Genomic DNA, 259,799 nt, shown 5'->3' on the forward strand with positions numbered 1-259,799 from the left:
GTTTAAGTTATTTGTTCTCATGCAAATATGATAAATGGTCAATGTGGAATAAAAATTTTAATCTGATAAAGTTTTAATTATACCCCTCTCAGCATTTGGTAGTGTTCAACAATTGGTATCAAAGCTCTAGTTCCTAAAGAGATAGTTTAACCATTGAAGTAGATCCAATATTTTGAACACTATGTTTGGAGAAGAATTGAATGACATGGATGCTATGGGTTAGAGTGATTGGGATGATGTTGATGTATTTTTTGACATGGAAGGAGAATTAAGATTTGCATTGACAAACCTAGATGAAAGCAGAGAAAAACATAAAAGGTAGTTCTGTTGGTTAAAAATTTTGTAAACTTGTGAGTTTTAAAAAATGGCGGTTTCACTAGCTACAATATGTGAGATTAAATCTCTCCTATTTGTAACGAAAGGCTCCCTCTTTTCTTATTACTCTATCTTAAAACAAAACTCTAATTATTAATTTTATTCTAAGCTTGGGTGTTACACCATCTCATTCTTTTTTTATTCAAAATAGACGTTTATCCTTTTCTCTCTTTCAAGTATGATATTATAATTTAGAGAAATAATAATTAAGAAAACTACTAAGTTCTTAAGAAACAACCTAGGAGCATATATATGAAATTTAAAGGTAATGAAGAAGCAAAGTTTCTCTTAAAGCACAAAGTCTTCCATTGCTTCCCGAGAGGACAAGATAGTAATGAAGCCCAAAGTTTTCAACACACTATTTTCCTATTGTAAAGTGGGGGGGAGGATTTGATTTAGCAATTTGGAACATAGAAGGGGGAAACCACTAAATCAATTTTCACTTAGGAGCTTAACATTCAAAAGAGGGAAGGAATCCGCTAGATTTAGTCACAAATCAGATAAGGACTAAATACTCAGTGGATTGAATTGATTTTGATTTCCTCTTTTGTAAGTTGAAATATTGAATTAAGGTAAAGTGTTGAAAAATGAAGGTATAAATGGGAAAACAATGAGCTACAGATGTGGGATTTTTGCATGCACCTGGATCTGAGCAGTATAAGCCAAGTCAGATGTGACCCTCGAAAAAGATCCTAAAAATTTAAGACCATGGCACATCACAATGGTCCTCTGAACTTTTTGCATGCCAAAGGGGGATGATTCATCTCTATGAATAAAACTTATTCTAAAGAGTACAACTCTGTGCCTATTTCCTGCACATAGAAAGAAGGGGGAAAAGGTTGGGAATAGGAGTTTGCCTGAGTCAAACCCTGGTTTGAAATCAACCTTGAATGAAATATTGCAAATACTTGAAATAAATGATGGAAAGGTATACCTCAGATTTGCGATGACTGATAATGATGCTTTGCTTCTTGAATGTAATCACATATGTTGTATGAAATGGCATGAACATGACAAAACCCTAATCACACACATGATTGCAAATGAATCATGTAATGTTGCTCCACAATGGATAGATGAAGACTATGCAGCCTAGAAATGCTTGATTGTTTTAATGTAGTTCTCCCACTTATCCTTTGTGTCCGCCTTATATATGAATGAGAGGGGAAGACCTCCTTATATACCTGCCCATCGTCAAATATATTAATTTTCTAACATAGGCTGACATGGGGAGGGGATTCCCGCCTAAATTTTTGATAGGGTAAAGGGTTTAAATTGGGCCCCAATTAGGGAGGACCATGGTGTGGTGCCATGGTCCTAGTGAGGACCAAGGCGCCATGCCATGTTCCTACCCCATATTTGGGCTAGGGTTAAAGTGCAATGAAAGGTGGAATGTGATAATATGACATTTATTGCATGGTAGATTCATAAATGGGTCTAGATCAAGCATGAGGATGAAAACACTAAGGAGAGGGCCCCAAATGTGGTCAAAATTGCAAGGGGTGCAATTTTAGGATGCTCCACCTATCAACCTCTATGAATTACTTTTGTAACCCAAATATAAACTTTCTCCAAAATAACAAAATAAAGCTCAAAGTCTTCAAATTGTTTTTGATTAATGAAAAAGCAGGTTTTGAAGGGGCCCCGAAACCCTTTACAAGCAAGACTTAAACAACAAAGCCATGAGAAACAGAGAGAAATAGAACAAAAGGAAAAAACCAGCGGAAAACCGAGGAAAACCCACAAAATCCCCTAAAAGCTAGCAAGCCATCCAGGAATTCGATTTTATCCAGGGCTTTAGCCAGGGTGCTGCTAATTTCTTGCAGCTCTTTGATGTTGTCTTTGAGGTTGGGAGGGTCCTTGGCCGCAGTAGCCACAACTTTCTTGATACTGGCCCTGGTTTTCTTCGCAGTTCCGCCCGTTGGGGTAGCATCACCACCACTTCCAGTCTGGATGGTCTCCTCCTCTAGGTCAAGATCCACAACCGGTTTAGGAGTATGGTCAAAGACCTTGGCAATGTCTTCCAGGTTTTTGGTGACAGTAGAGAGGATACTTGGGATAATTCCCATCAGATTTTTCTTTGCTTCTTTTTCCTCTTCCAGCGATTTTACCTTATTCTCCATTTCTTGCTTCCAATTAATATGCTCTCTATTTTCATCCTCCCTCTTTTCATCTGAATTTATCCCTTGCTTCTCCAGGTTTTCAAGGTTTCGTAAGTCCGTCTGTTGAAATTCATTCTAGCCTCAGAGAGCTTCTTGAGATTATCCAACATAAGTCCCTCACCAGCACTTTCCTTGTCCTTTCTATCCCTTTCCTCAGTCAGGTTCTTCTCAGAGAATTTGTTTGTTTCCTTCTCAGAATTAACTTCAGTTTCTTCATTATCCTTGGGAGTCGTCTCCTCCATCAGATGGCTATTGTCCTTACCAGGGTGATCACTTAGAGTAGGGCTATCTTGACCAGGCTCGAAATCTTCGCTTTCTTCCTCATTGCCTAGCTCCTCTTCCTTCCAGCTGTCTTCACCATTAGAGTCGTCTGTCTCCATACCACTGCTTTCCTTGACAATGTCCTTAGTTTCCAACCTGGGGGCGCTTTTCCTGTTGGATGACACCTTCTCCTTGCTAGTATCTCCCTCTTCCATCCTCCTTTTACCTGGGGAAGCGGAAATCCTCTTATTTTCCTACAGAGTGAGGGTTTTGCAATGCTCATAGATGAGCAGCAGGAGCCCACAGTGGAGAATCGGGCTAGAAGGGTTAGTCTTGTGCTTGTTCAGGTACCTAGAGAGGGATCGAAAAAGGTAGTAGGGCAAAGAAACTTTTTTGTCATGTCTGAAATGGTTCAAGAGCATGAAGTGGTAGGTGTGGGCCCTGGAGAAATGGTCTTCAACCGTAATATACTCCATGATTGCATTCAGGATCGAGCCCCACAACTTCTTGATGTTTGCAGCATCGTAGTAGCCCCCGGTAGCCTTGCCGAGTTTGGCCCGCTCTTTCTCTTTCCGTGGGAATAGGGTAACTGCATTGTTGGAGACCTTGAGGTCTCAAAAGAAGTTGAGCCTAGTGTGAGGCATTCCAGTCATAGTAGAAATAAGCCCAGCATCCAACTTAAATTTAACTCCGTAAAGTTTAAAAGAGCCATTAGACCAGTTTTCAGAAATCTTAGAAACGGCTAAGTTGACCCTACCTTTGTCATAGTCCTCAAGCTTTTTGATGAAGCTGGTGAGAGAGCCCTTCTCCAGCTTTGCCCAGACTTTAGGCATTGCTTTCCAGGTCGACGTGTTGTCAAGTTCTTCAAATTGTTACCCACCTACAAATTTTACTTTGCAAAATCTGAATTGTAACACAAAGTTTACAAATTTGAATTTACTCTACTTTCCAACAATACTTCTACACACTGATTTTACTCAATCAAATTAGATTCTATAACAGGAATGACACAAGAACACTCTCACCAAGAAACATAATGAATTCAACTCAAAGTTTGGATGCCAAAGATGCTTTCCCTTGTTAATTGAATTTGCAAATATTACAAATGAGCTAAAAGTTTCAATTTTCTCTTCACTTTAGTAGAGTCTAGTTGCATAAAGTTAAAAGATCCAATTTACAAAGAGCATCCTCATATTTATAGAGGAGGGGCTGAGAGAAAAATTGTATATACAAAATGACACCTGAAGTGTTGATTGAAAATATAAAATGTCACTAAACTAGAGATGCATAAAAACCACTACGTTTCTGGAGACTTGTCTTGCACATCATCATCTCCATTTTCCTTTAGGAAATCTTTGAATTTATGGAGAGCAGTTTGTACTTTTGAGACTTTTGGTTCATCAACATGTCTGGAAATAACTTGAGCTCGTGTGATTGAGTCTACCAAGCTTGAGTAGTTTTCTTTATATTTCTTCGAGATACATCCCAGACTATCCAATATAGCTTGGATTTCTATCAATTTGTCAATTGATGAAAGGATGAAATCTTCTCTCTCAACTTAAGCCTGGACAAGCAAAGTGAGTTATTGTATGGCTGAATCGCAAGGAAGTTCATCAACCTTGATAGTAGTCATTTTCATTGTCTTCTCACCTAGACCTTTTTCTTCCTCCAGATCTTCAATTAGTTTCTCTAGAACTTCCATATGATGGTTTAGCAACTCGATGTACTAAATATACATTTTTCTAGAAGAAATCACATCATTGTCAACCAAAACATCTAAAGAAAAATTTATGAGCTTTGTCCAGGCATCACAATTCTTTTCATGTGTAGTCATTTTGTATAAGAAGACATTCAGTGTCGCATCCAATTCAGATTTAACACTTTTCATATTGTTAATCGATTTGGAAGAAAAAGTCAAAAGGTGTGTTCCTTGACTAAGCATCCTATCCATCCATTCACATGTTTCTCTACCTCTTGAGGTAACCAGCTCAACTTGTTTAATGACCTTCTCATCAACTGATGAAGTCATTGGCTTGATTACTTCTGAAGATTTTGTTATCTTAATTAACACAGTGATGAGTTGTTCCACTTGTGCCTTAAGCTTATCTTTCTTGACCTTTTCTTCATTATATCTTTCCACAAGAGTTTCAAAAGCTAACTGAGCATCTTCCATTGTACCTTCATGGGTTTGTTTTCCAAGTTCAATCATTTTTATTATGCAGTCCTCTGCTTAGAATTCATTTATATTTTTACCAGGAGGAGGCTCTACCAGTTCTGCATATTTGATCTTAGCGCTATCCACGCTAGCCCTTGAGATAGTTTTAGCTTTCTTAACTATCTTTGATTTGACACACTAGTTGACTGAAATCAAAGTCATCAAGAGAAATAGCTTGCTTCTTCCTCTTGGGAGTGTTAGAAAGCAACCAAAGTGGGAGGATGGAGTCATCTTCATTACCTATAACTAATGTTTGGGAAGTAGTTCATTGACCTTGTACAACAACAGTTACAATAGGACAAGCATAAGACATAACAGAAGATGAATTTTTTGCAGTTGACATATTGGGTAAGGGCCCCATATTTGAGATAAATTTTTCAAAGTCCTCAAACATGTTTGTAGACACTTTGGAAAAATTTTGAAAAAGTGGAAAACATATTTTCAATGTTATCCCAAGGAGTGTCCAAGACAACTTCATTAGTGGCAGAAGAAGGGACAATAGGAACAGTCACACTAGGAGTTTCTGATACATATGAAATAGTAGACCCAAATGGTACAGATTTATACACAAGAACCTGTGAAGATGTAGCAACTAAGACAAGACTTGATACTTGGGGAACATGCTCCTCTATCTCTTCAGGTTCAGTGGCCATAGAAATCTCTGGTAGACCCTCTTCATCAAATTCTTCTTCTTTCTCTTCATGATGTTGTTATTCCTCTTCTAGTTGATCTATATCACTAGGCTCGTCGTTATGCTCCCCTTCTTCTACTGGTTCTTGTTCTCTCTCTTGTTGGATGTTTGAAGTACAATATTTTTCCCATTTCAATGTGTGCACCCTTGGTCTTCTTATGCAATGAAACACAACGCTTGGGTTTGTGGCATGGCTTAACCATATTCTATGGATTCTATAAGTTTAGTGGTCGTATTGGGAATTGACAAGTCTATCTTTTGGTGTAACGACAACTACACTTGTAACAAGTGGTATCACAGTTTCGTCATAGGTTCAAACCCCTCGCTTGCGTTGGGGGAATTGTTGTAAGGTGTGTGGCCTTGGTCTCCTTGTGTTGTGTAGTGCAATGCTCGGGTTTGTGACATGGATTAACTGCCTTTTGTGGATTCTATAAGTCTAGTGGTTGTATCGGGCATTAACAGGTTGATCTTTTGATGCAACGGAAACCACACTTGTAACATTTCCTACTCATTCCTACAGTGAACTTGTATTTGGTAGCTTTGGGCAAAGCTATAGGATCTTATTTGTTCTTTGTTCTTAGCTCTGACCTTTTTCCAAGAAGTCCAATAGTATCATCCTCTGATCGAGTGGTAAATGGCTTCAACTGGATTCCTTTTTGTGTTAGCCAAACATTTGTATTTGCAAGAATCCTTTGAAATCTGGTTCTTATGAAAACCACCTCCTTTTGGGACCACTAGATATGAGGAAGAGGGTTATTAGCAATCTTCTTACTTTCATACACAAAATCTAGGACATTACCATCATCAACCAAGTCATTAGGAACATCCACCAAGTTGAGATTCATTATTTGATCATAGGTTAGGTGACAATAATCAAGTTTCCTAATATCTTCTTCAGTCCTGAAATCTTCTCAAATATCCTCAATGTTGTGAACATGAGTATAGCTCTTATTCAATTTATTCTTCATGCCTGTATAGTCAAGGTCACTCCTAGATTTGAATTGTTTCATTGTCACTCTACTCATTTCATCTTCCATAGCTCTTGCCTTGAAAACTGACTTGATAAAGTACCTTCTAGTAGATAGTGAAAATTTCAAACCTTCTTTATGAGAGCCTAATTGTTTCTCATGTACTACCACCATTTGTCATTGCAACTCCATTAGAATAATCTTGTTAGATGGATATCTTGGGAGCATGAAAGGTTGATACTCATAACTTCCTATCCTTAGATAAGTAAGGGTAGGAAATTGCAAGAACATACATCCATACTCGTTGATGACCTCCCAAGCTTCATCAAATTCTCTAATCTTTTCAAGATTCTTGTCAAACATGCACATATAATAGCTAAAGAAGGCACTGTTAACTCTTTTGAAGTGATGTAAATTCTTCTTAAGAGTTAATTGGGAATAATGTTTCCAAACTGGAACATGTCTTCTATCTCCATCTATAGATAAACCTGTGAAATTCCTCATAGCAACCGCAACATATACCAAATAAAAAGTCATATAAAACTTCAAGGTGGTAGGTACCTTAGTGAGTTGTTCACATAAGGCATCACTAATTGGCTTTCCCTAGAAGATCTTGTTGTTTTGTCTAATGATATGAATGTATTGATACATCTATTCATAATAGGTATTGGAAGTAGGAAGCCCTTTTACCCTACTGAGAATAGTAATCAAATCATTCACTTCTTCCTTCAAATCACTTCGAGGGAAGATCTTGGACCATCTAGAAATCATAGGCCTAGGAGTCTTCAACCAATTATCATTAATGTTCCTCCTGCACTTATCTGAATGTTTCTCATAATAGACCTCAACAGATTTTATATATATGTTTGCATAATGATCTATACTTGCACACTTGAACAGAGAATCAAAGAAATCTCCATTCAACATGATCACCTTCTTACCTGTAATGCCTCGCCAGGAAACCCCAAAGGGATAAAGCTAAAAACACACACATGGAGTGCAAATATTTTTTTTAAAAATAAGACACAACATAATGATACAAGGAGTTATCAAAAGCTTCGATAACACAGCGAAAGACTAAACAAAACCTAAGGAGTTTCCCAACGTGATTATGTAACTTAACATCTAACTCAACTCATGACATCTAACCCAATAAAACAGGTTAACTTAATTTTCATGTTATTACTTTAAACAAGGATATAATTTGTTCAATAATTTAAAATTATAGAAAAATAAAACGCGTTCATCCATTAGAATTATAATTTAGGTAATACGACGAGTTCGTCCAACAATTGTTATCCATTCATATCATTCAATTTTACATTAAACACATGCCATGCATCTTGTTCCAAAACGCACTATAATTTCATCATAACTAATGAGAACTTTTCATGCATACTTATTTTCATTAACAATAATAAAATTCATTCTGCTAATCAAACTACACTCTTTCATGAACCACTTTACTGCATTAAGAGACGACTACATACATGCATTTACAATAAATCTCATCTAATCCACTTACATATTCTATCAAAATGCCATCCATACATGCTAACACTAAAACATGAAACATAAGAACAAAAGCAACACATAACACCAAATTGATATCTCCGGGTCTACTCAACTACAAGACCCCTCTGATCATTTAAATAAGTTAAGGGTACATAAGTTTCATATCATTTACATTCGTGCTATCAAGGCGAATCATACCAATAAACAACCGACCACATCAGTCAATAATTACATATCCCTACTTAGAAACGGATCCAACTAAACATATTAAAAGCTAATACAAGGTCCATTGCCCGACAATACTCTAACTAGAGACCTGACCCACTATGGTCAACTACAAAGCAACCCTCGACACTGGCATAAAGGACAAGACCAGTTATAACACCATCACAAGGCAACATCCAAACTAGAGACGAAAGACATAAACAGGTACCCCAAATCAACCAAACGACAGGGTCCAAACAAACATATCAAGGCCTTGCCATTACTTTAAACGAAAGCGAATACAAAAATTAAACTTGCATAGGCAATAACCAGAAAAGGAAAATCTTCTTTCCTATTGGTTTAAACAATAAAAGTCGATCAAGTTTTCTAAATGATCTAAGTTTTCAAAAATACATTAACAGAAAAATCACCATTACAAGGTGGATACAATACTATAACTGCTATATTACCATTTGTCTATTTCACAATACAGAGGAAGAATATAACTAAACCATTTATTTTACTAAATGAATATATCATTAACTTACCAATTTTCCAAATCGATACATGATTAAATTTCCAATAATTCTGATAGCATATCTTTTAAGTTTTCAAAATATCCAATGATAAACATTTCATTTTTCAATTACTCATATAATTTAGTATTCCATTTCTAAAGTTCCCAGATGACCTATTATCAATCAAATCCAATAATAATATATCCCTGAATAACCTCTTATTTAGAAATTACCAAAATATATTTTATTTCAAGAATTTTCCAATTAAAATAATATTTAATCTTTTTTCCAAAAAGATACTTCCTCATTAAGACAGATACCCAAATTAAATATTAACTATTATATATTTACTATCCCCTGGAAAATAAAATATAATAATTAATAATTTAATAATAATACCCAATGTCCAATTAAATATTAATTAATATATATATTAATCTCCAATAATAAAATATATATTAATAATGATTTATTAATACACCGCTTTCAAAATTAAATATTAAATTAATATACATTTATTAATCCTCATTAATAAAATATATACATTAATAATATTTAATAAAAGATAACTAAAAAAAAAGTCTATTAAAATAAACTTTACATAAAATAAGTTTTATATTATATATATATATATATATATATATATATATATATATATATATATATATATATATATATATATATATATATATATATATATATTTGTTAAAAACAAACTTTTAAAACAAATAGGGAAGACCACTGCGGGGCCCACCTCCCATCACGAGAGAGGCGGAAGCCCTCGTAGTTCCTTCCCAGCCACACGGTGGAATGCAGGGGATCCCTGCGACCACCGTGGACGCAGGGATCCCTGCAGCCACTTTGTGGTCGTAGGTCCCTGTGGCCCGCAAGGAGGGCACAGGTAGAGCCCTCGGCTCCTCCGCCCTCCAACCCTAGTCCGCTAGAATAAAATTTATTTATATTTTTTTTATTTTGGATTAAACAATATGAATTTTTAAATTTAAATCCACAAACTCCACAAAATAAAATAAAAATCAACTAAAAACCCCTCCCCCAATTTCATTAATCACAGTCCCATATAGAGACTGAAATATATTTTCCAGAACGAACAATAACACCAATATTGGAAATTTTTCTAGCATAATATTGGTTTTTTTTCAAAACACACACTTTGTTGAATATCTAATCCAAACAAGCAAATCTTTAACTAACTTCTACTAAGAATCTTAACCTTGAGGGCATTCAAAGGAGGGTTTAAAATAAAACTGCTTGAAGAACATCCAAACCCATTTTTTTGAAAACAATAACCAAATTGATAAACAAATTCCTACCTCAATAAGCATTCCTGGAAAAGATATGATGAATAGCCCAACCTACAACTCAAGAAATCCTTCCTTCCCAAAATGCCCAAATCTCCTCCAAAAATCCTTCTTCCAAAATATTTTCTAAAAAGCTCTCCCAAAAATAATCCCCCACAAATATTTCCAAACCTAGGGTTAAATAGAAGAATCCCCTGACCCAATCCCTTATTTTAGAATTTAAACAACTTTTGAATAAAAAGAATAAATAAAAGAAAAGAAAAGAAAAGAAAAGAAAAATCATTCTTTTCAACTATTCAAATAATCTAAACTTGTTGTTCTAATTAAAAATCAAAATGCTTTTCTCCCTCATTTAATTTTAATTTTCTCAATATTAACAAAGCTAATACAAGGTCCATTGCCCGACAGTACTCTAACTAGATACCTGACCCGCTATGGTCAACTACAAATTAACCCTCGACACTCGCATAAAGGACAAGACCAGTTATAACACCATCACAAGGCAACAGCCAAACTAGAGACCAAAGACATAAATAGGTACCCCAAATCAACCAAACGACAGGGTCCAAACAAACATATCAAGGCCTTGCCATTACTTTAAATGAAAGAAAATACAACAATTAAACTTGCATAGGCAATAACCGGAAAAGGACAATCTTCTTTCCTATTGGTTTAAACAATAAAAGCCGATCAAGTTTTCTAAATGATCTAAGTTTTCAAAAATACATTAACAAAAAAATCACCATTACAAGGTGGATACAATACTATAACTGCTATATTACCATTTGTCTATTTCACAATACAGAGGAAGAATATAACTAAACCATTTATTTTACTAAATGAAGATATCATTAACTTACCAATTTTCCAAATCGATACATGATTAAATTTCCAATAATTCTGATAGCATATCTTTTAAGTTTTCAAAATATCCAATGACAAACATTTCATTTTTCAATTACTCATATAATTTAGTATTCCATTTCTAAAGTTCCCAGATGACCTATTATCAATCAAATCCAATAATAATATATCCCTAAAAAAACCTATTATTTAGAAATTACCAAAATATATTTTATTTCAAGAATTTTTCATTTAAAATAATATTTAATCTTTTTCCAAAAAGATACTTCCTCATTAAGACAGATACCCAAATTAAATATTAACTATTATATATTTACTATCCCCTGGAAAATAAAATATAACAATTAATAATTTAATAATAATACCCAATGTCCAATTAAATATTAATTAATATATATATTAATCTCCAATAATAAAATATATATTAATAATGATTTATTAATACACCGCTTTCAAAATTAAATATTAAATTAATATACATTTATTAATCCTCATTAATAAAATATATGCATTAATAATATTTAATAATAGATAACTAAAAAAATTACCATCTGCATCTTTCATACTTTGACTTACAGGATCAAAATGATTCACCACTGTAAGTACTAACTCTAGATTCTGAGTGGACATAGGAAATGTTGCAACTAAATGAATACTACTTTTGATGGTAGGTTCCATTAAATAGTAGTGTGGAGAATTCTCAACTCACCTCAGATTCTCATCAATATCCACGTGGCCTATTTTAGTTTCCCTGGTGTTTTTAATGTTTGACACTACCACAGATGGTGAAAATATTGGATAGGGGTCTTTCTTCTTGAACTTCTTTGTCTTCTTTCCCAGAGATGGCTCTCACATCTATAGATATTCATAACTACAACAGAGCTCAAAGAAATCCTCCAATATTAGATGAAATCACCATCATGAGAAAAACATCTTCACTACTTTGTGATCTTCAACAATGGTACATTCTTTATACTTAGAAAAATTTCTAAGTATCAAGTTTAAATCAGGTCTACTCGATTTCCACCTTGGACAAACTAGGGTAATCAAATTATTAAGTGTAAGTCATATTTACAAACCTAATTTATACCTAAAATGAAAGAGTGTATGTATTATATAAATTGGGTTTGTAAACCTGATTTACACCTTTGGAAAGACCAACAATCAGTGTAGTTTGGATCTATGGATCTGACCTACACCAATGATATGATAGCTTAGGTGTAAAACAATTTATGTGGTTTAGGTCCATAGATTCAAATTAAATCATTTGGGTTCGAAGGTAAAATCTTGGTGTAGGTCATCGGGTCAATGGACCCAAACTACACCGAGTCACATTTGTTAAATGTGTAGTTCGGGTTCATTGGCCCAAACCACACCTTGTCATAGGAAGTTCAAATAAAATTGAAACAATAAAGGTTCATATCCATGAACCCGAACCACACCATAATGTGAATCATTAAGGTATGATTTGGAGACATGGTCCCAATTCTACACCTTTCACAGTGGAAATTCGATGAATAAAATTAGACAATTCAAGGCAATGGGCCCGAACTACAACTGAAGCATGAAAAGAAAACAATTCGGAGCCACATGACTGAATTAAAACTTAAAAATGAAAACCCTAAACCTAAGAATGAAATAAAACAAAAAAAAAGGGAAAGGAAAAAAAATGAACCTGATAGGAGCTCAAAGCCACGATTTGGAAAGAATGGAGAGAGCACACACAGGGCCAAAACACGGGTCATGGGTGAGAATAAAATGACTAAGAAGTGCAAGAAAGAAATATAATAGAAGAGAGAAAGACATAGATTTAAAAAAAAACATGAAAACTGATGCAGAGGAAGGGTGTGATAAATGAACCTTTAATATTTATAAGGGAAATACAAGGTTCAAACCCCTAGGCCTACTAGCACCCAAATGGCTCAAATAGGTCAAATGCAAACCGACACTTCTCCAAATGATTCCAAATGTATGGAATATTTTTACTACCTCCAAATAAGGTGTTTCAATTTTTTTTGTGGTTCTAAGAACTTGTTTAAGTGCAAAGCCCTCTTTTTAGCCTTCTAGGCCTATTTGCCCAATTAGCCCTCTAGTGAGGAAAATGAATTATTTTCTCTCAACTTTTACAAACAACTAAAAAAAAAAATTATATATTCAGACACCCATTTGGCTCAAATTTGACATATCAAAAAATTGCATATGGTTGTTTTGGAAAGTATATGTTGTCCTGCAACTATGCACTGTTTTTAGACTCCAAAAATGATCAATTTACAAAGGAAGTATATTATGTTATAACTCCCTGACTCCCAAACTCTCAAAATTCGTCCAATATGGTTCAAAACAAAGGAAAATGCAATTACATTCAAGGTTTAACCTTCTTAGTTGCAAAATCTCTAATTTAGCCTTCCACAAACTCTTAAAAGTAGGGTTTCTCACGTACCCCTCTTCCAAACACTATACCACCCAAATGATGATGGATTCAACTTCCATAGGACATGTATTGATACTTCCAATCATAAAATATACCCCTCCTTAAGGCGGATTTTCTATTGTTGCCCCTTAGCAAGCATTTTCAATGCAATTTCCACTCCTTTCCAATGGTGATCACCCTTCTCTCAACTTATCTGCACATTATTAGGTTAGAAAATAATGTTAAATGTTAAATGGAGACATCCCATGATTCACAGGCCTGATTCAATCATGGAATGCCTACTTCATGTTAGAAAATCACTTTTCTTGATTTAAAACTTGTCAAAATGTGTTAACAGTCAGCCAAGAGTTGCAAATTGAGATAGAATTGAAACTTCAATGCATCCAACAGATAATTGGTAGGTTACAAACACTCTAAAATCATTAGAAAACAATAACATATCAATATGCTATGTAGATCATGCAAAAATAACAATAAAATGGAAGAATTTGATCTTTATTACAAAGTTGTTGTCTCAGTCTGTACACCAGCACTCTCTTTGTCGTACAAAGCATTACATGATCCTTTTATAACTTCTCCCGAGCTACATCAACCACCTTTTATTGGTTACATTTCATGTTTAAAGCATTTAACTCTTAAAAACTAATTTCCCCCCAAAACTACCTAGTCGTTACCTTTCAAATATTCAAATTTGTCAAATATGTAAAATGACATAATTTGATCAAAAAATCCTAATTATTGACACTCAAGGTCATGAAATGTTTTACTAAACTTGCCTATGTTAGGATTCCCACAGATACTAAGAGGGGGGGGGGGGTGAATCAGTATCTAACTGGTGATAAGATTTTCTTAACTTAAAACATGTAGAGCATATCAATACTGTGTACCGGTAAACAGAAAGTAATGCAATAAACAAAGATAAAAACAACGACATGAAAAACACACAATAACACAATATTTTAATGAGGAAACCCAGTGTGGGAAAAACTTCGGTGGGATTTGTGACCCACAATATTCACTTACTGGCCAATAAGAGAATATTACTGCTACAAGAGGGGGCCTGCACATGTAGGAAGGCCAAGTGCCTAGAGCTCACTGTTCAATTACAAAATGGGAAGTCTCACTGACTTACAAAATGGATTATATAAATCCAATGACTTATACTACTTCAAAATAGCATCTACTATGCCAGATCCAATACCGGTTTATAGCTCTGCTTCTTACATAAACCCTTAACCTATAATTCGCATAATAGGTCTGCCTTACTTCGCCTAATTACATATTCCTCTATATATATCTAAATGTTCTTCAATGATCTCTCTTATATAGGAGTCATTTTACAACTTGCCAAGTCGGCTTACAATGATTTTTCAATAATAAACAAAATATATTAACAACAAAATTCTTGTTGGCTTCTGTGCTGGTATGCTTCCTTTCACTGTCGGTGTCGGTGGTCTGTGTGGCAGTGTAGAATCTAACTTTACTGGTGTCGGTGGATTGCCTTGCCAGTGTCATAGGATTGTAAGGTTGCCATCAATGACAAAACCTTCAATCACCTACAATGTCTCATTGGAGTGTGCATTTGCCAACAATCTCCCCCTTTAGCATTGATGGCAACACTCATGAGAAAAATTCAGAAGTGTATCCAAAAATTGAAGTCCAAAAATTGTTACCAAAAATGTGTGCTCCCCCTGAGCAGATGATCCTTAAGTTATTGGATTTTTCTCATACCACTATTCCCCCTTTGGCATCAATGACAAAGGTTGTCAAAGTGTCAATAGAGTGTAGTTTCCTGTTTCAACCTTGTAACCGGTTAGTTACAATCTGAAAAAGTTCTGCCAAAACCAAATTCAAGTTCTCAATGAACTTTTTACTATCTTTTATTGCTGCCTCTATTTTTGAACTGTACCGGTGAGGTGTTGCATTTTCTCTGCCAGTGTTTTCTATCCTTGTACCAATGCATCAGATATTTCTTTCCTTAAGGATGCTAGGTAGTCTAGTTGTGGGCTTAGTCTTAATTTCAGATCCTTAGCCTTACGTTTTATTCTCTCCTTTTCTCTTTCTAGCTTTAGTAATTCTTCCTCAAAACCTATTATCTTTTGCTCAAAAATTGATAATGAATCAGATGAATTAATAAAAATTTTAGCTAGTTGATTTATTTCCTCCTGTATCTTGTTGATCTTCTTGTCTATATCAACTGTCAAAAAGTTAGTCTTACAAGTATCTTTGTACAAAGTTTTGAATTCTTTTAATGTGCTACATAATTCCGGTAGAAGTGTGTCAAACTGCCCTTGTACACTTCTTTATTTGTTGCTCAAAGAATTTATGTTTTTCCTTTTCTAACCTCTCTTTGAATGCGTCCTCCTTTATTTGTTCAACTGTCACTGTGTTGTCAGTAATATACTTAGACAAAGTGTCAAGTTGACTCAAAGAGTCCTTATTATCTACATTACATTTTGGAGCTATCATCTTCAAAATTGGAATTGTGTCATCTATAGCCTTATATGCCTGTGAACTACAGTCTGTTATTTTCTTTAGAGAGTCTAAAAGAACTTCAGTTACATTTGTTGTCTTGAATCCTGCAGTTGAAGAGCCAACACTCTAAACTCCACCGGTGGGAGCAATATCCTTGCTTGTGGTGACCTCTAGTAGGTTAGTCTGTGTTTCCATTTCCTTAAGCAATGGTTTGTTTTTCTCAACAGTTGCCGGTGGCACTGATTCTGTATTAACCTGTTCTTGTGCTGGAGCCTGTTGCTCTGCTTGTTGTTATGTTTTCCAATCTATCGGTTTACCTTTAGTGTTATCTGTGTTATTAGTTACCGGTGGCTCACTTGCCATATCTATCTTACCGGTTGTGTCCTTATCTACCACAATGTTGACCTTCTGAGTATCAACATCTACTGTATATAATACCTCAAAATTAGGATTTGTATCCTCCTGTGATATATCCATACTCTCATCAATCGGTTGATCTTCAGTTGTTGTTACCGGTGGAGTATTTAGAGGTGGTGGGGATAAGTTATCTTTTATTTTTATACTTGGAGGTCCACCAACCTTTCCTTTTCCCTTATCCTTGTCTTTCTAATATACCTTGATTGGTTTAGGGTTTCTATATTCTCCCTGTTTTTCCTTCTCAACAAAAAATATATCCCATGCATTAGCAGTTTCCTCTGCAACCTCATTTACTCTACCAACCATAAGTGCTACATGTCGGTGTGAAGTTGAGAATACTGTCTGGTTAGCCTTTGAGATCATATCATCTATCTCCTTTGGTGAGTTAACAGGATAAACAACAAGTAGTTTCTCAATCTTTATTTTCTTGTCAAGCTCTATAACAACTTGCCTTCTAGCTTCAAGTCTCTTAAATAGTTCTACCGGTATTTCATCTACAATTTGCATCAAAAATTTCTTGTAGATATCCAAGTGTAGAATTACACTATTTTCAACTTTCTCCTTGTCATCAACTGATAATGTGTCATATAGTTTGTTGATGTTTTTCAATTGTCCTTCCTCTGTTATTTCATTTAGCAGTTTGTCAATCAGAGCAATATTTTGTTGAGTCCTTTTCTTTGGTGTTAACTTTTTCTTCTTTGGAGTTATCTTTTTAGCTGGGGGCCTCACTACCAGTTGTTTTTGTTTGGTTCTTCTAGGCGAAGGTGTGGATACTGGTGAAGATTCCCTTTTCCTTACAACTCTTTTAAATGTTGTTGGCATGTCACTCTCTGAAGAAGTTGCTACCGGTGAAAGGTGATTTTCTGGTTGTTGTGCCTGTAACTCATCTTCAGTGATACCGGTTTGTTTTAGTACATCTTCTTTGATAGCCTTAGCCTGCCTTGAACCTCTCCTCACTGTTGCTTCTACTTTCTTCACTCTCTTCTTGGATTGAATTTGATTTTCAATGGTTTTAGCACTGCCAAATACCTCTTCTTTAGGTTCATTGGGTGCTTCTAGAAGGGCTTTAGCATATGTTTCAATGATGTGATCATCTGTCTCATAACCCATTTCAGTAACCCAACTTGTTCTTGGGATAATTGCTTCCATCCAAATTTCATCCTTCTTAATCACAAAACATATGTCATCCTTATACTTATCTACAATTGTTTGTGATAATCTTACTCTAGTGTTCATCTGGGCTTTCAATGCTTGAAAGTATTCATTAATATTCTTTTCTCTGTTTTCACCCATGTTGCTCAATAAGTCAGATAACTGTTTGCCTACCGGTATGTCAAATCCAAGGTTCTTATTACCTATACCGGGCACCTGTTTGGTTATATACATAGCCTTAAGCAAACAAGTTACCAAATCTGAATGTCCCTTTCTTATCCTTCTTGATTTTTCCCAGATTGTCAATCAATTCATCCTTTAACCATTCACACACATCAATTTTCACATTATCCTTAATCATGTCGTGAGCACTCTTTATGCATAAGCTGGAAACTAATTTTAGTCTATTTGCATGTGTTGTTTTGTAGCCTAGAATCATGCTAATGAATCTCACATTTATGTCAGTTACATCATTCACCCTTAAGGACCTTTGTTAGATGTTGCACCTATTAGGTTAATTACTAGGTCATTTGAGACCTTCTTTGTCTTGTCAAGTCTGTTACCGGTGGAGGGTAACCCTGTTACAACTTTTACAACTTCCTTAGTGATTTTGTGAATTGAATCAACATAAAGAAAAATTTAAGAAAAGCTCTGATACCAATTGTTAGGATTCCCACAGATACTGAGACGGGGGGGGGGAGGGGGTGAATCAGTATCTAACCGGTGATAAGATTTTCTTAGCTTAAAACATGTAGAGCATATCAATACTGTGTACTAGTAAACAAAAAGTAATGCAATAAATAGAGATAAAAACAACCACATGAAAAACACACCATAACACAATATTTTAACGAGGAAACCCGGTGTGGGAAAAACCTCGGTGGGATTTGTGACCCACAATATTCACTTACTGGCCAATAAGAGAATATTGCTGCTACAAGAGGGGGCCTGCACATGCAGGAAGGCCAAGTGCCTAGAGCTCACTGCTCAATTACAAAATGGGAAGTCTCACTGACTTACAAAATGGATTATATAAATCCAATGACTTGTATTGCTTCAAAATAGCATCTACTATGCCAGATCCAGTACCGGTTTATAGCTCTACTTCTTACATAAACCCTTAACCTATAATTCACATAATAGGTCTGTCTTATTTCGCCTAATTACATTCCTCTATATATATCTAAATGTTCTTCAATGATCTCTCTTATATAAGAGTCATTTTACAACTTGCCAAGTCGTCTTACAATGATTTTTCAATAATAAACAAAATATATTAACAGCAAAATTCCTATCAGCTTCTGTGTCGGTATGCTTCCTTTCACTGCCGGTGCCAGTGGTATGTGTGTCAGTGTAGAATCTAACTTTGCTGGTGCCGGTGGATTGCCTTGCCGATGTCATAGGATTGTAAGGTTGCCATCATTGACAAAACCTTCAATCACCTACAATGTATCATTGGAGTGTGCATTTGCCAACAGCCTAAACCTTTCTAAACTCTCTAAGCCATAAATTCCTATTACATCTTTTTGTTGGTCCTAACACCCTTACCAGGCCATTTAGGAAAAATTACAAACTTGTTACATTTATCATCATAAAATCCATAATGGGCTTCAATACATCGTAGTTTATTGTTCCTTCACTCCTAAGACCTTCAAAAGTATTTAATTGCTTGATTGAGTTCTTTGGTATTCTAATTGCACCTGCAGCATGCTCCCCAAAAATGAAAAAACTCTTGTCCCAAGAGTTTGGCTTGAGTTTTCCTTCATCAACTGGCCAAGGCCTCCTCATTGGTTGGTCTCCCAATGTGATCTTTTTCATGCCATCACCTGCACTCACTTTGCCAAAAGTATTAGAATGAAAACAAAATTTAGTTGACCCTTTTTTTGGATCAGACTGCTGCCTTGCTGCCCCATCTGATTTTTCTATTATATAGTGGTTTGTTGTTTGTTGCACCACCTGAACCTATTCTCCCTTCATCTGACCTTCTAATGGACACTTAATAGTTCCTATTTGAACATAGTTTAAGTCCCAATCAGTTGCTCTTTTAGGACTGATCTGTTGCTCTGCCATAACCAATGTTTTGTTGCCTTACGTTTGCTGCCCCCAACTAGTATCATACTCATCTCTACCCTGCTCATTCAATGGAATGTTGCTTCCAAAACACATCACCATCTTGTCATCACTCCTGTAATACAGAGGTTGTAACTTATATCTTTGTCTACCTTTATACACAATTTAGGCATTTGAGTAACCATCATGAAGAGTTCTTCTTGCCCATTGCCATGGTCTACCCAAAATTATATGTCTACAACTCATAGGTATGATATCACACATTACCTGATCATGATAGGGACCAATTGAAAAATTAACAAGAGCTCACTTTCTAACCTCCACATTCAACACTTGATCAACCCAAGTGGCCTTATAAGGGTTAGGATGATCTACTATTGTCAATCCTAACTTAGTCACTATATCAAATGAAACTAAATTGTTATGTGAACCAGAATCTATAATCAATTGACATAATTTACCCTTGCTCAAACAATATGTTTTGAAAATGTTCACCTTTGGTTCTTTTATTTGCTCACCTTGTCTCACCATAAGGAATTATCCCTCTGTCTCTGGATACGCTAGTACTGGTCCACCGTCTTCCTTCTTCTCTTCTTCTTGTGTCAAACCTACTCTTCTCTCTTTTCCTTTATCTGATTCAATCCACTTAGGAAACCTAAAGGATTGATGACCTACCTCATTACAATTGAAACACTTGCCTTGAAAGGTTCCACTTCCTCTTCCTACTCCAAATCTTCCACCTCTATGGTTGTATCCTCCTCTTGGCTCTGAAGTAGTCCCCTTGTCTTTATCCTTTTCTTCCCGAGTTTGATTTGTTCTTCCTCATCTTCCTCTCATGAATCCATCTCCTCTATTGTTTCCTTGTCTTTCATTCTTCCTCTTCAACTTCTCTTCTGATCTCACTGCTAACTGAAAGCATTCTCCAAGGGTTTTTGGCATAGTCAACCCTATCTCATCCTGAATATTGTACTTGAGGCCATTGATGTATCTAGCCACCTTCTCATCTTCATCTTCTGATCCTCCCCTAATGCTCAGGGTTTGAAATTGTTCAGTATAGGACATTACATCTAAGTCCTTTTGTTTCAAGTTGTTCCTCCCCTTCTTTATCTGGATTGCCAAGTGTGATGGCAAAAATTGACTCCTCACCATAGTCTTAATCCTCTCCCAATCTGAGATTTTATTCAATCCTCTTTCCTCTCTCTCATTTTCAATACTTGTCCACCATATAAGGGTTGTTCCCCTTAGCCCCACTTTTTCTATTTTCACCTTCTTGTCTCCATCTATATCCTCTAGATCAAAATAGTTTTCAAGTGCCTCTATCCAACCAAGCACTTCTTCACTCTCCATATTGCCTTGGTCGATTGGCAAATAAACTTGTGTCTTCATACCAGTACCTTGTACTTCCTTAATCAACCTTTTGAATCTTCTCTCCTCAGGGTCTTCTTCATCCCTATGTCTCTCATGTGCTTGATCTTCTCCTTCATTATTTTCTTCATGATTCTCTTCTCTTATAGGGTCTCTTCTTTCTTTCTCTAAGGCTTCTATCCTTCCTAAAATTTTATGTCTCTCCCTTCTCTTTTGTCTTTCTTCCCTTTCCATGGTTACCTCTAAATCTCTATTCTCCCTTTCCTTTTGTTCTAGGGTTACTTTCAACTCTTCAATCTCTCTTGCCATTTGGTTTTTAGGTCCATGTTCTAGTTTGTTGTTTTTCCTCCTTAAAGAAATAGTAATTGAATCTCTAATACCACCTGATGTAGAGGAAGGGTGTGATAAATGAACCTTTAATATTTATAAGGGAAATACAAGGTTCAAACCCCTAGGCCTACTAGCACCCAAATTGCTCAAATAGGTCAAATGCAAACCAACACTTCTCCAAATGATTCCAAAGGTATGGAATGTTTGTTCTACCTCCAAATAAGGTGTTTCAACTAGTTTTGTGGTTCTAAGAACTTGTTTAAGTTCAAAGCCCTCTTTTTAGCCCTCTAGCGAGGAAAATGAATTGTTTTCTCTCAAATTTTCCAAACAAATTATATATTCAGACACCCATTTGGCTCTACTTTGACATATCAAAAGATTGCATATGGTTGTTTTGGAAAGTATATGTTGTCCTGCAACTATGCATTGTTTTTAGACTCCAAAAATGATCAATTTACAAAGGAAGCATATTATGTTTTGACTCCCAAACTCTCAACAGTCATCCAATATGGTTCAAAAATAAGGAAAATTCAATTACATTCAAGGTTTAACCTTCTTAGATGCAAAATCTCTAATTTAGCCTTCCACAAACCCTTAAAAGAAAGGTTTCTCACATACCCCTCTTCCAAACACTATACCACCCAAATGATGATGGATTCACCTTCCATAGGACATGTCTTGACACTGTCAATCATAAAATATACCCCTCCTTAAGGCAGATTTTCTACTGCTGCTCCTTAGCAAGCATTTTCAATGCAATTTCCACTCCTTTCCAATGGTGATCACCCTTCTCTCAACTTATCTGCACATTATTAGGTTAGAACATAATGCTACATGTTAAATGGATACATCCCATGATTCATAGGCCTGATTCAATCATGGAATTCCTACTTCATGTTAGAAAATCACTTTTCTTGATCTAAAACTTGTCAAAATGTGTTAACAGTCAACCAAGAATTGCAAACTGAGATAGAACTGAAACTTCAATGCATCCAACAGATAATTAGTAGGTTACAAACACTCTCAAATCATTAGAAAACAATAACCTATCAATATGCTATGTAGATCATGCAAAAATAACAATAAAATGGAAGAATTTGATCTTTATTGCAAAGTTGTTGTCTCAATTCGTACACTAGCACTCTCTATGTCGTACAAAGCATTACATGGTCCTTTTATAACTTCTCCCTAACTATATCAACCACCTTTGATTGGTTACATTTCATGTTTAAAGCATTTAACTCCTAAAAACTAATTTCCCCCCAAAACTACCTAGCCATTGCCTTTCAAATATTCAAATTTGTCAAGTATGTAAAATGACATAATTTGATCAAAAAATCCTAACTATTGACACTCAAGGTCATGAAATGTTTTATTAAACTTGCCTCAACCTTTCTAAACTCTCTAAGCCATAAATTCCTATTACATCTTTTTGTTGGTCCTAAGGCCCTTACCAGGCCCTTTAGGACAAATTACAAACTTGTTACATTTCTCATCATAAAAGCCATAATGGGCTTCAATACATCATAGTTTATTGTTCCTTCACTCCTAAGACCTTCAAAAGTCTTTAATGGCTTCATTGAGTTCTTTGGTCTTCTAATTGCACCTGCACCAAAAACATAAATGTCACTTGAATTAGCATTTCATATGTATATTTTGGGTTCATGGATCTGAAATACACTTGGATGTGCTTTTCGGGTTCATGGGCTCGAAATACACTTGGCCTTTACTCTAGGAGTGTGGTTGGGTTTTAAACTAAAAAATAAACCGAAACAACCAAAATGAACTAACTCCTAAAATTATCCATATATGAATCAATTACTTAGGATAAAAATGAGCTTAGAGCTTATGGGCCACAATTTTGGACAAAAATTGTGGGGACTGTCCCAAAATTTTGCTAAGCTGAAATTGGGATAACAAGTTGAAAAGATCTCTTATTTAAAAAGCCTACTTGATAAAGGAACAAAGGTCATTGATGATTTTGAAACAAAGCTTAATGAGAAGACTAAATAATTTTTAATACTTGAAGAACAAGGAATTGAAAGATGCTAAGGATCAGATCGATAATGGGCTTAAACTTAGAGGTGGTAGTGAGGTTCTTGATGCTATGCTCGGTTCTAAAAAAAAAGTAAAGTTAAAGGTGGACTTGGTTTTGAAGATGATGAATATTATAAGTCATCTAGCAAGAAAGACAAAGGAGATGAAAAGGTTAAGGATGATTTGAAGAACTCTAATAAAGATTAGAAGAATTTCATTTCAAACTGGAGCTTTTGAAACTCAAAGAATGTCTAAAAACGTCCTCGTGTTCTTTCCAGGTATTCATCTTTTAATGGTAATTATTTTTCATGCAATAAATTTGGACATAGAGCTACTAAATTTAGAAGTTACATAAAAAATCAGTCCTTTAATAAGTGGTAGACACAATGCACCATTGAGAGGGGGGTGAATCAATGGTTGTCAATATTTTCCCTTTAACTAACTTATGTGTGTATATTGGTTATGGGATATAACACAATGCAAACTTACCAGTTAATAGGGGTACCAATACAAATCCATTCACACACAAAAAGACATCACATAACACTAGCATATACGAGGAAACCCCAAGATGGGAAAAACCTCGGTGAGAAATGTTGTTGGAGACTACTGCTCCAATCCAGCCTCACAATGAATCTTTGATTACAATATTTAGGGAGCCAATCCAAGGAGAATCAACCCCTAATTTTAGGGCACCAACCCAAGGAGCACCAACCCAAGGAGCTACAACCCCTGCACCGAGCTCTAACTCAGTGAATACAAAACATATTCATTTACAAGTTAATAGCCTTGTTACAAATGGATTTTGTAACACTTCTTCAAATCTCTCTACTGGATCTCTTGTCCAATTCACTGTCGGTTCTTTCTCTATCGGTTCTCTCTACTGGTTTCCTCTTCTCTCAACTATTCTACTGCTCTCCACCGGTACAATGGTCAGTCGGCGAGACCCAAGATCAATCATCATAAATGGCTCTGCAGATTTCATCACTAACCTCATCCTACACCTGGACACACTGCATGGATCAATGCATCCCATCGATCTCCTTTGTTCAACCTTCCTTGAGCCACACACCTTTTCAATGCTTCTGCAACACATCCCATAATTTATGGGGTCTACAATTAATATCGACCAACTCTGCAACAACCTCTTTGATGCACATTCCATCTACTGTTGCATGCATGTCTGCCACCTTAACACCACGTGGTACCTTTGTTGACATTCACCTTAGCTAGAAACTTTGTGTTAGTTCGAACAGGTTCACTGACCAAACACTCAACCGATCCTTCTTCTCTGTCAGTTCACTAACCCTGCCGATATCTCACACTTTACTGGTTTACCCTTCATGTCTGCACTTTGCTAATCTATTGGTGGAACCCCTTAACCAGTCACCAGACATGTCTATCCATAGCATGCACATTCACATCAGATAAGAGCACATCACTTAGCCTCTTTGCTTCCTTACCAGTTCTCATGCTCACCAGTAGCCATCCAGATGACACCATGTCATCAACCTTTAACTGATTCCATCTACGACATTTGTATACCGATTGCACTCTCTATGTGCGGCTGATGTTATGCCTTTCCTTCTTCCTCATCAACTCGGACCATATCTCAACTGGTTTGTCAAAGTGACAAACCAATTCAGTCGTCACTTGGTGACTGCATCTCTATCTGGTGGGAGTCTTGTTGTTTTTGCATCCACATAGCATACCAGTGACCAGTACATCCTTCTCCTACTGTGCTGATGTTATTTGGGTAACATTCTGTCTCTTCATCACAAACAACACCTCAAGCTTGTACACCGGTCATAAGCTTGTCGGTTGACAACCACTCACTTGGTTGATTTGTCTTCTCTATATCAAAACATCACTTACCAATTGACATGCATTCCTTACTAGTGACAGACTGTACCGGTAACCTACCTATCTCCTTCACACAGTTCAAACACCGACTTGTATACTAGTGACTCCAAAGATCATTCCACTAAATGGCATTCTCTCCCTTACCTCATTGGTGCACTGCAACATAAGGTGATATCAAATATATCTGATCCTTTATGCATCCATGACAGTGCTACCCATATATCTCCTATATCGATAGTCCTTCTATACCAATTGACATCAATGACAACTCAATGCCAACAATAAGTTTGGACACAAAGAAATTGAGTGCAAAAGTAGGTTGAATTGAATAGAAATGAAAATACACGTTTTGGCAAAGTTTGTTCAATCTTTCAATGGATACTATTATGTTTGCAATGTATATGGGCACAAACTTGTTGAGTGTAGGTCAAATAGGAATGTTCGAAAAAGTGGGAATATGAGAATAAATGGAAGCAAATGTCAACAAGGTCCGGTATGTTATAACTATAATAAAATGGGACATATTGCAAAACATTGTAGAAGAAGGAATGAGAAGACAATTCATCTGGAAAAGAAAATTGATATCAATGAAGAGGAGAAAATGAAGATGACATGGATGAAGAAATAAGAAGATAAAGTTGAAGAGAATATTGAAGATGGATCTCCACCTTATGTGGGTGATGACCCTTCTTCCAGAAACTAATTGAGACAACATTGTTTGAGGGGTAATTTAACGCAGATCTTTTACGCCTCTTGTGGTTCAGATGTTGAGTTTCTCTCAGCATGGAAGATGTTTTTAAGATGTGTCTAGTAGTCTTTGAATGGATTTGATGATCCAGAATTTTTTCTATGGTCTCTAGTGTATAGTGTATCGACATTTTGAGGAACCCTAAGTAACAAGTATATATTATTTTTTAAAATTCATTTTGTGCAATTATGATTGAGGAGTTGGTGAGTGCGAAGAGGAGAAAAGGTATTTTTTAAACTATAATCTTTTCAATGGAAAATTCTAAAATTGTTAGTGCTCATGACGAGGCTTAACGTGTTTTCGAGAATTGTCCATTTATTCCTACGGTAGAAGGTCATGTATGTGTTTTTTTTTGGTTCCTAACAAAGCTATACATAAAGAAGATTTCCATTGTTACATTCATATGTCTATCGAATAATACAACATGGAAAGATCAATTATTTTAAGAGAATTCATATAGTTGATAGATTGTAGAGGCTTAAATTTTGTTATGCCAATCTAGGGCATATGGGGTTGTCTAAATGTAGCAATTTTCCTATGTTTTATGGTGAATAAATAATAAAGATTGCGCTTAGTAGAATTTGTGAAGACTCTATGGTTGGAACAACCATACTTGATTTATAAATAATCCCTAAGGGATGTGATCAGTTTATGTTTTATCAGAAAGGTACTCACTTTGAAGTAAATAAAGAATGAAGAGGGGAATAGGCTAGATAGAGTTGTATTTGATAAGCAATCTCTTTGAATTGATAACATTGTTTTTTGGGGTGTAAGGTATATGACTATGGGAATTTCATACAACATATATTTCAGGAATTAGGAAGGAACATCTTCCTCTATGATAATGTATGTGGCTTATCAAATGGTAAAGGGGAACAAGGATTATGATTTGTGCTACCTTTTGATGTGTCAGCTGCTAGAGAGTCTCCGGATGACAAAGGACAAAATGTACCCCTTTGGTATGGCTCTTTTATTGTTTGCTTGGTATTCTATTTTCTTAATGTTTTTGCCTTGAATGAAAAGCGTTGTCTGGAGAAAAGATGTAATTGTTGGTGCTCAAATTATGGAGTATTTGTATAGTTTGGATGAAAATAATGTTTCTTGCTATAAGTTCTTTATGGATCTCCAAAACGAGATGGTTATCGGGAACTAGATTCCTCTAAATGTTGTGAACTGGTATAAAAATGAGATTACTTTCATGGTAGACGTGGACAATTGTTTTATGGAGGTAGTAATTTTGAGAACTTTATGGGTGTCAAAGCTTCCCTGTGAGGTGTCTAAAGATGAGTGCATGAGTATTGCAGATATACTTCTTAAAATGCATAAAGATTTGAGTGAAGAAGGATTCGTAACATTTGATGAGATAAAAAAAAAATATAGCAAAAAGAGAATTAGTGATGTTGGAACCATATCAAAAGTAAAATATCTAAGAAGTTATCTGCAGAGGCCTCTTCCTCTATCTCTAAACTATTGAAATCTAAGCATTTGAGTTAGGAAAAGATGGAATGTGCAGATGTTGTAATTATGGAATGTGATGAATAAGAACCGAGAAAGATTAGTGTGCAAAAGGATGTTGAGAAAGAAGAAGAGTTGGTTGCTTCCCATGTTCCTTTTGATGAAAATTCTTTTTATGTTGATAAAGTACTTGATTTGATTGGACGAACTAATGGTCTAAAGGATGTTGGTGATCCATATATTACTCTTCCTACATATGATTAAGATATTATTGAACAAGCATTTGTGATATATTTGATCCAAATCAATCGTGTTCCTAATAATGTTTCTTACTTTTGGAAGAGCTAGTAGAAGTGTTGATTGAGCGTATGGCTTCAATTAGGAATGATAGTAGTGATTCAAATGAACCGTGTATAGAGATGAACTTGGAAGACAATATGGCAGAGAAGTGTCTAAGGGCACATCAAAACCTTAAACTTAATTTGATTGGTTTTAGGAAAATGATGGATAATGTTGCCTAGTTATATCAGTACTGCTTGAGGTAGTCTGCTACTACAAAGAAATTCAAGGATGAGATAGACTCAATTGAGTCTTACATTACTAATTTGGCTCACTCATTTGATATCTACAAAGATGGTGATGGTGCTATAAGATCTAAGGTTCAAGATCTTAACTCTCAATTATCCATGCAAAAGAGACAAAGAGATGAATATATGAGATTTCTCTATGGTCTTAAGGAAGCAATGGAATTGTGAATGTCTTCATTCATCAAATTATTAGAAGATGCTGATATTTTTTATATTGCAGTAAATTTGTGCATTGAATGTGAATATATAAGTATAATTATTTCTACTACTATTATGTTAGACAGTTCAAATAACTGGAGGACAACTGAGAGGGGGCGGGTGAATCAGTTGTCACCAGATTACTGGAACCTTAAGCAATTAAAAATTTAATACTAGAACACATAAGATCAATATCAGAATACATAAACCAATTACCAAAATAGAAGATATACCAATTACGCACAACCAACAATTAGACAATAGATACCATCCACATGACACCAAGATTTGTACGTGAAAAGCCCGGTAAAGGGAAAAACCACAGTGGGAAGCCTACCCACAATTAGATAATACTTATGCAGTAAGTGTGTGATTACAAATTGAGGGGCCTGCATTTGCAAGAAGGCCAACAACCTAGAGCACACTCCTCATTATAAAAGGAGTCTCACTAACTACATAAAAATCCAGACTACAATCTAGAAGGAAGAATGAACTACAATAATAACATATCCTATGCCTGAATATGGTTCCGATTAAGCTCAATACCAGAGGTCTTAAACCTCTTGCATAAACCCAACTCAATCACCTATGATCGACCAAATCCTCTGCATGAATGATTATTACATTATTCTCTTGCATACCCTAATCTCATGATCTACAAAGAGATCTTACATCATATATATACAAACCCTCGACCTTAAACAATTAGGTTGGCCACCCAGACAATAAAACCTATTACATAATTATAAACATGTCGGTCTGAGACCAAACAAATATTATCCAACCCATAAATAATCTCAAAAGCACATTGAGGAGTCCAATCAACACGTTACATTAAGTCGGTCCATAACCTAGATAGCACGAAATAGGTCTGGTGCTAAATGCAACACCACCGATCAACTTGAACATGAACATGATAACCATCAGCATCCTGAATCCCTACTAGAAGCCGCACCAACACCACTTATGCATAGTATCAAAAGATCTTCAACAAAGCTCTATCGGTGAAACCCTCACCAGATCAATAAACTAGGCTTACCAGCATATAAGATAGCATTTGATCACCAAATCCATACCAATTGATTGAACATATATCTAAGTAGCATGAATAGAATATCTAAGCCAATTCCATAAACCAAAGCATACCAGAGTATACCGGATCAACATGATCTAACCAACCAGAAACCAAACATCCTACTGGAACCAGCCAGATAACAGTAAACAACTAAATCAGCTAGTGTTGACATCAATGACAAAACATCAATGAAACACATAATCAATTCCTCCAAATTGCCAACAATCTCCCCCTTTGGCATTGATGGCAACACTAGATGTGAAAAACATCCAAGTGCCAAGAAATGCCAAAGAAATATCCCACACAAGAATATAGCAATGAAGTTCTGATCCATACTCTCCCTGTAGATGATATCATAGTTAATTTCTGCAAATTTCTCCACCTAATGTGTATAACTCCTTAAGTTTTTCACATGAATATCTCTCCCCCTTTGACATCAATGCCAAAGATCTGACATAAATATTAAAGCCAAATCATAAACCACGGAATCACAAAACTAACTATTCCTTCTGAGTAGTAGCATCACCACATCAATCTGGAATGAATAATATCTCTACTAATGCATACTAGACTGATGTCAAATAGCATCAATCAGTTTTCTGTTGGAGGGGTGGAAACCCCTAATCTGTCTCTGAGATACTCAAATGAGTCTTTAGGCAAAGGTTTAGTGAAAATGTCTGCAATCAGCTCTTTAGTGTTCACATAAACCAGTCTGACTTCATTTTCTTCCACCTTTTCCTTCAAAAAGTTATACTTGATAGATATGTGCTTTGTCTTAGAGTGAAAAACCAGATTCTTTGATATGTCTATAGTAGCAAAATTATCACAGTGAATAACTACCAGTCCAATGCAATGTACTTTTATGTCCTTTAACATTTTCTTCATCCATAGAACTCGTGTGCAGTTAGTAGCAACATCAACATACTCAGCTTCAACAGTAGATAAAGAAGTACATGCTTGTTTCTTGCTAATCCATGAAATAAGTTTCTTTCCAGGAAATAAAGCTCCACCAAAAGTACTTTTTCGGTCATCAACATCACCTACCCAATCTGCATCTGTATATGCACATAAAGTAAAGTCATCATGTTTAGGATACCACAAACCATATTCAGATGTTCCTTGTAAGTATCTAAAAATCCTTTTCACCGCACTCTCATGATTTTCTCTAGGATCACTTTGATATCTTGATGCAATGCAAACTGCATTCATTATATCTGGTCTAGTCTAAGTCAAATATAGTAGACCTCCAAACATAGACTTGTATCTTGTAGGATTTACCGATGTTGATTCATCTTTCCTTGTCAATTTCTCACTTGTAACCATAGGAGTACTAACCGGTTTAGAATTTTCCATACCAAATTTCTTCAACATCTATCTAGTATACTTAGTTTGATAGATGAAAATACCTTTATCAGTCTGAGTAATTTGTAAACGTAAGAAAAATTTCATTTCCCCAATCATAGACATCTAAAATTCATTCTCCATATTGTTAGAAAATTCCATGCACAACTTATCCTTATCACCAAAAATGATGTCATCAACAAAGACCTCAATAATCAGTATATCATCATCAGTGACTTTATAATATAGATTATTGTTAGCATTACCTTTAGTGAAACCAAGTTTTAAAATATATTTGTTCAACCTTGCATACCAAGATCTAGGTGCCTGTTTCAATCCATATAGGGCTTTCTTTAACTTGAAAACCATGTTTTTATCATATGAAAGTGAAAATCCATCAGGCTACTCAATATAAATGTCCTCATCAAGATCCCCATTCAGAAAAGAACACTTAACATCCATCTGATAAACCTTATAGTTTTTATGTGCAACATAGGCAATAAATAATCTTATAGCTTCAATCCTAGATACAGGTGCAAAAGTTTCACCATAATCAATTCATTCCTTCTGATAATATCCTTTACAAACCAATCTAGCTTTATTCCTCACAACTTGTCCAACTTCATTTAATTTATTCCTAAAAACCCATTTAGTTCCAATAACATTCTTATTTTTAGGCTAGGGAACTAAAATCCATGTGTTTTTCTTTTCTATTTGATCTAATTCTTCTTCCATAGCTTTCATCCAACATTCATCTTTACATGCTTCAGTTACTGATACCAATTCAATTTGAGAAATTAAACATACCTTATCATCTGCCAATCTCCTTCTTATCATCACTCATTTGTTCTTATCCCCAATGATTTGATCTTCTGAATGATTCAACCTTACATACTTAGGAGTCTTCTGACTCTTTGTTCCTCTTTCCTGATCTTCAATTACTGTTGAATTTTCTGATACTATCAGAGTAACTGGTTCAACATTTTGTTATGGTAAAGGTGTTACCAGTTCAGTTATGATCATTTCCACTGCTGGTTCTTGCTCATAAATTCTGATTTGACTTCTATCCTGCTCATCCACCTTGACATTAGCACTCTCCACAATTCTCTACAACCTTTTGTTATAACATCTATATGCTTTGATTTCTTTAGAATAACTAAAAAATATTCCTTCATCACATCTAGGATCAAACTTGCCAATGAAATCATCTCTTTTGATATAACATTTACTACCAAATATTCTAAAGTACTTAACTATAGGTGTATTGCCAAACCATAACTCATAAGGTGTCTTACTGGTTTCTCCTTTTATATAAACTTTGTTGAATGTATAAACTATTGTGCTTACTGCTTCTCTCTAGTAGATATGAGGTAGATTAGCTTCCATCATCATGGTTCTAGCAACATCCAGATAGTTATGTTCTTTCTTTCCACAACTCCATTCTGTTGAGGTGTTCGGGGAGCAGAAAATTGTCTCCTCATGCCATGCTTCTCACAAAATTTATTAAACTCACCGAATGTGAATTTTCCACCATGATCTGACCTTAATCTTCAATCCTGTCTCAGTTTCAACCTTAGCTTTAAATATTTTAAACTTTTTCAAAAGCCTTAGATTTCTCCCTTAGAAAAGTAACCAACATCATTCTATAATAATCATTAATGATTAGCATAAAATATCTATCACCTTGAAAACTTTTGATTCTAGCAGGACCACACAAATCAGTATGAATAAGATCAAGAACATCATTAGATTTGTCTTGTATACTCTTAAAAGAGGTTCTGACATGTTTTCCCATTTGACATTCTTTACATACCGGATTATAGGGCTTTACAATCTTAGGTATATCTCTAACTGCCTTAGTTGAACTGATCTTTACCATGCAATCAAAATTCACATGACATAGCCGTTTATGCCAAAGCCAACTTTCATCAATTTGTGCAATCAAACATGTCTTCTCACCAAAATTTAAATGAAATATATTACCTTTTGTTTGAGTACCGGTTGCAATCTCCAATCCAGATCTATTAATGATCTTGCATTTTCCATCCTTGAATTGTAATTTAAATCTCTTATCCACCAACTTTCCTATACTCAAAAGAGTATGCCTTAAACCTTCAACATAATAAACACTATCAATTTTGTGCTTACCATCTAATGATATGGTTCCTCTTCCTTTGATCATGCATGCTTTGTCATCTCCAAATCTAACCAGACCGCCATCAAATTCTTGCAAAGATAGAAACTTCCTTTTATCTCCAGTCATATGATGTGAACATCCACTTTCTATTACCCATTCATCCTTATCTTCAATTTTAGCAGCAAGGGCCTTTACTTCAGGTAGATTCTCTTCCAGTACTGGATCATCTTCCTTGATAGCCAGGAACACCCATTCCTTTCCATTGTTAGAACCACTAGCAGAGTCTTGTGTCGGTTCATCATCGAAATCAATCACACCTTCCTCATCCACAAAGTAACATGATTTGTCTCTATTTCTCCTATACTTATGCTTGTTCTGATATCTAGGGTTATGCTTAAAATATCTTCTAGCTCCTTCTTCAAATCTTGAATTCCTTTCAAGACATCTAGATGCAAAATGACCTATCTTATTACACGCAAAACATTTTAAGGGTGATTTTCCTTCATACTTACTTCCTACCAGCCCTTTAGGTACTCTTCTAGCAAATAGGGCTTCAAGTTGCTCAAATTCTTAATCTTCTCTCTTCATATCATCCAATTCCTTTGCATACAAATCTTTCCAATCTTTCTTGCCGGTTGATGATGTAAATGCATGAAAAGCAGGTTCAAACTTCATAGCTCCAGAAGGTCCAAATTCTTCAAGCTCAAAAGTAGACAATTTCCCAACCAAGGTATCCCTATTGACAGAGGTATTAGCCATTGTTCTCAATTCATTAATTGCAGTAGCCTTCATCTTATAAGTCGGTAGTAAAACTCTCAGAACTTTAGAAAGTATTTCATCTTCACTCAGAGATCCACCACAACATTGAATTCCCATTACAATTTCATTTAAACTTTCCATAAATGCAGTAATCCTTTGATCTTCTTCCATCTTCAAATTTTCATTTCTCACCCAGTAACCATCAAGTTTAGCAATCTTATGTTGGTAAAATCATTGTAAGCCGACATGGCGAGTTGTAATATGACTCATATATGTATGAGATCATTTTAGAACATTTAGAAATAAGGTGATAGGCGAAATTATGTAGACCTATTATGCAAATTATAGGTTAAGGGTTTATGTATGAAGCAGAGCTAAAACCGGTACTGGATCTGGCATAGAAGATGCTAATTTAAAGCAGTACAAGACATTGGATCTGATAATCCATTTTGTAAGTCAGTGTGACTTCCTTTGTAATTGAGCAGTGAGCTCTAGGTACTTGACCTTCCTACATGTGCATGCCCCTCTTGTAAAACAGTAATGTTCCCTTATTGGCCAGTAAGTGAATATTGTGGGTCACAAATCCCACCGAGGTTTTTCCCACACTAGGTTTCCTCATTAAACTACTGTGTTATGGTGTTCTTTTCATGTGGTTGTTGTCATTCTTGTTTGCTACATTATTTTTGGTTTACTAATACATAGTATTGATACGCTTTACATGTTTTAATTCAGGTAAATTCAGCAACCGGTTAGATACTAATTCACCCCCCCCCTCAGTATCTTTGGGAATCCTAACATCTTAACAATAGGGTCACCTTCATTTAGAGTCTCCAACTTGTCCCATATAGCTTTTGTTGATGATTTGTCAGTCAATCCCATTATTTGTTGATCAGAAAGTGCACACAAGAGGGCTTCTCTATCTCTACAAGCATTTTCAAGCTCCTTATCCAAGTTTGTCAGAGGAGGATTGTCGGATGCCGAATTGAAAGGAGTAACCCCATTCTCAGTGATCTCCTAGATTTCCTTACCAATACATCTCAGATGAGTCTCCATCTGAATCTTCCATACTCTGTAATTTGTTCCATCAAACCTAGGAATTTCTCTCTGAAAGACAGCAGCAGATGAACTCGAACTGTTAGATGCCATATGATCTTCCTCAAGCAATTAAGCTTCTACAGAGAGGGCCAGAGCTCTGATACCAATTGTTAAACAGTTCAAATAATTGGAGGACAACTGAGAGGGGGGTTGAATCAGTTGTCACCGGGTTACTAGAACCTTAAGCAATTAAAACTTTAATATCAGAACACATAAGATCAATACCGGAATACATAAACCAATTACCAAAATATCAGATATACCAATTAAGCACAACCAACAATTAGAGAATAGATACCATCCACATGACACTAAGATTTGTACGTGGATAACCCGGTAAAGGGAAAAAATACGGTGGGAAGCCTACCCACAGTCAGATAATACTTTTGTAGTAAGTATGTGATTACAAATTGAGGGGCTTGCCCTTGCAGGAAGGCCAACAACCTAGAGCACACTCCTCATAACAAAAGGAGCCTCACTGACTACATAAAAATACAAACTACAATCCGAAAGGAAGAATGAACTGCAATAATAGCATCTCCTATGCTTGAATATAGTTCTGGTTAAGCTCAATATCGGAGGTCTTAAACCTCTTGCATAAACTCAACTTGATCACCTATGATCAACCAAATGCTTTGCATGAATGATTATTACATTATTCGCTTGCATACCCTAATCTCATGTCTAAGAGATCTTACATCATATATATACAAACCCTCAACCTTAAACAATTAGGTCGGCCTCCCAGACAATAAAACCTATTACATAATTATAAGATATGTCAACTTGAGACCAAACAAATATTATCCAACCCATAAATCATCCTGGAAGCACATTGAGGAGTCCAATCAACACGTTACATTAAGCTGGTCCATAACCTAGATAGCACATAATAGGTTTGGTGTTAAATGTAACACCACCGATCGACTGGAACACGAACATGACAACCATCAGCATCCCAAATCCCTACTAGAAGCCGCAACAATATCACTAATGCATAGTATCAAAAGATCTTCAACAAAGCTCTGTTGGTGAAACCCTCAACGGATCAATAAACAAGGCTTAGCAGCATATAAGATAGCATCCGATCACCAAATCAATACCAACTGACTGAACATATATCTGAGTAGCATGAATAGCATAGCTAAGACAATTCCATAAACCAAAGCATATCGAAGTATACCGGATCAACATGATCTAACCAACCAGAAACCAAACATCCTACCAGAACCAACCAGATACCGGTAAACAACTAAAGTAGATAGTGTTGACATCAATGCAATGCATAATCAATTCCTCAAAATTGCCAACATATTCATGCATGCAATTCCTCTCTTGTGGATTTGAAGAAACAATTCAAGGATATTTGGCCAAGTAATGTATGACAGTTCTTATGGATAGCTACGAGTCATAAGGTTACATGAAGGTATTTGTACTCAATTTGTTCTTTTTCCTCTTTGAATATTTTGATAGGAGGATTCATAGTTATGATCAATGTGCTTTTTTTGGCAAGAAGCGTTGCCCCTTGTCTTTGATGTCAAAGAGGGGAATTATTTTGTAGGGAGAAGTATTATGTTTATAAGGATAAATATTTTTGTTTTGCCATCAATGACAAAGGGGGAGATTGTTGCACATATGAGTCTTTATTGTCATTCATGTTAAACCTATTGTTGTGGTCTGACATGTCAAACCTACTTGGTTTGGGTGATTTATTTGGTGGTCCAGTTATTAGTCTGGTTGTTGGTTTGGTATGGTTGTTGGTGCTACTAGTCTAGATATTGTATTATGGTTAAGTTCTTGATATTGGTTGTATCTGGTTATTGGTTCGGATATCTATCAGTTAGTGTTACGATGAAAAGTTCTATGAATATTCTTGTGTATATTGATGTAATATTTATAGGAATAGGTGAATATTCTTTCTAGATGGCTGATGTTGATGATATGTTGTGTTTTTAAAATATTAATGTCTTTTGTTTGGTCCAAAAAATGTGCTACTATCTCTTCTAACTATTCTAGTGAATAGTATCTTTGTCTGGAAGTATGTGTATGTATCAAATAGGTACTAGATAGTTATGGTAGATTGGTCTCAGTTTCTTAGTTGGAAGGATGTTTCTCTACAAGCATTATTTATGTCTATGATCATGTTGGTGCAGTTTCAGAATGTTGCGAGGGAATGTGATTCATTCCTCATCTTGATAGTTATCTAAGGTTGTTGTGGATAATTGGATATTATTCCTAGCACGTCATGATTCTTTCATGGCGGACCACATTTTATTTTTGGGGTCTTGAATTAAAATATTTTGGGTAAAGCAAATTGATATGAACCGGCTTATTTTTTTGGTTCATTCAATTGTGTGTAGAACCTTTATGAGGATAATTGAAAAGTGCATTGACTTGGTGTGAATCTTCACATCTTCTTTGCCTTCCACATGCAATGTTTTGGGTTGATAATGAATATACATGCTACATATTTTGAGCCAAGTTCATAAAGAATATTGACGATCGGGTTGGTATATGTATAGGAAAGCTAAGTTGGTTTTTAGAGTGTGTATGGAGATGAAGTATTAAGGTATATGATGTGAAATTGATGTGATTGTGAAGCAAAACAGAGGTTTGAATGTGTTGTAGTGCAGATTGAGTCATATGAATATTAATCAGTGAACTGCTATATGCATATTAATAGATGCTATTCCCTTTGTAGTTTGAATTTCTTATTTTCATTTTATCAAAACAAATGTTTTGTATCTTGCCTTGAAGAAGTGATCTTTAGTTGTGCAAGTCTCTCTTTTGTATCTTTCCCTAAGGTTGTGTGCCTTAGCCTGTAAGTTTGAAGCAATGAGCTTGCTGACGTATGGCCTAAACCATTGTAAACACTTATTACATATTGTGAGTTGATTCTCACCATGGTTCTTCCCATTTTGGGGTTTCCACGTAAAAATCTTGTTTTTCTTGTGTATGCATTTGTTGTTTTAGTTATTTATTCTCATGCACATATGATAAATGGTTGACGTGGAATAAATTTTTAATTTGATAAAATTTTTAAATATGTTGATTCACCCCCCTCTCAGCATCTATTATTGCTCAACAAATATCTTAGATGAAAGTACACAAGATTGAATCAATATCATCTTTTGATCCCATGGGGTATATGGAAGGGTTATTAGGTCCCTCTTAAGTCTTATAAACATCACCCAAGTGGATTTTTGGGAAAATTGTGATGATGACCATGAAGCTAGGAAATTAAGTTATTCACAACTCATCACCAATTAGACAAATATCTTTCAAATTTATTCAACACTAGAGGAATATCTAATTATGGAAGGTTATATACTCTTCCTATGATCAAAAGTAGAGTTTTTCCAAGCCAATTCTCAATATGGATTGCAACCTTAAGGAGTTCAAATTGAATGTGGAAAAGATTGAGAAGGTCATCCAAAAGAACCTATAATAAAAATATCTAAGGATGAAAAATCTCAAGAAAACATAGGGCATTTAAAAACAAATTCCTAACCATACGATCATATAAGCCTATTTTAACATTAAATTACAAAAAATATGTCATTTAAACTATAAAATTCATTTTTTGCAATTTAATTCACATGAAATATAAATTAGCACCAAAACACACAAGAACTCTTTATTGGGCATCCACATAGAAGCTAGGGTTCTAGAATGTTATCAACCATGGTATCTAGGGTAATTATTTAACACAATACAGGAAATTATACTCAAATCAAGTATGATGGGTGTATATGGTGAAAGGTGATGATGATAAACTATTGTAAAACCATAAAGATCCAACCACAAACAATCTAGGTCCTACAATGAAGCATTCACCAATACCAATAGAGATACCTAAGATCATGCAAATTAATCAACAAAATAAAGCAATATTACCATTCACATGTCAAGTAGGGTTTCAATCTCCATTGTCTCCTATCTCCATTGATCTTGTTTGATATATTTACTCTCAGATTTTACGTATGCACCAAAGCTCAACAAAGAACGGATTGTGGTTGATAGCTTGATCGCAAGAAGGCTTGATTGCATATGATCGATTAGACACATTGATTAGCTAGCTAGATTGATTAGACACATTGATTAGGTGATTAGGGTTGATAATGAAGGGAGTATCCTCTTATATAGAGAACACTGTAAGAAATGGAAGGATAAGATTAAGAGGTGTAAAGATAAATGGTCGGCTAGGATTAAAGGGTAGGTAGAGGAAATAATTAAATGATAAAGGGGGTTGGTAAGATAAGAATGACATGTGTCACGGGTAGAAAAGGCTAATGAATTGATTAAATAAATAAAGATTTATTTAATTAATAGAGGAAGTGGGATCAATTAAATAAATAAAATATTTATTTAATTTAGGAAAATGACAATTTAAATAAATAAAAGTATTTATTTAAATGAGGAAATGCTTAGAAGAGGATTAATGAATTAATTAAAAAAATAAGAATTCATTTAATTAATAGAAGACTTAGGATAAAATAATTAAATAAATAAAAATATTTATTTAATTAGACAGGACAATTTTAGGTGTCTACAATGGGTTTAGGCTAATAGTTATGGCCAATGTGATATCTCCTACATAACCACCATTGGGGTATGCTTAGACCTATGGAGATAGGTGGAGTCCATACCCTGTACCTCTAATCACTCCATAAATTTCAAGTGTACATGTGCATGTATATAGTAGCTGAAGCATCATAAAAATACACAATGGGGTCAAATATCACACAAAAAAAAATATTGCAATAAATTGATTTTAATCATGTTATCATTTAATTTAAACATCAATATTAATATCTCAACACCATAAGTCATAATCACATTTAATCCACATTTAAATAATATGTTGCACATCATTAAATTAAGTGAGATAAAATTAGTGTTGGCAATTGTTGGTAGCATGAGCTTGTATGGTTGTCATTGATGTCAAACTTGGTTATTTGGATGGATATTGGTCCAGATTTTCTTTATAAGATGTTGATTATTTGGATGGATGTTGGTCTGGATACTCTTTCAGTGTTAGTTGTGTCATCATATAGTCAAGGTGGTCTAGAATGCTTTTGGTGCCTTCTGGATATGTTGTTAATTGCATTGCGGTTTACTAGATCATGTTATTGTGGTTCGGATATGTGTTGGAAGATGTGTTGATATGTTTATTTGGGTCTCGCAATGATGTGTGGAGATTAGCATGGAGTATTTTGTATTGGAAGCGGTTTTGTGGCTGACTAGTTGACTATATCTACATTTTATGCTTTGTAACGTCCCTTGGAATATGTGTTAGTGTGTGTGGATTGTCGAATTTTTCATGGAATGATGTATCATGATATGTTTTGGTTCCCTCTTTCTCCTGGAGTGGACCAATCCAAGTATTTTAGGTTTGGGTGGCTTATTTTGTGTAAGCTTATTATGTTTTGGCTAACCCTTTATTAAGATTTCAATGTTGTATCTCATATATAAGATGTGTGGATGGATGAATTGAGCATGGATGTGAAGTGAATTTTATGAGAAATGTATGCAAATGATTTCCAAGCAGATTTAAGTTTGTGGTGATGCGAGAGTTAGTTTGAGAAGAGCTTTGAAGCTGATATATTCTACAAGACATTGTGGTGTGATAGTGGAGATTGTGAGAGATGTTTGCCATGTTACTAGTCGCTTGATTATTATTCAAGGACAATTTTATGATCGAGAGAATCCTTCTCGGTTTTAGTTCATTTGAATCATCTATTTCATTCATTGTCGATTAACAGTGAGTTCTTTGAAAGCGGTTTGTATCTTGTCCTGAAGAAGTTCTCTTCAACTGTACAAGTCCATCTTGTATCTTTCCTAAGGTTGTTCGCCTTAGTTATGCAATTCATTCAGGTGTTGGTGCTCCTTGGCTACAAGTCTGAAATGTTGTAAGTTACATTGCTATTCATATTGTGAGTTAAATTCTCATCGTGGTTTTTCCCTATTTGTGTTTTCCATGTAAATCTGGTGTTCATGTGCTTATGTGTTTTTGCTTGATGTGATGATGATTCAAGTATTGTTATTGAGTAAGTTGATTAATAATTGTTTTTTAAGCTTTGAACTGATTCACCCCCCCCCCTCTCAGTCCTGATGGGTGTTCAACAATTGGTATTAGAGCAAGGTTCCTCTTTGGAAAGCTTAATCGCTTGAGGTAGATCTAAGAGATGGTGTAGGACCTTCATACTAAGCTCCAATGTTTGATGGAACAAATTATACCTATTGGAAGGAAAGAATGGAATATTATTTGAAATTATTATATAATGGAATTTGAGAGATTATTCAGATTGACCTTATCAATGGCCTCCGAATGGACCATCAAATCTGGATGAGATTAAAGCTTGAGAAACACATGCAAAGGCTAGAACAATTATTATCAACTGTCTTAGTGATGAAGTATTTGGCAAGGTTACAAGAATGAAAGAAGCTAAGGGAATCTAGAATAAGTTGTGCTATGCATATTTTGGCAATCCAAAAACTCAACAAGCAAGACTCTTAAACCTGAAGTAGAAATTTGAAGGTTTCAAAATGGTTGATGATGAAAGCCTTGAAAGTTACATACACAGGGCAAATAATACAGAATAAGATCACTGAGTTGTTGGAGGAATGCTTGAAGAAAATGATGTTATTAGGAAGATCTTATTTACATTGACAAAACCTTACAAACTGAAGAAGTGTGCTATTGAAGAATGTCATGATTTGAACAAGGACACAGTTGATCACCTTATTGGTATATTATCTACCTATGGTATTGGAGAGATTGAAGATATAAAGTCCTATCAATGAGAAATTACATCAATGTTTTAAGAATATTAGGAGATGAACCAAAAACAAGTGAGAACCTGGATGAGATTGAAGCAAATTTTGTAATAATACTGAAGCGAAGAAATGAAAAGTATGAAGGTAAGTTACCCTTGAAATGTTTTAATTGTGAAAGAATTTGTCATTATGCTTTTAAATATATATACAAAGAAGATTACAAATATTTTGAGGATGATGAAAAGAAAAGAAAATATAGAAGAAATGACTTTAAGACAAGAATAAATGATAAAGGGAAAAGGAGTTTATGTTCTATGGAAGCACATTCATCTGAAGAAGAAGATGTTGAATCCTTATTTATAGCCTTAGAGAAGTATCAAGAAATAACTAGAAGACTGGAAGAGAAGGCTTCACTGCATGCTGCAGTTGAACCTACATCGTGGATCATTGATTCCAATGCTTGAATCACATGACCAGTGATAAAGACAAGTTTATTTATTTGAAGAACTATGATGGTGGAGCTATAAAATTTGCAAGAGAGTAAGCTGCATCGATTTGTGGAATTTGAAGCATCTTGATTGATTGTAAACATATCTAATGATAATGTTTATTATGTAGAAGGATTGAGACATAGACTGTTGAGTGTCAATCAGATGTGCAATAGAGTTTATGAAGTTGTGTTTGCAGAAACTGGATGTATGATTAGAAAAGGTAGAACTAGAAAGTTGGTAGTAGAAGGAATTAGAACTAATGGAAATGTTTACTACATAAAGGATAGAAGTGAAAACATATGTTATCTAGGTCAGAGTAATGAATGTTGGTTATGGCATAAAAGGATGGGACATGTTAACTTTGACAACACGATAAAGATTAGTAATTGTAAAGCAATAAAAGATTTACTAAGGATTATCAAGCCTATTGACATTGTGTGCAGGGAATGTCAATTAGGAAAGAAAACAAGGACGAGTTTTGAGAACAAGGAGTATTGTAGATCATATCCATTGGAGATAATTCACACAGACTTATGTGGTCCTACAAGACCATGTTGACTCAATGGTGAAGGGTAATTTATGTTACTCATTGATGATTATTCTAGAATGACATGCGTTACATTTTTTAGGGAAAAGTCTGAAGCTTTTGAAAGATTTAAAGTTTTCAAGTCAATGGTAGACAATCAAGTTTATGGTAGAATCAAATATTTGAGATCTGATAGAGGTGGAGACTTTACTTCAAATGAATCTGACAATTTCTATGAGAAATATGACATTAGGAGACATATTTTTTTATCCAAGAACTCCTTAGCATAATGGTGTGGTAGAAAGAAAGAATAGAACTATTATTGAGATGGCTAGAAATATGATGAAATATGCTAACTTAGCTAACATTTATTGGAAAGAAATTGTGCATATTGTTGTTTACATTCTTAACAAGGTTCAAATAAGGATAAATCATGCAAAGACACCTTATGAGTTGTTGTACAGAATACCACCTATTGTGAAATATTTCAAAATCTTTGCAAGTAAGTGTTATATCAGGAGAGATGAGAATGACCTTAAAATGTTTGATACTAGAGTCGATGAAGGAATATTCTTAGGACATGCTACGAACATCAAGGCTTGTCAGTGTTACAATAAAAGATTTAACAAGATAGTGGAGAGTACAAATGTGAAAGTACATGTGAGGCATGGGATTAAGCTACCCCTAAACCTGTTCAAGAGACTGAATTTGAGATCATACTTGTTGTTGTAGAAGAAAAGACAACTTTGAAAGGAAGCAATGAAGACAAACTAGATGAAGCTAAAGAAGAGGACAAAGAAGTGAAACAAACAATCAAAACCTTGAAATATGTGCAAAGGAATCATTCGAAAGATCAGATAATTGGATATAAGAGTAAATGAGAAAGACATTACAGGTCAGCTTTTGGAGATGTTGGATTGCATATAATGATTTGTGTGGAAATAAAACCTAACGGTACTGTTGGATCTCAAAATCATTGGTTAGTTGAACCCTATGTCAGGTTCTATGTTCAGGCTCAACGCATGACTTTGGCCAATGAACAGAATCAACCAAAATGGTTGTATTTCCCTGCACTTTAGGCTCTGCAGGACCTAAGCGGGTGTACCTTTTTTATTCAACGGATTATAGTTGTATTCTTCTAACTAAACTATACTCTATTCTAGATTGGCATGAATATCTGAAACATATTGATTTAACTTCTAACCCTACTCCTATCTCTTACTTGCATAAAACTAAAATTGAAATATTGTGATGGTTTGATTAATGATAAATTTGAAAACTAACCAGTGCCTTATACTGGGTTATAGAGTCAAAATGATGTTTTGCTTTATCAAATGTCAGGAAACTCAAATTGCCTAGCACTACTCCAATTCATGCCTTGCAAAGATTGGAAGTATGTGTTTATGCCTTGCATAAATGTGTAAATATGTAAATCATAAAACTGTAATCCAATCCTATCCCTATGAATCACTGTATTCCTTCAATAGTATTTAACTCTTCCTTGAAAACACCCATTAAATAGAACACACATAAGAACCTTGTGTTGCACTGACAAATCACATATATCCTTGATACAATGTATTTATATGATTGAGAAGAATAAATTCAGAGACAATATTAATGATATTATATATTTAAAACAATAAGCAATTGAAGACACTTTCAAAGCAAAATGTTTTTGCACTTCTCTGTGGAAAACCCTAAATATAAGACATAGTCTTTGAAATAATATATTGCAATTTCTGATGATATTATTCTATTTATCCTCTCAAATCTATCGGTCTTGACTTCCCTTTTATAAATTTAAGGGAGCGCTTCAAACCATCACAACCCTTAAAAAACTCATTTAGCTTTTTTGCCCTAAATATTTTAACTATATTATTATTCCAATAACATTCTCATTTCATCTTCGTGAATATCATTCACACATAGAAGGTTATCACGTTACAAATTATGATTTGAAATCACTTCATTAGGTCATCCTCAAGAGAATGTTGTTTATCAATTGTCCTTTTAAATAGTCTTTACCTTTCTGTTATATGATCTTACCCCTTCCAAATAACAATTATTACTTTACCTCTTTTAGGAAAAATAAGAATCCACACTGCTTATTTGTCCGATAATTTTATCTCAAAATGCTTTCCACCTACAAAAATAATACTCATAGCTCAAACTTTTGCCCCTTTATATTCATGGAAAATGATTTATCACATTCGATCTTTATTTTTCACTAAGTTTTTTCCTTTCTTCATTTTATTATTTTCAACAAATGAAAATTTTCACCTTCATACTTCTTTAAGCACCTTCACCTTTGTGTAAATGAGGGAATATGGTATAAATTTAGGGCATTCAAATATAAGGATAGATGAATTGTTGGTCTTGAACATTATCTAGAGTGCTTTATTAATTAAAAAAATTTAGAGAGATTCCTTGCAAAAATCCATTTTGAGCATATCATATATCATTGCATTGCATGAGACGAAATCTCTTTAAGGCAGCCTTTTTTTTTTTTTGATAAAAGTGGATGGAACCACTAAAATTATATAAATATTGAGTTTTTTTTTTCCAGGTGTCTAGTTCAAAGAGCATTGAAGGGAAAGAACCAATAAGAAAACCCTTCAGTATTGCTCAAGAAAACATAACCCTATCTACCCATTACAAAAGCCCATAGGCAGCCAAAACAAACCCCCCAGATACATAGCCAACCACATTAAATATAAAGGAAGTTGTAAAATCCAGTATAGAAGAGAACATCCAAAAATAGAGCCAATGGTGTCGAACCATAATCAGTGCCATCAACCCATAGCCATCCTGTCTACACCACACATGAGTCCAAGGCTCTGAAAAGAACAAAACTCAGAACCAGAAGAGAACCAAGAATAAGTGATCTTGCCAACACAAAAATGGTGAGCAAACATATGCCAATCCAGATAAGAAGCAGAGAAGGATGATGAAGATCCTCAAGAAGTAGGATAAGACCGATCCATAAGATAATCCAAAGCAAAAGCCAAAGAAATAACATCAGAATAAGAAACCATATGCAACACCATGTTAACTGCTCTTTCCAATTCCTCGGAAAAAGCCACTAGCCACCAATTTTGACAAGAACTCTCCATAGCAAACAGAGCATTTTGTGTTAGTTTAATAAATGCATAGACATAATGGATACCCTGACTGCATGCCACCAAGAATATAAAAGAAGAAGAGATAACCAGATCATGATTAGCCTTCCACTACAAGAAAAGGCAGTGAGCAAGAAGTTGATCAACAAATGATGAAACAAACTCATGCCTCACAGCACCCCCAATCATAAAATATGCACCTACCAAAAGAAAAGACCAAACATGATTCCAGATGGTTAAAGAATGAAAGAGCCAACTCAATTCATCATGATACAAAGCCCCGCCAGAAAGTCACCAAGCCCAAACCATGAAATATAATGATTGCCAAATAATGCAGAGGGTCGAACAGACATAACTATGATGAATGTAAACGATGCCTATCATGCAATGAGTGGGATTGGTTAGTACTTGATACCAATCAGTACCCGATAATAACCAAGATATGTCATCAAAAGGAAACAAAGACTCCCATAGGGGTATATGTGTGTGTGTGTGTGTGTGTGTTAAATGAATTATTACTTAAATTAAATTAATTTAAATAATACAAATTTATAACTGAAACCAATATTTGCCTCTGCATGCCTTGATGCTCGTTAGTGCTTTTATGATGTATATTGTTCCCCTTTTGAAACTATATGTTGGGCTCTACCCTTATGGGAGCCCCATTTATCCCACATATAGTATGGAAATTTGAAATATCAAGCTCCATTCAAATTTTAAATTTTTAATGGTATTCATCTCTATATGCAAACATGTCTTCACAGTGGATGCAATTTTAGGATTTTTATTGATTTTTTTTATTTACGAAACCCTACATTTTGCAAAAGTATAGGGTTCCAACAGTGGCTCTTTTTTGGGATGAATGCACCTTGTGGGCACAACAAGAATCCAACTTCTTTGGTAGGAGCAGACCATGTGCCAATCACTTTTCCTCTGTTAATTGGGTTGAAACTTTATTCGGTGGCCCAAGTCCCCGAAAAAGTGAACATTAATTCTTCCCTTGATCGAATACTCGATTCTCATCATATAACAATATGTCACACTTGCAAATGCCATTGATTGTGTTTGTTTCATCATGATTCTTTCCAAGATTAAATGCCCACTAATAATATTTATCTTACTTTCCATATTCTCCATATGTATTATAATGTGCCTCATTACCAACTCCATATTTCATCAAAAATTGTAGTAAGGATTTTTTGAATAATATGCACTATGGTAGTTACTTTCTCCCTTTGTTTTCACTGAGTAGGAACTTGAATTTCACAAATTATTACACCCTTAGCTTTGCTAAAGTTATCATTTTTAAATAGTGTTATATCCATAAATACTTCATCATCTACCGCTACTTTATATAAATGCTCCACTTCATTCGAGAGACACTAGTTTTCACTTTTCATTTTATCCTTATAATTTGGTAAAAGTATTTTAATATCACCAATGTTAGGGTATGCAAAATTGTTTACCTCTATGGCTATTTCTTCACATGATTTTATCAAGCCATTATACATATCATCCTCACATGCTATTGCAATGTCTATACTGTCTAAAATTGTTTCTTCTTCGTATAGTGGATTTGAAAATACACAAAAATCACTATCAGATACACTTTGGCAGTATATTATTTGATCATCTTTGTTTGTATCATCATAAGAGTATTTGAAATTTATTTAGAGTTATCTGCAAATTCATATGCTTCCTCTATTTGCTTGTCACTACATGAGCTCACTATCATTAGTGCATTCATCAGAAAAATAGGAGGAATCCTCATATAACGTGTTTTCAATAGTATCTTCCAAATCTCAATCTTCCTATTTCATTTCATCACACAATGGGTTTGGAAAAAATTGAAAATTGTTTTTAGTTGTATGTGCATATTCTTTTTGTTGTTCGTGATACACCTCCTTGTTATATGCAACTTCTCCTTGAAACTTATTCACTTCCTTTGTTTTCATTTCATTCTTACTCTGCATGTCCTCATTATCAAAATCAATCTGTGTGTCGCATAAGATTTTGAATTACTCCTATGAGCATATTTCTGGTATTCCATGTCCAGCAAATTTGAAATTTGTTAGCTACTCAGTGAACATACTTCCTCATTTGTTTCATATGCTTCCACTTGACCCATTATGTCATCATAATATTCATGTATAGATGAATCGACTATTTGTTCATTTTCAAGTGAGCATGTTTCCTCCATATCATCATGATTAGTACATTCTTCATTTTCAAGAAAATGTAAGAGCGTTGGCAACAACAATGAAGGAAAACTGAGAGGGGGGTGGGGGGTGAACCAGTTTTCACCAGATCTACAAACTTAACCACAAATGCAAAACTGATAAATTGCAGCAACAACAAGGATAAGAAAATAGATAACAAAACACACAACACCAAGATTTTGACATGGAAAACCCGATTAAGGGAAAAACCAGGTGGGAACCTACCCACAATAAGATGATACTCTACAGTATTATGTGGAAAATATTACAATGGAGAATGCACATACATTCAGGCACACTGCCTAGAGATCACTACTCAAAAGATAATAACTCGGAAGGCTACAACCCTCAGAGAAGTCTCGCTGATTTACAAAAAGATTCAGACTACAATCCGAAAGAAATGAACTGAAAGAATAGCATCTCCAAATGCTTGATGACAGTTCCGGTTAAGACAATTTTTTTCCCTACAACACCTATCTCTGCTCAATACACCACACCAAAAGATAAATCCTTGTTTGCACATACACCACTCTCTGATAATGCAAACACAACCTTGATACCTAGATTATATGACAATATCACCTATTTATACAATTCATCAACCTTGACAACAAGGTCGACTAAACCCTCAACTCACAATTACAAAATTACATCACACGATACAAAGATCGACCACCAGACCAATATAATGATATACTTGACATAATATGGTCCTAAAGAAAATTTCCAAATGCTCATCACCACCAGTAATCACGCCATGATCAACCGCAACATGTTACACTACCAAGAAAACTGCATAACATGAAGAACATCATCGGATCAGCACAATCACCAAAAACATGCACAACGATCAATGCGGATTATCAAGACAAATAGGACACAATTAGAAAACACCAACAAGCACATTAGAATCATCATTAACAACTGAACCAACACCACTTATCAAATCTTCATCGATCAACATCTGAACCTCAAGAAAACTCAAACGACAGCAACTGTCACAAAGAAAGATAACTTGTGGAGAACCAAATCACAAACCACCTGAAATGAAGATACACGAGACCATCCCAAACAATCACCCAAAAACTCAGCTCAAGATCTGATCACACCAAAATATACTGGAGGAAATACTGAACTCTGCAAAGCACTTATCAGAAAAACAATTTGCAAACTGAATCATATGATATGATCAATTAAGCTTTCTAAAACACCAAAACCAATACAGAAAGATATAATGACACTAGAAATATTCCATACACCAAATCATAATCCTAATAAACTAATCTGCAATCACCAGAACAATAAATCACAAGAATATGTTGACATCAATGACAATAACATATCCTAGCAGTAGTAATGTCCAACAATCTCCCCCTTTCGCATCGATGACAACATATGAATGTGAAAAAAAATCAATGAAAAGAATTTAAAAATCTCCAACACACTACCCTAAGATCATGCAGATAAAATAGTTTTTCACATTCTTCTCTCCCCCTTTGACAACAATGTCAAAGATCTTCAAAACAAAAAACTAAACTCTCCCCCTAAGATAAACAAATCATGATTCTCTCCATCATAAATAGATAACCAATCCAACAGTCTACTCCACCAAAGGAGCAGCGCCAACTCATCAATCCGGACAAAAAGATAAGACTATGAAGTCCACCAGATTGATGCAACTCAATGCATCTAGTTCTCATCAGGAGGGCTGGATACCCCTAACTTGTCTCTCAAATAGACAAATGTATTTGCAGGAAAAGTCAGTAAAAATATCAGCAATTTGTTCCTTTGTAGATACATATTCCAACTTCACTTCCTCTTCACTGACTTTTTCTCTCAAGAAATGATATTTGATTGATACATGTTTAGTCCTTGAATGTGCACCAGATTCTTTGACATGTTAATAGCACTAGATTTATCACAATATATGACAGTAGGCTCATCATAGATAACTCTAATATCCTTCAACATTTGATTCATCCAAACTAACTGAGTGCAATTACTAGCAGTAGCAATGTACTCAACTTTAGTAGTAGATAAGGACACTGAATATTGTTTCTTACTAGCCCATGAAACCAATTTCTTACCCAAAAACAATGCACCACCAGAGGTACTCTTCTGGTCATCAACATCACCAGTCCAATCAGCATCAATGTAAGCACGTAACATGAAGTCATCATTCCTCGGATACCACAAACCATAATCCAAAGTCCCTTTCAAGTATTTGAATATCCTCTCTACAACAGTAACTTGAGTCTCTTTCGGATCGGCTTGATATCTAGCAGCCATGCACACAACATGCATAATGTTTGGTCTAGTTTGAGTAAGATATAGCAGTCTGCCAACCATAGATTTGTATAAAGATTGATTAGCATTAAGAGATTCATCATTTTTAGATAATTTGCAACCAGCCACCATAGGAGTTACAACTAGTTTTGAGTCATCTAACCCAAACTTCTTCAGCAATTCCTTCACATATTTAGTTTGAGATATAAAAATATCTTTTCCAGTTTGTGAAATCTGCAAACCTAAGAAAAAATGCATCTCTCCTATCATAGACATCTCAAATTCTTTCTACATATCACCGACAAACTTCATGCTCAAGTTATCATCTCCTCCAAAGATAATATCATCAACAAAAACTTCAACAATCAAAATATTATCATTCTCAATCTTAAAATACAGATTATTGTCAGCAGTACCTTTGTTAAATCTTGATTTCAGCAAGTACTTATCCAATCTAGCATATCGAGCTCTAGGGGCTTGTTTCAATCCATAACGATCTTTCTTCAATTTGCATACCACGTCTCCATCATCTGATAATGAAAATCCATCAGATTGATCAATGTAGACTTCTTCCTCAAGATCACCATTCAAAAAAGTAGACTTGACATCCATCTGATATACCTTGGAATCTTTATAAGCAGCATATGCAAGCAATAGTCTAACAACTTCAAGTCTAGCCACCGGAGCAAAAGTCTCCTCATAATCAATCCCTTCTTTCTGTGAATATCCTTTGCATACCAATCTTTCTTTATTTCTGACAACTTCATTGGCTTCATTCAATTTGTTCTTGAATACCCATTTAGTACCAATCACATTCTTATCCTTAGGTCTAGGCACAAGTTCCCATGTGTTATTCTTTTCAATCTAATTCAATTCTTCTCCCATAGCCCTCATCCAATTTTCATCTTTACAAGCTTCGGTGACATCTTTAGGTTCAATTTCATAAATCAAACATACCTCTTCAGCAGCTAGCCTTCTCCTAGTCATCACACCTTTATTTTTATCTCCAATAATCTGATTTTCAGAGTGATTTAATCTTGCATACGTCAGAGTCTTATGATTATTCTGATTTTTTAGGTTCCTGCACCTCTCCACCGGCAGCATCATCATCCAGATTAACACTTTCTACCAAATCACTCTGCTTCAATTCTTCAATCTGAATAGGAGCTAGAACAACATGTTGACCATCATCATATCCGCATGCTCTGATATCTTTTTCATAGTTCTCATCAACCTTCACATTTGCACTTTCCACTATCTTTCTCAGTCTCTTATTATAGCACCAGTAGGATTTGCTCTTTATTTAATATCCCAAGAAAATTCCTTCATCACTTCTAGCATCAAACTTTCCTATATCCTCATCTCTCTTGATATAACACTTGCTTCCAAAAATTCTTAAATATCTCATGGTAGGAACATGACCAAACCATAGCTCATAAGAGGTCTTACCAGTATCACCTTTTATATGAACTCAATTGAATGTGCAAACAATAGTGCTAACATCTTCTCTCCAATAGATCTTTGGAACATTCCCTTTAATCAACATAGTCCTTGCAGCATCCAAAACAATCGTGTTCTTTCTATCAACAACTCCATTCTGTTGAGGGGCTATAGGAGCAGATAATTGTCTTATAATTTGATGCAGCCATAACTAGTAAAACCCTCAAAGAGAATCAACTGGTTAATGCAGCAAGAGTAACACAATGAAAGCAACAAGATTACATAAACAGATCATATTATTGCCTTAGAACTTTCGGCAACCAACCGGTTATCATCATATAATCATCTCAGAATATCCAGTAGTTAACTGGTTACATGCAGGCTATCGGCCAGATACAATCCAACCGAGACTCTAAGAATCAATCGGATCACAAATGCAAATCTCAATCCTTATTATCAATTCTACTTCCTCTACCCATAAAAATGATTACATAGTGCCATATTTATACCCACCGGAACATATCTGGGTCGGCCACAAAAGATTACATTTACCAATGCAAGAAATGAAACGTGTAACTAGTTCGGCCCTAAGAATTAAAGAAATCTTTCCGAAAAATAATAACTAAGAAGTGCAGTTCAATAAGAAGGTCGGTCACATGCCAAAGAACATCAGACGAAACCCAAAATAGATCCACACGCCAAGAACAACACCGATAATGAAGGAAAACCAACCGGTAAGCACAAGAACTATCTCGGAACTCAGAAATAGTCAACCGGGAGCAATAATTGACCGGAAAAGAATCCAAATGGACTTAAAATCTGGAATTAAACACATGAACCAACCTAGAAACCAAAAATGAGATCTGCCACGAAAAGCAAGCAACTACCGTTACCAACTGGCAAGAACACAGAAAACTACACACTGAACTAAACAATAACTGAACTGAAGGAAACATTTTTGGTTGATGCAAGATTGCTCAGAGAATGAGGATGCTCCTACATCAGACACCCCAGGTAGGAAAAGATGTTCCATGAGAGGCAACTCATGAACATCTAAAAGGATCTAGGATAAAGACTCCATGCTCATTTATGATCCAAACATCTTCCTTATCTACCAACCTCTTCTTTAGCTCCTTTAGTGCCTCAACCGGCTTCTCTAACCCCTAACTCTCTTTGTTTCTCTTCCTTTTCTTTAAATCTGCACATTGTCACTATTTACTACTATCTTTCTTCTGCAACTCTGATTTGTTTGTGCCACAAGACTTCATCTAGTTTGTTTCCATAAGCTTTATGTCATCCAGTTTCATCTGTCCATCAGGCTCATCGTGTCATATCCTTCTACAAACTCATGTCACCCTCTGGTATAATCTCTGCAATTGGTTCTACCAGATCTTTCTACAAACCTTCTGGTATAATCTCTGCAACTACTTTCTCAGTACTGCAATTTTTCCCAAGGTTCAGATTCTTCACCTCCTTCTCTTTCTCCTTCAAAGAAGTCAATGTGAACTTCTGCCCATCTTTCTCAATAGCGACTAGACTTCTTCTACAATCATAAATAGCTCCTCTATCAAACTACCAAGGTCTTCCCAACAAGACATGACAAGCACTCATAGATACAACATCACACAAAACTTCATCCCTAAAAGGCCCAATATTAAAATTCACCAAACACTGTTCCTTTATCTCTATCTTTTGATCATCTTGCAACCAAATTACCTCATAAGGACAAGGATGCTCAAACCTCTTCAGTCAAAGCTTCACAACCATCTCTTCAGATACCAGATTGTCAGTACTCCCAGTATCCACAATAACCTTGCAACACTTACCACCTGATTTGCACATAGTTCAGAAAAGGCTCTTCCTCTCAGTAGATTAGGTATCCTTTCTTTTGAACATAAGGGATTCTCCTTGCTCCGAAGCACAATCAGATCCGACACCTTCACCTTCTAGTTCCTCATTTGCCACACAACTTCTTGCCATTCCCTGCTTACATTCATAAAATCTATGTTCGGTTTCTCCACACTAGAAACATTTGCCTAGAAATTCTCTATCAATACTGCCAGTGCCTTTCCTTTGTATTTTTTGTTCCAGTTCTTTACTCCACTTAGGTTTTGATTCCTCCTCAACATTCTGCTTCTCTATACTCATCTATCCCTTGAAGCTCTCCTTCCCTCTATTTGGTTGTCTTCTTCTCATCTTCTCCTTAGGCTTCAAAGCATACTGGTAAGCTTCTTCAACTGTGGAAACCCTCAACATATTCATCTAATCCTAAATGTTAAATACAAGTCCATTTATGTACCTCGCCACCTTTTCTCTGTCCATCTCTCTATGTCCAGATCTAGTCATCACCTTGTATAATTCCTAAGTGTACTCTTTCACAGTCATGTTTCTCTATTTCAGGTTCTACAGCTTCTTGAACAATTCCAATTCATAGTTTCCCGATATGAATTTGGCCTTCAATCTTGCAACCATCTATCTCCATCGAGTGATCTTCATTTCACCATTCTCCACTCTGACTTTTTGCAATTCTTTCCACCATAAGGCAGCATGCCCTTTCAACTTAGTTTGTGCCAACCAGACTCTTTGCGGGTCCTTGACATCCTCAAACTCAAAGTAGTCCTCCAACTCTTTGATCCAATCAATTAGATCCTCTGAGTTCAGTGTTATGGAAAAGTTTGAAAATTCCACTTTATGAACTTTACTCGCTTGTGCCACTACTCTCAGGAATATTTCCTCTCTTCCATCTTCCAGTCCATCAGCCTCTTCTTCAAGCTCTTCAGCGGCTTCTTCATACTCATCCTCAGATTTAGGGTTTCTCTGCAAACCAACCAAAGCGTTTCAGATTTCATTCTTCACTTTATTCTTGAAGTCCTCCATCATCTATTCTACCCTTCGAGGGTTTATCCTTCTAAGCGACATCTCCTCTTCCGCTTTGGTGAACTGCCTCAACTCGACAATCTGACTATTGGTTTCAATTGTCTCCCCTCGGTGACCTATTGAACACACACATAGCCTGCCTTCAATCGATGATCTGTCCACCCAAAGGAATGTCTCAATATTCACAAACAACTATTCCACTAATCGGTTCATAACCAGCTCTAATACCACTTGAACCAGTCATAACTGGTAAAACCCTCAAAGAGAATCAACCGGCATATGCAGCAAGAGTAACACAACGAAAGCAACAAGAAAACATAACAAGATTACAAAAACATATCATATTATTGCCTTAGAACTTCCAGAAACCAACTGATTATCATCATATAATTATCTCAGAACATCTGGTAGTTAACCAGTTACATGTAGGCTATCAGCCAGATACAATCCAATTGGGACTCTAAGAATCAACCGGATCACAAAATGCAAATCTGAATCCTTATTCTCAATTCTACTTCCTCTGCCCCTATAAATGATTACATAATGCCATATTTATACCCACCAGAACATATCTGGGTCGGCCACAAAAGATTACATTTACCAATGCAGGAAAATGAAATGTGTAACTAGGTTGGCCCTAAGAATTTAAGAATTCTTACCTGAAAATAACAACCAAGAAGTGTGGTTCAATAGGAAGGTCAACCACACGCCAAAGAACATTAGACAAGACCCAAAATAGATGCACACGCTAAGAACAACTCCGGTAATGAAGGAAAACCAACCGATAAGCACAAGAACTATCCCAGAACCCAGAAACAGTCAGCCGAGAGCGATAAATGACCGGAAAAGAATCCAAATGGACTAAAAATATGGAATTAAGCAAATGACCCAGCCTGGAAACTGAAAATAATATCTGCCACAAAAAGCAAGCAACTACCGATACCAACCGGTAAGAACATAGAAAACTGCACACTGAACTAAACAAGAACTGAACTGAAGGAAATATTTTTGGTTGATGCAAGATTGCTCAGAAACCGGAGATGCTCCTACATCATAATCACATGCTTCTCAAATAATGAATCAAACTCACTAGGATAGAATTCTCCTCCTCTATCAAATCTCAGACATTTCACCTTCAGTCTTGTCTCAATCTCAACCTTTACTTTCAATATCTTGAATTTATCTAATGCTTCTGATTTCTCCTTCAAAAAGACAACCAACATCATCTTGGAATAATCATCAATTAGTAACATAAAATATATGTCACCCTGCACACTTCTAATGTTTGTAGGTCCACATAGGTCAGTATGTACAAGATCTAGCAATCCATCAGATGTATACTGCTTGCTCTTGAAAGAAATTCTTGTTTGCTTACCCAACTAGCATTCTTTACATACTGGATTAGCAGGCTTAACAATTTTAGGAAGATCTTTAATAGCTCGAATAGAACTGACCTTAATCATTGAATCAAAATTAACATGATACATTCTCCTATGCCACAACCAGCTCTCATCAATATGTGTAATCAAACAACTTTTTTCACCAGCATTCAAATGAAAAACATTACCTTTAGTCTTAGTTCCAGATGCTATCTCTATACCAAAGGAATTTATGATCTTGCATTTACCATTCTTGAATTATAAATCATAACCTTTTTCAACCATCTATCCAACACTCAAAAGATTATGCTTCAAACCTTCAATATACAAGACATCATCAGTATTATGCTTACCATCAAAGGAAATAGAACCTCTACCACAGATCACATAGGCTTTGTCATCTCCAAATCTTACTATTACACCATCATACCTTTCCATACTCACAAATTTACTTTTATGACCAGTCATATGATGTGAACAACTGCTATCAGTCACCGATTCATCTTTTTCTTCAACTTTAACACCTAAAAATTTCTCCTCAATAGTGCAGCTTGTGGAATCAACGGGTACTGGTCCATCTTCTTTGATAGAAATAAACACAACTTCATCTCCTTTTGATTCTTCATCTGTAACACCTTCATCAACAACATAATAATAGATCTTCTGATGCTTATACTTCTAGATAGGCTTGTAAGGCTTATCATACTTCTCATGCTTCTCATATCTATCATTCCTATCATTCCTATCATGCTTATCAAATTTATCATGTCTATCATATTTAGCCATTCTCTATGTGCACCTAGAAGAAAAATGACCTATCTTATTGCAAGAGAAACATTTCAGAGGCAATTTTCCATCATACTTACCAACTCCCTTAGGTAATCTTTGGGCAATCAATGCTTCAAGCTCATCTAATTCTCTTTCTTGCACTTTGATTTCTCTTCTCTCTTTCATATCTGGAAATTCTACATTCATCAGGATCATACTTCTGCTTTCCGGATACATATGCTCTAAATGTTGTCTCTGACTTTCCATGTGATTTACCAAACTTGCTCAACTCAAATGCAACAATCTTTTCAACCAGCATATCTCTTGTCACAGTAGTCACACTCTGAATTTCATCAATAGAAGCTACCTTATGTTTGTAAGCAGGAGGCAAAGATCTTAGACCTTAGCAACAATTTCATCTTCTTCAAGGGTTCCACCGGCACATCCGATACTTAGGACAAGGTCATTCACCTTAGCCATGAAAGTGTTTATGTTCTCATCTTCTCCCATGTTCATCATCTCATACTTCCCTTTCAAACTCAGCAGTTTAGCAACTTTGACTTGTTTATCTCCTTCATACAAGGTTTCAAGATTCTCCCAGATCTCATGTGTGATCTGAAGTCCCATCACATTAGTCATCTTTGAATCAGTTAGGGTGCTCAACAATGCTTCCTTCACTCTAATGTTATTTTCAGCTTCCTTGATCTCATCAGCAGTAACCGGTCCATTATGGGGAACAAGGTGGACATTCTTTGTAATCTTCCAGTAATCTTCTCCAAGACATCTCAAGTACACCTCCATCAAGTTCTTCCATATAGCATAATTACTTCCATCAAATCTCAAACTTTCCTTCTTAAAGATAACACCTCTAGTTGCCATCTTAGATCTCCTCAAGCGATTAAGCTTCCAGAGGATCTAGCTCTGATACCAATTGTTGGCAACAATAATGAAGGAAACCTGAGAGTGGGGGTGAATCAGTTTTCACTGGATCTACAAACTTAACCCCAAATGTAAAAATGATATACTACAGCAACAACAAGGATAAGAAAATAGATAGCACAACACACAACACCAATATTTTGATGTGGAAAACCTTGTTAAGGGAAAAACCACAGTGGGAACCTACCCATAATAAGATGATACTCTGCAATAGTATGTGAAAATATTACAATGGGGAATGCATATGCATTCAGACACACTTCCTAGAGATCACTACTCAAAAGATAATAACCCAAAAGGCTACAACCCTCAGGGAAATCTCATTGACCTACAACAAGATTTAGACTACAATCTAGAAGAAATGAACTAAAAGAATAGCATCTCCAAATGCCTAATGACAGTTCCGGTTAAGCATAATTGTATGCCCTGCAACACCTATCTCTGCTCAATACACCACACTAAAAGATGAATCTTTGTTTGCACCTACACCACTCTCTGATAATGCAGACACAACCTTGATACCTAAATTATATGACAATATCACCTATTTATACAATTCATCAACCTTGACAACAAGGTCGGCTAAACCCTCAACTCACAATTACAAAATTACATCACATGATACAAAGATCGAACATTGGATCAATATAATGATATACATGGCATAACATGGTCCGAAATCAAATTTCCAAATGCTCATCACCATTGATAATCACACCAAGATCATCTACAACACGCTACACCACTAGGAAAACCACATAACACGAAGAACATCAACGGATCAACACAATCACTAAAAACTCACACAACAATCAATACGGATCAGCAAGACAAATAGGACACAATTAGGAAACACCGACAAGCATGTCAGAATCATCAGTAACAGTTGCACCAACACCACTTATCAAATCTTCATCGATCAACATCTGAACCTCAAGAACACTCAAACAACAACAACTGTCACGAAAAAAGATAACTTGCGGAGCACCAAATCACGAACCATCTGAAATGAAGATACACAAGACAATCCTAAACAATCACAAAAACTCAGCTCAAAATCTAATCATACTGGAATACCGGAGGAAATACTAAACTCTGCAAAGCACTGATCAGAAAAACAATCTGCAAACCGGATCATATGATATGATCAATTAAGCTTTCCTAGCAGCAACAATGTCCAATAAATAGATGATTAATACCATTTCTGATTATTAGAGCTTTTATTAATTTTTTCAGGTTCACAATCATTCTCTAGATCCCAACCATGAATTTCATGTGTTCTTATGGGATCACAAATATTAACACAAATCATCTCCTCACCAGACATATCCTCATTTGTATATGAGCATTCCTGCATACTGACTTACTCTTGAGTTAAAAATTGTTCAATTGTAGCTGGGTTTTTAACCTACGATGATTTATACATATGATCATTATATTCATGAGAAAATGATGCTTAGTGTCCATCCAAGCATCCATCACTATGTTGCATCCACTAGTGACCCATGCAGCCTTCATTTTTGCCATTAGAATACTAATCTTGGAATAGTTCTTATACAACATTGTTGTCCTCAATTGTCTCCCCTAGTTGCACATTGATGTTCATATTCTTGTTATCTGTGCTAAATTATCATTATGATAAGGAGGGTAAGATACATTGAATGTGTCATCGGCAAAGAATACTTTTCCAATGGAATCACCTGCCTCATCCTTCTTTTTTTACATTGAATAACTTCACTACCATATTTATAACATCACTACTACTAGTCATTATGTATTTCTCCTTAGGCTTTCTACCCTTGAACTAGATATAAAAGAAATAAGTCATGACTCTTAGAAAGTTATATTCCTATGAGAAGGACCTCTTGGTGGCATAGCAATAGTTGTAGGTGTTTTTCTTCACCACAACCCCCTAACTTATTTATTTTAAACCTTATTTTAAGTGAGACATTGTAACATACTTCCAGTCCTTTACCTGTGTGCATTAATTCTTGGAATGCTTAAAATTTAATTTAACAATAACAATACTTTTGTATCCTAATGCCCCTTGCTACCCTATATTTTACTTGTAGTTTGGTTGCAAATTGTCGTAATGAGAACTTCTTATTCAAGGGACCCTTGAAAAATATTTTGATTTGCACTTGGAATTGTATTCAACCCCCATAGCATCTTGTTAACCCTCTTCATAATTCATGTTGTGAGACTAAGTGAAGAGGTGGAAAATTTAAAGCCTAATGGTTAGTGTATAAACCAAATAAAACACAAAATAATGTGTTCAAATACACAAATAAACCATTATACCTTAGTTCTTCACTCTTCCTCTGATTGAGCCTTTGATGAAGTGGAATGCACCCAAATGCTACACTTGATTAGATTGGCTCCAAGATCTGATGTGGATTGCTCTCCATACACAACAAGATTAGTGGATTTGGATTTGAATGATGATGATGGATGAGATGGATTTTTCTTAGATGAGGGAATATTTGGGCATTATGATGGCATGATAGATGATTTTGGATTCCAAATTAACAACATAAGATTAGATGAGAAGTGGATCAAGGGATGAAATGGACAACATAAGAATGTATGAAAAGTGGATGATTTGTGAGGAGAGGAGACTCTAATTTATAGATTGGAGGAGGCCAAAATGAAAGGCCAAGATTGATTTTAGAATGAAGGGTTGAGATCGATTTGAGAGGGAGCACATGGATTTAGAGGACAAGGTGTGGGATTCAAGAGATATTCCATAAATACATTTCTTGTCCCCACACCTCTCAAGGTTCATGGGGAAGATCTCCCAAGCACATTGGGAAGAGAAAAAGGAATATAAAATTCCATGGGGGGGGGGGAGGAGGAATTAAAAATTCCAAAATAAGAGGATGTGTGAGAAGACTAAATGGATAAAGGAATTAAAAATTCATTGGGAAGAGGATGCATGGGGAGATTCAAAGAATTTGAATTTCTTTGAAAGGATCAAGGTGATTAGGGATGTGCAAATGATTAAGGGGATTGTGAGATTTTGCCAAGATCAAGAGCTCAATGAAAAGTACAAAATAGAGAGACAAAATATAGGACAAGAATAAACTGTATTCTCATCAATAGATAGATGATCAAAAGATCAATAGTTATTCATACAATGAATATGAGCCTGCATATATAGGCAAGGCTATATGGATATGTGAGCACACAAACATGACATGTAGCTCAATAAGAAGCAAGGGTAAGTAGGAAATAGGTGTGGTAGGTAGGAGGAACAATAAAATATTCCACATGAGGTGGATCACCCATCGAAGGTGGAATTATCACTCCACAATAAGTGGATATGATAAAGTAGTAACAAGATCACCCCATAAAAGGTGGAATTCTCCTACACACACTATCCCAATATGGCACAAACACCCAAGTGTCTCATACCCAAACTACTATGAAATGAATTATCCTAAGTAAACTTAAGTAAGGTGTAATAATATCCAACATGAATAATTAATTACACCAACACCCCCCTTTAAGTGCAACTTAGGGGAATACACTTAAGTCTACAATGCAACTAAGCAATGCAAGATGGGTCCCGGCTACTAGGCCATGTTAGGTACCCATGTACAAAAGAAAATGCATACAAACCAATGCAATAAAATCTTTCACAAAGCAAGGAAAGAGAGAAAAACCCAATGGGAAAAAACCCTCCCCCAAAAGAGAGAGATGGAAACTATACAAGAGAACTCTCATAGAAGTGTGAGAGGAACAAAACCCCATGTGAGGAAAACATCCCCCCCATATGAGAGAAGAAGAGAAGCTAGGTATCCCCCCCTCAATGTGGAATTTGCACCAATGGTAGAAGCTCGAGAATGAATGAATAAACTACTCCACGACCGTCGAACATTCTTCCTCCCCTTAGGAAAAAAAAAAACCAAAGGTGTATCCATGAAGTCTCCCCAATCATGAAGGAAAGATGTAGGAAAAAAACTCATGATGAATGAAGTCTCTGAAAACTGCTCAAGTGTTCCCATGTCGATGATGAAACACCCCCTCCAAAGGTGGTGAACTGCTCCACACTGCTGAAAAAGGCACTCGAAGACCTAGTGGAGATGAATGTAGAAAAATATCCAAAGACTCACATGTCTCCTCAAAACATAAAGAGACCTCCTCCAACTATTGTACATAAGTATCCACAATCATGTCAACCTCGAAAGAATTATCATGTAGAGAATGAACAAGAGGGTCAGAGTGTTCCCTCGCAACAATCGAACAAGGATCATCTTTATCAAAGAGAAGATGAATATCATCAATGATGTCTCCCAAATCTGCAATCTAGGATTCCACAAACAAACCTGCAATGTTTGTCAACTAATCATCCAATGAAACTGAAGTTGTAAGATAAGATATATCCTGTTGCACTGAATCACAAGAAGGAAAAATTGTCGCACTATCTGCATCATCGGATGCAATAGGTGATGTGATATCAATAGGAGGAGATGAAATACAAGGCTCAGGAACAGGGTCACATGTGAGAATCCCAAAGTTCAAGTACCCAAAATTCTCCTCAAAATATGAATCATCACAAGAAGTGTGATCATCATGTGAAGAATCATCATATGTGAAATCATCCTCATCAACAAAAACTAAAAAAGAGTATAACCAAGACGCATGATCCACCACCCCAGTCGCAATGATAGCTCTAGTATCCAAGTCTCGAATGAAAACTGACTCAGTTGTGAACTCCACAATTCTCTTAGTTGCCCCATGTGTGATTTGATAGATGGAAAGGAGATTGTTTGTCAAATGGGGTACACACAACACATCATTGAAGGAGTTATCCCCAATGGCAATAGACCATTTCCCAATCACATCCATGTATGTATGATTGCCCATAAAAATATGTGGCATGGTGCAAGGCTCAAATGAAGAGAACATAGACTGCAAAGATTCCATATCATGAGAAGCCCTTGAATCTAGAAGCCATTTCCCTGAATCATGACTTGTAGTAGCACAAAAAGCTTTTCCTTTTCTTGTCCCAAAAGAGTGAGTCTTCCCACTTGTAGAAGCCATGAATGCTTTCCCTTTCCCTTTTGATTGTGAGGAAGTAGAAGGTGAGGAATCCTCCTTTTTGTAGGCATTAGGCAAATCAATGTTGTGCTTTTTGAGGATATGTGAGAGCTCATCAATATTCTTAGAATGGCAATGACGCTCCTCATGACCAACTATTTTACAATAGGAACAAGTAGGTCTCTCCCTCTTTGGTGAATTGTCCCTCTTGGAAGAGGATGAATCTCCTTGTTCTTGAGAAGGTGATTCTTTGTCCTTAGGCTTTGATTGCCATTTCTTCTTGTTGGAGTTGTCCTGTCCTTGATTTCCTTTGTTCCCTTGATTTGCCACTAATGCTTGAGACTTAGAAGCCTTAAGAATGCCCATGCTTATCAACTTAGTTTTTTCCATCATCAACATTTCGGCGAAAGCATCAAATGTAGGCATTGTGTAGCTTGACCCATTGTCATCCTATGGGTTTGGAAACTAGAAACAAATGTTGCATATTCTTGTAAAAGTTTGCCCATCAAATTGAAGATCAATTGAGTATCCTTCTTATCAATGCCACAATCCTTGAGTTGCCTTAGTGACACAATCTTGTATAGTATCAAATTTCTTGGTATCTAACATGGTGAGATCACTCTCAATCTGATATCCCCTAATCTCATCAACTTGACCATACAAGTCTTGAAACTTTTGCCAAGCATCCTTAATTAAGGTACATTTCTCAATATGAAAAATGAGATCCTTTGATACATACTTTCTTAAGGTACCAAATGCCATGATATTCTTAGTGAGCCAATCCAAGTGAGCAACAAGATCAGCCTTAGGATCAGCGGGAGCAACAATAGTTCCATCAATGTAATGAGTTAGTCCTTTTTCCATAAGTTTACTCCATGCATCAATTTTCCAAGTAGCATAATTATGGGGAGTTAAGAGAGGAAACTTTGGAGAACCCATAGCAGCAAAATGGAAAGAACACAAGAGCACAAAAGCAAAAAAGACACCCTCCCCCCCAAATTCAATCAATCAAAGTACCCCCCCAAAATGATGATTTTGGCAATTTATATGTATTGCGTGTACAATAGGCCACTTTCAAACAATGGCAAGGTGGACTTATGATTTTTTTTTACAACCGCCCCAATAGGTTGAGAACTACAATGCAAAATACCAGCAAGATAGATCTATGCAATACAAGTGCCAAATTGGCCAAAAAGGACCATATGTTGAAAGTACAATTTCTACTCAAAATCATTGCAAGATGATGGAAGATTATGAAAGTAGACGAAAAATTATGCACTTTCAAAAAAAAGGCACCTGAAAAGGAGTTCGTATGAGCCCAAACGGAGTCCTGGAAGTTGCAGAAACATGGATTGAACAGGTACAGTCACCAAAAACTGAGATTTCTAAAAAATATGTCCATCAAAATCAGAAAATAATTCCACCATGAGAAAATACACGAAAAATTAGCCCATTTCAAAAAAAATTGCACCAAAAAAGGAGCAAAAATGAGCAAGATATGGCCTTCCAAAGTTGAACTGCAAAACTAAAAAGCTCAACGAGAGGGGGCTAATAAATTTTCAAAAAATGATGATGTCGACAATCTACAAGCCTAAATTTGACGGTCGTATGGCCGTTGCAGAAAACTTCACCTCCCTGCCTGATTGGATGTCAGTACGGTACGAACTTGGCACGTGGCAAAATCCGATTCACCAAAGTTGCTGACGTGGAAGGTACGACCTGCTGATGTGGCAATACGGATGGTCTGCATGGCGTATGGTGCTGTTGATGTGGACTGCCAAGTGGGCAAATGACATGGCAGTTGATTGGGCCGCTGACTGGGTCGACTGTACTGCGGAGTCACATGGCAGGGTTCTCATGGCGGAAGCCATGTGGATGCTGTGTGGGGCCGTGTGCAAGCCGTGTGGCTCGGGGACCTAGCAGCGGAGGGCGGAGCGGCTCGGTGGCAAGGCGGCCCCCCAAGAGTGTGTGATGGCCAAGGCAGGTCGTCGAACGATGGACGTGGCACCGATGCATGAGAAGCGGTCAATCGGTGGCGTCGGCGGGAGACAGAGGGTTATTGCCGCCAGGGTTGCGGGTGCCAAAGTGGGTGCATAGACTCGACTGATGTGCGGGAGGGTCGCCGGAAGTGGAGGCCACGGGTGGATCACGACGGTTGGACGGGAACGACCACGAGAGGTACGATGCCCGAAGCAGGTGAAGCTAGCGGCGGGAGGTGCGACTCCCAGAGGACTTCCCTGCATAAATTGACACAGTATGACGGGGTGGGGTGGTCTACGGACCCCCCATGAAATATATATATATATATATATTGAAAAAAAATCGTACCGTACAACGTAATAGGATGAATTTTTCCTCCAAGCTCCAAAGTCGACTTTCACCCAATATAGGCAAATTTGTAGTCAAAATTCATGGAAACAGTCACCCGGACTCAACGGTGAGGTCGGATCTGGTCTAGGACACCTCCAAAAGATGTTGCTCCTCAGATTTGCCTCTTGACATCACATAATGCCTCTCAAAGACGAATCAATGGTGCTCTAATGGCTTTGATACCATGTGAGATTTTGCCAAGATCAAGAGCTCAATGAAAAGTACAAAATAGAGAGACAAAATATAGGACAAGAATAAACAAAATTCTCATCAATAGATAGATGATAAAAAGATCAATAGTTGTTCATACAATGAATATGAGCATGCATTTATAGGCAAGGCTATATGGATACGTGAACGCACAAACATGACATGTGGCTCAATAAGAAACAAAGGTAGGTAGGAAATAGGTGTGGTAGGTAGGAGAAACAATAAAATATTCCACATGAGGCGGATCACCCACCGAAGGTGGAATTATCACTCCACAATAAGTGGATATGATAAAGTAGTAACAAGATCACACCATAAAAGGTGGAATTCTCCTACACACTATCCCAATGTGGCACAAACACCCAAGTGTCTCATACCCAAACTACTATGAAATGCATTATCCTAGGTAAACTTAAGAAAGGTGTAATAATATCCAACATGAATAAATAATTACACAAACATGGATTGATTAGGCGGCTTAATGAGTGATTAGAGAGCAAGTGGGGAAGTTAGGAGGATGTGATATGAGGAGAGATAATGAGTGGAGGAATATAAAATTGAAAAATAAAGATAAGCACGCTTAAGAAAGAATTAATTACGCTAAGTGGAGATTTGTAGGAATCACTTTAGTTAGTTATAGAAGAAATAATGGTTGAGGTGACTTTAGAAGAATGGGGAAATAATTAATTTATTGATTAATTAATTATTGGATTATAGTGATAAGATTGATTAAATTTGATTTAATTAACGTTAAGAAGAAGGGAATTAACACAATTAAACTGGTTAATTATGTTGACAGACTTAAATTAATTTAATTAATTTTAGGTGTCTACACTAAGAACTTAGTGCAATTGCAAGAAATGAAATTTATATTTTAAATTTAAACCATACATTTGTTATCATGCAAGGCTTGAGACATAAGGAAATGTTTTTCTTTACTTCAAGTCACATGAAACACTAAAAAAAAACACAAAATTAAGAATCCTTGTTCATCAACCTTCAAAAAACCATAGTTGAAAAACCTTATGAATACTCACAAGGATCATGAATACTCATGCATATGGAAGGAAAAGAGTACTCATCAGAATAATTCCAAGGTGGCTTAATTAAAAACCCACTATATTTTTTTCCAATAAACTTACCTTAATTGACAAAAATAATGTTGTCACAACTACATAAAAACACGGTGCTACCCAAAATGTCATAGAGTTTCACTACACAATGTAATTTTTGGTTTTTTCCAAATTTTCAATCTCCACAACACATTTATGAGGTACATTTAAACCTATTTAGGTATTTTTTGAGGTCACACTATTAGATATTGCCACAATATTGTAGTGAATTCATTTATTGGTGTTGGTAGCTATATATTATGTGATTAGGTTTTGGTGCCAATTACATATTTTTGTGGGTGACTTTGTTTTCATTTTTTCATTTTGTAGTTCTAAAATTGGTAATTTATTCAAGTTGCAACTTTTAGTGCTCCAATCTTCCCTCAAGGTGAAGGATTTTCAACTTCCACTTTCAAGTCACCAAATTAGATGTGTTAGGATTCTAATTCTAAGTTCTAACCTTTTATTTTTATTTTATTTTTTAAATATCATGACTCAAACCACGTGAACACTATAATGAATATTTTTAGTTAAGTTTTAGAATCTTTACAAAGAAAAAAAATTAAATTAAAGGTTGTCAAGGGCTATAGTTTATAATGAATATTTTATTTATTTACTTATACCATCTAGGCTACTATGATATTGATCATTATTATTTTTATTTCCTTTCTACTCAGCTTAATTTTTATTTTTTCCAAAAAGAATATGACATCCAAAATTATACATAGGAAAAATGGTAAGTCTAAGGACCTTATTGGAAATATAGGAAAAAAAAAGGTACAAAGAAATGAATGGTTATTTACAACTATCCTACTAAGGATATGAGACAAGAAATAAATCACCTAAAATGTCATCTCGTATGGACCCACCATTGAAATAAAGATCCATGTACAGAAGAAAGTTTGGAGGTTTCGAATGAGGTGAAATATCTCATTTCAACATTTGAACAAAAAAAGGAAAAAAAGAGAACAAAGGAAATGGGCGCCTCAAGTATACAAGTTTAGGTGTTGAAGAAGATCTTATTCCATTAGATGTGGGTAGCCACAATTATATATATTTTTTGTTCCTCATAACACTCTTGGCGTGCAACATTTATTGGAATAGGAAATTGCGTCATAAAGTGAATCTGGCATGTCAACATTAAGTTAATGTTGTGGGAGCATTTAGTTAGGAAGTAACAAGTTCAAGGCCCCAAGCCATCATGACTTGAATGGCCCATTGCAAGATGATATGTCCAAAACACATATAAGCTAGTAGAAAAACAAAAATAGATGTGGAAAACGAAAGGTCACAATATTATCTAACAAGTGGGCGAATAGAAGAAATGGGACAGCCACTAAGCTTTTAGTGGCATCAAGAGGAAATGTATTTTTGAATTTAGTTTATACCTCTAGTGAAGTAAACAAATATAAGACTTTGTGTAGCTTGTTAGATGTGTTGGTTATGGAGGTGGGAGTGGAACATGTTATTTTATTGTGACAAACAATTCATTTGTGTATGTGGCAACTAGTAGGCTTTTGAAGGAAGGGCACCCTACATTTCCTTGGACCTCTTATGTTGCCCACAACCTTGGCATTCTCCTTGAGAGAAAGGAAACCAATTTAAGTGAAAAACATGGTAGAAACCACACATGGGTCTTGAATCTCATGAGAGCACACTAGTGGTAAGAAACTCATGCACACGACCACACATTATGCCACTTATTTTATTACCTCATAAATTATAAAAAAATGCATTGACAATTTTAAACACATGTTTATGAGCATAAGGTTGTTTAAGAGTCCTTACTATAAGAAGGTTGAAGTGGAGGGGTTTGTTAAACCCTTTTTTTATGATACATTCACAAAGAGCACATAAGAGAATATTAATTTTTTTATTAAATTTTCATTTTTTAAATTTATATTGTTACAGGTTTCTATTTTTGTAAAATTCGGATATTTTAATTTACTAATTTTTTTTCTAATTTAGTTTAAATTTTTAACTTCATTTTCATTCACTCATTTTTTAAGTGTCAAAACCATTGCTTAGATTTGTACAAATGATTGATGGGAATAAAACCATCATGAGGTATATGTATGATGTCGTAGATAGGAACAAACCGACAATTCTACACTTGTATGGGTTGAATAAAAACTAGATATGAACTCATATAGTAAAATATTAATTTAAGGTGAAATTTACCCCACTAATATATTCATGCTACTTCATACTATTTGTAATATGAACTTTTATTCCCCATTTCATTCTAAGTAGGTGAGAGATTATTTTTGGCCTCAATACATGTATTGGGAGGTTGGTCCTTGATGACAACCATTTTTATAATATACACACTGAGTTACAATTTTATGCATATATGTTTAATTTTAATTTTATTATTTATTTCAACTTCTGAATTTACTAAAATCTTTACAAAGTTATAAATGTTTTTGTAAATTTATGATGAAAAGATTTGAACTTCTCAATGCCTAATATTCGAAAACTTGTCATTTACATTTTCGATCAACCCCTATAGTGCTTTTGATAATGAGCAACTAGAATTTGTTTTAAGCTATTCACATTAAAAAGAACATGTTGACTAAAAAATGTTTGAATAAACTCATCTTTGTTTGGTACAACCTTAAATTGCATGAAAAGAAGGCAGAGAATCATACAACACATCATGCACATAACCTCAATGGGATTGATCCATTTTCAAATTAGGTCATTGAGGATGTGACCACTATTTACTACCAATAAAATGATTAATTTGCCAAGGGATGCATCTGAATGACAAGTAAATATGGCAACATATGGGATAGAAAACAAGGTTGACAAGCCATTAAAGGTTGGTTCACCATATTCCTAATTGGATCTTACGCTCAAAGACTTGTATAGAAAATATTATAAGTATACCATCAAGCTGCATGACACCCACACAAAAGCAATAACTTTTTGTAAAGCGTTAGTTGTAAGTTTATGATTTGTATTTTTTGTTGATATCGAAGATTGAAATATGTATTTAAATTTACAACTCAAATTTTGGTCTATGATTTGTATTTAACTTCAATTTTTATCTATATCAAGGAAATGAATAATGTGTTTCATAAATTCAATAGTATGAGTGGTTTTTAAAAAAATAAAAAATATTTTTCTTTTAATGCTTGATAAATTTTCAAATTTTTTCTTTCAAATTTTTGGCGAGACCCAAGTTTTTGAAAATTTTGGACCATCCAAATAATTGTCAAATCTAAGTTTTCCAACAATCCATCAAACAAGGATCTTATTTTTTCTTTTCTTACTTCAAATTATACAAAGTGCAAAAGTAGAGGATAAATAAAAGATGAAATCCTAATTTGACAAGTAATTAATTTGTAATAAACTGTTTATTAAACATTATAATTGAACTTTTAAAAATAATTTAATAAATATATTTAAAAAACTAAAACACTCCTTTTATAAACCTAAAGTCAAAACTCAAAGAAAGAAATGACATTTTTAGGGTTGTTTTTAGAAAAACAACAGTTCAACAACCCAAAAAAATGATATTTAATAGTCATAGAACAATATATTCAGTATTGCATTGTTTAGATGGAAAAAAGAAGTCATATGATCATTGATTTTAGACTACTGAATGAACATTTAAAATAAAATATGAAAACCCAAAGTATGAAGGATCAAGGTTTATCATGAAATCTTTAAGACTTGTTGGATGTGTTGAAACTTGAATGGTTGATAAATGAAGACTTGGCACTTGTTTTTCCTCTTATTGTTCCTTTCATAGTTGCTAATGATTTCACTCTTGTAGCATTGCTCTCAATATTATACCTTGTTAATCCAACATGTAACTTTGGTCATTGCTTTGATAGTGATTCATGGTAAAGGTGAGGTCAATATTTATAAGTTTTTTCTTGAGTGCTCAAGGTATAGTTGGGGCCAATATGCTATTATAATTAGGTTTAAAGGCTTGGATTTCAAAAAACACATCTGATTTTTTTTTAATATTTTTCAGTTGTTTTTTACATTTAAGGTATATGCAATGCATTTGAGAGATGTCAATGAGTGTTTGAAAGGCCTAGGGGGGGCATCTTGGCATCCCTTTAACATCTCTACTAGGGGGTTGCCTAATAAAAATCATTTCTCTAAAAGACATCTTAACAACATCTCTTGCTTGTTGTGTTGCAAATATGGTTGTTTTGTCATTGATTTCAAACTTGTTTGGTGTTATCATTGATGTCACAAGTGAAAATAAGTTTGTGTTGTCTATGAATATGTGTAGTGGTGACAAAGGTGAAGAAGAAGTTGTTGTTCAATTGTTTAGTTGTGGTATGTGGTCCAAAAAATATTGTTCAAATGTTGTTATGTTGCCTAAAGGTGATGTTGAGTGAGTATGAGGCATTTCCAAAAGGTGACAGTATTGGAAGTTACAATATGTAGGAAAGAGTATTTAAAGTCTTTATGGAAGAATGCTCTGCATTCCTCTAGTTTTTGAAGATGATGGCTTGTGGTTTTGGAATTAATGTCTATTCTCTATGAATGTACTATAATGTTTTCAAGTCCTCAATTGCTCAAATGTTGAAGTTAGTTATTGTTGTTTGTTGATAGTGAGGTTGTCTATCACGATTGGTCTGGATAATGCCTTGCATTGGTATGTAATGTTGGTTATTGTGTTGTGGCTTGGAGGACATGTACACATAGTTCATACAATGTTCCATTTCATATTTCATGTGTTGGTTCATTCGCCAAATGAAGTTATGTTGTTATGTTATTCAATGTAGTCAATTGTGTTGGTCTTTGGCCAACTTAGTTGGTTTATCTTATTTGGATCATACTCTTTTAGTCTCGATATAAATTGGGCATTGAGTTGCAGTGTTATGGGTTTTACCGTGGCGTGTGAAGATTCACATTGAGTACATTGCAATAGGTGATGTTTTTGGGTTGACTGGTTAACATGCTTTATTTGTTATCTATACGTTATATTTGATGTTGACTTTGGAATTAACTTTCATTAGAATTAATTAGAATTAAAAGATTTGTTCGTGCAGTTCATTAGAATTAACTTTAAAAGATTTTTTGTGATGTATTTGGGTCTCCTTTATCTCCTAGGGTGGACCTTATTTGGTGTAGATGCTATTGGTGGCCGACCTTATATAATGTATGTATAGTTTGTCTATGATCGACCTTGTGTAATGTATGTATATTTTGTATGTGGCTGACCTCGTTGAGGGTTTTAATGAATAACCTAGTATATATATAGACATGTGGATGGGTGAATTGCATGAGCTATTAATGTGGATTTATTGTGAATAATGTGAAAGCATACATGGAGAAGCAGAAGTGCAAATTTTAGTTTGTGATGAACTTTGATGATCATATCCTTTAGTATGACAGAGTTTTGAGACAGTGAATTTGTGAGTTGTGTTTGTCATGATATTTGTTCGTTTGACATAGTGGTTCAAGGATAGTCTCATGATCAAGAGATCTTGTTCATTTCAATTCATCATTTCCATGTGCTTGTTAGAAGATAGTGTGTCCTTTTGGCAACTTGTGTCGATTTGTATCTTGCCCTGGAGTAGTGAGCTTCAGTAATGCAAGTCCATTATCGCTTACTTTGGGATTGTGTCTCACGGTAATGCAATTTCATTGTATCTTTCCCTAAGGTTGTGTGCCTTAGTCTTGCAAGTCCAAATTAGGCACAGTGGCCTTCCTTGGCCTTGAGCCTAAAACATTATGATCAATTATACATATTGTGAGTGATTCTCACCATTTTTTTTCCTTGCTTAGGATTTTCTATGTAAATTTGGTGTTCAATTATACATATTGTCGGTGATTCTCACCATGTTTTTTCCTTGCTTAGGATTTTCTATGTAAATTTGGTGTTCTCTTGTGTATTGTGTTTTGTGGTTTCATGTTTCATTATTACAAAGATAAAATAATGGTGGTTTGAAGTTTAAGAGCTTAAAGATAAATAGGTTTAAGATCTGAACTGATTCACCTCCCCCTCTCAGTTCTATGGTGTGTTCAACAATCAATATCAGAGTGGGGTTCCTCTAAGATTAGTTTAATTACTTAAGGAAGGTTCCAGATGGTGCAGGAGATTAATTTCAAAGCACCAAAGTTTGATGGCACAAATTGTTATGCTTGGAAGGTGTAGATTGAATATCATTTGAACTCTTTGTTGCTTGGAATATGGGATATTATCAAAGACCAGTTATATTGCTCCGACTAGTGGTCCTTCTACTCCATATGAGGTCAAGAATCATGAAAATAATGCCAAGGCAATAAATATAATTGTCAAAAGTTTGAGTGACTCAAAGTTCTTGAAGGTCACAAAATGCAAAACTATAAAGAAATTTTGGGATAAGTTGAGTAGCATTTATGAAGGAGACTAGAAGACCAAGCATGTCAAGATGCAAAATCTAAAGTATAAATTTGAGACACTAAGGATGTATGAAGATGAGAACATTGAAGGTTACCTAACCTGAGTTAATGAGGTAGTAAATGTAATCTAAGGTATTGGTGGAGAATTGAAAGAAAATGAAGTTGTGAGAAAAGTAATGAGGACATTGCCTAGATCTTATAAACCTAAGTTGTATGTTATTGAAGAAAGTCATAACATGGATACATATATCTTGGATCAAATTTATGGATCGCACTCTACCTTTGAGATATTAGAGTTTGAGGAGCTGCACAATGTCAAGAAAGAAGTTGCAGTCAATGCCACCAAGAAGATTGAAGATGTACATGAAACAAGCAATGATCCTGATGATATTGAAGCAAACTTGTGGAAAGACTAAAGAAAGGATCCGGGAAATGCAAAGTTAAGTTGCCCTTTAGATGTTTTAATTGTGGAAGAATTGGTCATTATGTTATTAGATGTTCTTTTAGCGAAGATAACTATAAGAGATCAGATGATGATAACAAGAGAAACGAAAATGTGGGTCTTATTAATAACATAAAAAAATTGAATGGGGAAATTAGGCGAGAGCGTTGCACAGGGAGATCGAATGGGGAAGTTTGCAACTTAGGTCGTTGGTAGTCCGCAGGGTGTGTCGCATGCTAGACAGGAAGGGGAAGGGCCAGCCGTTTGCCAGCGAGGAGACACAAACGTCTATCGTGAAAGGGGTTCAAATATTTTTCTGCCTACCAATATTGGGGTTTCACCAAATGTCGTCGTTGGTTCTGGTGCGGATGTATCTGTCGGGCAGAGGCGAACTGGTGAGGCTCCAAGGTCACGACAAGGGAAACAGTCATTTGATGGTGGGTTCATTCCTGTTGTAAATGCCATTTTCGTTAATCTAAAAGCAGAGACGGAAGAAGAAATAGATTATAACGTTTCTGTTCTTTCCTTACATGGTTTGATATGTCGATTTAGGGGTTTTTGGCCTAGCCTCCCTTAGCTGCATACTTGGATCTTAGAACATTGGGAGCCTCTTATTAATGGTAAAGTTCATATTTTCCCCATGGCTAAGGGGTTTTTTATTGCAAAGTTTGATAATGCTCAAGCAAAATCTTATGTGATCATTATTTTAGCTGGGAGGACAATTTTTTGTTGATGATTAAGCCTTGGCACTCTGATTTCAACCCTTCTTCTGAAACATTTAATAAGATCCCGATTTGGGTTCGGCTCCCTAATCTCCCCCTTCATTGATGGGTTGATCCTCTTTTAGAGGAAGTGGGTGATTCCCTTGGAGATTTTTCAATGGTGGATGATGAATCATCTGATATCTTTCACTCCACCTTTGCCCGCATTTTGGTTGAAATGGATGTTCAAAAGGGCCACCTGTTGAGATATTACTCAAATCTTCTAAGGGTTGTTGGGTTCAATCTTTGGACTATGAAGGGATTCCCTTCCGATGTAGAAGATGTTTTAAAACAAGTCATGTGGCTGCACAATGTGGATTTGAGAAGAAGGCAATGATGGCTACGTGGTGGAAAGGCACTTCTCAACAACATTATACAGTTGAGAAGAAATCTGAGCAACATAGGAATTTTTCTTAAGTGGTTGCGATGGACTCACAGGGTCTTGGGGCATCCTCTCTAGTTGTCATAAATGGTGCCAAGGTTGTTGAAGTTGTGCAAGATTATCATGTTGAAACTCCTAAAGAGAGAGAGAATGGGCCTCAGGCTGCAATTTTTGGTGATAGCGTTCCGGCTATCAAATCTGGTGGCTTTTCTGATAATGTCATGTCTATAGGGAGGAAAATTGATGATATCTCTGAGAAGTGGTTGCAGGCATTCATTCTCAAGATAATGGTGGTTTCCGTTGGCTTGGCTTTGTAAGGCAACGCAAGTGGAAGAGGGTTGGATTTATGTTAAGGGTAAGAAAGCTAAGTTCTCTAAGCCTTATTTTGACATGACTCTCTGCTCCCACAAGAGTAGCTCTAAATGTAAATCTTGATGGTTCTTGGTTGGGAGTTGGTTTTAGGTTGGTTCTTGGTTGCTCTTTTTACAGCTTTTGTTTTAGGTTGTGGGAGCCTATTTTTAAAACCCATGTATTTGGCTATGGGTGCCATAATTACCCATGGTTGTCTGGTGCTTTCATGTTCCTATTGTTAGGACAACTTTCTGGTTGAGGATTCCAGATCCATTCAAAATCTGATTGTAAAGGGTTTCGAGTCCTTTCAAAACCTGTTTTTGCCTTAATCAAAAACAAGAGAAACGATAATTATAGGAAAGATGATAGAAACAAAAGAATAAATGACAAAGATAAGCCTAAAAAATAGTTTTTGTTCAATGGAGACCTATTCCTTTGAAGAAGAAGATTGTGACGACTCAAATGATGAATCATTTTTTTTGCCATAAAAGAAAAAAGATGGTCCAAGGTCCAATACTCTTCATGATGAGAAGAATAGTGAAAGATCAATGATTGTGAACACTGCACTGCATGCAAAAGTAGAACCTAAAGCTTGGATAATTTATTCTAGATGCTCAAATCATGACATGTGACAAATAGGAGGTTCATAGATTGAGATAAATATGATGGCGGATCAATGAAGCTTGTTGGTGAGGAGGTTCCATTTATCTGTGGTGAAGGAACCATATTAATTGATGGTAAGCATAAGACAAATGATGTTTATTATGTTAGAGGTTTGAGACATAATCTTTTGAGGGTTAATCAAATGTGCAGTAAAGGCTACAAGCTCATATTTCATGGGTACGAATGAGAGATTAGAAAATGAGGTTCTGGAAGGTTAGTTGCAAAAGGTATAAGAACAAATGGTAATGTCTATTATGTAAAATACAACAAAGGAAGTAGTTGCCTATTAGCACAGAGCAATGAATGTTGTGTGTGGCATAAATGAATGGGATTGTGACACAAATGAATGGGACATATTAACTTTGACAACATGGTGAAGATCGATTATACTCATGCTGTGAGAGATTTGCCAAAGATTATCAAACATGCCAATATAGTGTGCGAGGAATGTAAAATTGAAAACAAACAAGGAACATAATCGAGAACAAGGAGTATTCTACCACGTGACCTTTGGAGTTGAATCATACCAACCCACGCGGACCCACAAGGACAAGAGGATTAAATGGTGAAAGGTATTTCATGTTGCACATTGATAATTATTCTATAATGACATGGTTTACTTTCTTAAAACAAAAATCAGAAGCACTAGATAGGTTTAAGATATTCAAATCTATGGTTGAGAATCAAATAGAATCTAAAATTAAATATTTAAGGTCTAATAGTAGACCTACAAGGACAAGAGGACTAATGGTGAAAGGTATTTTATGTTGCACATTGATGATTATTCTAGAATGACATGGATTACTTTCTTAAAAGAAAAATCAGAAAAACTATATAGATTTAAGGTATTAAAATCTATGGTTGAGAACAAATAGAAACTAAGATCAAATATTTAAGATCCAACATCAAATGAATTTGATAGAATTTGTGAAGAGCATGGTATTAAGCGGAAATTATCTACACCTAGGACTCCACAACAAAATGGAGTGGTTGAAAGAAATAATAGGATTGTTGTTGAAATTTCGATAACTATGTTGAAAGATGGTAACTTGCCTAATATGTATTGGAAAGAACATGTGCATACTGTTGTATATATTCTTAACAAGGTACAAGTAAAAGTGAATCACACAAAAACACCTTATGAACTATGGCATGGAAGATCACCTACAATCAAATATTTTATAATCTTTAGAAGTAAGTGCTACATCAAAAGAGATAAAGAGGATTTGGGAAAGTTTGATACAAGATGAGATGAAGGGATATTTAAGGGATCCTCTACAAAGAGAAAAGTATACTGGTGTTACAACAAAAGGCTAAAGAAGATTGTGGGGAGTACAAATGCTAAAGTAAAGAATGGAATCCAATTGTACCTGAACCTAAGATTGAGATAGAAGATACCCCCATTATTGCAAAAGAGGAGGATGTTCCAGAAGATAAAGAAGAGTCAAATGCAGAAGAAGAGGAACTTGGACAAGCACCAAAGACACCTAGAAAGTATGTATAGAAGAATCATTCAAAAGATACAAATCAGTGTAGACAAAAATAAAGGAGTTTAGACTAGAAGAAGACTTGTTGAGATCAATGAACAAACAAATTTTTGTCTCTCTTCTAAGATGGAGCCAAAGACTTTCACAAAGGCTAGCAAAGATGATGGATGGATGAAGGCAATGGAAGAAGAGTCGAATTAGATAGAAAAGAATCAAACATGGGAGCTAGTACCTAGATTGATGGACAAGAATGTAGTAGGAACAAAGTGGGTGTTCCAGAACAAGTTGAATGAAGATGGAGAAGTCACAAGAAACAAGGTAAGACTAGTTTGTAAAGGCTATTCACAAGTTGAAGCTATAGAATTTGAGGAGACTTTTGCTCTAGTGGCTAGCATGGAAGCTATAAGGATGTTCCTAGCATTTCTTGCTTATAAGAAATTTAAGATATATCAGATGGATGTCAAGTCAACATTCTTGAATGGAAAACTTGAAGAAGAGGTGTATATTGAACAACTAGATGGGTTTTATGTGTCAAAAGATCCAAATATGATATGTAGACTAAAGAAGGCACTTTATTGACTCAAGCAAGCTCCAATAGCTTAGTATGCAAGGTTGGATAGATACTTGTTGCAATAGAACTTCAAGAAAGGTACAACATATAGTAATCTCTATTTCAAAGTTGAAAATGGAAAACTATTGATAATGGTTGTATATATTGATATATTATTTTTGGTGGAGATGAAAATGTTTGCAAAAAGTTTGTAGAAGAGATGCAGAAAGAATTTGAAATGGCAATGATTAGTGAGTTGTCATTTTTCCTTGGTCTTCAAGTAACACAGTTAGTAGATGGTATTTTCATTTCTCAGACAAAGTATATCAAGAAGAAGTTGAAGAAATCTAGTATGACAATTGTAAACCAGTTGGAACCCCTATGGTTATTGGTTGTCATTTAAGCAAGGATGATGAATCTCTAGAAGTTGATAAAAAATAATATAGATCTATGATTGGTGGATTGTTGCATTTGATTGTGTCAAGACCGGATATTATGTATGCAGACTATTTGGTTGCCAAATATCAAGCTAATTCAAAGCAATCTCGTGATCAAGCAGTGAATAGAATATTTGGATACCTAAAAGGGACTCTAGATTTTGGTTTATGGTATAAGAAGGATGATGATTTCTCTTTGAAAGCTTACATTGATGCTAATTGGGTTGAATGTGCTGATGATAGAAGAAGTGCAAGTGGTGGTGCATTTTTCTTAGGAAACCAATTAGTCTCTTGGTTGAGCAATAAGCAGGATTCAGTCCCATTATTTATAGTAGAAGCGGAATATATTGCAACAAGATCTTGTTGCACTCAAGTCATGTGGATGAAGCAAACTCTTAAAGATATCAAGGTAATGTATGATGAGGCGATTCCTATTATGTGTGATAATAAAAGTGCAATTAACATTTCAAGGAATCTAGTAATGCATTCAAGGACTAAACACATTTCTATCCAATATCATTTCTTAAGAGAGAAGTTTTTGGAAAAGGAAGTCAAATTAGAATATGTGCCTACAAAGGATCAAATTGCAAATATTTTCATCAAGGCACTGTCAAAAGATACCTTTGAGTGTCTCTAACAAAAGTTAGGGGTTATTGCCCCTCCTTCAAATTATATGCATAGAAGTGGTGCATCATTCCAGGTCGAAATCAAAGTTTATCCTTTGTTTCCTAGATTGATGTGGTGGTTGCTCTTAGGGGGAACAGTGAAGGTTGTGATTACTTGGTTGTAGAAGAGAGATATCCATGTCAAAGGGAGTATTGCAAATATTGGAGTTATACTTGGAAGAGAAAGAAAGAGTTACAAATATTAGGTTTGTAGTGTTGCGCCCTTTATCCTTGATGTCAAAGGGGGAGGAAGTTTTAGTTTGGTGGTACAAGTGTTGTCATCAATGACAAAGAGGGAGATTGATCCAAATATGGTTGTGTTGTCATTGATGTCAAACATTTTCGGTATTGTCATTGATGCCACAAGTGAAGATGAGTTTGTGTTATTTGTGACTCTGTCTAATGGTGACAAAGGTGAAGAAGTGGTAGTTGTTCAGTTGCATGTTTGTGGCATGTGGTCCATAAATGAGTGTTCAGATGTTATGTTGTCTAAAAATGATATTAAGTGAGTATGAGGTGTTTTTGGAAGGTGATAGTATTGGATGTTATAGTATACAAGAAAGAGTATTTGAAGTCCTTATCCAAGAATGTTTCACATTCCCATTTTTGAAGATGATGGCTTGCAGTTTTGGAATTAATGTCTATGCTTAGTGGATGTTGCACAATCGTGTTTTTAGGTCCTCAATTGCTTAGATGTTAAAGTTGGTTATTGTTTTTGATTAAGGTAAAAACAGGTTTTGAAGGGGGCCCAAAACCCTTAACAATTCGAGCTTAACAGTAAAAGCAACAAGAGACAAAAAGGAATAGGCCAATGAAAAGCCAGCAGAAAACCAAAGAAAACCAACTAAAGCCCCACAAAGCCAGCAAAACCAGCCAGACCCAAGAAGATAAACTAATTGATTTTTTTAAGGGCATTAGCCAGGGTGTTGCTAATCCCATGCAGATCTTTGATGTTATCCTTGAGATTTTGGAGATCCTTAGCAGGAGCAGCCACAACTTTCTTGACACTCGCCCTAGTCCTCTTAGCAGCACCACCAACCGGAGTAGCTTCACCACTGCCAATCTGGATAGTCTCATCATCCATGTCAAGTTCCACCACCGGTTTAGGAGAGCTGGTATGATCGAAGACCTTAGCAATATCCTCCAAGTTTTTAGTGACAGCTGACAAGATATTCAGGATAATGCCCATCAAAATTTTCATGGCCTCTCTCCCTTCTTCCAACGATTTAACCTTCTCCTCCATATCCTGCTTCCATTTTATCTGCTCCCTGTCGTCATTCTCCTTCTTCTCATCCGTATTTTTCCCCTTTTTTCCCAAGTTCTTCAAGAGTTCATAGGTCCATCTATCATAATCCAGTCTCGCCTCGGTAAGTTTTTTGAGGTTATCCAGGAATAACCCATTATCCGCACTTTCCTTGTCCTCGCTTAAGCTATCCTTAGTCATATTCTTCTCAGGTTCCTTGTTCCTTTCCCTCTCAAAATTCGCATCTATTTCCTCATTATCCTTGTAATCCACATCCTCCATAGGATGGTTGTTGTCCTTGCCAGGGCATTCGTTGTGGATAGGGCTTTCATTGTTAGACTCATTATCACCACTTTCCTCCTCAATACCCACCTCCTCATCTTTCCAGCTGTCTTCACCATCAAAATCATCTGTCTCCATTTCGCTGCCTTCTTTTTCAATTTCTTCTATTTCCATCCCAGGGGCACTCTTTTATTTTTTGCTAGAAGATGTCTTCTCCTTGCCGGAATCGCCTCCCTCCATCTTTCTCTTCCCAGGGGAGGCGGATAACCTCTTGTTTTCCAGTAGAGCGAGGGTTTTGCAGTGTTCATAGATGAGCAGCAAGAGCCCACAATGGAGAACCGGACTTGAGGGATTCTTACTGTGTTTATTGAGGGACCTGAAAAGGTAGTACGACAAGGATACCTTTTTGTCGTGTTTGAAATGGTTTAAAAGAACAAAGTGGTAGGTGTGGGCCCTGGAGAAACGACCCTCAACCGTGATATATTCCATTATAGCATTCAGAACCCAGCCCCAGATTTTCTTGATATTAGCAGCTTCATAGTAACCTCATGTGGCTTTGCCAATTCTATCCCTCTCTTTTTCCTTCCACGGGAACAGATTAACCACGTTGTTGGAGACTTTAAGGTCTCTAAAAAAATTAAGCCCAGTAGGGGGCATGTTAGTCACAGTAGCTATGAGGCATGCGTCAGGTTTGAACTTAACTCCATAGATTTTAAAGGAACCATTACACCAATTTTCAGAAATTTTGGTAACAGCGAGATTTACCCTACCTTTATCATAATCCGCTAGCTTCTCCATAAAGCTTGTGAGGGATCATTTTTCCAGCTTCGCCCACACCTTCAACATCACTTTCCATGTTGACGTATTATCTGGATCTTCCCTCCTTAAGTCTCCTCCCATCTTCGAGTTCGGATTATCAGCTTTGTTCCTTTGCAAACTCAACACTTCTTTCCTGTAGTTACTCAAGATTTTGAACTGGGTGACCCACAAAGTGTGTGACGTATTATAAGAAAAGGTTGGGGATCTGGCACTTTGCCAGGTAATAATTACCTTTCCATCAAGGCATAAATTATTCATATGCTTTGTCATGATTATGTGGTCCTTCCCTTCCCATATATCTGTCCCTTCTAAGGAACTCTTTAATGTTTATGTTGACATCTTCCCCGTGCCAAATCATTTGGGAATCAGAATTAACCCCTAGGTTCACCAGACAATCCGCCACCGTATTTTTTTCTCTAAAGGCATGTTGAATTATAATATCTTTAAAATTAGCAATAATTTCCCTAGCTTGCAAGATAATATTCTCAATTGACCATAATGGCTCCGACTCCCCCTTTAGACACTTAATAATATTAAGTGAGTCTCCTTCAAGCCATAATTTATCATGATTAAGATTCTTGGCTATAATTAAGGTGTTCAGGGTAGTTGAGGCTTCGACAAAATGACTTGTTTGACTCCCCAAAGGACCAGCCACCACCACTAAGCAACTTCCAGCAAAATTCTTGACAATACCCCCATATCCATCTTTACCCGGATTCCCCTTAGAGGCCCCATCAAAGTTAGCCTTAATCCACCCCTAAGGAGGAAAACACCAAAAGAGACCTTCTCTTCCCTTCTCCTTGCTAGTGGTAGTAGTGGAGAAGTTCCACCTGTCTTTGAAGTCATCTTTAGCAACTAGTCCATATTCAATGTCATAGATACATTCAAATATACTCCTATAAATTTTATCCGCCACCACTTCAGGAGTAGCACTTTTATCCCTGAAAATCCTATTGTTGGGCTCTTTCCAAATATTCCAGATAACATTCGAAAGAGTAAGTCTCCAAGTCTCCACAATCTTAGGATTAGAATTGGGGCAGTGCCATTGCTGCCAAGTTTCCCCTAGGGAGTTCGGAAAAACCTAGCTCAAGTTCCACCTACTTAAGATGATTTTCCATATATCTTGACTAAAGGTACACTGATTAAGAATATGGCAGGTAGTCTCTTCTTCCCTGCAACAAAGAGAACACTTGTTAGGAAAAACAAAACCTCTCTTTTGAAGGTTGTCCAGGGTTAAAACCTTGTTTTGGATGAAAATCCCAAAAAAGATATTAACTTTAGGAACTAACTTCTTGTTCCAGACTTTAGCCCAAATAGGAATTTCTTCCACAGATTCATTATGGATAGCCACAACTGAGGAGATGAAGTATTTCCCATCCGGGGTTTCCCTCCATATCAGTCTATCATCTTTGTTGTCTATAGGAACTTTAGTAGAGAGAGCAATCTGAAGGAACTTAAGCCCCGGACACTGCTGGCTGAAATCAAATCAATCCAATTCTCATTTCTCCAGTAGTCTCTGACCAGCTCGCCAAACCTGCTTTTGAACCAATCTTTCCATTCATTAATTATTGGAACATCCTCCAGAGGTTTGTCCAATATCCACCTATCTTCCCAAAATCTTATTCTCCTACCATCCCCAAGGTTCCAAATTCATCTAGCAGCAGCCCAGCTTTTAGTAGATTGAACAGCATTCCATATAGCCGAACCTTCAACAATAAAAGAATCGTTTAAGAATTCTTCCTCAGAAGGTTGCATATAGAGATATTTGTTATTCCAGATAGAGTTCCATTCTCTTTCCTCCCCTTTCATTCTCCAAATTTGTTTGGTTAATAAAGCCTTATTCATGGAACTAATATTCCTTAAACCCAACCCACCTGAGGCCTTAGGAGAACAGATTTTATTCCAAGCAATTAGGGGAATTCTGTTTTTGACTTCTACCCCCAACCAAAGAAACTTTTTTTGGATTCTTTCAATAGCTTCCGCAAATTTTTTAGGGATTTTGAACAAACTGAGAGCATAAACAGATAGGTTTTGGAGAGTGGCTTTAAGGAGAGTAACTTTGCCCACTTGACTAAGGACAGCCCCTTTCCAACCAGCAAGTTTTGAGTTAAATCTATCCACCAACTTATTCCAGAAAGAATCGTCAAGCTTAATACACAGAGGAAGCCCCAAATAAGAAGAGGGAAGCTCTGAAATTTTGCAACCAAGAATTCTTTCAATCCTTAGTTGCCTTTGAACAGGGGTGTTGATGAAGAACAAAGAACTTTTATCCCAATTAATTTTTTGACCAGAGGCAAATTCATAAGTATTCAGCACCTTCTTCATGTTTTTAGCTTCCAAGATGGAAGCTTCCCCCATAGTAATAGAATCATCAACAAACTGTTCATGGGAGCAAGTGACATTGGATGAAGATGGTTTCAGACCCTTAAGATTGCCATCTTCCACATTTTTAAGAATAAATCTACCCAGGCATTCAGCTAAAATAGTAAACAAGATAGGGGATATGGGGTCCCCCTATCTAAGTCCTCTAGAGCTTTTGAAGAAACTAGACGGGGAACCGTTGATAATAATAGCAGAAGAGGAGGTTTCCATAAGTTGAGAGCAAAGCTGAATAACTTTTTCACCAAAACCAAACGCTTTCATGATCCTTAGGAGAAACTGTCAGTTCACTCTATCAAAAGCTTTAGCCATGTCTAACTTCAAGAAGAAATCTTGTTTATTCGCCACTTTCAGGGAGTGGATATTTTCATGAACAGATATGATGGAATCCAGAATCTGTCTATCGGGGACAACGCCATTCTGTTGGACAAAGATAATTCTTAGAAGAATTTCCAGCAACCTTGAAGTCAGAACCTTGGATAAAATCTTGTACACAAAGTTGCACAGACTAATGGGTCTAAACTTATTGAGAGAGTCAATACCCGGGATCTTCGAAATAAGGACAATGAAGGTAGCATTCAGTTCCTTTAGGAGCCTTCTAGAGCCAAAGAATTCTTTAACACCATTGCAGATGTCTGCCTCCACGATGTGCCAAAAATTTTGGAAGAAAAACATAGGAAAACCATCCGGTCCAGGGGATTTATCTCCCTGGAAAGAAAACACCGCCTTTTTGATTTCCTGATTAGAGGGAATACAGGATAAAAAATTATTATCATCAACAGTCAGGGTAGAAGGAATAGCTTGCAAGAGGATGTTTTGATTACTGATATCCAGGTTATCCATTTCTCCCAACAAGGTGCCGAAATACTCCATAGCTTCCTTTCTGATATCATTATCCTCCGTTAAGATCCCTTTATAACAAGATAATCTGGAAATCATGTTAGCTGCCTTATGCTTAAGAGCAGTTAAGTGAAAGAACCTGGTATTTTTATCACCTTCCTTCAAGAACAAGGCTCTTGATCTTTGTCTCCAGAACATCTCTTCATTAGAAATAATGGTGTGGTATTTAGACAAAAGAACATTTTCCGCCACCCTGAGTTCTTCAGACAGCCCAATCTCTTGGATTCTATCCTGAACATCTTTAATTTCAGTTTTGATTTGAATTTTACTATTGAAAATGTCCCCAAAAATCTCTTTGTTCCAGATTTTGATTTTGGCCTTTAAAATATTGAGCTTTTTAGCTATTCTAAAGAGAGTCGTACCCTCAACCTCAAATTCCACCACTCAATGATACAAGCTTCCAAAGAGGGGTGGGATAGCCACACTTTTTCAAATCTGAAAGGGAAGTTTCTCTTAGCCGAAAAAGAGTTTGCAGTAAAAGAGATAGGATAATGGTCTGACCCAATTTTGATAACAGAAACAAGGGAGCAGCTATACTTGGTTAACCACTTAGGAGAAATTAAGGTTCTATCTAACTTTACTTGGATCAGGTCAGCTCTGGTTCTTCTATTAGTCCATGTGTAGTTAATGCCCTGAAGATCCACATCCATAAGAGCTTGATCATTGATGAACTCCATAAGGTCTTGTTTCCCATCAAGCTGCAAGGGGAGACCTCCCATCTTCTCTTCCTCTTTTAGCGGAGTGTTGAAATCTCCCATTATAATCCAGCTTTGATCAACAAACTTGAGTTTGTCATCAGCAAGGCTTCTCCAATATTTAACTCTCTCGGTTTTGGTGTTGGGCTTGTAGACATTAGTTAACACCCACACAAAGTTATCCTTAATATGCTCAAGCTACACTGAGTTCCTATTAAGAGCAGAGATAATTTCCTTACCTTTGATGGTTTTTAGGTTCCAAAAGATCGCAGTTCCTCCAGAAGCTCCCTCCGAGCTAGATCCTATGACACCATTATTCTTAAAAATTCTAATATTTTCCACTTTTTCCTTGGACATCTTGGTTTCTAGAATGAGGACCACATCCAGTTTATGATCTCTTATGATGTTTCATAACACATTCTTCTTGTGAGGGGCATTCAGCCCTCTGATATTCCAAGATATTATCTTCATACTTTAACCGGAGATAGGGCTGACTCGATGGAATACTGTGTTCCATCAGCACGATTCTTCCAGCTTTCATGTTCCCTTTGATATTTTAGAGATGGCCTTCCCTACTTTTTGTTCTGGCTTCCAACATCTTCCTTTTTCTTATTCCTACTTCTAGTTGAAATCCCTCCATTGAGATCCTCCTTATTCATTTTTCCTTCTTTCAAACCGAGAATCCAAAGATTCCCTTCCAGGATATCCACAACCTTACTATGAGATGGAATTTTACATAGAGGAGGCTTTGGGCTTCCATTAGTTAAAAGCAATAAAGGCTCAATATCAGAAGGGTTAAACTCTTGAGCTTCATTATAGTTTTCCTCTACTGATTTTGAGAGAGTAGAAACAGGAACAGCTTCATTGGGGCTTGCCTCTTCCTTCTCCTGACTGACAGATCCAACCTCCTGGACCTCTGGGTTATATTTGTTGTTCAACTCTGTACCTTGCTCCCCTTCTTTAGAACTCTTTGTTTGGTTATTAGAGTAGACACAATCTTGTTTTTCATTATTACTGTTCTCAGCCTTCTTGATTTCATTTACTAGTTTCATTACATCCTTATTTTGATCAGACTCAGCAGATGAGTCTCCTTTTTTATCAATCATTTGCCAGGTCTTTTTATACTTGGCATTGTTGTCAGACTTGCTTTCCTTACTCTTCTTAAGCGGACATGATTTTGCCCAATGCCCCAATTTCTTGCAATGGAAATAGGCAAATGGAAGTGATTCATATTCAATGGCTTGGGTCCATTTTCCTAGTTTAGAAATGATATATATAGATTGGGGCATATCAATCATTTGATTTACGTTTATACAGATGCGAGCAAAGACCAACCTTGATTTGGTCGTCGTCATCGGATCAATTGAAAGAAGTTCTCCAAAAGAGTTAGCAATACCCTTGAAGACTTCCTCATTCCAGAATTCCAGCGGGAGACCCAGGAGGCGAGTCCAGACTGGCGTAGAAACAAAGAAGGAATCATCAAGGGCGAGATTCGGGACCCATTTTTGAAGAGCCAAAGTTGACTTGTCGAACATCCATGGGCCTTCACATAGAGCCTTATTCATATCTTCTTCAGAGTTAAAAGCAAAGGAAAAAAAACCCCTAGGTAACGGTGCCACATCCCCTTGACCTTTTAAAATCCATTTCCTCCTTATGAAATTCCTAACAACATCAATGTTAGGCCTAAAGCCAGAAAATCGTCCCACTAAGGTCATGGTTAAACCAGCAACAGTCAGATCTACCAGTTTTTTCGGAACAAAAATAGCAACCAGCCCTGAAACTGGATCTAAGATATTTGTAACTTCCGGGAGCCCTGATTTAGCCAGTGGCTTCACTCCAAAGAGCGAAGACCATTTTTTACCTTTACCTCTATCATGTGGGACCCCAGTTGTATAATATTTGTCCTCTTCTGACCCTTGAGATGCCTGTCCTCTTGCCTGGTTGCCAGATCCGCCCCCAGAAAAACTACCTTCCCCAAGAAATCTGCCTTCCCCAGAAAGTCCGCCATTCCCAATTTTGAAATCTGGGATTCCCGCTCCTTTTCGCTGCACACCCATCGCGAGGAGGTTAGTTATTGTTGCTTGCTAACAATGAGGCTATTTGTCAAGACTGGTCTGAAGAATGCCCCACATTGCTCTACAATGTTGGTTATTGTTTTGTGGCTTGGAGGACATGTTCATATATTTCATGCAATGTTCCAATTTAGATTTCATGTGTTGATTCGCTCAACAAGTGAAATTATGTTGTTTTGTTGTTCACTGTAGTCAGTTGTGTTGGTCTAGGGCTGACTTGGTCAATTTATCTTATTTGGATCATACTCTTTTTGTTTGGATATACATTAAAGGTTGAGTTAGAGTGTTGTTATGGGTCTTATCGTGGTGTGTGAAGATCCGCATTGAGTAATTTGCATTGGATGATATTTTTGGGCTGACTGATTAACGTGCTTTCTTGTTTATCTATATGTTACATTTGATGTCAACTTTGGAGGATAAAAAGAGTATTTAAAGTCCTGATGAAAGAATGCTCCGCATTCCCAATTTTTGAAGGTGATAGCTTGCAATTCTAGAATTAATGTCTATTCTATATTGATGTTGCACTATCATGTTTTCAGGTCCTCAATTGCTTAGATGTTTAAGTTTTCTATTGTTGTTTGCTGACAGTGAGGTTGTTAGTCAAGACTGGTATGAAGAATACCCAATATTGCTTTGCAATGTTGGTTATTGTGTTGCAACTTGAAGGACATGTTCATATAGTTCGTGAAATGATCCAATTCAAATTCCATGTGTTGGTTCACTCAACAAGTGAAGTTATGTTGTTCAGTTGTTTAGTGTGGTCACTTGTGTTGGTCTCTAGTTGACTCAATCAATTTATCGTATTTGGATCATACTCTTTTGGCCTGGATATACATTGGAGGTTGAGTTAGAGTGTTGTTATGTGTCTTACCATGGCATGTGAATATTTTGCATTGAGTGATGTTTTTGGGTTGACTGGTTAATGTGCTTTAGTATTTATCTATACGTTACATTTAACGTCGGCTTTGGAGGATGTTAGTGTGTGTGGTTTATTAGAATTGACTTTGAAAGACTTGTTGTGATGTATCTAGGTCCCCTTTAACTCCTGGGGTCAACAACATTTGGTGCAGTTTCTATTGGTGGGTGACCTTGTGTAATGTATGTATATTTTTTTTGTGCCCAACCTAGTTGAGGGTTTCAATGAATAACCTAGTATATATAGATGTACAAATGGGTGAATTGCATGATGCATTGATGTAGATTGATTGTGATTGATGTGCAAGCATGTGTGGATAAATAGAAGTGTGAATTTCAATGTGATGAACTTTGATGATCATATCCTTTAGTGTGACAAAGTTTTGAGACGGTGAATGTGTGAGTTGTGTTTGCCATGATATTGTTCACTTGACATGGTGGATCAGGGGCAGTTTCATGATCAAGAGATCTTATTCATTCCAATTCATCATTTCCCTATGCTTGTTGGAAGATTGTGTGTCCTTTTGGTAGCTTGTGCAAATTTGTATCTTACCTTGCAACAATGAGCTTCAATAATGCAAATCCATTGTATATTGCCCTGGGACTATGCATCTCAGTAATGCAAGTCCAATGTATCTTTCCCTAAGGTTGTGCACCTTAGTCTCGCAAGCCCAAATTAGAAGCAATGAGCTTCCTTGGACCAATTTATGCAAAACACATTAGTTAATAGTAAATCCATTCAAACCATCCAACAATGTTATTTAATGAAAATGGTACACAAAACTTTTAGTCCTTTAGTATTAACTATAAACCACATTATTATTGAAGAGAACTTGAATATACTGAGAGGGGGGGTGAATCAATATATTACTAAACTTTTAAATTTAATACTTGAATTAAAATAATTAACACTTCGAATCATAGATGAACTACTCGCCACTCAGCAAAACTTGCTAAGGCCTGAAAAAAAACTCGAGAAAAATTCAGAAAAACTCAGCAAAAAACTCAACAACTTAAAAACATGCTTAAATTTAATGAAAAATCTATTTATTTTGCAAAATTTAATGAGAAGATGTATCCAATGAGTCGATAAATGAGAACACAAAAGAAACAAGTTGATTCTAGATATATTAAATGCAAAGTGTCTACAAAATCGCATCCTCATGAGGAATACTGATGGCTGGAAACCTGGAAGCAAAATAATAAATAGTTTCTGTAAAACCAAAAGTAAATACATCATTACAATTACAACTTCCTCTTCCCAGCTCTAGCAAAAACTAGGGGAGAGGTAGAACTAGAGGGTCTAGTCCTAGAAGTCTGCAGTGGGCGTGATTGTGCCTCCTTGCTTGGTATGGTTGGCTCATCCTCCATCTTGGATGAAGCTATGTCTCCACCTGCTTCTGGCACTAGCACTAGCAATGACTCCTCATCCTCATCCTCTTCCTCCTCAATGTCATCCAGCGTGAAACCAAATCCACCCCCCTCCTCCATAGCCTGCCTCTCCAAATTAGTGATGTCATCCTCAGAAAACAATAGAGGTTGCTCCTGTAATGTCCAATCAGTGTAAGGATCTATATCATCCAAGTCAATTGGACCACCTTCTACTTCCTCTACTTACATGCAATGGAAGATTATATTGCACGAAGACAAGGTCATTGAGGCATTTCTGCACTAACTTGCTCCTCTTCTTCGTGTTGATTGCTTCAAACAAGCTCCAGTTGCGCTCACAATTGGATGAACTACAAGGCTGACATAAGATTTTGAGGATAAGTTTTTGAGATGGGTATTTCTACCCCAACTTTGCACCAAGCATTTGCAAATTAAAATTAGGTTGAGAGTAGCACCCCTCTCCAAGGTCTGAGGATGAGAAAGAGAGGGGTAGAGAAATACGTCTAGATCTTGGGGGAGAGAGGAGAGAGTGAGATGAAGTGTGGTAGAGAGGGGAATAGAGGAAGAGTGATAGGGAGATAGATAGGTCTAAATTTTGGGGCAGATAAAGTTTGTGATATAGAGAGAGCGAGAGAATGTTGATAGGAGCATACTGATTACTGAAATTTGACTAAGTCTAAAAAATTAAAAGATCTTCTAAAACCTAGAATTTGCATTATAACTCTTAGAGATCTGAAACCACTCTCAAACATCCTACCAATATATACATGAAATATAACTTAAAGTATAAGAAAGAAAGAAAAACATATTGAAATGCCACTTATGTTAGGATAATTGGTGAACAACTAAGAAGGGGGGGGGGGGGTGAATCAGTTGTTAACAGATTATGGAGCTTTAAGCACACAAAACCTTTTACCAGAATAGAAAACATATCAATTAAGCACAAACATAAATCATAAACCAAATATCATGCATCAACAACACATAACACCAAGATTTGTACGTGGAAAACCCGGTAAAAGGAAAAAACACGGTGGGAAGCCTACCCATAGTCAGATAATACTTTTGCAATATGTGATTACAATAAAGGGCCTGCACATGCAGGAAGGCTAACAGCCTAGAGCACACTGCTCATCACAAAGGAGTCTCACTGACTACAAAAGATCTCCGGACTACAATCCAGAAATAAGAATGAACTACAAGAATAGCATCTCCTATGCCTAACTACAGTTCTAGTTAAGCTCAATGTCGGAGGTCTTAAACCTCTTACACACCCAATTCGATCACCTATGATCAACCAAAACCTCTGCATATGATTACAACTTTATTCGCACACAGATAATCCCATAACCCATGACCATGATCTACAAAGGAGATCTTACATCATATTTATACCAACCTGGGACCTAAACAATTAGGTCGGCCACCTAAAAGATAATACAATAAATCCATTACATAAACCCGCAAACCAATGATAATCCAAGTTAGCCTAAGACCGAAACAACATTAACCAAACAAAAATCCAACCAGTAACGCATCGGGAGCATCCATCAACACGTTACATAAACTGATCCATAACCTAACAGAATAGCACTGAACCTAAAATAGGTCACCATAATTCAAATGCAACACCATCGATCAAATGGAATACGAACATGGTAACCATCAGCATCCTAAGAACCTTCTAAAAGCCGCACCAACACCACTTATCAAATCCATCAAAAGATCTTCAACAAAGCTCTGTCGGTAAAACCCTTATCGATAACCAAAAGGCTTACTAGAACATATGATAGCTTCTGGATCATCGAATCCCAAACTAACTAAATGTGACACGCACATGAATGACTGAACCAAACCAATTCCACCAAACTGAACATACTAAAGAATACTGGAGATGATCTCCAGATCAACATCACAATCCAACCACTCTACCGGAACCCGGTAGACAACCAAACAAGCTAGTGTTGACATCAATGCAACACATAATCAATTCCTCCAAATTGCCAATAATCTCCCCCTTTGGCATTGATGGCAACACTAGATGTGAAAAACATCTGAGTGCCAAGAAGTGCCAAACAAGTCTCCCCCAATGGAAGACATCCAACAAATGATATATCAATGAAGTTCTGAACCAATTAACCAAACCATAGATCAAACTCCCCCTGTGACTGATATCTTTGTTAAGCTCTATTTTTCACATGTATATATCTCCCCCTTTGACATCAATGTCAAAAATTTGACATAAACATCAAAGAAAAACCATAGATCCTCTGAACCACACAACTAACTACTCCCCCTGAGTAGTAGCACCAACTCATCAATCAAGAATGAATGATAGTTCTGATAATGCATACCGAACTGATGCCAATCAACATCACTTAAGTCTCAACCGGAGGGGCAAAGACCCCCAATCTGTCTCTAAAGTACTCAAATGATTCCTTGAGCAAAGGTTTAGTGAAGATGTCTGCAATCTGCTCTTTAGTGTTCACATAAACCAATCTGACTTCATTTGCTTCTACATTTTCCTTCAAAAAGTTATACTTGATTGATATGTGCTTTCTCTTAGAATGAAATACTGGATTCTTTGATGTCAATAGCAGCAGAGTTATCACAGTGAATAACTGCCGGTTCATTACAATCTACAGCTAGTAGCAGCAGCAACATACTCAGCTTCAACAGTAGATAAAGAAGTATATGATTGTTTCTTGCTGATCCATGAAACAAGTTTCTTTCTAAGAAAGAAACCTCCACCGGATGTGCTTTTCCAGTCACCTATATCTCTAGCCCAATCTGCATCTGTATATGCACATAGTGTAAAGTCATCATCTTTAGGATACCACAAACCATATTCAGTTGATCCTTGTAAATATCTGAAAATCATTTTCACTACACTCTCATGATTCTCTCTTGGATCACTCTGATATCTTGATACAATACAAACTGCATTCATTATATCTGGTCTAGTCTGAGTTAAATCTAATAGACCTCCAATCATAGATTTATACCTTGTAGGATTTACCGGAGCTGATACATCTTTCTTTGTCAATTTCTCACTTGTAACCATAGGAGTACCAACTGGTTTAGAATTTTCCATGCCAAATTTCTTCAACAACTCTCTAGCATAATTAGTTTGATAGATGAAAATACCTTTATCAGTCTGTGTAATCTGCAAACCTAAGAAAAATCTCATTTCTCCAATCATAGACATATCAAATTCATTCTTCATATTATCAAAGAATTTCATACATAAATTTTCTTCACCTCCAAAAATGATATCATCAACAAAAACCTAAACAATCAATATGTCATCATTAGTTATCTTATAATACAAGTTACTGTCAGCATTACCTTTAGTGAAACCAAGCTTCAAAAGACATTTGTCCAATCTAGCATACCAAGCTCTAGAGGCTTTCTTCAATCCATATCTGCAAACCATGTTATTGTCATCTGAAAGTGAAAATCCATTAGGTTGCTCAATGTAGACTTCCTCTTCGAGATCTTCATTTAGAAATGCACATTTAAAATCCATTTGATAAACCTTGTAGTTCTTATGGGCAGCATAAACAAGAAATAATCTCAACTTCATTCCTAGCTACCAGAGCAAAATTTTCATCATAATCAATTCTTTCCTTTAGAGAATATCCTTTGCAGACCAATCTAACCTTGTTCCTCACAACTTGTCCATCTTCATTCAATTTATTCCTAAAAACCCATTTAGTTCCAATAACATTCTTATTTTTAGGTCAGAGAACTCAAGTCCATGTGTTGTTATTTTCTACTTGATCTAATTCCTCTTCCATAGCTTTGATCCAACATTCATCCTTACATGTTTCATCTACTGATGTCGGTTCAATTTGAGAAATTAAGTATACTTCTTCAACTGCCAACCTTCTCATTGTCATCACTCCTTTGCTTTTGTCTCCAATGATCTAATCTTCTGAATGATTCAACCTTACATACCTGGGAGTCTTCTAACTTTTTGTTTCTCTGCTTTGATCTTCAGAAACTGTTGAATTTTTTGATACTACCGGAGTAACTGGTTCAACATTTTGTTCCGGTACAAGTGCTACTGGTTCAATTACGATCATTTCCACTTCCGGTTCTTTCATAAGTTCTGATTTGACCTTTGTACTGCTCATCCACCTTGACATTAGCGCTCTCCACAATTCTCTGCAATCTTTTGTTATAACATCTATATGCTTTGCTTTCATTTGAATAACCAAGAAACATTCCCTCATCACATCTAGGATCACACTTTTCAATGGAATCATCTCTTTTGATATAGCATTTACTACCAAATATTTTGAAGTACTTAAATGTAGATGTATGACCAAACCATAACTCATAAGGTGTCTTACCGATGTCTCCTTTGATATGAACTTTGTTGAATGTGTATATCGTCGTGCTCACAACTTCTCTCCAATAGATATGAGGCAAATTAGCTTCCATCATCATAGATCTAGCTGCATCCAGGATTGTTTTGTTCTTTCTTTCCACAACACCATTCTACTGAGGTGTTTGGGGTGCAGACAATTGTCTCCTTATCCCATGTTTCTCATAATAACTGTTAAATTCATCGGATGTGAATTCACCACCCTGATCGGATCTTAAGCATTTGATCTTCAACCCTGTCTTTGTCTCAACCATAGCTTTAAAGTTTTTGAACTTTTCAAAGGCTTAAGATTTCTCCCTTAGAAAAGTAACCCACATCATTTTAGAATAGTCATCAATGATTAGAATGAAATATCTATCACCCTGAAAACTTCTTATTCTAGCAGGACCACACAAATCAATATGAATAAGATCAAAAACATCATTAGATTTGTCTTGTATACTCTTAAAAGTTCTGACTTGCTTACCCATTCGACATTCCTTACATACCGGATTATGAGGCTTCACAAACTTAGGTATATTTCTAACTGCCTTAGTTGAACTGATCTTTACAATGCAATCAAAATTCACATGACACAACCTCTTATGCCATAGCCACCTCTCATCAATATGTCCAATCAAACATGTCTTCTCACTGGAGTTCAAATGAAAGATGTTACCTCTAGTCTAAGTACCGGTTGCAATTTCCAATCTAGATTTGTTGATGATTTTGCATTTTCCATCCTTGAACTGTAATTGAAATCTCTTATCCACCAACTGTCCTACACTCAAAAGATTATGTCTTAAACCTTCTACATAATAAACATTATCAGTGTTATGCTTACCATCCAATGATGTAGTTCCTCGTCCTCTGATCATGCATGCTTTGTCATCTCCAAATCAAACCAGGCCACCATCAAATTCTTGCAAAGATAGAAACTTCCTTCTATCTCTAGTCATATGATGTGAACGACCACTGTCTATCACCCATTCATCCTTGTCTTCAACTTTAGTAGCAAGGGCCTTCTCTTCATTTTGAATGACAGGTTCCGGAGCATCTTCCTTAATAGCTAAGAATACCCATTCCTTTCCATTGCCGGATCCACTAGCTGAACTTTTGTCGGTTCATCATCAGAATCATCAATTACACCTTCCTCATCAACATAGTAGCATTATTTGTCTTTGTTCTTCCAATACTTATAATTGTTCTGATATTCATGGTTAGGCTTAAAAGATCTTCTAGCTTTCTCTTCAAATCTTGAATTCCTCTTAGGACATCTAGATGCAAAATGACCTATCTTATATGTGAAACATTTGAAAGGTGATTTTCCTTCATACTTACTTCTCGTCGAACCTTTAGGTGCCCTTCTAGAAAATAGGGCTTCAAGTTCTTCAAGCTCTTCATCTTCTTTCTTCATATCCTCCAGTTCCTTTGCATATAGTGCTTTCCAATCCTTCTTGTCAGTTGATAATGCAGATGCATTGAAAGCAGTTTCAGTCTTTGCAACTCCTTGAGGACCAAATTCTTCAAGTTCAAAAGCAGATAACTTTCCAACTAAAGTATCCCTATTGACAGAAGTGTTAGACATTGTTCTCAGCTCATTAATTGCAGTAGCCTTCATTTTGTAAGCTGATGGTAAAGCTCTCAATACTTTAAAAACAATCTCATCTTCGCTCAGAGATCCACCACAACATTGAATTCCCAAGACAATTTCAATGACTATTTCCATTAAAGAAACAATTCTTTCATCTTCCTTCATTCTCAGGGTCTCATACCTCACCCGGTAACCATCAAGTTTAGCAATTTTTATAGTAGGGTCCCCTTCATTCAGAGTCTCCAACTTATCCCATATAGCTTTTGTAGATGATTTGTCCGTTAATTCCATTACCTGTTGATCTGAAAGGGCACTCAAAAGCGCTTCTCTAGCTCTACAGTCATTTTCAATGTTCTTATCCAAGTCTGTCGGAGGAGGATTGCCAGATGTCGGATTATAAGGAGTATAGCCTTTCTACGTGATCTCCCAAATCTCTTTGCTAAGACATCTCAAATAAGTCTCCATCTGAAGCTTCCATACTCTGTAATTTGTTCCATCAAGCCTAGGGTTGTCCTTCTGGTAAGCAATTGAGGTTGAATGATTACTTGCCATAAGATCGTCCTCAAGCAGTTAAAGCTTCTGCAGACCAAGCTCTGATACCAATTATTAGGATAATCGGTGAACAACTGAGAGGGGGGGTTGAATCAGTTGTTAACATATTATGAAACTTTAATCACACAAAACCTTTTACCGAAATAGCAGATATATCAATTAAGCACAAACATAAATCATAAACCAAATACCATGCATCCACAACACAACACCAGGATTTGTACATGGAAAACCTAGTAAAGGGAAAAACCATGGTGGGATGTCTACCCACAGTCAGATGCTACTTTTGTAGTAAGTATGTGATTACAATAAGGGGCCTACACATGCACTGCACATGCAGAAAGGCCAACAGCCTAGAGTGCACTACTCATCACAAAGGAGGCTCATTGACTACAAAAGATCTTCGGACTACAATCCGAAAATAAGAATGAACTGCAAGAATAGCATCTCCTATGCTTGAGTACAGTTCTGGTTAAGCTCAATGTCGGAGGTCTTAAACCTCTTACACACCCAATTCGATTACCTATGATCGACCAAAAGCTCTACATATGATTACAACTTTATTCACACATAGATAATCCCATAACCCATGACCACAGTCTAGAAAAGAGATCTTACATCATATTTATACCAACCCGGAACCTAAACAATTAGGTTGGCCACCTAAAAGATAATACAATAAATCCATTACATAAACCCGCAAACCAATAATAATCCAAGTCGGCCTAAGACCGAAACAACATTAACCAAACAATAAATCCAACCGGTAACGCATCGGGAGCATCCATCAACATGTTACATAAACTGGTCCACAACCTAATAGAATAGCATCGAACCTAAAATAGGTCGCCTTAAGCCAAATGCAACACCACCGACCAACTGGAATACGAACATGATAACCATCAGCATCCCATAACCTTCTAGAAGCCGCACCAACACCACTTATCGAATCCATAAAAATATCTTCAATAAAGCTCTGTCGGTAATACCCTTACCAGTAACCAAAAGGCTTACTAGAACATATGATAGCTTTCTAACCACCAAATCTCAAACCAACTGAATGTGACACGCACATGAATGACCGAACCAAACCAATTCCACCAAACTGAACATATCAAAGAATACCGAAGATGATCTCCAGATCAACATCACAATCCAACCACTCTACCGGAACCCGGTAGACAACCAAACAAGCTAGTGTTGACATCAATAAAAAACATCAATGCAACACATAATCAATTCCTCCAAATTGCCAACAACTTATACTTAAATGTTATATTTCATATATATATTATGATGAAGAGAATGAAACTAATTTGAAAAAACAGAAATAGTTAATTTTTTGACGCGTTTGAGCCTTTTTTTTTAGTGTACACGAGTTTTTTTGTAGAAACTTGTCAAGTTTTTTTTTGCAAAAAATTAGGCAAGTAAAAGTAAAAAAAACTCAGCAAGTTTTCAAAACTCGTCAAGTACTCTGCGAGTTTGCCAACTATGCTTCAAATAACAATGCACATAAGAACACTAAGAAACACAATTTTACGTGGAAAACCACGAATGTGTGTGTGTGTGTGTGTTTGCGCATGTGCGCGTGCGTGTGTGCGTGTTCCTTTTACAATGATTGTAGCCACCAACCCCTAAAATTCGTGATTACCAACTCCCAATTCTAATTTTGTGAGCACAACCCACCGGAAGCACCAACTCCCTCAATTCATAGGCACCAACCTACTAGAGGCATCGACCCCTAAATGTGAAGCACCAACTCCACCAATATGAGGTACCAACCTCAACACCAAAATCTGATTTCATTAACTTCGACCGCTTATCACTTTTTGATCATCAATATGTTGTTCAATACAAGTCTAACATATCATCTGTTACAGCCCTCCCATGATCAAATACATGCATGCATATAATCCTTGCATTCAAAAGAACACACATACAGCCATTAATTTATAAAATTCCTCTTCCAAATCTGTTATAACTTGTTCATTCACAGCCTTCCAATAATTTTATACAAAGAATGTCTTCAAGGAGCATTTAATCATACAACACACGCACTTATAATGATCTTCGATCTGTCTTTTTATAAATGTTTTTGGATAACCAAAAGACACACCTTATACTTCTTTCAAGGGACACACCCATTCCCTATTTTTATTTATAGTTGTTCACAATAACTAGCATATATGTCTTAAATTTTAATTTAATCTATATAACATACGCCGAGAGATATCCTTCTCGAGGCGCCTATTTCAATTTAAGATTCAAAATTGATTAAAAATAGGCGCCTCGAGAAGGATATCTCTCGGTGTATGTTATATAGATTAAATTAAAATTTAAGACATATATGCTAGTGGCAGTTGCGCGGCGCAACATGGAAAACATAAAATAAATTAATATATAATTATATAGTATCTTTTTATTAAAACAAATTATATTATAGTATTATTATATTATTTTATCGTTACAATTTTATATATCTATTTAGACTATTTTTGTTAATATATATGTGTTGCAAGATCAAAGCAAATACTAAAAGATCTAAGATATATTAAACTTTGTTTAATGGCATGTATTGTGGTTATGGTTAGTGTTATGGTCAAGGATAAGGTTTACATCATGGTTTGGATTAGGGTTATGATTAGGTTTGGGGTTATGATAATGGTTAGGGTTTATATCATGGTTAGGGTTAGCATGGTTAGGTTTACGGCTAGCATAGTTTAGGGTTTATATCATGGTTAGGTTTAGGGCTAAGGATTATTGTTAGGGTTAGGGTTTAGGGTTAAGGTCTAGAGTTATGGTTAGGATTATGGTTAGGGTTATGGTTTACATCGTGGTTGGTGTTGAAGTTAGGGTTACAGTTATGGTTAGGATTATGGCTAGGGTTAGGGTTTACATCATGGTTAGGGTTAGGATTAAGGGTAAGTGTTAGGATTAATATTAGTATTTATATCATGGTTATGGCTAGGGTTAAGATTTACATCATGGTTAGCGTTAGGGTTATTGCTTGGGTTAAGGTTTACGGTTTGGGTTATAGTTAGGTTTAGGATTATAATTATGGTTATGGTTATGGTTATGGTTAGGATTTACATCATGGTTAGGATTAGGGTTTACATCGTGGTTAGAATTATTGATAGGGTTAGGGTGTACACCATGGTTAGGGTTAGGTTTAAAGTTATTTTTAGGCAAACAACTATCCAGCCCTTTGGATGCAGCAAGATATTAATACCCTTCATATATTATTAATATATTATAATAGATGATTGGTGCATCCTAAGGGTTGTAGAGCCATTCCCCATTTTTAGGGTTAGGGTTTAGGGTTATGATTAGGTTAGGTTAGGGTTAGGGTTATGATAAGGGTACTGGTTTAGAATTGTGGTTAGGACTATGGTAAAGGTTATGGTTTACATCATGGTTCAATTACATTTAAGTTAGGGTTAAATTACTATTAAAGTTCAATTAGGATTAGGGTTTGGGCTAGATTAAGGTTAGGAATATATTAGAATTAAGGTTCAATTTGGGTTAGGGTTAAGTTTAGGTTAAGATTATTGTTAAGGTTAGGGTTTAGGATTACGGTTAGGTTAGCATAATGATTAGGGTTAGGGTAAGGATTATGATTAGGGTTATGGTTTGGGGTTCTGGTAAGTTTATTGTCTAGATAATGGTTGGGGTTAGGGTCATAGTTAGGATTATGGCTAGGGTGAGGGTTTAGATCATAGTTAGGGTTAGGCTTAGGTTTGGGGTCATGATCAACATCTTTGTTTAAGGTTAGGATTTACATCATGCTTAGGGTTAGGGTGATGATTATGGTTGGGGTTAGGGTTGAAGATTAAGGTTAGGGTTAGGGTTTAAGGTTAGGATTAGGATTATGGATAGGATTTACTTTTAGGATTAGGGATAGGTTTCGAGTTATGGTTATGGTTAGAATTAGGTTTAGGGTTAGAGCTAATGATTATTATTAGGGTTAGGGTTTATGGTAATGGTTAGGTTAGGGTTAAGGTTTAGAGTTATGGTAATAATTGTGGTTAGGGTTATGGTTTACATCATGGTTAGGGTTGGAGTTAAGGTTAGCCTTATGGTTAGCCTTAGGGTTACATTTATGGTTAGGATTATGGCTAGGGTTAAGGTTTACATCATGGTTAGGGTTGGAAGTTAAGGGTTAGTGTTAGGATTAATATTAGTGTTTATATCATGGTTATTGTTAGGGTTAGGATTTACATCATGGTTAGGGTTAGGTTTATTTCTTGGGTTAGGGTTTAGGGTCTGGGTGATAGTTAGGTTTATTAGTTAGGTTGGGGTTTATATCATGGTTAAGGTTAGGGTAATGATTATGGTTTAATATTAGAGTTAAATTTATGGTCATGGTTAGGGTTTAGTGTCATGGTTACAATTATGTTTAGGGTTTACATCAAAGGTAGGGTTAGGGTAAGCACAATCATAGTTACAATTAGTATTAAAATTATAATTGGGGATATGGTTAGGATTAGGATTTGGTTTATGGTTGTGTTTTGGATTAAATTTAAGGTTAGCATTATGGTCAAGGTTAAGGTTTACATCATGGTTAGGGTTAGGGTTTAAGGTTAGGCTTATGATAATGGTTAGGGTGTATATCATGGTTAGGGTTACCATCAAGGTTAGGGTTTGGCTTTGGTTTAGGATTATGGTTAGGGTTAGGGTTTAGTTGTAAGGTTAAGTTTATGTCTAGGGTATAATGTCAAGGTTACAATTGTGTTTAGGGTTACATCAAAGTTAGGGTTAGAATTAGGGTTATGGTTCAATTACATTAAAGTTAGGGTTAAATTAGTATTAAAGTTCAATTATGATTAGGGTTTGGGCTAGATTAAGGTTAGGAATAAATTAGGATTAAGGTTCAATTCAGGTTAGGGTTAAGTTTAAGGTAGGATTATTGTTAGGGTTAGTGTCTAAGATTATGATTAGGTTAGTGTTATGATTAGGGTTAGGGTAAGGATTATGATTAGGGTGATGGTTTGTGTTATGGTTAGGTTTATTGTTTACATCATGGTTGGGGTTGGGGTCATAGTTAGGATGATGGCTAGGGTTAGGGTTAAGGTTATGGTTAGGATTAGGTTTAGAGTTAGGGATAAGGATTATTGTTAGGGTTAGGGTTTATTTGTATGGTTAGATTAGGTTTAATGTTTAGAGTTATGGTAAGGATTATGGCTAGGGTTATGGTTTACATCATGGTTGGGGTTGGATTTAGGGTTAGGTTTATGGTTAGGCTTAGGGTTACATTTATGGTTAGGATTATAGCTAGGGTTAAGGTTTACTTCACGGTTAGGTTTAGGGTTAAGGGTCATTGTTAGAATTTGTGTTCGTGTTTATATCATGGTTATTGTTAGGGTTAGGATTTACATCATGGTTAGCGTTAGGTTTATTACTTGGGTTAGGGTTTAGGGTTTAGGTTATTGTTAGGTTTAGGGTTATAATTATTGTTATGATTATGATTAGAATTTACATCATGGTTAGGATTAGGGTTTACATCTTGCTTAGAATTATGGATAAGCTTAGGGTGTACATCATCGTTAGGTTTAGGGTTACTTTTAGGGAAACAACTATCCAACCCTTAGGATGCATCAAGATATCAATACCCTTCATATATTATTAATACATTGTTATATATGATTGGTGCATCCTAAGGGCAGTAGAGTCGTTCCCTATTTTTAGAGTTAGGGTTTACGGTTATGATTAGCTTAGGTTAGGGTTAGTGTTAGGGTAAGGGTAAGATAAGGTTATGATTAAGATAATGGTTTAGAGTTGTGGTTAGGACTATGGTAAAGGTTATGATTTACATCGTGGCTTGGGTTAGTGTTAGGGTTAACATTAGTATTATAGCTCTAGGGTTATGTTTTACATCATGGTTGGGGTTAAGGGTTAGTGTTAGGATTAATGGTAATGTTTACATCATGGTTAGGGTTGGGATTACAGTTAGTGTACACCATTATTAGTGTTATTGTTGGGATTATGGATAGAGTTAGGGCCTAGGACTATTGTTAGGTTTAGGGTTTGAATCATGGTTAGGGTTAGGGTAATGGTTTAGGATAGGGTTTAAGATTAGGATTAGGATAATAGTTAGGGTTTACATCATTATTAGGATTTCCTAGGTTAGTTTAGGGTTAGGTTATGGTCAAGGAATTGAGTCTAGATTAATAATATTGGCAAGGTCGGGGTTTGATTATGATAAGTGGTTGATCATAGTTATGATTAGTATTAAATTTCAATTAGGGTTAGAATTACGATTATGATTCAATTACTTTAGGCTTATGGCTAAATTAGGGTAAGATTAAGTTTAGGGTTAAGATTGTGCTACAATTAAGGTTAATATTGTAGGATTATGCATTCATAAAACTTATTATCTATTTTTTATGAAATATTAATAAAATATTTATTATTATGTACATTTATTCAATAATTCTATAAAATGAATAACTTTATACCTTGTTCTAATAAAATTAAGACATTTTTAAATAGCTTAAAGCTTTTTTTTAATTACTTTTTTTTTTTTAACCTTTCAAATTTTTGATAAATTATTTTTGAGATTTCTAAATCAATCATCATATGTTATTTTTGAAATATTTTTAACTCAACTAAAATAGAAAAATCACATCTATATGATAAATAAGAAACTTCTAATAATAAATATTTTTATATCTTAAATATTATATAGTATTTTTAAAATATTTGTGCATGCACATAACTTTGATTTTTTGAATATAGAAAAATTATATTTTTATGATTGAAATTTAGAAACATATAAATTCTTTTTGATCTTTCCAAATTGAAAATTATGATTTTTTCTTTTTTTTTTCATAAAAATATTACTTCTATTCAGTATTCCAAGCCTTTTTAACCTTTCTAAATTGGATATTAGATTCTTTCCTTCTTTTTTTAATATTTCTATTAAGCATTCTATGTAGTCATTATAACCTTAAGAAATTAAAATATAAATAGAATCTTTTAGAATTTTTTTGTAGATATATAAATAATATTTCTTTTATATTTTTGCTTTCTCATGCAAATCATTTCATGTTCTCTAGTTAAACTAAATTCTATTTATTTTTAATTTTTAATTGAATCACCAATCAATTTTAGAATAGATTAATTTTACTATTAATTTTTGAGATTTACAAATAATATTTAAAATAAATAAAATAAATAAATTTGCATGGATCAGTGTTTGGTAATAATTATTATAATATATTTAAATAACATGTATAAGTATAATTATGGTTAGGGTAACAAATACTAATCAGCCATACCATAATTATTATCCTAATATATTAGAGTATACTTAGGGTAATACATGCAAACTGACCTTACGCCTTCATTGTGATTTATTTTTCAAAAAATCTCTGCACACTTCCATACTTTTGGGGATTCAAGATTACCTAGGTTAGTTTAGGGTTAGGTTAGGGTCAAGGAATTGAGTCTAGATTAAGAATATTGGCAAGGTCATGGTTTGATTATGATAAGTGGTTGATCATAGTTATGATTAGTATTAAATTTCAATTAGGGTTAGAATTACGATTATGATTCAATTACTTTAGGCTTATGGTTAAATTAGAATAAGATTAAGTTTAGGGTTAAGATTATGCTACAATTAAGGTTAATATTGTAGGATTATGCATTCATAAAACTTATTATTTATTTTTTATGAAATATTAATAAAATATTTATTATTATGTACATTTATTCAATAATTCTATAGAAAAACCATATCTATATGATAAATAAGAAACTTTTAATAATAAATATTTTTATATCTTAAATATTAGATACTATTTTTAAAATATTTGTGCATGCACATAACTTTGATTTTTTGAATATAGAAAAATTATATTTTTTTGATTAAAATTTAGAAACATATAAATTCTTTTTGATCTTTCCAAATTGAAAATTAAGATTTTTTCTTCTTTTTTTATAAAAATATTACTTCTATTCAATATTCCAAGCCTTTTTAACCTTTCTAAATTGGATATTAGATTCTTTCCTTTCTTTTTAATATTTCTATTAAACATTCTATGTAGCCATTATAAACTTAAGAAATTAAAATATAAATAGAATTTTTTAGAATTTTTTTTTTGTAGATATATAAATAACATTTCTATTATATTTTCGCTTTCTCCATGCAAACCATTTCATGTTCTCCAGTTAAACTAAATTCTATGGCAGATCTAGAATGGGAATTCGATTGAAGATCTGTTCACCTGTATTGGATCTTCTCTTGTCTCAAATGAATGGGTAAATTCGATTGAATGATCCTACCACACATGTATCTGGTGTTGTTTTGTAGAAGTTGTGTTCCAAGATATGATATTGTACTAGATGCTCCAATATATTCGATTTAAGCACCTGTAGCTCCAAGAAACGTTGATCTGAGGGCGAAGGGAGGCAGAGGTAACACATTAATATTATATAAATAAACAAATAAAAGAAGGAATTAGGATCTTGCTCATCTGTTTTTTTAAAGCCTACAATAATTATATCATAAGTGCTTAATCTGACAACTTTTAATTCTTGCAGGAATAGTGGGAAATTAAATGATATTAACGGAAGATTCATATGCGATTTGATGCAGTTCAAAGACTCTTAATGTGATAGAATCTTACAGTCCTGCTACAAAGGGAAATCCCTTTTGGTGGTTTTCAGGGGGCTACCGCTGCAAACCAAAGATGATATCAGTCATAGACTTCACCAGCTCTGGATCCTCGTTGTAGCTCTCATAGCATCGCCCCCATCGAGGATCTCGGCAAACTTGTTCATAACCACATATTAAGAAACCTTAAGCAAGCTAGAATGTTACTATTTGAAGCATATCCAATCCTGGATCTTACAGCAACACATGGAGAGAATGCATAAGAAATTCCCGTAGCTCGAACTTCCAAAGCTGTGGCAGCACCAATTCTTCTCACCAGCTCAGGATCTCTTCACGAACCAAACAAAAATGTAAGAGGAATCGCATATAAAAAGACTACTACAAATTCAAAATCTATCAATGACCCATTCAAATCCCAGGTGAAAGAAAAATGCCTTTCCTCAAATTGGAATGCATATGGCACTCTCACATAGGCAAATTGAATGACTCTTGAACTTCAATGCGTTAATTCTCCACTTGGATGCGTTAAATGTCATGCGTTTGAAACTGTCAGAAATATGAATGACTCTTGAATTTCAATTCCACATCTCTATAACCCTTTATAATTGTGATGTGTTTGTAACTAACAGGAGTATGGATCATTTATTTTTTCTTACACCGACAAGTCTGATGATTCCTATATGATGCCATTGTAGGTTACGCCTCTCGACGTAATTATTACCTTTTATTTATTTGATGTATTAATTATTAGTATGCTTCTTCATACTAACCAATTTCTTTTAGTAAATGCCATCGATGTATTCTTTCAAAAAATATGACTCTTACCAAAATCGTTTCTTATCTTCATAAATAATAACAACTAATTACTGCCTCTTCATATACTTATTTGTCTCTTCATTGATGCACCGTTTCATATGACTTTTCTTAATCGGTGTTTTAACTAAACCGATTCATTTCTTCATAGAATCGTTTTCTTTTAATAAGATCGATTCATTTATAAATGACTTTGTTTACTCATAAATATATCACTATTAATAATAGTGGTTCGCTGCAATAAGTAACTCGGCTGTCAATAATAATAATATTATTATTATTATTATTAATAGTGGATCGCTGTGAAGGTAAGTATATATGGCTGTGACAAAAACAGTGAGGCACCCAGTAAGTATGGTCATAATAAATATGGCCATAATGAATAGGGTTCATATTGGCTGTCATAGTGTTCATCATCCTGTTATAATGGATATGTTCATCAATTTCCATGAATCCAGTTGACATCAATGACAATATTAAAATATTTCCATCAATTATATGCTACTACCATGTTTTTGATGAAAAAAACAGCGTTAACTAGGGTGCCGACCCTTAACATAGTCGGAGACTATCAAAAAGACAAAACAAACCAAGGAAGCAAGCCCCTTTACAACAATCAGATCAAAAAATAAATTATGCTACTACCATGTTACCTTTGAGTTTCTTATTGATTCTGGCATCTAAAGGATGTGTTAAATTTTATGTAGGCCGAACAATAATCAGTAATTGGTGAACATAAGAAAGTACAAGCTTACAGGCATGCTGCATGGCACGATGGCATCTGTTAGTCTCACTTACATGAGATGATGACAAATTCTACAACATTTGATAACATTGTTAAAGACTTACACCAGCTATATTCATAGAGGATGATGAATTTTAAATGGTTATCAATAACCTATATAATTGATTTGCATCTTACTTCTGGATAGTAGGTTAAGTGCTTGGGCCAAAAATCATCCGCTGATGACACTCCTGGCACACAAATGTAATTCATGAATTCTGAAAAAATAACATATTCAACGAATAAAAGTGGAATTTGCTAATTATGAATGTGAGTTACCTTGGAAGTATGTTTGATAAGGGAGATGTCACAGATGTCATTGACAGGGTCCCGGGACAGCAACAATCTAACATGTGGCATACATTTCCAACTCTCTCCAAGGGCAGGCTTTAATACCCCCCATTTGTCCAAAACTGTGTGATTTGTGATCTGAAAATATACAGCAAAGTTTTCAAACTGGATTTTGTCGTATCTAGCAAGTAATCGTTACTTTGACGGTTTGACTCACCATTGTATTATTTTTTCTTTCAGAACATAAGATGATCGTATTTATTTGACAAAATATCACCCTTATGAGCACAGAATCCTGAAGAAAATTTGAAATAATTCTTGAAGTGAATTCTCGACTCACTTAAAAAAATAAAGGTTTTAAAGATGTCAAGTTCATTCACAATATTCTATACATTTTCTTTTACACTACGATGTACTTGATGTAAAATCGGAAAATTTTATGTAGAATCTATATTTACTCTCAAATCTCCTGTTTTCCAATTTTTTAAAGTTTGAGATCAATGACAATTTATATAGTTGTCCGGATTGATATTCCTCCAATTGTTTATTACTAAAAACACACTTAAGAAACCATCATTGGTGACTTCTTGCTACCTTAAAATAATAGACAACATATATATAGCACGTGTACATTCATGGAGTTACGGTGTTTGTAACCTAAAAGAACGGGAAAGAAAATCACAAAATAATAAAGATAATGTACATATGAGACTAAATTTATGGTTGAGTTGGTTCTACTGAAGGCTAAGTTAACTGATGTCTAATAAAACAAAACGTGCAAAAATGTGTTGCACATTTTGCAGTGAAAAATATTAAATTATTAGAAAAGGAAATGGCAATTCTTTAGTTCTAGCGAGCATGTGCAAAAGCTATTGGAATTGCACAAAACTATGCCATCTAGCATTCACTATTATTTAGCTAGAATACAAAATTGATATTTAGTAAACGCACATACTTTATAAGATTAAAGTTAAACAAACATCTTGTATGCATCTTTTCTTGTGTTGAACGATCACATATTTAATCCTTTTAACTTGCAAGATTTATAAAAAGAATACGGGAATGACATTGACGGTTTCTTGAATTTTGAAAAAACAATAGCCTAAAAGCAGTTTACCCAGCCAAAAATCCTGTGAGACCCTAGCGGGGAATCCACTTAGAGTTAATAGTATTAGCATTATCATAAAGTTAGACCAAAACATAATAGTTTAATTTAGTATCCTCTATAATATGATAACCTAAACCAAAGCTAATACTACAGCTCACAGGACTACCAGTGGAATAAATAACCAGGCTATCTTCCACCAAGAGGCAGCAGGAATATATCAGTCTCATCTTTAAAATCACTACAGCAAGTGAGCAGGAACGATTAAATTGGCAAAGAAATATAGCAAAAAGCTACTAGCACTACAGCTCAGCATAAGGCATTTTCATTTTAATCTCAGGCATACTCTCCTACATTCCTTTACATCCTACATTCCTTTACATAACAGTAAAATAATGTGGTTGAAAAGCTTAATCCCCAGCTAGGGAGATTTCCAGGACAGTATTGCCAACAATGGCTGCAAGATAGAGTTATTCCTCACCCTTTCACAAAATATTTCTAGTGTTCCCTGAGCACTCAAGCCACCATAAGTAGTATATTGCATGCACCTTGTAAAGTTGAGGCACAAACAAAATAAGATTCTCTTTAATAAAGTTAATCTCAAAATCTTCAACTGCTTGTCAATGAATTTAAAATTTTGCATGAGATCAAGAAGTAAGGGACAATTATCATGTTGCCTCAGCTTGAGACACTTACGGATACAACATATGCCATCAACTTTCTACTCTACAAGGATGATATAAGTAACCATAATAGACGAATGCTTTGCATCCATTTGGTCAGGAAAAATACGATAAAAACCAGCCTGAGGGATCTTAGTAATATTTCCATGACCTATAGGACAATCAACTTTACTTCTATTGGAAAAATATAAGAGCTCATCCCCACAAGGTTAACCTGTTCTCAAAGGCACAAAAGCTGAAGAAGTTGGGCAAGGAGTCACAAACTTCTCACCAAAAGTTGAAAATTTGTCTTGCCCTAAGAGTCTAGAGAAAACAGCAGCGCCCCTAGCTCAATTGGCTGAAAGCATCCTATTGCAGGCAAGTGGTCATGAGGTCCAATCCCCCTATCCACATGGTACCAGAGGATGTGTCGCACCAGCATTGCCAATCACATTAAAATGACTGCCCAGTGCACTAAAGGTTATGGGGGGGGCTAAGCCGATTCCTACAATCTAAAGAAAAAGAGTCTATAGCTAACATTTCCTTTCTCTAACTGATAAAGTGTATTAAATTACAAATTGACAACTCAAAAGAGAAAATGAATGGTTTTATAGCAAAAAAAATGTCTGAAAAATGTCTTTTAACCAGCATTTTACCCAAGTAGTCATTTCTACCCATGTTTTTCTTGTGTCTATAAAAACTTGCGAGTTAAATTTGTAAAAACTCCCCGAGCAAAAAAATTATAGAGTACTCAGCAATTCCGAGAGTACTCGCAAAGTTTGCAAACTATGGTTATAAACGTGTTTAAAAAGTGATGCTAGGACCAAAGTCATAAAAGTGATTATTTAAAAAAACACTTTTAATATTTTGTAACTTTGAGAGAAAACGTAAAATAAAAGAATATAAATTATATTATTTACCCTCCAAAAGCTATATAAAGAGGATTGGGCTCAAAAGAGACTCTTCTTGCTCATTTTATGAATTTCTTCTTCCAAAAAATAAACATGGGTTTTTCTTCTTTTGCCTAAGGAAAAAAACCCTTTGGCAATATGGTTTTGGGGAAGAAAACTCTCCTAACCGTTTGTGTGATTTCATCTAGAGGTCACTTCAGTGCTCAATGTTTGTAGTTTCTAAAATATGATTCTATGGAGTTGTCTGTTTGATCTTATAGAAGATAAATTTCCAGATTCTATAGTTGAAGAAGATCTTATTTTTTGTTGCCATTCCATTGAAAATTATTGTGGAATAACTGTATTAGTGCAGTTCATATCAGCTTGATGAAAAATTACAGGCAAGTACAAAGTGATTGATGTAGGCAGTACTTTCCCTACCAAGCCGTACACTTGTAAAAAAAATTATATTAATTATTGAAGATTGTCAAGTGATGTTTGGCTCTGAAATGATGTATTTTTTTATTACGATGCAAGGCCATCACTTTCTCTATGATGTAGTACTGTTTTGAGAGCTTATCAAACAAGTAAAGGAGAGGGTAAGTATAATGTAACCATTTCCGAAAACAATCTAATTGATTCTTTTTAAATAAAATGTGCAACAAATTTGAACTTGAATGAGGGATTTGGTTGGAGGCCCTATCTGTATCACTACTGCCCACAAATCCAAAGAAGTTAAGCAATCTATCACCCTCCTGCAAGAGGGACTGGAAAGAAACATTATGCAAACATTTGCATACTATGTAAACTTCCATGAAAAATTGTTTTCCCCGGCCCATATTGAGAGAATCCAAGTAGTAGAAGGGATTTGAGTTCTGGTTTTCTCTCTCTGTGGCTAGTGGCTATGTAATTTATTTTTTCTTTTAATGAAAGGGAGCTGTCCCCTACGACAGCAATTCACCTAAAATAATGTGCAACGAATAATATTTATGAATTAAAATTATATAGAATAAATAAATGAAAATAATTTTATTAATACTTCTTAAAACTATACAAATTTAAAGAAATAACTTATACAGGGAAGAATACATATTTATTTCCATTCTGGATATAGATTTGTTTTCCTCACTTTGGAAAGAAATTAATGGTTTACCTTTTTCTAGCCCATGAACACTCCAAGAGGAACCAATTCTTATTCAGAATCAACACACATGCTTACACAAGCAACAGCCCTGGCCAGGACAAAAAAGGGAGCACAAATATTGAGTTAACATCTAGCAAGGTCAACTCAAATATCAAGGAATGCACATCAGTAATTGCATAGTTGACATCAAACATAAATGGCTTGAGAATTGAGACAATAACAATAAGCTGCCCCCAACAAGCCAATTTTGTGTTAGCATTTGGCATCTAAGACAAATATGTTGATGTCAATTGGGTGAGGAACAACAAGGGTAATGGCAGAAGAAATCAATCTCAATTCTATGCCATATGGCAATGTTGAAGCAATGACAACTATAAGGGTAAAATCAATTTCATGGAGTATGACACCAGCAGCACTAGGGGTAATGATAACTTTAGGGGTAAGGTCAATATCAAGGCAGAAAAAAGTGACAAATTTTCAAGGTTGACATCAAGTGCTTCCAGTCTGATATCAACACATGTCTATGTAAAGTCAATTATTTGACTTTTAGAGGATTGCAAAAGATTCTTTCAGCTTTTGTGGCTTTCAGTGCATAGTCAAAACAGATGGGAAAAAATTCAATGTGTTATCCCAAGCTCACGATTGAATTAATGAACCACATTTGTGGGTAGATGTCTTGCAGCTGGGAAACTATTAGTATGCTCAATAGTATATAAATAAACCTTTTGGTAGTAGCAAAAATCACAGCTAGTTTCAACTATATTATCTTTAGGATTATCCTAACATTATTTTTAGTAGTCACTCTGCATCCCCCATTTAGTTAATGAGTATTGGGCAAGGAAATTAAATGATAATAAGAAGTGTTATGTTTGGAATTATATAATGATTGTGATATAATAGAAACAGGTGCAACATATGAGTGATTGTGTATTTTATGATTTAGGCATTGACAATCAGATTCTGGTGTTATATGCCTCAACTGAAGTACCCAATTTCCTTGTTTATAACAGTCACGTATGGATTTAGTTAGTTCAAATGATGTGCCCGATGGTCTAATCTATATGATCATGTTTCAGTAACCATGGAAGTAACTCTCCACAGTTATCTTGCAGCCTCTCTTAGTTGGAATGTTATTTATACTTTGAGAATGGTACGTCAGAATTTTGATTAGTAAATCCCATGTCCTGATCTACTTTTGTGAATTTTCAGCTGATGTTTCTATCTCATGAATACTTTGTTGATTTCTATTGTGTATATGCTGTCAGTTATTTTGTAAAATAGTTTTTCGTTTTATTTCGGACTTCATATATTGCACTCCATTTTGTGAGAAATATGCTTTTATCTTTTGGAAAGGCCTTAGCTATATAACTGTTTAATTTATTTATAAGGTGGGGTATAGAGTGGATTAGAGAAGAATTAATCTAAGATCTTAGAAATTTGATTTTCTGAATTTCTTAGATGGCTTAGCTATACAAGTTTATGCTAACCCATTTTCTTATGAATCACATTGTAAAAACAGATGTTAAGGCCACTCTAGTATTCTTTCCCTTCTTTCCTTGGGTAGGGAGTGGAGCAATGCTCTTTGAAGCACAATGCTCATATTAATTTTGATTAGGAAATCCTATATGCTAATCTACTTTTGTGATTTGTTCTGCTGATATTTCTGTCTCATGAATACTTGTTGATTTCTATTGTGCATATGTTGTTGGTTATGTTGTAGAATAGTTTTGGTTTTACCTTTTCGTATGGCCTTAGCAACATTCTTTGAAGCCCAATGATTCATATTAATGTCATTTATTATGGAAAATAAAACACAATTCTCTTAAAAAAGAAAAAGCATTCTCAATTAACAACCCTAAACATTGGTATGAACTTATATATTTATCTTATAGAAAGGGATTTGAATACATATCACAGAGTTGGAAGGAAAAGGATACAATATCAGATACTCATACAGACACAATGGATTTTGAAGATCCTCTAATATAGATATGGCAATTATAAATATATTCAATTATTTATACATCTAAGGGAATAGAACATAACTTTTAATATATTTATTCTATGTTACCGGGTTCGGCCCCCTAGACCCTCGGTACTGGTCTGGTCCACCTGTGGTCCGGACAGGGTCTATGATTCACAGGCCTGGTTCGGACCAAGGCGAACCCAAGAGGACCCAAGTCAAACCCGAGGGTCTGATGGCCCAAAAATGGTGTTTTTTTTGCAAAAAAAATTTTTTTTTGAAATCCACCACATAAAAAAATTAAAATATAACCCGAAAAGTGAGTTTTAAAACATTAACTTGGCTCATTTCACACAAGCAACATGACTACAAGCAAGGGGAAACGAAGATGTGGGATATAGAGCCAGAGCATACTGATTTGGATGCTTTTTTATGAATTAAAGATGTGTGTGTGTGCGTGTGCATGTGAACAAATTTTTAATGCTTTATTCTTTTCACAATTTTTTAATGTTCTTTAATCAACCCTAAACTGGATACAGCACCAGACTGTGGTACTGTATGTAGATGTACCAGATCCAGCCCAAATATAGGCTCATGTATAGATACATTTGGATAAAGAATCCATGCCATGTCCTAGAATATCATATCTGTATTCATTATTTGATATGTGGATATGTGTATCTGTACAGGGGAGAGGAAGTATACTGTAATACTGACATAATGATCTGTAAATTTATAATGACTTGAATAGATTGAAATCATTATACCATACCTTAACGGGTTGAATAAAGAGAAATATAGTTTACTTTCTTTCACTATCTCTATTCTGCCAAATTGAAAATTGTCTAGGCTCCTGCTCACTGATAGTAGACACAGATCTACACACAATTTTGCATAGATCTCCTCCACAACAATTGCATCATCACACCCACAGATTCTGGCATTAATCTGTGCATGTGAATAATTTTTTTATGCTTTATTCTTTTCGCAATTTTTTAATGTTCTTTAATCAACCCTAAACTGGATACAGCACCAGACTGTGGTTCTGTATGTAGATGTATCAGATCCAGCCCAAATATAGGCTCATGTATAGATACATTTGGATACAGAACCCATGCCATATCCTAGAATATCATATCTGTATTCATTATTTGATATGTGGGTATGTGTATCTGTACAGGGGAGAGGAAGGATACCGTAATACTGACATAATGATCTGTAGAGTTATAATGCCTTGAATAGATTGAAATTATTATACCATACCTTAACGGGTTGAATAAAGAGAAATATAGTTTCAACTTTCTTTCATTATCTCTATTCTGCCAAATTGAAAATTGTCGAGGCTCCTGCTCACTGATAGTAGACACAGATCTACACACAATTTTGCATAGATCTCCTCCACAACAAATGCACCATCACGCCCACAGATTCTAGCATTAATCTTACATTGCAATATGTAATTCCTTTACCATCTTCTCAAATTCTAGGGAATATGATCCATTTGCCATTTCATTCTCAAGCTAGAGATTATAGTTCCTCTGCCATCTCATTGTCAAATGTTAAGAGATGTAGTTTCTCTGCTATCTCAATCTGAGAAATGCTTCAGAGTTATCCCTTCTAACCATTGCACCTTAAAATTTCATAGACTCGTGGACACTTTTATGGTTTACCCAATGGATAAATATTTTGTTTTCTGCCACCGCTTAAAATGAAACTTAGATTGATATACCAGTTTTCACATGCCCTTGCCTTTAAGTTTCTATTCCATTTTGTCTTGATCTTTTCTCTAAGAAGAATTTGATGTCAAAGTGACTCCTGGACTTAGTGCTTCGGGAGAAGCATTACTCATTTTGAACAATTAGAATTTACTATTGATATGATAAAATGTCCTAGTATAATTTTATTTGTTTTATTAAACTTCAAAAATAAAATCAGATTTGGCATCCAGTCTCGTATAAAAATACTTCTCCTTATTAAAAGGTTTCAGTAGAGGCCAAACTCTTAAAGGACCTGTAATGGCTTTACAATCATCAATTCTAGTCAGTGACAAGGCATAGAAATTCCTTGACCTAAGTTTCCATTGCTTGGCTTTTAAAAAAAGATACAATTTTATAACAGGAAACTCACATATATCTTGATAAACATAAAAACAGAACATTATCTTAAGGACCAGAAATGACCAGAAGTGATCAATGAGATTTCTGTGTGCACAAACTATCTTTCATCTGTGTCTGATTTGATAATTTGCAATAAAAGGGAAATGTGTCCACAGGAAGAAATCAACACTGTCAACCAATATGCAAAGAAGAGCTTACCAATACTGCAAGATTGTACTCTAAAGCAAGTTTCTTTAGAATCATTCCAAGGCTAATCATTAGTGAATGCCCTGCATTGCCAATGACAAAAAATTAATCCAATGTATATTGGTCTTATTTAGAGACTACATTTTTGGAGAATATATAGTTACGAGACTATTTTTGGTGTCACGTTATATTTTAATAGGTTTCCTTGATTTTCATTATATAAATCATGAAAGAGACAAAGAAGATGAAAGTACAGAAAAATCAACTAATTTGCAAAAAACAGTATAAGTGAATAGTGCAGCTATATAATCACTAACAAAATCATCATACTTAGTTCTTGATTCCTCCGCTACTGCACCAAAATCATGCTCAACAATCTTCCAATGACTGGAAGAATAATGATTGAAAGTCTTCGAGATACAGATCTTTATCCTTATTTAAGGAAAACAGCTAACTTCCTTAAAGATTGGTTATAAAATGCCTTTGTCTCAAATGTAGTGACAGAAGATAGAATAAACATCAAAAACTTGCCCTAATCTTCCTTTCTTCTTCTCATCTTCATAAATAAGGTATTTGTATAACAGCACACCTTTTCTAATCTTTGTTGTATCCTCCAGCATCCCATTATGAAGTATCTTAAGGCAACTAATCCTGTTAAGATGAAAATGAAGGACAGTAGATTTATGGAAATGTTTTCTATTTCTGTCATTCCTTTCAACTAGGGAAATACTACATTTTTGCTTTCAAAATAAATATCTTCTCCTTTGTAATCAATCTTCCAAGGTGTTGACGTGTATTTTGTACACTATCAAACACAGAATAAAATACCCAAGGGTACCTTATCCTCTCTTGAGTAAAGCCTCTGAATGCTGAAGATATCGCGAAAAGGATCAATCAGGATGACTTCAAGGTTCTTTGTTGTAGGATCTCTACGTGTGGATAAGCTCTCTGTGATATGATGTGATTTGCTGGAATCACAAGGGGACTTACACTTGATGACTGAACGTCTGATTTGCTGGAATCACAAGTCTTACTAACTTTGATTTGAAAAAAAAAAGGAAAAAGGACGAGGGCGAGAAAAGGATCTAACTCTGATACTAAGAATGTAGGAGCAATGATTGATCTTTGATGAAATTCTAACTAAATCTTGTTTTGACATCCCAGGACCATCTCCACAAGGTTAGTGCGATCTTCGAAGGAAAGCTTTATGATGTTCAGATCATCACTATAGGCATAGACACCATCAGGCTGATGCATATCAATGAAGAAGCGACAATTGAAGTTAAGCTTAAGCTGAATGATTCCAGTTGACTACACAAGGCAAGTCTGCAATCAACAAACTGCTAGTAGTATGGATATACGAATTTCACAATCAATCAAGCACATTTCTTCCACTCATCTAATAACATGAAATCAAATATGAGAAGTATAGAGACCATGCAAATTGTCGAATCGACCCATAAATTTCACCATTTCTTCAATGAAGCTTTACAAGTCTTTTACAACAACATCTTGGCAACAATCTTTGCCTTCTCTCTCTACTCTACTCTAATTGTTATTCTATCAACTGACTAATTCACTATTCTAACTACTCTCTATCTATCTTCTATTATTCGCCTTCCTAACTGCCTTTACAAAATGAAGAGTTGGGGCTTATATAGTGCCCATAATACAATTTGATGGCTATGATCAATCTGAGATCAATGGCCAAGATTCAACAATGAAAACCCTAATTAGGGTTTGTTACAACCATTACATAACATTTAATGCTTGACCAATGATAAAATTACATTTTAAGGACACATGTCTTCTCTAGAAAATTCAACCAATGGATAGCTGGGGTAGGTACATAGAAGTTTGTGCCACCTCCCATGAGTTAGGTACATTGAATCTGGACACGCTGAGATGGACCACATCGTCTGGAGAAGTGATGACTGGGATGCCACCTCGTCCGACACTTGGTTGATGCCAATTTGATATTGCTGAGAAGCTAGCTTTAATTAACTCTTCTGAAACTATTTGCTCCTTCAACGAACCCTTGCTCTAACTTCTTTGTCTTTGATGTGCAGGATGATGATGTACCTCGCCTTGGAATGCTGGATTGGAAGAGGTCACCCTTATCCTTGCTTGATCATCTCTGCCGATTTGTAGATCCTCCGGGCTTTGGAGTCGCCATCTTGATACCTACACAACATTTCAAAATTAGTAATATATCTTGAAGTCTAGAAATTAAACTTAAAAGGAAGATTTAAGATTTTAATTAGGAAACTTCATGATAAATCTTGAGTTATCATTTCCTAATTAACCCTACAATACTTAGATTTTCCAAAACAAATGTGTCTAAAAATCAAACCTTGAACAAGGGTGTCAAGATGATTTTGCCATACCTCCTCTTGAGTATTAAACTCTAAGAAATGATGTAAAAAAAAAATGGATTTTGCTAGGCAAAATTTAAATCAGAATTCTCCCTTGGATGAATTGCACCTCCTCTAGCTTCAAAAAGAATAGACTCCACCCTCTTTGATCTTCAACACTTAATAGAAATTCGCTCCACTCTAGCCAGATTTCGCTCCTCCAATTCGCACTTCAACCTCTGGATTTCGCTCCTCAAATAGCTCTCCAATTTCGCACTTAGGAAAGGATGAATGAATGATTAAACTTGAACAAAGCATCACCCATATATAGAGCGCTCACCTTGATTCCTGTTGAGGCCGACTTGACAAAAAGGAAATGAAAATGAAATAAAATCTCCCTCAAAAGAAGGCCGACTTGCTTGTAAAAGCAAATAAATGTATTTGAGCACTCACCTTCATTGAAAATTTGAAAATTAATTTTAATGCCTCCAAAGTGGATTTTTGATTATTTCAAGGCCTAAAAATTAATTTATTAAATTAAAATGCCTTAATTCATTGCGAATTTAATTTTAATTTTCCAAATGCCTCCAATTTAGCAATTTTGGCGATCTAATGCAATTTGGAGAATATCAATTTTTAAAACAAGGCTTGATGAAGTTTGCAAATAATTTCGCCCTAGACCTTCAGTGAAGGTCAGGAGCGATTTTTCAATCTTGCTCTTAATCCTTCATCTTTTGGATTCCAAATTGCTTCCAAGACATAAAATATCATCTCTTCTTCCTATCCACACAAGATTTGGTCTCAATTCCTCAAACAAAGGAGAGGAAACTGGAAAATCACTATGGGCCCTCTCTGAGGGTTCGGAGTGACTTTTTGATTTTAGGCTTGATTCTTCATCATTTTTCATTGAAACTTCATTCGTCATTTGGCAATGTCCTTCCTTAATCCACTCCAACTAAATTCGCTTTGGTGTTGCAAGGTAAAATGAGGATTTTCAACAATATCGCTATGGGCCCTCTCTGAGGGTCCGAAGCGATTTTTTCATTTTTTGACCAAAATCATCAAGTTTCAAAGGCAAAACAATATTCATCATGTTTTTGGAGGTCTCTTCTCCTTATCCTAACCTTGCCTTAGCACCATTTTGAAGAAAACATGCATTTTTTGAAAATCTCGCTGTGGGCCTTCTCTGAGGGTCAGGAGCGATTTTTGCTACCTGGACCAAAATGTTTCACTTTTCATCTAAAAATCACTTTGCCAAGGGAGATATCGTCTTGTTCTTTGCTATGAATAAAAAATCATGTCCAAGAAAGGTCCAAAAATGTGCACACAAAGAAAATCGCTGTGGGCCCTCTCTGAGGGTCAGGAGCGATTTTACCTTTCCTGGGCAAAACTCCTTCAATTTATCATCTTTGATCAAGTCTAAATACCTCATTATGCTCATTCTATCCTTCACCATGCTTTTGACATCTTAAATCGACCAAATAAGGCTAGCAATGACCCTTATAAGATTTCTCGTTGTGGGCCCTCTCTGAGGGTCAGGAGCGATTTTTCTGTTTTCAACAAGGTCCTTCATTATTTCAAGTCAAAACTTCTTCAGGTGGGTGGAGAAAGTTATTCATTTCCCCTTCATGATCAAAACTTGGTCTCTTTTCATTGCAAAATGAAGGAAATCAAAATCTCGCTGTGAGCCCTCTCTGAGGGTCAGGAGCAATTTTTTGCTGTGGGCCCTCTCTGAGGGTCCGGAGCGATTTTTGAATTTTTGAACTCTCTGTCAGGATAATTTTATGGAATACAACATTTAAGTATAAGTGATCAGACCTCCAGGAGTTATATTGCAAAATCTAGTTTTTGGAGGTTTTTTCAATTAGTCAAATTTCAGGATCAGGACATTCCAGACTTAGCCAAATTTCAGGATCAGGACTTCACTCCAGCAGGACCTGCTATCCTATTGATCTCCCCGACCTCCAGGAGTTATATTGCAAAATCTAGTTTTTGGAGGTTTTTTCAGTTAGTCAAATTTCAGGATCAGGACATTCCAGACTTAGCCAAATTTCAGGATCAGGACTTCACTCCAGCAGGACCTGCTATCCTATTGATCTCCCCGACAGCACTCATCTTGCAAAGGCTAACAGACAAAACCCTAAAAGACCTAAAAAACAAAACCTAGAGAGCAAAAAGCAGGGGTCCCCATTTGCAATGGGGCGATGTGTGAAATGGTCACAACACAAGGTCAAACATTCCTCCCTTAGTTGCAGAATCTTCACTATCTTCATCTCCAGCAATTATTTGTTAACAACAATGTTTCCTTGTTCCACGACTTCTAGTTTCTTTATTTCTTCAAGTGTTCGGTAAGATTAACAATCTTAGACCCACTCATTTCCAACAAAGAGTTCCACAAATACCAAGTTTACATTACCAATGGTCAGACCTCAAACCTTCTTTGGTATTTCATCTTTGTAATCTCCAAGCTTTCAAGCAAATGATCAGAAACTAAAGCTTCTTTGTTGTAGTGTTTTTCTTAATCTCCAAGCTTGCATGCCAATGGTTGGATCCAAAAGTTCAAACACCCTGAATTCAATTATTTTACTAGTCTTTTACTATAATCCTACCTCCCATTATTTTAATATTTCACATAGGATGGAGCATAGCCCAAACTTAGAATCCACATTGATCAGAACTTTGTCATGTCCCCTTCCTGGAAAAAAAGTCACAGAGAAGACCTCTAGCCTATCCCCAATTCCCGTAGGCTGAAGGATAAAAGCAAGGGAAATAATTTTTAATATTATTTTAAGTTGGGCCTGGTATTTTTTATTTAATGGGCAACATAAATAATAATATTACTCAAACAAAAAGTGTTTTAAACACAAATGAAATGAAAAGTATTTTTAAATACTTGAATAAAATAAAATAAAAAGCATTTATTAATACCTAAGTTACCGGTACTTCCTAGTTTGCTCCCAAATCCGGATACGATACGTACCGGATTCGGATTCGCCATGGAATCCCTGTGGATTCGAACAGGGTACTGTTTTTTTTAACCTGAAACGTATCCGCGTTTTTAGACACGAACCCCGACGCATCCGATGTAGACGTGGCGATTCCGTAGGGTTTTTTTGCCGAATCTGCACGTGCAAAAATGTCGAAGGTTTTTTCACATCGTTTTAAACCCTAAAGTTAAAAAAAAAAGAAGAAACATCCCACGAAAGCGCAGGAGGAGGGCACGGGAGCCACGAAAACATAGGAGGCCGCCACGGGTTGCACAGAAGGAGGCCGCCACGGGTTGCGGGTTGCACAGGAGGAGGAGGCCGCCACGGGTTGCGGGTTGCACAGGAGGAGCCACGGCAGAGGACGCGCGAAGGAGCCAAGACGGGAGGCGCCATTTCGAGCTTGCAGGTAGGTTGTTAATTTCGAAATTTTTATAATAGTTTGTTAAATTTTTTATTTTTATTATAGTTTGAATTTATTAATTTTAAATCAATTAATAATTTGTTAAATTAAAAGTTAAAAAAAAAACCTAATATAAATTAAAAATTACAATTTTCGATTTTTAATTTTATTTTAAATATGAATTATAATTCATATTTAAAATAATAATAATTAATAAATTATTAACCTATTAAAATAGTTTTATAACTTTTATTATTTAAAATTAAAAATCGAAAATTGTAATTTTTAATTTATATTAGGTTTTTTTTTTTAACTTTTAATTTAACAAACTATTAAGTGATTTAAAATAAACAAAGTTCAAACTATAATAATAAATTATAAAACTATTTTGCTAAATGTTAAATATATAAAATTAAATTTAATAATTTATTTAAAATGAAAGTGAAATTATTATAATATTAATTATGAAAGTAATAACAACATTTAAATTTTTTCAAACTTCTAAATTACACAATAAGTAATTAAATATACCTATTTAAAATTTTAAAATAAATTAAATAATAAAACTATTTTGCTAGTTAATAATTTATTAGTTATTATTATTTTAAATATGAATATTTTAGTTAAAATATTCATATTTAAAATAATAATAACTAATAAATTATTAACTAGCAAAATAGTTTTATTATTTAATTTATTTTAAAATTTTAAATAGGTATATTTAATTACTTATTGTGTAATTTAGAAGTTTGAAAAAATTTAAATGTTGTTATTACTTTCATAATTAATATTATAATAATTTCACTTTCATTTTAAATAAATTATTAAATTTAATTTTATATATTTAACATTTATAATCTATTGTTTAATATTAAATATTAATATTTTTTTTTTTAATTTGTTGTAGAAATCATAATGGCAACGACTACTAGCTCTACTCCTCAACGGACTTTCAAAACTGACCCAAATTCACCTTTATGGAAATATGTCAAAATAATAGACCAAGTAAAAGGTGGTGGAGCATTTTTATGGATATGCAACTTCTGTAGTACGAAAAAAACTAGCTCCTACAGTCGTGTCAAAGCCCATTTTTGTGCCATTCCCCAACAAGGAATCAAACCATGTCTAGGAAAGAATGGAAATGGGATGTCACCTCAAGAAATAGCAGGATATATTAGAGAGCAAGAGGAAGCAGATGCAAGAGTTGGTCGTGCCTCAAACCATCCTTTGTTGACAGGAAGAGGAAGTAAATCAAAGAGGCCCCCTACTTCTCCATCTTATAGCGATTTTCCTGATATCGTGGTAGAGAGCCACCCATTCTTGGACCCAATTAGTGAAGAACCTGTTATTGTGAAGAGAAGCAAGGGACCATTAGAGAGAGCATTTAAGAATGATGCTAGAGAGATTGCAGATCAATCCGTTGGAAGATGTCTATATGCAAACGGTTTGTCATTTAATGTGGTACGATCACCATATTGGCAGGATATGTTGAAAAAGGTAAATGAGGCTCCACAAGGGTACACAGGGCCAAGTTATGAGAAGGTGCGTAGCACCTTACTAGCAAAGGAGGTAAAAAACATAGACAATGCATTGGCTCCCATTAGAAATTCATGGAAACAAACAGGGGTGTCCATCATTTCAAATGGATGGAAGGATACCAAAAATCGGCCATTAATTAATGTAATTGCAGTGTGCCCTAAAGGGGCAATGTTTCTGAAAGCTGTGGATTGTGAGGGACAGGTGAAGGATGCACAATTTATTGCTAACATCCTTATACAATGCATTCAGGATGTGGGACCTCAAAATGTTGTCCAAGTAATAACGGACAATGCAAAGAATTGTAGAGCTGCAGGTATGTTGATTGAGACACGGTTTGAACACATATTTTGGACACCTTGTGCTGTCCACTCTCTCAACCTCATGCTACAAAAGATAGGCAGGAAAATAGATTGGATCAAACAAATTTATGTTGAGGCTGAAGAGATCCAAATGTTCATCACAAACCATAACATGTCACAGGCCATTTTCAGATCATTTTCACAGTTGGAGTTGCTAAAGGTAATTGAAACACTTCAATTTTTAAAATCTACATTTCACTTTGATGGTTACTTAATTTTTATTTTTTTATCATGTCTTCTTTGTATTCTAATTTTTATTTTTAATTTTTGAATAGGTTGCCGAGACCCGATTTGCATCCAACACAATCGTCTTGAGGCGACTTGTGAAGGTGCGACAGCCACTTGCTAGCATGGTAATTAGTCAAAGTTGGTCCCTATGGAGGCAATCCAATACTGAAAGGGCAGCAAATGTAAAGCGCATGATCCTAGATGACATTTGGTGGGATCGAGTGGAATATCTTTTGAGTTTCACTGAGCCCATCATGAGTATGATCCGTTATACTGACATGGATCACCCATGTTTGGGAGAGGTATATGATGGCATTGACTCGATGATTGAGAAAATGAAAGCCATCATCAATGCAAAAGAGCAAGATCCCGAAGAAACTTTCTTCAAAGAGGTTCAATCAATTTGTGTTGAGCGGTGGAACAAAATGACCACCCCACTACATCTTCTTGCATTTGCATTGACTCCCAAATTTTATAGTGATGAAATGCTTGCTAAGCCATCAAGGGTACCACCATATAGAGATTCAGAAGTCAGTGAAGGGTGTAGGACAGCACTTACTAAACTCTTCCCAGATTCTGAAATGGAGGATTTAATGACAAGTGAGTTTGCTGATTTTGTAGCCTCCAATGGTCAAAGTGTTTCCGCTCTCCGTGACAAGTATAAAAAGGATTCTCATGCTTGGTGGTACCTCAATGGCCATACATCACCAAACTTTCAAACTCTTGCAATCAAAGTTTTATCGCAAGTAAGTTTCTTAATTTTTATTGCTCTCTAAATTTAGATTTTTTACTATTTTATAATTGTCACCCTCTCACTTTGTGTCAATTATTCAATAGGTTGCTAGTTCCTCTTCATCTGAGCGAAATTGGAGCACATACTCCTTTATCCACTCAGTGAAACGCAACCGACTGGTAGCAAGTAAGGCAGAAGAGCTCGTTTATGTGCATTCAAACTTGCGCCTTCTTACTCATAAACAAAATGAGTATAAGGATGGGAGCACAAAGTTTTGGGATGTAGATCCAGAGCGAACTGATTTGGATTTTTCAGCTGCCACACAATCTTTACTTTCTGGGGAGTCTGATAGCCAATGTGCTGCTAGTGCAAGTGGCAGTGAGGCTGCATGTGGTTCCAGTACTCTACCTACATCATCTAATGTCAATGATGATGTTGATCTTGATCTTCCTAGTGACCCATATGATGCTATTGCTGATTATTAGTTGTGTTATTTTATTGTTGAACGGTTGAGCCAGTGAACAATGAATTCGATATCTATCATAACATTCAAAGTTTGTAATTTTGTTATAGACTTATAGTTATATCAATATGAATCATATATGATAGTTCCAAGTTTTGTTTAGCATATGGATGATATGTGGGATTCTAAATTTAATTTTTGTTTCTACTTATTAGAGTGTATATATGTATATATTTATGATTTTTACATTTTTTTGTACGGACGTACCCAGGCCCCCCCTAAAAAAAATGCCGTACCAACGTACCGTACCCACGTACCCGTACCCGTACCGGCAACTTAGATTAATACTTAAAGAAATTGGACCCATGGGCCTAATTAGAGCACTACAAAAAGGAAGTGATTGGCTTCATTTGGATCGTCATTTTTAACATACAATCTTCAATATTTGAGCTTTGTGCTCAAGTTTGCTTCCAAGGACGAAAAACCTTGGTTCATTTGATGGCCTTGAAGGATGGAAACCCTCTAGGATTTTCACTATTTGATTTGGGGACAAAAACCCTAATCTCCAGCATTGGCATTCCATACGAGAGTTGCATGTGTGCTGATTTGGAGCATTCGCAAATTTGTGGTTCATGATTTGAAGGATTTCATTATAGATTTCAAAATTTTGGGGTTTGTTCCACCATCCATTCTTGCTAGATCTTGGATGCCACTCCTTGGGAAAAGTTGCCATCATTCTTTCATCACTGGTTTGAAGTTTTGGACACATTTTGTTGCTATTACAGTGTCATTATAGTGTCACTACAATGAAATCAATATTTTTGACCAAGTTTCAAGTTTACATTTTGCTGCTACAGCATCATTAAAGTGAAATCAGCATTTTTGGGGAATAATTCATCATTAGTGTAGCAACCAGCATTTACAGCCATAAACTTGAGTATACCAGAATTGAGAAGGCATATTCATCATCATATGTTGCACATTTCACAGATCTAATGACTATGCTAATACTTTAAGTTTAGAGGGTTCAAGAGAGGGTTTTGGTCTTCATTTATTGCCGATGCATTATTTCTAGCCATCTTTCAAGGGAGCACAGAATTAGAGAGTGCAGACCTGCCCTAATTTTTTCTGTTGAACTATTTTTCCAGCCTTCCATTGGGTGTGCCAACCTTCGAGGAGAGTTTGACTTCGGTTTGAGCAAGTTTCATCCACATTTATTGCTGTTTGGGGGCATTTTTGGACATTTACCATCATTTTCAGTGGTTCATCCTTAACCTCAAGCCTTTGGGGACTTCATTGCTGCCATCTTCCATCTCTAATTGCTGTTTGCTAACATCATAAGGTAGCGCCAAATCAGATCTGAGCAATTGTGGGGCATTTTGCAGTCCAGGTGGCATGTTTCCTTTCATCTCCAAATGCCAAACTTGTTAGATATTTACCATATGAGGCCCTACAGCATGTGGCAGCAGTATATTCATTGTTTTTGGGCAAAACTCAAATATCATAAACCTAAAATTGTGCATATCAGTCATCTTAAGTTGCAAAATAAAGGCATTTTGACAGTGATAATTTGGAGTTTTATTCAGATTCAATCAAGTTTAATACCCTAGGGTTCCAATTTCATATGTTTGTTGGCATTTGAAGGTTCGATTCATTCACAATCAGTTATATCAGCATTGATATTTGTTGTATGTGAGCATTATTTACCCAAATCTGAGTGTAATTGCATATAATAGGGTGTTAAGTTAGCTGCACATTCCATATCAGACCTTAACCAGCATTTTCATTTGGTTTATTTATCATATATAAGCGAATTGTGCTACTTTGTGGTAAAGTTGAAGTTGTTTTCCAGCCATAGAGGGTTTTAATAACATGTTTCCAGCAGTTAGTTTCATTTAATTTTACTGTTTCATTTCATGGTTTTGCGTCAGATATCAAAAAATTAGATAAGAATCAGAATATATACAAAAATTCCTAGGTGGGGGCATACAAACTCCATGCTCCAAGTAGTGGCAAACTCCTTTTCAACAACAATTTCTTCATTAGTGTTGAACATTGCTTTTGCCACCAACTCTCATCCCAATAGCAACTTTTGCAACAAACTAGACTTCATTCCAAACACAACATAAGCATCAAATCTGCATTGAAGTCATCCTTTCTACTAGTGCCAAACGTGCTGAACTTTGATATGTGCCTTTGAACATACAATGTTAACCATTTGAATTTGCCTTTTTGAATCTCTCTAAGATTGACACCATCTAAAACCATTATTCACTCTCTGAAGGGTACTTGAAAGTCTATCATTCCTACAAAGGTACGGAAGAAGACAACAAAGAGACATGAAAAAAAGATTGAAACATGACCGTGTTCAGGAAAAAAAACAAGTTTTGGTTGCAAGTTTGACAGAATATAATTGTTTTGTATAGATACAACACACATTTTTGTGACAAGTATGCAACCAACATAAACTCTTTAACTCCATCCCTGCATTCTCCTCTTTTCCACACACCAGCAAAAGAGAAAAGTTCCCACTTGTATTAATAAGCCCCTGGGCTTGAGAAGCACTAACCATGGAAATCTAAGACCTTCCAATATGTGAATTCAGAATGAATTCTTTGTCATTTAAATGGAATCCATACTGATTTTGCCTTCTTAATAGACTGCATCTCTCCTATAGAGGTATTCACTCCCAAAAATGACACCACAAACATCTAAAGGTCTCACATTATTATCATTTTAATTTCTCTCTTTTGAGACAACTAAAACTGGATTAGTATCTAAGGTAAAATCTCTCTTCGAATTGTAGGGGGAAGCTCCCTAAGATCTAAAGTGCCCTAGACACAAAGCTATAGAAAAAATATACAATTATTCAATCTACACATTGTTTCTCCTACAAGGTTTTGCATAAATGAAAACATTATCTACCTATCTTTTTGTCTTAGTAAGAGCACAAAATTGGTACCAGCTCGTCTCACAAGTGAAATTTATGATTTTGATTGAAAGTAACTAAAACATACACACACAAAATAAACACCTTCTTACTGGTTAAATCATAGACCAACAATTTAATTCAGACAACATTTCAAAGAGAATAACAACTTGAAATAGGCCCTCAACATTTCAAAGAGAATAACAACTTGAAATAGGCCCAAAATTCCATAAACTAATCTAAGAAATGAATAAATAAAATCTAACCAAAACAGCCTTAAAATAGGCCCTCAACTCTGTCTAGAAATAGCAACTGCTATAAATAGCCACCAAAGAATAGTAAATTGACATATGAGTTTCCATGCAATTCTGAAGAACCTTTTCAATCTGAAATTTGTTAGATTCTATCTGTCTAGAAATAGCAACTGCTATAAATAGCCACCAAAGAAGAGTTAATTGATATACGAGTTTCCATGCAAATCTGAAGACCCTTTTTACTCTGAAATTTGTTAGATTCTATCAAGAATTTCAAAACCCTAACTGCCAGGCCATTGACAACTTCACCAAATAATCAAGGTTTTTTAGAAGACTGAAAAACTGAAGATGAAACCTTAAAATGACAATATGACAAAAACCCTCAAATCCACATCACAAAGTAGGAACTAGAAAAACATATTGAAAAAATTCATTGTCAACGAAAAAATCAATCAGGACCCTTAGAGTTTGACCACAGATCAAACCCTCCACATGGAACCTGTTGACGCAAGAAAAGTGCTACTAATCTTTCGATCAACACATAATAGAATGCCGAGTATCCTATCCTCTCTTGAATAAGGAAATCCCTAATACTGTTCGGACTGATCAAAGTGGATAACCTGTTCCAACTGTCAAGCCTTGACTGCTCAAGATAACTCAATGGTGATGTGTTTTGCTAGCAAACATGAGGGGACTTATGAATGCAACAAGCTGGTCTGCATCTAACAATGCTTTGATTCTCAAACTGGGGAAATAAATGCAAAAGGGATAGGGTTTAGGAATCTTATCGATAAATGATAGTAACAACTAATGCTATGGGTAGACAAATTTCACATAAACTAATTCCTGCTTAGCCAGAGATACACTCACAACTCCACAGGAATAGTGCAAGCTCCCAAGAAATAAAAGATTTTCTGACTATGCATATTCATTCAAGCACCCAATTCTATCACAGCCTGAGACAAACACCCACAGTTGAACTAAGAACAATATTGGGTTCAACCTAACCATACATGGAGACCTACAATCAGCAAGCCTCCAATGGTATGAACCTGAAATCAAATCAGATACCCTCACACTTCACCATTAAAACCATTGAACACTAACTAACCAGATGAAGAGAAACCATGCAAACAAATTAGGACAAACAACAAAACACCATACTTCAATGTTCCATTCATTTGTTCTAACTGCCATTACAATATTTTTTGTGCAGCAATCCTATTCTACTTCTAACTACTTCTAATTCTAACTGCTAACTTGCTAGTTGTCTAACTCTAAAAATTCTAACTTATTTAACCCTTTACAAAGAGAGAGCCATTGGCCTTTTATAGATTTTACATTTTGGATCAAAGGCCAAGATTTAACCCATCCAATGGCTCTGATCTGCCTTCTAGAAGCCTTGACAGCTTTAACACATACCTAGTGTAGCGTCGTAAAATTGCGACCCTCGCAATTTCGACCACATCTTAGGCCCTCACCTATGTGACTGCATCTCTCTACTCGACTGAGACCCCTCTCTGCACCTTCATCCCGAGTCTTCTCCCATCTCAACCCTGATGACACCTTGTGACCCTGTCTAAGCCCCAAAATAGGGCAGGACAGGGGCGTGGCACCCCTGTCCCCCCTGGCGCCCCTGTCCTCCCTCTTAAGGTGGCCCTAAGATAGGTCCATCTGACCCTTGAACCCAGTTTGCTTCTCAGGGACTTAAATCCTCTGATGTCGGCCTTCAATGAGATGAAAATAATTCTCCTAGGCTAGTATAAAAGGGGATTTAGTCCTCTCGTTTGCAAAAGCAAAAATAAGTGAAAAATACAAGCATAAGGAGAATAAGCGAAATTCAAGTGGAAGGTCTTCATTATCGTCATCAAGCATTCAAGTCTTCAAGCATCTATCAGGTTCTCTTCTTCATGTGTCTTCTTCATTCATCCATTGGAGCAACATTACAACACTCATTTGCAAGCATGTGTGTGTGTTCGGGATTTGTCATGTTACATGCCATTCATACAACATTTATGATTGCATTCAAGAAGCAAAGCAACAATCATCAATCAATTGCAGATCTACAAGGTATGCATTTCCATTATTTACATTTAAGCATTTGCAATACTTTCTTTCAAGGTTGATTCCTCAACCGAGGTTTGACTAAGGCAAACCCCTATCCAAACCCTTCTTCCCTTATATTTTGTGTGTAGGTTGTAGGCGCATAGCTGTAATTGCAGGTTTGGACTTCATTTGCAAAGACCGAATAACCCTTTTCGGTGCACGGATTTTTTGGAGGACCAAGTACACTTTCAACTTGGTCCCAATGACTTTTCTCCGAATTTGCAGGGCAGATCCGTATCAGTCTAAATATCTCAGATTCGAAATTACAACACGATCCTAAACCGGTAACTCCCTACTTCATCCATTTTTCTCTCATTTTTTCTACATAGTCAACAAGAGATATCTATTTACAAAAGAGGGTAAATCACATTCCAACCCTTGCAATCCACTTGGTATTCACATCCTTATTCTCCTTGGATTTGGATCTAGTGGATTCAAGCCCCTCTTTTGAATGTAAAGTATCTCCCAAGTGAAAATCCTCCTAGTGGTTTCCTTTCTCTCTCTCCTAGGTGGGGAACCACTAGGATCCAATTTTCCACTTTACATTTTGGTGAACCCGACGTCTTACATCTTAATTCTGATTCCTTATTGTTAGATCTAAGTAATTGCAATTTGAATTTCAAAATTTCATTTCCAATTTTGATCTTTTTGCAAATTTTAGAGGTTAATTGCATAAAAACCCTAATTTTGCATTTTGAGAAGATTGAGCTTGTGAAGTGTAACATTTTAGTTGCTTGTTTCAAATCTGATTTCTATTTCAAAATTGCAATTCAAATCTGTCTTTTCATTCTGAAAATTAAGTGGTTACAAAGCAAAACCCTAATTTTTAAGAATCTCCTATTTTCGACCTTTGACTGCCAATTTGACCGATCTAGACATCTCCAAATCAGCTGTTTTTTTGGATTCCGCAATAAAATCATAATTTCTATAATCCTTGGAACTTTTGGAAAAAATTGATCGGACCAGGTACACTTTGCACTCAGTCCCTAGCTTTTTTCCCGAAATTTCGAGAGACGGAATTGACTGTATTTTTCTGCTTGAATCCAGAAAACTGGCATCCTTTATCAATTTTTACACCTCTTAAGGTCGAAAACAAATTCAAATTTCAACACTCTCAACTTTTAAATTAATTTTCATAAAAGGGTCCTAATTTTAGATCTTCTTTTCAAGTAAATTAAGATTTTAATTAAGAGACTTTCAATGGCAATCAATGGACTAGATTTCTTCTCTATTTCACATATGATTACATTGTTTTTAACATATATTTATTACAATCATGTGTTTGATAATGGCTTCTTTCATTTCATATTGCTTCTTTTCATTCATAGCACTTGGTCATATTGTGTTGTTAGGATTTCAAAGTCATTTCCTTTTCAAATTCATCTCAAAGCTTTCATGTATCATTTTTGTTGCATTATGGTGATGTTTTTAACAAAATACATTTCATACGTTAGTCACCTTAAGGCTTTTGTAGATCCCAATCTTAGAGACCCTAATTCTTGCACCTCTCCTAGGGTATCCTGTGTGAATAAGATGAGAGCTACTATATCAACCAATGATCTTTTTGAAAAAGAGCAAGCATTGGAAAACAATATGGGGCCATCTTCTTCTTATACAAATACCCTTGAGCAAGGGGGGCAAAATAAAAATATTAACATTCTTACATCTTTAGACCCTCCTTATTCTCCTTAGACTTATCTTCAACATCAAAATATATGTAGAGAGGATGATGTTATGCATTTTATTCGTGATCTTTCCCCTCACATAGAACTAAGTAAAGATGAACCTTTAGATGATGAAAATGTTCCTTCCCAATCTCCCAAAAAGGATAAGCATGATGAGAGAAAGGAGAATGTCCCTTCAAGTGACATTCCTTCTTCATCTACAAACCCTTTATTCCCCCTTACACATCAGATTTCAAAGAAATTTATGATCCTATTCCCCAAGCTACTCATTTGCAACATTCTTATAGTCGTGGCTTTCATATAATAACAAAACAAGGTTTTAGAGGACACGGACTTGAGCAAGGAATTTGTGTCCCTCTAAACCCTCCCACACAAGCTACTACAGAAGGCCTACGAAATGAGACTTCTCTCCCTATGGATGAACTCCTTAGGATTCAAAGTTTTAAAAATTATCTCCAAAGGCAACAAATCAAAAGAGACCGCAAGAATGCTTCTTCTTCAAAACGTCATTTCATCAAACCCATGATCATAATGCCGATGATTGCCCTGACTTTCAGAAATCTATTCAAGATGGGATAGATGGTGGCAAAATTAGGATCGTGGATAATAATCCTTCTTCTAATAATTCTTCTCCTTCATGTCAAGACAATGAGTTAAAACACATTTATCATCCTGAAAGACTAGCTACAAGAATCTATTGGAGATTGAAATATGATAAGAACATTTCCTTTACTCCCAAAAACCAAAACAAAAATCTTAAGCAAGTGAAAGGAGAGGAATATTGCATTTTTCATGATTCATATTCACATTCTCTTGGAAAATGTCATGCATTTAAGAAAATTGTTCAAAAGCAATATGACCATGCACGAATTTCTCTTACAATAGATCTAGTTGTCTTCCTTGAACTAAACATAGTGCCTTAGCATTTCTTTTTCTTTTCATGTTGCTCTTCACCTTATGACATAACTAGCCAACGGGGCTCTCTATTATTTGTGGTGGTATTGTTTCAATTTTAAATACTTTGGGGTAGCAACATGAAGTTCACTTCCCTTCTTTTTTCAATGGATCTATCTCAATCTTTATGCATTATTCATTATCATTATTAGATCTCCTTTCTTGCATACAGTTATTCTAATATGAGCATATAATTGTTCTCTAGTTTTTTTCTCTTTGCTTGAAGAGGAACATCTTTAATGAGTAATACACTTCTTCTTCTCTTAATTCTATTGGAAAACTTACCTCTTCTATGGTTTCGATTATTTTCAAGTATGATATGCCCCCTAGCATGGAATGATCTCTTGTGAAGAACATGCCCCTTCCTTGAGAGGATTCGTTCCATTAGGAAGGCATATCGCTTGAGAATAATCACCATTAGAAGATGTGTAACGTTTCTCCTTGTTCTTCTCACTTGGGGGGTAAGGATTTCACTCCTTTCTCTTTCTTTTTATCTCATTTATCATTATTTCCTTTAGGGGGCTACATTTTTCATATAATCATTTCTTACAATGGTATGTTCTTATGACTGATCCCTCTTGGGGAATATGTGATGTTCTTTCTCTCCTCTTAGAAGATTACCACTTCTTGAGATGCGTACTTTACATATACTAATGTCTTTTCTTGCATGTGTTCATGTAAGTTCATTGCGCATTTGCTTATGTTTAAATCTCTCTCTAGAAGATTGTGTAAGCTCTTCTCATTGTCTCTACACTTGGGGGGCAATGATTTCTCTCTCTCTCTTTCTCTATGAATCCACTCTTTCCTATGTTGTGGAAGGTGTGAATTTCATTACTTGATGTCATTCCTTGTGTGAAATTGTTGTTGTTTGCTCAAGGGTTCTCTCTTATACAAGAGGTGTAAGTCCTTGACTACAACCCCTCTCACACTCGGTAATGTACATCTATAATAAATTCACCCATCCCCATTGGAATAAGAGTGAGTCATCCTTCATCAAGAAACCCTTTCACCTAGCAATAGGAGGAAGGATTGAATTCTTGTTCTATTCTGGGCTTTGTTCTAGAAGATGTTATACTTGTCTAAGACAACTCCTCTTGGAGGTAGATGTCTTTTTGAGCAAAGATCTCTTCTTCTCCAAGGACCTCCTTTACACTTATAGCAAGATATCTCTTTTCAACTATCTCATCCTTGCTTGAAGAGTACTCTCTCTCTTGCTTGGATTTATGACATTGTTGCATGATGGATATCTTCCTTGTGTTGAAAGTAGGTATCCTTGTTCTACTTTCCTTAAGATATCAACATTAAACTATGTTGACATCTTAAGGGGGGGCACCCACACTGCTCCTTTTGTACTATATTTCTCTCACACATTGTATTTCTTATACAGTGGGTCATTCTCGGAACCAGAGCACAGCCTCTTAGAGCGAGATGTCGCCACTTTTTCTTTTATACAGTGGGTCATTCTCGGAACTAGAGGGCAGCGTCTTAGAGCAAGATGTCGCCACTTTTCCTCTTTTACAGTGGGATATTCTTGGAACCAGGGGGCAGCCTCTTAGAGCAAGATGTCGCCACTTTTCTTTTATACAATGGGATATTCTTGGAACCAAAGGACAGCCTCTTAGAGAAAGATGGCACCACTTTTCTTTTATACAGTGGGTCATTCTCGGAACCAAAGGGCAGCCTCTTAGAGCGAGATGTCGCCACTTTCTTGACATTTGTACTATACATCTTATATAGGTTGTAGCATACTCGGGCATAGACTCCTATGAGGTGCTTCGAACCTCACTTGCATACACGCGCACGAGGTTGAGTGGAACTAACGATGGTCTTACCCTCCTCCCTTACATGGATCACCTAGACAAAATCTGGGGGTTAGTTTTCCATGTCCTTTTTTCTCCATGGATCACCTAATTCTAGGGGCGAAATGTCCATGGTTCCTTTCGTTCACCTTTCTTCTCATGGATCACCCAAGTGTGTATTCATGTCCTCTCTCTCCTTCCTCTCATGAGCTCATAGTTTTACTATTGATGGTTCATGTATGATGTCAGCTTTGCTCTTTTATGTGATTATTGGTGTTTATGTGATGGCATTTGTCTTTGTGTTTCAATAAGTTGTTGAGGCATTTGAGTATCGAGGTCTCTTCAGCTAGTTGATTTGTGGTCTCGTGTTTTGGTTTTTGTCGTGTCTTTTGTGCTTTGTCTTGTTCTTTTTTATTTTGTGTGCTCTTGCATATGTTTGAGTGAGCTAAGATCCTAAGATTGGGGGCTTTTGTTCCTCAAGATTAGTGATGTCTTATACTACTTGTGGTATTGCTCCACCTCTCTCATCTTCATCTTTCTCTTTCTTATACTTTACCGGCAGTATTGACATAAGCCATACTCCCGCTAAAGTGGGGGCTAAATGTAGCGTCATAAAATTGCGACCCTCACAATTTCGACCACATCTTAGGCCCTCACCTATGCGACTGCATCTCTCTACTCGACTGAGACCCCTCTCTGCACCTTCATCCCGAGTCTTCTCCCATCTCAACCCTAATGACACCTTGTGACCCTATCTAGGCCCCAAAATAGGGCAAGACAGGGGCGTGGCACCCCTGTCCTCCCTCTTAAGGTGGCCCTAAGATAGGTCCATCCGACCCTTGAACCCAATTTGCTTCTCGGGGACTTAAATCCTCCGATGTCGACCTTCAGTGAGATGAAAATAATTCTCCTAGGCTAGTATAAAAGGGGATTTAGTCCTCTCATTTGCAAAAGCAGAAATAAGTGAAAATATACAAGCATAAGGAGAATAAGCGAAATTCAAGTGGAAGGTCTTCATTATCGTCATCAAGCATTCAACTCCTCAAGCATCTATCAAGTTCTCTTCTTCATGTGTCTTCTTCATTCATCCGTTGGAGCAACATTACAACACTCATTTGCAAGCATGTGTGTGTGTTAGGGTTTTGTCATGTTACATGCCATTCATACAACATTTATGATTGCATTCAAGAAGCAAAGCAACAATCATCAATCAATTGCAGATCTACAAGGTATACATTTCCATTATCTACATTTAAGCATTTGCAATACTTTCTTTCAAGGTTGATTCCTCAATCAGGGTTTGACTGGGGCAAACCCCTATCCAAACCCTTCTTCCCTTCTATTTTGTGTGTAGGTTGCAAGTGCGCAACTGTAATTGCAGGTTTGGACTTCATTTGCAGAGACCGAATAACCCTTTTCGATGCGCGGATTTTTCGGAGGACCAAGTACACTTTCAACTTGGTCTCGACGACTTTTCTCCAAATTTGCAGGGCAGATCCGTATCAGTCTAAATATCTCAGATCCGAAATTACAGCGCAATCCTAAACTGGTAACTCCCTATTTCATCCATTTTTGTCTCCTTTTTTCTACATAGTCAACAAGTCGCCATATCTATTTACTAAAGAGGGTAAATCACATTCCAACCCTTGCAATCCACTTGGTATTCACATCCTTATTCTCCTTGGATTTGGATCTAGTGGATTCAAGCCCCTCTTTTGAATGTAAAGTATCTCCCAAGTGAAAATCCTCCTAGTGGTTTCCTTTCTCTCTCTCCTAGGTGGGAAACCACTAGGATCCAATTTTCCACTTTACACCTAGTAATTCTCATAACTCCCCAACTACCCCTTTTCAACCACTTTCAACCACCTCCACTCCAGGACAAAAAATACAGCTTTGGGTAGATGGAGAAATAACTAATCTTTTGGCCCTTTTGTATTGTATTAAATTGAGGCAAAAGTAGTTATTTTATAGTATGATAATTCCCTTTTTACAATAAAGCATTTCCAGCTACCACTTCCAACTATCAAGCTTTTGTTTCTAGATACCTTTGTAGCATTTTGTGTAATCACCAACCCTCAATCTTGTGCTTTGGACTTCAACTTGCTACTGGTGGTGGTGAAGGTCCTTATCCTCGTGCTTTACCCCTAGTTCTGCAACACGTTCTTCATTGGCATTGCTTTGTGATCATCATTTTGATCCTGCGCGCTACATCTTCATCCTCTGACTTGATCACGATCACATCTACAATCTGCCCTTTAGGTTTCCCCTCTCCTTCTAGTGGCATTGATCTACAAAAAGCAAGTTCAACCTGAATCAATTACACTAGAATATTGAAATAATTGTCATAATCCAAGTCGTCAAAATCACAAATGGAACCTCCCAAGTGTAAAACTGTGCACGATTTCCACCTAACATAGTGTTGTGACATTTTCACACATCACCCCATTCCAAATGGGGACCCCCTACTTTTTAGGCCCTCCCGGTCTTTTGGCTTGCATTTTTGGGGTCTTTTCGCAGCAGTCTCTTTGCTTTGCAAGCGTTTGGGGGTCATCTTGATTAAATCAAAAAATTTGCTTTTCGTTTGAGCGAGTTTGGTGAAGTCTAGGGCCTGTTTTGTCTTTTTTGGGGTTTATGCCTTTTGTCCTAGATTTTAGGGGTTTCTGTTAGGGTTTTGAAGAAAATGAACATACAACTGGAATTAGGACCCTTCAAGGAACCTCCCAGTAAAATTTGAGCCAAAACGGAGCAACTTTCTAGTTTTAGAAAGTCCCTATTTCTTAGGGATTTTTCTGAGTCCCAGAAAGTCGTCATTTTGCCAAAAATCAAACTTACTATTTTTAGTAAAGTTTATATTTTTAATAAGTGCTTTTCTGACCTATTTTGCCCAAACCTTGACATTTTGAAACACTTACTATTTGGGAAAATCTATTTTTGGCAGGATCTTCACAGGATAACACTGAAGACGCAAAAGACTGAACGTTCCTGAAGATCATTTCTAAATCCAGAAGAGTCAAAAGGCAGACAAGTTGGATCAAAAAATGTTTAAGTTTGGAACTCCTATTCCAGAAGAGGAAAGCATGCAAAATCATCCAAGTCCAGAAATTCACATCAATCCACCAATGTCATCCTGATCCGAAAATGGCCTGAAATTTGACTAAGTCTGAAAACTTGAAAGATCTTCCAAAATCCAAAATTTGCATTATGATTCCTATGGACCTGAAACCACTCTCAAACATCTTGACAATATATATGAAATATACTTAAAGTAAAAGAAAGGAAAAAGACATATTGAAGATGCCACTTATACTTAAATGTTATATTTCATATATATATCCTGACGAAGAGCCTAGAACTTGTGAAAAGCATCAAAATCCTCCATGCATGAAGAATTCCGCCCAAGGAAATGATTGGGTGCTAGATGAGGCCGGTCAGGAAATGTTTGGAAATTCATGAATCCTCCATAGTGGTGAAATTCCACCCAACTGTGGACTTGGGCACTAAAAAGGTGGTCTCAAGGATTCACAAAAAAGTTGTGAATTCCTCCACTTACTGAAAATTCCGCCCTACTCCAAGGGAGGGCGCCAAAGTGGAGTGCTCAAGGAGAATGGAGAAAGTTTAGAATTCCATGCCTAAAGGAGATTAGCACCCAACGCATGAATAAGGTACCGAAATGAGGTCCTCAAGGAATTCATAAAAAATGAAGAAATCCATTGCATAGTGATTATAGCAAAGGTATCCACGGAGAGCAGGAAAGAATAAATATCCTCCACCAAGTCAAAATTCCGCCCAAGATGAAGGACAGGCGCCAAAATGAAGGAGGCATGGAGGATTCACAAATTTCATTGCATCCTCCACCAAGTCAAAATTCCGCCCAAGATGAAGGACATGCGCCAAAACGAAGGAGGCATGGAGGATTCACAAATTCACTGAATCCTCCACCAAGTCAAAATTCCGCCCAAGATGAAGGACAGGCGCCAAAATGAAGGAGGCATGGAGGATTCACAAATTTCATTGCATCCTCCATCAAGTCAAAATTCCTTCCTCAGGGAGGAATTGTGGCCAAGAAGAAGAAATTCCAAGAAAGTGAAAAAATTGGCTAAGTGTCGGAAATTCCTTCCTTCAGGACAGAATTCCAAGAAAGGTGAAAAATTGACCAAGTGTTTGAAATTTCTTCCTTCAGGACATAGTTCTTGGAAATCATAAAAATTGGCTAAGGCATGAAGAATTTCTTTCCTCGGGGTAAGGAACGAATTTCTTTCGAAAGGAGAATTCCTTCACAACAAGAAATCACACCCAAAGATGAATTGAAGATAAAATTTCTAAGGCAAGGAAAGAATCAGGGATGAACTGAACAAGAAATTTCCCCCATAGGGAAAAATTTGAAAAATCCATTCTCGGACATCAAATCACATCCAAATTTCAAAAAATTTACAAATTTGGATTTGTAGGAGAATTCTCTTCCTCCTGGACGTGAAACCCTAATTTGTGCAAAGTTCCTAAAAAATAGGAGGTGGTGAAAATTGACGGAAAACCTTCTTCAAGCAAGGAAAGTTGAGGAGACTTCAAGAAAATTCTTCCTGAATCGAATTTTCCCTCCCCAACAATTCCAGATATGCAGGAGCAGATATACGACGGCGAGGTCCACTTGCATGGTGAGGATCTATTGAACATGTGGCAGTAGAGCGGCATATTCATTACCGAAATATTTGACCAAATGGCGACCTGATCATTGCATGTTGAATTTATGGTAGATTCCTTCTGCATGCAGTCGTCACATTCAGGAGATGATGGTGCATTTATGGCATCATGGGCAATTTTTGCATGAGGGTACATTCATTGCATAGTGGGCACTTTTTAAATGTAATGGTTAATTAATGCTTTATGGGTGCCATTTTCGGCAAGATTGTAATTAATTGTATATGGGCTTTATGGGGTATTTATTGTTGATTCCCACCTTGTTGCATCTTGAGTGGAGAATCTTTTGGGCAAACCCTAATTAGGGTTTTGCATGTAGCCAGGGCTTGAAGCCTATATAAAGGGGTGACCCCCCTCATTTGTACAAGGAGGGAGCTTTGTATGAAACTGTTGCGATAAGTTTTGAGATAATAACAGTGAAGCATTGTTCTCTGATGGTGTCCACTTAAGTTATTTTTTTAAAGCTTGCATGGTTTCACCTTCCTCACTTAGATTAGAAATAGTAAAGTGCTTTGATTTCAATGGAGAATGTAATGGTGTTTGATGAATTTCCATGGTTCATACTTTTTGCATCTTGGTGATTGTAAGTTGCAGTGTAAAGTTAGTCTGAGCCCCCTAAATTCGTGCTAAGTTCGATTGTGGATAGTCATTTGGATTGCACCATTTTGGGTATTCAAATGTACTTTCTCAATTTGAAAATCCTCTAGCATCCCCAGAAGATTGCACCGGTTCTTGCAGAGTTGTAGTTGACCTTTGGCGAAGCAAAGCTTGGTTTATTTGGAATTTGTCCACCAAAGCATTAGCTGTTGATATCACTACCCTTAGGAGTAGATTTAGATCCTTCTAACCCTTTCCCCTTTATTTCCAGTTCATTCCAGTTCAGTCCATTTGAAGCAAAAGCATCATCGAATTGCTATATTTGATGATGAAGTTCTAGCCACAACAAAGAAGTGAAAGAATGATGCAAATGTAAGGACCCTTGGATTACCAGCAATCACATCAACCAACTGAGTCACGTCCACGCATTGAAGGAACCTTGGAGTCTATTGTTTGAACTTCTTGCAATCTTAGCATGCAATCGCACTTTTATCAAGAGAGAGTGAAGTGGCCGTTAGGCAACTTTATTCTGTGTTCGATGCCGTCATAAAAAACACGTCAACACACAGGTCACTAGATTTTGTCAGTATACATGTGTTGGGGAATTGTGGTCATTGCGTTTGTGATAATTTAGGCTTTTTGACCCATTAGTGTTTCTCTCCCTGTGCTTTCTCCTTTGGAAACACCTCTTGAACGGAGTCTAGGTTTTGAAAGCCCTTTTGTTTTGCATTTTGGAATGTCTTTTCAACGTCTTGAATAATGGATACGTCTTGTTCCTAAACGTTTTGAACTTGCTCTTGGTTCTTTTAAAGCAAATCATTTCAATAATTGGTGTCAAAACCTTGGAGGTTTCTTTTAGAGCAAATCGTTTCAATAATTGGTGTCAAAACCTTGGAGGTTTTGTCAATTCTAGCAAGACTGAAGACAAATAAAAGCAAACGATTCGCTTTAAAAGAATGTCAAACCTCATCCTACCCTTTGCATTTTCAAATGATAGATGACAACACCACTTTCGGTATTATTTTCGAGCTTAGAGGGGGCTATAATTAAAAAGAAAAAAAAAGAAAAAGAACGACTTTATTCCCTTTAATCAAAACCAAGCTTTTCTTTGTTCTTTCCTTCGTTTGACTTTCAACCTTTTTTGCGGTAAAGACAAGAGGGTGCAAACTAAAATTGTGTCATGGACATTTCAACAAACCCGAACTTCTTATTTTTGTTGGATTTGATTTTAGAAGCACTTTTTCGATGCTTTTATTGGGCTTATATCGGTATTGGAAGAAAGGGTGAACAAAAACGCATACAAACTTCATTGCATATGAGCTAGACCCGAATTTTACCTTAAGCTTTTGACTCTCAATATTTTATGTAGGATATTTAGGAGGTTTAAAGAGGGCACGATAGAAACGATTTATTTGAAATAAAAGCCCGAACTTCACATATGTTTGATTTTTAAATGCTTAACATTCTGGGATTTCTTATAGTTTATGATCTCTCCACAAATTCAAGTTTTGAAATGGGCAAGAGCAAGAGCGGGAGCAGGAGTGGGAGCAGGAGCGGGAGCGGAGGGGCTAGGATTTCAAGCGACGGGGACGACGCAGGCGCTTCAGATTCTGACGAAAATGATGGAGAGGAGAGCTCATTTGGTTTTATGTTGTTCTTTCCGACGTTGCTGCTGCTTGCTTTCATGGCTTTAGAGTCTGTGGTGGCTTTGTTCTACACAGTTTTGGGTCTAATGGGTGTCGTTGGCCCTTATGTCGTGCTTCTTTCCCTTCTCCCTTCTGGGGGCATTTCTTTGCTGCTGGTTTCATCACGGCCTTCTCGTCCTTTGCAGCCCGTGGATTCTTCGATGATGGGAGGCCATGTTGTTGCCGCTAGTCCTTTGTGTTGGTTTGGTGCTTCAGGGGATCGTTGCAGGGTGTTTCGTGTTCAGTCTCTTCTCTTGGTTTGCAAGCTAGCCCTGCCCTTGCGAATGATGTTGAGGGGTTTCTCGGCCCCTGGGGTTTCAATTCCAACAAAATGGGTGAGAGTGGGCGCGCGGGAGCGGCGGGTGAAGCCGGGGTTCCAGTTGTTGTTGCGGAGGTTTCAAGCGTAGGGAATGAAGAAGGTGAGACAAATGTTTTGGGAGGGGGCGGCTTTGCTCCTTCCTACAGCCCTTCTTTTCTTCTGGGCTTTGTCGAGGCTTGTGTTTGGAGGTCTTTGTCTTTGGCCCTGTTTTTTTCTGCTTCGAAGTTGCATCTATTGGAGTCTCAAGATCTTTGATGCAACCGAAGCCTTCAGTGCCCTATGTATTTTTCTTGAAAATTTGGAGGGATGTCGTCTCCAGTCCAGTTGTGTTTGTGATTGCTTCATCTTTTGGATGGTCCTCTCCCTACTGCCTTGGTTTTCTCTAGTTTGTCCTATAGAGGTGGCCCTATCTTCTTTTGAGGTGGAGATAGTTGGTGCTGGAGATAACCTTGCTCCTATGGAGGTGGAGTTGGGTGCTCCGGTGGAGGTTGGGAGATGCTGGTGGGAGGCTGATGGCGCTCTGTTTCTGGGCTGTATCGGAACAGTGTATTGTCTTTTAATTGGTTCCTCTCCTTTATCACCTATTGAGGAGGTGATCTTAGAGGGTATATTGTGCTCTTCTCTGTCCATTCTTAAGATCATAGTTATGGGTGCCTATCAAAAACCCATTGTTACAGGTTGTGGGAGCCTTGTAAAACCCACTCTCAAGGTTGCTAAGGTTATGGGAGCCTTGTTAAAACCCACTCTCAAGGTTGCTAAGGTTATGGGAGCCTTATAGTTGAGGGGTCCTGGAAAAACCCTATGCTGTTGGTTAAGGGAACCAGTTCAAAACCCAAGCTGAAGGTTTGGGGAGCCTTTCAAAACCCTTTGGTCCCAGATTGTGTTTATATGCTTATCAGCAAGAATCTGGTGGTTGTTACTTTGATATCTTTGATCATCCTCAATGTTCAGGTTATGAATGCATGGAAAAACCCTTGGTATCTGTTGAAGGTTAAGGGAGCCTAGATACAACCCTTGTGATTGTGAAAGGCTTTGACCTTCTTCCTTTTCAGCTAGGTTTCTTAGATATCTCTTTGTTGCTAGGCTGAGTTTGGGTTGCTAGTTATCTTTGATGTATCTTTTGGCAACTGTTTGTTTTGGGTTTCAGATCCTTGTAAAATCCGAGGGTTTCGGGTCCCTTCAAAACCTATTGTAAGGGCTTTCAGGTCCCCTCAAAACCTATTTTCCCCTTTAATCAAAACATTCTAGGATTTCTTTCGATGATATGAGGAGCGAAGACAAAAGGCAATGTTAAAAAAACGACTTCATCCTAGACTTTGCCCGAATTTCATTTCCTTCTATTTTGTTTTTGTCTCAGTTCAAATGTTTCAATAGCTAAGTTCTTCGGTATTTTGTTTGGCTATGAGGGATTGCGATAGCAAAAGCGACTCATTAAAAAGAAGCCCAAACTTATTATTTCTGTTGACTTACTACTTCGTTCAACACTTTCAAGGGGGGGTTTGTTTGGTATTATCAAGGCCAATGACATACAACTTCATACTGACAATGGAGGATTGATCTTAGAGCCGTATTTGGATTGCACTATGTTTTGTATGGGGATTCTTCGAGGTTCGAATTGGCTTTAGCAAATGAAGGGAGGCCACAAAAAATCTCGATTTTTGCTTATAGACCTTTCTCTCTCTCTTATGCGGAGCAAGGCAAAGGCCGGGTCCCTATCCGAGATGAGGCATGGTGTGCTACGCACAATAGAACCCTAGTGGCATTATAAATTGGTAGAAACTTTGACCAAAAGAGCTACAAAAACATTGCACTTCATGTCAAAACCCTAGGCGGCTCAAGAAGTTTAGAAGCCACAAACCCTAGGTCTGAAATTCATGAAGCCTCTGGAACAACAATAGGAACTATAAAATTGGATGTTTACAACAATCTTAAAAGGCACCAAACTGATATGATCTAGAAAGGAGCTGCACACTATAGGAGGTACCAAAACAAGTCTAAAACTGATGAAGAAAGGCAGATCAGAGATGTGTCATCCTTGTTTTAAGGACTGAACCACTCAAAAATAGTCATAAGAAACCCAGGTACTTCATTCAGTCATCCATGTCACTTAAACTCACCTTATTCTTCTTTGAAACGCTCCTTTATGCCATATTTGTCACTCAAAACTGATCTTTTGTCTCCCGTGTGCCTATTTTCTCACTCTTGGTGTCTAACCTTCATTCAAGAACCTTTTTTGGTGATTTTTTCACACTTCAGAAATCTTGTCATGCATGTAGCTCCCCAACCAATCACTTGTGTTACCTAAAGGATGACTTAGATGCATATTTCCTTCAAGCCTATATCTCAATTACTAATACCCATGCATCAGGCCCACTTTTATGATACATTTGTCACTTGAAAAGACTCTAGGTGCACTTTTTTAGAATATTTGTCTCTTAAAACATGTCTAACTGTTTCAGGCACCTATTGACCATGAGTTTGTCACTTAAAAAATCAACTCACTTGCTCAGGTGCACCCTAGCTCCAACCTTGACACTTTAAGGAACAAAAACCAGAAGGCAAGTTCTTATTTTCCACATACTTGTCATTTAAAACCTTGATCACTGCCTAGGCGCTCATATTGGACATCTATGCCTTTTCCATGTATTTGTCACTTAATCTGCATCATAAACAGTCAAGCATGCCATTTCATATTTTCAACCACTTAAAAGACCTGTTGGGCACTCATTTCAGCTGCTTTTGTCAGTAACCAGCATGTTAGGCGCCCCTCCAAGATATATTTGTCACTTAAACTCTTGTCCTTCACTACCTAGGCACCTATCTTTGTCATCTCCATCACTTAAAACCGATCATATTCCTCCTAGGTACAAATTGCTGCCAATCATGTCAATTAAAGTCTGTTCTAACTGCTAATCACTAGCCAGCCATGCCATACAGTATCTTTAATCCCTAAAACAATGTCATGTTACATCTCCATGACTGCTAGGCACCTCCCGTTGTTATGTTTTCCATGTAACCTTCAATCACCTGTTCAAGTTTGTCATGTCATTTGACTGTCCTTCAATGTTCCCTAGACACTTCTAGCTTCTCTCACCCTTACCACTCAAGACCAATCTCTTTCCATAGTACCGGCTTACAAATGGTGAATGTATCATTAGAAAACAAACAACACACAGTTGTAGTCATGATGTTAGGCTTATATATGTGACAACTTGAAAAACGTACACAATAGAACAAACATAAAGGATCTAAACATTAAAAACTTTGTAGGGATGCACCTTGCAACACACATCGACAAGCACTTCATCCTCGGACTTTGGAATGAGCCCAAAAGTCAATTTACATTACTTTGTGACTAAGATGTCAACCCCTTGTTTCAGCCATCCTGAGGAACATGGATGAAGACACCTCATGGTCTTCAGCCCAAGCTTGCCAATTAGCTTCCAAGAAATCAGGTTTTCTTGTGAGAATGTATCAAACAACGCATCTATCTTCTTGCCATTAACTTGAATCTTCATGTAGAATAACCTAGTGAGTCCATCTTCATCTTGAGAGTCATCATCCACTACACACACTCTCTCATGCATTGTGGGACAGGAATATCTCTCATCCACCTCAAAGCCACAATCAATCTCCTTGCATTTGTTCACATAGGTGGGATTCTTGTCACTTCTCTTCTTCAATGAAGGTGCCAACTGGGGATGCAACGTCCAACATTTTTCAACTTAATGTCCATTTTGGTCATAGTGAGAACAATTAAAATTTCCCCCTAATTTTGCCCTTCTTTGGTATTGATTGTGGTAGTGGCGTTCTTCATGTTTTTTCTTTCCAGCACTCCTATCCCTACCTTGCTGCTTTTGCTTCTATTATTTCTCTTCTTGTCTAGTTCTAGGTAATTTGTCTGGGCACGTGTCTTGTCAATATCTTGAGGTTCAGTCATTAGAACAGGTGCCTTTAACTGTCCAAACAGTCTACCTATGTACTTCATCATCACTTTACATTCCATGACATTTTTTCGCACCCGAATTGCTCACTTCCTAAACTCACTAGTATATCCTTAAACACTCTTTCTCTGTCTTTGCCTAAAATAATGCCACTACATAACCGTTTCTACTTCCTGGCAAATTGGATAAAACTGCTTTGTGATCATCCCTTTAAAATCCTCCCATTTAGAGACAAGTGGTACCTTCTGGTATTCCTAGGAATGAGCATAGCTTTCATGCCATATGAGAGATGCCCAAATAGCTCAAGTCTTGCAAATGCAATTTGCTAATGCGGAGACAATTTGTGAAGACTAAAATTCACTTCCATTGTAAAACCCGTTTAATTGTTCTCAACAGTTATCTCATCAACAAAAGGCTATCTATCAACCTTGTCTTCAGCTTTGAAAGAAATCCTCCATAAGATGTGTTTCTCCATGTTCATACTCAGTTTTCTTGGGTTCTCATTCTTCGTCATCTATTTTTGAGATACCTTATGTAATATCCCAGTTATTTTTTTTTTGTTTTTTAGGCCAACAATAGTCATCAACAAACAGATAACCCGTTAAGGTTAGAAAGCATAAACTGAAACATGCTGGAAAAGCAACCCTTCCACTTTCTGATCACCAAGTGCCCAATGTGGGAAGGTGAGAGCATACGGTGTTGAGGGGATCGTTAGCTTCAAATAACTGGAAACAATACAATGCTTGGGTGGCAAGCCAGCCCCTTCCGCTTATCCAACGAGAATGCAAGAAACTTAGCAGTGAACTAGCCAAGAGAGACACACAAAGACACAAATCACTCAACTGCAATATTTCAGCGGGAGGACTGAAATTACATAACAATCTCAACTCAACCGCTTATGCAGCGAGAGGACCATTACACACAGACATCACTCGACCACTTATGCAGTGGGAGGACTGAAATTACAATTTACTTGATAATAGGCGGCAAGCCAGCCTCTTCCACTTTTCAGCGGGGTGAGAATTACAAATCAAAACTGGTTAGTACTACTACTACTTAACCTTACAATAATAAAGATGATATGAGAAGAGAGTAATGCTGAATATCCAAATAAGAACATGAAATTCTGCTAACATCAAATCTGCAGGCTGGAATTGCAAAACAGCAGCCTAAGGAATCACTAAAATGCTCACAACTCTCTCAATACATATCCAAAACACCCAAAATCAGTCCCAAACCCACACTAGACTAGCTACGATGACAACCAACCAAAGACAAGCTAGCATAACTCCCTTATTAATTTTGCACGCATCACATTGCACTTCAAAACCCCACGCCTAGCTAAGGAATTTCGATTTTGTCTCATAAATTCAAAGCTCAACCAAAGATGCCACAAACTTACAGTGTATATCGCCAGTACTAGGAAGGATGAATGAGCCAATACCCATAACGGTCAGTCACTCCAGCAAAGAGGTATGATCAAAAATGCACTTCAGCCACAGGCAAACCAGCAATTTCCAAAATCGCTCCAAACACCAAAAAGGACTAAGATACGCACTGAGAATATGGTAGATTACAGCACACAGCTAGGTACTATGTTTCAAGTACGAAACCGGGAAGCACTAGGGAGACGCACTCCGAAGCCTCAAAGTTCTGACGCCAATCCGGCAACATAACAATGCAAATTTTCAAGATGCCAAGAATGGGAGCCCAAGGCTCTTATTTATAATCTCACATCACCAAATTCAAATGCAAATGCTTCAAATTCATCTTTCCCCATTTGCATTTCATTACATCTCAGGTGGACCCCAAGGATGGCACCATTCCACAGGTCAAACCTCTCGCCAAATAGCAAGGACCACGATTTTCATTTAGCAAACACTTGAGATCAAATAAAATAATATCTCCATTAATAATTTGACATCCCCTTCTAGACATAAAATTCGCCTAGCACTTAGGAGATACTAGGCATTATTTCCAAAGTCAATAAATCAGTAGTAACTAATCAAATTAATTAAATATTAAACCCTAGGATAAGGAAATAATATTTAATTATGTCACTTATGACTCCAATACTGATTATTGTCAAAATCAAGATGAAGCTGAGCCAGGAAGACCACTGAACTGCTGCAGGATCAGGGCCCTGTCCACTGCCAGAAATAGAAGTATGTCATACTGCCACTTACTAAAAATAGTAAGTCATGAACTACTACTCTGAAAAGCATGATCTTCGTGCCCAGTGACAGAGCATGGAGAGCTCAGTAGGACAGTATCACCAAAATGGCCAACCCCTGACTTACTAAAAATAGTATGTTCTCGCCTCATCAATGTTGGACCCTCATTCTTCATTCCACCTAGCCTACGGGTCTCAGGAATAGGCTAATGGACCACTGGAAGGTCATCAACGAGAAGGGGACATTACACCTTATTTCTTTACCAATGCAAGCATGATGCTCTCCAACCTTGTTGGAAATTCAACATCATCCTCTAACCTCCTGAATCCACCTTCTCCATCATCTTCTTCCCTTGTCATTGACCTAGCTGTCCTTGTCCATTGTGAAGATCCAATTTTGGACTTTTAAGGGAATAAATCACCACTTCCAATTGACTTTGTGGATGACATAACCTCTCAAACACTTCAAACAATGATGCACAACCTGCTCCAAAGTGATGGAGATACTCTCCTAACACTCATCAGTTTACAAATTCCTTGCTTATTAACCCAGCAAAACCTTCACAAAACTATATTTCCCACTTCTAATGTATATTAGTATAACCATACATATTCATAACAAATGCAACACATGTAGGAACATAGAACAGTAAATCATGGAAATGAAGCATAACCACAGATTGAGACAACAAAATTACCCTAGACAACCCTAGAAAGGAAAAAAAACCCCAGCAAGAATGAGTATTTTGCTCCTCATTCCAATATCCATAGTTCAATTACAAATGTTACACTGCCTATAGGGCAAATTAGAGCCTTGACAATGTATAGAAACAACTCTTGACACCTGCAATATGCCTATGCAACTTGTAAACCCATGTTCTAGCACATACAACAACAAAAATGAACATACAATGAAGGTTGTCAAAAAAGCCAACCCCTCAAACATGTTCTAAAATGTCTTTCCCAAGTACTCCCAAGGTTCCATATGGATATCTAACATCAAAAATACAAATCGAAATGTCAAAACCCTATATAGTCCATTCTCTATCCACGTAGTGATGATTTTGCCACTTCCACGGTGAGGTGCTTTTGAAATCATCAAAATCAAGCCAAATTTGCTATTGCCAAGGAACGAATAGACAATAGCTGCAGTTGAAACAATTTCACTACATGTTGAAACAAAAATCTTGTTTTAGGTTTTCTATCAAGTTTGAACAACTGCGTTTCTATTCAAAGTCATCCTTCCAATGCTCTAGATTATTATAAAAATGCCTCTCACAAAGGTACAAAGTTTTTGATGACAAAACCATCTGAATGCATGTCTCCAAGACTTATAGGCATCTTCTTGGCAAAAAGTGGCACCTTTGACTCCATAGTCCAGCAACTCTGACCCATTTTTAGATCAACTGCTTCTCAAGAAGTCTACAAAAATGAATTAATGTGCCAAATAGTTGAAAACTGATGAAGATGGACAAGAATTGAATGCTCAAGAAAGTTCGCTTGCATCAAATGACATTCCTTCCCTTTGGAAGAGATATGGCTGCAGATATGTACTAAAAGTCTTCCCATTCCATAACAGATAATGAAGGAAGCAACAAATTAGATTTTGGAAATAGTTCAATGTTCTTTGAATGTGGTGGCAAACACATCCTGAAAAATAAGCCTTCGAAAAGTCACATTCAAGGAGGAACCAAAAAATAGAGACAGATCATCTAAAAGATTAATGTCAAACACAAAAGAGGTTCAACAACACATACCAATCCACTAAATAAGGAGCCACAAGAGACAGTGAATCAAAGAGAGAAAGATAATAAGAGAAGGGGCAATAATAGATACCCTCATTACATCCACTAAAAGAGGATCCACAAGACAAGGTGAATCATAAAGTGGAGTTGATTAAGTTCCAAAAACACCCAAGAAGGAATTCTCATCAAACAGAAAAACAATATACTCCAAGAAATAAGGACAATCGTCAAGCTTAGATTCTACAAAAAGATGACCACTGTCACAAAGATATGAACCCCAAAGAGGTGATGAAAAAGTCCCAAGAACAACTAGGTGAAATTCTTATCAAATGGAAAAATAATGTCCTCCAAGAAATGAGAACAATAAAAAAAATGAGATTCAACAACAAAACAAACAATGTTGCACAAATTGGAATTCCAAAGAGATGGTTCTCTAATGAGGGGAAGATCCTACAAAGAAGTGTTAAGCGATGCATCACAAATTTCACCATAAGATGACAAATATGAGTCCTCATACTCTAAATCATCATTATTAGAATTATTAACATTATCAACTTTGAAGAATGTGTCACCCATGGAAACGTCATGCAATAAAAAAGGTGTCACCAAATAGCTACATGAGGATCAACCAAGAAGTAGAAGAGCAATTTGTGTCGTCAATGACATGTTGGAAATCAATGAAAGCAAGACAAATGTGATACTTAACAATAATTGAGATACTTATTGTTCTTGTCAAAATCAGTTGGTGATGGAACTTTCACAAAAGATAGGGATAGGGACCTTGAGTTAAAAAGGTCTCCGTATACTCTCCATGAGTGGTAGTCTATTGCATCTAGTATAATTGCAAGAAAGGATTTCATCATTTCACATGCAAATATCAATGCGCACTAAAACAGCACAAGTTCAAGCTTGGTGTTGTGCACATAGAAAAGCCCTCAAAAACACTTTATAAAGTCACAACCCCCAAAATGTGGCACTTTATAAAATAGTGTAATTACAAAAAAAATCTTTCCCCCAAAACTACTTATAGTGATGCAATATTACAATAATTTTCCTGTATAAAATATTTGTTGAAAATAGGAAATTAAAAAAAATGTTTTCAGTACCATTAGAAGTAATCTGATGACAATTTTGGAATAGTTGTAAAATATACACATTTTCGAAAAACAATGCCAAAGAGTCGAGTGAGAAAATATTGCCCGTGAAGTTTAGAGTTGCTACTAGAAAATCAGTTGGGGAAAAAATTCCTCTATGGAGAATGTGAAATCATGTATCACAGAGCCCAGCCAGTTGTCTCCATCAGCAATCCCAAACAAAAATACTGCCCAATAATTTTATTGAGATAAGTGAAAATTAGAACTCATAAAAAAGGGATCGAATTGTACTTTTAAGACAAATCCAAACTTTTGGGTTTGCATAGGGTAGGTTAGTGGAATTCAGCAATGCAAGAAGTTTGTTGATGGGTCAGTTTCAAAGTTGGGACAGCCAGCTTGATGACTCTGAAAGGTTGTTGTGCCCAAAAAGGGTTAGATAAGCCTAATCGACACAACTTTTAGTTGCAATCAATCACAAGAAAACATGGTCATGGTTTGCCCTACAACAGACAATTTTAAGTAGTACAAACGACCAAGGTGTCAAGTTTAGGGCTGTCAAGCATGATTTTCCTGGCTGATTTGCCCCTAAACCAAAAAATAGTAGTTTTTTTCATTTTTTCATAAAAGAGGCTAATACACAAAAAATTCTTGTAAATGAAATTGAGAGAATATGATAAAACCCTTAAAGATTAGATACTAGGGGCTAGTCGAAGGCAAGCTGAATGAGGAAGGGTTCAAGCATGTGAGGAGGGTTTTCTCATAGGATCTGTCGAGGAGGCCAGTGTCCTCCACCCAGGTTTGTGTCTCTCTTCGTAAGCGTCCTAACCCCTTGATGCTTGTGTTCCTTTGTATGAGCATTTATTGTTCCAAGTTGTTTGTTTGTGTGAATCGTTTGTAACGATGACCTTGGTAAGCACTGGGCTAGCGGTGTACCGTTTGTCCAATGGATGGGAATCCATCCATTCGAAAAGATGAGGCTCCAAATGTTGATAACACAACTACTAAGTCTTTTAAAGATGTATTGGATGATAAACCTAAGGCTCTACTGGAAGGTGTTGGTTTTGTTGCTAATTTTGTTTGTTATGCAGAAGAAAGTGGAACCGCAAAAGGGCGACGAGGTAAGACTCCCAATCATAACCCTAACAAACTTACCCTCTCCTACTCCTGAAATGGTTTAAGTTCTTAACCAAAAAAAAAAATAGATTAAAAGAAATTGCAATCTTCCTAGCTGCTATAGATTCATCTAAAGTGCCGGCTAGGAAATTCCTTGTCATGACCTGATTTTTCATAAACTTTATAATTATTAAATAATGGGACATGGATTAATAATTAGAATAAAACTATGTAGTTATATTTTTAATTTATCTAGAACAACTTGATTACTTTGGCATTTTAAATTTTAGCAATGAATAAATGCAAATGCTATGTTTCAATTTGGAATACAATTCAATGTGATAAATGTATGTACCAATTGATTATTTTTGGGAAAAAATTATGATGAATTATTATTATTATTATCATCATGGGCTAACAATTCGATGTTTTCTCGAGTGATGAGTTGTGCAAGTTGTCGAAGGCGAACATGTGGCTAAGGCAGAGGCTTCCTAGCTTACTGGCAGTGGACGATGTGATGGAAACTTGCATGCACACACATACATAGAAGCATTACTGTATAATTTTCCTTGAATGGCTAATTTTACTTTTGATTATTTGCAATGTAAGTGTTTGAGGAAATTTGGAAGGGATAAAAGATATCTTGTTTAGATTTAATTATTATTATTGACCTTTTGGTAGTTACTCATCAAGTATCCAAGCTTTGATTAAGGAGAGGTTAAATGCAAACAAACAGATCAGAACAGTGGAGGTGGAAGTGAATTAAAAATCTTTAATTACAAATGGACTAATTGCCAAATATTACATGGTAAATATGAAACTGAATGGAGACTTAATTTATATCTAACTGTAGGAACAAATGTAGTTAAAACTATGTGGAGCTATGTTATCAATTTTCCCCAGCCAGATAATCAACGGTTGCATAGTAAAGGTAAAAAAAAAATGTGAAAAATCATGTCTCATTGCATAGAGGGGAAGAAAAAGAATAAAAGATGGTTTTTGCCTGAATCATAAGACAGTCAGGAGGAGGAAAAAGTTTTAACAACCTTCAGGTTCGGGGTCGTTGGAAAAGAGGCAAGCCTCATCGTTTTGTGGAAGGAAAGGCGCAGAATTAAGAGACACCCCTCACCAGACAAGAACAGGAAGCTATCGGGTATGTACTAGCAGGCACTTATCTTCTTTAATTGTGCCTAGCTCCAACAATATTGGATAGAAAATTGAATCTGTGGTAATTTGATTGATAGGGAGCTCTATTTAGCTAATCTATGGTAATTTGATGGTTGTCTTTTAATTGCTTCGAGATATACCATTTCTTGAAAATGAGACCGAAATGATATTATTGCATGGCTTTTAATTAGATCTGTGGCTTTTTTCTGTTTTGTCAAACAAAAAAAGATTAATTCGATCCACAAACAAACATATTCTCTGCACATAAACATTGAGAACCGAAATAGATAGGCATATGTATTAATTTTCATGTCAATCCTTGAAAAATTAATGCGTAGCCAGATCGTATTATGTGTATTGTTTTGTGTCTATAACCAATCACCCCGTATCAAGAATAAATACCAATTTCAACTGCAGCACATGAACAAAGATTTTGTCTAATTTAACACTGTAAATATCCCCCTCTTCACTTTGGAATTCTTAAACTTCATTTGTTATATTCTCATTTCCTGTAGATTTCACATATGCGTACCTAAAGCATATATATATATATATATAATCCCCTAAATATCTTTGACTATGTTCTTTGATACGTTTTCTTTTGTTGTGACAACAATAGTAAACAGTTTGTGGTTCTAGTGTACTTCTAAGTTTTGCTATATCAAAAATTAACGTGAACATATAAAAGTCCTAGGTAAAAGTGTTGATACGTATGTGGTCCAATAATTTAGTTCTTGAATTGTCTTGCTTAGGGCAGGGGCAAATATGTAAGATTAAAATAACTTAAACAATCAAGTAATTTCAAAACGGGAAGAGGCCATGTAGGAATATTTGGAAAATACTTTTTGGTGAGGGTAAAATAAATGCAATGGATGTGCAAAAGTTACTTTCCATCATTTCCTTTTATCTAGTATACATAGGCAAAAATTGCTAATTATAAAGGGGTTTTACTTTGGGATTGTGAATAGTCTCCTTTCTTAATGTCTTAATAGTTGCATATTATTAGGATATTAGTGTATTTAAGTGGGGAAAGCTTAATGTCTTAATGTCTTAATATCCTTCTTTTGTTTCTCCTAGTGATTCCAAAACCGATGTGCCTAATCTCAAACCCCAAGCTAATAATATTCATCCTTCCCTAGCTGGCTCATTCCAAGCTTTTGACATGATTGACCATGCTAGAAAAACCAAGATCCAAATGTTAGAAGTTGAATACTTGCAAGCTAACCCTGATCCGTTTGATAGGTTAGCTAATTTTGTTAAAAGCAAGGACATTTGTCCTATTTCTGAAAGTATTCATGCTATTTCAGAACCTAAGAATTTGCCCAGTAATTTGGTGACCATCCCATCTGCTATCCCAAGAAAAATAGAACTCTTCTATATTTCTTTGCTGATTAATGGTTTCCAACTGAGTAATTGTGTCTTGGATTCTAGCGCTTCTGATAATGCCATGCTAGCAAAGGTAGCACATGCTTTAGGATGAACCTTGACCAAAACAATGGCCATTGTTATTCTATGGAGAACAAGCAAGTGGCCCTCATTGGGCAAATAAAAGATGCTCAATTTGCATTTGCAGCTTTTCCTGAAAAGAAGATCAAGATGCAAGGATACTTGTTAAAGGTGTCATATAGAAATTGGTTCCTAAAAGAGAAACCAAGTATACGGTAGTCAAGTCTAATGATCCCCATGCTTAAATCCTTTTTGAATCTGCTAGATTTGGGAATTACTATCTCCATATTGACGAGGTTTTTGAGTTTGCTAAATATTGGCCTGCCAATGGTTCAAAGACTTCACTTCTTTCAGACAGTGAAAGGTTTGTTGATGCTAATGAAGATCAAGTATCAGAAATAGGCTCCTTCGAGTCTTATGTCATGGTTGAAGATATCCAATCTTCTATTCCAGCTGAGGACACTCAATCTCCCTCTCAGTAGAAAGAGGTGCAGCCTTCCTCTATGGCACAAGAAGTTCAACCACCTGCTATGGTTGAACAAGATATTGGTGCTCCTCAAGATACACAAGTTTCCGAAGAAGCCAGCTCTAGCAATTCCAATGATATCAGCTACTCTAATGAAGTTTGGATTCTTGTGTTAGATCATCACTCAACTTTGACATCAGTTGTGCTGCCAATGGATCAGGGGCTGGTGTTCTTATTTCTCCCAAGGGGGAGATCTTCCCTTACTCTTTCAAGTTGCAGTTCGCCAATACCAACAACACAGCTGAGTATGAGCCGCTTTTGTTGGGTATGGATGTTGCTCGCAAAAGAGGAGTTAAGAATCTTCATGCTCAAGGTGATGCGGAGTTGGTGGTTTGCCAAGTCTGAAATGTTTATCAAACAAGGAATGACAGACTCGAGCACTACCGCAACCTAGTGTGGGATAATATTGGGAGTTTTGATGCTTTCAGTATCTCAGTTGTACCCCATGAATATAACAATAGAGCTGATTCTCTTGCAGTTTCACCTACTCTTTTAATTCCACATCTTGATTTTGTCAAGATAATTATATTATTGAGTTGATCTGCAGACCCAGTGTGCCTAACAATTGGGATCATTGGCAGATTTTCAATGATGACAAGCAGATTATCAATTTTCTGCAAACTGTAGATAATTTCAATAATCTATATTTTGAAGGAAGTAATTCTTCCTCTTCTTCTTCAAACTCAATGTCAAATACATCATCTGAGCCAGATGAAGAAATTCTTCAACTGAAGGGGAACAAATTCCTAAAGGACTGGTTTCTCTTGAGAATTTTTTTGATAAGCATGATCGCTATATCAAGCAGCAGCAAGAGAATTCATATTCCTCTATGGGATATGAAAAGTATAACATTGGATCTGAAGAGGATCCGAAACTTGTCAATATTGGCCACAATTGCACTCCAGAGGAGAAAGATCAATTCATTCATCTTTTACTCCAATACATGATGTGTTGGCTTATTCCTATGATGATCTCAAGTCTTTTCAACCTAAAGAAGTGCAACATGATATTCCTCTAAAGCTTGGTGCAAAACCTTTCAGGCAGAAGCAGCACCAATATAATCCTGAAATCTCAAGTACCATTCTTTCTGAAATTCAAAAAATGTTGAACGCTCAGATTATTTTTCCTATCCACCATTAAACGTGGGTAGCTAATATAGTTTCGGTGCGTAAGAAGAATGGAGAGATACGTATCTGTGTGGATTTTTGAAACCTCAATCAGTTGTCACTGAAAGATAATTATCCTTTGCCGATAATAGATCAAGTACTACAGACAGTGATAGGAGCTTAAATGATGTCCATGTTGGATGGATTTCCAAGTTACAATCAAATCGCGATGAGTGAACCAGATCAACACAAGACTGCATTCGCTACTCCTTGAGGTACATTTGCATATCGCAGGATGCCCTTTGGATTAATTAATGCAGAAGCAACTTTCCAAAGAGCTATGGACCTAGCCTTCCATGGTATTTTGAGAAGGTATATTGTTGTATATCTAGATGATCTCACTGTCTTTTCAAAAGATCGTGAAAATCATCTTTTTCATTTGCAAGATGTGCTAGAAAAATGTCGCAAGCACAATATTTCTCTCAATCCTAAAAAGTCAGTTTTTGGGGTGACCAAAGGGAAGCTCCTTGGACATGTGGTTTCCGAAGAAGGTATTAAGATCGACCCGAAACGGGTTAAGTCTATTCAGACTCTCCCTTTGCCTGCCAGTAAGTCTATTGGTCACTCCTCCTTTGGAAAGTTTAATTTTCTATGACGATTCATTCCTGATTTTGCTGAGAAGACTCGTCATATCATTTGATATAATGAAAGGGAAAACCACTTTCTGCTAGAATCCAGAAGGAAAGGCTGCTTTCAGCGAAATCAAGGAGGCGATTGCTCATGCACCTGTGCTGGTTTGTCCAGACTACACAAAATATTTTATCATGTATATTTACGCTTCCGAGCATACTATGTCCACCATTCTGATGGCAAAAAATCCAGAGGGAATTGAATCTCCCATTGCTTTCATTAGTTGTCCTTTAAGGTTCATGAGCTCAAGTATTCCCCGGTTGAAAAGAATGCTTACACTATGGTGAAAGCGGTTAAGTTTTTCAGATTTTATATTCTGAATTCTCACACCTTGGTCCTAGTTCCTAACACAGCCTTTAAGTCTATCTTAACTTGGCAAGAATTTGGTACAAAAAGAGACAATTGGATTGCTAAGATTCAGAAATATGACTTGGAAATCAAACCTACCAAGCTTGTTCGTGGAAAAGGACTTTGTCAACTCATAGCTGAAAATAATTCAAAGAATCAGGAGCAAGATGTTCCAGAAGATCTTCCCAGGGTGTTGTTTGTCAATACAACTGACAATTGGTATTCAAACATAGCCTATTTTCTGACTTATGGCGAATGTCCAGCGCATTTGTCATTTAAGAAAAAAAGGAATATAAAGCTCAAATCTGCAAACTTCGTTCTTTGGGACAGAGGTTTGTACAAGCGAGCTATTGATGGTACTTTCCTTCATTGTGTTGACAAGGCACAGCAAATCAGATTATTGGAATCTTTCCATAATCAGGCATGTGGTGGGCATTTCTCCGCACTAGTGACTGCTCACAAGATTTTAAGGGCTAAGTATTATTGGCCAACACTCTTCCGAGATGCTTTTAAGTGGGTGCATAAGTGTTTTCATTGTCAGCAATTTGTAGGCAAACAGAAGCTTGCAGCGTTGCCGCTGAAGCCTGTGGTAATTGAAGAACCCTTCCAATAGTGGGGAATTGATTTCATTGGTGTCATCAACCCCTCTTCAAGTGTTGCTCACATGTACGTTCTCACTGCTACTGATTACTTCACCAAGTGGGTGGAGGCTATACCAATAAAGCATGCTACTTCAGAAGTGGTATGCAAGTTTCTCAAAGAGAACATAATTTCAAGATTTGGAGTTCCCCATAAGATATTAACTAACAATGCAGTTGCTTTCTCCTCTCATGAGGTAACTCATTTTGCTTTCAATATGGTATCACATTGGCTCATTCTTCTAATTATTACCCTCAAGGTAATGGTCAAGTGGAATCAAGTAATAAGAATCTGGTTACTATCATACACAAGCTTGTGTAACAGAATCAAAGGTCTTGGCATAAGGCTCTTTATGACGCTTTATGGGAAGACAGGATTACACCAAAAAAGAGCTATTGGCATGTCGTCATTTCAGCTTCTTTATGGGATGAATGCAGATATACCCATCACTTTAGAGCTTCCTTCTCTAAAGTTAGCTAAGGCAATTGAAGATGAAACTTTTGAAAGTGCCTTAGACAAGAGGATAATGTTTCTCTCTCAGTTAGAGGAACTAAGAACACAAGTGGTGGACCAAATTGCTAAGCATCAGAAACAAGTCAAATTTCATTTTGATAACAAAGCTAAGCAAAGAGCATTCCAAATTGGTGATCGTGTTCTCCTATGGGATAAGAGAAGGGAACCAAAAGCTATGCATGGGAAGTTTGATTCTCTTTGGCAAGGAGCTTTCACCATTCATCAAATCATTGGTGAAAACAGTTATCAGCTAGCATATCGATATGGTACTCCATTTGTGCTCCTTACAGTGGACAGCATTTGAAGCATTACTTCAAGTAAAGTTTGAGATAAGTTCTTGTGTATAAGTCCAATTTTGAATCTTTAGTCTTTTGTTTTGTTTTTGTTTTTTGTTTTTGTTTTCTTTTTTTGGTCGCTTGACTTTGTTGCCCAATGTCCAAATGAAGGCACTTTGAGATCGAGCTTCTATTCCTCTCCTCTTTGTCAAAGAGACGAGTGAAAGAAATTCCCCACTCAGAGCCAACTGTTGTCCTCATTTTTGTATTTCAAAAATGAAGGTATCTCTTGTGAATTTCAAAAATTCATGTCTTTGGCTTTAAATGCACGCTTTTCGAGGACAAAGTTTGTTTTGATTAATGCCCAATTTAAACATGCATCTTCTTTTTTATTTTCTCTTGTTTTGAGACTTGTTTTTATTCTTCTTTGTTCAAAATCAGGTTTTAAAGGTCTCAGTGCAAGTTGGGGGTCTTTCCTTCTAAATAACAAGTAACTCTATTTACTTGTAATCAGTTTTATGAAACCCATTTTTGGAGTTATAGGCTTTTTGTTATGAGCTTGCTTGTAATCGAGGGTTCAAAGCCTGCTTACAAGTGTTTCTTTGCATTACCAATTAAAAAGTGCTTTACTTGTACTCGGGTCTTTAAGACCCGATTACAAGTTAAGTCACTTTTTTCTAAATAAGAGGCTTTTACATTCACTTGTATCGGGTCATTCATAAACCGATTATGGTATCCTCTCTTTAAAGTTTCGCCTTCATTTACTTGTAGTCGGGAGTTCATGACCCTACCACAAGATCAAGGGAAGAAAGCCTTATTTTTCGTTGCATTGTTTGGCGTGAGCCTATTTTCTTTGGAGGAGTGGTTTTGCATTTATGTTTGAGGAGATTGTATTCTAGTGGGAGTCTTCTTTTCCAAATCTTTTTGAGAGTCTTTGAGAGATGCATTCCTAGGAATCATTGCTTATTTCAAGATCGCGTTTTTTGGCTAATGCAATTTATCTTTCAGGTATGGTCTCTATCTCTTGTCATTTCTTTGTTGATTTGTGGTAGGGTTTTCTTTTTTGCATTTTATTGTTCACGTCTTTCCTTGCTCTATTTTTCCTTGATCGATGGGAGTTTTTATTTTGCATCTCCAAATCATGCTTGTGACTTAGGCGATTTCTTTTGCAAGTTTAAAGTTAACTCATATACTTGTAGTCGGGTCTTGAAAACCCAATTACAAGTGTTTATGGTCTTTACATTGAAGATGCTGATCGTATTTTTTGTAGGCAAATCCTTTCCCAAGTTCATCTAAAGTATAGTCGGTTCTTCCATTTCCAAATGCAAGTCTTGATATGAAAATAGACTTTCACTTGTAATCTGGTCTCCAAGACCCGATTACAAGTGGAACCATTTACACATTTACTCTCTAAAACTCTTGTTGCAAAGGCAAGAAAACAAGTTTCATGTGTTTGACAAATACTATCCACTTGCAGTCGGATCTTGAAGACCTGACTATAAGTATAAAACGTATTGTCCCCCCCCCCCCCCCCCCCCTTGCAAACTTGCAATCAGGTCTTGAAGACCCGATTGCAAGTGTAAAAATTGTTATTACACTTTAACTTGGTGAGCTCATTTCATTTGCAGTCATATCCCTCCATGCCAAATATGCTTTCCAAGAGGTCATGTGACATGTTATCCCGATTACAAGTACCCTTCATTACTTGCCATCAAATTTTCCCATTCCACTTGCAATCGGGTCTTGAAGACCCGATTACAAGTGCAAATTGAGAAAGATTTTCCACTTGCAGTCACCTCCCTAAGATCCGATTTTCTTCCTATCGCTGTCCTAGCTCATCCATAAAACATCTTTGAGTCAGTCCAAGCTGTTGCATGTTAAATACCCAAGCAAGTGTTGATGGGAGCATTGGTTTTCAAGGGATTTGGCATCATGGAATCACCTATAGCTATTGAAGATGTTCTTACTCTTATGAGTTTTCATCACAGTGTTGCAGATTCTTGTTCGATGTCAGAAGAGCCAGCATCACCTCCAAACAAGAAAATGAAGTATAAGTATGACAAATACCAAAATGAAATTGCTCCCACTCAGGTGGTCTCTCTCATTGATGAAATCTGAGACACAGAGATCGAACATGTTGATATGTCCGAGTTTCTAGAAAGAATAGAGGGTTCACCAACTCATGGGATGCAGTTGCTTCTTAAAAGCCATATTCATTTGGTCTCCTCGATCCCAGTGGCTGCCTTGGAGCCTTAGTTTGTGCTCGCATGCACTGCTCATTTTGATCAAGAGACCAAAACAATCAGGGATGATGATGGAAACGTTATAATCAAATTGGATCCAGAAACAATTGACAAAATCTTCAAAGTTCCAACAGCTCCTGTGTATGCGGACATCACTACGAAGAGTGCCTTGGATCATTATAACCAAAGAAGATTAGACTGAATTAGACACATTAATGCCAAATGGCTTAATACTCCCAAGACTTGCTTTTCAAGATGGCCCAAGTTGTATCGTTCTGACTTCATTGAAGAAGTTGGCGATATGATCACTCTTCTTAGTAGATTAAAGGGTTTGAAACACTCTAATATGTTTAAAATCTGGATGTATAAGTATATCGTGATCGTGAGGAAGGGACAATCTCACATTTTTTGGGCGACAACTTGTGTGAGCATCTATCACAAGTTCCCACTACCCTCACTTTCTATATGAAAAGATAGTCTAAAGAAGGTGCTTCCTCTTATGGCACTAGAATCAAGTTGAGGGTCAGCAGAGCTTTAGTTATTCCTCCACTAGAAGTGTCACTGAAAGGGAAGGAAAAGCCAGAAGTGCAAATACAAGTTATTGATGTTGACAATGATACCCATGAGGATAATACAGCAGGATCACCTCCTTTTGTAGGTTCGAAGTCTCCTCATACAGCCCTTCCCCAATTATCATTGGATGTACCCATGTCCCCAATTGATATGGATGTAGATTCTTTCTCCACCGTTCATGTGGAACCTGTGGAACCAAGTTTATCTTCTTGTACCAACAGAGAAGTGCCCGTTGAGACTTCTCACGATGGTCTGGAGAACGTCTTTGATGTGAACCCCTCATATGCCTTCTTGTCTAATGTTTTCCTTCCTGAGATTGATACTTCTGCCATGAGTTTTGATAAGTTCATGACAAAAGCAAGTCATGATTTGTCATTTGAGCAGATGCTTGTTGCTGTCCAAAAGGAAGCTCCTCCTAGAGTGACAGTTGTGATACAGGTTGGGCCTGTTTCTTCATAAACCACAGTTGCTATCACATGTGTGAACTCATTAGAATTACCCCCTTGGTTGACTTCAATCACACCCAAAAGGAAGAAGCAGGTGATCTCTCTAGACAAATTTGATTTCTAGCAACTCAAGAGGCCAAAGCCAAGAGCTAATAAGAAAGCAAAGACAGTTTCACGAGTGGTGGTTGATAGTAACAAAATGAAATATGCAGAAGTGGTACAGCCTCTAGTTGAGAAACCACCAGAAGAAATGCAACTGTCAGACTATAGGCTCACGAGGGTGGAACTTGGGAAACAAACACATACAGGTATCATGCATGATGCCACAGATTCAGTAGCTTCATTGGTCCAAAGTTATGATGAGCTTCTAGCAAAGAAGAATGAGCTCAAAGAGAAGAATTCATAGCTCATCACAGTGATCCAAAAGATCACTAATTCTTCAGAACAAGTTGATCCTTTAACCTCCTCCAAATCTGAAGAATCTATCAAGCAATTAGAGAAAGCTGCTCAAAAGGCTAAGGCAGTTGATTCTTGGGTAGATCAGCTGATTGATCAGAGTACACAAGTGATAAAGAAAGCATTGCATGTAATGACCAATGTAAGAGCAGCGAAATTGATGCAGAATCAGACCTTGGAAACTTTCAACCAAAGTTTAGGTCCAATTGAGAAAGATCTTAAAATCTGGCATGAAATGGATCGCATCAAATTAGAAGTCCTATGTGACAATATGGTAATACCTGGCAGAGAGAGATATATAGAATTTGATTAACTTTTGTCAAACAAGTCATTGGTTATCAAAGATCTCATCAAAGATGTCCAGGCTACACTTGAAATAAGTGACGAAGTTGAACAGGACATGCTCTCTAATTTTGACAAGATGTCTTGCAAAATTCTAAGTCATGATGGAGAGTTGCTTGCAGCAGATTTGGTAGTCACTGAAATGGTATCAAGTCTTCACCAAGGGCTAGAGTCAGAACAGTTTACTGTGGATTCAATCCATAAGTTTGTAGGTTATCAAGTGTTTTTAGATAAAAATGCAAGTTGTTCTTGAGGAACACAGGGAGGCAACAGTGAGATATTATGATGTTCTCATTAAGACTGTTGCAGTTGCCAAGAATATAGCGGATCCAAATCCTGATGAGTTATGGAGATCCATCAGCAATTTCCAGTCTTTCATGGCCAAAGATGGAAAAGAATAAAAAGTGTCTCATGACACTTAATCTTTGTTTTATGCATCTTGTTTTCGACAATTTACATGTAATATCAGAATTCATGTTTACAAGCGAATTGTCACTTGTAATTTTGTAAATTGTAATTACATGTAAACAAATTACAAGTTGGTTAGCAATAGAGCTGTAATTTGAATAAGTCATAATTAGTTAGTTAGTTAGTTGTAGTAAAAAGTCTTAGTTAGTTAGAGTTCTCCCACAATTTGCTCTTGGCCCATCTCCTATATATACACGAGGGTGCTTTGTGTAATTTTTATGTTTTTAGCAAGCAAGAAAACTCTACAAAAATTTGCCCTTATAGAGACTTTGAGCTTTATACTTGTAAATTGTTTTCTCTCAAGTAATATCAAAGAGTTTGGAATTTCAGACTTTGTGTTGAAGCCATACTTTCTCTGTACTTGCTCGAAGTTGTGGAAAGTTGTTGAAAAGAGCTTCACTCTAAATATCTGTAGACTTTGTGCTGCGAATATTGAAGTTTGAATTAGTTTAGTTAGTGGTTAAAATCTGAGAAGAGTTGCAAGACTTTGTGCTTGTGATAATTCCCATTTGAAGTGATTCGAAGGTGCATCATACTTGTGGACTTTGCGCTGTCATATGTTGTTTATTGTTCTTATTGTATCATTCTAAAAAGGGTAGATAGGATTTTAGAAACTCAAGACTTTGTGCTTGGTTGCTGATTTCTCGTCCCGGAGGAGGTGACGGAAGTCTTTGTGCTTTCAAGAAACTTCATTTCCTCTCTTGGTTTTGTTTTAAATTGTTGTTATTATTCCTTCAAAAATGTTGTTTATTTTCTGTGAAGAGAAAAGAACATAATCTTTTCCGAAAAAAGAGGAAAGGTTGTTGTCCTACCCATATTAGATTAAATTAGTTTTAGTTAAGTGTAAGAAAAGGGGGAACCTTCCCTAAATTAGGAGAGTTTATACTCACACACTGTGGTTGAAACCACAATTTTGCACATCTTCTCAGGTGTACAAAATTTTCAACCAACAAGATGTCCACAGCGACTGGAGACATTTCTATGTGTTTCTTTATATCATTAATTATTCATGTAATTGTAATTTCGACCAATGGTCTTGTGTATGTAATAATTTTTGTCATCATGCTCACATGTATATATAATTTGACCCTTGTGGTCTCTTGATGTAATATGTCTAGACAAGGAGAAATTTGTAATTTAACAATCCTAATGTATCTTATCACTTGATTTATGTGATTCTTGGAAAAATAATGTTAAATTTGAAATTTGTTATTTTGAAAAATTAGAGTCTTTACATTTGGTATCAGAGCTCTAGGTTTGAACACTAGGGCCTTAATTACCTACCTTGCTATAAGACGTGAAATCGTGGTCCAGGGGTAATCCTAGTCAATCAAATGGATACCGGGCAGGCGGGCATGACAACCGTAGTGGGTCAAGCATTGGGTCGATCAATGAGCACAATGAGAGGTTGGAACAAATTTTCAACCTCCAAAATCACCGATAAGCCCGAATGACCAACATTGAACCGGAGGTCCAAGGGATTTGCAAGGAAATGAATGAGAATCCTAGAAATGAGGAACAAGGAAATAACAGAGGCAGAATTGTCGAAGAACTCAACATGGACCTCAAGAAAGTGGACCCGCAGAAGTTTGACCGCAAAACCATAGGGGATGGAGTTGAAGCCTGGATCATTGAGATTGAAAAGTATTTTGAACTCCGCAAATTGTCTGACGAGTCTTGGACCATGTGGGGTGCTTACCAGCTTACAAAAGAAGCCTTCAATCTCACCTTTTTGTAACTGCAAAATCCAACTTTGTTTGTCAAGGAAAAGCCCTTGATGCCCTCAATCTCACCCTTTTGTGACTACAAAATCCAACTTTGAGAAGCAAACTTGGGAACGAACCTTCCCATTTGGAGGAGATTTAGGAACATCACTGAATTTTGGCACAAACTAAGAAAGTTTGGCCTTGCAAGGGTCATTGGAAACAAGACTTTACTCCCACCGAAGTTTGTAGAGTTATGCATGAATCTTGGCCTAAGCTTTGGCCTTTTCCATGGGATTGGACTGCAAAAAGTTCAAAAAATATCGAACTTTCCTTAGGCTTTGATTAACTTCGGCCAAAAGTCCGACCTTTTCAAGCATGTTGGAATGCCAGAAGTTTAGAAAACTCCGAACTTTCCTCAAGCTTTGATTAACTTCGACCAGAACTTCGGCCTTTCCAAGCATGTTCAAATGCCAAAAGTTCTGGAAAAATCCGAACTTTTCTCAAGATAAGTATGAACTTCGGTCATAAGTTTGGCATTGGAAGAGGTTTAAGGAATAAGGTTATTTCTTTGGCAAGCACCGAAGTTAGGTCTACAATGCAACTCATGCCTTGTTCCTATTTCATTTCCTTAATCTATATCCTCTTAAACACATAGGTTTGATGTTGTAATCCTTTTCTCATTTTCATGAGGGGTCTTTGATGCCTTTGCTTGAAGTTTGATGGCACCAAATGAGAAAGTTCATCCCTTTTCCTACTGCAAACACATGAACTTGGAGGGAAATACATGATCTCGGCCTAAGCCTCTGCTTTTTCAGGCAAAAGGTTTAGCAAACACCAAAGTTGTTGAGGTAAAGCGTAAACTTCAGTCCTTTTTTAGGTATTTTCTAGGGGATTGGAAAAAGAAGAAATCTGACTTTCTCCCTGTAAATACCGAACTTTACCCAAGTTTTGGGATGAATTTTGGTGTTTGCTTAGGCATTTTCAAGCACTAACAATAATAAGCCTAACCTTTGATGTTTCAACCAAACTTTGCAAGGTGAAGAATGAACTTCAATGTTTTCAGAGGCATTTGCAAGGACTTTTAGAGAGAAAACTTGAGACAAACCTTGGAGGAAGGAGGGTCAAAAGACTAAGGCCTATTCCCTATGCTTTCCCTTGGATCAGGTTGGGTTCTTGAATGATCAGATTTTCTTTCTTACTCCATGGCCTAAATCTTTCATGTTTCAGCTTCACCCTATCCCCATGCTTGGACTTGATTCTCTTACGCATATACTCCCTAAGCTCTCTCTCTCTCATGGTTAGTAAGGCAAAAAAAGGAAAGGGATCCCTATAGGAGACGAGGAGTGTGTGCATAGCACAACAGAGACCTATCCTTCCTTGCCTCTAGTTTGCTAATGGTGGGACCACAAAGATTGACAAAAAAGAACCACTATGTCTGAAGTAAAGAAGATTCCTCACCAATATACATTTTTTGAAAGCCCTTCATGAGCACTTCTTTCACCTCTTCATATCATGAGATGGTAGCTACATACCATTTGGGATTAAAGATTCAAATGATAAAGTGAACACTACTACAAATAACGAAAATAAGACAATAATTAGAAACATTAATAAATTAACTTTTTTTTAAAGTTAATAATAAAAACAGCAATTTCTTACTTCATTGTGGACCACCAATCATCCTCAAGGATTTTTTGTTTCACACTTCTTCCTTCAAGTGTGCTTGCCTTTGACCATCTACCCCACTCTAAATTAACCACCATTAATTGTAAAGCCTTTGGACCTTAGCATCCTTTCTAATAAAATGAAGTAGCTGAAATATCTAGTATCAACGAGCTTGAATCATTCCTTTCTCAAAAAATCTGGAACAAAGAAAGTGAATTGTGTTGGTTTCTAATGAACATTTGCACATCCCTAGCCTCTAATATCACTACCTTCATCCAATCTATGTTCCTAATGTCCTTCAATTTATTGTTTAATGTGTGAACACAACATGGGGTCCAAAAATGTGCTTGTAAGCACCCTCCACCATCAAGCCGGCTAACTTACATACACAAGCTAAATCAGTCACCACTTGTACAACATTAGAGGCTCCAACCTCTTCTATGGCATCTTTGAAATTTGAAAATGGAAGTTTGCATCATTCTTCTTCTTTAAATAATCAATAGATCTAAGAAAATAAGAGCCAATTGAACTTATGACAATAAAATTGATGAGTGATTGATGTTTGATATAGGTCCACCCATCCATGACGATGGAGCATCCGTCCCTTATCCAAGTTTATCTCATTTCCTCCATCAACACACTCACCTTAGAATATTCTCTATCAAGAAGGGTGGCACATAGCTTATGTTCTCTAGGTGGTACAAATGAGGGACCAACAACTCTCACATTTTGAACATTTATTTGAAATAAGGAGAATGTGCAACATAAAATGGTATGGCATGAGCATAAAAAACCTTAGCAATAGAAGACTCATCCACCTTTCATAAGAGTATGTTAAACATATCCACACCACTAGTAGCTCTTTTCTTTCCCTTGGTAGAAGTAGAAACCTCTCCCCCTTGAGTCCCAGCATCCACAATTCTTGTAGACAATGACACACTAGGCTACATACTCTTCAATGGAATTCCCTTCTTTCTTGCCTTCTCCTCAATATACAATCTAGATTTCTTAGCCTTCTCGATGAAGCTATAGTCTCACAACCTTTTACCCCTTGTCCATCTATCCACAAAAGAAGACAATAAACACAAATATGGTTGCCCCTATAGTCTTTGTTGCACAAATGACAACCATACCCTACTCTCCCCTATTTATTTTTCCTATCTTTGTCTATTCATGATGCAAATTGTAAGAGAGGATTTTTGGAGTGACATGGACCCTTTGCATGGTTTTTGAGGAGTTTGAAAGGGCATCCAAATGGGTTAGTTCAACTCGTTGGTCCTACTACACTCCCACTCCCACTCCTAGAAGAACCACTAGTGGCAGCCATATTTATATGACTTTTAATTCTAGTTCTTTGTTGCATTTTGTGGCCCAAGTTTCGGTCCTCTTTTGAAACTTAGGTTGTCTTGCTTTCCAATTAAGTCAATCAAGTCGTTCCATCATATTGTCGGTTTTTGAGTCGTGTTTTGGAACAACCTTCAGAGTTTGAAAACTTATTTGGAACTAACAGAGGTTCTTGTTTACACTTGCGTCCAAGTCTTGTCAATCATATTCTTGTTCTATTCTTTGAGTTGGTCCCCGACATCTCAATTTGTACTAAGAGTTCCAACATGTTTCTCTTGTTGGACTCCCAAGCCTAAATTGGAACTTCAATGTCTCCATCAAAAAGTCATTTATTGAAAAGTCATTTTCCTAGCGTCTATGTCGAAGTTCAAAAATGCTTGTCAGACTCTGACAGTGGTTCTCGAACCTTTGTTTGGGCCCAACATTGAAAATGGAACAACAAGTTCGAAAGATTCACAAGTCTAATATTTGTAAACATTCATTTCAGAAAGCATCATTGGAATCCGATGAAAGATATGAAAGCTTCTTGAGAAACTTTTTGGGTCCGAAGATAGATTTTGTAAGTGGGTGTGTTTGGCAACATCCAATAAGGAATTGTTTATTCCCAAGGCATAAAAGTGTTGATAAGTTTTTTATGACACCCAAAACTCAGAATAAAATACTCAGTATTCTATCCTCTCTTGAACAAAGAAACTTTGAATGCTAAAGAAAGTGATCAATCAAAACAACCCCAAGGTTTACAATGCGGACAATGTGACTTAAATGTTGTGGATACACTTAGTGATATGATGTGATTTTGCTGGAATCACAAGGGGAGTTACGTTTTGCTTGAACTTTGTCGGACTCTAATTGACTTGGAAAATAAAGATAAAAGGATAAGGGTTAAAAGATCCTATAATAATCCTAACAATAATGCCAATAATGGAAAATGCTTTTATAGACGGATTCCATAATCAAGCTTTGCTTTGCCATGCAGGAACAAACAAACAAAAACTGATGCAATCTCCAAAGGAATAACAAAGGGTTTCCATATTGTAAGCATTCATTCAAATACCCAAGACTGACGCAATCCAAGTGAACATTTAACAATAGAACTTATGCTCAACGAAATTTAGACTAACAATGCACTACAACTTACAATCAACAAATTACAAATGGTATGAACGGGAACTCAATCAAGATATCATTACATTTCTCCATTACAATCAATATCATCTAAATTTGAGAAGTAACAAGAAACCATGCAACATGTAAAAATTAAACACACAAATCCACCATGCTTCAATGAGGATCATGTATTAAAATCAACACGTCTTGGCAACAATTCCTTCTTCCCTCCTAATCTACTCTACTTGCTACCTAACTGCTATCTATGAACTATTGACTAGCAACTATTCACTATTAACCCCTCACAAATGAGAAGTGTATGCCTTATATAGGTATCCCAATGACAATTCAAGGACCAAGATTGATTCTCAAATCAATGGCCAAGATAATTCAAGATAAACCCTGATTAGGGTTTGTTACAACAAAATAATCTCTGACCAATAAAATAGTTACATCACAATGGAGACATCTCCTTGAATTCTAACCAATGAGAAATGAAGTTAGGTGAGATAAAATAATATTTGATGGAGCGCCATGTGTCACTTGCTCCACCTTGGATGAGTCAGGTAGATTATATCTAGACGTGCTATCTTGGAAGAACTTGACTAGTTGATGATGACAAGGGTGCCACCTCAACTTGCTTGCTTTGTAGATCATCACCACAAAGTGTTTTGAGATTGAAACATATCTCTTTATACTCAACATTATCCAGCTGCCAAATGACATGAAGATGGGGCATATTCCCAAATTGTATCATCTAAGCGATCAAGTTTCTAACTTTAATTAACTCTTCTGAAATTGTCTGTTTCCTTGAACATGTTTGCATTTCCATCCTCTGAATTGGGAATCCTGACCTTGAGATACACTTCTTATTGTGTTGCGATTGAACATCCCGACCCTATCCTAATGACCCTTCGTGTGGAATCCTCCCTTGAATGAATGAATGAAAGATTTTAATAACGTCCACGAGACTAAACAGTCTATGTAGCATGTAACTCCTGGTTGATCTTTCTTTGTTCACAATGTACTTGACCTCGATCTCCTCCTTATAGCTCTAACTTAATTCCCTGTGTATTGGCAATGATTCTTGGATTTCCGAAGGCAATTCAAGATTGTCTCTTGTTTCCTCTTCTGGTCTCATCTTGAAGGTCTTTGAACTCTTGACACCCTCATGTCGCAATTCTGCAATGAAAGAATATATATGCTAGGCTCATGTCGTGATATTCATTGCTCTTGATTTGCCTTAATTGCATCCACGTCCTTGTATTTGTAGTGTCATAAAATTGCGACCCGTGCAATTTTAACCACATTTTGGGTCCTCATCTTGGCGATGGCATCTCCTTCCCTAACCAAGACCTATTTCTACATTTCCGCCCCTTCACTCTTTCTCCCCCATGTCCTGTGTCTTCTCTAGACCCTGTCCAAGCCCCAGAATAGGGCAGGACAGGGGCGTGGCGCCCCTGTCCTCACCCCTTGGGGTGGCCCTATGTCAGGTCGGCCCAATCTCCTATGCACAATTTGTCTTCGAGGTTTGCAATTCCTCTTTGTCGGCCTTCGGTGGTTGAAAATTAATCCTTGAGGCATGTATAAAAAGAAATTCAATTCCCTCATTCGACGAACGGATGGACGGATGGACAACGGAAAGATAGATAAAGAGTATAAGGAGAAGATACAAGGTCATCATCAAGCATTCAAGCATTCAAGTCTTCTTCATTCATCCATTGGAGCAACATTACAACATTCATTTGCAAGCATGTCTGTGTGCTAGGGTTTTGTCATGTTATATCAGTGTTCCATGGGGACGCATCCCCCCTCTTTTTGGCCGTGTCTCGGAGACGGGGACATCTCCGGGACGGGGGGACAGGGACGCAATGTCCCCCGTCGTCCCGCCACCGCCACCCAAGCACCGCCGGAGATGGGGAGGCGTCTCCGTGTCTCCCAAGGAGACGTAAGGAGACGTGGAGATGTCTAGGCATCTCCCCATCCTTCAAGAGACATGCAGACATCTCTTGAGGGACGAGGAGACACCCAGACGTCTCCCATCGCCCCCACGTATATGCAATGTTTAAAATTAAAATTTTAAAAAAAATTTAAAAATTGACTTTTGGGGGGGTTAAGGGGTAACCCTAATTGGACGTGGGCCAATAGAAAAATAACACCCCTTGACCCCAACTTGGGGGCACTGCCCCCAAACCCCCGTCGAAAAATATAGGAGGAAACCACACTGATGGAAGTAGGGAAAATTTAACCTCCGCGTCTGATTAGGCTCCATATAACAACATAATTACCATTGAAGAAATATTGGTATTTAGATTTAGTATTTCAAATTTCCTATAGTTTCATTTGAAATGTAATTCTTATACTATTAGAATGTCATACATCTTTTCAAAACTAGTTTTCCAAGTACTATATGTAATTGTATAACTATATCAGCACCAACACCCCGCCACCCCTTCGCCGCCTTCCCCCCGCCGTCCCCAAACTTAGGCCCTTGGTCCCCCATCCCAGAAACCCATCCCCCCGTCCCCAACGCCGGTGGAACACTGTGCTATATGCCATTTCATACAACATTTGTGGTTACTATTGTCATTTTATGACACCCTTGGTCCATCAGTGAGAACCGATCAGATATACGTTCCATGGACCAGCGCAGCCCCAGTTGATCAAGGAAAGAAGAATCATGAAGTGTGAACTGTTGCCTTGTCCAGAGGAAGTTCCTCCCTTGGCCTTTTCTTTTTCCCCGGAACTCCGAAACCCCAAGGTTTCGAAGTTCTTTGCCTTAGCCGCTTTTCTTCCTTCTCTGGAACTCCCGAACCCCGAGGTTCCGAAGTTCCCTTCCTTCCCTTAGTTTTTCTCCAGTTTCTCCGGAACTCTGGAATCCCAAGGTTCTGAAGTTCTTTCCCTAGCTTAGCCCCTCCTCTCCTTAGCCTCTCTTTTTCCCCAGAACTCCGGAACCCTGAAGTTCCCCTTCTCTCTTTAACCCTTTCCCTCTCTATCGCGGAACTCCGGAACCCCGAGGTTCCGAAGTTCCCTTCCCCTGCCTTTCCCAGAACCTCGGAACCCCGAGGTTCCCTCCTCCCCCTTCTTCCTTCTTCTCCCCGGAACTCCGAAACCACGAGGTTCCGAAGTTCCTTCCCCTTTTGCCTTCTCTCTCTAGTTCCTCCAGAACTCCGGAACCCCGAGGTTCCGAAGGCTTTTTCCTTCTCTTCTTCTCTCTATCCCAGAACTCCGAAACCCCGAGGTTCCGAAGTTCTTCCCTTGTCTTCCTCACTTCAAGAGTCCGAGCTTCCGAAGTCTCCGGGCTTCCTTCCAACTGGCGACACTTCCGGATGGCGTGATCGACAGTCAAGGCTTTTAATGCTCTGACAGCTTGGTGACTTGTACACTTTCTTTTGTGGAGCCACAAGGGTGCATTAAGTGTTTTTGGCAGGATTTCCATCAAGGAAGGTACGGGACCATGCTTGGTGACTTATGTCATGACTGACTTTAGAAGGTTAGTCAATCCACCTTCCTTAGAATTGCCTTTTGAGGTATGGCTAGGTTATGGATAGGTTGCTTGCATGTACAAACCAAGTGCATGCACTTCCCTGCACTTCCAGACTAACATGCATGGGTCATGATCACCATTGTAACCCATTCTTCTATATAAGGCTGTTAAGCCTCATTGTAAAGGGTTCTCTCCCTGTTGCCTTGAGCTTTCTTATGCTCTTCTCTTCTAGACTTGTAATCTTTTGCATTTCTACAGCTGTAAGATTGGCCTTTGGCCTTATGATTAATTGAAAATCTCTATTCTTGCCTTCCTTCAACTTATGTATGATGTGTATGTGTTCTTACCTTCATTATAAGTGTATGTTCGTGGTCTCCTTTCACATGTATGTTGTGTTAACTGGTTTTTTGGGTGTGACTTTGTGGGAATCCTTCTCACCTCTTAACACTTAGAAAATTCCACCCTCCACACGTGTTTGGGTCACTCATGCAATTGAAGCTTGTGCATCTCTAAGGCTTTTTAGTTGATTCCTTGTTCCATTTCGGGTGGGGAAAGGAACAATCTCTTCTTGGTGCATCACCTCCTTTTATTTCAAGCATTTCTTTCTTCCCTTTACCTCTGCAATTTGTCAGGATAGGCTTAGGAGTTAGTTTGAAGTGTTTAGTTGGTTCAACACCTGCACCTATTTGAAGAAGGAAGCCGGCCTTCTCCGGAGATTCAACCCCTTGCGCAAGGTCCCACACTTTAGGGTTGTTTCCATGTTTCACAAGGTTGCTGAGTTGATAGCTTAGCAAGGGTGCAAGCTTTTGTGATAACAGTTACATTCAAGAATCAAAGCAATCATCATCAACAAGTTGCAGATCTACAAGGTATACATCTTCGTTGTTTACATTCAAGCATTTGCAATTACTTTCTTTCAAGGTTGATTCCTCAACCGGGCTTTGACTGAGGCAAAAACCCCTCTCCACAACCATTCTCCCTCTCTTTTTTGTGTGTAGGTTGCAGGTGCGCAACTGTAATTGCAGGTTTGGGCTTCATTTGCAGAGACGCAAGAACCCTTTTCGTTTCGTGGATTTTGTGGCGGACCATGTACATTACCGCCACAGTCCCGACGACTTTTCTCCAAATTTGCAGGGCAAATCCGCAACAGTCTAATTAGCTCAGATCCGAAGTTACAGCGCGATCCCGAACTGGTAGCTCCTCATTTCACTCATTTCTTCTCTCTTTACCACATAGTCAACAAGTCAACTTTCTCATTTACAAAAGAGGGTAAATCACACTTCAACCACTTGCAATCCACTCAGAATTCACATCCTTGTTTCCCTCGGATTTGGATCTAGCATTTCAGCCCCTCTTTTGAATGTAAAGTTCCTCCCAAGTGAAAATCATCCTAGTGGCTTCCTTTCTCTCTCCTAGGTGGGGAGTCACTAGGATCCAATTTTCCACTTTATATTTTGGTGAACCCGACGTCTTACACATTAACTCTGATTTCTCATTTTTAGATCTGATTAATTGCAATTTGAAATTCAAATTTTCATTTTCAAGTTTGATGTATTTGCAAATTTTAGAGGTTAATTGCATAAAAACCCTAATTTTTCATTTTGAGAGAATTAGGCTTGTGAGGTGTAAAATTTTAATTGCTTGTTACAGATCTAATTTCTATTTCAAAATTGCAATTCAAATCTGTCTCTTTATTCTAAAAATTCAGTGGTTAAATCATAAAACCTTAATTTTTAAGATTCTTTTATTTTCGACCTTTGACTGCAAGTTTGACCGATCTAGACATATCCAAATCTGCTGGTTTTTTGGATTCCACATTAAAATCACAGTCTCTACCATCCCTGAAAAATTTCGGAAAAAGTTGGTCGGACCGTGTGGATTCTCCTTACGGTCCTCGGCTTTTTACCCGAAATTTCGGGAGACGGAATTGACTATATTTTTCTGCTTAGATCCAAAAAATCAGTGTACTTTATCAATTTTAACACTCTTTAAGGTCACGTAAATTCAAAATTCATCAAATTCACATCTTAAAATTAATTTTCATAAAAATGTCCTAATTTTAGATCTACTTTTCCAGCAAATTCAAATTTCACTTAAGAGACTTGTAATGGCAATTAATAAATTGGATTTACTTGCTCTTTCGCATATGATTACATTGTTTTTTGCATATATTTACTACAATCATGTGTCAGTTAAGAGTTTCTTTCATTTCATGTTCTCTTTATTCATAGCACTTGGTCATATTGTGTTGTTAGGATTTCCAAATTATTTCCTTTTCAATTAGATCTAAAAGCTTTCATGTATAATTTATGTTGCATTATGGTGATGTTGTTAACAAAATGCGTTTGCTATGTTAATCACCTTAATGCTTTTGTAGATCCTAACCCTTGTACCTCTCCTAGGGTATCTTGTGTAGCTGAAATGAGATCTAATGCTTTACCCAATGATCTTTCTAAAAGAGAGCAAGCATTGGAAAGTAACATAGATCCATCTTCTTCTTCTACACATACCCTTGAGCAAGGGGGGCAATATGACAACATCCACATTCTTACATCTTTAGATCCTCCTTATTCTCCTAGGACCTATCTTCAACATCAAAGTCTATGTAGAGAGGATGATGTCATGCATTTTATTCATGACCTTTCTCCTCGCATAGAAATCACAAAAAATGAGCTTTTAGATGATGAAGATGTTCTTCCCCAATCTTCCAAAAAGGATAAGCTTGATAGAGGCAAAGAGGTTGTCATTTCACATGATACGCCTCCTTCATCTACAAATCCTTTTCTGCCTCCTTACACATCAGATTTCAAAGAAATTCATGATCATGTTCCTCCATCTAGTCAACTACAACATTCTTATAGTCATAGTTTTCATATAATGACAAAACAAGGTTTTAAAGGACAAGGAATTGGGAAATTTGAGCATGGAATTCGTGTCCCTATAAATCCTCCTACACAAACTTCTACAAGAGGCCTAGGAAGTGGTACCCCACCTTCTATGGACGAATTCCCTAGACTCCAAAACGTTCAAGATTACCTTCAAAAACAACAGATCAAGAGAGCCTGCAAGAATGCTTCTTTTTCAAAGCGTCCTTTTTGTTCATTTCATCAAACCCATGACCATAATGCTAATGATTGCCCTGATTTTCAACAATCTATTCAAGATGGCATAGATAGTGGCAAAATTAGAATTGTGGATAATGAAACTCCTTCTAACAAACCCTCTTCTTCATGGGAAGACGATATTTACCATCCTGACAGATTAGCTGCAAGAATCTATTGGAGATTGAAATATAACGGGAACATTTCCTTTCCTCCTCAAAATAAAAACAAAAATCTTAAGCAAGTGAAAGGTATTGAAAATTGCATTTTTCATGATTCATATTCACATTCTCTTGGAAAATGTTATGCATTTAAGAAATTTGTTCAACTACAATATGATCTTGCACACATTTGTCTCACAGAAGATCTAGCTGTATTTCTTTGTATAAACATCGTGCCTTAGCACTTCTTTTCCCTTCATGTTGCTCTTCACCCTATGGCATAATTAGCCCATTTAATGGGGGCTCTTTATCATTAGTGGTGGTATTGTTTCACTTTAACAGACTTTGGGGCAGCAACATGAAGTCCATTTTTCTTCTTCTTTCTATACATTTATCTCTATCTTTGTGCATTATTCATTATTAGATCTCTTTTCTTGCATAGGGTTATTCTTATGTGAGCATATAATTGTTCTTTGGTTTTCCTCTTTGCTTGGAGAGGGGCATCTTTAATGAGTACTGCACTTCTTCTCTTTCCTTCCTTCTTTTGGAAATCTTACCTCTTCTATGGTTTCGATTATTCGCAAGTATGATATGCCCCTTAGCAGGGAGTGATCTCTTGAGAAGTATGTATCTCTTCCTTGAAAGGATTTGTTCCACTAGGACGGCATTTCACTTGAAACTAATCATCATCAAAAAATGTGTAACATTTCTCCTTGTTCTCCTCACTTGGGGGGCAAGGATTTTTGCTCCTTTCCCTTGCATCATTATTTCCTTTAGGGGCTACATTGTTCATATGTGATTATCATTTCTTACAATGGTATGCTTTTATGACTAATCCCCCTTGAGGACTATATGATGCTTTTTCTCTCTTCCTTTCGAAGGTTACCACTTCTTGAGACATGTATTTTACATTTACTAATGTCTTTTCTTGCATGTGTTCATGTAAGTTCATTGCACATTTGCTTATGTTTAATCTCTCTCTAGTAGATTGTGTAAGCTCTTCTCATTGTCCCATTAGCTTGGGGGGCAATGATACTTCTCTCTCTCTTTCTCTAGGGATCCACTTTGCTCTATTAAGTGGATGGTGTGAGCTCTATTACTTGATGTCATTTCTTGTGTGGAATTGTTGTTGTTCACTCAAGGATTCTCTCTGATACAAGAAGTGTTAATCCTTGACTACCACCTCTTTTACACTTGGTAATGTACATCTATGATAAATCCAACCATCCCTTTGGGGGCTAAACGTGAGTCATCCCTCGTCAAGAATCCCTTTCACCTAGAAATAGGAGGAAGGATTGCATTCTTGTTCTTTCCTTTTCTTGAACTAGAAGATGTTATATTTGTCTAAGACAACTCCTCTTGGGGGTAGAGGTCTTTCGAACAAGATCTCTTCTCCTCCAAGGATCACCTTTACACTTACAGCAAGATATCTCTTTTCAACTATCTTATCCTTGCTTGAAGAGTATTCCCTCTCTTGCTTGCATTTATGACATTGTTGCATAGCGGATATCTTCTTTGTGATGAAGGTAGGTATCCTTGTTCTTCTTTCCTTAAGATATCAACATCAACCTATGTTGACATCTTAAGGGGGGGGCACCCACACTGCTCCTTTGTACTATACTTCTCTCATGCATTGTACAGTGGGACATTCTTGGAACCAAAGGGAAACCTCTTAGAGAAAGATGTCGTCACTTTTCTTGTACAGTGGGACATTCTTGGAACCAGAGGGAAACCTCTTGGAGCAAGATGTCGTCACTTTTTGTACAATGGGTCATTCTTGGAACCAGAGGGAAACCTCTTAGAGCAAGATGTCATCACTTCTCTCTCGTAGATTGGGTCATTCTCGGAACCAGAGCATGGTCTCTTAGAGCGAGATGACGCCACTTTTCTTTTATGCGGGGTGATTATTCTCGGAACCAGAGCACAAACTCTTAGAATCACACCTTTCTTGACACTTGTACTATACATTCTATACAGGTTGTATTGTACTCGGGCATAGACTCCTATGAGGCGCTTCGAACCTCACTTGCACACACGCGCATGAGGTTGAGTGGAACTAACAGTGTTCTCACTCTCTCCCTTTTCATGGATCACCTAGACAAGCTCTAGGGGCGAGACATCCATGGTTTCTTTCTTCTTCGCCTTTCTTCTCATGGATCACCAAAGTGTGTATTCATGTTCTCTCTTTTCTTCCCCTCGTGAACTCGTAGTTTTACTATTGATAGTTCATGGATGATGTCAGCTTTGCTCTTTTATGTGATCGCTCGTGTTTATGTGATGGCATTGGTCTTTGTGTCCCGATTAGTTGTTGAGACATCTAAGCTCGAGATCTCTTCGGCTAGTTAGTTTGTCGTCTCATGTCTTGTTGCGCTTTGTCTTTGTTTTGTGTGTCTTGTGCCTTTTTTTTGTTTTGTGTGCTCTTGCATATGTTGGCATGAGTTAAGACCCTAAGATTGGGGGCTTTTCGCTCCTCAATATTAGTGGTGTCTTATACTCCTTGTGGTTTTGCTCTGCATCTCTCATCTTCATCTCTCTTTTCTTCTACTTTACCAGCAGTAGCGGCATAAGCCATACTCCTGCTAAAGTGGGGGCTAAATGTAGTGTCATAAAATTGTGACCCATGCAATTTTAACCACATTTTGGGTCCTCAACTTGGCGACGGCATCTCCTTCCCTCACTGAGACCTATTTCTGCATTTCCACCCCTTTACTCTTTCTCCCGCATGTCCTGCGTCTGCTCTAGACCCTGTCTGGGCCCCAAAATAGGGCAGGACAGTGGCGTGGCGCCCTTGTCCCCCTAGGACAGGGGCATGGCGCCCCTGTCCTCACCCTTTAGGGTGACCCTATGTCAAGTTGGCCCGATCTCCTATGCACAATTTGTCTCCGGGGTTTGCAATTCCTCTTTGTCTGCCTTCAATGGTTGAAAATTAATCCTTGAGGCATGTATAAAAAGGAATTCAATTCCCTCATTCGATGAACGGATGGACGGATGGACAACAGAAAGACAGATAAAGAGCACAAGGAGAAGATACAAGGTCATCATCAAGCATTCAAGCATTCAAGTCTTCTTCATTCATCCATTGGAGCAACATTACAACATTCATTTGCAAGCATGTGTGTGTGTTAGGGTTTTGTCATGTTATATGCCATTTCATACAACATTTGTGGTTACATTCAAGAATCAAAGCAATCATCGTCAAAAGGTTGCAGATCTACAAGGTATACATCTACGTTGTTTACATTCAAGCATTTGCAATTACTTTCTTTCAAGGTCGATTCCTCAACCGGGTTTTGACTGAGGCAAACCCCTATCCACAACCATTCTCCCTCTCTTTTCTGTGTGTAAGTTGCAGGTGCGCAGCTATAATTGTAGGTTTGGGCTTCATTTGTAGAGACGGAAGAACCCTTTTCGTTTCGCGGATTTTGTGGCGGACCATGTACATTCCCGCCACGGTCCCGACAACTTTTCTCCAAATTTGCAGGGCAGATCCACATCAGTCTAATTAGCTCAGATCCGAAGTTACAGCGCGATCCCAAACTGGTAGCTCCTCATTTCACTCATTTCTTCTCTCTTTTCCACATAGTCAACAATTCAACTTTCTCATTTACAAAAGAGGGTAAATCACACTTCAACCACTTGCAATCCACTCAGAATTCACATCCTTGTTTCCCTCGGATTTGGATCTAGCGGATTCAGCCCCTCTTTTGAATGTAAAGTTCCTACCAAGTGAAAATCATCCTAGTGGCTTCCTTTCTCTCTCCTAGGTGGGGAGTCACTAGGATATAATTTTCTACTTTACAGTATTGAAACCTGAAAAATTTACATACTTTACATCAATCACTAAAGAATAAGTAAAATTACATTATCACCTCATTAAGCATGCATCTTAAAAAACCCTCCAGTCTGGAAATGACACTGAAAGAATCAGGAAATATAAAATTCTGAGTCTGATTTTCCTATAAGTTGATGAAATCCGCCTAGATTTATGGTGGCTAAAATTTGCTCAAGTCTAGTGGTTGTAATTTTGCCTTGAACTTGCTCTTGATAAAAGCGCACTAATCTCCAATTGTAAATTTGATCAATGCAATGATCAAATTGGCTTTAAAAATCGTTGGTCTGTTCTGACGCAAATTCGCACGGCTGCTTGAATTAGAATTAAATCTGAATTGCTTTTAAATTGTGTTGAAATGATTGCACTTGATCACCCTTTATAAGCGCTTAAGGCCTAAAGACACCAATTCACCACTAGGCCAACCTTGCAAACACAAAACATTTTATCTTTCTTTTGAATTTAAATTGTTCAAAACATTAGGTCAGCTATTTCAAATGTGGGCGTAGTTTGATGAGAGTTAAACATCCTCATGGCGGACATTGCCAAGTGTTGTGGATTAGCTTTGTCTCTTTGGCAAAGTTTATGCTAAGTCCGACACTGCCCTTTCATCCGATTAATGGCAAAGTCTTTGGCTGGTTTTGCAACATGCCCTTGGCAAGATTGGAATTTCATCAAGTTGTGCACTGATACAAGCAAGGTGGGATTTTGTGTGATAAAACATCTAAGGGCGAAAATCAATCTTGAAGGGTAAATGTGGAATTAGGTGAAATTGCAAGGGAACTTTGCAATTCCACCCCAAAATGATTGGAACTATTGAGTCACAAACCTGTACAAATGCCATAAAAGAATACAATGATATCAATGGATTAAGATTAATAAGGCCACATTTTCACAATAATAGAAAGGGAGTTGTAGTTGCCCATGTCATATATCCCCAATTTCTGAAAAAAAAGGGGATAGGATGCAAGTTTTGAGAAATTTCTCATCCTAAAACCCCATAAAAATCCCAAGAATGCACACTGAATCTAACCCTAAAAATGATCAATTTACACACCCTTATTCTGATTGGCCAAATTACATGGTTAACTCTTGCCAGCTGGCTTGTATAGCAGCTTACATTTTCTAATTTCCTAATTACTTAAAATAGGAAATAACTTGAGTTTTTAATCTAGGATAAAGCTAATTACCTAAGTAAACATATGCAACATGGTGTGCACATGACCAAACCATCAATCTATGGCAGGACTAAACTTGCATAAAGCTTCAAAATCACCCCATTCATATGTTAAAGGGGACTCAAATAATGGTTTCCATGGTTGGAAACTTCAACAAATCTCTAGCATCTTCAAAAGTAACAAGGAGCAACCACAACTTGCATTGGACACTCAAAATATTCTAAACGGGATTCATTCTTTCATGAAGACCAAACTTTGGTTAAATATGAAGAGGTACCAACAAGGCTACCGATGTCCTAGCTAAATGCATCATCCATGCTCCAAAAGAACCTAGTTTCCCCAAATAAAACATCCATTATCTTCCTAATGCCATAAATAATGGATGTTTAATGGTATAAATCGCAGACTCGGACTCGAAGAGTACTCGGCAAGCACAAAATTTTCAACTAAACAAATACTTGGCAAAACTCAACAAAAACTGGGCAAATACTTGGCAAAAACTAAGCAACTTAGAAAGTACTAAAAATTCAAATTTCCTTTAAAAACATTTTTTTTTTGCAAAATTTAATTACAAAATGTACTAACTCAAAAATTGGCATCTCGAAAGCAAAAATGCATGGCTTTATAGCAAAATAAGTGTGAAAAACATGTTTTAACCAGCGTTTTACCTGTATCAGCCTTTTTACCTGTGCTTTTCCTGTGTCTATACAAACTCGCAAGTTAAACATGTAAAAACTTGCACAGCAAAAAAAAACAGAGAGCACTCCTCGAGTTTGCAAACTATGTTTAGTGGTATTATCCTTCCTAAATTTTTCCTCAATTTGGGCTGTAATGACCCCTTTTAGGATTTTCTGAAATTGTTGAAATAACTGAAAGCAGATGCTAAATAAATACAAAATTATAGAAACAAACCCTAGCTAAATAAACATGCTATTTAATATTTTCTAATTTTAAATAAATTTAAATTAAAATCAGAATTTCTAAATTATTATCTAAATTGGAATAACCAGCAAGTTTCCTAAGTAAATTATTAATTACAAAATAACATTAATTATATGCTATTTTGAACTAAATCTGAAATATAGCAGCGCACCAACATACAAAATGTTGCCCTTGAAAAATTCTGCAATCCAAGACTAAGTGATGTGCAGCCTTTGATTCATGCTATAGACTTCAGCAGCAAACAATATCAATTACCTTTATAAATGTTAAGAGGCAGGTTAACAAGGATGCACTCAGATTTTTAGCAGCAGATATACACATTGAATAAAGATGAAAATGTTATTTGGCAGTCCTGTCACATATGTGTAACAGTTACAAAAAATGTGGCATTTGCTATTATGATAGCTAAAATGATAACATCGCAATATTCAGAAATTAATATTAATTTTATGCTAAACCCTTATACAAGATGCAACAGATATAATAAATCTTTCACAATCAAGCTGATAATTAGAACAGCAATATTTTTTTAAAACCTTAAGCATTAAAAATAATATTATAACCAGCAATAATAGATATAACAATTGGAGACCAGCAATAATATGGGAAATCAGCAATATGTAAATTAAACTCAAACTCTCAATAATGTCACTGAAATTTGCTTGCAAATCCAAATTGTTTCGACACCCAAAGGATATGAAATTTTTCATCCCCAAACCCAAGATTGAGTTCCAAAGGTTTTTGTCCTCCAGAATTCTCTTACACCCAAGGGTTTTCATCCTTGAATAAAAACTTTGAAATTCAAAATTTGAACATGAAGAAGATGAACAATGATGATGAGTGAGCCTTGACTTTTCTTTTACAAGCACTTAAAATTGGGCTCTCTGATTATTTTTATTTTTATTTATTTATCTTTTTCCCTCCAAGTATTTAAAAAAAAAAAATTCTAAATTGCATCGAATACTTCTTAAATGCATCCAAGGGCCCCTTTCTAAATTATATTTTAAAAAAACTGTTAAAAGCACTTTTTTTTAAAACACCCTTTTTTGAAAATGAGATGATTGGACCCCCTTATAATATTATTTTTTCTATTTTGAAAAGGGGACATGGCATGCGTTCATGTCAAATGCTCCTTACATCCCCTAACACTATTAAGATTTGCATTGTGAATTCTTCTATTCATGACAATTATTCTCTATCATGGCCTCCATTACACATCAAAAACTCATGCTTGCATATCAAATTGGAGAGATTTTTCATGGAATTTTTTTTTAAATGATTTTTAAAGTCTCATTAATAAGGAAAGAAGAGGACAGATGGGTATCATGGACACGTTCATCATAGGAATGGATATGGAGTAAAATAAGAGAGCTTAAGGCATTATGAAAGATTATTTTGGGTGATTTTAAATATATATCATCAATTTCAGTGCAGATCTGATCTATATCATCAATTTCAGTTCAGATCTGATCTCCAACTTGAATCATGAAAGAAGCAAGGACTAGTTTAGGGTTGAAAGGAACGAGAATAAAAAGTTATTACAGACATCCCTGCCAATGCACCCAACAACCAACAGAAGAGAAAAAGACAGAATTTAGCTATCACACTTCTCCTAATTGTTTTACTCGCCAAACAATTGCTTTGGCCTCTTCTTATTCTTAAAAATGGAATTTTGTCAATGTCATGGATAGGCTGTAACAATACTCATCCACTCAATGACACAAGGAAAGCCTCAGCAGATTGACTAGAGTGAGAACATTCCATCAATATTCTAAGGAGAATGAGCATTCAGATGAAAACATGTCCTTCAATCCATGCATTTTGGGGTATCTCCAACCCTGTCAACTGTCAACAGTATTAATGCTCCAAAACCCCTGTTATTTTCAGGGATTCACAGTTACTAATTCAAGTATGAGAGGAATTCTCAGCATCCAATCAATATCTTTCTGCTGAATCAGCCATGACTTCTCAAAGGAAAAAAACAACAGCCCAATATCCCTCATATCAAGGACTTCATACTCCTGCCATTAACACCCTCCCTCGCTTTGAACCACTTTAGCATGGGTTATCCATGTCCTATCTTCCATTTCCCACAATCTTCAACATTCTTCTTTTGTTTTACAGAAAACCCAACCAATTGCATCCCCTCAAAATTGCATTCCTATCAATTCTTCATGGCCTAATATGGAAGTACCATTTCAAGAGTGTTTTTTTTTTAGACTGCAGTAATCAGGTACCCCCCCCCCCTAAAAACTGCAGTGCGCCTGGTAAACTTTTTCACGTGATCGGCAACACTAGCACGACACACCCTCCGGTACCATAGGGATGGGGGGGATACTGGACCTCGTGACCTCTTGCCTACAACAGGATGCTTTAGCCAATTGAGCCAGGGCCCATGCCCTCATTTCAAGAGTGTTACAACATAGAAAAAAACAACTAATCATCCAAGGGAGCTTAATCTAGACACCATGAAGGCTCTTCCTTTCAACCAGTTTCTCAATATATTCACAAGCCTATTTATCATCTGCCATTCTTTTCCAGTCACTAATAAGTGCTTCTCTAACGTCCTCATTCTCAAGAGGCTCATAAAATGGAGGCGTTTGACAAAACATCACAAAATACTTGACAGTCATCCTCTAAAGTTTTGCCTCTCAGCAAGCTCAACTTATGTAGCAGCTTGCCCACCTAGTGATTAAAATCCATGGTTGATTGAGCTTCTTCAACAGCAATCTGCTTGGTAGAGATGAAAATCATTACCCACTGAACTATTCAAGCAAGGGAGCATGCAATGAAATCCCCTAAAGCTGATATACATCAGTAAGTTGTCAACCCAAGCACAAGAATCAAAGACCAGCAGTCAATGTTTCCACCATCTCGTCCAACAGCTTACATGTTGCACCTCAACGCATCAAACAAGAACCCACAACTTCCATCGTAACAATTAGGTAGATGACACGTCATTGGCACCCAATCATATGACACTCCATTTATCTTTCTCCATGAAGAACTGTGACTGAACAAGCCTGATAGCTGATCTTTTCAATTGCATATAGTTTATGATTTGCATCAAAGTAATAGACTAAAAGTCCTTTATGTGTTTTCATCGTGGCACAATAGTATAACTTTGTTAGAGTTTTGACATGCTGTCAGTTTCTCGGCAAAGAAAATTCAGCATTTCCAACAGCCAAATCTGTACATTTTCCACACTTAATTATAAACCACTTTTCTTATTATAAGTTATAATAAGTTTCAATCTCATTGATCATTAACAGCTCTCTGAAGTAGTTTTATAGGTTTCCTTTTTATAGATATATTATCTTTCAAGATCGCTAATGGTTTGCAATTCAAGATAACAGAAACTCTATAGCTTGTTTCCTCCAAAAGAAATGACAAAAATCTTAAACCAGTGATAATTCTTGTAAGCACTCAAAGCTTGCAAAAGTCAGTCTTAATAATCAGCTTAGATGATGAAAATCTCATCACCTGTATGGCAAGAAAATTGGGACAGAGTGCTACACCTTGCAAATTGCTGCCACTGAGAACTGGAGTTATAACAGAAGATACTGAATCTACAATGAGTAAACGCACCATTGGATTTCTATTTTTATCCTGAAATTAACAAATGAATTTTCTTTAGTTCACCATACTGATTGCAACCAACATCCACTAACTTAAAAATTCCAGAACAAAACTAATTGTTCGAACATGGTTGATCAACACCTGAGTCCTCATGCAAAATTCAGTATGGTGTAGTAAGTCCAGCATGGAGTAGATGTCGAACACATTATAATGGAAAATTTCTTTCATTGTTCTTTCAAATTCTCCTTGTTGATCCTGCAAAACACAAAAACACTCAAGCCACAATAAAAACTCATACAAAGAAATAAGAAATTATATTGATGTTCACAAATGACCAAAAAAAAATCAGAAGGACTGAAAAATACAGCAGCTACAAAGAAAAGGACTAGGGGAAAAGGGACCCTATACATGAAGCAAAAAACTGAAAATGTGAGAACTGGAAAACAATAGACACAGGACTAACCTGTAAAGAGTAACCCCAACACTATAAAATTACAAATAGAGAAAATGGGTGGAAGACCCCGCTAAGTAGAGGAAACAAATGAAGACCACCCAAGCAGGAAACTGCAATCCTCAAGGGTCAGAGTTCAAAGATGCATTGGAGGATCCAATGATTATTACCAATCATTGCAGAGGTACCATAGCAAAGTAGGAGAATTCTCATCTGGGAAAATTAAGGGGGCCTATCCAAACAATAATAGGACACAACCAATTGCAAATAGAACCTCACCTAACATTCAATGCCAAAGAGTCATTGGTAATAGGGAAAAATCTAGTGATATGAGCTTGCACCGCAGATCTGTGTCATGGAAGAGGGATCCGTAGCATCAAGACGAAATAGAGACATGACCATTTGAGTGAGTTTAAGGATGAAGAGGAGCCAAAGTCATAGTAAATTGCAAGGATGAGCAACACCTCACCAGTTTGTCTGTAATGTCCACTCTCTAGTTGGCAGGCAGTTGAGCAGGATTGGCCTATCATTAGGGTTCGCATAGGCCAACGGAGTGGATAGGGGACCCATCAAGAGGTTAATGGAGCTATGCAGGGGCTTTATAAGCCGTTTTGGACAGTTTGAGACTGCCTCCTATTTTTTAGGAGGGGTTCCTAAATTTTTGGGATTGATTGGGAATTGACCGGAACGCATCAAGAGACCTCAGGGATCATTTTGGAGACTTTGGTTGCAATTCCTATTTTTTAGAGAAGATCCCTATTTTTTAGGAGGGGACTGTCAGTCCGCCTACTATATTTAGACACCACCAGGATGGCATGTGCATTATCAGTTTTCAGTTCGGGTGGCCACGTGATGTTGTATGAATAAAAATTAAATATTAAAGTATTGACTTTAATATTCAATTAAAATAAAAATAAAGTGGTTTAATCATAATGTCACTTTATAATAAATTATTAAATTAATAAAGGACCCCATGTCCTAGTATCACAACATTGTTTTTAAAAGGTGGCCATCTGAGGGGTGTTCGTTCATGAATAAAATTAATTTAATAAATGTCATATGGGCCTAGAATTCCAACGCCCAACTTTGAGGAGGTTTTATTTATTAAAAATTACTTTATGAAAGTTTATAAGAGCCCATAAAATGGACGCCCAAGTTGAGAAGGAATATTTTATTAAATAGAAATTAATAAAAGTTGATCAAAAACCCTAATTAGGGCATGGGTTTTTGGAGGCCAATAAAGTAATATGTGGAGCTTCATTTTGAGCATTCGGTCTTCATTTTCACACAGGAAATTGCATGTGAGCTCTGAGGAAGGGTTCTACAGCAGATTAGCCTCCTGGGAACAAAATCTCCTAAGGGTAATAGTCAATTGGATGAAAACCCAGTTCATATTTGAGGGGAATCTACACAGGGTTCCTATTTGGGCTTCATTCAAGAGATTCTTATGCAGGTTTGGAGTTATTTTCAGAGGTAAATCAGACATTTTTGTAACAGCAGGTTGAATTCACCATTTAGTTGCAGATCTAGGACGTTTGGGCCTATGTCATCATCATTTAGCAGCAAATCCATCCTGCCATACCATTATTCAGTGAGAATATAACCTACTACAACTGGGTGTTAGGGTTTACAATCATAATCAGAACTGTAGTTGTTTATATAGTGGCTGGAAAGTGCATATCAGATTCGTGGCAGCAAATATGATGGTTGGGAATTGCATATCAGACCTACAGCAGCTCATGTCACTCTTGCTGTTGCAGATCAGACTTCATGTCAGACCTGAAGTGGTCATTTCCAGTCCCAAAGTGGTCTACATCAGCCTACAACAGCTAGCTAACATCCGGGTATGATGCATGTTGATTATATGGTGTTAATCCCTATGGATTAAATTGTAACAATCTGATTTGTGACTGATAATAGGATTGTAATCTCTTGTTTTAGTCTTAGCAGAAAACAATAAACTAGTATTTTGCCATATCATTTAGCTGTACATGTTTTGATTCATTGCATAGTCATTTCCTTTCATTATTTGCAATATGTTATCAAAAACAACACTCAGCAAAACTCAGATCAGAATTACCGAACTCAAAAACATCACCATCTCCAAGAGTCCAAGACATATATCAAACCAAACAAAATGGAAAACTTGGATCAAATTTGAGTGGGGATCTTTCAGTGGTATCAAAGCAATGATCCTGCCAGCTTGACGGTCCTCTAATTAAATCTATGCATCTGGGAAGGATTGGACCTTACAGATACTATACATGCAGAAGAGCACGGGGACACTTGGATTTTGACATGGGTGATATACCTGAGTGTAATAGGAGTCATCAATAGGAGAAGAGGCAGAACCGTCTTGATCCTAATAAGTACCTGAGAACTTTGGCTAATTCACAGCCTAGGATTGTGCAGGCATTAGACAGACTTCAGGATACTTTGGATAGAATGGACTTGAATCGCCACAAAGATAGGCATGGCAGACATGACAGGTCTGTTTCAGTTGCATGTAGTCGTGGGAGTAGTAGAGCCCCTACATCAGTTGACAATGCTTTTGGTTCTCCTAGGCGTGATAGGATTCATACACGGACAGCTGATAGGCCTATGCAACCTCGTTTCACTCCTAGAGATGAGCCACCATCAATAGACCCACAGGAGGGCGTTGAGTTTCAAGATATGGTTATGGCAGCTAGTGATGAGTGGGCATGCCTTCCAAAGCATGTTAGGGATGCCTTCCCCTTACAGCAGTATTTTATGCAACAAAGAGACAGTATGAGGAGCCATAATGATAGATGGCCTAGACAACAGCAAAACAGTGATCTCAATCGAGCTACCAGTAAGCTCACTTTATCTTCCTTCGATGGTAGTGGGAAGATCAGTGCACAAGCCTGGGTGCACAAACTTGATATATATCTTTCACTTAAGTCGATGCCAGAGGATGAGGCCATACAGTTTGCAATGTTACATTTGGAGGGTGTGGCTTATGACTGGTGGCACCATGGTTTGGGACTCATACATTCTTGCACTAAGTTTACTAAGCAGTTGATTGCTAGATTTGACCGTAAGGATGTTGAGTTGTATTACAAAGATCTTGCACTGTTGAGACAAACTGGACGTGTTGAAACTTACATTAATGAGTTTCAAAGTATTGTTATTATGGTTCCTGAGATTTTGGATAGACGCATGGTGATGCTATTTATTGAGGGTTTACATGACTGGTTATGGTTATAGGGATTGGTCAAGGCTCTTAAGCCTAGGCACCTACATGAAGCTATTCAGACTACCCTAGACCTTGAGACTACACCACCACCCACTTCTCATCGGCAGAATAAGAAGTCTTTTGATGGCCCCAAGCCTTTTTAGAGGTCTTTTACATAGCACCAGAATGCACCACATCCTCCCAGGATGGATCAAGAGACACATAATGAGTTGAGGAAGAAGTTATGCTTCTCGTGTAAGGAGCCTTGGGAGCCTGGACATAGATGCCTTGGGAAAGGCAAGGCGCATCTCATTAAGGTCCATTCAAATGTGGATGATGAGCATATTCAGGATATAGATTCTAAGGGCAACAATGAGGAAGTTGCTAATACACATGATGTTGCTTATGGCAATATTGCTACTCTTTTCAATGTTCCTAGGTATCAACCTTTCGTGTTGGAAGAAGTTGTTGAGGAACAACGAGTGTTATGCATGGTTGATAGTGGTGCTACTCATAATTTCATCAATGAAGGTTTTGTAGCCAATAAGGGGTTGGAGGTAAAGGAGTTTGATGGATTCCATGTCATGCTAGCGGATGGTTCCAAAAAGAGTTGCACAAGAAGGGTACCACAATTATCTATTGCATTAGATAATTATTCTTTCACAGATGATTACTATGTTGTTGTCATTGGAGGAAGGACGTGCTGATGTGTTTTTATGCACATGCAAACACAGAATAAAATACCCAAAAGTATCTTATCCTCTCTTGAACAAAGCTTCTCAAATGTTGAAGATTGGCTTAAGGATCAGAAGACTCCAAGGTTCATGAATGTAGGGTCACTACGTGTGGATAAGCTCTGTTGGTTGATGTGATTATGCTGGAATCACAAGGGGACTTACGTTGAATCGTCGAATGCTTGAATAGATGGAACTTGATCATCTGATGTTGCAATATGGTGATGCTTTTATCCTAGACTAGCTTGAGTTTCAAATATAATGGCAAAAGATGAAGGGTTAAGAGAGTCTATTCTAAGGCCTAGAATGTAAGAAGATAAATAAATGATTAGGCAAAATCCTACCAGGCAAGGTCTCACCATCAACTTGAACAATTTGACAGAAGCTCAATGCAATCTTCTAAGGACATTTCAAAGATGTCCAAATCATTACCATCAAACATTGATCACCATTCAAATTAACGCATAAACAATGGACGCATAACAATTTGAAGTTAAGCTCATATCATTCCAGTTGACCACACAAGGCACACTTGCAATCAGCAAGAGGCTAGTTGTATGGAATAAACGGATTCCACACAAATACATTCAACAAATCCCTCCATTCAATCTAATCAACATGAAAATAAAATGAGAAGTAGAACCATAAGGCTTGTTGAAATAACAAATTTCACCATAACTTCAATGAAAAGAGTATCTCATTTACAAGTCATAACAACAAATCTTCCTTCTCCTAATCTACTCTAACTTCTATTCTATCTTCTATTCTATTTCTATCATGTTACTAACTATTAACTATTAACCTTTACAAATGAGAGACTTGAGCCTTTTATAGTGCTCTCAATACAATTCAATGGCTCAGATCAATTTGAAATCAATGGCCAAGATTTTACAATGAAAACCCTAATTAGGGTTTGTTACAACAAACTCAGTTCTGGCCAATGAAATAATTACAACACTTTGGCATGACCAATAGATAATGAAGGTAGGTGCCTCGGAGTTTGTGCCCTCATGGATGAGCTTGGTGCATTGAATCTGGACATGCTAAGGTGGAATTCCTCTAATTGGTGGGATGATGACTAGAACGCCACCTTCAACTTGCACTTTGTAGGTTTGATAGATCATCATGAAGGAATATTTCTTGATACTCAACATTATCCAGCTTCGGCGGTGATGATGATGATTTTCTAACTTTGATTAACTCTTCTAAAACTATCCTCTCGAAGGATTCAACCACGGTATAGATCTTGGTTTTGAAGTATTGGTGTGCCTTAGAACGAACTCTTGATGTTACCACTGTCTCTTTCCTTCAGAGTTCCTTCTCTTATGACTCCCTTCATGTTGTTGATGTTGTGGATCATGCCTTTGTGTAAATGAATGCATCTTGTGTAATCACCTTCTTGTATTTGTCTATGAAATTCCCTTGAGGATATCTTCCTTGCATCTTAATCTTGATATTCAAATTTGATCCTCGAGCGACTTGTTTCATTCCTTCTCCAATGCGATCTCCTTGATTTCTTTCTCCATCTCCTGCAAAACAAACAAGCAAGTATCAAATACACTCGATATATAGGTTTAATAAGAGCATATAAAGAGAATTCGCCTTCATGAAGGGACACTTGAAGTTGGTTTTCGCTCTTAGAGAGGAGCTCTTGAAGTTTACTTCACCCTTGATGTTCATGAAGTTGTCCTTGTCTTTGAACTTACTCTCCTTCATTAAATGAGCTTAACTCAAAATGACTTTTTCCGAACTTCAAAGGTAGTAATTATGTAACCAATCTTGCACCTTCGCCTTCAACTAGGAACACATGAAGTAGAGTTCACTCACTTGAATTTTTCTCTTGAAGCTCGATTTGTAAAAATCACCCATGTGTCTTCATTTTTGAAGTTCGCACATATGAGTTGATTCCTGAAGTTCAACATGAAATTCGCTCATCCCCCTCCAACCATGAAGTTCGCTCATGTAGGTGAGTTTATGAAGTTCGCTCACTTAGTGGAGTTCATGAAGTTCAATTCGCTTATGTATGTTAATTCATGAAGTTGAGATTTTCTCATGTAGGTTTGAACATGAAGTTGAGATTCGCTCATGTAGCTCAATTCATGAAGTTGAGATTCGCTCATGTATGTTTCAAGATGAAGATCGCTCTAAATGGTGTGCACATGAAGTTTGTTTCAATCACCTTCCTTATTAAGTTCGCTCTCTCTCAAGAATTCATGAAATTGACTCTTTGAACATTGAACTCGCTCATTTCCCTTTTTTCATGAAGTTTGCTCACGTGCAATGATCTTTGAAGTTTGTTTCAAACTAAATGCTTTCAAGTCTCTTTTTGTAATGTCCCCCTCTCAGTGAGGAGTAAGCAGTGGTCCATTAGCCTATTTCGAAGACCCGTAGGCTGATTGGAATGGAGAATTAGGGTGTCCTATTTTTGTGGAGTTCTGCACGAGCCATTTGAGGATTGTTCGGTGGGAATTCTAGATTTTTGTTCGTGGATTCCTTCTGGGTTTTTCGAGAACTTCACAGTGGTATGACATGCAATCCATTCAAGGGAATTTGCAGAACTTACTATTTTTAGTAGGTTGGTGGCAGTTGTTAGGGTTTTGAGATTATTCTGAGTTCTCTGAGCTTCCTCTCACGGTTCGAAAATCAGGTTGTTTGGAGTTGTTTTCGGGACTTACTATTTTTAGTAAGTGCCATTTCAGGCAGTTCTATTTTTATCAAGGCAGTTTAGAACTCCAGTTCAGTGCAACTGTTGGTTCAGCACTTCAATCCTCAATCCAGTTGGTATTGATCAGTTTTTGGCTTGCAGAATGATTTATTAAATATTAACACTGCATTCTAAAGTTAATATTTAATTATTTGGACGACTTTGGAAAGTTAATATTTAATGGTTATTTGGACGACTTTGGAGATATAAAGCATGTTTTATTTAAATGATTTTTATTGCTGTCCTAAGTTGGGCGCCTTAATGAAATAATGCTTTAAGTCGTCAAGTGTGGACCTTGCAAAATGGGCGAACTTGTCTAGATGGTACGAACTTCTCCTTGGGCACCCATGTAATGAAATGAAATGGAAATGCAACGCCATTTTGAAATGATATGAAATGTAATTTGATTTGGGCGAATTTGGGAGCAGTTGAATTTGAATTTGGTGGAGCAAATGTTATAAATAAGAGCCTTGGGCTCTCATTTTGGGATCTTGAGAATTTACACCATTATGCTGCTGGAATGGTTAGTGACTGAACTTTGAAGTTGGAAGAGCTTCCTAGTTGCTTCAGTTTCGTACTTGAGACAAAGTACCTAGCTGGATAGATGATTTTTGGGTGACGTTTTTGTTGTCCTCATTTTTGTTTTCAAAAATGAAGGACCATTACATGAAATTTTTGTGAAAAAATGAAAAATTTTACTCTATGGCACGCTTCCCGAGGCAGAATTTCGACTAATCCTTAGACTGGCTTAATCCTCAGTCCATCCTCGAACTATGTTTCGAATTTCGTCAAATTCTGGGTTCGTTTGCTATGTCTTTCCTTCAATTTCGGGTTTTAAAATCCCGACTGCAGGTGGAGAATTTTCTTCAAACTGCAAGTTTTAATGATGTTCATTGTTTTGGTCTTTGTAGGGGAATTTTTGACTTATTACATGTGCACTTTTATTTAAAAGATGTTACTTGTAATTTGTTTTAAATTTCCCCTTTGTTGTTTTTATCTTTTTATTGTTTTTTGGTCATTTTTAGTTAAAATAGGGATTTTTTGGCTCAACTGCAAGTAAACTTGCAGTTTGGTCAAAAAACCCCTACTTTAATGGTTTTCACATGTAATAGGGATTTTAAATCCCCATTACATATGGGCAAGCAAGTATAACTTGTTGTAGGGATTTTATTTCCCATTTACAAGTATTTAAAACTTGCAGTTTGCTCCAAAAAACCCGATTTTGCCTTGTAAGTGAAAAAGTGACAATTTAAAACTTGCACTTTGGTCCAAAAAACCCGATTTTGCTCATAAAGTGCATTTTTGACATTTTAAACTTGCTATTTGGCCAAAAAATCCCGATTTTGCCTAACATGTTGAAAAAGTGAAATTTTAAACTTGTCATATCCTCCAAAAAACCCGATTTTCATTGTTTCATACATTTTAAACTTGCTATTTGTTCCAAAAAACCCGAATTGCAAGGAAAAACATGTTTTTTGAAGATTTTTAGCAAATTTTTGTGGAGATTTTTTGGGAGATAGAAGGCGTTTTGGATTCCTTCCTATTTCCATGCATTTTTAGACACCTTTCACGCCACATGGAGGTTAAGTTTGCTGGTTTTTAGGTTTATAACAGCAAACACGTTTTTGCTAAAAAAACCACGTTTTTCTTCATTAAAAATGCCACGAATCAGCAATGTTATGAATCGTTTTGGCTTGGTATGCTAAGGTATTGAGGTTAGAAAGAGTCTTGGCCATTTTCCATGCCATTTCTCATGCATTTGCTGCCACGTTTTTCAGTTTTTGCCATTTTTTTTAAAAATGTGGCTAGGGTTTTGGAATACGGTTAATTTCTTTTTAAGAGATATTCTTCTTTATTTCAAAGATTGATTATCTTTTGGAGAGGCATTTTCACATTGGAGCAAGGTAAGATTTATTTTCTTCTTGTTTCTTTTTTCTTGTTTTCTTGTTTTTTTTTCTTTCTAGTTGTAAATTTGTAATGGTTGGTTCTTCCCCAAAAATCAGATTTTGTGAGAGAGATTTTCCCTTTTGTAAAGCAATTTTAGAATTGCATTGTTCTTCCCCATTTTCCCTCTTTACTTGTATTCGGGATTTTAAATTCCGATTACAAGTTGGATGAAAATCATTGTTCTTCCCTTACGGATAAAAGATTTAACCATCTTTTTTTTGAAATCCGGGTTGCAAGTTGAAAGTTCTTCCCATTTTTGCATTGGCAAAGTTCCAAGTGATCTTCTTGAAATTCATTTTTACCTATCCGCTTCCAATTCCCTCATCCGTACATACCAATTCATCCACTCATTTCACACCTTCATTCATTTTCCCCATTTAAAGTCTACTTGCAGTCAGCCATCCAGAACCCGAAATTGGTCCAAAATGCACTCAAAAAACACTTGAAAATGAGTTTTAAAGGTCCAATTACAAGTGCAAACTTGTAGTTACCCATTACACATATGAAGTTGCATGTTTGTTCCCACATTTGCAAGTTAATGCTCTTGTTTTCCCCACACATGTGATGCAACTTCCAAAACCCGAAATTCACTGGTGAGCCCGTTTTTGCATCAATTTCTCTCTTTCCTTGTCAGTCCGGTTTGCACACACTATCTACCAAATCAATGGATTAAGGCATGGGCCTTATTTTGCAAGCAAATTTCAAGAATGAAGGATGATACAAAGAAGAAATACAACAACAATTCATGGTTGAGAGCATAAAATGCTTTCAAGACAAAGATGCTCATGACATGAAAAGAGGAAGGCAGCCCGTTCCCTCTTGAAAAGCTAGTATTACCCCAAGCAAGAAGACAAGGATGCAAGTTCCCGTTCCGGTTCAAGATGTCTTTACCAATCTAGAATACTTCAAGTTCTAGCATCCTGAAGCGACATGAAGATCATCACAGACAAAGGATGACGCAATTAGAGTCGTGTCTTTAGACACATGGAATAGTTTTAGTTATGCATTTGCAATTTTGTTTTGACAAGTTACATGTAAAAATATTTTTTGTAAAATGCAAGTTACACATTACTTGCACTTTTGTAATTACATGTAAGACAACTACAAGTTGTGTCCGATTAGGACTGTAGTTGGAATAAGTCTTACTTAGTTGGAGTAACTCTTAGTTAGTTAATGAAGTCTCAGTTAGTTATTGAATGAGTCTTGGTGGTTGAGAGAATCTCTCAAGTTAGTTAGGATCCTCCCACCTTTTTCTCAAGGCTCCTCTTCTATAAATACTGGAGGAGTCTATTGTAATATTTATCTTTTGGAAAGCAAGCAAAAACTCTTCCAAATTTACAGCAAGAAGTCTTTGAGCTTATGTATGTGGATTGAAAGTTTTTGAAGAATAATAAAGAAGGATTACTCAAGTTTTGAGTCTTTGAACTACATGTTTGAGTTTGAATCTTTTTATTTCTTCTATGCAAAGTGTTTCTAAAGGAGCTTAGTCCAATCTGATTTGAAGTCTTTGAGCTGCAAGTAGAGAAGATTAATTAAAATAGGAAACCCTCTCGAAGGAGCAGCAAGTCTTTGAGCTTGCGTCTATTCTTGAGGAAAAATTACTGTTTGATAAGAAATAGCAGCAAGTCTTTGAGCTTGCATTAGTTCTTGTCTTTGTGTTAAAAGAATAGATTATTTCAGTCTTTGAGCTGTTATCTTTTATTCGTTGTAAAATTTAGTATAGCAAAGGGTAGATAGGACTTCCAATAGTAAAGTCTTTGAACTTGATATTGTTGTCCCGTCCCAAAGGAAGTGACGGAAGTCTTTGCGCTTTCAGGAAACTTCATTTCCTTTCTCTCATTTCACTTGAAAGTAGTTACTGTTGTTCGTTTTCAATCGCTATCCTTTTCTGTGAAGAGAAAAGGATATTGTCTTTCTTGAAGAAAGAAGGAAGACTGCTGTCCCATCCTGTTTTTATTTCAGTTTTAGTTAGATAGGGGGAGCCTTCCCTTAATTAGGAGAGTTTTTACTCGTGTGCTGTGGTTGAAACCACAATTTTGTATTTTTCCCCCAAGTGTACAAAATTTTCAACCAACAGTTTTTGAAGTGTTTGATTCAGTTTCAATGTGTTTTTGGAGTTTCTTGGTTGTTGTTGTAATTTTGGTGTTGTTGGACGTGGTGGCTGAAGCAATTTTTGTTCATATGTCCCTGCCTATTGATCATATCATTCTAGGTATCGGCTCTATCCATCCGTACTCCCTAGGTGATAAGGTTCACCAATTTGCAGATTGGGATTTGGAGATTTCGATTTTTAGTTGCAAATCGATGTTTACAGCTTGGTCGTACCTTTTGGGAGGTGCCTCAGTTTGCGTGCATCACATTTGAGGCTTCCAAGTTGCAGGTTTCAGGTTTGGGATTGGTCGCCTATGTTTTATATTTCATTTGTCTTTGATTTGGTGTGATTCCGTGTTGATTTGAGTGAGTTGTGAGCTTTTTGGTGTTGTCGGGTGTGGCTGGTTTTGCGTGTCATTGGTTTTCAGATTCAGAACAGCAAGTTGTGCTTACTGTTGTGTAATTTTGGCAGTGGATTGCTTGAGATCAGTATTAAGCTTCTTATCTAATCTCATATCTTTATTTTGTAAGATTGTTTCAGTAGTACTGATCAATCATTCTTGTTGCATCTTACTTGTAATTCCCACTGTGCAAGTGGAAGAGGATGACTTGGCCGCCCTATGTTTGTAATCGGGAAATGATGTAAGTCCTCCCGCTGAAATACTGCGGTAGAGTTGATTTGTTGTAATAAGTCCTCCCGCTGAAATACTGCGGTTGAGTTGATTTTGTTGTGTTGAGTCCTCCTGCTGAAATACTGCGGTTGAGTTGATTTTGTTTGTAATGAGCCCTCCTGCTGAAATACTGCGGTAGAGTTGATTTGTTTTGTGTGTTGGAGTTTTCTCCTTGGCTGGTTGACCGCCAAGTCTTCTGGTTTTCTATCCCACTGAAAAGTGGAAGGGGCTGGCTTGCTGCCCAAATTGTAATCAATTTCAGGTTTTCAAGCTCCTAACGATCCCCTCAGCACTGTATGCTCTCACCCTCCCAGGTTGGGCTCTCGCTGATCAGAAAGTGGAGGGTTACTTTCAGCAGCATTTGGTTTTCATTTCCTAACATTAACAAGTGTTTGTTGAATGTAACTTTGTGAAAAACAAAAAAATTAAGGAGAATATTACACTTGTTCTTCCATCATGAAATTCGTTCATCTTCCTTCGAAGGTGAAATTCTCTCTTCTTTTCTAACTCCTGAAGTTCGCTTCTCTCTCTCAAGTCATTAAGTTCGCTCCAAATCTTCAAGTCGTGAAGTTCGCTCCAAATTCTCAACTCATGAAGTTCGCTCCAAATCTTCAACTCATGAAGTTCGCTCCAAATCTCTAAGTCATGAAGTTCGCTCCAAATCTTCAACTCATGAAGTTCGCTCCAAATCTCCAACTCATGAAGTTTGCTCCATTTGCCCAAGTAATGAAGTTCGCTCCAAATCTTCAACTCGTGAAATTCGCTCCAAATCTCCAAGTCATGAAGTTTGCTTGTCTTGTTGAGTTTATGAAATTCGTTTCAAATTGAATTCATTCAAGATAAATGCTATCAAATATCCTTCGCCCCTCTACTTCCAATTTCGCTTATGTGGGCTTGAAGGTGAAGTTCGCTCACATGTGCCCATTCATGAAGTTTGCTCCAAATCTTCAAGTCATGAAGTTCGCTCCAAATCTCCAAGTCATGAAGTTCGCTCCAAATCTTCAACTCATGAAGTTCGCTCCAAATCCTTAAGTCATGAAGTTAAAACCTACTGAAGACTTGAAGATGTAGTAGATTACAAATGAGCTCGCCTTCAATCAATTTCGTTGTATATGAATTCAATTCTTAGACTCTCACTCAAACGCTCAAACTCATATTCACACATCTACTCAAACAAGGCAGTCAAGGGAAATTCACTCATCTACCTCTCAAGATGAAGCTTGCTCAAGTTTGCTCATGTAGATGAGTTTATGAAGTGGATTTCAAATCAGACTAAACTCTCCTTTGCTCACTTTCACTTACTCTCTCAATGATAACATACTCAACGTGAGGTCTTAGGATGAGTTTTTGCTCCGTGTGAGAAATGCAAGAAGTTTGCTACATAAGGGGGTGCACATGAAGTGAAGTTCGCTCCTCAAGAGGAGCACTTGAAGTGGCCCTCTAATTAGCAATTCTCATGATATCTAGACTTTGCAAACTTACTTACTTCACACTCATGCAAGACTATCCACCTGACTCCTAGCCATTTGATCGCCTATACCTCTCTAATGCAAAGGCTAATAGCTAAGGATTCTAACACGATCTAGAAAGCAAGAAAAAAGTGAGGGTCCCCATTTGCGATGGGGCGATGTGTGAATACCTCACAACATCTAGTACCACCTTGAATAAATGTTCCTGAACATTTCAAAGATAAAGACTCAATGCATACTTAGAACCTCCGAAATATTCAACCCAACCTATCAAGAGACTAGAAAATGTATTCATAATGAAAGAAGAATCTCAAACCGGGTCAAGGCACCTCGTCTTTGATTACCCATGTGTGTGCAAATGTATTCATTCCCCTCAACAAGAACACTATGATTTCCAAATTCCATCGTGATTAGCTACGTAGTTTGTCTAAACTTCATAAGCATCTTGGATAGAGCCTCGCTACCAGTCGGACGTCTATAGCCCCAACAAGGTTATCGTTGTAATCTCATGAATATTGCTCCATTGCTAGTCAAGCGTCCATAGTCCCAGTGGAGTTACTCACATGTTCCCATAACCAATTTTGATATTTCATTTCGTTCTACTTTTCTTTTCTTTTTTATTTTTCTTTTTCACCTCATCTTTTCTCCTTTTGATATTGCTTTCTTTTCTTTTATTCTGTCAATTCCTTTGACTTGTAAGCAATGAAGCTCACTTGGGTTTGACGATTACAGTGGTGCTAAGCTAGACTATGGATTTTTCACTAATCACGGCTTCACCTAAAGACCATAATGACTCGGAGTTTATTAGTGTGTAAAGATATAGTAATCAAAAGATGTCAGTATCGAGACATAGAAAGTGATTCTCTTCCAAGTCAAGTACAAGTCCTAACCAATTGATAAAGTTGGAGAGGAATAACCTCGGATTCAAAAGCATTTCATGAATAGATACCTAAGAAATGGACCGAGCATAAGATCCAAAATGTGACAATGGGTGAGAAACAACACAAATGCCTTTCTTACAAACGAAGGTTCCCACTTAAGACACCTAAACTAACCAAACCGACTGACTCGAAAGCAAACTAAAACCCAAAGAAAACTAAGCTAAAGCACACCAAAGCAAACCACACTAAGGCAAACCAAAAGCAAACGAACTAAAGAAAGCAAACAACTAAACTATTTGAGCCACTTAAGAATCATGAGTCAAATGACTCAAGGTAAATTAAGAATAAGGCTCAATAAGACCCTTAACTAAAACAAACGAAAAGAAAATATACTCTAAAGCTATATACAAGACTCCTAGACTTGACATGACTCAAAGAAGCGAAATATGTACATGGCTTTACATGATTTCTCAAGGTATGCAACATGAGCATGGCAAAAGTGATAGTTCGCAGTCGAGCAAATTCATCTTTAAATATGGAAAGCAAGCTCTCACCATGCAGCTCTGATATTCAAGTAATTCCTCACGTAAGATAAGCAATTGCGGCAATTCATTGGGACCATTATCTATCCAAATGCAAGTTGTTTTCCCTAACCCCCCATAATCAAATTCATAGCATTCAAAATTGAGAGCAGGGAAAGAGACAACCTGGCATCGTTCGTGCTTGAATGGAAGTGCTTGCTCGAATGGAAGTGTTTGCTCGCCATTCAGTGCATTATTGGAAGCGAGATCATCAGCTGCTTCAGGAGGTCGCCATTGGTGATGTATCATCCCATGAGCATTGACAACATGTTGATCCTCACTTGCGATTTCTTCTTGAAACAAGCTTAGCACCCCTTCGAATAGCTCAACATTCTTTGCTTTCATAATGACATCTTGCTCATCTCTATGCATAAACCACGCCTCTTCATGAAATTCCATGAGCATATCTTCAAAAATTAGGGAATCCTTGATAGTTTGAGCTTCAAACATCTCCTCCAGTTGATCAAATATAATCTTTGGTGGCATTACATCCTCCAGCATTGTCTCGGGACGTCGAAGTTGATGATGAATCACATCACTCACCATAACTTGTTTGTCTTGAAAAAATTTTGACAGTGATTCCCCTTGTATTTCCTCCATGAGATCTTTGAGCGCCCCTTCAAATAGTATGATAGTGATGACGTCTCTGAGCGCCCCCTCAAATTGTTCTTGATATTTGGGTTCATTTGTGATGATCTGTAGCTCTTCATTTAACATCTCTATATGATTGTCTCCTCCTTCAAGGCTGCTATTTGAAACTTCTTGTATCTCATTCTCAAGGATCTCTTTTTGTAGCATGAATGAAAATTCTTTAAGGAATTCATCTTCTTCTTGTTTGATTGTTCGCTCAACACTTTGATTATTGCTTGCCACTACTTGAACATTCTCAATTGTTTCTTCAACTTTCATTCCATGATACTCTTCTTCAGGTGCAAGGCATGGTGAGCTATTTACTGCAATACATTGATCATTAGGTGAACTTGTATCATCAACTTGTAACTGGCTCCCTTCACTGTCTAGTGATGTAGCAATGTCTTGTTCATATGTTCTTCTAAATTCAGCTGCGAGGTATGCACTCCAAGATCTATTCATAATACACTCTTCCTCGGATAGGGTTGGCATTCCAAACTGATATCCGATTTGATTGATAGCCATTTCGCACAATGAGCAAGTAAATTCAAAGTGAGGTGCATTATGAATCCTACACCACAATGGTAGCAATATGTTTTCTAAATGCATTTCACCATTCAAAACAAGTTGACTTTCGATCATCCATAAGAAGCTTAAAAGAGGATCTTTTCTCTCTGGGACACTGAAATTGCTTTCTTCAGCTTCTGGCTTAGGGACATCCAAAAAGAAGATCTTTCCTTGTGTTGTCGATTCCATCCTTGATAGGTATGTCAAGCAATGCATCTCATCATGCTCATTTGTCTCATGGATTCTACACTGCCCTGCTCTTGCAAACTCAGACAAACGGCATGGGTATAGTTGTATATTCAATCTCCACCAAAGTTGAGGAATATCAACTTGTTGCTCATCATGAAGGCTAATAGCTAAGGATTCTAACACGACCTAGAAAGCAGGAAAAAAGTGGGGTCCCCATTTGCGATGGGGTGATGTGTGAATACCTCACAACAGGACGGATGTGGTACTTGGTGTGCAATGGTTGAACTCTCTTGGGAGGTATGTACAAGATTTCAACAAGATGGAGTTGGATTTTAATCACATGGTTAAACATATTGTGCTTAAGGCAATAACGAATGAAACAAAGAACGAGGCAGCTAAGAGTGTGTTTGCTTGCCTTGACATCGAGGCTTTTAAACGCATGGATAAAAATGAAGAAATCAGTTCTAATTTTCTGATGTTTAACAGCAGTGGTAAATCCTCAATTTCTCATGACATTGGAGCCTTTAATCATAGGGAAATAAGTGATATATACTCTATTGAGATTGGCACACAAAATGCAAGCATGGGGCATGGTAAATTGATTTTAAACATTTTGGAGCAGCTGATATAAAGCAGTCTCAAAAGTTGAATGATGGTTGGCTAGAAAGGGCAAAGCAAGCCAAGTTATTGGCCCATCAAGCCAAGCTCCATCTTCAACAAATTCATGACATTCACCACTCCATAGACGATGATCAGCAAAGGTTGGCCAATTCAGAAAATTCAGTTGTTGTTGATCATTTTCACGATTATGATGAAGATTCTTTTGATGACACTCATAGTGGATCAGCTACTCAAGAGTTGTCTATAATGGACATTGAAGACATCCATAACTCATCCTTGGTTATGTCACCGATTTCTGATGATATGGCAGCAATCTACTTGTTGATTGGTGATTTATTCTTCATAGATTCTACATGGGATAGTGGCTGTCCTAGTTGGAATTATGTTGCACTTCCTGAATTTTCATGGTTTACTTCAACTATTCAATTACTTGGGAGTGTATGGAAGTATGTTTATTGGATGGACATGGGGTATGAGATGGGTTTTCGTGGTTTGCATTGGTATGATGACACCTATGACATCATTCAGTTTGCTGGTCTGAGTTACAACAGCAATGTTAGGTTGCCATTGGTGTTGGTTAATTGGATTGCGGGAACTCATTTCCACATTTTCTTGTTGGTCCACTCCCATGGGTGGTTGTTTCATAGTGTTTGGTTGAGATATTTCTACCTCATTTCATTCTGCAGGTTCGATATTTTGGTTTGGGATCCGGGAATTGGCTTCAATGATGTATTAGTACTTCAGGATCATGGTGCGTTGCTTCAGGTATTGAGGTTATATGGCATTTTATTCAGAGTGAAGCAGCAGGATGTTTGGTTTTTACTTGAAAGCAAGCAATTCCGGGAAGGGAGGACTGTAATGTCCCCTCTCTAATTGGCAAGCAATTGAGAAGGATTGGCCTATCATTAGGGTTCCCATAAGCCAACGGAGTGGATAGGGGACCCATCCAGAGGTTTGAGGAGCTATGCGAGGGATTTATAGGTCATTTTAGATAGTTTGAGATAGTCTCCTATTTTTTAGGAATGGGTTCTTAAATTTTAGGGATTGACTGGGAGTTGAACGGAACGCATCAAGAGACCTTAGGGATCATTTTGGAGACTTCGGTTGCAGTTTCGATTTTTTAGGGAAGATCCCTATTTTTTAGGAGGGGACTGTCAATTCACCTATTATATTAGGACATCACCAGGATGGCACATGTTTTTCAGTGGGAATAAAAATGTAAAATGCAATTAAACAAGGTTGATCAGTACTACTGATTTCAGCATTACTATGAGAGCATTAACTTGCAAATTATAATAACAAATGGATATCCAGATACACCAAAATGTTAGAAATTGATCCTCTAACAAATATAAACCATCCAGCATATGAAAGGAAACCAACAGGTAAATAACTCAAGTCTGATATGAAGAACAGCAAACTGAAATAATAGACCAGCAAGAAAAGAAATCACCTAAATGCTCATAACTTCGTCCACGCGGCTCCAAAAGACTTGAAACCAAATGCAAATGGTCCCTAGAGCCAAGGCATCCAAACCAAAACCAACTAACTGCTGCAACTCGGATCAAAACATCAATGCACACTTTCCAATCCACCCTCCAACATGGTACGACCTGGGAAGTAGGGCGATTTTCTCCATAAAATCCAAACCAGCTCCAAAAATCAAGAAACTTAGCAAATTGAATTGCCTAGCCATGAGGGAAACATAAGACGAATACCCAGAACCAGCGTCTGAACTCCCAAAGACTTATGAACAAATTTCACTTTCAGCTCCATACAACCAGTAAACTCCAAAATCAGAAAACAACAAATATCTTTATCTTCGTTGAGCTTATTTAGCTCCTCTAAATGAGAAACAGTCACAATAATCAGCTAGGGGCTATCTTTCAAGCTCAAAACTGAAGGTACTAGGAGGTATGCATCCCTCGAAGCAAGAGTCTGGAATAATTTTGACAGCACTTCATTATAATAGCAATGGATAGTCTCAAATGAAGGCCAAGGCACTTATTTATAACTTCCTCCCAACTCGAACCTCCTTTTCCCTCTAATGTGGGACTAAACAAAGACATTCAAATTCACTATTAATTTGCATTTCATTTCATCCTTCACCCAGTCGTCCCATTTTGCCTAGACAAGACACTTTATTAAAATGCAAATAATACATAATATGAGCGCCCAACATATAAAAATGACTTTTTAATATAACTTAGCAATCCCTTTAATAATTCGTCCATTTTTGCCTTAAGTTATAATTCAACATAAAACATCATTTTCCATCAAATACTAAACTTGTCAAAACGAGCTCCAAGAATATGGGGGATCAAATTGAGAGAACTACCCTGCTAGATATAGCCACTACACTGAGCTGCAGAAACCCTACCAAAAATAGCACTGCTAAAAAAAGCACTTGCTAAAAATAGCATACTGCTAAAAATAGTGTCCAAACACATTTTAACCACATTCTGAGCAGGCATTGCAACTTACTAAAAATAGTAAGTCCTAAAAAGTCTTCAAATTCATTTGCATGTCACACCATAGCGAAGCTCTCAGAAAACCCAGAGAAATGAGTTGTCCTTGCCCCCACTTACTAAAAATAGTAAGTTTACCAAACTCCACTACTTGCTATGCATGTACCATCATTGCGAAGCTTTCTGAAAACCCAAAAGGAATCTAGAATCAAAACTGTAAAACTCCAACATGCAAGCCACCAAAATCGCCAAAACAACCTCCTAGAAGTAGGAAACCCTAATTTCTGCTTTCGACTAGCCTACGGTCTCCGGAATAGGCTAACGGCCGACTGAACTAATTACTGTTGAGAAGGGGACATCACACATTTCATCTGTAGAAACATTATTCAGTGACTCAAAGGTAGACTACAGAATCATTTAAATGAAGGAGGTAGTTGAAGGTTGATGACATGGTGTCATCAAGGTGTTTACCGGTAAGTATGTCCACCGGTAAAGCCGACAAGGTGCATGAAGTGTTTTGGCAAGAGTGTCAACCGGTGAAGGTGTTCCACCGGAAGAGAAAAAAGGTGCAAGGTTGATGACAGACTAGTTAAGGTATAACTGGCAAGGTGTGTGAACCGGTAGATGAACCCAGTTGTGTGGTTGGTCGGTGATCCCATCCAATACCGAAATAACCAACCTAGCAAATGTGGATGCCGACAAAGATGCCACGTGGAGTTGAAGTGGCAAGCATGCATGCACAGGTCTGGGTGGTGTGTTGGTGAAGTGTCTATCGGCGAGGTAGATGGTGGCAGGTCGACATTTATGTCGACTGCATGATTCATGGGATGTGTAGCAAAGGTTTGAGGCTCGAAGTCAAACGGACAACAAAGATCCAGGATAGACTAATTGACCAGATCGAGGTAGGTGAAGGAAATTGCAAAACCATTCTTGGTGATCGACCAAGAGATCAGCCGACAGATTAAAAGAAGATTGCTAAATATGGAAGGCGTGTTCTGGAAGGCACGACAATGGCGGTGTTGATTGATATGGTTTAGATCATCAATCAAGCCAATCAGATCTGATTGGATTTAGTTTGCCTCGAGGTCGATGAAGAAACCCTAACCGCCTGAAGTTTGAATTGGTTTTTGGCGGGAAGACTTGTTTTATAAATATGCAAATCAAAATCAATGAAGGCTACTACTGAATGATAGTGTGGTGTTGTTAGTGAAGAAGTGAAATCAATCAAGTGCTCAACGAGAAGAAGAAGAAGAGACTGAGTGTGAGAGAGAACAGGGTTGAAGAGTTCAACCGGCAATAGTGTGGCAACCGATAGTCTGCCATTGAGCCTGAGAGAGGAGTATACCGGTGGTGACTAAACCGGCAGAGAAGAGGCAAAGAGGATTGCAGAAAAGAGAAGAGCACAGTGTGAAACAGAAGAAAACTGGTAAGCTGAGAACCGGCAGTAATCAGACAGTGGAAATTTGCTGACTGAGTGAAGAAGACCAGTGGTGATGAGCAGCAGTGTAACAGAGAGGAAGGAGAACTGGAAGAGAGCAAAACCGGCAAAGAAGAAGAAGAGGCTAAACCGATAAGGTTGCAGCTGGAGATAAGGCTGCAGCAGTGTGAGAGTGAGCAAAGACCGGCAGTGAATTGGATAGAAGATCCGGTGAAGAGATTTGCAGAAGAGTTACAAAGTTCATTTGTAACAAGGCTATTACTTTTGTAATTGATTATGTTCATTGAAGATCACTGAGTTGGAGCTCGGTGCAGGGGTTGGTGCTCCTTGGGTTGGTGCCCTAAACATTGTAATGAGATTTCCATTGTGAGGCTGGATTGGAGCAGTAGACTCCACCAGCATTTCTCACCGAGGTTTTTCCCATCTTGGGTTTTCCTCGTATATACTGGTGTCATGTGATGTGCCCTTGTGTATGCTTGCATTGCATTGTCTTGGCTTATCTTATCAGCAGGCCTACTAAGTATTAGGATGTTAACCGGTACACATACTTAGGAGATTAAGGGTAAAGAAATTGGAAACCACTAATTCACCCCCCTCTCAATGGTATCTTGTGTCCAACAAAATGAGGTCTAGATGCATAGAAGAAATGGGACTCAAGCAAAGGCAATGTCAAATTGAGTCCCAATATTAACTCTAATTGGGAATGCATGTCTCTTGCAAGCATAACAAGAATTTAGTTATCTAGGAGTAGACCACAAAACGCACACAAAAAAGAGACCGAGACAATTACACTTCATGATGATCAACAAGGGTCATGATTGCACAAATAAAAAACACACACAAAACAAAACATGTACAAGGTAGGACCATCTCTTATAAGAAGTAATAGTCAATCCATAGTGTCATGACCTAGTAGCTTCACAAGATACCAAGTAAAACTCCTAAGGTAGCATTCACTACCATTATTCTCTTTAACTACTTCATATGGCCATGCCACAAGCCATATTCTTCACCCATTTGAGCATTTGAGCAGCAACCCATTATGATCTTTCCACAATAAACCAATATGCACCCACACAATACCCTTGGGATTTCAGTTCAATTGTTCTGTGTTGATTGTCATTCTTTCTAGGGGGATAGTTCATGTTCTCCAACAAAAATAATCATCCTTGTACCCTGGATCATCCTTGAGGCGACCAATAGAAAATGTATACTTGATTTATCACAACTCAAGATAAACAAGTTGAAAGTGCTACAATAGTACCTAGTGTACGCTTAGTCCCAAAGGTTGTCACTAAACCAAAGACTAACCAACTACACATAAGACCTCATATTAAGATAATAAAGACATCATTACACAACTACAAGATGTGGGTATACAAAACATGACTCTTTAGGATGATAACTACCATGGATCACTATAGGTATTTCCCTAGTTGAATTAGTGAATCATGAGATGCATAGAAACTAATGTCCTACTCCTAATTCACTAGTTAAAAATGTTATTCATTTTAAGCACAAGGTGGACCATTATTTCCAAGACCAGCACCTAATCCATTGGGTTTTAGAGCCACAACATACCATGAGAAACAACATATTAAAATCACAAAAGAATATGAGTTATGTAGATATATACATCACAAATACCAATATCAAATAATTAAGCATACTTAGTTATCCATCCCCAAACTACAAAAATCCATATGTAATAACAAAATGACCATTACAAAGCTTGCAATGACTTAGAATGCTATTTGTATTTATCAAACACCTATTAGTCATTACAATATGCTAGCAAATGTTGCAAGAGGGAATCTATGCATAGAATTCCCCTATCTACAAATGAAGTTGTGGAGATATTCAATTACAAAAAGCATTATGACACAAAAACCTCATTGTGATTTCCAAAAGATGTTCTAATAGCAACTAGATTTGCAAGTGTTAAAACCCTGGAAGCTCCTTAGCACTTGCAGCCGCATGGAAAAGAAAAATTGTCAACTGTTGTTCTGTTAGATGAACTCGTATTTATAGCGTTTTGCTTGGTTGCTAAATCCTTGCAAGAATTCAACTAAGAACTAGGTCTCATTAATATGGTGTACGATACGATTTCAAATCCCTTGTAATCCACTAAAATGGCAGCCTAGAGCTAGCATAGAAATCATCTACATCAAGAACTCAACCATCGCATTAATAAAGGCATGGCATTCTTTATCAACCATTGTCAATTTCAAACTTGGATTCATTCCCTTAGGACAAACAAGGTTTTTCGGGCAGAAAAGACCAATATAGTAGTTGTAGGAGTCAAATTGAAGACTAATGCAACTTCTGGATGATCCACCAAGTGCAAGGGACCATCTAAAAGAAATGTGGAAGTTCGATGATGATCTAGAGGTGAGAAAGGGTGTTGTGGAGTTTCCTTGTGGAAAAGGACATTGGATCTAGACATTTGAAAAGAAGTCCAAAAGCGCCTTGAAATTTGGCAAAATGGGTCAAAGGAATGGATGAAAAGGATGGGAGAAAATGCGAGAAAAGTATGTGGAACTAGACATCAAGACAAGATGTCCAAGTGGGAAACCAAATGTCTAGGAGTTAGATTTAACTCTACACAAGAAGAAATGAAAGGCAAAAGGCATGATGAGTGTTTTTTGAGAATTCAATGCAAAAGTGGAAGTTGGAACAAAATATTGGAACGAAGGTCCAAATGTCTAGATGTACAAAGGAATTCTGCAAAGGGGAATGGAAGGAAATGTAGGAAATGGGAGTGGGGAAGGATCAAAGGTTGGGATGAGAGACAAATGTTTGAAACCCTATTGAAATCCTACATACAATGAAGAGTGGAAAGGGAAGGAACAAAAGATGCGTCAAACCTTGTAGGATATTTAAATAGAACTAGACACTGAAACCGAATATTGGACTAGTAGGAAATGTATGTCCACTAAAAGTCAGCAATTTTGTAGAACCACCAGAAAAACAACCAAAAGCACCCCATACTCAGAAGTTTCTTGGGTTCTGGCAACTTCCAACAAATGACGAGAGTATGAAGGATGATAAGGAATAATATTTGTGTAATTTTGACTGGGGGGACACATTCAAAGTCTTCTCAAATCAGCTAAAACTTATAAGTGGTGGGAAAACTAAGGGTCCAAATGTACAAATGGGATGGGACTCGAGCAAATTTTGGCAATGTCAAATTGAGTACCAACAAACTGATAGGCATCTCTAAGACCTTTTCAAGTGACTTTAGAGGCAACAATCAACAAAAAGTGTGCTTGCGCTAACTTTAGCATGTTAATTGATATACTTAAGAAAAAGAGGCACCTAAGAAATAACACTAAAGCCTTTTCATGGCAGATATAACACAAGGGCATACTTAGACTTGTTTATCATCCTTTTAAGTGATGATGAGACCTAAATCAGTTGCCTAGCTGCAAATCATTTTGTTTAAGCTGTAAAAACACTAACTATAAGCGCCTTACTATGTTAAGATAGCAATCAAATGTTATGGTGGATAAAATAGGCTCGAAGATTTATCATAATGTTTTTGGTCAGCAACTTTCCATTCAAAGCTGCAAAAGGGATGGCAGTTATTAGATTTCGCCGTATTCCTATTCCCAAGCACCGAGTAGTTTCAATTCATGATCAAAACAAGGAATGAAAAGCATTCTCGGCACAAATCTCCATTTTGCAAGTATTCTAGCAAGTTATTGGGGCTTACTAATCCTTTTTCTATGACATGTCAACTGGGCAAATTCTAGGTTCTATTGATGAATTTGATAGAATGATAAATTCCTAGGGTTTTAGAGGTCTTCAAAATGGGCAATAAAATAACTTTCGAACATGTGATTTTCTTAGTCACGAGGTTCAAGATTCAAGGATTTTGAGCCAAAGATTGTCATCTTCATTCAAAGATTCAACCATAATTTTCAACCTTAATAAAACCCTAGGACAGCAATTTTTCATTTTGTCAATTAGAATAGACAGGGTTTTAGATCAAGTGTCTGGTATGTCATCATTCTAGGGTTTCATCTTCAGCTTTTAGTCTTTTCAAAAGACTACAATACATCATATTCAAGTCACCAAGTTGGATTGGTGAGGTTGTCAATGAATTCATGGTGATTAGGGTTTCAAGTTATTCAAACGACTCACATGTTTCAAAGTGAAAAGTTGCTTCAAAATCACAATGAATGCTCATGTAGAAAGTTACTATTTATATCAATAGCTATATTTGGAAGTCGTTGTTTCTAATGGTTCTATTCTAGACAAGGGGTCAGGGTGTAATATCCCCAACAATTTTTTTTTTATTTTTAACAGTTTTGCAAACACACCAACCCTCGTTAGGGTTAGAATAATGAAATCTAAACCAACTGAAAGGAACCCTACACCTTTTGATCACCGAGAGCCCAAGCTGGGAGGGTGAGAGCATATGGTAGTAGGGGATCGTTAGATGCAAACTTCTGAAAATGCTTATTACAATAACGGGTGGCAAGCCAACCCCTTCCACTTTCCAGCAGGTAAAACTAGGAAACTTGGCGGTAAACCAGCCAAGTAAACAAAACACATTCAAGCACGAATCACTAAACCGCAATATTTAAGTGGGAGGACTGAACACTTACAACAAAGCTTAACTCAACCGCTTATGCAACGGGAGGACCATTACAAACAAAATATCCCTTGGCCGCTTATTCAACAGGAAGACAGAATTACAAAGATCAAATGTAGGCGGCAAGCCAGCCTCTTCCACTTTTCAGTGGGGATTTGCTGTACAATCCAGAAATGGTTGTTAGTACTACTATCCAGCCTTACAAATAAGAGATGCAATACAAAGGAAAGAGAGATTATGCTGTCCAATACTGTTGAATATCTCCAAACTTATCACAATTAACAGACTCAAACCCACCCACATAGAAAATAACACACCACGGATCACTAAACTGAAAATACAATCTGTTGTCAGCATAACACGCAAAAAACAGCCACTACCAAATTCACTAATATACTCATAACTCACCCAAAACAACTCGGAATGACAAAAAAACAGAAACAAATGAAAGCTATAACTGAGGCGATGCAAAAAGAACCCCAAACCTGCACCGGGAACACCAAAAACAGCCAACACGCAACCCAAGGCAGCCCATGAGTGGTACGGCCAGCAGCAGAAAATCGATTTGCAACCAAAAATCAAAAAGCACACCAAAAGAGACGCCAAAGTAGGAGAAGGATCACCCTCCAAACACACTTCCAACGGACTAATACCCAGAATGATCGATTGCACAGGCAGGGAGATACGATCAAATCTTCGCTTCAGCCACACCAAAAACCAGCAACACTGAAATCCACACCACACTGGAAATCTGAAAATGCACACTGAAAACTTCACCAACAACCCAACACTCAGCTAGGTACTATGTCTCAAGTATGAAACTGGCTAAACTAGGGAGCCACAACTCTGAAGCTCAAGTTCACTCACCATTCCGGCAGCATAACAATATGATTTCTTCAAGATAACCAAATGAGGAGCTCATCCCTTGTATTTATAGATTCTCCATCTGAAATTCAAATGCAAATGGCGCCCAAATTCATTTGAAATCCACTTTATTTCATTTCATGTCCCTCACCAAGTATGGTGTCCACTTTCCCATCTTCCTAGTCGTACTTTTCCCAAGAAAAATCACCATGTTATAACATTGACATTACAAGGCATAAAACTTATTCGTTTTTGACCCCATAACTTAGGGAAATAAACTTGTGACTTAGGATAAATAGTATAATGTTCTCCTTCCTAAGTCATTCCTCCAAAATAATCAGTAAAAATAATTAAATATTAAACTTAGAATAAAGTAATAATATTTAATTAAACAACTATAAGTCACCCACTGATTGCTGCCGAATCAACCATATGAACTAGAGTGCAGAAGTTACTATTTCTGGACTAGATTGAAACTCTGCTCAAGACTACCACAAATAATTTGTCCTGAACTGATACTTACTAAAAATAGTAAGTCATGAAAACATCTCTGAAAGACATGCTCGTCGAACCCTGTGAGAGAGCTCGAAAAACCCAGAAAAACCTCAAAATCTAGTCAGCTACCACCAACTTACTAAAAATAGTAAGTTCGAAAATCACTCAGGAACAGAATGCATGTTAGACCACCGTGAAGCTCTCGAAAAACCCAGAAGGAATCCTCAATTCTTTCTGCCAAACTCCAACTAGAACATCCCTGAAAAACTGCGAAGAATCCTCCTAGAAAATAGGAAACCCTAATTCCTCATTCCAATCAGCCTACCGGTCTCCAGAATAGGCCAATGGACCACTGATTACTCCTTACTGAGAAGGGGACATTACACAGGGCCTATTTTTAGGTTGCCTTTAATTAGTTACTTTACTATTCATTTAAAAGTTGTTTTGCTTAAAAGTAACTTTCTTTCCTACTTATCATATTTTTCAACATTTACACATTAAAATGGTGATTCTAAGGATAGAATTGATTATTCTAAAATCCCCGAAATTGGGTATCTTGTAACCTTATAAATAAGTGCTTTGGGGATAGAATCTCTTAATGATAGTTGATGCTACACTTATGTTGCTGAAATATTGTTTTGTGTGTTATCTTTATGTTTGTGCTACTGTGTTTGCAATATTGTGTATTGAATTGAAAGTAGATCATATTCAACCAAGGTTTGTATTGATGATATTGTTATATCTAGGTTGTAGATTTGCATGCAACATACCCTTCCATTTATAGAATCATAAGTTGTCTAAGGTGTTAACGTTTTGAAATCTTGTTTACATCAAATTGCTAGTCAAATTTTTTGACAATAGAAAGATGCTTGGAGTTAGTTGTATAAATTGTTAATATTTGAAAATCTCAATTGTGAGACAAGAGTTGTTACTAGCCTTGTGCTCATAACCGAAGCAAAACGACAAGCAGCTAGGTAGTTATTTCATTTTATGCAAACCTCCAAAGAATATTGTATGTGTGAATAACCATATATTTTGTCTATATGTGTACTGTCCCCCAACTCATGCCATGAGGTTTAATTATGCATTGGCTGTCCTTTCCTTGGATTACCCAAGAGGAAGAGGACTTAGAGCATTATTGGGTAAGTGTTAGAGTCTTTAGCTTGTTCTCTATTCTAATCTTAAGTTGTGGGCACATCTTTTTATCCAACTTAAGTGATTTTAAATTTGTGGGCATGTCTTTTTATGCAACTTAAATGACTCTTAGCCTAAAGACTTAATATTTCCCCCTTTTTGAGTTTAAAGATTTGCAAGACATGTACTTCAAGTGATTTCTATTAAACATGTGCAAAAAAGGGCAAGGGGACGTTGGAAATTAAGGATCCTATTGGCTCATTTTTTACGGTTTTATTTGGATCATTGGATTGGGCTTGCAATGGATTTATGGCTGAGATTAAGTCATTATTTTGGGAGTCATTATATAACATATTAGGGTTCTCTTAGAGCTCATTAGGCGATCAGTCTTTTCTCTATTGATGCTGCAATCTTTGCCTTGAGGCTTTAAACCCTTGAGTATCCCTGGTTTCAAAGAGACATATGAACTCCCACTAGTCAAAAGGGTATGTTTCGGTGGAATCATTTTCAGGGCTGCATTTCCTTATCAGGTTTGGAGGCCATTTTGGAGGTGTGATTTAGAGTTATCAAGATCAGATTTGGACGACCTACAAAAATACATCTGCATGTTTTTGAGAATCATTGAAGCTTACATCAGAAAGGACAAGTGGGATGAGACCTAGCACTGGTTTTCTGAGGGTTCTGGCAAGGGCAGCTAGGGTTTTGAAAACATTTATGAGGTATTTGAGCATAAATCTGCATAATGCTGGTCATATTCATCTTAGAAAAATAAGAAAAAAATAATGTAAGCTATTTCTGAAAATTCTGGGCAGATTTAGAGCTTTTTCTGTAAAGAAAATTATAGCCAGAAATATTCTGAAATGTCTATAAATTAGCAGAAAAATCAAATAAATAATCTGCTAGATCTGGGTTTGTTAAAAGGTTTTTCTTTGCAAACAAAATTTCAGAAGTGTTTGTTGCATATTTTTGGACAAATTGTTGTTTTCTCTTTATCCCTATTTGGGGATATTATAATATGTAAATGTCAAGGGTAGTTTTAGATCTCAAAGAGCTTACCCTTATAATTTGAAGTGAGTTTTTACCTCGCATACTGTTTCAGCTTGAGTTGTCTCTAAAGAAACAGATTAGAACACTTAGATGCCTAGGGAACCCAAATACACAATCTCCTCCGAGGAATATAGTGCCAAAAAAGATATCTACCACAAGTCAAAGCAAAACCACACATTGATCTAAATTTGTTAAGAAACCAAGTGAGTCTCAAGATACCCTCAAGACAAAGGGGTTGGGCAGCAGATTCAGCCTACATAATAATTTGAGAAATCATCTGTTTTCACAAGCTGAAGCAAGATAGCCTAAACCCTCTCAATCCATATGTAGTCAAAATATAAGAACCCCTACTAACTCTGTCCTTAATTTTTCATTTTTTGATGTCTGACATTTCGTCTCAAATACTTTGCATGCAAGGTCTGATTTCTGTTTTTCTGATGTTTAAAGGTTTGTTTTAATTGTTTGATGAGGAATTTTCTGATAACACTGTAAGATACCAGACTACTAGCAATACTTAAATTAAGCAACTTGTTTTAGAACAAGTTGAAATATCCTTCAACGTGAGCTTCCAAATATGAAATCAGGTATATTCCAAAATCCAAATTACATGTCACAAAAATCCATAGTTCCAGATAACTCAAACAGGCTGCCTTTAATGAAATTATATTTGTCATCACATATAAAATTTAAATGGATGTATCATGTATTAAGATGCCATAGAAATTACACAGATGCAAATTACCTGAAACTGAATTCTTTCTATCCTCCACTTGATACTAAGAGCTTTGTCGCTTACAGTCCAATCCACCTGCAGCCTGAAGGGAATCCGATATCTTTCACGATTAAGGCGCCTGCGAGTGGCGCAGCTTCACCTCTGATTATTACAATCTGGCCTTTATGTAGTTAACGATGGAGTCTGCAAGTCACACCTTGGTCACCAGAAGCTCTGCTAATTTTTTTATTTCTCTGAATATATTTATCGCCTCATATCCCAAAAGTGGTGATTCTGATATCACTATTCTCTTTATAGATTGGCTAAGGGTATTATATTAAATCTCCCCCTTAGCTGGCTCGGTTACTCCTTCAATTGTGAGCTCCACAATCACCTTGGCTCCTTCACGAAACAAGAGATTGGAGGTTGTTGCCCCAAATCCTCCTACCGTGCGCAAAGTAGACCTCCCGCATCCAAGATCTTCATTCCACAATCTCACAGCAAGGAAGATATTCTCGTGCAGATGTGTGAAAAGCCCTCTTCACTACATGTAGACAAGAATCAGCTGCAACAATTATCCTCTGCAGCAAAAATTAATATTTCGAATATAATTCGCACAGCAACAGTCAATACAAGCCAAAATTATATCGGAAGTTAGCCCGATAGAAAACAGCATAATCAAAGGCCTTCATAACATCCGATATGAAATATACATAGAACTCCTCAAATGAAGCAATATCGGCTTGACTTCATATGATACAGCTTATATAATTCATCCGCAGAAATAAATCAAGCCACGATTATAACAGCTCTGCCAAAAAGCACCCAAATATAATATAAAGAGTGCCAATATTGAATTTAAGCTAGTATTCAACAGATGGTAACGGCAATACTCAGAATTAAATATATATTTTTTTTTTAGATTGATACAAAATACCATAAATCTGCAAATTTGTCTCCACTGGAGACTTCACAAATTTGGCTCAGTTGTGGACTCCGTCGCGAATCCACTCCCCAGAAGAGCTAGGTTTCCATCCAGCCCTTTTCAATATCGGTTGAGGGTTTCCATCCTCAGAGATTCAGCTAATGCAAAGCATCAGACAAATCATCAAATCAAAATCCATAAGCATAGTCCAAATGAAGCCCAAGTTGCCCTTTTATAAAAACTCCTCAAGAAGCTTCTAGAAGCCCTTTCTTTTTTTCCCTCCATTTTTAAATGTAGTTTTACAAATGGGAAATAATAATAATAAAGCTATGTTACCCAGGGACGCGTCCCGGATTTTTTTTCAAGCGTCCCCGTCCCAGGGACAGGGGACTCCTAGGGGACGTCCCCATAAATTCTGCATATAGACAGTGAATTTTGACAATGAATTCTATAAGCAATTTGACTTTGACTCTCAATTTAACACAAATTTGCCATAAGAACTCCGCTTGTTCTTATATGTTAAGGTTCTATAATGTATATGTGCATGTATTATCCATGTTTTCATATGAAAATTTTAAATTTCCCTATATATTTAAATTTTCCCTATTTTTATATAGCTGTCCCCTTTGCCGTCCCCTAGCCGTCCCCAAAATTGGCAAAAAAAATCACCGTCCCGGAAATGCATACCCCCGTCCCTTGTCGTCCCCATCCCGGAAACTCGGGGTAACATAGTAGTAAAGTGACTATTTTGGGGCTGGGGGCCTAGCTCGATTAGTGAGAGATTCCAATGGTGAAGCACGAAGTCACGAGGTCTAGTCTCCCCCCAGCCCATGTAGTACCGAAGGACGTGTCAAGCTAGCATCACCGGTCACGTTAAAAAGTTTACCCAACGCACTACAGTTTATAAGGGGGTGCTATACCCATTTCCTGCAGTCTAACAAAAAATAATAATAATAAAGTGACTTTTATTTTATTATTCCTTGTTGACCTAAAAAGTCACTTTAATTGCTCTATTAAATAATTAAATTAAGTTGTCATTAAAATTGATATAATTTGACAACTTAAAACTTAATTATTTAACTGACTTTTTAATGTCCCAAAAAGGGGACATTATGCACAAGAACCCAAACTAGGGTCCAAAACCTTAAAACAATAACATGTCGAGGCGTAATCATTGCATTGAAAAGGTACATCTTGTAACAAATAAACTTGAAATGTAACTGAAAACATTGGCACTCAATATCAAAGAGCAAGTTGTATCCATTGCAAAGACAAGACTGAGAGGCAAGCTGGAAGGATAGAGGACCCATAAACTGAACTCCTAGGTAAGTATAATTAGTGGTTATCACCACAAGGCTCCTTTGATAAAATAAATGAAACCTAGAAAGAGCATCCTTAGTGGTGTTGAAGACCATGACTTTAGTTTTATTTAGGTTGGCCACAGGTTGGTGAAGATTACAAAATTCAGAAAGTGCATCAAATTGTCTCTGCAAACTGTCAACAAAACTAGAGAGGAGGAACACACCAACAGCACAAAGTAAAATAGCAATCACAAAATGGTAAAGCAGACAACCATCATCTGCAGGGGTACGTTGTCTAAGAAAATCCTCATGCTCATCAATATAGATACCAAAGAGAATTGGTGGGAGAGGGCAACCCTGCTTAACTCCAATGTACTCTAGACAAACTCAAAGAGGTCATGAGGATAAAAGGAAACACCCAACAACTGCCTTGTAGAGCTGAATGTTAGTGGTAGTGAGAGTATCAGAAACACCTGTCTCGCAGTTTGCAGATGTCATGAGATTTAGTCAAAAGATATCTTCAAGTCCACAAAATAGTAGACGACTTTAGAAAATCAATGATGAGCCTTCTCAATGAAAGCATGGAGCTTGAAAATGTAAGAGGTGTGTAAGATAATGGCTATAATGGACAGATCTGATTATTTGTAGATGATTACCAAAAAACATGCTGAAACACATTGGACCAGAAATCATTTTCTTAAATTGGACTCGATTTCCTCAGAGCAGGAAACATAAGAATTGATGCTAACAAAATGTCCAAGAAGAAATGATTAAGGTGAAGGCCTCAAGCATGCATTCTAAAATTCTTTAAGTATAGCCAATTTGATCAACTCAATATCAGGAAAAAGATGATATCTGACCTTTGAGTTAAGGGAAGATTTACAAAGAACATCAAGGAAGTCTACGACGCGTTTAGAGGAGAATGAGTTACATGTGTCCAAGTACATGACTGCTGCTTGAGAATGATATGCAACATGGGAAGTAGCACGCAAGCATATCTGCATTCAATGCATTGGAAGCACAAAATTAGAAATATTATAAGTAAAGATTTGACAATAATTTCCACCAGTTAAACAAAATTTAAATTCTAAAATCAGCTCAAGAATAAATATAAGGGTATCTGGCAGAGAAGAAACAGCCATTTCAGAGCCAAGCCCAAAATGAAAACAGGTTTGCAAACAAAAAAATAAACAATTTAAAAATTTATCTAAAACAGTGAATGAGTTTTGAAATGTAAGTGAATGTACATGTTATCATTATCTGAATTATTTTTAAGTACAATGTACAATGAAAGGTGCAAAACCGCACTTGGGTTTTACCAGATGCTGAAGGACCAACTAGCTCTGTGAGGGTGCCTTCAAGTAATCCACCTCCAAGAAGTGAATCCACCCTACCATCCCATGCATCAAAACAGGACAATAATTTTTCATTCAACTCAGAAAAATTGTAAAGCATGAATAGAAAGCAAGGATGCAAATGAAAAGGCAGTATTTCGTTCCAACAAGAGGATTTCAAAGGTGGAAATATTATTAGACTGTTAGTGAGAAACGTAAGCTCCAAAGTGAAATACCCTTCACAACCAGTGGGTAGAACAAGTTTATTTTGCTGTATACTGTCAAGTAACTGAGCTCCAGTCAACCATTGGGCATGCTGCTTATCAACAAAAGATAAAATTTCTGCAATAGCCTAAAAAGCCATAAATATTAATAATTAGCACAAAGGTAAAAAAAGATAGCTTCCCTTGATAAGAGTTTCATCTATCAAATAACACCATTGTTTAAGAATAGAAAATTACGGTAGTTATATGGCCAACAACCAAATAACTCTTGTAACCCTGAGTCATTCATTTCTCCAAAAGTGTAACACTAGAGGATCAATTTATTCCCTAGTCCAAGTCACTTCTACACTTTACATTTAGTCTTCCAAATATTAACAGTAGTTCAGGATATATGCGCATTCTTCTCTTAAGCTCAAACCAAAATATTAATCTGAAAAGTGTAAATGATATTGAAAGTAACCTGCTTCAATACTTCTGAGCTACCCTGATGCTCTGCAATTGCTGCCAATGTATAGAGATCATGGATTAGAAAATCCTCAACTGCAAAAAGTAAAACACAAGTCAGTAACACACTTCTCAAATCACACATCAATCATAGTATGTGTAAAAATAGAACCTAACATCAACCCTTGTATTTTCTTACGAAAAATTACAAAATCCAAATCTGGGTTCAACATCATTGGTGTTGGGAAACAAGCTAAATGCTTTTCATCAGTCACTAATTAATCTAAAGTGAAGCCATAATCATGTGTTAATCTGTAGTATATTTGATCAGATTCTGCAGTGTTGATATTAGTTTACCAGCAGATCTGCAGTATATTTGGTCAGATTCTGCAGTGTCGATATTAATTTACCAGCATTGGTTTTCTGCAATAGCTATTTGACAAGACAAAAGATCCTGTTTTCAGCTTTAACTTAAGATACTTTTGACTGGGTTAAGTTGAGTTTTTAAGGTTAGTTGATACTACTGACTTTGATTTACTAAATATTTGCTTTTCAATGCAAAAATGATGTCTTTGATATAATGCCTTATTCTTAAGATTTCAAGTCAACTGTCACATGAGGGATGTCGGTTACTATGAAACTAGTCAGCCAAAAGTCCCAAGAGGGATGGTGACAAGAATAGATGAAATTTACAAAAACCAACAGTTTAGTGGAGGGTGGCCTAATTGCAAATGAGCAAGTAATCCCCTAGATGGTGATGGTAGCATGATTGAATTTGAGCCTGCTGCAGCCCAAAATCACTACTCACACTCCTAGAGGAACCAATCCACTTCAAGCCAAGGAAATGTCATTTTGAAGGGGAACTAATTAACTCATCAACATAATATGAATGATTAAAAGCCACTTGCTGAAATTGGATAACTTTTCACTTTGGGCTCAACTAAACCCAAAGGGATATTCCTAGAGGTATCCTAAATAGGATTGAACACAGCTGAAAATAGACAAATTGAAAAATCAAAAATAGTATCCAATGTATACCTAGTCCCAAAAGTTATCATTAGACCAATGATTAACCTACTACACATATAACCTCTATTAAGCTGACAAAGACATCATTGACAACTGCAAGATGTAAGTATGCAAGGCATGATTCTCTTAAGATAAAAGCTGTCAAGTTTGCCAAGGATTTTTCTCTAGATTAATCACTGAAACATGAAATGCATATAAACTAATGTTCCTACTCCTAAACTGTTGGTGAATGATATTTTAAATTTGAGAATGTGTTGGGTCATAGTTTTCCAAGACCAGTACAGTATTTGTAAGTTACAGAATCACAGTTGACCAAGAAAAATAACATATTGGAATAACAGCCAGAGATGACATCAAACAAATGAACATACTTAATAATCCCTCTCCAACCTACTGAACATATTGGAATAACACCCTAAGACGACATCAAACAACTGAACATACTTAATAATTGTTGGCAGTAATTTGCCGACATAAGGATAATACTTGGTTATGTTTGGTTAATAATTGGCCATGTAATGTTCTCATAGGGATTAGTTGGTAGTTGGCGACGGTTGGTATCTCCGCCAACCGCCAGATGGTATATATATATGTGTTGTAACGGGAACAAGAGCATTGTTGTTATATCCAGTTTTACATGTGAAATAAAAGCTATATCTTTTGGCCATAAATGTTTTGTTAATTGTTCTGTGAATGACAATCTGTTGTTAGTGTTCATGTACTTGTTACATTCTATTTACTTCTGGTAATTTGAGAATTCACACAGTAGGGAGTAAACATTTTGGCACCGTTGCCAATACAAACTCAGAGATTACATACATTCTAGTAATCTCATGAAGGGTTGGCTGGAGGACACATGGGACCCGATGCTACGGCACAAAAGGTGCTATTGGCAAGGTTATGGTGGCCAACTCTACATATTGATGCCCAAGAGTGGGTACTAAGATGTGACATTTGCCAAAGGGCAAGTAAGCCATTGAAGAGGGATTTTATACCTCTATTCCCGTCGCAGCCACGGCAGTTATTTGAAAGATGGGGTCTAGACTTTGTAGGGGCATTGAAGGCAAGCAATATGCATCAATGCCGATACATTGTCGTGGCAACTGAGTACCTTACGAAATGGGCAGAGGCAAGAGCCCTACTAGACAACACTTCCATCAGTATTGCAAGGTTTATGTACGAAAAGATCGTGACACGGTTCGGCATCTCAATACAAATCACAAGTGACCGGGGGGTACACTTTGTAAACCATGTCATCCGGGCAATGATGACAAAGTTCAAGATTTTCCATAACTTGTCAAGTTCGTACTACCCCTGAGCCAACGGGAAAGCTGATTCAACTAACAAAGTCCTGGTGTCGATAATATATAAATCTTGCAAAGTAGAACAGGAAGATTGGGAGGAAAGGCTTCCGGCAGTACTCTAGGCATACCAAACAACCTATAAGGTGACAACAAGGCATACCCCATTCTAGCTTATGTACAAACAGGAAGCAGTAGTCTCGACAGAATACACCGTAACCAACCTACGGGTGGCAGTGGAAAACCGTCAAGGGGAGGCGGAGAGCTTGAAGGAGTGACTCATAAACTTAACAAAATTGGACGAGCAGCGGGTACTAGCACAATGGGCGACGAAGATTGCCCAACACCGAAGGAAATTCTGGCAGGACAAGCATCTCCGACAGATGAATTTCCGACCAGGACAGTTGGTCCTCAAGTATAACAGTCATAACAAACTGAAGCCCAAGAAGTTTTGAATCCATTGATTGGGACCCTATAAGGTCAGGGCGGTCAGCCAGAATGGCTTGGTAAAATTGGCAACCTTGGACGATAATCCAATATGAGACCCTGTGAATGAATCCAAGCTGAAGATATACAAGCAAAGAGAAAACCCTATGATTGGAATCAATATGCTGGGCTACGCAACCCGCGGTGACTAGACAATCGGGAGAAATGAGCTGCTCGAAGAAGACCCGGTGGTTCAGGAGCAACCTTATCGATCGAATGAAAATTGGGCTAATCCAATAACCTTCCTGGAGGAAAGGTTGGTGCCAAAGCACATCGAGGGTATCGCAGTACCCTACATTCATAAGCATCTCACAAATGCATATTTTGATACCCCAACCTTGTGGGTGAGGTACGGCAAGCATTGGATGAGAAAGGCTCCGTATGAAGGCACCCACCAAGGGTGCATGGCCTACGAGATTGATGATGAGGCTGAGGCACGATGAAAGGAAGAGGAGGCTGGAAAAAGAAGAAGAGCCACTCGATCTGGAGGAGATTGATTTGGAGGAGTACGGGAAAATCCTAGGCCCATGTTTGAAGATGATCATAAAAGCCGATGATATGTTCATCGCCAAGAGGGATGGACATGATGAAGAATTGATCAAATGGTGTGTAGCAAATGGGAAGGAGCCCCCACCCCTACCGGTCTTGAACTCACTCTGGAAGGTGATACCTAATCCAGCAAAACCTTTGAAGGTTGATGGAGAAGTAACATGATACCAGCGACACGGAGGCCAATACGTGGATGGAAGATACAAGGGGGTAGGACCGACACCCCTACTTGATAAAATTTTCGACTTCAAATACCTTGGTACCTATTGTGAGAACGAGTGCTACAAAAAGCCCCCTGGGACATGCTAGTGGAGGTACTCATCTGAGGTAAAGATGAGACCACTGTAAGGACCCCACGGAACCAAACGGGAGTTAGAGGCTGATAATCTAGAAGGGACAAACAAAAAGCAAAGGAGAGAAGAGAGCAAGTTGGCAAAGCCAAGAAGGGCAACAAAATGACCTACAAGGATAGCTAAGTTGCACAAATTGAAAAAAACAACTCCAAAGATAGAGGTGGCAATACAAGTAAAAACACGTCGAAAAAGCACGAGGAAGGAATTAAAAGCTAGAAGTTACCGAAGAGTGCTAAAGGTACGGAAAATCACATTTAAATACTCCTGCAGAGGTGAAGTGTGGAAAAAATATTTTCTAAAGAGAATATTAAAGAGAAAAAAATAAGGGAAGTTACAATTATTAAAAGGAAAAGGTTAGATGTCTTTAAAAAATTAAAAGAGATGGAAAAAATAATAAAGTGGAGGAAGGAGCAATTAAATAAAATAAAGAGAAGAATATTTTATAAAAAATTAATGTATTATGTAATCCTAACCCTAACTCTAGCATCCAAGGGTTATAAAATGTAATGTCCCCTTCTCAGCAGTAAACAATTCAGTTGGTCGTTAGCCTATTCCGGAGGCCCGTAGGCTATTTTTGGTAGAATTAGGGTTTCCAGCTTCCGGGTGGATTTTGTGTGGGAAGCAGTTGGAGTTTGGAACTTCTGTTAGGGAAGTTTTTCTGGGTTTTCAGAGAGCTACTCAATGATATGACATGCATTCAGTTCTGAGAGGAATTCAGAACTTACTATTTTTGGTAAGTTGGTGGCAGCTAACCAAATTTTGAGGGTTTTCTGGGTTTTTTGAGCTCTCACTGGGTTCGATGAGCATGTCTTTCACAGATGATTTCATGACTTACTATTTTTAGTAAGTATCAGTTCAAATAGTTCTATTTTTAGCAGGGCAGTTCAGAGCTCCAGTTCATTCCAACTGTTGGTTCAACACTTCAGTCCTCAATTCATTTGGTATTGAGTAGTATTTGGCTTGCAGAATGATTTATTAAATATTAACACTGCATTCTAAGGTTAATATTTAAATATTATTATTTGGACAACTTTGGGAATAGAAGCTTATTTTATTGATTTTATTAATTTTCCCTAAGTCAGTGGCATAAGAGAAATAAAGCTTATTTCATGAGCTTATTATATTTATATTTGCAAGTTATTTCCAAGGCAAAGTTTGAACTTGCCTAGATGGAAGGGGACGACATTTTGAAGGGACAAATGAAATGAAATTCAAATGGGTTTGGGCGCCTTTGGGGTGAAATGAAATGACATGTGATTTAGGCGTATTTGGTGTGCATTTGCATTTGAATTTGGTTCGACAAAAGTTATAAATAAGAGCCTTGGGCTCTCATTTTTGGCATCTTGAAGAAATTATATTGTTATGTTGCCGGAATGGTGAGTGAACTTGAGCTTCGGAGTTGTGGCTCCCTAGTTTAGCTAGTTTCGTGCTTGAAACATAGTACCTATCTGAGTGTTGGATTGTGGTGAAGTTTTCAGTGTGCATTTTCAGTTTTAGTGTGGTTTTTGGAGTGTCGAGTTTGCTGCTGTGATTTCAGTGTTGCTGCATTTTGGTGTGGCTGAAGCAAAGATTCGATCCTTTCTTCGTACCCTTGTAGCAGGATATGATTCCGATTCATAGAGGTCTATTGTGCAGTACCAGGGCTCCAACATCACAGTGTCCTTCAAACCAGTCGAATTCCAGCAGGTATGTGGCATCCCCAATAGAGGGGAAGCAGCAACAAAGCCAGGCAGGAAAATGAAGAAGGAGAGGAAGGAGTGGCTGCTGAAGTTAGTATGCCGTAGTGACCTGACAATGGCAAAGTGGAATAGCTTGTGGACCAGCAGCAGCAACCGAGGGTTGAATTCACACCGTAGGGAGTAAACAATAATCCCTCTCCAACCTCCTGAAATCCATATGCAACAAGTAAAAGACCATCACAAAGTCTACAATGAATTAAAGTTCTACGACGCATCAAGTTCTTATTATAATATACCAGCACGTGTGGAATAGAAAACCCGAAACAAAAATGTTGTCAAATTCATCAAATACAAGTTTCCCTAAAAACTACAAATGGCCAAGGACACATTCAATTATAGATGTCTGCTACAATCAAGCTACCTCTGTAACATTCACAAAATATGTTGCTCGACAAGCAACTACACTTGTAGGAATTGAAACCCTAGACTTTGTTTGGCATTTGCAATCACATGGAAATGGAGAAATGACCGAATGTTGTTCTAAGAATTTAACTAGTGTTTGTAGCACATTGTCTGGTCATTGAATTGCTTGCGAGAATTCAATTGAGAATTGGATATCATTAATGTGGTGTGTGAATCAAACTTGAATCCTACAAAATCTGTTGAAATGGCAACCTATATCTAGTGTATGATCATTGGTATCTAGAAATTCAACAAATGCATGCATGGCAGCATAGTCATTCTAATGGTCCACAGTCAATTTTGCATAAAGATCCGTGCCTCTGGAGATATTTATGGGTTTAGGAAGGGGAAAAATCCTTTCAGAGTGGTTGCAGGGTCAAATTGAACCACTAATGGCATCCTAGGAGATTCAGGGGAGTAGTTGAGGCAAACAAAGGAAAATGCAAAAGTTTGATGTAGGTTGACAGGTCAAAGAGGGGATGTGATATTTTGATGTGGAACTAGACCTTGGAAGTGAATTTAACAATGGAAATTAGGAGGTCCAACATAAGTCTACTAAAGGGGGTGCAAAAGGCAAAGGAAGAGGTATGGAGAAATGAGGGAAAAAGATGTGGAGGTGGACATGAGAACCAAACATTTGGAGTGGAAGTTCAAACATCCAAAGGTAGGCAAGAATTTTGCAAGGGGAACTAGAGATGGTGTGAATAAATCTTCCAGCACAAAGCAAGAGAAGTGGATGAAGTGAAAGAGGAAAATGTATGGATCCACTTCAAAAGTCCACAAAATGGGAGAGATGGGAGATTAAAAGGAAGGACATGTGGATAGGAAGTGAGGTTTGGTCCATAAAAAGGAGAAAAGGGGAAAATGGAAGGAAAGGAAGAGCACCATGAACCTTGTGAAGTTTCCATGTAGAAATGGAAGTCAAAACAAGATTTTGGACATGAAAGAAATGTTTGATAGTCCTATTGTGACCTTTTTCACACATCGCCCCATTGCAAAAGGGGACCCTCTCTTTTCCTGCTTTCTAGGGTTTTTGTTAGTGTCCCGTGGCCTTCCACTTCAGTTTTGCCAAGCCTTGCTCAGTTTTGAACAGTTCAAGTCCTAGAGATTGAAAGTTAGTTTTTGCAAGCCAAGTGATACCAGAGTCTGGATACCATCAAAGTGCCTAGAAAGGCCAAAGGACGAAGATCGCAATTGATTTGGACGAATTTGGACAATTAGAAAGTTCGCTTTTTTGCTTTTTCCTATTTTTTTCGTTTTGGGCATTTTTAGCCCAATCCCCGGTATGGCTAATTTTAGAAAGTTTTCCCTATTTTTTAGGGACGCCTGATTTTTTGCTTTTTCATAATGGGGACCTAGGGTTTGCACTGGTGGCGTTGGCTTGCTCCGATTGTGATCGAAAATTTTCAAATTTTGACCCAAAAAGCTAAGTTCCTATATTTTAGGGGGTCATGGCACATTCAAAGGGTAATCAGCTCGAAAAATCATCTAAGTCTGGAATGTCATCCTGATCCTCCGAAAATTTGGTTGTCTGGAATGTCATCCTGATCCTGAAATTTGACTATCTGGAAAATTGGAGAATCCTCCAAAAACTAGATTTTGCATTATAAGTCCTAGAGATCTGAAACCACTCTCAAACATCCTGACAATATATATGAAATATAACTTAAAGTATAAGAAAGAGAAAAGACGTATTGAAATACCACTTATACTTAAATGTTACATTTCATATATAGTCTGCCCTCTTGAGAGCCTTCAAAAGTCCGCTTGAAGAGAGAGCTCTAAACTCTGCCCCATGATGGAGAGGTGCTCAAAGTCCGCCATGTTTGAAGAGGTCTTCCAAAGTCTGCCCTCCTTGGTGGAAGCCTAAAACTCCGCCTTGGTTGAGGTCTCTCCAAACTCCGCCCTATGTTGGGAGATGCCTAAAGTCCACCTTGGAAAGGTCATCTCAAACTCCGCCCTCCTTGATGTCTCGTGAAAGTCCGCCATGCTTGAGGAGGTAGACCAAAAGTCCGCCATGTTGGGAGGTAGACCAAAAGTCCGCCATGTTGAGAGGTGTCTAAAGTCCGCCATGTATGTTGGAGAGGCTATGAAGAGGGAGCATAGAACTCCGCCCTATGCCTTGCTTGAGGTAACATCAAACTCCGCCCTCAAGGAAACCTTCCTAAAGTCCACCTTGAGAGGCTTCAAAACTTCGCCCTATGCCTTGAGAAGGTAGTTAAAACTCCGCCCTTGGTGATATGTTCAAAACTCCGCCATGTCTTGTGGACTCTCCAAAGTCCGCCCAAACTTGTTGGTGAAGATGGTAAGGTCATCAAAAGTCCGCCATGCATAGTGAAGTTGAAGCCTTCAAATTCCGCCCATGGTAACCATGTCTCAAAAGTCCACCCTATGGTGGAGATGTCATAGAAGTCTGCCCTATCATGGGGAATGCTCAAAGTCCGCCATGTAGAGGTGTCCCAAAACTCCGCCATGCTTGGTAGAGGTCTTCCCAAACTCCGCCCCATGAAGTTGAAGCCCAAGCAAAGTCCGCCATGTATTTTAAAGAGGCCAACAAGAGGGAGCTCAAAACTCCGCCCTCCTTGGTGTCCTTCCTAAACTCCACCCAAGATGCCATGTTGGAGGTGTTCAAAAAAAAAAAGTCCGCCCAAGTTTGATAAAGAAGATGGTAGCCATCAAAGTCCGCCATGTGGGAGCCTTCCTAAACTCCGCCATGCCTTGTCGAGTGGAAAAAGTTTGCCTTGGATAACTTCAAAAGTCCGCCCTATGCCTTGAGAAGGTAGTGAAAAGTCCGCCCAAGTGTGATGAACACGTTGGAGTCCTACCAAAAGTCCGCCCAAGCACGAAGATGAACACTAAAAAAACTCTACCCTACTCTTGGAAGTCAAATAAAGTCAATAAAAATTTGAGTGATGTCATCAAATCTTCCAAAAAAATCAAACTTGCAATCAATTTAGAAAGTTGGAATTTAAGATTTTCGAAGATCAATGAGCTGGGAAATTAAAATGGAAACTCAATATAAAATGGGAAAGAAGATATTTATGATTTTCAGACTGAGTTCCAAATTAGAAACTCTTGGAAGATACTATTTTGTGAGCCTAGTTCGAGTTATTAAACTAAAAACAATTTAGAAACTTGCACAAGTAAAGGATTTTCGAACTAAAGAAGATGACAACACTTTCCCAAGATTTGAGTTAGATTTAGAAACATGAGTTGGATGATTTTTGCGTGTTTCTAATTAGGAATTCAACTTCATTACAAATGCATCATTTGTAACTTCATTCTTACACCAAGAAGTTCGAAATTCTTTAGCTAAGGAGAGCATAAAGAAGTGTTTGCAGATTGGAGTTCATTTGGAGAAAATTGTGATATTACTTGCAGTTGAGCAAGCTTCTTGACAAAAGATTCACAGATTCTGGAGTGAAGCCAGCTGGTATAAGGAAGAATTGTTAATTCTTTCTGACTTTTCTGAGAAACTTCTATCTATTCGAAGGTGAAGTTGAATTTACGATGCAGATTTGTGCATTTTCTGAGTTTTTCAGAGTCATTGAAAATGATTTTAGTGGATTTATTCGAATTCTTAGTGAAGGAAAATCATTTTACTGACTAAGTAAGAGGGTTATAACACTTGGTGTTGGATTGTGATCACAGTTATCCTTAGGATTGAAGAATTTACATATGTATGAAAATGAAATGAAATCTCCAAACACTTAGCCGTTCGCAGCCTCAATTTTCTTTAATCCAAGATAGATTTCTAACTTATTTTCCTTTGGTTTTACAAGTCGCGGAAGGAAATAGAAATGAGATCATCATAGAGATCGCAGTTGGAGTTTCAAGCCAAACGGAGAATTGAGGACAAGTTCACGGGCAAGGTTCATCCGGGCGTGAAGATAGCCAAAATTTGGCTAAGTATGGGAAATGTTTCACAGAGAAAATTCCAATTTCCTCAATTATGATGAAGGCAGGGAGAAATCCTTCTCCAAATTTCAGGGTATTGAGAGGGAGGACATGATCACAGGGAATGTCTAAATAGCTTGATCCCATCATTTCATATTTGCAAGAGGTTATCTAGAGCTTTTACCATCCTCCCGGGCAACATAAATTGGCAGCTGAAGGCAGGATTGTCACAGAAAACACAAATAGAGCTTCAAGCCAAATTTAGAATTGAAGACAGGACCACGAGCAAGGTTCGTCCAAGCATAGAGAGGGCCAAAATTTGGCTAAGTATGAGAAATACTTCACGAAGGGATTTCTTCTCCAAATTCGAGGCACTTGAAAGAATCTCAAGGCATCAAGAAAGAAAAAGTTCTCACACTTGGTGAAAATATGGAAAAGTTAAATAAATTTCCAACTTCTTGAAGGATTTCATCTCTTGAAGAAATTAAAAAAGACAAGCTCCCAAGGAGGAATCAAATGGTGACAAGAAGGAATCAAATTTCCATACTTAGACAATTTCTTGACACAAATTGGAGAATTCAAGGAAGGCATCCAACACGTTGAGGTGGCGCCTCATCATCTTTCGACCAATCAGATTGCTCCAAGTCAGCATGTCCAGTTTCAATGAACCTGACTTATCCAGAAGCTTCTAGAAGGGCACACTTCACAATGCAACAACCTTCTATTTTCATTGATGGTTCATATTTAGCAAGAAGGACAAGTGTCCCAAATGTAATTTTCTCATTGGTCGAGGGTAGTTACTTTTGGGAAACCCTAATTAGGGTTTGTAGCTTTCAATCTAGGCCCTTGATCACTGTTTGATCTCAATCGTTCATTTATTTTTGAAAAACTATATAAGGCTACCTCGTCTCATTTGGAGGGTGTGAGGTTTTTGATGTATTGTTGCATAAGGTCATTTCCAGATAATATATTGCATGTGCACTTTCTCTTAAGGCTTTGTAATCCCTATTGTTTGAATGATTTGCATGGTTTCAATTTCCTCAACACTTAGTTAAAGTTAATTTAGATTTGCTTTCATTGTTGTTAATTTGAATGAAGGATTTGATAAGTGTCAATCGATGGTGTATCTCCGCTCATACTTTTGGTGAATGGATGATTTCCATTTTACCGTGCAAAGTTAGTCTGAGCCCATCCTCTATGCATCCCAACATCTTAATAATAAGCACAATCCATTGAAGATTGCACTGGCTTTTTGTAGTTGTCCCTAGTGTGGCGAAGCAAAGTTTGGTTTCCCAAGAGCACCCAATTGATACCTTCTCCAGAGTTCGTAGGATTAGATCAGCTTTCTCAAACCCTATCTCTTTTCTCCTTTTTGAAAGTCTAAATCCTGGAAAATCTAAAAAAAAAATAGAGCCTAAAATTGCTAAATCTATCTAAGTCCAGCAGTTCAATAGACATTTGTTTAACGTAAGTCCCCCTTGAGATTTTCAGCATGCACTACCCAAGAAGCTATTCCACTAAAGTCGCTTGTTCGCACATATAGACCTTGGAATCAGTAGTGATTTTTCAGGAGAGGATAGAATACCTTCAGGTATCCTATTCTAATGTTTGGTAGATGATAAAACAAACACCAACAAGTCCCAAGAAAGTCTACAACTCCACAAGACTAGTAGAGAATGACAGAGACACTCCCAAATTTGGAACTTTCTTACAATTTTGTAACTTTGAATGCTTAATAAGGCATGGAGAATGAATAGGAACAACACTTAGGCAAAATGACAAAACGGTAACCCGCTAAAAAGTATTTCAGATTGGTTATAGGTGATGGGTAAAATGATGCATAATGGACAAAGATGCTGGGACCTGAATAAATTGTGTTACTATTGGATTAAGTCCCAACCTTGGCTCTAACTAGGGATCTCTTGGAAACACAACAAGAATCCAAATTTTTGTGAGCAACCACAAAAAAAAGGACACAAAGAGAGGATCAAGACAATTACACTTTAGCATGACCAACAAGGGTCATGACTGCACAAAGGCGCACACGCAAACTGTAATGTCCCCTACAGAAACATTACTCAATTTGCCCTAAATTGCCCTAATTAGGGTTTGGTGGATGCTTGGAAATGTGTATTATTGAATTAGAACCTTAATGTTGAACTTGCAACCAGATTAGTAACACAAATAAACATAATAATTAACAATGTACGCATGGAACTTTCATGCTTATGGTATTCAATAAATGTCTTTGGAGCTCCATCCAATCAACCCATTGCTATTGTTAATTACCGTGGGAGATCATACAAGGTGCCTTTGAGCCTATCCAACAGGTTCAGGGGTATGGAAATACCACTGTTACATTACCTCCTGCTTAACTCGTTAGAGTTCAGGGGCACGGAAGCACATCAATCAATCAACCCCCGCTTAACCTAGAATGGAACTTTTGGCTGCTTGTCCTCCGTATATGTACCATATCATCCCCTCCACAACAGAATGTCTGATTGGTTGGAGTTCTACAGATTCTGTTCATTCTATCTTATGCAGATTTTTAAAATGTATAACAGATTTCATACTGATTTAGAAATATATATGCAGACTTAATACTGATTAGAAATATATAAGCATACTTAATACTGGTTAAAATATTTATATATACAGACTTAATACTGAGTAGAAATATATATGCAGACTTAATACAAAAGAGTTGTCATTCTAAGATCATATATGTATTATTTACATATAAAAGCAAACTGATTCTTAGTATAAATCATACCATCAAAAATAATAAAAATACTCAGATCGCTGAGGGATTGATGCGTATGACTAGGTCTGAAGGCACGTGAATGCTTTCCTTCTTTCACAGTCCAGATACTTCGATGTAGTTGAAAGACCTGTTGAAGATTAAGGAGAGATTATTATTAGTATCTGATCGCTGTAACATATCGGGTTCCAATATTAGAGAAAATTGTGAGGTCTTATGAATAAAACAATTTTCTTATCATAGTAAAGATTTGTCTCTGCTTTAACTTCTTCTTCTGATTTCTAAATATATCCTCAGATCATTTGATCAGAATTGACTTATGTTCCAGATCAGGACTTCTTCCTTTCCAATCTGATTCTCTTTTCTGACTTTCCTTCTCTATCTCCCTCTTATATCTCCTTGCTTCCATGAAGAGAGGCATCCCTTTGTAAAGATGATGTCCTTCCAAATAGGCATGGCTCTTCTTCAATAATTATTTCTGCCTCTTCAAATTAGATCACTGCTCTTTTTCAGATGCTCGATAATATGTTCATACGCCTTCTTTAATAATATTATTTTGTCTGCTCTGTAGGGATCACTATCTTCCTTCTCATTTTATTCCATCTTTATATTCCTATCTCCAAATGAAGGGATACATCTCTTTGAATAGTGTTCTCCTTTCATAGAGACATGTCCCTTGTTATGAGATCATTACTCCTTCATTAATGCTGCCTTCATGTTAATTGCTACTTTAATACCGATCATAATCATTGCTTTTTATAGACTTCTATCAATCGCACCTTTCATGAATAAATGTGACTTTTGAAAGGGACTATTTTATAGAGGGAGGTGTCCCATTTTATATTTGATACTTTTAAAACAACTACTCCACGTAGGCCTTAACTAATTCAGTGCTTCCTTTATTCTTTTGTCTTCTAGTGTCTTTTGTCTGTTAGTGCCTTTTTGTCTTATAGTGTGGCTGAGTGGTTTGTCTTATTTGGCAAAGATATTTAATTTTTTTTGTTTCCTTAGGATTCTACGGGGGATGTATGAGAGGTGTTGGCTAAGGAATGTGGATTGATTTCTTTCAAATTTCAAGGACATTACACAAACACAGTATATTCGAGGTAGAACATCACTACTTACAAAAAGTGATGCTTCAAATGTTGGCCATGAATTGACAATTCCATCAAATTTTCAATCAACTCCTTGAGATGGTACACATTGTGACCAAATTCTTCTACGACTTCATATGGCCCAAGCTACGAAGGTTTAAACTTTCCATGCTTTCCTTTATCCTCTAATCTAGCATTCCATAGAATGATAATATCACCTGCATGGAAACTTCTTTGGTATGCCCTCTTTTCGAATAGATACTTAGTTGTTCACTTGTGTGACAAGAGCTTCTCATGTACAATCCTCTTATTTTCATCCAATTCAGTTAGCTCTAATATTTGCAGTAACCCCACACCAAACTTTTTTATTTTTCAATATAGAAAATGCAAATACAAGTCCGTGCACTTTCTGATCACCAAGTTATCTCTGTGGGCAAGGTGAGGGCATACTATGTTTGGACAACACACACTCTTATCTAGAGACATGAATTGCTGAAAAGTAAAGATAACAAGACAACCAAAGAATGCAAGCAGCAAAGCCAACCCAAATCAACACCTCTTTAGAAAACAAGCATGCATTGAAAATGCAAGGCCACTGGCAGATTACAACGAAATCCGATCAAAGCCAAAATGGCTGATTACATGTCAATCCAACTGATGCCAAAACGGGATTGAAATGCAAAGGAGTCTAGCAGTGAACCAACCAACGCCTTCAATGATAAATGCATTAATAGGTAGTGTACCTTCCAATTTTAGAATATCTTGAACATGAAATGCACAACTCTCTAGTGGTACTACCATCCAAAGTTACAATAATATGAGTATGGAATGGACCAAGTACAATTGAGAATGATATTGATAAGAGCAGCTAGTTGCACATACTAATATCCTATGGAGAAAGAAATCTCTAAAATTCTCTTGATAGAAGAAAAAGAAAATATTATTACACAGGATGGCCCTATGCTCTTGGAAGTTAATCTTCACGAACAAGATTCAATAGTTGTATCAGCACCAACTTCTTCATGTCACAAACTATATGAAGGCTGTCCGATTCATGGGTTAATCTCTTCCAATCCAGACCATCAGAACGATCTTCAGATAGAGGATATTGGTATGCTTGATAACATGCCAGAAGTTATGACTGATACAGTTCAAGGTGGTACCAATGTGATTCAAGAGAGCTTAGAGATTTATGATGAAATATGGTTGTTCAGTCCACTATTCAGAAATCTTTCTCATATCATATATGTCATTTTGGTCAACTCTTTGAGCTCACGGGTGTTACACAAATATTGATCACTTTTCCGCATAGGTGCCTATTTCTCTCAACCCGTCGATAGATTTGTATGATCATCTTCAAGCAGTTTGAGGTAGGGGTACCTACTGTGTACATATTTTAGGTTGAAGTTTTCGTTGTGCTCACCCCATTTTTGGTTTGTATCTGATCTCTCTAGTTAGTCTCTTTTGTTGATTCCCCTTGACTCACTTGCCCAATGCTTAATGCACTAATCCTTTCTAAAACATCTGGGTTCAAGTTGCGTCCCTTACAATACTTATCCCCAATCAAAGCCAATTGTTAGCCCTCATTTTTTCAACTTGCAAAATTTTAAACTTTTGTGTCAATAATCCTTGAGCTGAACTCCCTAGTCAATGATACCTCTATTTATCTGCAAATTCTAATTCTCTCACTGTCTCAAAGAATAACCGCCATCATTTCTATCAAAAACCCTCAAAAGCAGTCCACAATGCAGAAAATCATGAAAATGATTAAATATTGGAATTTATGCGTGATGATGCAAAATTCTATGGTGGTGATGTTTCTAGTAATATTTCACCTAATGTGGCAAGTTTTCAGTACATGATGACTGCCGGTTTATGATATAATAAAACTTCAATTTTTCACCAACAGATTCACAAGATCAATTAAATTGGAGGTTTCGTCTGATTTAAAGGTAATCTGATTTATGGGTTTTGGTTGTAACAATATTATTTACAAGGTGACAAATTTTAATGAAGAAATATTGACTAAGGAAAAAGTTCTGCATTATTCTCTTTTTGCCTAGCTAGTAGATTTGTCTTATAAAGCCCGGGATCTTCTCTCAAGATGTTGAAAGTGACGAAAACAAAGTACTTATCAATGCATGTTAATGGGAGGTTGAAGCCAATTAAAGGACCATCATCATCCTACCATTTGTTGAATTTAAGAGCCTATTCTCAAATTTCGATCCAAAGAGAATAACAAAGATTTTGGTGCTTGGACATTATTTGTCAACCTATGCTTCACCATTGATACAAAGTTAACAACATTGTGTGTCATGTCGAAAAGGAGAACTATGAAATGACAGAGGAGTATCCATCAAAGCATAAAGTATAAAGAATTTGTTGAATGCTATGGTTCCCACAATGCTCATACACATGTGAGATTTTAAAGTATCTAGGGCATGTGAAATGTTTGATGATAATCCTTCAAAGGAATGTGGTCTCACATATTCCATTATTGGAGATTTCATGGGCAAAATGGATATATAAAAAAAGTTATGGAAAAGGTTTTAGAAACTTTTACACATATGCAATCAGCTATTCCATTGGCACTTTGGCATATGTTGCTAAGTCATATCGAGGGATGACTAAAACAAAGTCTATCGGCCATTTCGCTAAGTTAGGCAAGTAGCTAAAGAGGCCAAAACAAACCAATTTATAGAAAGCTATAAATATGCCAAAAAAAATCGATTTGAAGGTTTGAATAAAGTTATGTCCTTCTCACCACCAAAGAAATCATTAAAGGCAATTTGAGCCTCTAAGTGCATGTTTTGCTAATTGGAACAACCAAGTCTTTTGGCCTTTATGATGGTATTGACAAGTTACTATATTTTATCAAAACACCAAAAAAGCTGTGAATCACATCTTGAATACTGATGGAAAGAACAAATCAAATACTCAGCAGCACTTGCACTGAGGGAAATGTAATAACTATTCTCAGCACTTTCATGTCAATCAGCAACTTCAACTTAGTTAATAACTTAATAACTTCTGCCAACGGGTGAAACAAAGAGACTAAAAATAGTTATCATAAACGGTTACTTGCATGCAAACGTATGAACAAGAAACATCAACTTTTTGAGAGAGTGTAATGTCCCCTACCTGCTTAATATATTTAATCTATTTCAATCTACTAAATTTGATTGAGAGACTAAACATGAAGCCAATCATTGATATTCTTCAATTTATTAGTTATTAACAAGTACTTATGTATTTTCCTTATTAGACAATTAATTTCGTTATTACTCTTATTGACTATTTCTAAGAGTTCTTTCTGATTTTTATTTAATATTATTATTTTCTGATCAAGATTTATATATATATATATATATATATATTATATTATCGATTATTAATGGATTTCCTAATTACCTTTCATTAATACTACCACTACTAAAAAAACATTAATTATTAATATATATATATAGTGGCTGGTAAGAGCAGACAAATCTGACACATGTCAGATCTGGTCTGCCACTGTTATAAAATTATGTAATACATCTTGCAGTCTATGGTAATATTATTATTATTCAGCACTTCACAGTATTATTATTCTGATGAAAACTATATATTATATCACAGTCTATGGTATTATTATTAAATTCTGTATAAAAACATTATCGGACTTCATATATTCAACATGCATATTAAGCAAAGTTCCCAGACTCGGACTCGGCTCTGACTCGGCAAGGCTGACTCGACTCGTGACTCGGCTCGAACTCGGCAATGACTCGGCAACGACTCGGCAAAATAAGAAAACCCTTGAAATTTAGAGATTTTTAACGATTTAAAACTTGTTTCATACACCCATTATTGAATTAAGCTTAAAGACACTATAACATCATCAAATAGAAGCTAATTTGATCACATACATAAACATACATCCATCACATGCGTAGAAATGTAAATTGTAGCTGAAGGAATTAGAAAACATAGATATATAGAGTTATAAATGTTGTCCAATGTATATAAAATCCATGACTTCAAATGTTCCCAAACATATATGTAACTGTAAAGTGTAAACAAAAACAAGTCTATGGCTCAGGCTTTGGCTCAGCCTCGTCTATCTGCCTCCTAGTAGGCGTCTAAGGTAGGTCCTGGATGACTGAGTAGCCATAGTCTCTGCCTGTGATGTGCCAGTCTGAGTAGCCATAGGTGTTGGGGACGAGGGGACGTGTTTCTGGGACGGGGGGACCAAGGGCCTAAGTTTGGGGACGGCAGGGGGACGACGACGGGGGGGGGGGGTGGCGGGGTGGTGGTGCTGATATAGTTATACATATACATATAGTACTTGAAAAACTAGTTTTGAAAAGATGTACGACAGTATTACAGTATAAGAATTACATTTTCAAATGAGACTATAGGAAATTTGAAATACTAAATCTAAATACCAATTACCAAGATTTCTAAGTTGTGTTGTTATATGGAGCCTAATCAGAGTCAGAGGTTAGATTTTCCCTACTTCTATCGGTGCGGTTTCCCCCTATATTTTTCAACGGGGGTTTGGGGGCAGCGCCCCCAACTTGGGGTCGGGTGTTATAAGAAAGGGAAATGGCGAAAAAAGTCATTAAAAACTGTTATGTTTTTTGTTTTTTTTTACTGCACTTTATTAAGTGACTCCAGCCGGGTCACAACCCTCGGACTTGGCGAGTTAGGGAATGACTCGCCTAACTCGGCGAGTCAGGCGAGTCACGCCCTCTGACCCGTCCGAGCCCGGGTCAAGGTCACCGTGACCCAGCAGGGGTCACCCGGCCCGCTGACTCGCGTGACTCACGTGACTCGCCGCGAGTCACGGAACTCTGATATTAAGCACACCCCCATGCATACCACCAAGAACATGGATGTTGTTGCCTGTAAATTAATAACAGTTCTGATCTGATCTTAGTTCGGTCTCTTTCTTTCCCTTTACTATCTTCCTTATTCCCCACAACTTCCACCACACTTCTCCTAAGTTTTAACCAATACGATCTTATATCTTCCAAAAAGTCATCTCCTTTCACCAATGATCATGACTCAAGAACAAGTCGCATCTTAACATATTTTTAACTTATCACAAAGTCGTCGTATACTTTGTCTATACTTTGTCTTGAATCTTACGTAGTTGCTGTCTTGACAAAACATCTTCTAATACTGTATTCGCTGCTTATGTGAATTGAATATTTGATAATCGTAGTCTTTAATGAATCGCACTTTTAATCCTTCCCTATATTAATCGATGCTTTGACTTGTAAAAAGACAAAGTGGTTGTTATTCTTCATCTGGCTTCTTGATAATAATTCCTAACCTTGCTTAATGGAATCGTCTTTCTACAAATCGCAACTTATCATATTGTTGTGTCTCTTTATAACCCAAAGGTTGTGATAGTAATATCTTTTGTTTACTAAACCGATTCAATAACCATCAATCAAGATTAAACATAACTATCGATGCCATATTCTTAATCGATATTAATAAAAACTCTTCATTCATTGATTAGACCAATTCTTTTGTTGTCGGTCTGAAGGAGTATATTAACCAGGATTCTTTACTCATTAATTAATATAATTAATATTAATAATAATATTTATTAATAAATATAATTAATTTTGATAATAATATTTATTAATAAATATAATTAAATAATTAGTTTTTTATTGTTAAATTTATTTCATATTCAAATAAATATTAAGTTATTTATTAATTAATAATTTAATAGTAATTTAATTGTTATACTTATATTATAGGATGGCATGACCGGTTCATTCATATCAATGAACTCATAATTAAATAATTAAGATATAAATTATTATTTCACAATATGGGGATATCACAGAGAGCATGCACAAAGAGATGTTATCTCATGGAATGCGCGATGGCATGGGTTTTTGCCAAGAGTTATCGTTGGAAACAATTTGGCAAATATGCAAGGCGTGGAAGCATAGACTGTGCGAGAATTGTTCGATAGAATGCCCCAAACAAGATTTCACCTCAGGAAATATAATGGTTGCAGAAATAGAGGCATGGAAAAGCTTTACAAATATTCAAGCAATGCAAATGGCAGGCATAAATCAAAATCCCAACTCCACGACCTCTGCTATCTCAATTACTGCGTACGAATACCATCAAGGCAATGGATATAGGAATTTTTGTCAAATGTTATAGCTACAACTGCGCTGGTAAATCTGCATGTAAAATGAAAGCTTAGACAAGGAGCCTGAAACATTTGACATGCTGCCTCAAAGAAATATGAGCGCATGGTATACCATTGTTTGCACTTTGCAGGATATGCATAAAATGGATATGTTGACAAGGTTTTAGAAACTTTCAAGCACGTGCAATTGGCAATTGTAAAACTAAATTCAACAAACTTTTCCCAATGTCCTCCTTGAGCATGCATCTCCTCTGCTCTGCAAGTTTGGGAACTTAAATCGGCATATAGGCATCTTTGAAGGATAAAAGATAGAAGATTTTGTTGAATATTATAGTTGGGAACGTGCATGCAAAATGAGAAGCATATATAATTTGCACAAAATGGTTGAAATATTGGCTCAAATAGATGTCCTCTCATTGAATATGTGATTGCAGAATTGCATTTTACGCACAATATGTATTTGTTAAAAAGGCTCTAAAAACTTCCAATCGAAAGCAAGTAGCAGGCGTGAGGCCAAAGTGCCCACTTTACTTTTCATGACGACACTTCAAACCTTATTGTTAAAATGCCAGTTAAACCTATCATGGTTGTGTGGATGTGTTTTCTTGGTGCATGTAGATCATATATGAATACAACAAAAATAAACAAGAAATCTGCACAAAGTTGGAGAAAGAAACTTGGCAATTCAAGACAACAGGGTATTTTCAAATTTGAGACATCCATTTGAAGCTGCCATAGTGAAAAGTTAGATGTTGCATTTGCTTTGTTAAACAAAACCCCTGGAATAATCATTAGAGTTGTAAAAGACCTCCGAGTATGTTAAGATTGCTACACTCCATTCAAACTCAAGGCGGCAAAAGAAATCATTCTCAGAAATGTAAACAGTTTCCATCATTCTTGTAGAGACAAAAGTGAACATTAGATATCAAATATCAGTAGAGTCTATTGCATGTAAAGGAGGTCACCCAATGGTATCCAATCATCATAGGCTGGACACACTGCACAATTATTGAAAAGGAGGTTTTAGCAATTTTCAAGAAAATGCAAAGCATGGAAGCATCAACAAAGCACCTGAACTGTTCAAATAGAACACCTCAAAAGGAAGTCATTTCGTGGGATGTAATTAATTGCAACATATTTATAATATGGATGTTTGAAAATTTCAAAGCATACATCAGGTTGCAGAGTGAATTGAAGAAAAACTTGTTTTATTTGGTGCATGGTGTAATGTCCCCTTTTGTAAAATGCCCTAGTTTGCCCTAGATTACAACTCTCAGCCAATAAGGGAGGGTTTGAGGGGGAGTACCTTTATCTCCTTAAAAGGGAAAACCATTTGATTACAAGGTTATTTAACTAACTAAAGGAACCCCAATCATAGCAAGCTAGGATCTGTAACTTGATAAGGTGTCTTTTACAACTGTTCCCCCTCAATCAAGCCACCTTCTCCTATCCACATGATTCCATCCATCACCATGGTAGAGAGGATAAGGATTTACCCCAATAGGATGCCCTAAGTCTAACCCTCCTAAGCCCAAAGACAGAGCACCTTCGCCCCCCTTTGACCTCATGTGGACCCTGCCGTACATATGAGGTGGCGTGCTTAGGGGTGACCCAACACCGTTCACCCTATTGCAGACCCTTCTCCCTCTATCGTGGCTGGAAAATATTTCAAAATATATGAAACACGTCAACTGCAGAATAGATTTGTATTTATTATGACATAGATGAACACTCATAACAGCAATGTTTGTTAACCAAGAGTATGCAGATTATCAGCAGTTATGATTCATAAATATACAGGGTTAGATATAAATATATACATATGTTATCACAACGATATCATATTTGCATATTAAATCCATACCACCAAGAACAAGGATGTTACTACCTGTAACTTAATAATAGTTCTGATCTGATCTGATCGATGGTGATGTCACTAATTGCTTTTGATTCCTTTCCTTTATATCTCTCAATTTGAGGGAGAGGTCACACCTTTTCATCATATATGCCCTTTGGCACGAGACACACCCTTTCACCATTAGCACCCTTTGAAAGAGTGCAACTCTTCATTATTTCTGCCCTTTGAAAGGGGCACAACCTTTCACAATCAGATCTGCACTTCTGATTCCCAAATTATCCCCCCCTTCAAATGAGTTCTCTTCTCCGTTTTATACCTCATATTTGGGAGAGTCACAACTTATCATTTCATACCTTTTGACCATTTATAAACTTAATTTAAATTTTAATCATATTTAATTAATTCTTTTATATTTTCATTTTAATTTTATTTTTCTTCATTCGAATTTAATTTTATTATTAATATTTACCATTAGATTCTATTTCAAAGTGGAGACATTACACATGGAAATTTAGGACAAGCTCCCAAAAGGTTTTCCCACTTGCATTCGCACTTTGTTTTATGCTGGTATCAAAATTTGGCTTTGAGTTGGAGACAAGATGGAAACTTCAATCAATGTTGATTACGGAGCAAAGATTACATGTTCACTTGGAAGACCAATATTTTCCAACAACACAATTATCCTTGGCAGATAAAGACAGCAGGCATATCATAAATATTGCATTTCTCCTGCCCTCAATCACAGTCCAAACGAAGGTTGGTACTGTGCTTGCGGTGTTGCATCGGAAAAGGGCAATGAGTCTATACCAAAATACAATGGAATGCGGGGACACCATTCTATAGTTAGTGAACAACTTGACAGAGAAGATACAAAAATCCATGCCAGTACAAAAGAGGAGAAACTACATAGTAATGAACCATCGGTTAAGCTTTGTGAAGTATGTTCTTCTAGAGAAAGAGGATGGCAATCTTATAGAATAAGCCAATATTAATTGTCTTTTCAAATTTTTCCATGTATGCTGTTTGAAACCTCTACTTAAATGGAATCCTCCAACAAATTGGTATTGTCCATTGTGAATATATATGATTGGCCAAATTGATGAAAATGATGATCAAATTGTCCTTTGTGATGGATGTGATGATGGTTATCACATATACTGTGTAAATCCGTGACTTTCAATGATTCCAAAACATAACCGGTACAGCTCATTTTGTCATAAACTAAAAAGATGGGGAACAAACAAAAAGAGATATCCAAAAGGGGAATGCTTCAACTGAAGGACTACAGGGGTCAAATCCACCTATGATTGGCAATGCTTCATCAGGAAAAGGGCAGAAGAGTACACAAATCTCAGGATCAAGAACTGCACTTATCATTTCCACAAAACTAATTACAGGACACATCAGTTAATGTGTCCATGTTCTATTGCTCCAGATGAACCTAGAGTTAATTCTAATGAAAATATTGGTTCAAAAGATAATTTTCACATATCTTTCAGGACAAGGAATATAGTTGAACCTAAAGATGGTGCAAAATCAAAAGAATCTAGAAAAAAGAAGAGAAAATCTTCAGAGCCTAGAAGATCTAAAGGACAAGAGGAAATGGATTTTAGTTATGGCTACTGGGAACATTGCCACAAAGTTGAAAATGAATGAGATGGTTATAAGTACGAATGGAACAGACGAAGATGGATAATTACCTCATCGTAACCCATAACTCAAAAGTTACGTAAGTTTTAAGTTGTCTTTTTTTAAGAGTGACTTATGTGACTTACTGTAACTAAAGTTAGGAAAGGAACCTAATTTCAAGAAAAGTGATATAAATCCTAACTAGTTAAGACTTGTATTTCAAAGGCAGACAAAAAGTAGTTATGAAAGTGATTACTTGGGTAGTTATGAAAAGTGATTACTTAGGTGGTTACAAAAAGTGGTTACAGAAAGTGGTTATGGCTTAGTTATCAAAGAGAGACTATACATACAAAGCTAATTCAAATGTAAAGGGAGACTCTTACGGAGGAGAAACTCTGAAGAATTTTCTAGAGAAACTATGTGAGAACTTTTTATGTTCACACTATGTACAAAAGGGTTTGTGACATTGTAGTATTTCAAGAAGATAATGAAGGATGCATTTAGGTTCGTGTGTTCTAAACTTCTAAGTGTGTTTATCTGTTATTATTGCCGATTTCTCGTATATCAAATTGGTAATCCCTTTTTATGCATATGTGTAAGACATCGATAATCTGTGCAGTTGATGTAATGATACACAAACAAGCTTTGGTATCTTAGTTTGAATGTGTTGAAATAGCCTATCTCTTTGTATGTTGAGATTCGTCATTCTTCTTCCATCATCATCGCATGGCTAAACATATTTGCTGATAAACCCCCCTTTATAATCTGTTGTCAGTTGTGGAATCTCAGTTGGTATTTGTATGTCTGCCATTGGAGTTTCTATTATTCAACCTTTTCATAGTTTTGTCTTTTCCCTTTTTGTACTTTCAAGTTAAAAGTACACAAAAATCCTAAAAACCTCCCATCATACAAGGGAGCTGTCTCTCTCAAATGTAGAGAAAGATTGTGGTTTGACTGCAATCTCTCCAATTGTTGGTACATTTGTCATTGCCTGTTGAGCAAGTCACTTTGAAATTTGCAGTGACAAATCTGTTTACCAACAATATGGCAAGGATGAATTGACTTTCTCTATGCCACATGATCTAGAGAAGCCACATAAGATGAAAACAGTTAACATTTTCAAGTGACATAAATCAGTATATGAATTTAAAACCACATGTTCATCCTATTTAATTCAAGTTCAAAGAGAATGTCTTAGTTGAATCTCATTCCTCACCTCCAACTAATCACATTGGCTTCTTTTAATACTTAATAAAAAAATAAGGAGTGAATTATTTAAGAAATGACTTGAAAAAAAAATTAAATATGAAAATATTTATCTCTTCATGTAATACTTGTAGAGGGGAAAAAAATTACACAAAGATTTTTAAAAATTTGCTTCAACCCTTTCCTATTCCCAATCAAAGGTTCAAAATACATGGATTTCATTAGATGTTTCAACTTTCACTCAACTGGGAGGAAAACATTATATCTTGTTGTGGTTCATAAACTGCATATACTATTTTGATTGTTATGAATTTCGCTATTGAGTCCTCGCGACTTGTACAACAGCTCATACAAGGCATAAAAATAAGTTACACGGGCTCCAAAGATCCAGATTTAACTTTAAAAATTTGGAAAGAACTGTTTAAACTTATTGGTACCGCCTTGATGTCAAGTACAGGTTATTACCTCAAACAGAAGGATCGATGCTAAATCCAAGTAGCATATGTCCTTGAAATGCCAAGGATCACTGGTGCATTATATTTTTCATGTCTCATACTTGAAAAAAGATCGCAAGAAAAAGTTTAACATTTCAAATTTCTTACCTCCTCGAGATTATGGACATGTCCCGGTTTGAGAGCACAATTTTGTCAAATAAGGGAAAAGGTTGACTCGTACTGTTGTATGGGCGGAATATCTAATACAGGGAAACGATTTTCTATTGGCGAATATCGTGATGGAAGGGCCGGAAACACTACTAAATCGAGCAGTACAATTTCTTTGGGGCAATGTAATTTTCAGAGATGGAACCATGACAATGCAACAAAACAATCCAATGCAGTATTGTTGATTGTTACCTTGTATCAGTCATTAGGAGTTTTATTATCACATTTTATTAAAACCACAATCCTTCTTCCCCGCACTGGTTTAGCTATGCAAAAACAAGTCAAGCGACAGAATTATGATGGGCAATGAATAGAATTGAGAACACGTTGGTTAAACATCTGAGGATAACGTATTCCCAGAAATGGAAAACGGGCAAGCAGGGTAAAGGACTGAAATGGAGGCAGAAAGGGTTCTTGACAGAACACGGTATTGGTGCGGGATTTCAATGTACAATATAATATATACGAGAAAAATAACAATTTTTTCGAAATTTTTCAATTGTATGGCTAATTACTGATTATGTCTAATCCAATGCAGAGATTAGTTGAAACAGCAAATAATTTACAAACTACAAATACAATGCAGGTCTTATAAACATTGAGCATGTAAAGATGTGTAATACTCCTATTTCATGGGAAGAGAGCTCTTATTGATTTTCACAAATCGGAAGAAGGATAATACAATTTAGCTCAACTAATCATGGAAAAGATAAGTTTAAATTTCTCTACTGTCTTTTATAACAGTCTCCCACTGCAGTAAGATGGATATAACTTTCCGCTTTTTGAAGTTATATAATATACTTACGACAAAGAGTCCATAGTATTAGAAGACTATTTCAGAATTTTAAGAAAATGTGGTAACCTGATATGATGCCATGAGCGGCAAAGAATTGGAGGACTTGCGGAGTAAGAACTTGCAAGTTTAGAGCTCGTAACGGTGCCATTCTCCTTCAACTAATACTTGCTAAGCCCTGCAGATTTGTGTATTGTTGTACTGGTGAGAATTGCACGGACAGCACTTTCTCTTTTGACCTGGTTATTCTTCATGTAATGTTAAGTGGCGCGTAATCTTCTCAAAAGCTGGCATGTACCCTGAACTTTTCTTCCCAGGTGCCTTTGCTAACAAGATAGGTTTTCACCTTCATTTTTTGAATTTGTAAGTTTCATAATAGATTCAAAAGATTTAAAATTTAGATTCAACTTTGGGCTGATCTAATCTTTTAAATTCAACTTTGGGCTGATCTAATCTTTTTTAATATAAATAGATTTAAAAATTTTAAATTTTGAATTAAACTTTAGTTTTAGGTTGGGTTTCCACAAAAAATAGAGTTGAAGTAATATTTTAAAGCTAGGGGTCCCATGAATTTTGTACTGCAATTCAGCTTAAAAGTTTAAACCTCTAAATTTAAGGATGTGTGTTGTCCCATTAACTTTGTAGTGCATATCAATTTAAGTTCTAAGCTCCTAAATATAAGCAAGTTGGTGGTATATAAATTTAGTTTTATTCTAAAATTCAAATGATTGACAAGTGGCATAAAGTATTCCTAAATTGGTGGGGCAATTTCTAGCCCCACCCCATTTTAACCTTGCTTAAATTTATAGGCCTAAAAAGTAGGGGCTCCTATTTTTTAGCAAAAGATTCCAAAAAATTCAATGGCAAAAAATTAGTTTCTTCATGGGACCACCTCTTCCTTAAAAATAGAAGCTTAAGCCCTCCATAAGACCATGCCTTAATGTGTCAACTTCAAACATGAAACATTTTAACACTATTGGAGTTGTGTATAAGGATTAATACTAGTTAATTTTTATACATTTCATTTGTCTATAAGGATTAGCACTATTTTTTACACATGAACATCTAATGCTTAGTACTAAGAGATCATTCAAACAATATCTAGCATTAAATCAAAGCATGTATTATTGCATTATGTGTTTGCATTGGCATTTGGGACATTTTACAACATATATAGCGAATGACCTAATAAATAGAAGAACAATGATTTCGCTAATCCACAAAGCACTGTTTAAACACATGCAAAAGATCTAGGCCTAAAAGAAGAACTGTAAATACATTTTTTACGAATCCTTGGTATGACAGAGTGTGAGACCGCAAAGAGAACTTTAAGAGAGTTTGGGATGGACAAATAAAACAAAAAGTCTTATCAAAACATCAATAGAGCAATGTAATCATGGACAAAAGATCTAATTAATTATTAGTCAATCAAGTAACTAAATGAGCAAACATAGTGAAACTCAATGAAAAAATAATATTATTTTATTGATTCTTAGTTATAATTGAACTACAATATGCCGCAAGGGCTTATAATAAGAGGTGTTCCTCTACAATACATGGGAGCACAATGATGCATGCATATTACAAAAATTATAAATAATAATACATGCAAGGTCCTTCAATTATTCCTAGATTCAAATGTATGAACTAGAGTAAGCTAAGTCAACCAACTTTCTAATTGAATTTATATGATCAAAATAATGCTTATATAGTAAGCCTTAGCCTTAGGAATTTGATCAATGTAAGCATCAAGATGTAAAGATTGATACCAAGTGTAACATATAGTCATCCAAACATGTAGAGGAAACCTTCTTGAATGAATACAATGAAGTTGCTTCGATGAATTTTCATGTGGTTTATGTCATAAGCTCTCTTCAAACCACTAAGTCCATAATTGTATTCCTTTGTTGTCTTATGCTTTGAAGATGCCTCACAATATTTGAACAACATGAAATGGTGTTATCTTATTATGCCCAATAATGAGCCCAAAACTAAAATATACCTTTACGGTAATCAAAATGTTTCAATATTTAGATGTGAAAGTTACTAGCTATTAATAGATAATGTGTTCCTAACTGCAATATGAAATGTGCAACTATGATAAAATGCAATAGGTTTTGTGTTGTAGTGCCCTAGTAAGGAACCCCTTAGAAAACAAGCCAAGAAAACTTGGAATATTTTTTTTGAAGCATTTTCAAATGAACTTACAACTACAACACCAAAGATACGACACAACATGTCACACGTGCATAATGATGTGCACACAAGTGTCGCATGAGAGATTAGAATACATCAAAACAACTACTCAAGACCACATCGTTGCATAAGCAAGGTGATCACGATGAAAGACTAACAAGGGAACAACTCGTCAAAATGAACGACACAAGAGAGAGAGAAAGAATGACTCTTCGATGACGATCGACACATACCACAATCGAATCCTCTTGCATCCAACATCAGGATGGAATGAGGTATTCATCAATCTCTAATCCACATCACACTAGGAAAACTAACTCAATCCCAAACTCCATCACCACTTGTAAGAGTCCACTAGCTCAACCATGAACATATGACATCTTGTTGCAATGCAACAATGCACTAGTGAAAGATTGAAGTCCCTACATGCCAACCAACCACTCAAGAAGCCTCAGGACATCTTAGACAATGTCAAAAAAGGGTTTCAAACCTTACAAGACTTCACATGAAGCTCCAAGACTTCTCTCTACAAACTAGGCTTTCTCCTTAATCCTAGGTGCGATGATTGGCTTCCTGCAGTTATGAATATGAAAACCAAGGCAATCAACACCCTTGGAGCTTACTGGAAACACACTTGGACCATCTTAGAGGATCCCTTTAATCAAATCCATAATGACAACTTTGTTGCAATCAAATTGCACCTCTATGACCCTAAAAACCTAGTCAAACAAGTGCATTAGATATGATTTCTCATAGTGGATATGGGCACTAGGCCAATATAGTAGCATGCCAAAGGGACACTAGTGTGGCATGCAATAGCCATATAGGTTTGTTAGCATCCTCTAGGTGAGCTAGTGTCTCTGACAACCCAATCCCACATTGTCATCCTTCATTTCGTAGTGGTGTCCTAACTAGTAAGAAAACTGAAGTCATGGATCGGTCCCACAGACACCACAAATGCATTGTAGAAGACAAAATACCCTAGGAATGACCAAGGAACATAGAAATACCAAAATGACAGGGGGACAAAGTACACAAACTACTCCCTCAAGCATTAGGCACCGCCAATGCGCACAAGGAGAGGATGGTGAGGGAGACAAACACCTCCACAATACCCTAAGCTAAAACACAACAAGGCTAACAAATATAACACTTTTACAAGACTACACAAGACACATTTGGGCCCTAATCAAATTTGGATTGACTCAAATTCAATTAAAACTACTAAAGTCACTATAATGAGGTATGACAACCTCACGAGGGGACTACAACACCCTCGAAGACAAGTCAAAACATCATTAAGTTCATTTTAAACCCAAGGGAAAGAGTCTTATACACATATCCATAAAAAAACATTATAATGAAGGATACAAATGCATATTAACTCATGCTCGGTACCAACATTGACACATGCAAAGCTACACTAATCTATTCCCCAATCACATGATTACATCATCCTCCATGAGGAGTTGTAGTATCGTAAATTGTATCTTATACAATTTCATACTCACTTGGGCCTTACTTTGGCGTTTATGCTCTCTATGCCCTAATTATGCCTGATTCTGCTAGTACTAGTTCCAAATCTATAATCCTCATCTCCTGCTCTAATTTTTTACCTTTGATTAAGCCTAGATGGATTGGACTAGCACGCTTGTCCAAATCAAAAGGACCCATTTTTTAACCCTGTAATAGTTGGAAAATTTTGAGTGGGAACCTATTCTCTGTGTCACCATTCTTCATAATTTTCAATACATTTCATGAGGGTAGGTATAAAAGCAAGTCTTACCCCCTCATTTGAAATATCTCTCAATTACATTAGACCTCAAGAGTTATTCTAATTCATGTGAGCAAGTAGTCAAACATCATTAAAGCAGTGAAGGAGAGGTCAAGCATTCAAGATGGCATCCATGATCAAGTTTTTATGAAGACATCCAAGAATTCCTACATGACAACCCAACCTTTCCATGAAGACTTCAAGATAAAGAAGATTCATAAAGGTATAACATTTTAATTAAGTATTTCAATTTTAGATCTATCCTATTCCATATCAAGGCACACTTTCCTTTTCATTTCAATTCATCATAGGGTTAATTCCAAACCTGAGGTTTGTCTTAGGCAAACCCCTATCAACCCAACAACATTTTTTCCTCTTGTATGTGCGAACAATAGGACCTGAAAAGAGTAGACTAAGACACACAAGACCTGATTTTGAAGAAGTAAAAAGACTGGGACAAGGTTGCCTAGCATCAGTGTCTGATGCTTTCTTGATGAGATTTTAGGGAGATACTTAGAGCAACATGTTGATTTTGAAACTATTTCTATTGTTTGCGTTTGAAGATTTTGGGACAAGGAAACCTTACATCTTGTACCATATTTTTGAGCCCAGATTTTAGTCACAGGTTCCTCTCTACTTCCCATTTCCAAAAATATGCTCCATGTTTGCATATATGTTCTAAAATTGTTTTTGGATGTTGATCATTGTCAATTTTACATCATCAACCCTAATTCTTGCATTCAATTCATATCAATTCAATAATCATTTTCAACTCAATCAAGGATTATTAAATTCACCTTGTGCTTGGCCCTTTCCTAACAAGTTTGAGGTTGAGCTTGGTGAGTTCATTCTCCTTCTAAGTGTGATTGTGGTGATAGGTTTGATTCATAGTTTACATGCATAAACTAGTGAACCCTATTTCCCAACATTATAGGAGTTCTCAATATACATATACATCATTACATATATTAGATTTAAATATCCCTAATTTACATTTGGAAGAATTGAGAAAGAACATGAAAGCATGAGAAGTGAGAAGAATATGATGAACTCAATGTCATCCTTGAAGCCATGATATTTGGTCCCTAATAGTGGTCAACGATGCCAACTGACCATGTGGAACCTAGAGGTCCACTCTATCGTGCTCATGGAGATAGTTACGAGACCCAAATACTTGAGCAAGAATACACGCAAGGGTATAGGCTTGCACACATGCTATATACAAAGTATACACATCAAACATGATCAAAGAGCAAACATTTTGATTACAAATCAATCTATGCAAGGGCATTAAAAAACACCAATACAAGTATGCAGAACATGAAGCATCAAGAAATTAAATTACTCATCATCCAAGCACAAGGCATAACATAACATCATGGGCCAATATACATGGAAATCATATGATCAACAATGAAAAAACACCAACAAGTAAGGCAAAACATTTTCTAGGTGCTCTCAAATCTATAGGGCTGGGTACTAAAGAACAAGAGAGGGGAGTGTCATTGTGTAGCTTGAAGGGAGGGATCATGCTAAAGTAAGTAGTCCTCTCATACAAATGAGGAAACCTAATCTTACTTGATTAGGCACTCCACGAGTAGGTAGGTATTCCCAAGGCTTCCTTAGCCTATACAAGTGCTCAAGTTATGCAAAAGGCATCAAATTGTCTTAATTAAGTTTTATTATCCATGTTTTAATTTAGTTATCACTTGATTAAGTAACTCCCCACGTATTGCTAGTAAGCCACTTTGAGCTGGGGAAACGTTGGAAGTCACTCCCATCATTTACTTTGCTGCCTGCCCTTGTCTCATCGAAACCAAAAACAAATGATATCAACTTTTCAATCTCACAAATTTTCCAAAATGAGTCGAATTTACAAAACAGGCAAAATTTCCCAGTCCACAAAATCAACATGATATTGGATCTGAAACAATCCAATTTCAAAATTTCATACATAAATACCATCAATTTAGAACACAACTTAACATAAAATATTTTTAAAATTACTTTTAAAATATATAACAAATTTTCTCAAAAACTAGAGAATAGTAAAGACCACCATTGAAGGAGATTGAGAAATACCAAATTTTCAAAATGAAAAAATTAGAAAAGTAAAAATACCCTTTTTAATCTTACCCACCCAACATCAAATTTCCACAATCAATTTCACAATTTGTCGAATCAATTGAAAACTTGGCATGATAACATTTTCATAAACATGGTTTTCTTGAATTTCCTCACAACAAATTAAATACTCAATGAAATGGAATGGTTTCCATAAGGATAAAGTTATAAATCATTCATTAATTCATTTACAAACAACTAAAACTGAAAAGATTAAAAGCATAACAGAAGTTATAATGTTTTTACCTCAATTTTGCACCAAAATTGAAAGATAAAAAATCTCCAAAACCTCACAAAGGAAGCTCAAATCCATGGAGTAGCACGAATAATTTGTCATTCTTAATCCAATGAAATACTAGTCACAAAATTTGTCTAAGAATCCACTTGCAAATCGTCATTCCAAAAATCAAGTGTAGGGAGGGTTTTTTAGAGCTAAAAAATCCCAAAATAAAACTAAGTGTAAAAGTGAGCTAATTTGCTCAAACAAAACCCCACTAACAAAATATTTTTTGATAAATAATAAATTTAAATAATTCAAATAACATTTTAATTTCCCAAAATCACCCATACGCCCCAATTATGCAAATGCCAATAAAATGAATACATATAAGGCTTGTTGATTTGGCACACCACGAGCAGGTAAGTTTTCCCAAGACATCCTTAGCCTATACAAGTGCTCAAGGTATGCAAGGGGCATCTAATTGTCTTGATTAAGTTTTATTGCCCATGTTTTAATTTAGTTATCACTTGATTTCTAGCATGTCACTTTGAACCGAGGACACGTTGGGAGATACTCCTATCATTGACTCTACTACCTACCCTAGGCCCATCAAAACTATAATCAAATGATATCCACTTTTTAATCTCACAATTTTTCACAAAATTGAGCCAAAATCACAAAATAGGAAAAATTGCCCAATCCACAAAATCAACATGATACATGATCCATTAAGATAACACTGTGAAATTGAAATCGCGGAGCGGCAAGGGGAGCAGTGAGCGGGAAATTCAAAATTCAAACCTGGGAATGGCGGATTTCTTGGGGATGGCAGTCTTTCTGCAATTGGAGCTGGCAATCAGGCTAGTTTCCAGGCATCACAGGGCACTGGAGGGGACAAGGAGACAGTCAAATCGGTGGAAGAAAAAGATTCCAAAAACGGGGACCCACATGATAGAGGTAAGGAAAAAAATGGTCATCACTTTTTGGAGTAAGGCCGCTGGTGAAATCTGGGCTCCCGGAAGTTAAAAATATTTTTGATCCCATGACTGGGGTTGTTGCTATCTTTGTTCCAGACAAGCTGGTTGATATCACTGTGTCTGGATTAACTATGACCTTAGTTGGAAGGTTTGTTGGTTTAAGGCCTAACATTGATGTTGTTAGGAGTTTTATAAGGAGGAAATGGGTTCTTAAAGGGCAAGTGGAAGTGGCAGCTTTGTCTAGGGGTTTCTTTTCCTTTGCCTTTAATTCCGAAGAAGACATGAATAAAGCTCTATGTGAAGGGCCATGGATGTTCGGCAAGTCATCCTTGGCTTTATAGAAATGGGTGCCAAACCTTTCTCTTGATGAGTCTTTTTTTGTGTTGGCGCCTGTGTGGACGCGACTCCCTGGGCTCCCGCAGGAGTTCTGGAATGAGGAAGTCTTTAAAGGGATAGCGAGTTCATTTGGAGAACTTCTCTCGATTGACCCGATGACTGCTGCAAAATCAAGGTTGGTTTTTGCCCGTTTCTGTGTCAATGTTAATCAAATGACAGATATGCCTCAATCTATTGAGATTATATCTAAATTGGGGAAATGGACCCAAGTGATTGAATATGAATCTCTTCCATTTGCTTGTTTTCATTGTAAAAAGTCGGGTCATTGGGTGAAATCTTACCCACTCAAGAAGAGTAAGAGTGGTAAGAGTGATAGCAGTTCAAAGCAGAAATGGCAAACGAAGGGGAAGATAGAAGACCCTACTGCAGGGTGTGTTCCTGAAAAGGAAGTGACTAAGTTGGAAAATGAGGAAAAGAAGGATAAGAATAGTAATAATGAAAAATTTGTTTGTGCCTATTCTAACAATCAAACAAAAAGCATCAAAGAGGTAGAGCAAAGGATAGATGTAAGTGCTAAAAAATCTAAATCAGAGAACTAGAAGGAAGGGCCCAATATTCAGGAAAGAGTTGATAAGAATTCCAATGATGATGCTTCTGCCTCATCCAATACTAAAGACAATGGAGGACACTTCAATGAAGCTCAAGACTATAACATTTCGGATTTTGAGCCTTTTTTGCTATTGACCAATGGAAGCCCTAAGCCGATCCAATGCAATTCTCCACCTAATAGTTTGGAAACGGTGGTTTTGGAGGGAAATCTTAGGATTCTCAATTCTAAAGAAGGTAAACCGAATAATGGAGGACCCAATGGAGGTATTTCAACTAGAAGCAAGAATAAGAAAGTGGCAGATGTTGGAAGTCACAACAAAAAGCAGGGGAGAGCCTCTCTTAAAAATCAAAGGGAACAGGAAAGTTGGAAGAATCGTGCTGATGGAACACAAAGCTCCATTGAGTCGGCCCTATCCCCGATTAAAGTATGAAGATAATTTCATGGAATATAAGAGGGCTGAATGCCCCACATAAGAAGGATGTGTTACGAAATATTATAAGAGATCATAAACTGGATGTTGTCCTTTTTCAGGAAACTAAGATGAGTAAGGATAAGGTGGAAAGGATTAGAATATTAAAAAATAATGGAGTTATTGGAACAAGTTCAGAGGGTGCTTCTAGAGGAACAACAATTTTTTGGAACCAAAATACTATTATAGGCAAGGAAGTCATTGCAAATGTTAATAGGACCTTGGTTCTGCTTGAGCATATTAAGGATACCTTTTCCTGGGTTATCACTAATGTCTACGCGCCTAATTCTAAAGCTGGAAGATCTAAATATTGGAGGAGCCTTGCTGAAGAAAGACTAAATTTTGCTAATAAAAGTTGGATAATAATGGGTGACTTCAATACACCTCTCAAAGAGGATGAAAAGATGGGAGGCCTTCCTTTGCAACTAAAGGGAAGACAAGATCTTATGGATTTTATTAATGATCAAGGTCTTATGGATGTGGATCTCCAAGGGATTAATTATACTTGGACCAATCGTAGAACTAGGTCTGATCTTATTCAAGTAAGGTTGGATAGAGCCATTATTTCTCCTGATTGGATTTCTAAGTATATTTGCTCTTTGGCGTCAATTATTGAGATTGGTTGTGATCATTACCCTATTTCTTTTACTGCTAATTCTTTTTCTGCTAAGAGAAACTTCCCTTTTAGATTTGAAAAAGCATGGTTATCCCACCCGTCTCTGGAAATTTGTGTGGCTGATTGGTGGAATTTTGTGGTTGAGGGAACGACTTTATTCAGAGTAGCTAAAAAAATTAACATAATAAAGGCCAAAATCAAAATCTAGAACAAAGAGATATTTGGTGATATCTTCAAGAGAAAAGCCCAAATTAAGACTGAAATTAAGGAAGTACAAGATAAAATTCAAGAGGAAGGGCTTTCAGAGGACTTGAGATCTGTTGAAAATGGGTTGTTTTCTAAATATCACACAATTATCTCTAATGAAGAGACTTTTTGGAGACAAAGATCAAGAGCCTTGTATTTGAAGGAAGGTGATAAAAACACCCGGTTCTTCCACTTGACAGCTCTAAAGCATAGGGCGGTTAATAGGATTTCCAGGTTATCTAGTATTAGGGGGATTTTGTCAGATGAAAATGATATAAGAGAAGAAGCTCTGGATTTTTTCAGCAATCTTTTGGGAGGGGTGGATGATGTGGATTACAGCAATCAAGACATTCTTGTGCAGGCTATCCCTCCCATTTTAAATGAGGAAGACAACAAAAATCTCTCTAGGATTCCTTCTAATCAGGAAATCAAAAAGGTGGTGTTTTCTTTTCAAGGAGATAAATCTCCTGGGCCGGATGGTTTTCCAATGTTTTTTTTTTCAAATCTTCTGGCATATAGTGGAAACTAATATTTGTAATGGAGTTAAAGAGTTCTTTGGTTCCAGGAGGCTTTTAAAAGAATTGAATGCGACCTTCATCATTCTTATTCTGAAGGTTTCTGGAGCAGACTCTCTTAATAAGTTCAGACCTATTAGTCTTTGTAATTCTATTTACAAAATTATGTCTAAGGTTCTTAGTTCTAGAATGTTGGAGATTCTTCCCAGGATTATTTCACCTCAACAAAATGGTTTTGTCCCAGGTAGATAGATTTTGGATTCTATTATTTCTGTTCATGAAAATATTCACTCTTTGACTGCTGCTAAAAAATAGGGTTTTTTTTCTTAAGCTAGATATGTCTAAGGCCTATGATAGAGTGAATTGGCAATTCCTTTTCAGAATTATGAAAGCTTTTGGGTTTGGGGAAAAAGTGATTCAACTATGTTCTCAATTGACAGAAACTTCCTCCTTTGTTGTTATTGTTAATGGATCCCCTTCCAGTTTCTTCAAAAGCTCTAGAGGTCTAAGATAGGGGGATCCCATCTCCCCTATCTTGTTTACTATTTTAGCTGAAAGTTTGGGTAGATATATTATCAAAAATGTGGAAGATGGAAAACTCAAAGGACTGAAACCTTCATCTTCCAACTTAACCTATTCTCATGAATAGTTTGTTGATGATTCAATTACAATGGGGGAAGCTACTATTAGGGAAGCAAGAAATATGAAGAATGTTATGGATACATATGAAACTACTTCTGATCAAAAAATTAATTGGGATAAGAGCTCTTTGTTCTTCATCAATACTCTTGTTGAAAGACAAATAAGGATTGAGAGAATCCTTGGATGTAAAATTGTTGAGTTTCCTTCACCCTATTTGGGGCCCCCCTCTTTGTATTAAGCCTTCGAAGAATTTTTTGGATGAACCTGGTTGATAGATTCAACTTGAAATTGGCTGGTTGGAAAGGAGTTATCCTTAGTCAAGCGGGCAAGGTAATGCTGCTTAAAGCTACTCTTCAAAATTTGCCTATTTATGCCCTTAGTTTGTTTAAAATCCCTAGAAAGTTTGCGGAGGCAATTGAGAGAATTTAAAAAAAGTTTCTTTGGTTGGGAGTGGAAGACAAAAATAGAATTCCCCTTATTGCTTGGAACAAAATTTGTACTCCTAAGGCTTCTGGGGGTTTGGGTTTAAGGAATATTATGTCCATGAATAATGCCTTGTTAGCTAAACAAATCTGGAGAATGAAAGGGGAGGAAAGAGAATGGAATTTAATCTGGAAAAAGAAATATCTTTATATGCAACCTTCTGAGGAAGAATTTATGGATAATTCTTTTTTGGTCGAAGGCTCTGCAATCTGGAATGTGGTTCAAATGACTAAAAGTTGGGCTGCTGCTGGAAGAAGGTGGAAATTGGGGAATGGAGGAATTATCATATTCTAGGAAGATAGTTAGTTCTTGGACAAACCTCTGGAGGATATTCCTATCCTTAAGGAATGGAAAGAGTTGTTCAAAAACAGGTATGGTGGTTCTGTTAAAGACTATTGGAGAAATGGAAAGTGGATTGAGTTCAGCCAACAATGTCTAGGATTAAAGTTTCTTGAGATTCTGCTATCTTCTAAAAATTTTAGGGACAATGAGGAGGATAGTTTGATTTGGAGGGAGACTTCGGATGGAAATTACTCTATGTCTTCGGTGGTGGCTATCCACAACAAAGTGCTGGAAGAAACTCCTATGTGGGCTAAAGTGTGGATTAAAAAATCAATGCCTAAAGTTAATATCTTTTTTTGGATTTTTATCCAAAACAAGGTGTTGACTCTTGATAACCTCCAAAAGCATGGATTTGTTTTTCCTAATAGGTGTTCTCTTTGTTGCAAGGAAGAGGAGTCTGCTTGTCACATCCTCTACCAGTGCACTTTCAGCCAGGAAATTTGGAAAATTATTTTTTGTAGGTGGAAGCTGAGTTGGGTATTCCCGAACTCTCTGGGGGAGCTATGGCAACAATGGTACTGTCCTAATTCCAATTTTAAGAATGTTGAGCTATGGAAACTTACTCTCCCTAATGTCATATGGAATATCTGGAAGGAGCACAATAATAATATTTTTAGGGATAAAAATGCTATCCTTGAGGTTGTGGTGGATAAATTCTATAGAGGAATATTTGAATGTTTAAATGGAACTGATCATGGATTAGCTACTAAAGAGGAATTTAATGAAAGGTGGAACCTTTCTAATATCAAATCTTATAAGGATAAGGGTAGGGAAGGTCTTGTATGGCACTTTCTGTCTCAGGGATGGATTAAGGCAAACTTTGATGGGGCGTCTAAGGGGAATCCGGGTAAAGCTGGTTATGGGGGCATTGTCAGGAATTCTGCTGGAAGTTGCCTGGTGGCAGTTACTGGGCCTCTGGGTAATCAAACAAGTCATTATGTTGAAGCATTTGCAGCTTTGAAGACTTTGATTATTGCTAAAAATCTGAATCATGATAACTTATGGCTAGAGAGAGACTCTCTAAATATTATCAAGTGCTTGAAGGGAGAAATTAAACCATCTTGGTCTATTGAAAATATAATTTTTAAAGCTAAAGAAATCATAGCTAGCTTTAAAAATATTATAATTACACATGCCTTTAGAGAAAAAAATTTGGTTGCGGATGGTTTGGCAAACCTAGGTGTTATTTTCGAGGCTCAAAGTATTTGGCACGGGGAAGGTAATATTAATTTTGATATTAAAAATCTTCTAAGAAAGGACATATTCATGGGAAAAGATGAATCACACAATTAATCATGATAGTTGTAATGAGTAATCTTTACATTTATGGAAAGGCATAATCTTAATCAAAGATATTAATCTTCCGCACACTTTGTGGGTTAACATTTTCAAAATTTTGAGAGGCGAGTGGAAGGAAGCTCCAAATTTGCAGAAGAACAGAGTTGGTATTGTGAATTTGAAAATGGGAGGGGATCTAAGGAGAGAAGAACCCGATGGAAGGAAATGCCAAAGGTTTGGACTAAGCTGGAAAAAGGGTTTATGACGAATTTCATGGAGAAGCTGGTCGATTATAACAAAGGCAGGGTTAATCTTGCAGTCACCAAAAGCACTGAAAACTGGAGCAACGGTTCTTTCAAAATTCATGGGGTGAGGTTTAAGTTGGATGCAGACCTTATAGCAATAGTAACAGGTATGCCCCACTCATGTCTTAATTTTTTCAGAGATTTGAAAGTTTCTAATAATGCGGTTAAGATTTTTCCGCATAAGGAGAAGGAAAGGGCAAAAATTGGTAAAGCTACTGGAGGGTATTATGATGCTTCCAACATAAAGAAAATTTGGGGTTGTGTGTTGAATGATATCATGGAATACATTACTATGGAGGGTCGGTTTACCAGGGTCCACACATACCATTTTGTGTTGTTAAATCATTTCAGGCACGAGAAAAGGATTTCATTGCCCTACTACCTCTTCAGGTCACTGTCGAGATCTCTTAATAAGCACAGTAAGAACCCTTCGACTCTGGTGCTTCATTGTGGCCTCATTTTGCTCATTTATGAGCACTACAAAATTATTGCTATCCAGGAAAATAAGAGGTTGTCCATGTCTCCAGGAAAGGGTAAGAGAAAGATGGAGGAAGGCGGGCCAAGCAAGGAAGAGTTGATTCAAAACAAAAAGAGCAAAAGTGCTACTGGGTTGAAAATTCAAGAGGATGAGGATACTCAAATGGAGATGGAGAATGTTTCAGAGGATATTTGAAAAGATGATAGTGAGATGGAAATGGAGGAGTCCGGAGGGGAGGAAAGTTGGAAAGAAGAGGATGTGGGGGAAGAGGAAGGAGAAGCTGAGGATGTTTCTGACCAAGATAGTCCTACCTGCAGTGTTAGTTTAGTCAATGTCAATAGCCAGCCAAGGGAGAAGAAGGATGATAAAATTAATGAGGAAAAAGATATGGATTTTGAGCAGGAGAAGAATTAGCTCGAGCAGGATAAGGACAAGGAGAACCCGAGCAAGGATAAGGAGTTTGCTGGAGAAGGGTTAATTCTAGATAATCTCAAAAATCTCTCTGATGCTAGAATGGGCTTTGACAGGTGGACTTATGAAGGTATCAAGAACCTTGAAAAAAGTGGGAAGCACTGGGAAGAGGAGAGGAAGAAAGATGAAAGGGATCAGAAGTAGAGGATGAAGGATTTGGAGGAAAAAGCTAAGAAGATGGAAGCTCAGACTAAGAAGCTAGAGGAAGGAAAAAATGCAATGAAAAACCTATTGGTTATGATCTCGAATATCTTGAATGTTGTTACAAAGAACTTAGAGGAAATCTCTAAGGTTCTTGAGGGATCCAACACTCCTAAGCCAGTTGTGGACCTTGATATGGATGAATATGCCATTGAGATTGGGACTGCGGAAAGTGCTCCTGGTGGAGCTGTAAAGAGAACGAGAACTAGCATGAAGAAAGTTGTTGTGGCTTCTCCAAAGGAAATCCCTAAACTTAGGGATAATATTAAGAATTGTATCGGATTAGTGGAAATTTGGCTAATGCCCTGAAAAATATCTAGTTGCTCCTTTTCTGGATTTTGTTTGTTTTTGCTGGTTGTTGCTGGTTTTGTGGGTTTTTTTGCTGGATTTTGATCGTTTCTCTGTTGGCTTTTTAGCTGTTTGTTCCATCTTGTTGCTTAATGCTTTTATATCTTAAGGATCTTTTGTAAAGGGTTTCAGGGCCCCTTCAAAACCTGCTTTTACCTTAATAAAAAACATGATACAGGATCCAAAACGATCTAATTTCAAATTTTCATACATAAATACCATCATTCAACAACACAATTTAACATAAAATATTCAAAAAATCACTTTTAAAATATATCACATTTTCCCCCAAAAATCAGGGAATAGTAAAAACCACCATTGAAGGAGCTTAAAAAATACCCATTTTTTAAAATTAAAAAAGAAGAAGTAAGAATACCCTTTTGAATCTTCTACCCAACACTGGATTTACATAATCAATTTCACAATTTGTCTATTCAATTGAAAAATTTGGGCATGGTAACACTTCACAAACATGGTTTTCTCAAATTTCCTCACAACAAATTAGATAATCAATGAAATGGAATGGTTTGCATAAGAAGAAAGTTTTGAATCATCAATTGATTCATTTACAAACAACTAAAATTGAAAAGATTAAGCATAAAGGAAGTTATAAGGTTCTTACCTCAATTTTGCACCAAAATTGAAAGATGAAAATATCCAAAAATTCACAAAGGAAGCTTGAATCCACAGAGTAGCATGAATAATTTGTCATTCCCAATCCAATGAAAGACTAGCCACAAAATTTCTCCAAGAATCCACTCCCAAATCACTATTCCAAAAATCAAGTATAGGAAGGGGTTTTGAGAGCTCAAAAATCCCAAAACAAAACTAAGTGTAAAAGTGAGCTAATTTCCTCAAATATAACCCAACTAACAAATTATTTTTGTAAAAATAATAAAAATAAATAAAAAGAAACTGACATTTTAATTTCTCAAAATCATCCATACACCCCAATTATGTAAATGCTAATAAAATGAAAACATATAAGGCATATTTAATTCTAATGTATTAAATTGCAATTAAAATCATTAATATATACTTCCACATTAAAAATGATGATAAAATGAAATTAAACACAAATGTGCATACACTCTTTACTAGTCGACCACAAGAGACACTCAAGGTATCATTAACATTACCAAACACAGTATCTAAGTCTTTAGTAGTATTCACATGGGGAATCATACTCATTTGATGTGATCGGTATGGTTTAGCAATAATTTGACAAATATGCTACTCCTATTAACCACCATCGAAGAGGATACACTTAGACCTATGGAAACAGGTCAAGTCAATACTTGGTACTTGCAACTACTCAACAAACATCAAGGATACTTGTGCACGCGCGTGCGCACACACACACACATGCATATGTATATGTGTGTGTATATATATGTATGACATACACATACACATACACATACATACATACATACATATATACACACACATATGCATATATATGTATACATACATATACATACATGCATATATGTATATGTATATACATATACATATACATGTGTATATACATACATGCATACATAAATATATACATATATATATATATATACATGCATATATGTATATGTATGTGTATATATATGTATATACATATATACACATGTATATACATATATATACATATATATATGTATATATATGTATATATATGTATATATATGTATATACATGTGTATATATGTATATACATATATATACACATACATATACATATATGCATGTATATATATATATATGTATATATATGTATATACATACATGTATATACCTATATACATATATACATATATATATACGTATATATATGTATATACATACATGTATATACCTATATACATATATACATATATATATATACGTATATGTATGTATATATGTATATACATATATATACATATATATATACATGCATATATGTATATGTATGTGTATATATATGTA

At 36.6% G+C, this 259,799-nt stretch overlaps 1 protein-coding gene and 1 long non-coding RNA gene across 7 annotated transcripts; one reads left to right on the plus strand and one right to left on the minus strand.

The window, feature by feature from the left end:
* Nucleotides 1-103,639: 103,639 nt before the first annotated feature.
* LOC131062421 (DNA repair protein RAD51 homolog 4) lies at nucleotides 103,640-243,582 on the minus strand. 6 transcript variants are annotated; one of them, XR_009372040.1, is made up of 13 exons: nucleotides 243,273-243,581; nucleotides 217,292-217,371; nucleotides 216,844-216,959; nucleotides 216,582-216,663; nucleotides 216,134-216,271; nucleotides 183,699-183,812; nucleotides 183,497-183,587; nucleotides 114,078-114,148; nucleotides 106,216-106,293; nucleotides 105,987-106,136; nucleotides 105,846-105,898; nucleotides 104,124-104,439; nucleotides 103,640-103,889 (listed from the first exon to the last, which is right to left on the minus strand). XR_009372040.1 is itself a non-coding variant. In XM_057996081.2 (12 exons), the coding sequence occupies exons 1-11, from the start codon at nucleotides 243,352-243,354 to the stop codon at nucleotides 105,860-105,862; spliced, it is 1,041 nt and encodes a 346-aa protein (XP_057852064.2). In that variant the 5' UTR covers nucleotides 243,355-243,581; the 3' UTR covers nucleotides 104,003-104,439; nucleotides 105,846-105,859. The 6 variants fall into 6 exon arrangements, 4 of the variants coding, with proteins under 4 accessions (XP_057852064.2, XP_057852060.2, XP_057852063.2 ...); XR_009372041.1 differs by lacking the exon at nucleotides 103,640-103,889 and having other exon boundaries at nucleotides 104,003-104,259; nucleotides 104,349-104,439; XM_057996081.2 differs by lacking the exon at nucleotides 103,640-103,889 and having other exon boundaries at nucleotides 104,003-104,439.
* On the plus strand, nucleotides 103,784-104,689 carry LOC131062422 (uncharacterized). Its single transcript, XR_009110889.2, has 2 exons — nucleotides 103,784-103,911; nucleotides 104,038-104,689. It is a non-coding gene; the product is annotated as an uncharacterized LOC131062422 (long non-coding RNA).
* Nucleotides 243,583-259,799: the final 16,217 nt, after the last annotated feature.

Source organism: Cryptomeria japonica, chromosome 3 (genome assembly GCF_030272615.1).
Source record: "Cryptomeria japonica chromosome 3, Sugi_1.0, whole genome shotgun sequence".
Classification (NCBI taxonomy): domain Eukaryota; kingdom Viridiplantae; phylum Streptophyta; class Pinopsida; order Cupressales; family Cupressaceae; genus Cryptomeria; species Cryptomeria japonica.

What these genes read in the sequence shown, in the direction of transcription:
- LOC131062421 (XM_057996081.2), bottom strand. Translation starts at nt 243,354, where the DNA reads ATGGCACCGTTACGAGCTCTAAACTTGCAAGTTCTTACTCCGCAAGTC. An exon ending in CGCTCATGGCATCATATCAG is followed by an intron (nt 217,372 to 243,272) that starts GTTACCACATTT and finishes TACTTTTTGCAG; the next exon opens with TTGAGGATTTTCTAATCCAT. An exon ending in AATTTTGCATGAGGACTCAG is followed by an intron (nt 183,588 to 183,698) that starts GTGTTGATCAAC and finishes TGTTAATTTCAG; the next exon opens with GATAAAAATAGAAATCCAAT.